General features: G+C 39.9%; 3 protein-coding genes across 9 annotated transcripts; 1 reads left to right on the plus strand and 2 right to left on the minus strand.

Moving 5' to 3' along the window:
- Positions 1-56,076: 56,076 nt before the first annotated feature.
- Positions 56,077-65,563, minus strand: prdm1b (PR domain containing 1b, with ZNF domain). The gene is made up of 6 exons (XM_053333917.1): positions 65,326-65,563; positions 61,701-61,820; positions 60,043-60,283; positions 57,700-58,631; positions 57,413-57,541; positions 56,077-56,889 (listed from the first exon to the last, which is right to left on the minus strand). Exons 1-6 carry the CDS (start codon positions 65,494-65,496, stop codon positions 56,320-56,322), a joined length of 2,163 nt encoding a protein of 720 aa, XP_053189892.1. The 5' UTR covers positions 65,497-65,563; the 3' UTR covers positions 56,077-56,319.
- Positions 65,564-80,066: 14,503 nt separating this feature from the next.
- LOC128373727 (prolyl endopeptidase-like) lies at positions 80,067-93,420 on the plus strand. The gene is made up of 15 exons (XM_053333895.1): positions 80,067-80,278; positions 85,220-85,294; positions 85,403-85,536; positions 85,664-85,794; positions 85,929-86,138; positions 86,249-86,370; positions 86,716-86,821; positions 87,391-87,582; positions 89,306-89,503; positions 89,794-89,897; positions 90,191-90,327; positions 91,035-91,129; positions 91,266-91,397; positions 92,086-92,242; positions 93,044-93,420. The coding sequence occupies exons 1-15, from the start codon at positions 80,237-80,239 to the stop codon at positions 93,336-93,338; spliced, it is 2,130 nt and encodes a 709-aa protein (XP_053189870.1). The 5' UTR covers positions 80,067-80,236; the 3' UTR covers positions 93,339-93,420.
- A 7,897-nt stretch (positions 93,421-101,317) lies between these two features.
- On the minus strand, positions 101,318-210,258 carry LOC128373726 (ephrin type-A receptor 7-like). 7 transcript variants are annotated; one of them, XM_053333889.1, is made up of 18 exons: positions 209,637-210,258; positions 154,491-154,646; positions 147,064-147,393; positions 131,194-131,318; positions 127,808-127,938; positions 127,644-127,726; positions 126,225-126,333; positions 119,433-119,561; positions 116,877-116,932; positions 112,880-113,005; positions 111,985-112,170; positions 108,086-108,147; positions 107,389-107,505; positions 106,903-106,989; positions 106,355-106,507; positions 103,075-103,265; positions 102,796-102,960; positions 101,318-101,448 (listed from the first exon to the last, which is right to left on the minus strand). In XM_053333889.1, exons 1-18 carry the CDS (start codon positions 210,241-210,243, stop codon positions 101,334-101,336), a joined length of 2,928 nt encoding a protein of 975 aa, XP_053189864.1. In that variant the 5' UTR covers positions 210,244-210,258; the 3' UTR covers positions 101,318-101,333. The 7 variants fall into 7 exon arrangements, with proteins under 7 accessions (XP_053189864.1, XP_053189868.1, XP_053189869.1 ...); XM_053333893.1 differs by lacking the exon at positions 119,433-119,561 and having other exon boundaries at positions 102,796-102,951; positions 127,644-127,690; positions 127,823-127,938; XM_053333894.1 differs by lacking the exon at positions 119,433-119,561 and having other exon boundaries at positions 102,796-102,951; positions 112,880-112,986; positions 116,873-116,932; positions 127,644-127,690; positions 127,823-127,938.
- Positions 210,259-288,358: the final 78,100 nt, after the last annotated feature.

The raw sequence follows: 288,358 nt of genomic DNA on the forward strand, positions 1-288,358 counted from the left end.
GATACCTTGTTCTTGATCAATCCGTCGTGGTAAAACCAGAAATCACTGTTGGGCTCCACCTCTGGTGCCACCACCACTCGTCCTGATTTCATCTCCTCCACACCACCCTGGACAGACATATAGTGGCCGCTCTCTTTGTTCTTGATGCGGAAAAGGTGGCGCTTCTGCAGGACAAATATACCAAAATATATTGTGGTCACAGATGAAACCTTCCACAGAAAAAAATTATTCATATGTGTGCTTTATGATGACTGTAAAAATGACTCATTAACAGACCTGTCTGATTGGATAAATGGAGCCAATAGTGTCCAGCAAGCTAAACTTCGGCCAGTTGGTGATTTCAATTGGTTCCAGCAGGAATTGGCGCCCCCTGTAGTTGCTGTGTTCACACACAACCCAACTGCAAAAGAAGAGACACAATTAGAGTTTGTTACTTTGCCATAATAAACATTGTGGTATCACAGGCTTTGAACAGAGTATCAGCTGCCTTAAACCTTTCACTTAGTATTTTCAGTTCATTATTAATATTCAAGCTGCAGTATACAACCTTTTTTAAGTATCTGTTTGTTCACTCTCATAACAAGCTGAGAGGCTTGTCGCTCATGAGCAAAACAGGTACAATCACATCACCTGTGTCAATGCAAATACAGACTGACAGAAACACTCACCAGCCAGTGTTGACTCTGACAGAAAGGATGTGGTTGTTGAAGCCTTCTTCCACCATGCTGTAGATCTCTGTGTCTGTAGTGATCTCCTTGCCTTCCAGACCCTCCAAACCAAACAGGGAGATGGAGGGAACTGACAACATCTGCAAAGGGAGAGATGGAGGTTGAGAGCCAGACAAAGGAGAGAATCAAGAGCTTTTTTTTCCTGTATGAGCATTTCCTCACCAGTGGCACGGCCTTGACAGATCGGATGGTGCAGCCAGGGGGGCATCCCATGCTGTTTAAGTTGGGGTAGTCTCCTTCTGATAAGACATACATGTTCCCAGCGTGCTGTTTGGACTCGTACAGCACCCAGCTGAAACACAGAGAAATGAATTAATACTTTTTTAAAATTTAGTATTAATCACAGATTGTATTTTTAATCACTTCTGATCTCCTAGCCCCTCATAACGCATCTCCATCATGGATATTTTATTCCTTCTTTCATAAGCTCTTTTTCTTTCTATTACACACAATTTATTATTATTATTGTTCCCCTCTCGCTTCTGCTCCTTTTAATACTTTGTTAAAGGTTCCTCACCTTCCTTCCACCACTCGGCAGGACTTTGCCAGAAGTTTATCTGACACTGAATCCTGGTTGGAGTCAAAGATGCAACACTCGCCCTGGAAGTCTGGCTCAGAGTACAATATTATCTGGCAAACAGAGATGAAGGACACAACACATTACATTAACACATTTATAGCATTTAATTCTTTTTTTTTCTCTTTATATTCTTATTTTGGCCTTTAAGCACTACTATTGCGGCAGACATACTACTACCGCAATGTTTCTCCATCCCTGAAAGACTAGTCTTTTGATATACATGCAGAATACTGTACTTCTTATATTTAACTAAGTATTTAGCTGATTTGCAACATTTATATAAAGTTGCAAGTTGCAGTCAACATAAGGGAAGACCTAGGAGGAAGACAAATGACAGAATAGATGTTGAACTAAGGGACCTTTAACATGATAACTGTGAATAACTGTGTGCTCTCATATCTATCAGTGTCATGCATAAATAGGGGTTTTCCCTGCATGGAGCAAAGTACACCTACAGTACAGCACTAACCAGCTTGTGTCAACAAGTTCGAGTTAAAATTCACCCTCTCATGCTTTGATTAACATGAGGAGGAAAATATATTTATTTTTACATTATAAAACTACGTCCTCAGCGCTGTAGGCATTAGAGAAGTGTCTGCACCTGTTTAAAGCACACTATCTCTAAACTGAGTAGCAAGACAAGCACACTACACATCATCTCTCTACTATTACATATCACTATTACATGACTAGGACAACAGATAATGTGACTTTAGTGTTTAAGAGAGCAAAATACCTCATTCCTGCTCTTTGAACTTGGAGCACCAGGAGCCTAAAAAGCAACATAATAAAAAAATTAGCATCAAAACATCAATAAACTGATAAATAAGAGTTTTTTAAGTGGTGCTCAGTGGTGCTCACCAGAAGAATTGGCTGCACTGAGCAGATGCGAGTATCCTGAGAGCCCCAGTCAGCACAATTATTATAGAAACCTTTCTCTAAGATATACTGGTTACCAGAGAAGTCCACATGGGAGTAGGCAATCCATCTGGGAAGAAATGGAACAATCATCTTGTTATTGTTTTACATTTCCACTTTGCTTAATCATGTAACAACAGAGGTAAATTTAATATTTATCAACTTACGCCCCACTGAGTACGTGGATGGAGCGAGTGGAGGTTTTGTACCCAAAGACCTCCACATCAGCTATGGCCTCTGTCACCTCGAAGGTGCTTTCCTCCTGTGCGCCCTCGTCCTCTTCCTCCAGCTGCTCAAACATCACCATCAAGGGTTCTGTCAGGTCCTACAGAGAAGCAAGAACGTGAGCCAGAGATCAGAAGTAAGTATTCGATCTGGGGAAATTCTACAGGTTTTTGTAGTTAAAATGTTAAAGTTTTGTTTGTTTTGTCTATTTATACAGTATTTCTGATTTTCTGGGGTGATCTCAATCCAGTCCAGAATGATGTCATTGTGTAATGCAGTTAAACTTCTTTTATCAGGGTAGTGTGCAATGTGGACTTTTAGATTAGATAAAACATTTATGATGCGGGATGTACAGTAGTGTCATTGAGGCAACAAAGGAAGAAAAGCACACATAAAATTACCAAAAGGTTAAGTAAAAGGCAGCGATAAGCACGCTTTGTTTCCAAAGTAAAACAATTAGTCATTACATTAATATCATTGTTGCTTTAGTTAAAGTTGTGCCATTCACTCAATAAAAAAAAAACGTCAAAAGGTATGAAAGCCACAACTTTGCATTTGAAAGGATGATTTAAAAACATTCATTACTTAATTATTCCTTCTAACTTACTGCTCGTATCAGCCGTATAGAACGTAGCTCAGCATCACAGCCTCCCCACACCCTCCAGTCATGGTACTCCCCCTCCTCCAGCAGGTACTGGTGGCCTCTGAAGCCCTCCTTCTCGTAGCCCACCCAGCTACAGCAACAGAGAGAGACAGGGTTTAAAAATCATGCATATCTAATTCTACTGTGAATTGTTTGTTTTTGACTCTCTGCTTCATGTATGAACTCCCACCTGAATTAAAATAGGCTGAATTGTGCAGAAAAATTAAGATGATTGAGTTCATTAATTATCATTAAGATTTCTTTTCAAGGATCAATGAATACAATCATTGGAAAGCAGCACTCACATTCCTCCAAGTACTTTAAGGGAGCCGACATTGTACATAAAAGCAGTCTGGTGCCTGTCTGTACGTGTCATGAAGTCCTTCATGTTAGTGGTGATGGTCCTTGATTTCCCAGTGAAGTATGGCTTGTCGTAGATCACAAGCTAGAGACACAGAATGTAATTTTACAGTTGGTCAGTTTCAGTAGGTGTCATAGATGTCATTCAAATCACTGCTGACAGATACAGAAATCCACAGTCTCAATAAAATTGAAAGCATTGCTTTTATTATTTATTTTATCAGTAGTAAATGTGCATTCTTACCTTTGGTTCATTTATATTTTCCACTCTTGGTTCAGCCTATGATAACAAAAAGTATAAACACCTTACTGCAAACAATCAATTTATATACAGTATTTTGATATAGAATTAGTCAAGAACATAAGTGGAGGGGCTTCTTTTAAAACAAACAACGTAACATGCTACTTACTATTTTTAGGGGATGCAATGATCCCACATAGGGCTGTTCCACTCCCCAGGCTGCAGGGTTGGTGTACCCACCCACCTCAAGGACACGTGGCACACCCTGGAAGAAGGGCTGTGCGAATACCAGCCACCTGTGTTGTAGGGTAGATAATTACAATGAACAGAGTGGAAGCATTTAGATTCTGATTTGATTGTTTTAAATTAAATAAATAAAGCATTTAGAGAAATTGTGTGGGTTTTTTGTTTGTTTTTTACAATGTTGAGTCCATTCTAGTACACATTGTCTTCATCACTCACAGTCCGGCATTGATGATGATGGAGTTAGCCTTGATGGGGAAGCCAAAAATCCTGGCATCTTCGGAAGTATCTCTGAAGATGACCTTCTTGCCCTCTGCATTCTCCTCTGGGAAAAGACTGATATCTGGAACGCTGTAGTCCTGAGGACGGAGGGCAGAGAGAGCGAAAGCATCCATTAATGTCAAGCCATGGGGAAAATAACAGGTTGATGTCCTGAGTGGACTGACAGAGCAAATGAAGTTGTAGCCTCACTGGGACCTCGACTGATTGCAGTAAAACCCTCTTTAAGTGCTCCATATGTGAACAAGAAGATCACCTTTACCATAAACATGTGAAAGGCACATTCTGTCAAATTCTGTATTGACTGTATATCTTTGTTATATGTTAGATATTAATGCTTGATGATGCAGTTTTAATGTTTCTTTATGTCAGTAAAATGATTTTATAGAAACACAAAAATGCTTGTTTGTCATTTTTCATTTCAACCTCAGTAAACTTGTCAGTTGAATGTAAAATGCTTTTTGTGATTTTCTGTCATTGGTATACTGTTATAATGTTGTATATTAAAACATGGTCAGAGTGGAAGGGTTGCATAAGGGAATAGTACAAGTATAAGGAAGCTGAAGACAAATTTCCACCAAGGTGGACAATGAAGTCAATTCAATTTAATTCAATTTCAGTTGAGCCCAGAATAAAAATATAGACCTACATCGAAACATAAATACATTTTGTCATGCTTTTTGATTTTACTGCAAAGTTGGAAAGTTTTGGGGTGATAAAAAGAAGCAGCGCTGGACAAATACAGCTTGAAACTTCCCTGTCACTCCCCTAAAGGTTTTGGTATTATTGCAGGAATAAGAGCAACAGGTGCTCTCTCATATTTGACACTAGATGGCACTACTGAGTTACAAAGCAGTTAGCCACTGGAAAACTACAGTACAAGATATCTGTGAGAAATGTAACCTTAAGGCATCAGACAACAATGTTAAGGAGATAATAACTAACCTACATACACATCTGGTTCCACTGTATCTCATTATGTGTGACATAAATTAACTGAGTGTATGTAAGGACATACTATGTAACTTGATCCTAGCCTTCTATCTGCCGCCAGCTACTATCATCACATTTTAATTTTTAAATGTCAACATAAAACAAAAATGTTTTTCTTACCCTGACAGCTCTTCGAAGAGATCCAATGATGAACTTCCTGGATGGCTTGGTCTGCTCATCACCTGTTTGTCCATTTTGCTCACTCTTCTGTCCGTTCTGTTGCTGCTCCTCCGGTAAGTGGAAGGGACAGGTGAGCTCTATGTCTCCCTCGTCTAGGGCGACCTTTTCCCCTTTAAAGTTGGGCTTCTCATACAGCACCCATCTAGAGAGGAGAAGACAGTCGTGAGAGGATGAAAGCTTGTTTGTATAAATCTGTCTATTAGCTTTTTGGGCATGTGTTTGAGAAGAGAGGAGAGGAGAGGATATTGATGAGCATATGATGCACATTACAATGGATTTATTCATTGAAAAGGAGAAAGTTAATCTCTTAATAAAATAAACTTGAGTATAGTGATCTTGGTTTAAGTTAGGGTTAATGGAGTATAAATGTTATGTACATAAAACGCTTTGATTACAGCATTATTTGAGGTTTGGGCAGCGCTGCAGAGTGTGTGATGTGTGGGCTGCCAGTGTAATTATCTCACTGGAAAAAACCAAGGGAGTGTTCCTCTAGTGATAGTAGAGCAGGCCAGAACAATAACCATCAGGGTTATTCAGGTTCATGTTGTTGGCTATATCTAAAAAAACATTCCACATCTGAGGTAAGTGTATGTTTAAGCTTGCGTATGGGTGTGTTTGCTATTAAAGGCATTTGCTTGGCTGAAATGTATCAATAGTAGCTTGTTTTAACACAACTTGAGCCCATCCAGAGACAGATGGGTCGATTTTGAAAAAGAGAGAGAGTTTAAATACATGCCTTGAATTTCAAGAAAAGCAAGGTGTCATTCTATCTGCCTGTGGAGTTCGCAGGAATCCCCTGGTTTTAATGTAGTAGCCAAATACTCTACTGCATGTGGTGATGACATGAGGAACAAACACAGGGTTATGGTGTTTGTTTTCTGCTATAATTCATGAGAGTTGCACTGTAGCAAGACCAGATACACAAAACTATTTTCTTTAAGTGACAAAAAAGGAAATATTTTCAAATGTGATCCTAGTAGCACATATACAGTATCAAAGCTACCGTAGCTCTTCACTGAGTGAGCATATGTGTAATTCCTGTACCACTTTCACATATATGGACATTTTGGTCTCAGTTTTGGTTGATGCATGCTTCTTTAGAGCTATTGCTAATCTAAAATTCATAATAGACATTATCTGCATAGGTTTTAAGTAGGTTTTAATTTGTTGTGTGTCAATATCAGAAAATAAAAAAGAAAGACTACTCGAAACACTCAGTATGTACTAAGAAACAATTGATTTTCGAGTGTGCTGTACACTATTGTCCTACAATTCAATGCAAGATAATGGAGATAAAACATAGTATTATACGTTGTTAGACTGCAGTATGGAATTGGGAAACAGCTAGAGACTCCATGCCAGGTTGTTTTAAAAAAGTGAAAGTGTGGGGAGTTTGTGTGCAGTTCGAACACTCACCCTCCTCTGATCACCCTGATGGAGATGGTGTCCTGCAGCTCCCAGGATGTGGCATCAACAACATCACTGCGCACCTCAGTCCTCTTGCCGCACATTCCTGGCCGGTCAAAAATATATATCTACACAAAAGGTGAACAGAAGAAAGAACAGATAATTAAGATTTTACAATGCTGCTCATGCCAGCAAGCTTTATACTTGCCAACACACGGGTGTGAAGTCTAGCTGTCTTGCCAAAGGGCATTTTCCTGCTCACTGTGCAGCTTTCAGCATCAGTATGGAATAAATCTTCAAAAGCAGAAACATGTTTTAACTTTTTTAAGTAGAGAGTAAAACAGATCTAATGCTCTCCATATGTAGACATTCATCAACTATAATATGGTTATTAGAAAGCCAGTTTTAATAGAGAGTGAGAATGATAGAATGGCAGATCAGATAAAATGACATTAATGACAAAGTTACTGCAGGCAAGAGCTCAACCTTGCTGCTGAAGAATCATTTATACTATGGGAAATTGAAGAACAGAGACATTATTATCCAGTGTCATTATCTCCAGCTTCATATCCAAGCATTACTCTTGAATTTTATGCTAATCCCCTTTAGACATCAGATGCAAGAATTTTATAAGGTATAAAGGGACAAAATGGCAGCAGGGGTGCCTTATTCTCTGAAAATCATTAGAATTTGCAACATGGCAAAGCTGACTGTAAATCATTTAAAGAGGACTTCACTTAGAGCTGAATTTGAGTACAGTAACATCTTATCTGTCTATGGTACAGACATGTTCTATCAATTCTTGCCTGAAGCCCTGCACCCAGAAACTGAACCTAAATGTCAGCTCCACCTCTTCTTTTCAAGATCCTTCATGAATAACCACAGTAAGAAAATGCACACACCTCCGCTGCATGCAGGAGCAGGCTTGACATTTAAAGGTCATTAAAGTAGCCACCCTGAACTAAGCAAAACCTGGCAGGTATGCAGTTTAACTACTGGCTTTTGGTTATTTGGTGAATAACATATTGTTTCACCAGCCACTTCTAATGAAACAAAAAAAAGAAGAAAAGATTACGAAAGAGCTGTTATGTAAGGACACGTGTAAAAACGCATTTAATTCCCTTGCATAACATCACAAGATTAACCAGTTATGTTTCCTGTGAAGAGAAGAGTCTAAGAAAGTTACCCAAAGCAAAAGATCAGACAAATTAATGTGTTCTGTCTGAGCCAATTGTCATAGCATGAGGAAAAAGAGCCGATTGTTTATTTTGGCTAGTGTCACAGCCAATTCACTGGTCAATGTCTGTTCCCTGGTTCAAGCTCTACTTATCGGTAAAAACGGCCGTCAGCTTTGAATGTGATCTTGGAAATGTATTTCAGTAGCAAGTGTTTAATTAATAACTAATTGTCGTGTTTTGCATGCAGACTCACCTTTCCAGGACGAGGATTAAGCTTCCCATGTTCCTTTTCTTTGGTGAGCTGTAAACAAAGAAAAACGGATAATTTTACCATCCAGTGTTTATCAGTGCATTTTATCTGACAGGAGGCAATTCATTAATATGAACAATGGTCACAATAAAGATAACATAAAGCACAAGATTGGACAATAAAAAAGGTAATTGTAGGAAGAATAGTTAGGGAGGAAGTTAGTTAGTATTATCGATATGTCCTGATATACAAGTACTGATTTTAATGTTCATATCACTTACTAAAGTACTAGTGTAGATATGAAATGTAATTGTGCAGCAACCTCAGCAATCATGTATATTACAATGGTCTTCCACCTGGTTTCCATTTGGTGAACTTAGACATGCCAGACAATCCAAACATTGTTTATGTTCATGTCACCCTGTCTAACTGGTCCTAGGGGCTTCAGGAGGGAGAAGTGAGGAAAGAGGACTTCCTGTCTAGCAAAACAAAAGCACCTTGTTGTAATGTTAATTCCACTCCTGTGCCCGTTTAACCTTTTGCTGCTTAGCACTATGCCCACTGATAATACTGCAGCAGCATGAGTTCACCTGTGATCTGTACTGAAATTGCACTGGAAAACTCTCCACCGCCATGAATGAACTCATTGTTTCACATGCGTGCATGTTTGGTGTAGAGTTACCAGTCTACAAATCTTGGCCTTTATGTTGGTGGAATTTTTGGATGTTTACTTGTGTGACTTGTAATGTGGTAGCAGGTTGGCACTGTGCGATTTTTATTCACATAAGAGATTGTGTATTTGTGTGGCTTTTTGGTATCAGGTATCACTTAGCCTCTGCTCTCTGAGAGCTCTGTAGGAAACAGGTTATCATCCTGATCATGTTACCAACCACAGAGGTCCTTCTACTGAAGCTATTATTTCAACTGCCCTCATTAGCATCCTTATCTGCCCTCATTTAATTTGGAAAAAGCATTTATAATTAGATATATATTTTGAGAAAGAACAAAACCATTTTCAGCCAAACTTATCTCAGAGCACATAACTACATTTTCACCATTAGCCATTGCAACAGGTAACCCATTTAGTGAAAAGGAGTTGAGGGCCCTATGGTGCCTTTCAGCATTGACCTAAATAAAAGAGAGTGACTTACAGACATACCTTATACAACATTAACTGTCTCCCACCACAGAGCCACTTTCAAATAGTTTGACCTTCCTTGTTCCCAATATAGTGCAAATGTGCTTTAACATCTATTTGATATTAAGCTCTTATTTCATATATAAAATACTGACTCCAATTGAACGGGTGTTAACCATGACAGAAAACATAACTGTCCTACAAAAGGGAAATAGATAAAGGTTACTTTGGTCAAACTAATTAATGCAGTCAATGCCATGAATATTAATAGAAGGCATTACTGGATGCATTTAGCAACAAACAATATATGCTGTGTAAGAAGTTATTTATCCTGCATTGTTTTCTTAAAGACCCTGTCCAAACATGTTTGAAGACAATGAGTATGGAAATATTTTTCATTTAAAAAGTTTAACTGCTGGGCACATGATGCATCCTTTTTCATTATAAAGACCATGCTCAGTGAGCATGCACATGAAGCTTCTAGTAACCACATCACACCTGTGCACTAACAGGCTCATGATTGACTCTTAAGTTCTTGTGATGTCACAAATCACACTCGTAAGTACATGCCTTGATCTAAGATTCTCAGATGAATGTAAAAACATGTTTTTGACTGAAGAGGGACTTAACATTTTATGTGTTAAGTTTTTGTGTATTGAGCAGCTGTGGCTCAGGATACAGAGCATGTCATCCTGGTTCCTCCCATTTCCATGTTGAAGTGTCCTTGAGCAAAATACTGAATGCCAAATTGCTCTTAATGACTGTGTCAGCAGTTTGTGAGTGTGCGTGTGAATGTTTATTACCTTAGATCCTGATGGGCAGGTTGGCACCTTGCATGGCAGCCTCTGCCATCAGCATGTGATTGTTTGTGTGAATGAGTGGATGTTGACATGTATTGTTAAATGCTTTACGTGGTCGGAAGACTAGAAAGGCTTTATATAAATGCAGTGAATTTACCATTTTATTTTACTATTACATTGAGTACTCGTACTGTAAGTGTTGTGTTATGTGGTGTGCACATTCAGTCCCAGTCCATCAGAAATTTGGACACACTTTCTCATTCAAAGGGAATTTACTGCTAAATGGGTCAAATACTTTCACCTTGATTGACAATAAATTTGCATTCTATTCTGTTATAATGTGTTTTTTGTGTTGGTAATTCAGCTTTCACTGTCATATTATCGTAAACCAGACATATGTAACATGCATGTCTGAAACACTAAAGCCTGCAACAATTACAAATCATCTCGTTCTGCCACAATTGTCTTTACTTCATAACGCAACAATGGGTGGTACTGTTCTTTACAGAAAAAATATTATTATAGTGCATGCTGCCATATTGCATAATCAACAAGGACTATAAGTACACACCTTTCAACTCCTTTAATGAGAAACTGTGTTGTGAGCGACAAATACTGAGACAATAGAACAGTTTGATAAGGTATCACAACTTGTTTGTTTTCAATACCTGAGTCAGGCTCACAAGTGATCTACAGCCCAGCGCTGGATCAGAGGGAGTAAAAACAATAGCAACGTATCACCCTGAGATCATTGTTGCAGTCACAGAGGACTTATTATGAAATATTAAATGCAAAGAACTAAAACTAAAAGCACAAAATAATCTATCATGAGTACATTAATGATGTAGCTCTCACATTATATGTTGTGCACCAAGGCCAACCTGACTAAAAGCAGATAGGACTGAATGATTTGAGGAAAACCTCATACTCATATTTTAAATTATAATTACTGAATTCAGCTCCAGGCTTCTATATATATATTCTTGTATATAATACCCTCTTGACGTCACTCCTTGCCCTCTCTACACAGAACAGCAAGATACTGCATCATTCATGGTGTGTGACACGTTCACCACTGCTCTGATGCCCGACTGAAACATAAACTCCCACAGACACTTTTCACCTTCTGTTCCCTTCCCTCCGAGCAGCTGCAGTCACACAAGATCTGCTTTCCCATAAAATTAGTATAAACCGCAGATGGGGTGTGCAGTTTCAGCCAATCCCATATTCAGACTATGCACAATGCATATAACTGATGAGCAGAGTTAATGAAAACTCCCAAAAAGGGAACAGGAAATCACCTTGTCATCTTCTCTCACCCTTCTACCTGCACACTCCCCCCTGTCAACTCAATTTCGTCAAATGTTAAGCAAACAACGGAAGAAATATGAGGATGAATGCAGAAGGCAAGGTGTGGCCATGTCTCTGCAGGAGCAAATAGCTGGAATGGGTGGGGAGCCTTGTGGAGACATACAGTGAAGCAGAAAATGTTCTGCCAGGATTAATAGATAGAGACACCTCCTGCCTACAATCTAATAAAGTGTCACTAATGGTTTAATTGCAGGAAGGAGTTTGCAGCATGTAATCGCCTTAATATATTGACTAACACAGATATGCATCAGTCCTGCAGCATGTTTAAAATTCTCACAATGTGTACATTTGTGTCTTACTGTTTTCCGGTGTCTCTCTCCCTGGAGTGTTTTTCTTTTTTACAGACCTTGTCTAAACCATTTATTCCACTCCCTCTTTCTCTCCCCTGACAGAAGGAAAACAGGATAAAGCTGTAAAGTACATCCCTATGTCACGATAAGTCATTCTCCAATACTTTCACTGATAAGACTGCACAAGACTGCAGTTTGTGCAGAGACGTATTTAATACTATATAAAGTTAGATTGCCTAGTTAACTGCATCTTCTCCTAAACTGTTTTAGTCTTTAATATTTTATTATTGGTATACATTGTTCATTGACATCCAGTGTGTTATTTGTACATTTCTTCAGAATGTATAAATCATCAAACTAATAAATGTGCTGTCAACTACACAGTAATCAGCTGTCTCTGTAGAAGTAATCATAGGCAGGAAAGGAACTTCACTTATTTGCAACACAAGTGTAATGACATTCCTTTGCAGCCTTCTTTCCATACCTTCTTCAGTAGCCCTGCTGTAGATTACTGAAAGGGCAGGTCAATTTAAAGCCATACCTTTCTGCAATAACTCTCAAAAGTTTGTTCTTTCAATACTAATTCTTTTGCAGATCTCTAGGGGGCCAGTCAAGTATCAATGGGCCCAGACAGTAATATAAGCTGTGGTCATGCTTTGTGCTTTGGCCTGACAAAAGGAGCCACTGATGCCACTGGATAGCCAACAGATTGTGATACTGCTTACTGTTTCAGAAGCAAACTAGGCATTGTTTGAACATGGGCAAACATCCTGTGCAAACATTTGTATTGAAATTACACATGGCAGCTGTGGACTAATGACTAGCTATGTCAGTGGAATCCATTTGACAGCCCTTCTGAATTTGCATGAACTGACATAACACATAACACTATCATGAGCTATGCAAGAAAAAAATAATTAACAATATTACAAAGAACAGCGTCATCAAAACCAGAAGGCATCTAATTACTGCTTGTTGCATCTTCCCTATCATCCCTCTGGGTTTTATTTTGTGGCTATATTATCTAATTGTTGACATAACTGCACTCATATATATAATGGTTAAAAGTAATGTTTGTGGTTAGGGGCAAAATCGCTTAAAAGCATTTGATGGTTTCTTAGTTGAAGGTGTGACACAGGAAGAACAACTGTGCGAGCTGGTTTGATCCAAACTTATTTACCACAGAGAGACAGCCAGACAGAAGAGTGAGAGGGAAAGGGTGTTCTAATGTTTGAAGTGACGCTACCTGTCTTGCCAACAAAAATCATTTCAAGACATGTCCTAATCAGTTTATATACAAACTTGAACGCTTGCATGAAAGAGCCTGTGCATACATGTCTAATTCATACCCCTTTCTGTGTAATTTTGTAATGCTCAATGGGAAGAGCTTATCCTCAGGCAGGTGAGAGGGATTTGGACCCTTCTCACTACAAAGACCTTGTTGTCATTGCATGTTGGACACTACTGACTACTTTTAAAGACTAATTTGTGGAATTTAATGGCTTATGGTGCTCAACAAATATCCTAATTATGAAGCCATTATAAATGGTACATGTTATACTGCAGTTTATGCAAGTATATGCACACCAACAAAAGCCACACAGAGAGGGACTTTCTCTTGTGTGGCCAACAAACCACACATGAAGTCATTGTACTCATTCATTGTAAACTGATCTGTTGTTTGTCTTTTTCACAACAGTGAGGAGAATAGATCTGAGAATGAGGCTATATGAAAAGAAAACATGGACACTGTACAAAGTGATATGTGTGCAGAGGAATCCATTTCAAACCGTTAACATAGACGTGGCAACCATTTCAAGCCTCAAACTGAAAACTATGCATACTGTGCACAACTAAATGTGGACAAAAACCCAAATAAAACGTTCATGCTTTCTCATAATGGGCCTATCTTTTGTTAAGCAAAATGTGAAGTGATAGAAAACTGCTTTTTTTTTACTATTCATTCACAGTTTTTCATCTTGTCACTCCCCTTTCCCTTGGGGTGCAGGAAAATACATTATTCATACACTGTGTGTCTCTCCTGAACTGCAGCCTACTCCTTCATGAATTAGTTCTGCACTGAAAAGATGGAAAAACATGAATCCTTGTGAATCAGTAATCTCCATTTCACATTAGGCCCTGCTGCTCATATAACCCTACTATAATAAGGTAACTGCATTAACTAATTTTTTGGCCACTTGGGGGCAGCATTTATTTGGGGTCATGTTTCTGGATAGCAGATGACTGTAAGTCCAATATTCACTCCCTTTTTTATCTCTACCAACTCTTGAGGGAAATATCTGGCTCCTTAGCTGCTAAATGCTCCAATATGTTCATCAGCTAGTTACTAACTCTGTCTATTTGCCATGCAGTGCTGAGAAGATGTGTGCTGAGTCTCTAGAAGCTCCATAAAGGCAAGAGGAGCTGCAGAGTCACTGATATCTCACTATTCTTATAAAAATATTGATTACAGCCACTTTAAATGGCAATCGTATAATACCCAGTAAGATTAAATACACAATAATAGTCATACTCACATAAGCATCAGGGAAGGCTCTATATTTAGATAATAAATTCTTGTCAGGCTCAGGTTCTTTGCTCTGGTGCTGAGACCCTCCTTGCATGCTGTTGAACAGTGATGTCTGCTGGATGCCCATAGTGCCCTCATTACTGAAGCTCCTCTGCAGAATGGGACTCGTCAGTGAACTTGTACCTACACTCATCCCCATCCCCATCCCCATCCCCTGTGTCTGGCCAAACTTGGACAAAGGGGAGTCTGGAGTGGTGGTGAACGGTCTATGGTAGTCCATGGGGCTGTTGATAATGCTGTTGGAGGGTGGTGAGCTGATGCCCAGTGATGGAGGCCGACTCATACGAGCATTGGGATCTTCAACCCCGTTCATGGAGCCTGATGAGGAGGATGAGGAGTTCAAAAGGAAGGAGAAGCGTTCAAAGCGGGACCCTGCAGAGTCTGTTACATTGCCATGTTCACCAAACTCCTTCCATCCAATACTCATACGATTGTTGTTTGTAACTGTTTCTGGTAGTGAGTTGGTGCCGAAGATTGAGCGATGCATCATTCCATTATCCAGCGTCTGTTCTTTGGTTGGTGACCTGTAGTTTGCAAAGATGGAACTGTTGTCCAGACGGGAACCTGAGTTAGGTGACAGAAGTACTCCGTTTCCATTAAGCAATGGGGATTTTGGATCCTCAGGGGAAGAGTCTGAGAATTTTCTCATCATAATATTGTTGGTAGCAGGTGTTCTAAGGGGCAAATTCAGGTTTCTTGTTCCAGGCTGTTGCTGATCCTGCAGGTGATCAAGCAGAGTAGAGCAATAAGTTAAAATAATTTGAAAAAAACAAAACAGCAGAACACCAAACAATAAAAAAAACCTTTACACCTAGAGGCATGCAGATGATTTTATTTGCCTAGTTTTTTTCAGATATCTGTCTCTGAGATTTCTGCCTCCAGCCCAATACAATGGAGGTGAATTTTGTTTGCATTTTTGACAGCAGTGAAAAATTGTATTTAAAGAACTAAGCATCTCTTTATAGACACATGTTGGCATTATCATGCACAGAGAAAAACGTGTATTGAATGTATAAATGTGTCTCATGTATGTTCTATTTTAAAACCATAGACAGTTTAAATGATGGAAAAATAAAGTTTTTACCAAGCAAATACCCTGTACTGCAATTGGCTATGAATGTACATTACCTGCTGACTCTGCTTCATCAGTTCCAGAGGTGACCGTGTGTCTCTGGTAGTACTCCTCTTCAGCCCCAGGTCGACAGGCAGAGTGTAAAGTCCGTTGAGGGACTTGTTATGGGTGCCTATTGCTGCCATCTCATTTTTGAGACTGGTGGGGGAGGTATGGATGTTAGTGTTGGTAGGAATGGGAACATCCTCAACAATAGGTGGCAGGGCGGATTGGAGGCCCTGGGGAGGCCCACGCAGACCAATACTTCTTGGCCTCTGGGAGGGTCCCATGCTCTTCAGGGTATCTACCAGGCTGTCCATTTCACACTGACGAGGGGAGTCCATGTCCGGGGAGGCAGGGGGAAGAGCTACTTGGTCAGGGACCAGCTCCACACGCATGGCCTTGAACACTCCAGTAAAATGGGATGAGCTGCCGTCCTCTTCCCTGGCAGTGTCAGTGGTGTCACGGCTGGTTTGATGCACCGAGGAGAAACTAGACACAGGGAGCTGCTGTGACTCCCAACGTGACTTTATCCTTTCTGACTCTGCCTCTCCCTCTCTCTGTCCCTCTCTTTCACCTGCAGGTGCAGCAGACTCCTCCTGCTCCACAAAACTCCTCCCACACTCATCTTTTGGTTCTCCTGCTGGCTCGCTCTCACGGCTCAGATAAACAGTCACGTCACTCAGCCTGTTGTCAAGGGTAATAGGTTCCTCGGGTGAGTGAGAAGAGGAGGAGGAAAACACATTACTGTGGTATTTGTATGCTATAGCCACGGGAACTGGAACGGAGGAGGAGGAAAAGGAGGAGGTGGAGGTGTCATACAGTTGGTAACTCCGATGAGAAAAAGAGGAGTTGTCTGATTTGTATGGTTTATACTGAGAAACCCTGCCAAAGTTATTTCTAAATTTATACTCTGAGCCAAGATCTGGTTCAGTCGACTCTGTCAGAGTGGTGCTTGTTCTGCTAAAGTCCACAACATCCTGGTTGACCTCAGTGTTATCGGCATCAGTGACCAGAGATAGCTTACGGAAACGAGTTGTGGAATCATCCTCTTTAGTGGGAGATGAGTTCTTTATGAAGAGGGAGGTGCTCAGTCTGCTGAAGCCTGAATTCATTTTGTCAACTGTTTCCTGGTCAACTTCTGTCTGTTGACTTTCTGAAGCAAAGACTTCTGAGGCTGCTATCAGGGACCTGAGCAAATACAGAGAAGGAGAGAAACAGGCAAAGATGACAAAAACAGAAATGACAAAAACAGATAGTAATGGTTACTGGCCCACAGTGTATAGGGTGCTGCACTGGTTCTAAGGTGTGGCGGCCATGAAATTCCAACAATGCAACTTTAAGTGTCATTACTTACATACAATGTCAACTAAAGCTTACAAAGGACTTGTGGATAAAACAAGTTGTTTCACTAACTGCTAACTAAATTTTTAACATGCAATAGTTCACTCTTTGGAGTCACTCTGGCATAAAACCAACAATAGGTTTGCGCTGGGAGGATCATGTGGACATAAGCAAAACACTGTCAGCTGATAATTCAAGGTTACATTAAGTAAACACCTACTACAAAGCAAACTCTTTAGAAGACACCGGTATGTTTTCTTTTCCTCTGCAAAGTATACTTTTGCAGCGAAGACACCCATGCTTTGAAACGTGGCACTCTAAACAGATAAGAACATCCACAACAGAAGCTACTGCATAAAAGCAGACTCAGGTGTGCATGTGTGTTTAAAGTGGCTGAATCTTACACGCACAATTTAGGGTGTAAGGATAACAACAATATGATCATCATATTAAGGACAAAGAAACTTTGATTAATTCAAGTTTGAAGGAATATGATTTAAAATTTGAAATAATCTTGTCACAATACAAATGTAAGACATGCAGAAGATGCATAAACCCCTTAAATATTCTGTGTTCAGTTGAAGTACTTTTTAAAAAATGCATGTAATTTCATTCAGGAACACTCTTGCCATAGACACAGTTACAGTTACAGATACAATTTTGCTTTGCACTCGTGGCCCCATCCATCTCTTATAATACATCCATGAGCTCAATGCAGAAACCCTAACCCTAACCCCCTATACAGGAGTGGGCCCAAGGCAAGACACTTAATTCCAGTTTGACCGTTGAGCAATGTTGGGACTGTGAACCAGAGGCAAATCTTTGCTTTGTCATATTAAAATTGAACGCCTTATTGTGAGAATGGCTTTCACTGGTGCTTGACTGATAAAGAATACTGATTCAATCAGCAGTTGATTATAGCTGGGGCGTATGACTTTGGCGTCTAGTATGAATTAACAGGGTGCTTCAAGTATGTAATATCAAAATCCTCACATTTTCAAATTTCAACCACAACCGTCCAACTCAGAGAACTCACTTTTTTCTGTCTATTCTGTTGAGAAATGTGTTGAAAAAAGTACACAGATTAGACTGTGTTAGACTTTGTTTTAAGACACAAAATCAATTTAGATTAACATTATTTATGTAAAAAAACCTCAACCAGCTAATTAGCTTTTAAGAGCAGGCCTACATAAAATCTAAAAAAAGCTAAGTAAGCCCTAGTTTGCTTAGAAGCTACTGTAAGAAAGCTTACACAACAATTGTATGTAAAAGAGTATTATGTTTAGGAACAGCAGTCCAACAGTAAACTTGTGTTAGGATAACAAAGTGTGCTCATCAGTTTATCTAAGAGATAATTAATTGGCAATGTTTGAAAAACCCAGAAGATCTAATGCTGCTCGAAGTGTATTTCCATAATCCCTAGACTCTTCTAACAATATGAATGAAAGAATATTGGGAATGATTTTTAACCTGTCTCCCAAGTTGCCCCTATCTATTGTAGCAAAACAAAGATGGTCCAGATGGTTAGAGCAGTCAGAACAGCTCTAAGTGTTGTTAAACTATCTTCTGGATTTGTCATTTCAACACTGTTGGTTAATTATTCGATGTCCACCTCTATGATCTGAATATATGCTAATACATGTGAGACACAAACTGGGGATAATTTGAATCTAATAACTGATAACGATCAACATTAGACACTGCCAGCATACACATTCATTTATGAATCTGCTGTCATTAAGCCATTTGCCTTAGAGAGCACTGCTGTTATTTCATTGCTAAGATGATCTATGGTAGGCAGGGCTACGCATCTAGCTCCACCTCAACTTTGAGGGTGACAGTTAAGAATCAGAAACCTGATTGGTCCTCCTGTCTATATTCCAAACTCTGGTTGGTGTTTTGCAGTTTGAACCTTACAGCACCAAGTTAGAGATTGATGTTTGAGATAGAACTTTTTGTTGTTGTTTCTCAGATTTGAGGGCCAATAATGCAGAAAACTAAAAAGAAACCTACACAAAATGTGAATAACTTGTCAAAGATTAGTTTAATGTGAACATCTAAGCAAGTGCTTGCTCGTAAATGGACTGTACTTATAAATGGTGTGAAAAGTGGCCTTGATATAAGCTCTGTACTTGATGATTTGGCACTACATAAATAAAACTGAATTACATTTTATTGAATAAGTTGTTTTTTGACAAAGATTTCAGATAGAATCTTGTATTTCTCTGGTGAGTTGGTGTGCTAGTATTTCTGAAATTTAGTTTTTGGCATTATTTGAAAAGAGGGCATTGAATTCTGGATTTGGTTTGCACTGCTTTGTCACATCTTGTATGCTCTTGTAAGCTGAGCATATGTGCAGAAAAAATTATGGAACATTGTCAATATTGTGTGAAGAACCAAAAGCATTGCATTCAGTATCATGAAAGCTTTTGTGACTCAAGCAGTAGTCCACAGTTCATCCTCCATCAGTGAATCATTTGACATTTAATACTAATGTTATACTAACATGGAATGTAGAAATCTTCACCACATAGCAGGTAAGTCAAGTAGCCATTTAATTACAACCCATGCATCTTGTGTGTAATGTACTTTGTTGGCAACTTCCAGTAAAAGATGAAATGGGTGTGAAAATACATTGAATATCCATCGTGACTTAACAGTCATCATATTTGACATTAGACCTCAAAACTATTTGGCACATGTAGTATCACTCCTTACAGTTTCATTCAAGTGACAAATAAGCACAATGCCTGGGGTGGATTATTTAAAGGTCATGGGATTATAATTGCCTCAGTAAATTACGCAACAAAAAAACCTGCTGAAACCTTAAAGGTCACAGTCTGCTGTTGGTGAAAGTCGGTATAACACAAATTAAAGTATAATTAGACATACTTGGCTATGTTCATGATATTTCTGTTTGTTCTTGCAAGAATTTCATTTACACATAGTGATACAATGAAGTAACCAGTGCTGAATATTTGACCTAAATCGAAAAATAAGTAATTACTTCATTTAAAAATGTGAGGAGTTGTTATAATTGACTGCGTCATTAATTGCGTGGTGCAAACAGACTTGTCTCCACACATTAACCTCAGAATGAGTCACTGTCACACTATTTGTTGTGTATAAAAAGCTAAAAGGGAATAATGAACAGGTGTTGATCATCTGTTGCATTTTAAGGTCAGTCACAGATGGAAACTAAAGAGTATAGTTACACTTGCTGAACTCTCATTTAACCCTTACCTACTGTTCAGGATCTAATTTGAGAGCTGTAAAAACATCATAAAACATTTCTTTTAGCTGGACTTTCCCTAATGTGAATCATACTGTAGTATACAAAAATGGAAAAAAAATGCATAATAAATTGTGCAGCTGATACACATTTTTTATATATGAAAATATACGAGTTTGGAATGTGTTTATTAAAAAAAAAAAAATCAAACATCAGCATTTAAACAAGTTGTTGTATTCATCATATTCTGTAAGAAATATTCTCCTGGACCATAAAATAGTGATTGTGAATGTCTTTTTCCATTAGATGAATCAAACAGAAGGATTAATCAAACATTATATTAATGACTGATGGGAATGTATGAATGTGAGTAAGTGTAGAAACTAATTAAGTCAGAATATTAACAGTATGTAAAAGTTAATATAAATGTAAAAACATCTTCTTTTTAAACTTTTTTCCCCATCACCCATGAGGTTGTAAAAAAAAAAAAAACTCTGGGAAATCCCTATCCATCCTGGCAGCAATCCTAAACCTCCTCTTCACTGTTATATGCAAATGATGTTACGTTCGTCATGACTAGAGGGAACAGGCAGGCAGAAAGTAACACAGTGGACACCCACTCGGTGAGGTGAGCAACAGGTACGATCCCTCTACAGGCACACCTGTAAATGAAGGTCAATGTACAGTCATGCTTAGAATATGTATCAACAAGGACCCTAAATCCATATGTGCAAGACAACTGAATGACACACAGTTTAGGGAATGTGTGAATTGAACATAAAAAGAAAACACTCCATGCTATTAACTATGAGCATGGTTTAATGTGTAGCTTCCTGACTTGCCTGGTCATGTAGCTCTGCAGGATCAAAGAATAGCATCTGCTTGATGAAGTTTCTGTTATGTTTTAAGTAAATGTTTAACTCCTCTTAACAGCAAACACTCTTCATTCTTTACTCATTGACACCCTAAAAAATACCTCCTACAGTTTCAGTTAAATGGCCTACAGTGTCTGAAACATGTTGGAATGAAGCCACCACAAGCCGAGACAGTCTAACTTATAATTCAATAGTGAAAAACCTTCATTTTTAGTCAAACTCCTGTCAAGGCATCCAAATCTGGTCCACATAAGGAAGGAACAGATGGATAATTTGGCTGATATGAAGCTATTAGCACAAGTTCAGGCAGGAAAAAACGTGTCAGCCTATCTCATCACTGAGCTCTGCCTCTCAAGTATCATCCAATTATTTCATTGGGCCCTGTCCTGTCTATGGCTCCCCTGTGGTAGGATCTTTGATTGGATGCTATTTATAAGGCTCCATTCCTGTATATTAATTGACGTCAACACCAAAGACTATCAAATAAAACTTTTTAATTCATGTGAACTTGTGCCTTACCTGATTGAATTCCTCTTACATACAAGCATTACTGCAAATTCAAAACACAGCACTGTCAACATCAGAGAATTTAGAAAAAAAATCTATTTCAAACAATTGCCAATTAGTGTTTGTGCAAATACATGAACCTAAGAAAGCAGCACACATGTGCAAACTCACAAGAGAAGCCACCAGGCAAAAGATGATTCCTTCCCTAATTACAGAATGAAGCTAGCTTTTCAGATCTGGATGACTGTCTAAAAATACATGATTTATATGGAAATATATAAGTGGGAAGAAAGTGCATGTGTCTCCCTTCTCTATCTCATACAGTATTTTGATTTCTGCAAAAGCCACCATCTGTCTGTCTGTCAAACACCAGCAAGCCCTGAAGCTTTACTAAGCTCAAGACAGAGGGTACAAGTGTAGTTTATACATTATTGATCACTGTGTTAAGGTTACTGCATCCAAGAAAACACCATTCTCTTTTATAGACTGGCCAACACATAAAGAACAATGCAGTACAAATATGTATTGCTTCACTTATGCATTTACATAGTCAAAATCCAGTTTACTAGAATGCTGTTGGTGAAAGGTAGATATTTAGTGAATTCACATGACATTCCTATGCAGTTAGGAACATGCCTGAGATGTCTCTCTGTCTGGGGATTTCTAAATGCACGATAGTTGCTAGAACAACGGCGAGAATGACCACTAACAAATATACGGCCCTTATATTTTGGCAAGGACACACCTTACCAAAAATGATGCTCTACCCTCATTCTCCTCCCTAATGAACTGCATGTCACTGTCCCAATATGAAGGGGTTATTTTAAACTTTAGAATTGTTTCCATCCAGTTTTAATCTGGGAGGTCAGCATCAGTCTATATGAGCAAAGTGTTCTTTTTAGTTTAGAGACTTTTTTTCAGTTGGTCTGAAAAGTGTGTGATTAGAGTGTTGTAAGTGTTATAAGAATATATATAAAAAAATAAAATAAATAAAATATATGGTCTGTGAAAGCATGTAAAGAAATTGGATTTTGTGGAGATCAAGTCAAGGTGTGGTTTAAACTCCTTCCACATGTTTTACTGAAACAATGATTTACAACAAAGGGAATTCTCCACACGTTTGTCATTCCATTTGTGTCTCAAGTAAGCTGTCAGGCATCAGTCTGTCAGGCACACTTCAAAAAGAAAACAAAGGACAAAGCTCTGTGACAGTGTTTGGACAGGAAACCTACAAGTGGCTCGACTGGCTTCTGATCAAATCCCTCCATAAACATCTCCACAACCCTACTGTACATGTACTGAATTGAAAAACTCAGTTTCTTTACGAATAAGGCTTGAAAGGTTGGTGGTGAGTCACAAAATGCATCTAATAATTAGTCAGTCTTAATGGGAGTTTTTATCCTTACAGAGAACATTGTGAGACAGGTGTGGCTAGGTAAATGCTTGTTCATCTCTCAATGAGCATTAGCATACCTGTTCACCAGAAACTGAGTTGCTTTAAGCGAAGAATGTCACAACTTGTTTGTTTTGGGCTGAACAAAAAAACTATGAAATCTATGGAAAGGATGTTGAGCATTACAGAAGCTCATACAATGCTGGAAAACAGTAGCCAACAAAAACCTTCTTTGTTGATATTAATTCTTAGATTATTTGTCACAATTTGCCAAATTTCTCTCAACCTGTATATAGCTAGAAATCTTTGTCTGAATTTCTGACACAATTTTTAATCCATGCAATGTTCAACATCAACAGCATAAAGCAGTGGCTTGGAAAACTTGGAAAGCTCATTATTGTTATAGCATTTACACAGTAGCTGAACTCTACTACTCTGTCCACTGGACCTGCTCCACCTCTCTTTTCTACATGTCAGTAATATGGTAAGCCAATGTTGTGAGTATTTGCTGCCATCTTGTGGCTTAAAACATTAACATATAGTCCAGCACATTCCCCTGACTTCCTGGAATACTTTGAATGAATGAGAAGCCATACTGTTACCAGCCAGATGATGAAATTCAGTTCATACACAACAGAAAGTATACATTTTGGCACAAAGAGAGCAGAGAAGGTGGACCCACTGAAGGCAGACAGGAACTATTTATTGAAAATCAAAAGAATGTGCGACAAAGGAACAGACAAACAGCATAAAACTTCAAACACACCTCAACTCACTTCATTGCCAGCCTTAGGGTCTTAAAAGAACACAAACATACAATGCTGTTGACATAAACATGAAGTCATACACCTGTCAAGTGGAGTGACATGCATTTACAGGTTGCATGTAACAAGACAACTTGTCATAATGCCATCCCAGTGTTCTCGGTTTCTACCAAGGTCAACGTGCAGCAAAACAATATTTCAAGTAAACCCTTAACACTATCAGAAACCTCTCTCATCCATCCCATTAAAAAAAGTCTGCATGTACCTGATGAACTGGTGGATAATGGCAACGAAGGAACACAGAGACAAATTTATACATGGATTATTTTGACGCAGAACCAGCAGATCCCCTCTATACTGGGTGTTAGTTCCGACTGTGTTTACATAAGCTGCAATTATAATTTCTACGCCTACCACACCACAAACTGCAAATTCCCAGGATAATTGTCTTCCTAAGAAATCTGTCTCTTTCATCATGTCATGGCAACAGAAAGAAAGCCATCCTCTTTGCTCATTTTGTTGTGCAAAAGACGGAAATTTTCCCTTATAACGTATATGATACAGGTGTGTTGGTTTAGCATCACCTTAAGCAGCGTTTGTTCTGATGAATTGAAATTCTTGATCACAGGCCAGGATCAAACAGAACCAGAAAAGCTGCAATGTCAAAGCACCATTGGGTTATGTAAATGTGTTCATAAGCAAATGAGCAATCTGGCTTACACCCAAAGCTACAGGTGTCCGGACATATTATAAAGCCAAATTTAAAGTTTTAATAATTAACAATAAAAAAATACAATAAAAATAACTAAGGTATGTGAGATGTGCCTTTTTCCTGTTCTAACTATTAGCTTAGTACTATAATTGGAACTAGAGCTTGTGGAAAGCAAATGTCACTGCCTTCAATGTTGTCACTTGCTGTACTGTTGTGCATGTAACAATACAAAGTCTTAAATCTTGGGATACCAAACATTTAAATGTCATGAGCACATATTGAGGGAACAAATATCTGAATTCATAATCCATAATAATAATCTAGTCTGAGGAGATGGAAGCTATAAAAAAATGTGCTGAACAAGTGAATGCAGTACATATACATTGTATATGGAAGTTATTTTGTTAGGTCAAAGTTATATCTGTTTAGAAGGTGTATGGGAAATAAATCTCTTAAATATTAAACCATGGCCCTGTTTCAGCCTGAAAGGTGGCCATATAACCATAAAAAAACTTGTAGTTAGCTCATTCTTGAAGTACAGACACTGTTTTTACCTTAAGTTCACCTCAGTTAAAATAGATGACAATGGCATTCAGTTTTGACAACAGAGAGAAAATGCTAAAACAAACAAAGAGATGCACGGAGCCAGTGGATCATATCACTCCGGTTCTTAGATCCCTACACTGGCTTCTGCTGCAGTTCTCAGTTATTTTAAATCATGACTGAAGACTTTTTTTGTTTGCAACTACTTTTTATTAAACTAAATTTCAGGGGTTGATTCAATTCAATCTTTATTTCAGATCAGATCGGTCCATAAAAACACACATAATATCTTACACTGCACTGTTATTTTTTATTCTCCTGTTCTATCTGTCTTACTTCTAAGTTTATTTCCAATTTAACACTTCTATTTAAATATATTGTCTTGTGATGATTTTATCTCCTGTCCTGATGCCTTTTTGTATTTTATGTAAATGCACGCTAGATTGAAATGTGCTAAATTGTAAACAGGCGCTATATAAATCACACCTATTATTATTATTATTAAACAAATAAACTTGCCTTGCCTTACTGTTCAGATGTATGCTCAGTATGTTGCAAACACAGCTTCACCAAAAAATGGCTAAGTAAATCAATCATTGTTCAGAGTTTAAAACTGTAGAGCTGAACACAATCAGCCTATTTACTGTCAGTGTTTGTCATGCAACACTAAACAGTATAAATGGATTATGAGGTGTGACCTGTGAACTGCACATGCTCCAGGCATTGTTGGGTAGCCACGCTGAAGTTATCTGATAATGACAGCTCAAAACATCCAGTGATACTGGATTATATCGCCAGACATATGGTGCATCAACACAGGTGTGTTCAAAACTTCACAGGTTTTTAGTCAGCTCTATTTGTAAAACAAGACAGCTCATCCAGTGCTGACCTTTTTATCAGAGGAGATGTTTAGGCCTCATATTTCACAGCCTTATCAGATGACCACACAGTAAGGTGAGAAAGTTAAGTTTATCCATATACAGGCTGTTGTCTGTACCTGTACACCACTTATATTAACAGTTCATAGTGTATTAGTCTTAACTTAACCCTTAGGCTACATGTATCTGTCAGCTAAGCAGCAGTGATGACAGAGGTAGCAATTTCCTAAATTAAAGCACTCTATGTTTGTAAAAATAGCACACCTGTTGCACTTTCCCCTGATGCTACAGAGGGTTGTAGTTGAATGGCAGAAAACTGACAATTACACACAGACTTGAGGAATATTAAATGTGTCCTGAGACCACACACTTCATTCATTTTTGCTCAGACAGCTAGTGCAGCTGGACTCTTACGATTAAACCTGAAAACCAAACTATTAAACTTACTAACTTACTAATTAACTTACTTACTTACTTAAAATAAAACTTACCCCTGATTCAGGTCAGCTTGAACTTCTGGTGGAAGCTCTTTCCCCCGTGAGAATGCCTCTGCAGATTTGGTACCAGGATGGTGTGTGTCTGTGTTCAGGACTGACATCTGGTCTAGCACCGTCCCATTTCTGTTTGTGCCCTGTGTAATTGGATCCACCCACTCACTACTGTGTACAGCCCTATTGTGTTCAATCTCTGTGGCATCTGATTTTGGCACGATGCAGTGAGCCAAAGTGCCTGTGACAACCTCTGCTACAACAGAAGCATCTATAATTGCAATTGTTGTGGTGTCAGTTCCTTCTTTACTCCCCTCTTCTTTCTTGCCTGCTTCTCCAGTCAGTGAAGCTTGCTCTTCAGCATCTCTACATTTAGGTGTGAACATGCTTTCCTCTCTGTAACCAGACGCAGCATGCACTTGTACATTTGGGAGTTGCTTCTCTTCATTAGAGTGGTCTTGTGTTTCCAAGTCCACAGTCCAGTTTCCCTCTGACCCCTCCCCCTGTCCATCCAGCTTACTGGAGGGTGGAGCAAACTTGCATACCATCAGTGTGTTCACCTGCTGAACCGGTGTAGCCAGTAACTCTTCCTTTCTCTCCTCCTCCCCCATTCTTTTTATTAGTGGGAATAATCTGTCTGCTATTTCAGTCTCTTGAGTTCTTTCATCACTGCCTTCAAGAAACTCAGTTTCCTGCAGTTGATCTTTTCTTAGTAGTTGCTGCGTTTCACTTAGGCTGTCACGGTGCTCTTGCTTTGCTTCACTGCCAATTTTGTTTCCCTCTTCCTGCTGTTGAAGCTCCTCCACTTCTTTGAGCCCATCAACCACACAGGTTTCTTCTATTTCGTCCATTGTATACATCTCTCCATCCCCACTCTCCTCTGTATTATCCTCTTCAGCGCTGTAATAGACTTCAATGGTACTGCCATCATCTGATCCTACACTCAGATATGCAGGGTTATGGGCCACTTCATAGTCCTCCAACAGTTCAGAAGGAGCAGAAACATTCTCCTTTTCTGTTTTTTCGATTTTCATGTCAAGACCCTTCACAGCAGTCATTTTGTCAGGTACAGGAGACGGACTGCCAGAATCAGCGCTTGTCCCGTCGGTGACTAACTCTTTATCTAGAATTGCGCTCTGTTTGGAGTCAGTAACCTGAGTATCTGTCCCCTGGGATGTTGCACAGTGAGAAATGGGAGGGGCAAAGTTTTCAGACAGAGATCCGACAGTATCTTCAACAAGGCTAGAGTTGTCTGATTTCACCCCTGCGTGGAACTGGGTCAGCTCTGAAAAAGGAATCTTTTCAGTGTCTTGACCATTAAGGTCAGAATGTGAATTGACTTGAATTGTATTCCACTCATTAAGGGTTTTAATCATGACATGTTCGACATGACCATGTCTTGTTACTTCAGTATTGATTTGAGAGGAAGGGATTGAGAGGGAAGATAGTGTCTCAGAGGCAAAAGTCTCGGGGAATAGGGAGTCATACAAAGCTCCATAAATGGCATCTTGATTGACAGGAGAAGCATGCTTTTCACTACTAAAAGCCGAGGTTGTGGTGATGGTCCTGGTAGGTTCAGAGATAGATCTCTCACTTTGAGAAACTGACACTTCATGATTATGGATACTAGCACAGTCTCCAATGAGGGCAGAGTTATCTGTGTGAAAAGCAGGAGCTGACTCTGTAATAGTGGAGTCAACATATGCCAGAGAAGCTTCACCACTTGGAGTTGGACTGTCAGCTATGTCGAATGCTTCAGGCTGATGGTTAACACAGGTGGATTCAGTAAGAGTGATCTCTGTTATTGTGTTGGACTGCTGGGGAACATCACTATCAGGCAGGTTTTCGTTAGTGCAAACTGGGATAGAAATCTCATTCTGAGAAACTGAGACTTCATGATGGATAGTAGCATAGTCTCCAATGAGGACAGAGTTATCTGTGTGAAAAGCAGTAGCTGAGTCTGTAATAGTGGAGTCAACATATGCCAGAGAGACATCACTGCTTGGAGTTGGACTGTCATCTGTGTCATATGCTTCAGGCTGATGGTGTGATAATCTAACACTGGTGGATTCAGTAAGAGTGATCTCTGTTATTGTGTTGGACTGCTGGGGGACCTCGTTATCAGGCACATTTTCGTTAGAGCAAACAGGAATAGAAATCTCATTCTGAGAAAGTGACTCTTCATGGTTATGGGTACTAGCACAGTCTCCAATGAGGGCAGAGTTATCTGTTTGAAAAGCAGGAGCTGACTCTGTAATGGTGGAGTCAACATATGCCAGAGAGGCTTCACCACTTGGAGTTGGACTGTCATCTGTGTCAGATGCTACAGGCTGATGGTGTGATAATGTAACACAGGTGGACTCAGTAAGAGTGATCTCTGTTTTTGTGTTGGACTGCTGGGGAACATCACTATCAGGCAGGTTTTCGTTAGCGCAAACAGGAATAGAAATCTCATTCTGAGAAACTGAGACTTCATGATGGATACTAGCACAGTCTCCAATGAGGGCAGAGTTATCTGTGTGAAAAGCAGGAGCTGACTCTGTAATAGTGGAGTCAACATATGCCAGGGAGGCTTCACTGCTTGGAGTTGGACTGTCAGCTATGTCAGATGCTTCAGGCTGATGGTTAACACAGGTGGATTCAGTAAGAGTGATCTCTGTTTTTGTGTTGGACTGCTGGGGAACATCAGTATCAGGCAGGTTTTCGTTAGTGCAAACAGGAATAGAAATCTCATTCTGAGAAACTGAGACTTCATGATGGATAGTAGCACAGCCTCCAATGAGGGCAGAGTTATCTGTGTGAAAAGCAGGAGCTGACTCTGTAATAGTGGAGTCAACATTTGCCAGGGAGACTTCACCACTTGGAGTTGGAGTGTCAGTTGTGTCAGATGCTTCAGGTTGATGGTGTGATAATCTAACACTGGTGGATTCAGTAAGAGACATCTCTGTTATTGTGTTAGACCTCTGGGGAGCATCACTATCATGCAGGCTTTCGTTCACACAGACAGAGTCAACAACTGCTGTTTTGTGATCTGAGGTGTCGAGCATCGCAGCATGCTGGTTTGCTGGAATGCTAGGTGCAGTCTGAGCATCAACAGCAGAAATTGTCTTTGTATGAGTCATGGGTGGAGATGAATTAGAATTGCTTTTGGTTGAGATATGAATAGGAATGTCCTCTTCCTCCTCAGATGAATCTGGATCATCTAGCTGCAGCTCAGGGATAGTAGCAATAGGTGCTTTTTTGATTTCCTGATCAAGAAGTTCAAAGCTGTTTGTCAGAGGTTCCTGGGATTCTGGCTCTGTATCTATGGTGCCAGATGACTGCGACTGATTGGGCAGAGGGAAATTGGACCCTAACTGGTTTGTTGCCACAGGGGGAGGAGAGGGGATGTCAAATGTATTGCTGGTGTCAAGCTCTGGTTGAGACATGCTGAACATTGTCTTTGTGTTGGCCTGGTTCAACTGCACCTGACTGAGATCCATAGGATTCTATAAAAGAATAATTTAAAGTTTCAATCATGAAATAATAATTAATCATTTACAGATATTGATATAGACCCAGTTTGTGCAATCTCATTAGACAAGACATAATTACAGTGAGTCACAGAGCTAATCATCTGTATGTGTAAGAAACACCAAACATCCCTGTAACACTTGATTTGAAAGTATTCCAGAAATCTTTAGACTTTTTCAATAATCTGAAAAACGAGTTCTAAGCTAGTTTAAAAAAAAGATAGTTACTGGAAGTTACATATCTTTCTCAGTTTGCATGGAAACTGAATCAGCAGTAGGTAAAACCACACAGCCCAAAACAAAAGAGACATTCTGCAGTGGAAAGTAAATTTGAATATTTGAATTTGAATATACTTGCTGTAGTGTTATAGTTGCAAAAGTCAGTATTCAAACTTACCATGTTGACCTTAATCTCTGATAACATATGATGATCATTTTAGGAGTTAGTACAGTAAATATATTACATGTAGCTCATTTAAGTATAAGAAAATATAAAATCATGGAGAAAAAGATTTATATAGTGAAATACACCTGATGAAAACGCTTGTCATAAGTTGGGTTCACATTCTACACATCAAGCAGGGCAATATGTCTGGCTACCATACTTTTTGGTAAGGAACTAAAGACTGAAATAAAAAATCTGCTTTCTAATCTTGCAGCAGACAAAATAAGACAGACACAAAAGAGTCTTTGAGGTTTCTGGAAATACCTTTAGAAACTGTCACTTAACTACTGTTGTAGTTAAGTGACCTCCTCAGAGAAACAGATGCTCAGCTTTGTGAGTGTAATGATAATACATGAGAAGACACAACCTTAGGGCAAAAATACTAAGACCATGTAGTTAAATAGTCATTTCTTGAATCTGACCAAACAACATTTTGGGATGGCGTTACCTCCTCTTGCTCGTCCATGCCCGAGCTATGAAGGCCAAAAGTGCTTTTAGATGTTTTCTCATCATCCCTCCTCTTTTTCTTTTTAAACCCAAGGGAAAAGGTAGCAAACCTTTTAGGCTTACGGAGATCCAACTCTGAGTAGCTGAAGTCTTTGCCCTGAGAGGAAGAAAGAGAGAGAGATAAAGGGATGCAGAGTTAGGGATAGAAAGAATGTAAATACTCATTAACACTGACAAATATAATATAATGTGTTACTAAAAGCATCAATATGTAGCCTTAACTTATACTGTATGTATTAACTAATAATTAGAAGTGAATTTCATGGATTGGTTTATATAAGATGGAAACATTAAAACATCAGATAGTCACAAATCTTACTGCCTTAAATACATGCAAGATAACTCACATACCAAACATTCACCACCACTCTTTTAGGTCCATACAAATGGCTAATTGGAAACTCTCAACACTACTTTCAGTGGTGTGAATGAGGCTATTGCACAATGAAAACATATTCTACAATCTTATGCTTGTAAAGAAGAAAAAATGTCGACACCCTGTCTTCATTCCAAGCAGTAAAAACTACTCCACCCTAAAAAAAAAGACAGACCAGTAGAACACAATCTGGTGAACATACTACAATAGCTGGGAGTGTTGGTCAATTGTAAAACTTAATGAGCAACTTCCAATTAAAGAATCTTAGTTGAGCTTACTGCAGTTCTGCATGCAGCCAGAAGAGTGAAAAAAATGAGAATCAGTTTTTCCAAATCCTCTTAAATGTGACTGCTTGGGTATGTAGGCTTTGACGTACCATTTTATCCTAAATCAGGTAGGATAAAATGACACAGGTGTTCCTCTCCAGATTTTTAAAAAAAGATACTAAAGGGTTCTCTTGTTTGCAAACACTGATTAAAGAGATATGGGTGGGGCTATTCAGTTGACTGCATGTGTATGTTTTGTTGAGCCTTGATGACAAATGAGACAGGAACAAGAAGCTGTCTGTCACTGTCATCTGACAGATTTCTAACTGGGTGTGCCTGCCAGAATTCTTCCTTCTGTAATGGATAGTTTGTCAAGTATGAGGACAATCAAAGTGTTAAGGTAGACAGAGTTACACTGCTGGGTTAGACACAACTATCTGTATATGCACAAAACTGAAACAGAGATTTAAAACAATACTTAAAAAACACTGATATAAGGACACAAAGTCACACACAACTTTTACCCTTTTACAGTACTAAGAAAAGATCCAATAGAAGTATCTTGATCTGTTTAGGTTGTCTAAAGCTGATATGTTGATTTGGAGATTTACAGAAAATGCAGACTAGAAACACTATCTATTATCACAGGACATTTACGTAATCTAAACTGAATATTTAGAAATATATCCCACTTAAATATGTGGAACTGTACATTATGATTTGGCATGGCATGTGGCCATGCTGGTTATTGTCTAGTGTTTCATAAGAACATATGGGTTGGGCTTCAGAAAAAAGTGCATACACTCAAATAAAGTCTACGGGTCCATTAAAAGCATAATGTTTTTATCTGTATTCAACATAAAATTGCAGATATTTACAAATCTTTCTCAAATGAAAAAGCTGAACTACTAAACAACAAACACATCATTGCTTAATTCAATAGTCTACAGGGTTTTTGCAACTATAGCCTCATTTATGATCAGTAGCCTGTGTGAGCTAATCTAAGCAAACTATAAATATGTATTGCTTTGTAACTGAACGACTCCGGTAATTAACTTTTTTTTTTTTTTTACTTGTGTTTCTGTTACATTTCATTTTACCACTCATCATTATCTTATAACTGTCACTTGTAACCACAGTGGTTGCAGTTCAGCAAAAGTAACATAGCTTGCTTTGATATTGGACAAAGGTTTGTCCTTGACATTCAATATGAATGCTCATGCTCTGGCAAAGCCTCAGTCTCAAAAGCCTTTCACAAACAATCTCTTAATTATAACATGATTTAAATTTAATAAGGCTACACAAACATTTGCATTGACTATACATAAATAATAAACTACTTCTCATGCAGCTTCCTTAGGGCAATGATTCAATTAAAACTACTGCATGTGTCACTAACCGAGACTGATTGATTGATACGCACTATTGCATTTAAATTAATTTAAACTAATCCCAAATGTTGTTATTATCATTTAAATAGATTTTTATAGATCATTAAAGTAATTTCACCTCAAAGTTTTGTAAAGTTAACTTGTGTTCTGGTCCACTGTTGGTGACAAAACCTGAACTGCTGCCACAATATATTGTACATAGAGCACAGTAACTGTCCATTACATTAATACTGTATGTTCATTCACTTGTTTCAGCCTTATATGCTGTCCTGTATATAGCACCTGCCAGATCAATTCATGACAATTAGTAGAATTAACATAGTTTTCCTTGTCACTTGTTTTCAGGCCACAGAAACAAGCAGTCAAATGATACTTGAGCTCACCAGAACGTTGCTTCTTAGTAGAGCACTTGCGCCCTCTTCTGGAGGGAATAAAGGAGTCTCTAGTGTGTTTCACCTGCCTTCCTGTCTAACTCTATCTACCCTTGAATCAATGCCAGAAATTCATTCGAACTATTTAAAAGGTTTTACTTAGTGTGGGCAATCATGCTTGCACATGTTTCTCTTAATGTGTAAAGTATGTCTGAATTATTTATTGTCTGTTTATCTTTCTACGTGTTAACTTTTTGTACTCAGGTCTCTCTTGGAAAAGGGATTCATTTCTCAAATAAAGGATTAAATAAAAATGTTAAAAAAGCATTGAGAGAGCAATGAAATTAAAGCACAGCAGCCCAGACGTTAAGTATGAAGCAATCAGTAGGAACTTTGACTGTACTGTGGCTTTCTTTTTAATGGTGCCCCCTAGAGAGGATAGGTGCTGCACATGTATATCATTTCTTCTTTTGAATGTTACTTAACAGACTGGTTAGTTGATTGTGTGATTAAAATATAATGACAATAAACATTTAAAAATTAAAATGCACATTATAGTTACTTGTGAATGTGTGCTTATGTGTGTGTGAAGGGGAATGTACTTGTGCTAATAGGACCCTGAGGGAGTACGCGGACCTACAGGTGGAATGCAGATACCGTTGCAGAGGGGGTGATGAAGTAATATAAGACATGGCTCTTCTTTCACAAACAAAATTTAGCCCCCAAGAAAAGTCTTGTTTGGGCAAGCCTCTAAAATATTAAGAGTGTTGGGAAAATACCTACAGGCCTGTCCTGCGGTCTGAGAGAAAAACACAGATATGAAAACACTCATAAAATGACACAGCATTGCCACAAGTGTGTGTATGTATATCAATGCTGGGATATTTAAATTCAACTGAGGGGCAACACAGAAAAAAATCAGAGTGAGCCTCGTTGCCCTTTTTAAAAAGGTGCTTTTAATGCATGCATATGTAAATCCTTTCATAAAAACATTTACAATACTATCATTGTCACTGACTAAATGATACACGTGTGCCTAGAAGTTTCCTCCAGTGTGGTTTCTGTTATTTACTGTATATTATAATATTGGGTGATAAGAGGATAAGAGCAGATTTAAGTTCAAACATTATAAATCATGTGCTTGACATTTGTTGCCATGGGGAATATATCAAGTTTCAACTGAACACCATCCTGTTAGACTCCCACGCTTCAGAATTAGAAGAGAAAAAGTTTTAAGGTTGGTTAAGCTGTTACTGCTTTGTCTTCATTCAGATTAAAAACTTTATGTTTAGTAAGGATATGAAATTTAAAACACATGCATTAAATATGGTTGACTCAAAAGCCTATTTGAATCAGATTACCACTTTTTACTTGCATGGATGTTGACGCAAAATAGATTTTTAGTTCTTTTTTTAGTAGGAACCTAAACTGGCAACGAAACTGGTCGGGTGATCATTTAAGGGCAACACCAGGAACTGGTGCCAAATGGCCAACTGGGTTGCTAAGCTTGACAGAACAGTTTCAATACTACACTGATTATAATTGTGGTGATAATGATGATGTGCAATTAAAATAGCAGAGTGTAAGATGAAGTAGCACCTAGTGGCGAGTCTTCCACTAGACTGCAACCAATTGAATACCCCTCCCTTTCTAAGCATGTAGGAGAACCTATGTGGCCATGAAACTCATGAAAATGTGAATCTACAGAGCCAGTGTCTGATTTGTCTGTTCTGGGATACCGTAGAAACATGGCGGTGCAACACAGCAGGCTCTGTGGAAGAGGACCTGCTCCCTGTATAGATATAAAGGGCTCATTCTAAGATAATAAATTCTTGGCTTCATTGGATTATACACTACTAATTAAAAATATACTTGTAAATATTAAATTCCATTTCTGCCAGGTCTGTTTCACTAGATACCACTAAAGTCTAAACTCTGTACCTTTAAAATGCAAATCGTATTAATGAATAATGATTCATTGGCAATGACTAAACCTATTTTGCATAATACATACACAGAAGAGATCTCATTTCATCAAGTAGCTCAGCTTCCACAACACATCATTTAGATAAACTGCATTTGCAAGATTGTTCAGTAGGTAAATTACAATATGCTTTAAGCCAGATCAGTTTGTCAGTCCTCTTCAAATAAGATTAAGTTGCAATATTGAGAAATAGTAAAGAAAAAAAAGTATTTCACCAGAGGCTTTTCCAGCTGATTTGCTGAGTCCATAGAAGCACTCTCTGCCCTCTACCTTTAACTTTCTTATTTATTTATTATTTAATCCATTCAGGTTCAGCTGTCTAAGTATTGGTATTGCAGTCTCGTAGAGCCTTTGCAAAGAACGTTTCATGTTAGGCAAGGACAACAGCTGGTACAGAATGAGCAAACCAGTAGTTGCTTTATGTCCATACAGTTGGACCAGTTTATTAGGGAAGCAAAGCTAAATCTAACCCAGCCTAACACAGCAGACCTACTATAGATCCTACCTTAATGGCAGTTATAATGCTCATGTTTTGCAGGGGAGGAGTCGACTTTATGGCTATGTTGGAGATTGTTTGTGGCGATGAACTGTAAGTCTACTCAGACGTTATACTGCAAGTGATATGATCTATATTATTTCTTTCCTGTCAACTTTAAATATACTTAATCCAACTGCTTATTCTGAGTTACCTTGTGATTGAAAATAAGACATGTTACTGAAGTAGATTCCATACTTTCACTTTATTTCACTCAGAATAATAAGGCAGAATAAGTGGGTGTCACACAGTGATGAATGTATTTATGTCTGATGCACATTTTCACACTCAAAATCAAACCTACTTGCAAAGTCAGAATAATGGTTGATTTTTTGTTTTTTTGTTTTTAGAATTGAATGGTTTAATAAGAATTTAATTTTGTCTTTTGCATTGATTGGCATACAATTGCTTCAGGAAACTGTATCTGATTATTTTTGCCAGTAGGGAAAACAGAAACCTGACTTTTTACACTGGTTAATCAAGAGGTTCACAGGACTCTGTGAAATGCTGCGAGTATGTGTGAATGGAAAAAACAATTTCACTCTTTTTCAGTTTGACTTTTTTTTTTCATTGTAAAAACTGAAACAATCATTCAAATGAAAAATAAGACTATTCATAACAGGTTCCTTGTAAAGTGGATGATACTACTGCTATTTTAATGTGCAAGCAGCCATGTGGTCATATAGCTTGATGAAACCCTTATTTATGCACACACACACACTCACCTTTTGACATGATCCAGTCAAAAATCTTTCCAGCATAACTGCACAGTTTGAAAGAAGGCGGACTGATGATCATTTTTAATAACCACCCGTGAAAAAAGGTTAGCAATAAAAATGGCTTAACTGACCTTTGACCTGGGGGCGGTTGCATAGAGAGAAGATCTCTTCTTGTCCGAGACAATGTTTTCAGCCGAGGCATTGCCATCTTCTGAAGTTTTATAAAGCTCAGGAGAACTGAAGGGCAGAGAGTGAAACATGTTAAATTGGTAGTAAATTCTACAATCTGAATTCACTTGAATGAACTCTAATGTTTCTCAACTGAATAAAATGTAACAGATCTGAGCTTTAAGGACCTGTTTGATGGTACAGCTGATGTTATTTTCGAGTATGTGAACAGAGATAACCTCTGATGATCAACTTAATATAAAGTACAATAAAAGTGATGTCAGTGGGGGGCAATAGCAGTGCTGGCTAGTGAAACTATTGATAGTGTCTGAAAAACAGACACAATGGGAGACAAATGCTTAGAAACAATAATCTTTAGGATTTTTTGTCAATGGAGTGGACAAAATATTTGCCAACATTTTCAACCTCAATAATAAACCTAAAGTAGGATTGTCACCTTTCTGTCAATGTCAACAAAAACTGAAACTGTATAAGCTTCATAAAAGCTTCATTTTACTGGATTGCATTTGATTGCACTGGTGTTTCTAAGTGGCTGATGAGTGTATGGATATCCTGTTTGTGCAGCGTAATCAGTATAATATGCTGCTTAGCAAAATAAAGCAGTGAATCACTCTTGATGGAATGCTAAATAAAACCAGTGAAACAATGAGTGACTGTGTTTCTTACAACAGCTCTCCATGCTAAGTGTGACTTACGTCTAGAACAAACAGTAATTATGCCATCAGGAGTTAATGAACATGAAAATTATTTATTTAGCTACCACAATTAAGATAACTGCAGCTTCAAACCAAAATAAAAGTTATTATTGTAATTTGATTATCATTCACTTTGAATAACCCATTTTGAAGCGTTCTGCTTCATAACATTTTGTGATGTTTGTTTGGCTGCCAGAATTGTTTCCGGCTCATTTCCTAGGAAAGCCAACAGACAGGCTCCATCAGTAATTATGAGCTGTCATCACATCAAGAAAATGGTACAAAGGTCTCTTTATACACAGGGTCAGGTTTTATTTGAACAACTGGATGAAACAGGAAGCCAAACAACAAGCAAACATTAGTAGCGATGGCACAATTTACAGACCACAGTGATTTTTTTGTACTTACAGTATGTGGGTGACAACTGTTCAGGCGATGATCTTTGTTAAAAAGCTACTGTTATATAATTTATGGGCTTATTTAGACATACATATACACACACCTGCAAGAACACAAACAGGAATACATGCACTCACATGCACACAATGCAATAAAATAGCTTCCATTTTTATGCATTTGTCAAAGCCTCAACTTGTATCCTTTTTTTATAGCTTGCCAATCAGTGAAGTACATGCATGAGACAAATAAGTTGTTTTTCTGGTATAGGAAATTATGCTCAGGGTTAAGCGCATGAGTAATTTCTCTCTGCCTAGGTGAAATGTGTTTACATGTCACACAGGATATCCAGAAACAGGAAAGACCTTTCACTGTGTGAACTTAAAGGCTTCAGCAATGGCAAAGCATCTTATGAATGTCTTGATTTGGATGAAATTTAACAGGATGTAACTAAGAGATGAAAGTACCTTCTGTACTTTCTCTGGCTGTGCAGGAAAATTTGAGAATGCATGTTTGCTTGTATTGGAACAAGGCTGTTAGAAAAGTGAGGCCTTTTCCAGAGAAGCTTGCAAATTTACATCTGTATCTACAAACCGACAGCCAAACCACACGTTTACTGTATGTAAATGGGCTAAACTTGGCACCATCTCTGGCACCTTTAAAAAGAATTGGTTGCCATAAAGTAAAATGCATGTATTTCTTTTTTGGTTGAGGGTCAGAGGAGACGATTATACCCTCTCCTGTGTGTACAGTAAATATGGGTAATAAAGCAGCAAAAATCCTGCCTGGCTTTGTCCACAGGTAACAAAATTTTCCTGTAGTTGTTTGGCTCATAAAATGTCAGAAAATTGGTCAGTGTTTCCCAAAGTCTTGTTTTGTCAGACCACAACCGAAAAGTATTCAGTTTACTGCGGCAACAGTTTCCACCTAATCAATTAATTGAGTAATCACTGCAGCTCTAGTTAAAAGGACATGATGCTGTTTAACAAGTTCTTAAACAAGAGATATAAAGTGTTTATTAGAGACCTATCTTTATTCCAGCTTTGTTTTTTTATAGTGAACCACATAAAAGCTGGCATAATGCTGTCCCAGTACGTGATTTCAAATAGCATGATGGAGCTCCACAATCAGAGGTGTGATGTCTAACACAACAGCGTCTGCGTCTAGTGTTGACTGTCGAGTGTTGACTGTCTAGCATGACAGGTCTTTCTTTTATACGGATGTCAAAACGTCAATCTCCACTGACAGTTAATTGGCGGAACAACAATAGCCCCCACCCCCCATTCACACATCTTTTCTAGAAGGGCGAGGCAGGGTAACGGTGCAACATTCCCGCCTTGATCAGGCTGTGTAAAAGGGTCAACTGTTACCTCAGGACAGGGCCACACTAATTTTTTACCCCTGTTTCCAGGTTTTACGCTAAGTTAACCAGGTGCTGGCTTCAGCAACTGTACAGACATGATAGTGGTATCAATCAAACACATAAATGTGACTCTTGCCTCATAAAGATACTTAACATTCAGCAACATTTTCTGAAGTGCAACTACGAAGAATGAATAAGCACATTTGAGTGAGAGTGTGCTGCTTAACATGCCAAAAGGTGATCTCCTCAGCTGAGTAAAAAATCAAGCTTGTCTGCTAGCTCCTCTGTCTCCTCAAGCTCAAACTGTCTGTGTTAACTTTGCGTGCATGGCTATGGGTGTTAGCTTGTGTGCAACATTTTCATAATGAAGACTAAAGGCAGATAACAGACTACTATGCAGGTCATTGTGTTTTATAGTTTCAGCCTGTGACTAGGAAAAGTATGTCTACTTAGTCAAGCAATGACATTTTAATTGTTTTTTAAATGCAATTTAATTGAAAGTTTTTAGTATCACTCTGACATCTGTATCTGAAAGGAGCCTTAGTACTGAATTTCAACAGGCACTATTTAATCCCACCATTGTAGGGATATATTAAAGTTAGCATTTAACCATCTTCATTCTTCAGAGCATAAAATCAACCTAACCGACCGATGTTGGGATTCATCATCACAATAATTTGCTACACATGGCTAAAAATAACAACAACAAAAGGCAGACTGGTGCAGCTTTAACCTTCATTCTTTGTTAGAAATCATGCTGAAGAAGACTGAGTGCTTCTGAACTCTGAACTCACAGAGGACTGAAGGCATGTCAGATCTCAAAAATGTTAATCCAAGACTGCTTTCAGTCAAACAATGAAATGCACAGAATGTCCAATCCAATGTCATGTCAATAAATGACTAAACACTGTTGCAGAGACAGAGGTGACCCCTCCTTTAGACAAGGGATCATCTATATCTTTTGTCTCACTGAGACATTACATTGTTTGCTAGTAATTCTTTATCATCTGGAATCAATACAGCTATTTAACCAAGAAGAATACATTGAATAGAACCGATATAAAATAACTCAACAGCAGTATCAGCAGTACATTATACTTTAAACCCACCATAGATTTTTACTGACAATGTAATCACAAGAATGGATCCCGCTTTTGAGTTCCTCTGCTGCTATCTAACTTGGTCTGTCAATAATAATTGGACAATACTGAGGAAAAGCAAAATGCCACCAGAGGATGAAATTCAAGACAAATGTTTCACCTAATACAGAGCTTGTACTTCTGAAGACAAATGTGAAAGGTCCAAGAATATAAAGATGAGCTATTAGACAAATGACATGAGTTCCCGTAATACTGAAGTATTGCAACACATGGGTCATGAATGGTCTAATACCTAATGTAAGGTTGCTTAGACCACAGTTTATGCATCATTTTAAGGCAGCAACATTTTGATTACCGAATGATGTCTTGATTATTTTTTGATGAACTTATCATTTAGTCTATAAAATAACGCTGGACCAGAAATTTGTCTAGGCCAATACACCATTAGCTAACCACCTAAAAGTAACATCTTGTGACAGTAAGGTTGTTCCACAGGCTGTTTGCTTTATCCATTCTCATATTTCCTGGTGGATTTGGGCTCAAACATGTATGGATGTTTTTGAGGAGTTTATATTTAAGTTAAATCTTATTACTACTGACTTGACTATTGATTCAAGGTTGGAAATGAGAAGCGAACGGTGGTCTCCTGCAGACATCCACATAACTTCCCTCCTCCTAATAATGCAATCATCTTATTAAGTCATCTTTTAGTGACGTCATCTGAACTGCATCACTATACTGTCGTTAGCTGAACCGAACATAACAAACAACCATGCTGTATTCTGCTTCAATAAAAATAGCATTTTCTGTGAGAGTAATCAAGTATTCAGGGGTATCAAGGGTGCAGCAAGCTCAGTTTATGTAACCTTAACTTATTTACACTTCATAAACAAAGATAACAGGTTCCACAATACAGTGACTCACTTTGACCTTGATTACTCTGAATAATGCAATGTATTAAAACACAGTTGAGACACCTGTGCTGGAACCGTGACTAAAATATTGCCAACCTGTATGGCTGGCCACAGTAATGCTCTGTGTGTGCATATGTGTCAATGATTAACGACTTCATGGTAAAGTAATAGGCATGTGGAGTGGCAGGTTTCTCTACAGTACTTCAATGAATCCACAGCTGCACGCAAGAGACCAACAAACCTTACCACATACTGCGGTTCTGGGTGTGTTTGACGTACATGAAACTTGCTACATGTCAGTCCAATATGTCTTCCACATCACCTTGAACTGTATGAAAGGTTAGAAAGCCAAAACAAACAAAATAGCTTGCTTAGACTCTAAGATCTGCAAGTCTTTGACAGATAAAATCCTGGACAGGGATTAAAACTAAATCCTCAACTAACAACAAAAACAGATTTAGGCTACGCCTGGATTTAACTCCAATCTAGGACAAAAGACATCCATACACTTTAAATTACTTCAATATAAAGCTATATAATACATTCCATAATTGCTTTCAAGAAGTAATTAAGATAAACAATCAGTGGATAAGAGCCTATTAAGAGGAAAGGCATGTTTTCCTTTTCATTATATCTAATTTATTGTATTGTTGTCCTGAAAATGAATATTAATGTAGAACTGGAAGCTTCTTGTAGGGCACTGTTTATTATTTTGTACTCTGTCATGCCCTGTTACCCCTTTTTAACTGCTGTGTGCAACTCTTGTTTGCAAAGGTGGTTCTTGCAGTGTCAGCCTATCATTATTTTCCCACTGTGTAAACACAAGGTGTCACTCAGTCTGGTCTACGAAAACATGAACAACATGATGACATTATGTTGGCATGTGACTTGTGGCTGAACCACCACCTCTACTGTGCATATATACATACGCCATTGCTAATTTACCATAGTGGACAGAGTGTTAAATTGTAAATATTGCAGAACAGTAAAGTAAAGTCTACATTGTTAAATACTTCCAACTGAACTTTACAAGTGTTCTAGGTGTATTTCTTGCATGTATGACACTCAGAGTCACCCTCAAACTCTACTGTATAACACTCACTTGGTGCCGTAATTAATGATTACTTTCGGTTAATCTGATGATTGCCTTAATTGTTCAATTAAAAGTTTTGTCTCTAAAATGTGAGTACATGTTGAAAAACGGTTGTTCTAATTCCCCATAGTCCAACCTGACAACATCAAATGTTGGATTTTGTACGACCAACAGTCCAAAACCCAAAGATGCTCTATCTATACTATAATCTATGACAAAGAAAAGCCTAAGATTCTCACATTTGAAATATTGGATAATTTGAACATTACTGAAATGAGGGTGAAAAATCACAATTTGGTGACATAGACCCCTGAAATGTGACCCCAACTACACAATGCTTTTCCTAAGAAGTCAGAAGCCAAAAAGGTGTTAACTTAAATCTTCATCTGAAAAGTAACTAAAACTGTCAAATATATACAGTGGAGAAATATTTTCCCCATGAGATGTAGTAGAGGGAAAGTACAAAGTAGCATAAAATGGAAATACTCAAATACCTCAAAATGAGTACAGTACTTGAGTGAATGCATAGTAACTTTCCATCCTTGAGTATGGCTTCATTGATAAATCCACTGATAGAAGCGTAGATCAACTAAAACAATGACAACAGCATGAACACCAATACACTGGATTATTGAGTAACTGTGTACAGGTGCTGATCTGCTATTACATCGGTAGCAATTAAAAGACAGATATTTGTTTAAGGTGTGTAAAGCAGACTTTGCTGTTTACAGATGACCATAGAGTATCACAGTTTAGCAGATGGTGGTTCAACCTCTGTTTACAATAATAGGTTTATTGCTTAGCTGTAAAACATCATCCCTGCAGCACATGACAGAGTATTGCAACAGCATTCTTACTCCTTATTTATATCTTGCGTCTTCTTTATCTTGCTTACATTGTTGTTTTTTCCTATTATCAGATACCTGCATCAATCTAGTATCTGACAGGAATTCTTACTCAGCACAGATAAGTCCTACTATTTTGTTTACAAATACATTTACATAATGTATATAGTTTTATGTTAATGAATGCTAACACTCAATCATGTATTTTGTCTTTTTGACTAAAAACATGACATGCTAAAATATGCTAAGCAAAAGAATGTATTGGATTTCATGGATTTCACATCTCCCCCCCTTTCAACAATCTTTACTAGACAGGTTATCTACAGTAAGTGATTATCAACTGAATCATCATCATCATTGTCATGGTAAATTAAGGTAATTTAATTTAGCAGGCTGCTAGAAATAACACTTTCCAGTTTATATACCCCAACATCTACAAAATTGTGATAAATGTTCTGCTTGACATACTCAGTAGTTTGTCTTAAAGCTACAACCCTAAACAAAGATCAGTGTTTCTTAATTACTGCCAACATATTTGTGAAATTTGTTAATTAAATCTTCTTCATATTACCAGTGCATTGAAAGCATCAATCCAAAACACCACACAGCATGCTATGTATTATAGTGTGAGGTATTTTACATTACTAAATGGTGTGTGTAGTAAAATATGAGGTGCAAAGTAAAGGCAGCAATAAATTAGAGGCAGCTGTAGTCCATCTGCACTTTTATAGCTCTTTAAAACACTATAAGCTGCTTCACGTTGCTGCTACTCATGATAAGCCATATGACACATGCATGGGCATGAAAACCGGCAAATGATTTTACATCAACACATTCTTCAGTCTCCTACCTTGACACCTGCTGCCTCTCATTTGTTGACTTCTCGGAGGCAGAGCCCCCCTTCGACTTAATCTTAAACTTTAAGAACTTGAACCTCTTCTTCTCTCCCCCATTTTTGTCTGCATCCTTCTCCACCGATTCGTCCAGTTTGGCTTCACTCCTGGAGAACAAACTTTTCAGGGACTTTCTGGATGAACTCTTCTTCGCCATCTCCACGGTGCGATGTGTCACCGGTAGCAAAAGATCTGGCTGGTCTGGTAAAGCCTGACGATAACAACCGTGGAGCGGAAATAAAAAATATTGCACGGATGGCACTTGTTGACATATGACAACTGCTCCTGGCGCTTTATTTTTGTGCAGCAGGTAGAGCTCAAGTGTGGAGACACGCCCAATAGACGCCCAACACCCAACCCTTACAAGGCAGCCTCTCAGTGCGCGCAGACAGCAGTGACATCCACTATCAAATATGCAATCATAATCTTACTGTATAGAGAAATAATTCAAAATTAAATTGTTTATTATTTTTAATGCTTGTTCAGTGCTTGCGATGGATAAAGGACCTCTGATGATGCACACTTACTCACCTCTCCGGTCTAAAACATCCTGTGTAGGTTTTGCGTATCTTTTATTTGCATTCATTGTAAGTTTGGTGATTAACTTTTACTGTGGTTGTAGTTTCATATTTCCAATACTTCTGTTGGGTTAGACTTGCCACTGAATCTCCATCTTGAAATTAGTGGAGTAAAATGTGAAATCATCATGGACATTGACGCAAACGGGCCATTATTATATCACAGACAAGTAATCTGAAGTCTGGTGATATAGGCCTATCAATGTTGTCAATAAAGCAAAGTACATCTTGCAAGTCTGATGATGATGATGATGATGATGACTCAAAACACAAAAATCCTTACATGGCCTCATTCATTTGCCAGTGAGGGTGATTAAAGTGAACTCAAAGCATTCCTCATATTGATGGAAATCTATTGGTATCAAACATCCAAAATGGTTTCACTCCAATAATGAATAAGGTGTATGTTTTAACTGAAAGAAGCATTTGCACGGAGCAATTTAGAGATAAGGTGGCTCCATCATAATAATCTACTTGAACAGAGTACAATGTCAGTGAATCAACAGCGATATCTTGTGGTTTCTCCTCAGTCTGGAGCCTTATCATGCATGCATATGGCCTATTCTGCCACACGATGGCGCTACCAGCTCGGTCAATCCATTCAAAGCAGCTACTGAATAATACATGTAAAGCCATGCAGTTTGCCACCTGTTTGATAAGGAAGTGAACATAAAACAATAATGACGCAAACCAAACATATCTCCCAATTGCACTATAAAAAAATACTGTTAACAAATTAATGTTTTAATTTTCAGATAATTATATTTACAACCATTCTTGAAAAAAACATCAAATCAACAATGAACTTAAAATATAGCATGTGATACTGTCATTAATATGTCGTCATTCTGCTAATATTCAAATGAATGGTATAACAGTAGCCACCCACAATTTATTGGCAGTGTGGTTTATGGTAGGGAGATAACAAGAGATAAGAGACTGAAAAAATGTTTATAGGGAGAGTGAAAGTCCCCTGAAGAAGAAGAGTGAATAAAGTCCGCTAAAAAATCCCCTAAGTCTCTCACTCTCCTCTCATAGTGTGAGAACTTCTACAATCCCTCATGGAAATGATCATGAACTGTTGTAATAAACAGTCATCAAAATTACATTAATTAAAATAAAAATGAAATAAAAATGAAATAATGCAAATTAAAATCTAAATTGTTTATCTTGTCTTTCAGGGAACTATTTATTACTCTCAACCTTCAACTTTATGGCCTTATTTTGGGCAAGGGTGAAAATGAGCTGCTGTCTCTTTCTGCTGTGTACAGCATTTTGTTGAATGTCCCCAGGGTTGTTACGCAGCTATTTTGGTTGAACATAATTTTGTGCCAAATAAGCACAATATCAGTTGAAATAACAAACGTTTAATCAGGTTATTCAAGAACCAACCTTAATACACCTTTAATGCCTGCTGCTGATATTGTGTTTTACTAGTGTTTGGAAAAAAAACAAAAACAGAATTACAATAATTCAAATTACCATTGCACGTCACATAAGAGTGTTTGTTTTCAGGGAGGGATATAATTCTTTGAAATACATTTATGCAACTAAATACTTTCTATTGAATTAGCACTGTGGTTACAGTACACTCCTAAAACACTCAAAACATTCAGAGTATTGTTTTACTGTTACTAAAATGAACTCACTTTATATACTCTATTACTATTATCATTATTATTATCATTATTATTATTTTTGTTGTTAAGCTTTACATATTCAGGAAATCTCTTTTGCAAGTAAGTCTTGAAAACAGATTACATATACACAAGATCATATTAAGATGGTTTAATAATATCACAACTACAAAACTATCATCATATACACTCAGATAGTGTGTTTACACAACTTAAAACACAACCATTATGAAGAAGATTAGCTAATAAATTCCCTCAAAGGAACACATATCTCAAACTTCAAGCTATTTTGCAGTTCATTGCAGTAGAGAGGTGTATATGACCCGAAACTAGTTTTCCCCAGTTCAGAGTTTGTAGGAGCCCTGCCCTAACTTTTAAAGTCAACCTGCTTGCGATCTTATGCCATGGTTATTGACTCAATTTAAAGCAACTTAGATAGCAAGGCTTTAAAAAAGGAAGACACGGGTATGCTGGTAACTTCTACATATCAGTAATGACTATCTGGCCTTTTCACATAGGTCACAGTGGTGAGTGCAATACTTGTGTTGTGTAATGAACTGAATTGCACTGTGGTAGATTGCGTCCAGAAGTTTAAGGGTGGTGGCAGAAGCGCATGCATGCAGAATATACATCCATAATCCAATGTGGGCAGTATGTTTTCTGTTTTGGAAATAGAAACTAATTTTTAAAAATCTTTATATGTTAAACCTTTAGACTCATTAAGCTGATGGTTACAGCATCACAATCCTGTCTTATTACTCAGTTCCCCACACCCATGTATATGGCCTTTAATGCTGAGTAAAAGGATAACTACAACCGAAAGTTAAACACTGAAGTCAAACTGTGACTAATGATGTTGGATGAACAAAATCAATGGACCCCTTTTAATATATAATAAAAGGCATGCACCTCCGGAAGTAAAGCTTGTAATCTGTGTTTGGAAGGAAAAAAAATGTGATAGATTATTAACATCAATCACTGGCTATCAGTAACTTAAAACTGAAAGTGAACATTGGCATCAGAGCAAAGTTTGTTTCTCTCAACCACATAAAAACACAAACTCATCAGCCTTGGTATTCCGCAGTTGCATAAAAACAGAAAGTCACATAGTGCCTGAGGTTATGGCAGTTGTTTGTATGATACATTATGAAGATATTTGCTGATTACCTTCCAAGGAAGGGCCTTGTGTTAATAATAGTGCAAAGGAGCTTGGCCATGCACCTGTTTCTGTGTCAGCAGGTATTTTATTATATCAATATTAAATGGACAATTCATTATTTGACAAAAAATGAACTTTTTCATTCAAGTTTAAGAAGAATCACTCTGCTACTTACTTTAGTATTTATTGGGACCATGTACAGTGTTAAAATGTTACCATTTGATGTACTGTACCAGAGTTAGCTTATAGCTCATTTCCTTCTGTGGCCCCTCAGTAGGTAAATATTAAAACACTATAACAGCACAACAATAAACAGTACAAAGCAAAAAAACACTAAATTTAAAAACAATATATTAAAGAGCAGATTCACACTTTTTCAAGTCTGGTGCCCAAATGAACACTGACATATTTTCCTTACTGCAATCATTCCTCGTGTTCACACTGGCCATCGAGAAATCCATTCAAAGGGAACTTTCAGTGTAATTACAAGTTTCTTTGAGGATAATACGGAGCTTCATCTGACTATATTAGTCAATTCCATATCTTTTAAAATTACTGTAATTTTAGTGCCAAATTCCATTTTTTTTTTGTTACAACCCTTCCACTGCTGCTGAACAGGAAGCATTGGGATATAAACAGGAAATAGTTTTACTAGAAAGGCTGTAACTATGGCAGATGTACTCTATTTGACTAACTCAGACAACTCTATCTTCAGATAAACTTTAAATATATTATTGCACAAAACAAGCACTGTTGATTTTGTTCCTCATCACTACATTGTATGTTCACCTGAAGGTTTTTTTTTAATAGTATGAACAGGAACAATTGTTAAAGTAGACAAAACACTTTTTAAATATTCATTTGGGCACTTGACTAAACCTATTCTTTCACACAATCAATCAGTGAATTCCATATACCCTCCTGTGGCCTCTGCAGTTACCATCAACAATCCCTCCCCTACCCAAAGCACAGACAGACACACATTGTATATTTCTATATTTGTATATTTGAATAACATAAAATTCATTGTTTATGTGTATTGCTGCTGTAACAAAGACATTTCCATCTGGGGATTAACAAAGTACCAACCTACCTATCTACCTGCCTTATTTGTGTCATTCCTGATTAGCTCAATCTTTTCAACCAGGGTCAGGATAGGGGGTCATTAAAAAGGACTGGCAGGCGTAGCCACTGTCGCCCAATAATTCTCCACTGCAGAGCCCTAAAGATAAAAAGGAATGGCCTTGATAAGTACCACAAATTATGAACATGATTAAAATATTAAATGTACAGTTGTCATACCCTGCTCAAGTTTATGGGATAGTGCAGACTCCCTGAAGATCCGGGAGTCATGTACAGACCATACAGTCTATGGTACAGACCCCGGCCACTTCGCCATGAGGCTGGTGACCATCATCTGATGGTCACATGTCATCTGCAGAAGCATTTGGGGTTAACATTAGTCAATGTGGAAAATGATAATGAACTAACTGAATACTTAGTGTACGCAGTCGGAGCCAGAAACGTCTGGTACATAGTGGAGAGACGGAAAGGTGACCAAGAAACATCCAGAGAGGACAAAATTAGAAGAACATTTAATATAAAAGTAGGTCTTTGACCAGACAAGGACTCGCGGACACATCGGTGTGGTTTTATAACGGCGGAGGGACCAATGGATACCCGGCGGAGGGACTGACGAAGACCCGACGGAGAACCGGCGGAGGAGCGGAGGGTGGAGAATGGAGAATGAAGGCGGACGCTGATCTGCTGGACAGGTGAGTAACATCAGCGCTACTTCACATAAACTGTTACGTTACCTGCTGACATTCAGCTCACTGTCTAGTCAGTCAGGATGTTGTTGTTGTTGTGATATTATCTGTAAAGTAGCAGAGTTGTTACTACAGCTGTTTGACGCTCTGCACGTTAGCTTCGCAGCTAACGTTAGCAGCGTGCTAACGTAACCTACAACGTAGCTGGCGTGTAGTTGCTCGCTGATAGCCACCTGTACAATCAGAGAAATAAATGCTGCTATCAAACTAAAGCTAACTTACCGTCCCGCAGCAGACGCTCCGCCATGTTGTTGCTTGCGCAGTGGTTACATCCGTTACCGACAATGCGTGTCCATGAACTTCGGGGGTGGAGCCCAGGAAGGGAGGGTTGTTTTGGTTTTCACTCAAATATCAACAACTTGTCTCCTCGTTTTCCCCCACATCCCTTACTATACCTTTTTAACTAAAAGGATATCAATGGCCTGAGTAGGACTGAGGGGATTGTATGACCACAGGGCATTGTGATGCTGTACTTACTGATAGATCTCACAATTATAATATATAATACATATAAATGATGAGCAAGTGTTGTTGATTCCACTTGCCTCCAATCACATGTTAGTTTGTACCTGTATTATGAAATCTCATTGGTTTGTGGGCCTCTCCTCAGTCCATAAATTCTGGCTATGACGTTGGCACAGTGCCAGTATGAGAGGATTGAGCCCACCATGGTAGGTTATATGAAGCACAGCGTTACATTAAATCTGTCAAAATAACGTAATTCAGTGACACAGCTATCATGATATTATGTCCGACTATATTACAGAAAGTGGGGACTGCATTGTACTCACTTTAATGTGTCAAATTGTTTATATTTGTGTTTACATTGTAGTTAGCTTCCTTGGCTCCTAAGCTAAGCTAACATTTGCTAACTTTTCTATAGAGCTGTGCCTTAACATTGCTATGCCTACATGACTGACCAGTGGATTATCATGCTGTATTCGGGTACATATTTTTATTGTGTATTATTTATTATAATTTATTAATGAATAGTGTCAGTATGAGAGGATTGAGCCCATGAGCTGTGCCTTAACATAGCTGTGCCTACATGACTGACCAGTGGATTTTCATGCTGTATTCAGGCAATAAATGGTCAAGAGTGTCGGTTCATACTTCACACAACACAACGCAGACTGAAGGAGACTGAACAACAGTTACACAAGCAAGAATAAGTTACCTGTCACCAAGGTCTCACTTGGCACTGAAAAGTGATTCAAATGAATTTCTGAGCATTGAGCGTGTGAATGACTCCCAAACTAAACTCACCCTTCTTTGTTCTCCCTTTCCCGTCTTTCTCTCCTCCCCTCTGTGGCAGGGTACTAATTATGTCCTGCCAACGCTTGTAAGTTTCCTGTAAGTGTAATGGTCATGACACACTGCATTGTCCGGAATTACTGAATTGCACTTTGCTTGAAAATGTAATCAATCTGATGCAACCGAAAACGTTACTGGTGGAATGACTTAAGCAAATTGGTGATCAGTCCACATCAAAATTACATCACTGTAGCATCCATATGTCAGTGGCAAAATACAGGAGTTAGGTTTTAGTCATGGTTTTAGTATGGATGGTTCAGAATGTGCTCTGTGGGGCTGTGATGGCTTTTTGAATGCAAAGTGAAAGCACAATAGATTAGGTTGTGGCCAGTGTTCTCATGAATAAAGGAAACTAGACCAATATAATGTGTCATGATTCCTATAAGAGCTCTTCTCATGACCCCAAAGAAGGCTACTTTGAATAAATTTCCCCCTGGAACTCATATCTTTCTGGTTTCAGGAGAGGAGGCCTCTCTTGAAAATGATATGTTGCTTTTCAATAGATTTATTCTCTAATTAAATGTCAAAGTAAATAAAAGGAGAAACTAGAGAACAAGCTTTGTGCACGTAAGATAGATGCATGATACAATTTGAAACGAGATAACGACTTCCCTGGAAATGTTCTTTTGTACCCTGAAGAACGCTTCCTTGTGTAAAAAAACACTTGAGAGATAACTATACTAATGTTCCCGTCACTTTCTCAGTGCTCTGAAGATAGTTTATCTTTAGAGCACTGACGTGATTAGCTGGAACAGGTTTATTGATTCACTTGAGTGACTGTAACAACAATAACAGCAGAGTGTTTGCCTTCTCCTTTTTTTGGTGTATGTGTGTTTCTTTTAGATGTGCCTTTTAGCCACCCTTTTGTGGCGTGTTAAAGGATTTCCTGTTGTGATTCTTATGCACTTACTGCACTGAATTGAGTCCGCTGAAAGGCCGGCCAGCAGCAGAGGAGACCTATATAGTATATGGCTTATGAAGAAGTCAAGTTTCAAGAGATATTGAGGGGAAAGAACATAAACAGGATGTCTGAGTCATGTAAGTCTCATCCTCTCAACCAGCCAGCTGACAGTTCTGCCAAAGACAAGACTGTTAAATATATGTTCTTCTGCTGTTCTTTTCATATTGATTAACTTCCTTTGTGTCAAAATCACGTTCTTTTTTCTTTTTCTTGACATCATCATCTCCTGTCTTGTCTGCTCTGCTAGATTTGAATGCAGGGAAGGGCTGTGTATTTTGTAACACACCTGAATATGTGCATTAACTGCCTTTGATTGTGTAACATCTCTACTGTTTTACTATTTGCTATCTGCACCCTGTATAAAAAAGATTAAAAATGTGTTGTTGTTTTTTGTTGTTGTTTTGTTAGGTCGGGCTTCATTGGTGAGACGCATAACAGTGGAGGAATGGAGGGCTGGTGGACAGCATTTAAAGGGTAAGCGTCAGTTCTGTCTCTCCGTCACTTCTGCTTTCCCACGCTCTAACTTCTGCTTTCCCATACTTTCAAAATCCCATCATTCACAATTCTGACATCACCATATCTGATCTAATCTCTCCCCAGATGACATTCTTCCAATATCCCTTTGATTCTGTGATTTTTACTTTCAGACCATACTTTTGTTCAGCCCACCTATACTCCCTATCACAACAATGACCTACACAATATCCAGGGAGATTCATCTAAAGGTTTCCATCAACCACCACATATTCATAAATGAAATGTATAATCACCAAAAATCTTTCTGTCACTAACATCTGTAAATATTGTCAGACATTTCCTATTAATCTCTTCTTATTGAACTACCTGCCTGTGATGTGGCTAACTGAACATGAAAGCTACGGTTGACTTATTTAGAGTCATGAGTAGAATACAGTGTAGACATCTGACCTGTGATTAAATGTTGTTTTAGTCACAGTATGTTAGTTAAACTATGTAAACGATGCTACTAGTATTATAATAGACAAATAATAATAGCATAATCAGATATTTTTCCACTTACTCGACCACAACTGTATGATTTCTACTGGCTATGAAATACACGTATGCATATAAGATGCTTCCTAGCAACCAATTTCCACATGATAAAAGTCTTTACTAGAACATTTGTAAAGTTTTAATGATGTGTCCCGTATTAGTAAATCACTAGTTTGAAACTAAAGTTAGTAGTTACTAAGGATTTAGAAAGGTCTTCACACAAAAACTTAACAATAGATGTATATTTACGTCTAAAACATATATATGAATAGCTGTTGCAACCCAATCCTGGTGTCTTTGCACTTTATGGTTAAGTATGAGTATTATGTCCATGTTATTGGATACAGATGTCTCGGAGAATGTGGTGTGTAAATGGGCTGTCTGAAGTTTGAGGGGGACTCAGCTGGTTGTCTGTCGGTGAAAAGGGCATTCATTATTGGATGTTATCATGGTTTTTTTTTAAATTCTATTCTCACGTGTCTTTATCAAAACAGCATGCACTTAACTTTCACATGTCCTATCTCTAACTATGGGTTCTTCCTTTATTTCTTAATTGCACAAGAAGATAAAGTAGCTAGTAGTTGGCATTTTAGTTGTCAGTGTGCCAGAACAAAAGGATTTCCTGTCACCACTGCAGTTTGACTGAGCACAGAGAACATTTTTTTTTTATTCTGGTCAGTGGTGTGTAGGTTTCTACTGTGGGGGTTCTCCCCCACAGTAGAAATCATAAGAGGAAATACTATGCGGAGTCATTGCACAGAAGAAAGAAAAAGAAAGTGGTTGAGAGAGAAAGAGAGGTTGAGAAACACATAGAGTGAGGGAGAGTGACTGAGAGAGAATTACTGTAAAAGAGCAAACCTTGCTTACAGTAACTTTGCTATAGATTCTGTTGATTGAAAGCATTTGTAACTGTCATGGGATGACAGTTAGTATCATATATTGGGGTTTCATGTCTGTTCCAGTTTGTCTGCTATGCTTGTAAATCTGCCATTGTCTTGAGATAAGCAGAGGTGCTTTTTTAAAAAAAAAGCTTCTCTTGAGGCAATAATGCAGAGTTTATTTTAGTGAGTTCAACCACAGCCTCAGTTCAACCTCTGTCCCCAGAGCATCTCTATTTCCAATTAATAATCAGACTGACAGAACTTATATGTGATAGAACTAAACCCCCACAATGTTCCACAGTTACTGTCACGATTGGTTATTCATAGTTTTGCACCTGCCTTTAAAAATCTGCTAAGTTACTTCACAGTAACAATGACAGACAGAAAAAAAATAGTTTCTGTTTTCACACTCAGTGATTTTGTTATATAAAAATTGTGGCGCAAGTGGTGCTTTTTCATAGTATCATTTGCGACAGACTAGTTTCATTTCCTGTATTTTCTAGGAAAAGCAGTCTGAAAATTGACCCAATAAGGGGGGGCAGGGGGTGTAGCATGGGACTTCCTAGAGTTTTATTACCAGCAAGAGAAGGTGAGTAAGCAGGATGTGTCAAGGCGTATGCACTCTGTTCATGTATGCAACACGCCCAGTTACTACATCATCCTGATTTTTAAATACTGTGTTCATAGAAAGAGAATTTTGTTAAAATGCCCACTTGGGCATTTCTTCCTTCTGTGATATAAGATGGTTGCATATCAAATAATTAGATGATAAGAAGACGAGAAAGAAGAAGAATAAGAAGAGAGCTTGTAAGACATCTGACATAAAATGTGTTCTAAAATCACAGAGCATATCAAAAAAAAATTGGCCGCACATATTTTCCTATGGAAAAAAGGATACAAGTCAATCAATTTCCAATAACAACACTTCATTTTGGTCAACCACATAACAACCTTGTTTTATGCTGGTGAAAAACAAGCTATAACCCACTGAAATACAACATACTTACTGGGGGAAAAACTGAGCATCTGACTCCTTAGAGGGTCTTTTAGTACAACCAATCACTGAGCAAGAGGTTTTTAAGATGCCCAAAATGTTGTTATTAAGTTCATGGACGCAAAACACACTGAAATAGAGACAGCTATGTTCTGTGAATCTGGGGACATGGTTACGTTAACTAATCAACATTGGCGCTCTGGTAGCAACTTCTGTCACTAAAACAGTAATGCCTTTAATTATGCAAATTATTAAAGGCACCCCCCCCCCCCCTCACCCCACCCCATACAGTTGTCATGAAGGGGGAAATTAGCTATAGAGCCCAAATCTGTTTTTTTTGTATCAGGCTTTAAATGTGTTTATTTCTGCTGGAAGGTTGGGTGTGTGTGTGTGTGTGTGTGTGTAAGGCCTGTATGATTAAACTGTGGTGCATTCAGGGAAGTATAGTTGGCCTATTTAAGTTAACATAGTATTTCAGAACAGGACTAGGCCCACCTAATTTTCTCTGTGCCCACCCACACTGTGATTTATGCCTATGCTACTGAACTGATTTTCTAAAAAAAAACAGACACAAAACACAAGGCATATAGAAACAATATCTTTAATATGCTACATCATGTAAATATAAAAGTATGATCAAAATATTCTCTCACATATAAATTCTCAACATTTCATAACCTGTTTCCAAAAATAAACTACATAGACAAACATATTGTACAAAAATAACTAAGAAATGGAAAAAAAAGACGTATATTACTGACTCAGTAGTAAAATTTTCAAGAATGTTTCCCACCTTCTGGTTTTTCATGACACCAAAAGCAAATCTAGTTGCATTTTTATTCCCAGTGCTAAGTGACAAAAATATTAACAATATTAAAAACTTCTGCTCTTGTGTCGCTCTTATTTATTGTCCAATGCTGAATATGAGGTACCGATGTGCCCACTGTTAGAATCAGTTAAAGCTAGTCACCTGAGTTTGCAATATACACCTCGACTAAAAGCAGTATATTGACCCTATGACAGATTGAATTACAGTAAGATTTGGATTAAGCTTGTGTTAAAAAAATATTTACAGTAAAGCTTTGTATGGAAGAAATATCTGGAACATTTGAATCCAGTAAAAAAAAGCTACATAGATGCATCTTACTGTAGTGACTCAGCATTAAGTTTGGACTAAAAACAATGCAGTGAGAGAGAATAATTTGGATTTGTTCTGCACAGTACAGTATGTCTGTATATTTTGATGTGTAAAGTTGATGGATTCTGAAGAAAAAATGCTAATGCTTTGACTGAATATGTTTCCTCCCTTCTAATGTTTAAATTAGTTGAAATTAACTAATCAAAAAAAAAAAAAACGGTTCTACATGTTCATGTTCTTTCATTGTAATTTTGGCAAATGCTTATTAACACACAATTTAACGATACTTGATTTTCCCTTTTTTTAAATTATAAATAAATAAAACAATAGCAAACAGTTGGGGAGTAGGAAGGTATTTTTTTGCTACCATTGTGCCCTGACTTTTCATATATACTTCCACTCATCTCACACACACACACACACCCAGAAGGTCAAACACACCGCCACACAAAGTTAAACAATGCACAATGAACTTTGACAAGTCACTGTTGAGACCATTCATGGTTTTCCTCAGAAATCATATCTCCTTGGAAATGTCAACAAACAGGAAGAGAAAAAAAACACTAACAGGAAAAATAAACAATCATACAACTAAATAAATATGACAACTAGGATTTTTTCAAAAAGTAATAAGTTAACGCACAAAAAAGCAAATACTTGTCTACCTGAGTGAAAAGAGTTTTAAATACTTCACAGCTTAACAACATCTGCCCACTTTTCATTTTTTTTACACTGAGTTTTGGGAGGAAGTACAATCACTGAATACCCTAGCCCAGTCTTTGGAATGCTCTTCTTTTGGTGCTGCGCTCATTGGATTGGGAATGTTCATATTCCCTGTTGTGTCCTTGGACAAAATAGAGAGTTTTATTTGGCGATATCTGTTTGTCTTGATTGATGGTATGCTGTATGTCCATCTTTGTATTTCTTCCTATCCCTACAAGTGTTCTTTCAACCCCCTCTCACTGTCCTTCTGTCTTCACTGTTGGCCGTTTGTGGAGATGGACAACGCTGGCCCTCTCCTGATAGGCTAGCGGGGGGCTGTGGTGTGAAGCAGGTACAGCTGATTGGGCCAGAGGCAGTGCTGGTGCGTTAATAGCCAGCGTCAGAGCTTTCAGCAGTAGGGTGGCCTCCCTCTGGTCCTCCTTCCCTTCGCCTTCCAATGTACGTGCCAGCCATCTCTCAACAGCCTCCTCCACCTGTGGTGCTGATGCTGTCTCTGTGAGTGTGTCGGCCTCTTGGCTGGCATCAAACCGCTCCACCATTTCTTTTATGTGTACGTTGACTGGAGCGTTAGCCAGGCAACAGCTGCGTTGGTGGATACGAAGGGAAAAGCGGTGGAAGAAGGCCTGGGCGCAGAGCTGGCAGCGGTATGGGCGGTCGCGGCTGCTGTGGAGGCGGCGGTGCAGTTTGAGGTGGATGTACTGGGTGAACTTTGTGCTGCACAGCTTGCACTGGTAAGGTTTTTCCCCAGAGTGTAGTCGCAGGTGTGTTTTTAAGTTGCTGGTGCTGCTGAAGCGTTTGTGACACACCTGGAAAGTAAGAAATGAAAGGTCAATGCTTTTGTGAGCAACATTCACATGACTGATCATTACGTAAAACGACTTAAGAGAAGTGGCAGTATTTCTCTCGGCATTATCAGGAAAATCTTAGCAACACAATATGATGTCATATAATTGTTATTATTAACATGGTATCAGGGTTGTTATTCCTTTTCTTTGATGTACTCCTCATTAAACCAGAAAGACAATGTTTCACTCTTTGTAAAACCAGTTCTATCCAATAACACTCTCAATGCACACACCCAAATTGTCACACTAGTAAACAAAAGCGTGAAGATGCTATTACATGACACAGTGGGTGGTGGCTCATTGAAAATCCAACAGACATTGAAAGGTATTTAACTCAGAGAACATTTACGTTTATTGTGAATACAGTCTGTGTTTCTCTTTCATTCTTGACTTTCCATCAACGTCAGTGCGAGGGCAGTTAAGAAACTGTAAGTGGCTTGCAACGAGAGAAGAAAAAACACATAAGCTATCATTTACAACATACCTGACATTCATGTGGTTTCTCCCCGGTGTGGACCAGGTGATGCTTCTGGAGGTGAGCCAACTGAGTGAAACTCTTCTTACATAAGTTACACTGGAACGGTCTCTCACCACTGTGCACTCGGAGATGGACCTATAATTAAACAGATGATACAAAGAACAGTAATGAGCACCAGTATCAAATGGGAAATGATGAGTAGGATTTTTGGTTGTTTACTGGAATGCATCAAGATGAATTTCATATGCGGGGGTATGGTTTAACAAAAAAGAAACACAGAGGAACTGAATTACCTTGAGGTTTGACAGCTGTCCGAAAGTCTTTGAACAGATGTTACATTCATATTTGATCTTTCCATTCTGCTTCTTCAGTGGGTAAGGCAGGGATTTGTGGCCAGGGCCGTTTCGTGGCGCTGGGTTGCTTTTGGTTGTAGCCAGGGTTAGGTTCATGGCCTCCTCGCAGCCAGAGGGAGACTGCTCAGGGGACTGGTGTTGGCTGCTTGGCTTGGGGAGAGGGGAAAGCTCTGGGGTGGCTGGGGCGCCTCGTGGTGGTGACACATTCGGTGTTAGTTCTTTCAGACCTCCTTGTGGCGATGGAGGGTAAGGGAGTGACACTGGAAGTAGATTGGGTGGGCCGATTGGGGGGTATGGGAGTCCGTCTGTGCCAAGGTAGTTGCTGTACCTGAGGGATCCTCTTGAAGGCAGCATCCCAGGAAAAGGAGGGGAGTAGGAGGGGAGGAGGAGGCGAGAATAGTGTGGGCCGTATGGAGGAATGAGTGGGTATGTGGGCTGGAGGGGTCTGGACTGAGGGTATAGGGGATAAGATGACACCAGCCCCTCTCTGTGACCATAGAGGCCGTGGAGGTGAAGGGGGACATTTCGGTGGCCAGATTGGAGTGCAGGGTGGTGCTCTGGTAAGAACGGGTGATTCAATCCTAGACTTGGTTCTCTGTGCTCAAACTGAGGAGAGGGAATGACCCCCCGATCCTCTGGATCCCTGTCACTCTTCTCCTCCTTTTCAACTTTTTTGCTGAAGTCCATGATTTGATCGTCAGGTGTGTCAGGAGGAGTGTCTCTCTCCAACATCTCCACATCGATCTTCTCATCTCCTTCATCATCTCTCTCTTCTTTCACTTCTTCCTTTGTTCTTTCCTTGAACCAGGTCTGCTGAGGTAGGTGTTGTTTGGTGTACTCTGGCTCATGGTCTTCATCAGCACTCATGTATTCTGTCAGAAAGAAAAGTAATTATCATTAGATCACTGCTGTTTTTCATTTCTTTAAAGTCACTGAGACACGTGAATACACATCCACCCACATAAGGCTCACTCCCTCTTATGGTAAATGATAGTAGTTTCAGTTTTGACTCGACACTGTAGGTTTCTGTTTGTCATTCACAGTAGTGACTTTGGTGTGGGAGAGGGTTGACGGCGAAGTGTGTGGGAGTCCATGTGTCATGTCATATATGTGCAGTCGTACAACAAGATTCTGAGTTTTGTTTGTGAAACCTTTTCTGAGTAGCTGTCTTACCGTACACTGGCCACAAGAAAATGTGAAACATCTCTTCCTTTTTTCCCTTCTATTTCTCTTTTTGAGAAAATGTTCAGCTGGTTGGTTTTGACACCATTACTGCGCGTCACCTATTGCAAATGTTCATTACACGAATTACGCTGTTGGTAGAGATGGTGTTTCAATTGTTGCTGCTTTTACAACCAATACCTGGGAACTAGTTGCTGATCTGCATCACAAAATATTAGAAAATAAATCCCAGAAGATGAACGATGAGAAAACGTGGACTTTCTCCAAAAGGAAGTTGAACACTTTTAACATCCTTAACAGTAAATTGATAAAACCATGTAATGATACTACCTAAGCATTAGTCATCAAATTGAATGGCAATGCATCTGGTGTATCCAGTTGTATGAATCATCGGACTTTGTGGCAACAGAGAATCATACAGGATCATGAGGATATGACTTGCTGTTCCACTAATAGCTGAAAACAAATGACTCACAAAGGTACTTTGACCAGTTTTTACTCCCCTTTGATTTCGCTATCCTCTGAGATTTGTTTCCTCTATGTATGAGCTAGTAGTTTGGTATCTTGCATAAATATTGCAAAATTTGGTTCTCAGTAAGAAGACAGACAGGATGGACTAAGATCAAACCATCTATGTTGTGTCTGGTAAAAGATAATAGGTGGTATTCACTTGAATGGAATAATGTGTCTTTATCAACTTTGAAGCAAAAGAATTTAGCTGATAATCACTATCATCGCCTGACATAGACTTTGAGCTATGTGTTTAGTCACTGCCACAGGTCTAAATCTGTCATTTTATCAGATCTTGTAAAACAAAATAACATCATCACATTTCCCCTACGTGAAAGCAGGTGACAGTCAGCTGTCTTTCATTTCTTCTCACTATACTCATTTCTTAACCATACGGGGTCACAGTGCAATCAAGTTCAGAACAGAGTCAACATCTTTCATCACCTTATAAACAATCTTTAGAGTCTAACATATAAGCTCTGTTCTTTCCTGCTCAGTACATTTACTTATTATATTTATTTATTTCTCTGCTGTGAGGACTGTCGCATTTTAATAGAAAAAGTAGAAAAATCTGCTTGGAAATGTACTTACTTTGTTTGATGTGATCCTCCTGACTGCAGAGTCTCTGTGCAAACTCCTGGCTGTACCACACCAGCAGCTCCTGTTTGGGCTCCACTGGTCGGACGGTGTAAAAGTAGATGTCCCGGCCGTTTTGGCATGCCACCAGGTTCTGTTCGGCCATAGAGCGTGCTGGGTTGACATATCGCATCCAGTTGCTCCTGTTGACATCATAGCCATCAATGAAGTTTTGAAGCTGCCCGCCGCTGTAAATCTGCACCAGAAAGAGAGAGAAGATGGGATGAAGACACTTTTACAGTAACTCAACCTGAAGACACACATTGACTTGTAAAGGCACTATATATATTTGAATGATTTATTATTTTACATAGTAAATGATTAATATACTTTAACCCTTACATTATTTGACCACCTGTTGCCACGACCACATCTGTATTTATTGTTATAAAATCTTCAAACTAATATTTTTATAAAGTTTTAAATGAATCAAGATTATAGAGAAAAAAAGTCTGAATAATCACCTCTGCCATGTACAGTTAAATATCCTGTATCCTCTTCAGTTAAAAGCTACCGTATGTTTTGCTCCTTTGGTCTGCTCACTGCAACTCTATGCTATGTGTGTCCTGAGTGTGACGCTCTTCTGTGTGTTTGTGTCTGAGTACACTGTATTTGAAGCATGGAGGCATGGAGGCGTGGAGAAGTGGAGGCGTGGTCCAGCCACTCACTGCATTTGCTGTCTCTCTTTCACTCTCCTTTCTCTGTCTCTCTTTCTCACCTCTGTGTTTTATTATTGTTTCTGCTTTATTATATAATTCATGAAATACATGTCAGTGGTATACTTTATACTTTTTCAGGAAGAATTAATGCTTCAGCTTAGGAAAAAAACAGATATGAGAAAAATGCTTCTGGTGGTAGCTGCTTGACAGACAGGTGTTGGCAGGCAGCCAAATGCGCACACACGCAAGCATGCTTTTAGCAGCACGTCCACCCTCATCCTGCACCTGTCATAAAGTTGATAACATAATAGCTCCCGGGGAAACACTTTCACTATTGCAGGTTTACAGGAAATAAAGCCGGAAGGAAAATACGTGGGATGGCAGCAAAAAAAAAGTCCTTATGGGAATTGACTAACTAGAAAAGAAAAATCCCTGAGTGACACAAGCTACGTCTGGATATGAGAAATCAAACATGGGAATGACGACTAAAAGGGGGACGATGTGGGTGTCTGAGTGTGTGACTGTGTATGTATATATTAAACAATGGCCTCTTCCTTTGTGTTTGTGACACACGTTGCATTTGTCCTGAGTGCCGGTAAAGCTCTGATGACTGTGTGAGAGTGAATCCTGTTACGTGCACTCAGCATTCACAACTTCCTCTAAAAATTTTTGCAAAAGCCCTTAACAGAGCCTTCAACAGTGTTTTATCTGTGTGAAAGTATTTTTGTTTCCTTATTTATTGTCATGCGAACATGTGAAACTTCTGTATCTAAGCAATGTCGTCTTTTTTTTATAAACAACAGAGGCATATTAATATATGTCCTCAATCACTCCAAATCCAAATGATTTTCTTTCATCTAGATTTGAGACTTTCCCCAGCATAGAACACACTGCATAGATTATGTCTATATACATTTGTTGAGATACATGCACATGTAGGTGGGCCATCCTTACCCTCCAAAAGTATTTTCTGTTGGCCTGCTTAGGAACGTTGTCTTTGGTGTAGATGTCTCCCTGCAGGGGGCCAAAGCGTGTCCCCTGGGGAATGTATTCTTTGCTGAACACACCTGTCACCTGAAAAACAGATAAAATACATCATTAGTAAATAGTATACAAATGGCTAATTTCACGCAGGATATTAAAAGTAGTGACAATCAGATCCATCATATAAAAGATAAAAAGTAAACTTCCAGTCACAAGAGTGATATGTATTTATCTATACATAGCACATGGTGTAACACTGCGTTTTGCTTTGTCCAACAGGATATTGGCCTGTGTTGCAGTTGTGGTGGTTTCGTCGTGTTGACCCAGACAGATCTAGAGCCACGTTAAAACCCACAAGGTGACCCACTTTCTACACTAATGAGTTAAACCAATGAGGAGAATTACACTTTCTCTGACCTACTCCACTGATCTCTGACCTACTATCCTCATAAACACCTGAGAGCAAGAGAGGACACAGTGTCACCTGTTGTTTGCCCTGTGAACTTCATGAGTGTTGCTAAGGCGTACCTGTATTATCTCTCACTTATTCATTGGAGATCAAAACTTTTGTTTCTAAAACCACAAAGACAAAAGCACATGCAGCTAGTTATGTGATGACACAGATTGTGCTCACTGGTAAGACACGTATCAAAGCCTAAAATCCCTAAGTACAAAATTTTCCACCAGTACATGTGGATGTGAGTCAATGTCTGTCTATAATGTTTTTTTCCCATTATAGAAATTTCAAAACTTGCACAAATGTATCTGCGTAGGGTTTTTGACCAAGAGCGAGTACTTTGTTGCCTAGGGATGTGTGTTAAAAACAAAATGTATCCTGTTTTGCAGGTTATTGAGTCATTTTTGACCTTCTGAGGTATCTTCTTTTAGTGAGTTGAATAAGAACATGGTAAAAATAATACATATTTAGGAATGACGTGTACAATATATCAGGTTCCTTATTGTACAAAACGGCTTTAATGATTCATACTTTGTGGACAGGCTTGGGGTCAATCCTCCTCAAAACACACCCAAACACACGCACACGCCATCAGGCAGCAGCATCTGCGGCACATACAGCCTCAATGTCTTGAGAAGCTTTGTGTATAATTCTTAATACCCCACACGCCCCCATTCCCCACCCCCCATACATAAACACACACTCTCTCTTCCTGCTATTGAGGAATTATCATTCAAAAAATGACCCTCAAAAGGATTATCACGGCCTCCTGTAAAAAAAGGTCAACTTTTAAAAAACAAAAACATGATGATAAACCTGAACTCTGTGTTCATTTAGCACACTATGAGGAGTGGCACTGGCTTTTGTAAATGATGCATAAGTAGTTAATTAGAAGAACAACAGGTCACTGAGGGCAGCAGGAGTGTCTGTGCATGTGTGTTGAGCGGCCGTCAAGGCGAGTGAGGTGATTCCTGGATGCAATGAACCAGTGTGACAGGGACATTGTGCTTCGTTGGCGTTGCGTGACTAACGAAACGCTGCAGCGCTGGGCCGCCGCTGCTTAACCGCTCAGTTCAGCCAGGTTGGGAGGAAGGGGGGAGGAGGGAGGGAGGGAGGGAGTGAAGGGTGTTGAGGAACGGAAGAAAAGGAGGATGGGCGTTCTTAAGTTGACCCACGCTATGACACTCCTGAACGGCCTCCTTCCCTCCCTCCCCCAATCCTTCGGAGGAGTTTTTTTTTCCTGAACTCGAAATAGCTTGTACGCCTGCCAGGTTGAAGCCTGATGCCTGGCCGGTTGCCTGGCTGGCTGCCTGTCCTCAACGAAAGTTAATCATCTGGTTTTAACCTAAATCCCCCCCCCCCCCTCACCCCACCACACCACACCACACATCCTCCCCTCACCAGCTTCTCCCTCTCCCCAAACCCACTGCCTCATTCCCCCCCCCCACTGGCACCCGTTGCTAACGCCCCATCTGCCACGTGCCCCCTCCACCCTTCTTTTGCCTTTTGTGGCACACTTCGGAATAAAAATGAGAAGAACTAGAGGTTTAAGAAAGGTGTGAACTTTCCTCTTAACCAAGCACGTGCTGTATTGACGTATTGTATTGTCTCTTGACTTATCTATCAGACTGAAACAAGCACTCACCTGCTCAAGAGCCTTCCTAATAACTATGAGTTACTTTGTCCAACAAATTCACACAAAGGAGCGGTTGTTATATAACCATCACTGATCTCCCATATAGCAACATCATTTAGGAAGGGAAACTACTTTGGACAGGAGCCAGTTGCAATAAAGCAGATTCCCTGGAGGCATGTGAGTGTGTGCTATTGCTCTCATTTAATATCAGATTGATATCATAGTTGATAATTAAGCAGGGTTGCCTGGGAGCAAAGGCAAACTGTAAAATCAAGTTTGGCTGCAGCATGTGTGAATGTGTGAAGTATTTGTAAGATGTGTTAGAGGTGGGGAATTGAAATTAGCCCCTAATGTGATTTTATCACCTTACTTTGCATGCTTTTCTTATCCTGCAGCAGTGAAGGCGTCAGTATGAGCAGGAAGAGATGAGAGTACGCGAGTTAGCGAAGAGGAACAACAGCAGAAAGTGTTGCTTGGGTCAGGAAAGAAAGAGGAAGGAGAGATAGCGAAGGCAACCGCAAGCATCTAAGTGTTGAGAGCAAGTACAAAAGTTGTGAGTGTGACATCGTTTTCTCTTCCTCTTAAGATGATGATTCTCTTTTTAGTTAATTTAAAACCATGCCCTGAGACACGATTGCAGCGCTTTATTGTATAGGTGATGTGTCGAAACAGATTCCTGATTTTACTGCACTCGGAGCCAAGCAGTCAGCTGACTCACTGTGACAATGCATGGAGAATGGCATATGCTCCTCCTGACTCACCTGAGTGGGACAGGGTGTGGAAGATAAAGAGGACAGATACGGTGGAAGAAAAACAAGAGGGAAGGAACATCTTGACGCAATCAGATCACCTGGTGGGAGCCAAGCCAATCCCTGACATTGTACTGTGTGTGTGTGTGTCTGCCTGTGAGTGTATCATGTGTTATTGTTTGAGTAAAATGAGTAAAACAGAAACTCAAACAAGCTATAAATGGCTGAAATGACATAATGGAATTTAAGGTGGATAGACAATACAAAAAGGACCCTGACCTCAAGCTGCCAGTGGCCCTGTGTTCACTGTCCCACATTATCTCTCTCGCTCGCTCTCTCTCTCTCTCTCTCTCTCTCTCTCTCTCTCTCTCTCTCTCACACACACACACACAGCGAGTGCACTCTACTATATGCATGAAATACTCATTAGTTAGCAGATCTTTTGTTCCAAGTAACCCAATGCAGATGGCCCAACAGAATGTTATGTAACACAGTATTAATATTTTGAAGTGTAAACACTAAAGCTTCAATCTGACATAACTGACTGGTCTAAAACAACATTAGAAATAGAAACTACTGTATTAAAGTTATGGTAGTGAGTTGGATTATAATATGTTGTATTATGTTCTGTAGCAAAAGTGGCTTATTTGGTTGCCTCTACATTGTTTTGATTTGCATTTTTAAGAAGGCGTTTCAAGGTTGAAGCACTACATTCCTCGATGGGTAAACAATCCGAGGGAAAACTGCTCTTACCTCATTGTCTGTGCCGTATTCGAAAGTGAGGTTGCGTGGGATGGAGGTCATAGCTTTTGGCAGGCTGAAGCTGGGGTCTGACACCTGGTCTGGCACAATGTAGGTGCAGTTGAGAGCGAAGTCCATTTCTCTCCACCCGCTCATGTCTCCTGGTGTGCTATCCAGCTTCATTTTTTTTTTACAATATAGAATATACTGTAGGTGATGAACTCAGGCTTTTAGTGTCTTAGTTTGGTTTGCTTCCGTTTGGTTTAGGTTGCTTTGGTATAGATGTACTTTGGTTTGATTGGGCAGGTCCCTTGTCTTAGGTACGGTGGTTAAAGCTCAAGATCTAAAAAAAAAAAAAAGTAGGAAAGTAGGAAGATTTTAGTGCCACATCAATCAGTTTCTATAATAAAAACACAGTAAAACAAGAAAGCATCCTCTAAAGTGGCAATAGTCTGACAGCATCGCAAACAACTTTAAGTAAAACATCCCAACAGTAAGTTAAGTTAATGCTAAGTACAAGTAATCTCAGTATCTAAAGACAACTCATTCTATAACTGTGTGCCCTAAAAATACATTATGACTATTCTTATGCTCATTATTTGTTATTATTTTTAAACACTTCCTGGCAGTCATTCATCATTCAGTCAGCTGGTTCCATTCATCAAGAACCAAAGTTCATTGACACTGTTCTTGGCCAACATCCCAGCCCTCGCCATTCAGTTTAACCATCAGTTTCCAAGAGGTCAGTAGGTCAGCATGTCCTTGTCCATTCTTTCTGTGTCATGTATCCATCTTTCAAATCCATCCAATGTTTTATGCTCTTATAAACAGAAAAGAAACAAGATTGTACTTACTTTTACACATTCATTCAGCTGTAGGATCCTCATTTCTTTGGCTATGTCATCCCTTGATGGCCTTTTTCTTTTCTTTTTTTAAATCAGCCTTCTCCGTTTTAAGTTTCCCTTTTTCTCAGTGTTTCTTTAGGGATTCCTCTTGGTTAGATCCTTTGGGTATCCGCTCTTGCTGTGGCCGCTCTGTCGCTGTCACCAGAACTCATGAGCCAGGATTGTGCGCCAAGCTTTTTTAGCTAACCGGCCTGGCCAATCACAAGCCGCCATGGTCATGTGACTGAGCCATCTGACACACAACTGTTGGCTTTGGACAACAACATCGGTGACGTTGTACACTTGGCCAGCAATTGGCTGTTGTTATGAATGCTTACACATATACACACACACACACATCCACGCGCACACAAAGAAGACATGTTAATGAATGAATAAAGGAAGAGCAGATGGCTGGCCTGTTGCCACTGGAAAACACACTCATAGACTTTTGCTTGGTTTGGCACTTAATGAGCAATCTGCTGCCACTGTATCTCCTTGACCTACATCTCCCTGCAGAACATCTTTAACTAAGACCCCTAAGACCCCTGCTACACACACACACACACACACACACACACACACACATACACACATACACATACAAAATGCAACATCTCAGAAGAAACATTTTGATTTCAATTAATTTTGTAGATTATTTTTTGGTTGTAAAAAACTCTCACACAACACATGATGCAGTGCACTGATTGGTGCTCCTCACCTATTACAAGGTGCAGATGTAGGGCAGGTCAACCCAGCGCACAGGAAAGAGACTTAGACACCTGTCTGCTGAATGTCCCGTTTACTTTCAGACACACACGCGCGCACACACATGAACAGTCTAGTTTCTCTAACAGGGAGCACTGGATCACCTCACCTGGTGATTTGCTTAAAAATAGCCCGGACAGGAGAGAGGAGTTCACACAACATATGGAGGGTAAAAAAGAGAATGTGGCTGTTCTATAAATTGAATAGACGGACTGTGCAAAATAAGCACATGTATAATGCCTGAAATCCTTATTTTAGATGTGAATTTACTATATGCAAAATGTGTTTTGAATGGATTTTTTCTTGCCAAAAAAAAAAAAAAAAAGTGATATGGAGGTTTTGACTTACTGGAAGATGTATTGCATTTCAAGCATGATATCTTTCTTTGGTGTCACGCATAACTATTCAGGAATTACTAGTTTCTCCTTTTTATTTTATTACTGTAACTGACAGCCTTCATCTTCACCCACATTTACCAAATGTTGCGTAATATGCAGACTAAATGTTGCAAATGTCAAAATCACAGGGACAGTGGTGGATATTCCTTGTTCCCAGAAAGTTTACTTGGTTTCCTCTTTGAGATGCACTCCTGTTTTGTTATTGATTTTTAAAATTAAATTATGTAATGTACCTATAATATCATTTCAAATATACTTACATATACTATACATTTGGGAGTTTAAACAGTGTGGGGAAAACATTGTGTCCAGAGTAAACAGATGAAAAATAATTTCACAACTTGCAAATAATAAAATATATATTTTCACATTCTGGAAAAAAAGTACTTCTTCCATTTCAAAAAATCAATATATTTATCTTAAACATCATATTAATATTATTTTTGTCTGTCATTCACCCCTCCTCCTCATCCCCTCTCTTTCTTAACTTGGCTGCTGAAATAGTAAATTGGCTGCCATATGGCAAGACTGCTATTCCAAGAGTGGAGCTTTAGTGCCCAGTGTGGCGTGGGGGTTAAGGGTGGTGGTAGAAGGAGTGTGTGTGTGTGTGTGTGTGTGTGTGTGTGTGTGTGTGTGTGTGTGTGTGTGTGTGTTTGTGTGTTTGCGGTAGAGGGGAGAGGGAGGGTAGGTCGGGATTTAGGCTCTTTCACTGCCCCGCGCCTGGCTGGGCTAATTTCTCTAATTTGCAGACAGTCTGGGCTCAGGCTCAAGGCTCAGAGGCTAAAGTCCCAGCACTCCAGGATGACAGGCTAACCAACTCATCTCACTCCTGCACACACATCACATCAGGGATATCAGATGGTCTAGACACACTTTTCCAGGGAGGGAAACCTCACTCACGGGGGTTACTGGGCCTTAGCACGAAGAGGGAGGGAGATAACGGCACCAGACGAGACAAAAAGGATAAGTGGAGGAACGACCTGAGGTCAGCTATATTGAAGCTGTCTGAGATGGAGAAAATCAGACAAAGTGACATAACCTGAGACACGGATACCAAACTGGTTGTATCAGTGTACTATGTAAGAGTCTGTTCTTCATGAGCACCTGTTGCCATGCAAAACAAGGGCTTGAATCCACACTGCTGTAGTAACAGTACAGAGAAAGCAAACACCTGCTCTACACAATTCTACAAGTGAGTTTAATTGACTGCAGGTTAAAAATAAATTAAATTAAACAAAAAAAATATATATATAGTGAATACAGTTTGAATGCATTTATGGTTAAACAAGTCAGTTACAGGTTAATTGGGCCATCTAACAAGAGCAAATGATGAAAGATCTAACTGAAGCAAATCAAACTTTGTGTGACTATGAATACACTTACATGCATTTACATTCTATAAAAATAACCTTGCATTTCATTTATCATGTTTTGTTTCAATGCTGACGGCCAACCAACATACTGCTAATTAAAGTACAGTGAACTTATACAAACCAACATAACCAATATGATATCATGTCATTAACAGGGAAGTAATAGTCATTTTGAGATGTACCGTAGATGTACATCTGTTCCCCATGCAACAAGAAAACAAACAGGGCAATTAAGAGCATAAAGTAAATAATCCTATTCTTTACCCATCAATAACCACTGATCCCACCAAGTTGCACCACCCCAAGCACCAGTACACATGAACCCCAACTCATTAAAAGTTGGTGCTCAACTCTACCTTTTCCTAATTGTGTCCAAGATTGATTCTGAAGTTTTAAAACACTGTACAAGATCAATATCAACCAAATTTAAAGGCCTTTTTTTTTTTTTTTTTTTTTTTAGCAATAATAGGATTTGGATTACAAATGGCTTTCCCCCCTATTACATACACACACAATTCATATACCGAAACACATCAATGTTCTCAATTCCTTTTTTAATTACATTTCTTTTTTTCACATAGGTCTCTAAGCACCTTGTTGTCTTGAGTAAAAAAATAAAAAGTTTGACATAAAAAGAAGAGGTCCACTTTTTCTGAAGCTTATCTGATGATCATTATTTGGGAATGAAAGCAATGAGGTTGACCTTCGGTTAAGATTTTTTGACAAAATACTATTTCCAAGGTAAACGTTAATGCTCAAACACAATAATGAGTTAGGGGAATCTCTATTTCTGCTTTTGTTTGATCAGATTAATACAACTGTGTGAGGTTCAACAGCTAATGGAAACGGTGTTATTCTGTCAACTGAACTTTAAGAAGATGGTATACTTTTTAAAGCTGGTTGTACATCCATTCTGATTTACATTATAGCTACAGTTTGAATTTATAGTGGTACACAAGTCATATGAAAAAAAAGGTTGTTTTGCTTTGTTGTTTGTGTGAATGTAAGTTCCCACAGAGCAGCCACAAATAGAAATAGCCACAAAAAATGACTTACATCGAGCTTTAAGGGTGCTTATGTCCACAATAGTCCTGTTGAGTTGAAAATGAACAGCTCACCAATAAATATAACAAGAGCTGAAGAAATATTCCCAATAAACTTTAGTTGATATGTTCAACATTACCTTTGAACATATTTATTATATGAAATGTAAATGAAACAAGCCCACAGTTACATCAGCACCTAATTTAAGAAACAGCACCAGACTTGAGAGTTAGGTGCTGATGAAGTAATGAGGGTGTGAAAAGGTGTGGCGGATGTGAAAGATGCATGTGTAATATAACCAGATGCTTCAGTAATGAAAGAAATGACCCAGGGCTTAATGTTTAACTGGGAAGTTTGTGCAATGTAGGAATGTTACACTGACTGTTAGTACTGGAGTTGTCTATAAATTTGATATATGGCTAGAAGAGAACAAGATAGTAAAATTATGAATGACCAGAGGGGCAATACCGGTAACTGTAACCGTACACAACATTGCCATCAAAAGTTCAATATTTTAACTTTTTGCCATACTCTACGATGCAATTGACAACCGGATGTTATGTAGCTCCCTCACATACGGAGAAAACGGGCGATCTGGGCACCTGGAATATTTCAATCAGAGGTTGAAATCCTACTGAGGCTTATGGGAAAGTTTTGGATGGAATTTAACTTTAATTTTAAGTTTGCAATAAAATATTTTTAAAAAGCTGCATCTGATAACTACATGCATTACTAGAAAAAATACATAGAAATAATAAACATGAAATCATTTTATGTCATATATTTTACTTCATCCAGTTGTTTTTATATATGTCTGTACAGAGAAATATACCCATAGTCATACTGTTGATTATGAGTCATCATGTTTGCTTATTGTAATTACTGGTTATTCATTAACCACAGGGTCACTTCTCATTACACATATGAAAAAAAAACTAAGCCGTGACTTATAACCAATATCAGTAGAGATCTCAAGAGATGATATCCATCATAATAAAACATTATCATGGAGTTCCTAGTGGGTGAGATCTTCAATGTGTGTTTTATGTTGTATAATAATAATAATATATATATAAAAAAAAATGCTGATATGCCAGAGCCAAAGTCAATGTTTTACTTTCAGCGAGAATGAAAGTGGGAACAATCTAGTCATGGAAGAAATGGAACAGCTCAGGTTGTTTATTTACTGCTGCTCGGTGACAAGTCAGAGTCTCAGAGTACACTGTCCCTTTGTAGTGGGTAAAATCCCCCCACCTGACCCACATGGGCGGGAGATACTGTATGTGATGGTAATCTTTACATTTCTTGTGTTTCATGTAGTTTCTGAGTGCCCCAATTCTTTCTCGTTCTATTGACGTTCCCCTGTTGTTTTTCCAGTTGCACGGTTTTCCATAGTAAACAGTAAACAGCTGAGTGGCAGAAGAGGATTATTTGTCTTTTAATGCATTGTTACTGTGCTACTGTAGTTGTTGTCCCCGGCAACAACTGCACCCACTATTCCAGGAAGTAGATAACCTATGGGAAGTAGCCAGAGTCACTTTTAGGGGGGGTTTGTTGTTTACTGAGCCTAGCCAGCTTAGTTTTCCATCATATCCCTTTAACCACAGGGATTATCCCCACTGGCTGAACCTTAAATATGTAAGATTACATTATTACATTTTATCAACGATGTGAAGGGGCAGTTGTTTTCCTAGAAGAATCCCTGTTTTCAAAGGTTTTTTTCTCTCTCAATGGGTCACTTTATGGGCGGTGGGAAATCCTGAAGTCACAGCTTGTCCCCGTGATGACTTGTTTTCGTAAATCATTTGACAGAGGAGGGGTTTTTTTTTAAATCTATTGTTTGCATGCCAGCAGATAGATGATATGCACCTCCTTGTACTGTAAGTTTTTTCTCTCTTTTTTTTCCACATCTTACAGTTTCACTCTGCAAACATCTATCTTTGTCCAAATAATTCTGAACTTGTCTAACACCACAGATTCACTGGTAGAGGTCTAGGTTTGTGCGGTGGAAACAATTAAATAACAGATAAGCACCACTTCAGAGCTTATGGTAGCAAACACGTTTACATACAAGGGGGGGAAAAAATCATATATAGTATCTATAGGTCAGAAGGGTCAACATATACATAATCCAGGTATGATTTGAAACACAAAGGCATCATTTAATCTTAATCTTTGTCAAGCCATGAAAGGACAATTCAAGTGTCCTAAGATGCACTATTTTTTTACCATGGGGGGGGGGGGGGGGAGTTAAAAAAACAACAGACTTAAATCCTCCTTTTCTCCATCTGTCTGAAGATTGGTATAATGTGCTGGAAATTGTTTTGGCAATTCGCCCACCACCGCCCACCTCAGTCTTTTCCTGTCTTTGGTTATTGTTTAGGGGGAAAAAAAGAAGGATGAGGATTAATCTTCATCTCAATAATAGTTGTATATATTAACACCACCTGGATAGACTAATATAAACAATGTATAATATAACCTGCATAAAGTTTCTTTGTGAAACCCAGACAAATCAAACAAGAACATTAGTGTATATATCACAACTCAAAATGCTTTTAGGCCTTGACATGAGTTAGATGTTATCTTATTTCAACTCTCTTAAACTGATTCCCTCACTATTGACACTAGAGTATAGCAATAAAACAGATATGATGTTTACTTTCAGCCTTCTTGAAACCATTGCATCATTCTTTTGCAGAGTCATTTTGCCTTTGCATCATGAAAAACAGAATGAAGTCTGAGCATGCACAGGTTATGATTGATGTCTGGTATGATTTCCACCCTCTTGAAAATAAATGAATCAGTGACTCAAAGTTCCAATGAAAATTACTTCGTTGGAACTGTCTGCGTCGAACAAGATGAGCCGCAGGGTAGTTGTACAGTATTTAATTTTGTACATGTGGTGCAATTATTGACTGCAGGGGAAATTATTAGAGCACAGCATGGACCTTAAATGGTCTTTTGTAAAATACCACATTTTTGCAGCCTTTTTCATCTCTGGTTATGCTTATGGTTAACACAAAGTGAGAGCTCACACTTTCTCACCAGAATTGATAGCATAAGCCAGCCATTCAGAGGCTGAATGTGACAGACCAAAATAACCATTCTCATTTTCACACCTCCACTATGTTGCATGCTATCAGAGAAGAGGAAGGAAGGAGACGCGTAGGCGGCATCATCTTAGACCTGTTCATAGTACAGTGACTTTGAACCAAAGCAGGTATATGGGACTTTTCAACAGCACTGCTAATATAATCAGAGAAAAGAGAATGTCTAGTATATGAAGAGGTGTTATGTATATATTTTATACATATTTAGACACCCACATTTCAGATATAACCTTAAACTTCGACTATATTCTGTCTCCCAACTCAGTGTTGTTGGCTATGTACAGCCCACATTGCCCTGTGCACTCAACCGTAAGTGTTGTATGTTTTCATGAAGCGATGAGGTAAAACACATTGCTCATTCCAAAGTTAATAAAAGAATCATCATCATGCTTTTGAAAACTTGGTGTCAAGTCAGTGTCACTACCGCAACACACATTTTTCTTAGTATTGATGTTCATCTTGCTGTTACCGGCAACTCATGTCCCCAGCTTCTTCTTTTCAGCACACATGATGACACTTTGTCAGTGCTTGTCTTTTACACATCTGAGAAGAGATATTTGAGATGAAAAATGGCTTAATCAGGATGTATGAGAGATATGTCTGTCACTTAATGCTGTGATTCTCTAGACATCCAAAGGTTTGAGTATATCACCTAGTAGTACATAGCGGAAGGGGATCATAGGATGTTGCAGCAAAGCACCAGTTGATCATATTTGCATGCTATTTGCAACAGCTCCATTATCTTTGCAGACAAATGTATTCACTTAATTTCATTGTGCTTTAAGTGACAGAGATGTAATGGTCCACTTGATCCAGACTGAAATATCTTAACAACTATTTGATGCATTGAATCCCCTGAAGATGAATCTTAAAAACTCTGGTGATCTTACTTTTAATTTAACATGGGTCAAAATTGAATCACTAAGTTCCTGCAAGTGTTGCCATAGCCTCAGCTGTACTTTGCGTCCAGTGCTAATTAGCAGTTGTTAGCATACATTATACCTTTATACCATAACATCAACTGTTGGCTTTCATCTCAAAGCATTGCTGTACATAAAGTCTCACACTGTGAGTCTGAAGTGGCTTTAGACTTCTTGTAAGAGTTTGACACTGCATTCAAATGATCTTCCTGTTATTAGAAGTGACGAGACTAAAGTGCCATCTATTCTCATATACCTAAAAATGTGTCTTCAGTCATACGTGAACCCTGCTTCACATCCAAAAACACAAAACAAATGACACACTGTGTTACATTTTATGGCCTTACATTCATTGTCTGACATGCAGGTACATGCTGCCTATCATAAAATACACGTGTATCAACCCTAGATGTACTGTCTTGGAAGACAATTATCCCACATGACAGATTGGGAAACTAATGAGTTCCACAACTGTTTACCCTGCAGGGACTTATAACCTTTTGTTGAACGGCAATCCCGAAATTATGTAATCGGATGTGTAAGCGAGCGACAACATTTAGTATACAGTCTAAAAGGTTGAACAAAAGCTTGTTCCATGCAGCAGTGCTGAAAAAAGATATGTTACTTGATATGTTACATTACAGTTTCCCACCACTGCCATGTGGTGATATTAAAGCCTGTTTGCTCTCAGCAAAAAAAACATAAGGAAATAAATACGCTGTTAACTTCTGCAGAATGTAATCTACATTATATGTCTTGTAAAGTACAACTACAGCAAGTGTCAACAGATGTTGCTTTATTAGCTGGTACAGGTTGGCTAATTTGTGATTTATAATGCTCTCCTAATCTTTCCATGTCGTTCAATTATGAGGGGGTGTTTACCTCAATCTGCTACAGTGAACTAATGAGACTGTACTAGCCTTAAACCCTAATTATTACTAAAACTCTAACCATCCCCTACAGCAAATGCAATTAATATCTAGCATAGAAACTCGAGTAGGGGGATATTGTAGGGCTACAGAGGGTTAGGAGAGTGGGAGATGATCTTATGGGGAGGGGTGGGGATAGAGGGGGACAAGGGGTAGGAAAAGGGGTGTTGTAAGGGTGCAGCAAAGTCTCCACGCTTTTGGCTTGTGGTCAACAGGTGGACCTGTGCTACCGCCCCCCTCCCCAATCCCCACAGACCACCAGATAGAGAAAGACTTTAGCCAAGATCTGTCTGGCAGACAGAGAAGGGGATTTCAGCACCAAATCCATGGGATCAATAAAAATGTCTGCTAATTAGGCTGTCCAGAAAAAGATGGGGGCAGGATGAGAGTGAGACACATAGAGGGCAGAGGAGGAAAGAAAAGAAAAACACCAAGAGCAGTCAGTGCTGATTCAGAGGTCTGGACTGATAAGGAAAATCCCCAGACAGGCGTGTCTGGCTGGGAACAGATGAAACCTTAGGTGACACTCCACCTTGCTCTTCAGATCAATCCTATGTAGTCATGCCATGGATCAGGCTGGCCCTCCCTACATCACTCTCTTCACCACTCAGAGGGAGTGTCCCATGCTACAGCGATCAGTTTCTCTGACCTCAATCCTTCCTCTTCCTCCATCCACCCTTTCTTTGCCCTCCTCCTTTTCCCTGCCCCTCCTCCTTCCTTCCTCTGGACATCACCACTTTGACCTAAATCTCCTCATTTAATCTTCTTCTTCTTCTCGTCTTTTGGATAACCACCAACCCCCTAATTGTCTTAATCTCACTGGTCTTTTATTGTCCCTGGGGCTTCATGCGTACCGCAGAACAAAAACATTAACCACAGATCAATACTTGGCATCAGGCCACAACTACCAGGACGGTCTTTATCGATTATCACTAATTTAAGGTTGAGTTGCGCTGCTTATGGATTTAATTAGAGTAAAACCAGGATAGGACATGTCTGTTATAAAATAATTAAAATCTTTGTTGTTTGTTATTTCAGTGAAAGAAGCTGAGAAATATAGACTGGAAAAATATGGAAAAATGTAATTGTAAAATTCATAACCCAAATTACAGTGTTATCATTCAGTATTTTTTTGTATAGTGGCAGTACCACTTGAGGTGATGCATAATGTATTTCACAATTTCGTATTATGAAAAAAAAATCTACATTTTTGGTGTCAATGGATTAAATCCAACATGAAAACAGCTGCGCAAGCTAGCAGCGGTAAACACTGTTTTCAAATCTCCCCCAAGCCTACTCTCTAAATAAAACAAATCTGTACATTGTCAATTTCTCAAATGAGAAGCTTATGGAATAGCACTCTCAGTTATATTACAATACGGCTTTGGGCCTTTAGCCAAAGATATTAGCTTCAGAGCAGTAGTAAGCCCAGGATCAAGCTAAGGTTAGGGTTTGATTTATGTATGATTTTGAAATGACAACCCAGGACGATAATCAAAATATCCAGAACAATAACGGATTATCTGTTTCAGTGGCTGCACTCTGCACCATCTGTTGAGGAGCGTGGCATAGAGTAAATAATGTTGTTCACTTGTGTGTGCATGTGTTTACGCACAGGCATATTTCCATTTGGAATATGCAGATTTTTTCATTTGCAGCACTGCGATTCCAAGATGTTGTAATGACAGAATATGAGATACATCCTCTTATCTTCATCCCTCATACATTTTATTCTCACACAGGCAAATCTTTTTTCTTTCAGCTTGGCATTATAATTAGTTGTCTTCTTTTTGTCTTTAGTTCCCTTTTCAGTCACACATCTTTATTTACACACTGTTGTCATCATCTGCTCTTTTCCCCCCTCCTCTCACATGACCAATCAGCCCCTCCCTCCTCCTCTCCTCTCCCCTGTCCCTCTCTCTCAGTGGGTGAGTCTGGAACTGCATGGCTGTCAGATGACACTGTCTGACTCTGCTCTGCTGTAATCTGACATGGCTAATCTAATCTATCTGTCTCCACAGATTGGCAAACTACCTGGGTCTCTCCAGCCAATTAGGGCCCATCTGCACAGCACGCCATGCAGGCCAGGCCAAAGCCAGCCGCCGTAGGGGCCCAGCCAACCAGTCGGGCCGCTGCAAAGCTCAGCGATGGCTCAGGCTGTCTGAGGCCTCATATCTGCTTCCATAACAACCCATCTGCCTGTGGCTTGGCCTGGTCCACTTTCATCCCCAACTGCCCCATAGATTAGGGATCCTCCTTTAACTGTGTTGCCAATTAAAGCACTTGTTGCCATACAGTTGTTAAGTAATAGCCAAAGGCATTATTCATCATGGGGCTAAGTGGGCTAGTTTAGCAATTCAGAGATGTTTGCAATTCCACAAATTAAGAAACATTAAATTTGATAACATGATCAATTTATTTTAGCAATTGCAAAATAATTACATTTAGCACAAAAACAGGGTTATACTCTGAAGGTCATAAAGGAAGAAAGTTTAATCTCAGAGCAGCAATGTGGCTGCAACTCATATATCACATACATTTGTGTTATAAATGAATAATAATTAGATTTTTTCTACTCTCAGCATTTTAAACAGAACTATCAGATAATAATCTGTACATCATGTTCCATGCAACATAATGTTTTCCATGACAAAGACCGAAACTGTGGTTTTGTTAATTAAATAGTCTTGTGCTCTAACCATTTTTTAATATTTTTCTTTCTTACTTGTAATAGAATGCAAGTTATGTAGTAGATGCACATATAATTATAAAAAATAGTAGAAAGCTGAATAAAAAAACAGTAGCTGGACCGAATAACGAAATCTGTAATGGCAGAAATGCAATTATCAATGCATAAACTACAGACTTAACTAATTCTATCTGGGGGCTGCCATGTTATTGTACATATATAACCATTAAGACATAGAGGTAAATACTCTGAGGGTCATGGCCTTTTAACAACCTATTTTCTCATCAAGTCTCACTTAATCACCTTAGCTAAATTAGTTTGAAATTAGCTCTCTTTTTAACTCCATGCCCTCCGTCTTTCCCCTCCTTTCCACCCCCTTTTCTCCCCAGTCGTTTTCACAGATTTGTGGATTAGACAGATTACACGTCTGGAACTCTGTTTTTGTTCTTTCTCTCTCTGTCTCAGTCCTTCCATCGTGAGTGGCGTTAATCCAGGATACACACTGCTTCAACATGTTGAAACAGTTCCGACCGGTTCCGGAAAATTTCATAACACAACAGATCTAAATGAGGTGAATGACATCGGTCTATGCATCATGCACCATTTAATACATCACATGACTTTCTGGAAAAGCGCCTTGTGAAGAGAAGGACAGCTGTGTAAATACTGACTGTTGCAAACTCATAGTTTTAGTAGTTGTTTCAATTAAATAAGATCTATTTACTTTCAAATGTAGTCTTGCTTCTTTGGTTTGGCCATGACAACTGCGTATGTTTCTGGTCTTTCATCACCAAAACCATATGCATATGTTGTCACTGACATTCTGTGGGCATCTATTTTTGTTATTTGGTGACTGCACCATTTTGTGGTGATACTTCCTAAACTCGCTCACAACAAATGTCTGCGTATTAATTGACCAACTGAAAATAATCTCTAACAATTTTGATGATACACTTACACTAGCAATTACATAAATAGCCACAAAGAAATGCTAAATGTTTACAGCTCTCAGCTTCTCAAACGTAAGTATTATCATCTTTTTAGCTGTGTGACACCTGTACAGTAAACACCTTTGGATTTTGTATTTCTGTTTGTATTATTTTTTTCCTAACAAGATGAACCTACTAATTATCTACTAATGACAATAACAGGCTGCCCTAGAAAGGATTTAAGTGGCCTATTCCAAGCAGCTGTTTTCTGATGAGTGGGGTCCACAATAACTCAATTGCACACTTCCTCTTGCTTATTGCTCTGTCAGGTGTGGATGCCTCCCTGTGTCAGCAAATACACCCTTCCTTTCCTTTCTTTGTTAGCTTCTTTTTGATGTCAAGTTCAGTACTAAGTAAATGATTATATTTAGACTACATTGGCTACCATGCCAATAAAAGGGCTCAAGAGGTGTTCTGCTGTGTGACTCAACATCCCATGGTAGGCAAATAGTGGTCCGTGGACCAAATCCAGCCCTCCTGCCAAATATATTTGGCCCCAGAAGACAACTGAAGTTTTGACTTTCATAGCTTACACCACAAATCAACTGCAGACAACAAAATAAACAAATGTCTCATGTAAATCCCAGTGAACATAACCATGCTGTTTAAACAATGCATGTTGCTAAAATGTAATTTAATTAATACAGAAATAAAATGTATTGACTGTATTCTAATGCTGTTTTAATTCCAATACTTTAGCACTATTGGACCAGAACATATTTGTTTTTCACAAATACAAATTGGAGGCAGTCAAACTGAATTTGTGTGTTGATGCCATTTTTTCCCCCAAAACAGCAACAACAGAGCATTCAATCAACCATAAATTAAGCAGCCTGCTGTTTATTGTCTGGGAATAACCAATAAAATACGTCTCTCTCCAAGTGCAACACAGAACATATCAACTTTTGGGCCATATGTGGTATTTCATCGGCACTCAGCGGCTGAGATATGGTATGGTAAAATGCATGTGGGCCAAATCATAACCACATATATTTTGCCATGCCTTCAAATTTGGAGAATTTGGCCCAAATAATAGCACTGACTTTTGGGCCACATGTCGTATGTAATTGGCACATATGACAAAGTGTGGTAAAACGAATTTGGGGCATCATCATGGCTCATAACCATATACATTTTGCTATATCTTCACAATTGGGGGAAATATATGTTTATATATGAGTTATTTTTAGATGAATAAGCTGTTTATTAAAGTTGTAAGTTGCTTATGTGAAAACAACAGACAACAGATACAATCCAAAAACTGTATATTTTACTCTTAAATTCATTAAAATAAATCAATTAATAAACATAACTTGGCCTATAGGTCAGCGTTTCTTCTGCATTTGCCCTGGAAAACCCTGAAGAACACTATGTTTTTCTTTCAGATAACTAATATTTCACAACTTCTTGTGGAAAAGACAATGTGCGGATTTTGCGTCATGAAACTTAATTTCTCAGATCAGATGCCATGTATTGTATGGCTTTTTTTTTTTTTCAATTTAACGTGAAATGCGTGCGCACACAAACTCACGTGTGCTATGCCTCTGTCAGGCATGACACATCATTTCCTGTTCAAAGGCAACTGAAGGCGGTTTATACGGTTGCGCGCGCGCGCGCGTGTGTGTGTGTGTGTGTGTGTGTGTGTGTATACGTACTTGTGAGGTAAAATGCTTTCACTTTCATTTCAAGGCTCCATTAATTCGGTCGAGACGCTACGTTAAGAACAACAAAAACCATAAAAAAACAAAGAAACAAACTCAGTAGCGACAGTAAGACGACTCAGTGACACAGAGGAACACATTTAAGAAACTTCACCATGGCGTTTAAGTACCCGGCTGCACGAAGAGATGAGAGTAAGGTCAGTGTCAAAAGTCCAGCTGTCCCTTTTGTCTGTTCACTGTGCAGCAAACACATCGCAAGCAGGGAAAGCGAGACCAGGAAGAGAAAGACAAATCATGTGGTTGCACGGTTAGAAAGACAAATGGCGAATGACTGCAGATTCAAAAACAAAACTTTTAACAACTTTAACGAGTGCCCGTAAAAGTGACGCAGCAGTTTTATACGTGGAGAAAGCAGGGGAAACTTTGTCCTTCAGTTCAGTTAAAGTAATACAGACATCCTACAAAATATAATAACCCCATAATGGCCACTGATTTCTGCTGAGGCTGTCAGAGCTCCATTGAGGTGTGTCGTTCATTTAGACGCTGTCAACGCCTTTCCCCCTCTGTTTAGGCCGTGCAGTCATACGGAGGAACATCATTTAGCCAGATTTAATTACATTTTACATACCAGTGCACTTGGATGCTTTGCAGACTGAATGTCAAACAGATAAAATGTTTTAAACATATAAAGCAGTCAGGATAATTGCACCTCCATATAACTTATGTAATATCAAAATGATGGAAAGCATTATTGCATCAATCAATCTCACATTATTCCCCCAGCAATAAAGTGATCAGTTTTCTGTTAATTTGATCTTGTAGTGTGATGGATGCTTTATAGGGTGTTTCAAAGCCCTCATCATAAAAAGTAATTGTTTATTTGGTAAAAAGTCAGAAAACAGAGGAGTAATTACCATCACAGTTTCCTAAGGCACAAGCTCACTTATTTAAATAGCTTGTTTCATCTCATTAACAGTCCTCATATAAGATTAATAAAACCTCATAGAAGAATGAGAAAACTATACATTATAGAATTTGGAACAGGTAAATGATTTTAATTTTTGCTCAAATTAAACAAATTGAATGTATTACTTTTCCGTCCACTGACTGACTAATTATCTAATAATTTCAGGTCTAATTTCATGAAGTGATTAATTGTAGTGTTTCCATAAAAACTGTAAAAGGTGAATATGAATTGTATTAGTCAGCCATCCCAACCCTGCCATGTCATGGTTTTGTATTATTGTAGAGAGTCACACGAAATGTCACCTTCCCAGAAAAAATAGCAAGGGCATGACTTTCGTTTCCTCAGTGGTAGCTATAGCTCTAGGTAAGTGTCTTTATTTTATCTGAAACTTGCTCCCTTTTACGGTACAAAAGTTTGCAGTGTTTCCAATTCACCAGCAATGACATTTAATGACTAAGCATTCCAGGCAACATAAGGAAACATTAATAGGACAAGGACAGATAGGGATCACCTGATTTCCTGGTGCATCATTTCCAGAAAATGCATTAGGGCTTAAAAAATGAGGGGGCAGTATCAGTACTCTCAAAGCGATACTGATATCAGTGGAGTACTTTTTTCCCGTCTACTCCATCATGTAAATAAAATAATTCAGTTGCGTAAAATGCCACCTCTCCTCCCCATCCAAATGATTTTACACAATAAAGTAGTATCACCACAGACTAGATATTAGCTGTTTGGTTAGTTGGCCAATTACTCGTTGCACACTTGCAGTGATGTTGCAGTGACTGTGAGCAAAACCATACAAATATTTATTTTTTTCTGAATCTGGGTACAAAAACGTTTGAGATCAGGTATAACTTGACTTAAGAAATGTCCATATCATTTAGTACTGGGTTATTTGGACTGATACCATAAATGTATCAAGCACCGACACCTAGCCTTACACCGCATAACGTAACCTGACAAAGGGAAATGACGACATGTCACACATCGATGTGAAACAAACATACTTTAGATGTAGCAGTGCATGTACATACCACATCTTAACAAGGCAAGGCAAGGCAAGGCAAGGCAAGGCAGTTTTATTTATATAGCGCATTTCATACACAATGGCAACTCAATGTGCTTTACATGAAACAGAAACAGTAAAACATACAATTAACCCCCCATAATAAAAACAAAGTACAGAAAAATAGAAAGACATACATAAAATGCTAGAATTGAGCATTAAATATAAGATTGCAGCATAAAATGATAAATTAGCTTTAAAATCATTAAAAGGACATAGAGTGCAAATGAAAGATTAAAATGTACAGTAAAGTGCTTTAAAAGAGCTCAATCATAAGCACAGGAGAAGAGAAGTGTTTTTAACCTGGATTTAAAAATGTTCACTGTTGGGGCTGATTTCAGTTCTGCTGGTAGTTTGTTCCAGTTGCAGCATAACAGCTAAAAGCTGCTTCACTATGTTTAGTTTGAACTCTGGGCTCAACTATCTGACCTGAGTCAGTAGATCTCAGAGCTCTACTGGGTTTATATTCTACTAACATGTCATTCATGTGGTCTGGACCTAAACCATTCAGTGATTTGTTGACCAGTAGCAGAACTTTAAAATCTATTCTATAGCTGACTGGGAGCCAGTGTAAAGACTTTAGAACTGGAGTAATGTGCTCTGATCTCTTTGTTCTGGTTCAAACTTGAGCTGCAGCGTTCTGAATGAGCTGCAGCTGTTTAATGTTTTTTTGTGGGAGTCCAGTCAGAAGACCGTTACAGTCGTCGAGTCTACTTGAGATGAAAGCATGAATCAACTTCTCCTGGTCTGTTTGAGACATAAAACCCTTCACTCTGGATATGTTCTTAAGCTGATAGAAGGCTGTTTTGGTGATTGATTTGATATGACTGCTGTTACAAGTTAACTTTATCATGAGAAAGTTTTAAGACCAACCACATTTTGCTTGCTTGTTCACATGCATGCTATATAAACTGAATTACATAGTCAGATAAAATGTTACAAACACATAAAACACTCTATAATTTCAACTAACATCACTTACCTTAACTTCAAAATTAGGTAAAACATCTTACATTATTAACTCTTGAGTCTTGCTAATACACATTCATTAAACAAAATGATGTTATCCACTCTATTTATCAGTGTCAGAGGTGTAGCATAATTGTAGTTGTTCTGTGAAACGTGGCTTTTTGTCCAAGGCAAAAAAACATGTAGGTGAATTTATAAACCTATTTAACATAATATTCCAACATTGATAGACATTCCCAAATTGTATGTAAGAATGGGCCTTTTTCAGGAACTTTTCAAATGAGTTGTTATTAGCCAAATATGACTGCAGTTTATGCAGTGATCTTAGAAAATTAAAATGATACTGTTTTTATTCTTTTATCTTATGACGTGCAGCTAAAATGTTTGACAGTTTGATTCACCACATAAACCACAATTATATGATGTAAGATGTCTTTGTTTTCCACTCCTATGTTTGTGCAGACATCAATGCAATGTGAAACTTGTCCCAGACACACTTCATGGTTACACATTGGTCATATTTCACACCCTGCCATCTTATCTGCGGTTGGCATGCTTGGAAGACGTGATTCTTATTTTCAACGCCTAACATGCTTGAGCAATTGCAGCAAAAGGGCTTGTGCAGCGGATGCACAAACATGGCATTCAAGGTTGAACCCAAACTCATCTGTACTGTGTCTGTGAGGCCCAGATTTGCAACTGTTGCTAGGGATGCATGGGCTTCCGCTCACCACTGTGATGTGCTGAGAATCAACCAGGTTTTCCATGTGTTTCCATTCTCATACCCATTTCTTTAAACACCATACCCAGACTAGTGCAGAATGTGAATGGCACCAGACAGCTGCAACGGAAAACATGACTGGCTAACCCTGTAAAGCATTCTATACATTGTACATGCCTACGTGGTACTGGGCTATATAAATGAAATTGACATGACTTGTGAAACTGAAACACAAATGCCTGTAGGAGTCATGCCTTATGAAATAGGGCTACTAGCATGTCCACTGACTTCTTGAGAATTGTAGAGATAGGGGATTTTAGTCATCAGTGTTATCATCTTTGTGGAGGTTGAGACAGAAATGTGTAAAATACACCAGAAGAAAGGTGCTTAATAGATTGAATTGAGGTACGTATCTTTGTCCTTCCTGGCATTGCAACCAGGAGTTTCAGGCCTTTTATGATAATTGTTTAAGTGATGAATTCTTTATTAAGCTCAAGATGTTAAAATCTAAATATATCTGGTGAAATCAATGTACAAGTGTATACAGCAAAAATTAAAATATGTCCCTCAATATTCATCCTTTTGCAGTCTTAAAAATGACTGAAAATGTTGAATGAACACATAAGACATTCCAAACAAACACTGACCGGTTTTATCTTGTGTAACAAACTTCTCTAAAGCCACTTTCACTTAAATGGCTGTATTGTCAATGGCAAGTTCCGGTGAGATTCTCAGGAAAAGTGATGCAGTGTCTATGAGGAAACTGTGTAGAATATTTTTTTATAACCACACACATATACCAGCCAAAACTAACAAAGTAAGCAATAAGTAAGTAGACACACTTTCTCACTCAAGAATGGGAAGTTGTGTACTGTTTAGTCATCAGTACAAAACTGCTAATATAAAATGCTATATATATATAAAAAGACTACTAATGATGTTAATATCTTAACATCATGATAAACATCTAAGCCTCAGAAGATATTAAGATAACTTTTAAGGTTAATTGAAAACTAAAGAAAAATGATCTCTTGTTTAGATTACAGGAAGCATGAATATTGACCAGGTGCCACAGTAGACACAGTAGATACAGTGTGTATGGTTGGAGACCAGGCAACAAATCCAGTCTGCCCACTGGTGCATCAGGGACTTTCAAAGGCATCTTATCTTGTACCAAACATTAAAACTGACAAGCAACATGCCTACAAGCCAAATTGAAATACGACAGTTGGCAAGTACACAGACAGTTAGTCAGTTCTACTGAAATTTGTCTTTGAGAGGAGGTTAAACATTGCAAAAGAGAATCCTTTCTATCAAGAAAATCAAGTTTGATTGCCAAAGATGTAACACAGTTCTTTTCACGTGTATTTTTGTGTGTTTGTTCCTGTTTAACTTGAATATCCTTTGAACAGGTGGATGACTACCATGGAACTAAGATCTGCAATCCCTATGCATGGCTGGAAGACCCCGACAGTGAAGAAACAATGGTATGTGAAGATAAAGAATGTGTGGGGAATTGCACAGGAAGCGGAAGGAGTGCTTTCTCCTGAAAAAATCTACAAATGTTATCTCTCTTGCCCCTGTTTCTTTCTCAGGCTTTTGTTGAGGAGCAGAATAAACTGACCATGCCATACCTGGAGCAGTGTGCTGTCCGGGCTCAATTCCAGCAGCGTCTCACTGAGCTCTATGATTATCCCAAATACAGCTGCCCTTACAAAAGAGGGAAGAGGTACTAAACCAAGTGAAAGAGATAACTGAAACAGAAAAACAACTACATTATGGAGAAATACTTGAATTGTGTGTCTGGGGTCACATAAAATGCTTGCTGCAACTTTATTTCCTGTTTTTCTTTTTAGGTATTTCTACTCTCACAACAAAGGTCTCCAGAACCAGGATGCGCTGTATGTGCAGGACTCTCTTGATGCACCTGCCACTGTATTCTTTGACCCCAACAAGCTGTCCGAAGATGGCACTGTGGCACTGAAGAGTGAGCTAAACTGCAGGGCACATATACTGCATATATTAGTGTTCACAAACACACCTATACTCACAGACAAGCAGAGGAATGAAAAAAGAAAATTGTGCTCATTCCTCCTTTTCTTTGTCCTTTTTGCTATCCAGTGGGCCGTCTGTCAGAGGAGTGTGAATATTTTGCATATGGTTTGAGTAGCAGTGGCTCAGACTGGGTAACAATTCGTTTCATGAAGGCAGATGACCTCACCCCTCTGGATGATGTATTGGAGAGGGTCAAGTTCAGCTGCCTGGCCTGGACTCATGATGCGAAAGGCATCTTTTACAACTGCTACCCTCGCCAGGAGGGCAAAACTGATGGTGAGCACGAGAAACTGTGCACATAAGCACATGATGCATCAGAGAAACAACACCTTTAACCTGACCATAACATAAAATGACTTGTGTAATCTTTCTGTATTTTGCTAAAGGCACAGAGACCACTTGTAACATCAATCAGAAGCTCTACTTCCACGTCATCGGCACCAAGCAATCTGAAGACATTCTGGTTGCAGAGTTCCCCGATCATCCAAAGTGGCACAGTGCCGTTATAGTAAGTGAATACTAAACTTGAGTTAATTATTTATCAAAAGACACTCATCTAAATAATTGTAGTTTCACTTAAATACACCTTTGTACCTACTGTAGGTCAAAGTGTTTAAGTTGTGAAATGCATACTCACTAAACTTTCTCACATGTTCTAATAAAAAGTGTCAAGTAAGCCACCTTCCAGAAAAGGCTGGGCTCTTAAATATTAGATTTTTGTGTCTCTCATCTGTTTGGTGTTTTTAACGGATTGTTGACCTGGCTGCTTGGTTATTTATGGTGGTTGGAGCCATGAGAGAAAGTTGACATTCACAAAATCATGTTCTCTCTCCTGTCTTCCTTCCTTTTCCAGATATCGGATGATGGCAGATATGCTGTTCTGTCCATCACTGAAGGCTGTGAGCCTGTCAACCAGCTGTGGTACTGTGACCTGCAGCAGCTCCCCAATGGCATCACAGGTCTGTACCCTTGTGACAAGCTCACAACTCAGATCTCATATTTTCTTGAGAAGTAGGATCACAGGTATTAAATGAAACTGTAGGTCTGCTGTGATGTAACAGTAAAAAGTGAATCCATTAAAGTCAATAAATATTGAAGAATCATTGTATCCACAAGCAATGTTGCAATGGATGTGTGTCCTTTCATATCAAACACTGATTCATTGGAAAACACACCTGGTTGCAGAATGTAAAGTAGCGTATTACAAAATAACTGCTCTAACTGCTGCATCAGCAGAGGTTCGACACAGTGGTTGATGACTGTGACTCAGTGGTTACTTCACCAGATGGTAAGATTTCAAAACTCACATTGCGGTCAGTTTTGTAGTCAAAAGTGTTCCCACGCAGTAGAATTTTGAAGAAAATGGGTTACTGGCTTATACATGCAACCATATTTTATGGGGAAAGGATGGTTAGGGTGTTTGGGCTAGTTGCTATGGGTTACTGATAAAAACCACTATGATGCATCTCTTAAAATTGAGTTGTATTTGTTGAATTTATCTTGTAATTTAATGAATCTCCTCCACCAGGCCTGCTGCCATGGGTCAAACTTGTGGACAACTTTGACGCCCAGTACTCCTATATCACCAATGAGGGAACTGTGTTCACTTTCCGCTCCAACTTGGATGCTCCTAGGTATTGTCTAATCAACATAGACATCCAGAGACCAGAGAGGCAGCACTGGACAACACTCATACCGGAGCACAACAAGGATGTCCTTGGTGAGACTAAATGGAAATTAAATTGAGTGTAGAAGCAAAAGTCAGCTAGTATAGTCCAACTACAGTATCAGTTCTCTACAGGTGAACTTTATTCAGTCTGAGATTTCAGTATGATGGGACTGAATAACAGACCTTTGTTGGCATGACAGCTGCTGCTTTGTGTCAGTGTGAATAAAATCCACCAAGATTTGGTCATACGTAAATGGCTTGTACAAGGAATCGCAGTTCCACAATTCAGACACTGAAATCTTGCAAAACTCTTTTCACTGAATTTCTGACCTAATGTTTCGTTGACAGTCTGACCACAACAAGTGGGAAGTTCTATATCTGTGGTTGAGGACCTTCGTCAGAGGGAACTCTGCTCAAAAAGTGAAACCTGACCCATAAGCACTTTATCTGCTGTTTTTTTTTTTTATCAGTCAGTCGAATGATGGTAATTGTACTTCATCATACAGTCAGCCACACAGCTGTGAATGTGGGAGTTTCCTCTGAGAAACATGTAAACACACACGCACGCACACACACCAGTACACATTTAGAGGTGAATAATGAATATTTGAATGGAAATTATATTTAGGATGTAATTTGAATGATTATTTTATTAATGATAAAGCTGTATTTGAGAAAGATAGTGCTCTTTTGCTTTCTCCATTATTATATTGGAGAAATGGATACATAGTATTTTGTGTGAGCTTTTAAATTACTATGGTCATTCATATATATATTTGAACTATGTTTTTCTGCCTACTGTTGTGTTTATATACTGTTATGTTTATGTATGTCTTATGTCAGTGTATGAATATATACACTGGTTGCCATGGTTTCAAACACTTCTGATGTGTATGCACTTCACAGAAGGAAGTTGAAAGTTACATCAGGTAATGTAGGCTGCTTGCTTGCTTTTTAAGTTTTAACAACTTGTGAAATAATAGAATACTCATGCAGCTGTTTTATTGACTGGCAACTCCAACTTAGCCCTTTCATTCTGTTTAATGATGCTATCTTGTGTCAGGCTCTTAAAGCCTGGTCATAGGTATGATATCAGTTCAGTAATATGTCCAATATATTTTTTGTGCCATATTAATATTTACATATTAACTATATTAACTATGAGTGGCTACATAAATGCATAAAATGGTACATATATGGTAAAGTGACTGATTTATTAGTCTGGTTTCTATTGTCCTTGTCTGGAAACCGATGACTCAAAAGCAAATTCCATATATTGAATTTTCGTTACTGTGTGTGTGTGTGTGTGTGTGTGTGTGTGTGTGTGTGTGTGTGTGCGCGTGTGTGTGTGTGTGTGTGTGTGTGTGTGTGTGTGTGTGTAATAAAAAGAGAGATAGCAGTCTCTGTAGCACCACTGCCATCTACTGAGCGATAAGGCTGCCCTTACAATGCATCACACACATTTAGCACATTAGACTGTCCTCTGCTGGCAGTTGATGAGACTTAGTAAGATTTCAGTAAATGGATCAATACGGTCATAATCCATAGCCATAGCCATAGCCATTACCTATGTATTTACCCCATTACCTGCCTTTATGAAAGGATTAGGAAATGACTCTTTAATGTCAAGTTAAAGAGGTAATTTGACAGTTAAGGAATTAATACTGGTAGTAACAGACAGACTAAGGATACGGTTTCCTTTTTCCCCCCAATGAAAGCAGCTTCTTGCTATCATGTTCACTTTTTACTGCTTCCCCTTTGGATCCTTCTGCAGGTTTTGTGTCCTGTGTAAACCACCACCACCTGCTGGTCAACTACCTCCATGACGTGAAAGATATTCTGCAGCTGTATGAACTGTCTACAGGCGAGCTGGTCAAGGATCTGCCACTGGATGTTGGCACAGTGGCCGGAGTGAGCTGCAAGAAGAAACACTCTGACTTCTTCTACAAATTTACCTCCTTCACTACGCCAGGTAAATCTATTATTTGATTTATTATTTTTAGGTTGTTTGCTATTTAAATGCCAAGAAACATAACGTCATTGTTGAGACATTTCAGTGAAACCATAAGGGTGAAATTTATGGTAGTGCTAGAGGAAAAGTCAGGGGATTACCAAAGGTAGTAGTGGGTGAACCCAATCTGCTGACTTGTATATTAATATCTCATATCTGTTATGAACAATGAGTAATTCAAATATCCTTGTGTTATAGCAGAAACGTACAGTAACCTCTAACCAGCGTGGCATTTCTTCTCTGGTACACAGGTATCATTTACTACTGCGACCTGAGCGTACCAAACCCAGAACCCAAAGTGTTCAGGGAGGTGGAGGTAAAAGGCGTCAACCAAGAAGACTATCAGACCACCCAGGTAATGTACTGTTTTTTATGTTCTTATCTGTTTGATTAGACCACAAGTCTTCTCCATTATTCTTTCTTTGTATATTGTTTCTCTCACTTACACTTCATTTCATGTTCCTGTTATTTTATCACATTTACTGGTTACATGTACGTAGCATGATTTAAATTTCCCAGAAATGGATGCATTATGACAAGAGGATAGGAAGTGGTAATGGGTAGGTGTGAACAGTTTCTTTTTGACTTGTAGAAAAAACATTCATGTGCAAGCCATGCCATACAGTAGAGCTCTCATATGTGTTTAAGGTATTTTACCCCAGTAAAGATGGAACCAAGATCCCCATGTTCTTAGTCCATGCCAAGGGCCTGAAGAAAGATGGGACTCATCCCGTCTTTCTTTATGGATACGGAGGATTTGAGGCTTCCATACAACCGTACTACAAGTAAGCTCTGGTCCAACTCTCTTAACAATTATTAAAGACTTTCTTCTCGGATGTCAGCTGACAATGACAATCAGATACAATCAATTAATCAAGTACAAACCGGTAGAGGTGTAATGGAACTATTAATATCACATCACCATCAATACTTCAGGATAGAGTGAGATATACAGGCACCTGTTAAAGTCATTTAAATGGCAGTTTCCTGCAAAACATAACAAAGATGTCATGTTTGTTCTGTTTACCATTTGGCCCTAACCTGATTACCTCTAATTTGACTGGTATATTTTGTCTTTTATGTTGACAATGGAACAGTGGTGCTTGAAAAGGATGTATCCTCAGTGCCCACTGAAATTAGCTGATGATACTGTTTACTTTCACATGAAGGTAGAAAGTTCATCTAAATAGGAATATAATGAGTGAGTGTAACATGAGTGAAATCATAGTGAGATTTTCAAATAATTTGACAAAAAAGCATTTAATTGTATTCTAAATTAGTATTAAACTAAAGTACTAAAGTGTTACTACTACTATCACCGCTTCTGCTAAATCTACCACTTTAGATTATTTATGTTTAGATTTTGTGAACAAAAAATGTGCCTCAGGCAGATTTCTGTTCTGCTAATGAGTTTTGCCCGTGTATGTCCATAACCTTTGTGTGCACTTACAGTACATGCTTTTATTTCTTGCCTCTGTCTTTGTGTGTTCAGTGTTGCTTACCTGCTGTATGTGAGACACCTGGGAGGGATCCTGGCAGTGGCCAACATCAGAGGTGGTGGAGAGTACGGTCTCACCTGGCACAAAGGTACAGACTTAAGACAAGAGACAGACAGGAGATACTGAGGAGTGACTCAGAGACAGACAGACAGTGTTAGTTAGAACATTTTAAACATGATGTCCCTTGGTCTGATTCTGACTTTTACTGTATCATGTGCTTGTAGCTGGTACATTAGGGAACAAGCAGACATGCTTTGATGACTTCCAGTGTGCAGCAGAGTATCTCGTCCAGGAGAAGTACACCACAGCCAGCCGCATTGCTATCAATGGTGCCTCTAATGGAGGGCTGCTCGTGGGTAAGTACAGGATCAACTGTGTGAGCATCATTACATTATGTGATTATGTATTTACTGAGAAATCTAGTGATAAAGCCAGAGGGAGAGGGAAAGATGAAATTAAAGGATTTTAAAAGTATATCTTATGGACGATTATTCACAGTCCATTACATGTTACACACAGGAGTTGAAGTTGTGTAGGTGGGGGAGCCATGCTCTTCATTTATATAGCTGAAATCTGTTACTGAGGCTTTACCTCCTCTTTCTTCCCAATTTAACAGCCCAGCTCCCAATTTTTTTGCAGTTTCACCCATAAGACCACTAAAATTACACATATTCATAGCTGCTTGAATTTAATTCACTGCAACTTCAAAGCTAAGATGCTGAAAGCTCTGTGTTATTTATATTACGGCTTTGTCATAATTGCTAATGTCAAATTCATCTAACAGTAGTTAGCTGCTTAGCTTCAATTAATTTAGTCATTAAACAGCACATTAAACAGTGCTTAGTCACATTATTTACCAAAGGCTGGCTGCCATATGGCATCGCACAAACCCAACTCATGCCTTCTTTCTTGCTGTGTAAGTGGCCATTTAGGAGCGATTGTGTCCTACGGTGTGAGGTAAAGGGGATGTAATGTATGTGTGTTTGAGTGTGTGTATTTGTAAGTAAATTCAATCTATGACGCAAATTTGAAATACACACACAGCGGCGTGCGTGAACCAGCGTCCAGACCTGTATGGCTGTGCTGTGGCAGAGGTGGGGGTGATGGATATGCTGAAGTTCCACAAATTCACCATCGGTCACGCATGGACTACTGACTACGGCTGCTCAGATGATAAGGATCAGTTTAAGTGGCTCATCAAGTATGGAACACACACACACACACACAAACACACACACACACACGCACACAGACGCAACAAGTCACTAAAATATAACCATGTACAAAAATATGTCATAGTTATGCTCAAATCCTGACTGCTAAACTGGTAGAAACATTGCTATTATTGTCCAATAAATGTTTGGTTTTAGCCAGTTGAAGTTTACATTTTACTACTGGAATACATACAAGGGAGCATGAGTAATGTGTTGTGCAGCAAATGAGATTTATTTTATAATCTAGTCAATCAGGTTTTAGAGAAAAGCCACAACCCAACTTCAGCTCTGTCTTCATCAGAGTTTACTGACATTATTGCCCACATCTCTTCATCTACCTTTCCATCCAAGTTTATACATTTTTTTTCTTGCATGTATTTGCCTTTTCTGCTCTGATTGCTGCATAAATCTGCAAGGCAAATGGGTTCTGATGGATGTCGATTTCTAATTTTATTCAGTCACACATGAGAATTTGTCTTCCTGCTGGATTTTCAGGATTTTTGCTAGCGGCACATCTCTAATAATAGTCAAGCTGTCATTCAATATGTGCTGCAGTGTTGTATCTATGAAACAATATGTGTTGTTGGACACAGTTATGTGTGGGATGTAAAGTATTTGTTGGTTTCAGTAGTATCAAAGTCTGTTCTCAGCTTGACACTCACTCACATATGCAAAGGAACTGAATCACACATTAAAGTACATGAATCACTCCTATATCCCCTCATCTCCCTGATAAGAGATTCTTCACACTTTTCCTTCCAACCAGTCTTTCTCACCTTGTCTCCCAGGTATTCTCCTCTTCATAATCTGCCTGAGCCACCTTACTCTGGCACTCCTTACCCTGCCGTCCTGCTCCTGACAGCAGATCACGATGATCGTGTGGTTCCCCTCCACACCCTGAAGTACTGTGCTACCTTGCAGCACGGGGTGGGCAGCAGCTCTGTCCAGCGTCAGCCCCTGATGGTCAGGGTGGACACCCGTAGCGGGCACGGTGCAGGGAAACCCACTGCAAAGGCCATTTTGGAAGACACGCACATCTTTTCCTTCATTGCTGAGACTCTTGGGCTCAGCTGGAAAAATTGAGGAGATGTGACAGGGAGAGTGAGGTAATAAGGGGGGATTTTAAGGGATGATTTTTTGCATCATTTTTTATATAAATTGTTTTTTTAGATTTTTTTTAAGAAAGCATACTTGTAGAACGAGGAGGAAATTGGGGGAGGGGGCTATGGTGTTAGAATTTAGAAAAGGGAAGAATAGAATTAGGGAAACGAGTGAAAAAGAGACAAATGCAGAAGTTAGAGTTAACGGTTATAGAAACATGCAGCAAACTGAAGGCCTTATAAAAAGTACAGTGCAACGAAAATCAAAAATACTTATAATTCTTCTGTATCTTATAAAACATAACCAAATACACAGAAAGCTTTTTAGACATTTATGTTAGAACATTTACTGTAAATTTGTATTTGAATATGAATGGTGGAATAATAAATTTTCAATGAAATGTCTATTGGGATCATTATTTCCAGCAATACCACAATGTAAAATAATATATAATGATATGAGTCTTACATTATTATATGCTGTATACTAAATAGTTGGAATATTGTTCCTGATGAACCTTACATTTTAAAGATTTTATATAGAAAAATCTAAAAAAATAATTTGATAAGAAGTGGAGTATGTACTAATGTAGCGGAATAGATTGACATTTTACATTTTGTCATTTGGCTGACATGATTATTCAAAGTGACTTACAATCAAGACAATAGAATCAGAAACAGCCATGGTACAAAAAGCGCAATAACAGAGAGGTGCTACACAGAAGATTTGTTTTATGGATTATTATTCAAATAAGAAATGACAGTAGACAGTTGCAAAAGAAATGTCATAAACAACAAGAAAGTAGTGCAACAATGAACCAAGTGCTAAAACGTTATGGGTTGCTTAAGTATTGAGGTGTTGAGCTGAGTTTTCAGACATTTCTTGACTGCACCGAGAGAGTCAGTAGACTATGGAGCTTAGTAGCTTGATAAGAGTAAAAATACACAGCAGCATGAAAATGAAAGTAATTACTGTGTGATGCAGTTATCATGTACTCCACCAGGTGGCAGTATGACACTATAGAAACTCTTCTCCAAGCATCTGACAACACCTAGAGGTCAAAGGCTAGGTGTCAATTTAGTGTCATTCTGCTCGACTGCTTCGTTGAGCTGGATTATGGACTAAAAAAAACAAACAGCAGGATGCCAATCTGCTTAATACTGTATATTGTCTCTCTGCCGGTTTCTCTGCCTGGCAGGGGGGGAATGAAATCACTGGCGGGTAAGAGAAAAAGGAGATACATCTATGTAACAGAAATAGTAGCAAGCAAGTAAAGGGAGACAGAGGGAGTGGTAAAGATTTGTGGAAAGATGTTTAGCACTGAAAAGTTGAGAGATTGAGGGCGATAATAGACAGCAGATATATGGTGAGACAGTGAGAGGCAACAAGAAGACAAGCAGCAAGAGACTGAAAGTGCACTTATGAGGAGTCTCCGGAGGCAGCTAGACAGATGGGTGTTTAAACTGTCAAAAAGAGAGATGGAAACTCTCCGCCATCCTCGAGTGTGTCAGCCAACCACAGAGAGTGAGAGAAGTTCGGTACGGTCACTCAGAGTTTAATCTCAGCTCAGTGGGAAGTACTGATTTCGTCAGACTGAACCCCTGTGCCTTATCTAAGTACCTCTCAGTGGTAGACAGCATGGGAAAAGAAGAGGGGAAAGTAGAGAAGGCTGCAGGAGTAGGATTTGCAGACAATGACTCTACCACTGGGGCAAAGTGGTTGAATGAAGCCGGGAAAGACAAAGCCAGTAATAAGCTGGACATATGAGAAAAAGAGTGAGGGGTTTAAGATCACGCAGCAAAAAGGCTGTGATGGTCTACTCCAGGAGTGTCCCAGAGGATTGGTTAGGCTTTTGCTGCTTCGTTTCCTTCAATAACCCCCCCGTCACCTCTCGATATCCTTCTTTCCTCTGTTCTCACTGTGTATACACACACATTCACCCATGTACCAGCAAGCACAAGCCTTCGCATCTCTTTTTTTGTTTCCTCTGGAGAAACAAGCTTTTACCTACGAAAGCTTCAACATCTTACAGCTCCTTCCCTCCACCACCCCCTCCCCCCACCTCACCCTCATAGGTCCCCATCCTGTCCTCCGTTTGTTTACTTACTCCCTCCATAATGCAGGGATTAATTTCTCAAAGCCGATTTGAGCTGCGGCACGCTTCGGCAAAGAGCGGAGTGCAGAACTTTTGTGCTGGGGGAAGTTTCCCCTTCACACTAGCTTAGAGGTGGACTGCTCTCCCCTTTATGCCGCTCGCTTTAATCTTCACACAGAGCAGAGGGAGCGAGGGATAGAGGGAGGACAAGAAGGGGAGAGGGCTCTCAACACATAGCTGGGAATCGCTAATGTCTTTACAGAGGTGTCGTCTGCTTTCCCATGTGCCTCTTTGAAACCTTGTGCTCCTTCCTTTACCTCTGTGGCATTTCCTGTTCTTTCATTTCTAGACTCCATTTTTTTAAAAAGAAGTTTTTGTTCTTTTTTTCCAGCTGCCAAAGTTTCTTTTATTATAAGGTTGTACCTCATAAGGTTCAGTAAATGCTGCATGATGCCAAGTGCAGAGTGGATATGAGGTTAAGGCTGCAATTGAGGATTATTTTTCATCACTGATTAATCTCCAAATTATTTTTACAATGCTTTAGTTTACAACATTTTTGGAAATGGTTATCACAAAGTTGTAGAGTCTAAGATGACATCTTCATATGGCTTGATTTGTCTGAACCAACAGTCCAAAACCCAAATCTATTTAAATTTTCTGACAATACAAAACAGAGAACAACAGCTAATCATCAGATTTATAAAGCTGGAATCTGCAAATTAGGAATGCAACTAATGAGTACTTTCATTTTCAATTAATCTATCAATTAGGTTTTGATTCATTTTAACAATCATTTAGTCTATAAAACGTCTGCTATAATTTCCAAGAGAGCAATTTGATTTTAGATGATATAAAAACAGAAAAGCACCAATGTTTTTTCTTGATAATTGAACAGTTGCCGATTCATTTTCTTTCCAACTACTTATTGATTAATCAACTAATTGTTTCAGCCCTGCTTCAAATGGTTGACATTTTTCCTTGATGAATGACTTAAATTATTGATTTGCTCTCAAACTTGTTGTCAACAATGTAATTGATTAATCAACTGAGCAGGTCTTCAGCACTTGAGTCTTGGGCTTGAATTTTGGATTTTAGCTCATACAATCAATGCATTTAGAAACCCGATGTGCATCATGCTCTTGGAAGAATCCCTCCCTGTCTCTCTGTCCCAGTCTCATTTACAGTGAATAAACAGGCAAATCTGATTGAAGCTTTACGCTCGAACCGTGAGAAGCCTGATAATATACCAACTAACACAAAAAAGCCCTTGCCACTGAACAGAGTTACTGGGGGATATGTTGTTTGCATACTAAGACATCACACTCATACTAACAGCATTTATTATTTTGTACCACTAGGGAACAGGAGGCAGATAAAAGTTGATTAAGTCCTCTATTCGGTTCATTTAGCATGTGTGCAGCTGCTAAGATGGCTCATGACCCAGAGCAGGCAGGAGTCAAATGTCAAGTCTATTAGGATTTCATGATTCATATTATGTAGATTAGAGCCAGCCACATATTTATTTTTACAGCTATATTTTTTATTTCATTATTTATTTGATGTCCAATTTACAATAGTCTTACAGCATCGCATTCATGTTTATGGTTGTCCATACAAATAAAACATTTCTTTACAGCAACCAGTTCTGGGTGCTACAGTTTCTAACCCTGAATATTAATGAGCAGGACATGTAAATAAGATTTTTGTGCATTCTTCATCACATTATATCTCAAATGTGAGCTAGAAATCTATGATAAGCCTCCAATAATGAATTATCCAAATCCAGTGTGACTGCACAGGGAGTTCAACTGCTGCTTAGCCCGGGTCTACTAAGCAGCAACTGAAGGAGGTGATGTTTGATTGCGTGGGAGGTTTAGAAAGCTGCAGCTAGCGATGGCTCAGAGATGAAACTCATTAAGTCTCAAACTCCAATCCTCAACTCCAATAAGACAGTAATATAAAAAGTATGGATTGCTGCCTCAGTGGTGTATGAAATTAAAAAAAAATAAAAAAAATCTGAAATGCATGCCCATGGACTGTCAACACATAATATGCACACACTCTGACCCATGTGAGCAGGCATGGAAGCACACTCGCTTCTCCACACCCACACAACTGCCCGCAGCAATCCCAAAGAAAAGTCAATTTGCATTTACAATAATTTCCCATATGCTCAACGCTGGTCTAACGGTGGGCGTTGCGTAATAAAACAGTAAGTAATATAACCTCAGTCCCGGAGAGAGAGACTTAATAAGTTCAAATGATAGAGTTGAGAGAGAGAGAGAGGGAGAGAGAGAGAGAAAGCCATGAACTCCAGAAGCAGGCTTGGAGAGGTAACTGAAAGTTGAATTCAGTTGTAAGTGGATACCAGGCATTAAGTGTGCAACAGATAAGTACAAGAGGCCTACGTAGCCTTAAGATGAGTGAGATGAGTGAGTTCTAAAGGTCATTGGTTCATTTTTTTGTGGACCAGAAATAAAGTTAAAAGGTAAAGGGATAATTGAAAGTTTATCATATTGACTCCATCGAACTTTACTCACAGCATCGGCTGTTCAAAGCAAACTGCTGCTGGTTTAGAAAAAAGAAAAAAGAAAAACGCCACAGGATACCTTTGAACCAAAACTATCTTCATGCCAAGCAAGAGAGCTGTTTTTGTTGTTTTTGTGAACTGATCGTTTAAACAGCTATATAGCAGGATCTTTGGAGAGAAAGCAACATAATCAATCACAGTATCATTTTAAAATGTCTGATACCTGAAAAATAAACTTCAGTACTTCCTTGTGAGCAAACTAATAAACTAATATATTTTTCCATTTCTCTACTGACATTTCATCATTACTTATTGGCTAAAATATACACAGATAATAGATATGCAAGACGCTAACATCAACCAATATACTGGTAACATCACAGCTAATAGGTATTATAATATGAAATGCTACTTTTGAGATATTCTTAACAATTCAATTCAAAAATGATACCAGTTTACAAACATTTGAATTGAATTAATGATTTGACCAAACCCCAAAGCTCAAATATCAACCTTGTTGTTAATTATGCTTTGTTAATCTAAATCTAAATGGTTCTAAATCATTTTTTTGTATAGGAGTAAAAAGTCACACTTAGTGCATATCTCGATATTTGAAAAAATAAAAATAAAAATCAGGGATCTGGGAAAAGTATGCATTTATTTACTATTAACTTTTTAAACTATTGGATTTTTTAAAACTTCTAAGTTAATGAATATTGGCATGTCTGTCAAACTATACTGTAATATGTGGATTTTTGACTCCAAGTTTACATTAAATCCCAAAACAGACGACAAGGAGAAAAAGAACATTTGCTTATATTGGATTTTTTAATAACACATTTCAATATTGCAACAGCCATCAGAATTTCTTCTACCAGGTAAAAATCATCAAAAACTAACAAAAAAAGAAACTTTTTTTTTCCAGTTTAATATTCCAAACACCTTTTTCTTGGCTATGGCCCTAAATTCAAACAAATAAAACCCTTACACAGTGAGCAGATATTATATTTAACACATTGTTCTTCAAACAAATTATAAAAATAGATTTAGCATTTTCAAATACATATTTACAGTATTAAACATCTATCATAATGGTCACAGTAACAGAGAGGGGGGGGGGGACAGAGCAGGAAACAACTCAAGTTTCATTCATTGTGGTGACAAGGTCCAGTTTGTTGTGTGCTAGTGATTATGTGTGTCTTTGTTCGTGTGTTTGTGTCTATGTGTGTGTGTGTGTGTGTGTGTGTGTGTGTGTAAAAGGGACCATCCAAGTGTTTCTTCAGGATATGTTAACATGTGCGTGGTAACATCTATAAAGGACATATGAGTTTATTCATTTTGACAAAACGGTTACAGAGGAGAGTACAAGGAGAAATAACTAAAACTCATTTTGTACCAAATACAAACCAGTTAGAATATTCCAGTTAAAAATGTATGTACCTTTCATTGTGAAGCTGTATGATACTTAAATAATGCCCCGCTAAACTTCTTCTTTTATGTCTCCTGCATTGAAATAGGACAGAAAAGATCGAAGGACGGATCACTGTACAGAGAGAGTTCTGGGAGTTAACTGGGGGAAAAAAGTGCAACCACATACAGTAGTATGGCAGAGCATGATAGTAACAGTAACTTAAACATGATAATCCAACAGCAAAAAAAGAAAAAAAAAAGACATCTTTATGACATTCGGTAATACTGAATCCATACTGCAACACACACACACACACACACACACACACATACACACACACACACATTGTAATTATACAACAAATCCAATGATAATGGACCCTAAAATTAACTGTAGCAGATCCAGTGTTCAAGAATACACAGATACTGTGTGCTGACAGTAAAAATCCCCTAGTGTTCCTCTCACTTCCTGTGTACAAAAACAACAAAAATCTGTTTAGTATAAACTCACGGTCATATAATAAACTAACAAATACTTCATGATGTAAACCCAAAAACAAGACAACTGCTTCGCTTAATGTTATTTAAATATTATAAGTTAAATAAACCCTCCTAACCTCTTTTTTTTGTTTTTTTTAAAGAGGTTAAACATAAATAAATATGGATAAATATCTGACTCAGGCCATCTTCCAGAGTTGGCCTGAGCTCTATACAGAGTATTAAACGTGATAGTGAGAGAGGCTTTGGAGAGTAGGATTTTACCAAAATGACATCTGGGCTAAAAGGGGAAAATTTGATGTTTTCAATTCACATAGAAGACAATTGAAGAGCATGGAGGGAATAAAAGAAATATGCTTGGGGAGTAGTGAAACAGACAGCGACATACAACAAATTAATAAACAATCAAACATGTTTTCAACCCTTCGCTTTACAATTGTATATCCTGCAGCTTTTGTTTCACCGTCACTAGCTCCGAAAAGCAGGCTGATATTCCTTAAAGTACAATATATCATCACCCACAACTTCCTGTAGCTCAGTGAGCACACGTTATATACTTTATTTATGACTGTACTGTATGTCAGCCCTGTTCATTTAGCCATTTTGCGGCCTCATTCAACTCTGTCCCTTGACATGGGACAGCTCAGTCTTGTAACCGTTTACCGCTGTCAGCTCTGAAACTGTAGATTATCTTCCAGCCGTGTTTAATCTTCAGAAATGTTCCTTTTTACCATCTGATCAAAAATCGGCTCTGACATGTACAATGATATGATGCTGCATCCTCCATAATAACTCAGTTCTTGTTCAATGTGAAATCAGCTGGAGCAGAGAGTCACTTTTATCAGAAACCAAGTCAAATTGTTCCTGGCTTTGTCAGTATTGTTTCTGAAATGTGATAAAGGGAAATTCCACCCAAAAATGTAAATGTGTCATTGAGCACTTGTTCATAAGCGGTGTGTTTGCAGCGTAGTACATCTCTGCCTCCGCTGTACCTCAGCGGTCAGTATCACACTGAACTCGTCCTGGTAGAGACAGTATGTCATTTGTCTTGACGCACTGATGCTGACACGGCTAATGAAGGTCAAAGTGCAGATAGAGGTCATAAAAAGAAAAGTCACATGACATCACTCCTCTGCTACACCCCCCCCCCCCCCCACCCCAATTACGACAGGAACGCTGCTCGTCTCCATAAGGGATTCATAGGAAAAAAAAGGAAGGAAGGAATCAAGGAAGGCATGAGGAAGTGTGGGAAGGAGGAGTAAATAGAGGAGTGCAGTTAGCTGAAGGATCTGTTCATCTTCAGTCTGGAAGAGCTTTCTCCCTCTCCCTCTCTCTCTCTCTCTCCTCTTCTCCACCCCATCATCATCCATCTGCACATGTGTGTGAGTCCGCAGCAGTAGCAGTAGCGTAAGACTGGGTGTCGACTGGTTTTTTTTTGTTTTTTTTAGACCTGCACACCGCGGCCGTGCATTTGGATGACCTGGGCTCTGAGTGTCTGGATGGCAGCCAGTATCAGCTTCTGGTGCTCCAGGGAAGTGATGCCAAGGCTCAGTACATCTCTGTGAACAAGGAGATAGAGATTTAGCTAAATGAATTCAAAATATGTAACATTTATTTCACCCACAGTTTTAATCATTTCCTAATCATTTCACAGACCTGGACTCTATATTCCCATCTTTTTGTGTGAGTAAAGGGGACAACCATTTTTGAAATTTGTCTAGTATTGAGCGACAGTGCTTCAGCCTGCAGCCATGAAACAGACTACAATGTAACCCGAGATTACATTGAGCCCTGTCAATGTATGTCCATTAAAAGTGCTTGTTTTTTTGCCACAGACATACTCCAAATGTTATTGTGTCTGACAACATTACGGAAAGGATCACACAGAGAAATGAAATGTTTTTCTTAACCCTTAGCTTGATCCAGTCTGTTGTTGTTGTCATGTACAACCAAATCTCAGCTAAATATTCAGCCATGACTAAATCTAAGCTACTTCTCCTTGTGCAAAACTTAGTTAGACACAACAACAAAAAACCAGATCAAATGAAAAGAAAAACCTTTTATTTCTCTGTGTGGTCCTTTCTATTGTGTTGCCATAATAACAATCTGAGCCTGTCAATGGCAAAAACAAGCTCTTCTAGTTTTTGACAGGGCACTATCGCCCCAAAGATTACATTGCAGGCTGTTCTGTGGCTGTCAGCTGAAGTGCTCTCACTCAGTATTGGACTAGTTTCAAAAACTGTTGCTCCCATTAGTAACTTGGACAGAAAAAGGGTCCTTGTTGAAAAATACCAACGTTAACGTGATAAAAGTATATCAATCGAACACTGTCTGTATATCACATATAATTAGTGTCAATTTACATTGTTCTATTCAGAAAACCTTGTAGAAAATAATCAAGAATGTAAAGACCCATAAAATAGCACAGTATCAAGCTCTTCTTAATTTTAAATGTCAAATGAATTGGAAATATCCAGAAATTCAGAAACACAATAGGACAGATGAGATAGATTTTTTAAAATTATCTTTTTTTCTTTTTTCGTCTTTTTATTCAAAACAGTGAAGTTCAGCGATATGTACTGAATGCATGGCATGTTTGCATTTAAATAATTAATGGTAGCTGTCAGCTACAGTACAGTGATTCAAATATTTACAATAATTAGCATCACAAAGTGTCTAACTAATCACTGTGGAAGAGTTGGAGTGAAGTTAGATATATAGTTTTATATTCATATTTTTCCCCAATGTGCCTGTCACTCAAAGAGCCTTTTCAGATGTACAAATATTATCTTTTATTGTCAAGAATGAAGAACAAGAGCATTTAATTATTTATGCAGTTATCTCTTCAATTATTTGTTCTTATTCTTTGCCACCAAATGAAAGGTCACAGAGACGGTGCTACTCACTGTACAGTCATTCGTGCCACAGACTCCAAGTAGCAGTATCCTGCAGCAGTGAAGTTGTCCTTGTATCTGCCCATGTCCACCGCATCCAGCCACTCTCCTACCGAGTTAAATGATGGGAAGGAGGGTAGAGGCCTCTCTGCTAGCGTAATGGATGAACTTAGGGTCCTAAAATAGGGTTGAATGTCCAGAGATAGGAAATTTACTGAAATGCACACAGAGAGACTATACACAGAGAGACAGGGTGCCCATTTACTGAACCTATATATCACTTGAGCTTACCTGCGTGCCAGTGTGGAGGAACCAATGCCATCAGGCGAGCGAATGCTCTTGCTGAGGGCTGAGTGGATCTGACTGAAGCTGGGTCTCTCTGTCCTTTCCTTCTGCCAACAGTCCAACATCAATTGATGGAGATGTGGAGGGCAGTTAACTGGAGCTGGCAGCCTGAAACCATCCTCGATGGCTTTGATCACCTACAGCATTTACACAGAGAAACAGAAAATCAATAACATCAGGTTACAAAATGTGGAATTAGTGTTGTAATTTTCTATTCATCATATTTCAATTGGCTAAATTCCCAAGGATGACTCTGACTGGTAGGGCTGTTTGGGGGAAGTAAATGAGAATATAGAAATGTTCTGCCCGCCTAAAAAAAAAGTTGAGTAAGGTATTTTAAAACTTTCTTTTAACAGTGGTGTTGTTTAGTTGCCAAGAACAGCAGTCTGTAGACAGTACAGATCCTTAGCAACCTCTATGACGATACATAAAGGGTGGAAAAGTGCTGGTGCATCCAATTTCTCTTTTCACTAATTACACCTCCTACAATGGTTCTTCTTTTTGATAATTGTGCTTATTTTGATTCAGTGTCCCTTTAAGGTCACCTTACAAGCCAGCACTGACTGCATTGCAAACCAAGTTTTAATGAGAGCTTTTGCTTGCCTCAACAATATGAACTGAATACAAATCTGCAGTAAGATCATGACAAAAACTACTACAGCTATACATTACACAGCAAATACCCAAAATATTATCACAAAGAGAAGAAAGGTAACCTAAAAAAATAACTGAACAATAGGAAATCTTGCATGACTGACTGACTGACTTTGTGGCTTGAAAGGTCACTTAACAGGATATTCAATGTCACTTAGTATTACTTCACAGGATATTTGATGGAGTATCACATTAGCTGGGCTCATATCAGCAGAAATTTGTATTATAACATTTTAATTTCCTATGCTCCGTTGTAGGCTTGTGGATTTCAAAAACAATCCAGACAGGTTTGAAGTAGAAGAGGACTAACAGGTGAAACAGACTGTAAGAGTTCATATTTTCTTAAAGCTGACTTCCAGCTCTATATTTTAGGGCTCTAATGGAATATTTTTGCATGATTTACAGTTCAAAGAACTCCTTAATTATGGTATACCAGTTCTTTATGCAGGCCCTCACTTCAGACTGTCTGCTTTAGCTCCTGTCTCTTAAAGGCCCCCTCTCCATGAGCCCACTCTATTCTGATTGGTCAGCTTCAGGAAGCTTCCTTCCATTTCAGAGGCTACATAAACGAAGAGCAGTAGTAGGATTTCTATTATTTTTCTTGCTCTTTACTTGAAGTAGAAACTTTGTTACATTTGTACATGTTTATGACGCAATTCGATCCGAAATATGCTAGTGGACAATTCAAAAAAGACTTAAACAACAAAGACTATGAAATGGACGGCCATTTGTGTGCATGTACAAGCATCTGATGTTGTGACCAAGAGGAAGTAGAGGTAACATTGCAAATGAAGCGTTCACAGCAAGCTGAAGCCCTGGCTTTTGACTTTAAAGTTTTAGACCTTTGACCATGTTTAATATAGACATTTGACATCATAATAATATAAAAATAACAGAAAATCACAAAAAGCTTGATATGTCCCATTGAAATGCTCCTACGATACCCTATCCACGCTAAAATATAAGAAACTAAATACATGTGAAAATGTGAAAATTCATAGATAGATTCATCGTAGCTTAGCATTTTTCATCTACTACTGTGAAACCTCGCTGTCTTCAATAGCAGAGCATGAAAGCATCCCTCCAGACTTCCTCAACGTTCCTTGCTCCTCCATCAAACTAATGTTGTCCCCCATTCAAAAATCATTCACCGTAACACCTCAAGAGATTTCCTCTCAATATGTCTGGGGACATGCAATCCATCCTCCTCACGAATCACTCTAAGAATTACAATCTCCTGAAAGGAGGAAATAAAGTCAGAGCATAATCGCAAAAATGACATCCATCAGCAGCATTATTTCCTAAAATACTCTCTCTTATCTTTACCTAAACCCACCCAACGCCTCACTACGCCATCCTCCCAGCCCCTTAAGCTCCTATCTCACTAAAGAGCATTCATAAAATGCTTTTCAGCGTTTGACATTTTCCATTTAATCAAAGCTGGTAGGTAAAGGGCACGATGGATCACAGGTGGACAGGCCAACCAACAATTTCGTTATGATATAATGTATCAATTTAAAGTGGATTAATATACCCGGCGCTCTACAAGCTTGACCTTTGCCCTCGCAATTGGAAAGTTTGATAATATGAACTATGGTGAGAGGAAACTTTCTGCTGCTTTGTGAAAGGGCACTGGGGAGGGACAAAAAGACTGAAAAGCTTGCTATTCTTGTGCCTGCTGAATAACTCATGCATATTAATTTCGGACATTCAAAAATGGAAGATGCTAATCTCTCGCTTTTTAACCATGCACCTGCCTGCATAAAGTGTAGGCATTATTTTATGATGACAATAATTTAAGAGGGCATTAGCATGATGAAGCCTTTGGACTTGATGAACAATAATAACTCTTGAAATGATCACCATCTCCAATGATACTTTTCTATGCTCTGTGTGTGGTCGGCTTCAATGAAAAATAGTAACAAAAAGAATAAGCTGCTTGCTATTTCCTCTTCTGCAGACTTTAGATGCATGACTTCCTTCAAAAAATAGAATACAAACTTTTATTTTTTTAATTTTTGAAGGACAAAGAGGTAGGAGTGATGACAGCAGAATAGTGTACCCACCCACATTGACTTGTAAATAATAGGTTGCTTCTGAAAAGCGGCAGGGTCCTATCGACTGGACAATCTCTTCAACCCCCAAAATAGCAAATGCTTTACATTTCCCAAAAGAAGCTGATTTTTTTTTTTTTTATATAGAGGGATTTTCAACACTTTTAAGAGCAAGATGACATTCGGGGACAGGCGGAGGCCACTGGAAGGGGGTCAACGCATCCTTATGAGAAAACAGGATTGGTCATGGAGCTGATGCAGACTTAAAAAGGAGACTTAGGCCCTGCAAAAGCTTTCAGAGGTACTGTGGCTTCTTGGCTTTCTGTTAATAAGATCCATGCTGGCTATGGATACAGAGTTCACTGATAAAGAGAATCAGTAAAAGGTGAAAAAGAGAGGGAGACTGGTAAAGTACAGATATTAATGTGAAAAAAATGCAGGCAGGAATATAAAGGAAATAACTGGAGAGATTAATGCAAAGCACTGTCCCATCTATCTCCTTTTCTATATACACTTACATCCTGGTTGCCCATATCCCAGTAGGGTCTCTCTCCATAGGACATGACCTCCCACATGACAATTCCGAAGCTCCAGACATCTGAGGCTGAAGAGAAGCGATGGTACTGGATGGCCTCTGGAGCGGTCCACAGCACCACACTCTTCCCGCCATGCTGAATGTGAGAACAGGAGAGGGAAGACGTAAAATAAAAGGGTGCAGAGAGTTCACAAAAATAAAGCTTTAATATTCTCTTCGAAAAGCTTTGAACTTATTTTCAGTAGATCAAAAGAATCTTTAGAGGACTGGATTCACCTTGAGTGGAAATAAAAAATATCCAGGGAAATACAGCCTAGAAATTGGCTTTTTTTTCTTATTATTTTTACCCTGAACGCTTAATTGTATGACCTCAAGTGAACCTGACATCATTTGGTCAAATCTCATTAAAATATCACCCCTACATGTGTGGACTTCCTACTGACGGGAAGTTGAGGGTCACTAAGTAGAACATAAAAATACAGAATCTAGTATATCAAGAAAAAAATCAACATCTCACTGGTCATCTCTTACCAGTGTGGTGTAGATAGCCTCGATCTTGTCCTCCTGAAGAGGTCTGAATCCAGACACCTTGCAGCCCAAATTGGAGTTAACCAACACCTGAGAAAGGGAAAACAAAGTGATTAGCATTGGTTATATTCAGACAGGAAACAATCTCAGTACGAGAGCTTGCCATCCTGGTGGGCAAAGCTCTTATCTAGCAACAATTGATTATTTCTAAGAACAAGTCCTGTTCATTTTCTGCAATGTGACCACTGCATTTGCAATTTGACAGACAGGCTTTTTTTAGGGAAAAAAACCCCCAAAAAACAACCTAGACATGACAAAACAATTTTCTTGTTGTTTTCAGCTTCATGTATTCCTCTAATAAAAACGTCCAGGCAGGTAATTGTCAAAGAGGACAAATTGTATTCTATAACCCACCTGCAAAAACTTGCCCGAGACATACATCACCCTACACCGACTCTGCTATCATCTCCTCCCACCTGCTCCCTTTACCTTGTGTGCTGCCAGCCGTTTGTGGACGAAGCCCATTTCAGTGAGGTACTTCATTCCTGATGCCACACCGGTCAGCATATCCATCAGCTGCATTACACTCAACTGGCCTTCGTGTTTCTGAGGTTATGAGTGGTGAAAAGAAAGGCAGAGAAGATTTTCAAGAGGGAAATAAAGAAAAAGAAAAAAGATGAAGAGAAGAGAGGATAACAAAGAGGGGAAAGAGACAGAATATAGAAAAGGAGAGTAAGATGAGTGTAAAGTCTGTACTGATCCAAAAAAAGATGACGCATCTGTTACATCAGTACAATGTGGTGCCCACTGAGCTGAATCTCTTCATTTGGGGAATAAAAATAAACAGGACATTAATTCATATCATTATAAACCACGCCGCAGTGGTTCAGAGAGCAGAGGGGCACAATAACAGTTTACAGAAGCTTACAGCGTCTTTGAGCACAAACACTCAATTTGTGTGGTTAATTATGCCCCTTTTCCTTATTACTCTAATAAGCACAAGTACTTTCTGCCCTAGGATTGTCGTATAATAGTAGTGAATTTAGGATTATTATTATTACAGAGTGTCTTGTAATGTGCGCAAGAGCTCAAAAACAGAGGATAATGGCTTTATTTTGGTATTAGACAAGTGCAAATAAGCACATAAGCTATATGAATATGCAATACATATTGCACAGAAGCTTACCCTAAGGAATGAGTCTAAGGCTCCATTAGACATGCTCTCCACTATGATCATCATGGTGTTACCTGGACAAAGACAGACAGAAAGACAAGCAACATGAATTGAAGTTAAAACTGGGTTAAAATGCAGAGAATCGAGAGAAAAAGCAGAGCAAGTGAGAGCGGTAATAGAGACAGAGACACAGAGAGAGAGAGAGAGTCAGGGGAGATACAATAAAGTGAGTCTAGTCCACTTGGCAGCACGGCAGGCATTGTGCAAAGCCATTCTTCACCCAGTGAACTGTGGTGAAGCCGGGAGAACCTGTGTGCTGCCCTGGCTGTCTCAGCAAGTTTAACGACCCTCAAACACTCAGGCACACACTCACATGCACACACACACACACACACACAAAGCACAACACACAATCTGTGCACAACAATACACACAGAACAACAAAGTCCAGGTATGCATGTTCATATATACACATACACACGTGCACACACACACACACACACACACACACACACACACACACACACACACACACACACACACACTGTGTGCCCAGGCACAGATGGCAGGAATCCAGCAGTGCTATGAAGTGCACAGAGAAGGAAAATAAGACTGCAGCAGTTGGAGGAGAAAGGAAACATGGAGAAAGGAGGTGTGGATTATGGGAGGCAGCAAGATAGAAGCTTGATAGACATTGATATCTTATATAAATGTATATATCCTGAGAAATAATGATAGACTTTCAGTTTCTGCAGGCAAGGCACTATAAAAAATATAATTTGGCATTCTCATACAACTCATGGTTTGCCAGTATATCTGGGCTTTCAGAAACTATTTGGAAAGGTTACCAACAACAGTGGGGATCTGTGAGTCAGCACAGAGACACTGCCATCATTTAATTAATCCAAGTTGGAGAGGGGATCAGTGGTCTCACTATGTGTTGGTGGGTTGCACAGGGTTGGAATGACGGCCAAGGACCAACTTAAAGGAATTCTACCATTGTGTCATCTGCTGGTCTGTTGCAAACTGTGCTGTGGATTAAAGAATGTAAAAATGCAGAGAAGAGGGATGATAAACTGGGGTCTGAAAAGTGAACTGAATTGTACTGTACTCTCATGTTCTGTTTAACACGAACATACTCTTGTATGTCCCCCATCAGGTTGCCAAGAGTACTTCAATAATAATGCTTTTTCTTAACAATCATTCCTCCTGTTTATTGTCCAATAACATGTAAAATTCTTGTCTTTTGCAAAAAAAAGTTTATCTGAGGATAATATGAGGCTTCAGGAGTCGAAGTTAATTGAATGAAGTGAATATCTTCCAAAGTTAGTGTTCTAGTGACAAAAAAAATCTTTGTGTCTCAATGGACAGTGTGTTTTCTCTTCAGCTGCAGTAAAAGCATAGTAACAGAAAAACAATTTGGCACTAAAAAGACTGTAATTTTGAAAGATATCTAATTGCTTTGACTAATTTGGACAGCTGAAGCCTCATTTTGGCTTCAAATAATCTTTAAATACATTTTTTCACAGGAACGCTTGTGGATTTTGTCTCCCATCACTTACATTGAAAGATTATTATGAAGGGATCTTCTAATGGTCAGTATGAACAGGAGGAACGATTACAGCCAGCAAATCATGTTCCAGTGACAATGACATGTCAATAATAGTGCACAGGGGAGGGGTAGGGACTCGTAGTGGTGCGACCAGGTTACATCACTGTTTCACTCTCTCTCCTCAGCTCTGCTCTGCTCTGCTCTCTGTTTCTGTGTCATGGATACATAAAGAGCCGCAGGTCTGTGTGTCTGCTTGACAGAGGGTGGGGCTGATCTACACACACACACACACACACACACACACACACACACACACACACACACACAGAGCCAGAGAGGCACCATCCCGCAGGGTTTGTGTGGAGGCGTATGTGTGAGCGTGTTTATTGGTGCTTTAGAACGTATCTGCTGTAAAACAATCAGAAAATAACCTTTTTATTTATCTGAATTACAACTTAGTTCTTCTCTCTCTCCTCTCTCTCTCTCTCTCTCTCTCTCTCTCTCTCTCTCTCTCTCTCTCTCTCTCTCTCTCTCTCTCTCTCTCTCTCTCTCTCTCTCTCCTCTCTCTCTCTCTCTCTCTCTCTCCTCTCTCACTCTCTCTCTCTCTCTCTCTCTATCTCTCTCTCTTCTCTCTCTCTCTCTCTCCTCTCTCTCTCTCCTCTCTCCTCTCTCTCTCTCTCTCTCTCCTCTCTCTCTCTCCTCTCTCCTCTCACTCTCTCTCTCTCTCTCTCTCTCCTCTCTCTCTCTCTCACATTAACACAATACCATATATAAAAATCTTCTTCCTATTCCTCTTTGTATGTAGATTTAAAGGAATAGTTCTACATGAATGGAAATAGAGTCTTCTTCACTGTTTAGCTCGGAGGTTCTCGTCTCTCTCTCTCTCTCTCTCTCTCAAGCACCTCTGCGCTACGTTCCACATGTTTTTTTTCGAAAAGGTAACACAGAACATTATTGCATTTTCTATAATCCTATCACCTATAATGCTGGAACTGCCAGTAAGACGGAAGGAGCAAACGGTGGGTCACAAAAGAGGGAGCTTTTCTCGTTAATGACAACCCATGTTTTTATGTGGCCTTGATTATGGCAGGAAGGAGGGTGGGTGCTGTCTGCTAGGCATTGTGGAGGGAAAGAAGGGGGCTGAGTGGACCTGGTGGGGGGGGTAAGTGATGTAAAGCAGGTGATTTGTAGTCTAACAGTATGTGGGTGTGTGCATGTTTAGTGTTTGTGTGCATGGATGTGTGATTTCATGCCAAGTGAGGAGGCAAGCAAGCAGGTGTGTGTGTGTGTGTGTGTGTGTATGTGTATGTGTATGTGTGTGTGTGTGTGTGTGTGTGTTGTGTGTGTGTGTGTAAATGATAGTGAAAAGAAAAAGTGAACATATGGGACTGCCTTTATGTGTGTGTGTGTGTGCGTGCGTGTGTGCATGAAGAAGCATGCACCTGAGTTGTGTGTGTTTGTGTGTGTGTGTGTGCGTGATGGTGGGGGAGATTGGAGTGGATCTCGGGGGCCCCCGCTGGGTCTCTAGCACCAATTACTGTACCCTGCACATCTGCTGCCATCCTACTGAGCACAGAGTGTGTTTGGGCACTGCGCCCACACACACACACACTCTCACACACACTCTCACACACACCACACTGAGTATCACTGCAGCAGTAACAAAAACTTCACAAACTCTTTAAAGCTTCTCCCTTCACCTGCCATTCCCATTAACCTCTACCTCATCTTCTCTGTCTCTCGTGTCTCATTCCTCCGTCTCCACCCTTCAAGTTTATCTTTCTTCCCCTCCTTCCATCCTGTTTTCGCTCTAGGACCTCAATTGCTATCTGTCAGCGGAAAATGGGCCTTGATGTAGCTTGGCTGCTATCGTAAGGCATCCATCCCTCGACTCTTCAACCTTTTCTCCTCTCCCATCCTCCGGTGCCGCCCTTTTCGCTGTGAGCGTTGACCCCCTCCACGTGTGTGATATTGAAGTGGTCTGAGTGTCCCACTGCTCTTTCCTCTTCTCTTCTCCTATCCATCACCTTTGCTCCTCCTCCTGTTTGCCTCCCATCTATCTCCATACTCATCATAAGTGATGACTCCCCTCTTACATGTTATATTGAAATGGCCAAATTCCCAAAACCCTTTTTTTTAACCTATTCAGATTCCCTGCTTCTCCTACAGCCTCCCCAATCATGTGTCTTGACTCACTTCCTTTTTCCACATCCCTGTTTCTTTGGTAATGGAGGTGTCACATTCCTCCTTTGATCCTCTGACCCCCCCCCCCCCCCCGCCGCCCCCCTCCATGCTTCCTCCGAAACTGTCTTTCATCTCCTACTTCCTGCTTCATCTCTCTGCCTTCCTTCCTCCTTACCAGTAGTAATGACTCCCTCTAGTCGGATGATGTTGGAGTGGTCAAACTGCCCCAGGATACCGGCCTCACTGAGGAAGGAGCGGCGTTGTTTCTCAGAGCAGCCGGCCCTTAACGTCTTTATGGCCACCGGCAGCTCTCTCTTACTGGGCAGCTTCAGGCAGCCGCGACACACCTCCCCAAAGTCGCCTGTAGGGGGAGACAGACAAACAGAGGTCATGATCTCTTTTGGTATATGAACAGCCAGAGAGAGAGAGAGCAGAGAAAAATGTTGCAGGTCAGATTGGTGATATGGAGTGATATCTGCAGAAAGATCAAAACAAAGTCAGAAGGAATGGAAAGGTTGGAGCAGAATGAATCAATTGAAGAAACATAAACATATTGGGGAGGAAGAGAAATGATGCAAATGAACACTATTGAGTGGGAGCAAGAAATACAAATGGATCAAAGAAAGATCAAAGATGGGGCAGGGTGCGAGTCAAACAGTGGAGCATAAAGTAGAGACAAGGCAAATATAAATGATTGAACTGCTATGTCCAATATCTTTTGAAGGCAGGTAAGGGGATGGTGCAGGAGGTCCAACAATGCTTTGGGTTGCCTCAAGATTGCTCATGAGGTGGATGGTTGCAGCTCTGTTCTGCTACCTACGTTCATACTGTGATTGATCTTTTCATATTTGATAGTGGAAAAGGTTGCAATGTTAAGAGTTCTACCACCTCTAAGGAGTTTCAAAGACAAATGTAGGATTCAGGATTTTTCAAGCTAGATCTATACTAGAGCCTAAAAGTCAGGGTATCTTGACTTTTGCTGCTTTAGCTTTGAGTTGTTTTTTAACCTTTTTATTAAGTTATTACACTAAATCGCCAAAGTAACTCTATAAAACCTGCAACAAAGTTACCTGTGTGCACAATTCTCTCAATCTTGATGCTCGAGTTGTCCAGCTCCTTGGCAAAGGCATGAACGGCCTGCAGCAGATCCTCGCAGGTCTCTGGGTCAATGTAGGTCCTCCGTGTTGGGATCTTAACTGGATTGGTGCAAACACACACAAGCATACAATATAAGATTAAATGGGACATATCAGATACACATTCTAGGGCTCTACTGAGATATCTCTGTATGATTTACAGTTACAAATTTTACATTTATCCTACAGTATATATCCTGGCTGTTAATGCAGCATCTCAGTTCAACCTCTTTCTGAAACAGGCTGTTTTGGCTCATGTTTTAGTCCTCCTTTAGTTTAACCTCTCTCTCAACACAAAGGCAAAACATTTGTCATGTCTGCTTTGTGCTTTATTGAGGCCAATGTCAGTGGAGAAATTGGTGTCTCTGCTTATTCAACAAAACATCTCTGAATGATTGTTGAACATTAGATTAAAATGCTGCCCTTGCTTTTTGATCAAGGCAAGACTAAAATCAATACCTGTGTTTAACCACTGATGTTTGAGATAGATGAAACATTTTCTGCTGTTCAACTCCACAATAGCCATAGGCATAATTCTCAGTTTGACATGTTCACACAGTTATTTGTGGTTATAATAACCAAACATAACCCAGAATTCAAATAGATTCTTGTGAATTGTGTCAAATAATTTAAGGGTGTTTTTCCCTTCATTTAACAATATGAAATACGCTTCCATTCATGAGTATATAGTCTAATTCTCTCCTTTTGTTTGTTTTGACCTTATAAACTCCAGAGACAGAGAGAAAACCGGGATCAAAGGCTCAGAGTGCTCAAATCTGACTTTTGGTTTCTTTCAAAAGGCTTTAGTCAGATCACAGCACTCTTCCACCGGGCTTTTTGTCTTTTTGCTTGCTTCCAAATGTTATCTCACTAACACACACACACACGCACACACACACACACACGCACACACACACACACACAAAATAACAGACATACACAAACACACTATAATCTTCACTCAGAAACTGGGACAGGACATAATAGACAGTAAAATGCTGAGCCAGAGAAACCTTGAAGTGCCATGGTACTTGTAGTTGGCTTGCTGTTTTGTTGTTAGCTTTAGACTTTGGGCACTAACTCTGAGACTCCGCTACTTCAAAAAAAAAATGACAGCATAGAAACCTCAGCATAAAAAATATCCAAAAATAATATGGTTCTATGTCCTTGATCCCCCATTGTGACATTTGATAAATAGCCCAGGAAGTGTTAAAGTGATGCCTTTTCAGCTACACAATGTGTGAACATACAACAATAGGACTGGGGCCAAGGTTTAAACAAGTTCTAAATACCAACTTGGAGTCTAAAGTCAAAATAGATGAATCCTTTTATGTTGCTTTACAAATAATAAAAGGTTATTACTAATGATTATTGTGACTAATTTCTTTCAAGGACCACTACAAGATCACTACTCTGATACTAATTAGATGCAACAATTGGAAATTCCAGCTGACATTTAGAGCTGAAAGTGTTATTGACTTCAACTGTTTCACTGTACACAACGAAACAAAAACCCTACCTGCTTTCTCAATGAGCAGCTTGTTTTCTTTATTAACTGCCTATTGTATTTACCCAACACTAACAACTGGCAAATAAACTTGCCAGCAGATAGCCAATAACCATTAACCAATGTGGTATAGTTCTCAATTAGATGACCTTTGACCCTTGTTACTGCATGTTAAAGCTAATCTTCCTGGAAGAAGGCTTGTAGGTTTCCCAAAAGCCAGACCAAGGCCCTGAAATGTGATTACAGCTCTAGATCGACCTGAGGGATCCTATACTGGCTGCCTCATAACGGCTTATTGATCCAACACACACACACACACACACATAAACACACGTTTGCTTGTGTGTACAAATGCACACACCGATATGTTGTGCGGGCATGCACACACACACGCACACACACACACACACACACACACACACACACACACACAGACAAATAAAACAAAAAGTCCAATTATGGAGCAAATTAAACCTTTTCTATTCAAGGCCAGTGATGAGTGGACGATCGAAAACTCTTTTCTGTCATATCGGCTTTTCAGATACACCGCTGTCACTTAAAACCATCTATACAGTACACACATAACAGGGGATGCCCATGTGCCTCATAAAACGCACAGGCTGCAAATGACTGGAAACGTTGAGGCACTTAAATGCCACACACACACACACACACAGAGGCATGCACGCTTCATTTGCTCCGTGGCTGATTAGTTTCAGGGTTAACTGTGTCACTGCCATGAGCGATTGAGGGAAACTAAAGCATATCCACACTTGGATGGATGAGCGGCACATCTTCAGTGGACCACAGAGTGAACACATTCAGTGAAGTCACACATATTTTCACTGTAGACAAAGGCCAAAAACTCCAGCGCTTCATCACGCCTCACTATCAAACCCCTCTTTCCCTCTTCATTTCCCCAGATGCCTTCTTTTTCAGTTTCTCTCTTACATGCAATCAGACTATGGACGATATCTAAAACTGGTCCATTAATGGAGATTACAGATGAATCTTGATCCTTTCCTCCATTCCCCCCATTGCATGTTTCTAGGTCACATACTCTGACATAAAACTAATATTCTCAGCAAAGTCATCAATGATGGGTCTCTGTGTGTCTGCCAACTCATCTCTTCATATTCCATCCTTCTGACCACTTCCTTCACTCAATCATTTATCCTTCTTTCTCCCTCTCCTTTTTCCTCTGCTTTATTACTCGCACAGTCATTTATTCACTCATTCCCTGTCCTCATGCGTTAATATATGGCTATGGAATGTGTTTCAAGAGTCTGGCAGGCGAACAGATGGGAAGAAGGGGGTAAAAAAAATTAAATCTACCTCACAGAAATCATGTTCTTGCAAATGGACAATGCTGATCTGCAGCACCATGAGACCATGAGAGCACTGAGAGTCCACAGTCACAGAGCGGGATGCAGACTCAAGGGAGTGTGTGGTGGATGAAAAGAATAAAAATGTGTCTTTGTGCCCATTTGCGTGAGTGTCCATGCCTTACTAAAAAAAAAGGTGTGTTTGAAAAGCAGGCCAAAAAAATGTGTGTGTATGTGTGTGTGTGTGTTTCTATGTGTGTATTGCGTGCTTGTCAGCTGTTGGCATGTCTTTGTTTGGGCAGATTTAATTCCCAGCCGCATGGCTCCGGCTCATTATTCATCAGGCATAGTGCTCCAAAACTCTCCAGAGAGCTCAGCATGCTGGGAGATTAAACAACGCAAATGAGCATGCACACGCCCGCACACACACACACACACACACGCAACATTTACAAAACTGTGCACACATACACATACACACACACACACATACACACACACACACACACACACATACCAACCACATTAGTAAAGCATTAGCGCACACACACACACAAACAGGAAGAGATATGTAAAACTACTTCCATTCTGTCACTGTCAAACAAAAAGCCTATTGAGAGCTGAGTGAGCAGAGTTTAAAAAAAAGAAGCATTTACAAACTTGTACAACATCATATACAACAACAACATTTTAAAGTCCTGTTTTGTAGGTGCAATCTCTGTCGCTGCCTGCCTTGTTCAGTTCTGGAGCTTTTAGCCCTTTTCCCCCTTTCTCCCCTCCCCCTACCTCCGGCTCTTTATCTGTCCCCTCCTCCTGATTTCAATCTCTCCCCATCAAAATCACCCACACACACCACCTAATGGAGTGTGTCAGTGTGCTCAGAGTTGGCTCGGCATGCACTCAGAATTAAGAATTAATGCCGTGGCGCTAGTTAATGCCTCAAAAGTCATCTGCAATGCATATGTGTGTATTCACATGCATTCCAGCACATGGAACAGTCAAGACAAAGCATTTATTGACAGATTCCTCCTCTTATCCCCTGAGCTTGAGCATAAACACACAAAAACAATACGATGGAGTGATCACCACTGTCACTTACACTGGAAGTAAAGTTCCTCGTCTCCCTCCTGAGAAGCTTTGCTGTAGCCGCATTGTCTACAAAGGGAAACAAAGACAGGCATCAGGCATGTTTTATCCCGATAGGCAGACACAAACATCAGACGCTGTTTATCTTGCAATGTAATAGATTGTATGGAATGTGCAATAACTGTGGGATGAGAGAGAGTGAAGACATGAGTATTGATAGTAGCGATGGAGAGGATACGGAGAGGTATTCAGAAAGACCCCTGATGTGACGGCACTGATGAGCAACAGAAAGATCTGAGGCTGAGTAAGTGGAAATCCTGCCTGATTTGACTGAGCGAGTCACAGACGCACACCGATCAGCCCCGAAATGGATACGCTATTGTTGTTCCACGGCGATGGGAGTTTTTATGAAAGAAGGCGAACACACATACATCTACGGGCAACTGTACTTCATACGCCGATGTGCACACACTGTTATCTCTCATCCCTGGCCACCACAGGGGTTCTAAAGAGGAGAGAGCTCTTTATGATCTGACTGCTGATGGCTTTTCGGCTTAGAGAAAACTTGGCTCTTTACACTCGCTCGCTCGCTCACACATACACACAAACACTGTAAGTGACAGATTAACAAGTGATGAACAGGCATTCTGGCTGGCCGGCACCATGCTTACTTGGATTAAAGAGAGGGATGAAAAACAAGACAGAAGGATACAGCTAAGGCATTGGAGAAAGTTTTAATGGTAAAATTTACACTGCAGCCGAGTTTCTAATGACAAACAGGATGCTTATATTTTAAATACATTTCATATAATTGTATATGAAAATACAAGGTTGTGAGCACTTTGTGGTGTTTTCCTGGAGCTGCAATCTGAGGGAAGCTTTGCGGTCCTGAACTGCATTTTGGTTTATATATTGTGGGGTTTATGACAGACCAAACCTGTTTATGTGTGTTCTCATATCAGCTTCATATCAAGTGATTAAGAAACACAATAATAAGGACTGGTTACCGTGTTTTCAGGGATTAAGGATAAAAAGAGACAGGGACAATCTGGTGGAGGAGGATTGATCATAGCATGGAAAACTTTTATGTCAGAAAGAAAAAAAAAATTGAGGGCTAATGAGTGATGAAGTCTATGGAGGTGTCTATAGACCTGTGCGTGTGTGTGTGTGCATTTATGTGTTTGAGTGAAATATAATATCTGCTCAGGGAGCCGTGTGTTAATGGGAATGTCAGAACACATCAGCTCTTCACACAGAACCAGTCCAACTGAGAGGGAGTTCACAGAGAGCCTGGCAGACTCCCATTGTGTGATTTAATCATGAATGTGTGTGTGTGTGTGAATGTGCTCATGCTTGTGTCTTTACCTATATGCATATGTGAATATTTATGTGTAGGGTTATACGCAAGTGTGTATGCACGAACACTTGTGTGTGTGCATTTTTACAGGAATGTGTGTTTTTGTTTTTTTTTTTGCTTGTGCATGTCCCTGTGAGTGTTCGCACGGGGATACGAGGGTGAGGCTGACACATCCCTCAGCCTGTGTAGCAGCAGGGTCTGAGACAAGGTCAGGACCCTGTCTGTCAAAACACACCAGCAGACACATGCAGCACAGATCCTCAGGGCAGGAGATACCAGACAGGGGAGAAGAGACAAGAATTAATAGATAAGGGAGCACAGCAGAAAAGGGAGCGAAGGGGGAACAGGAGGGAGATGAGGACGGAGGGCATTGCGGTACCAAGAGAAACAAGATGCAAGCGACCTAAGGGGGAGTAGAGGTAAGGGAGCAAATGGGGAACATGGCAAGGGGATAAGGGGCAAAACAGGGGATTAATCACTGAGAAAAAAAATGTTGGGAAGCAGGGAGAGGCAGAGGAGTTGAAAATAAGAGGTTACAGGTAAGAGAATAATTGGGCAGAAGGGTATGCAAGGAAGGAGATTTAGTTGAAAAGGCACACAGCACGGCTCGTAAAGTACAGGGGTGAGAGTAGAGGTACTAGAGGAGCAAGGAGAATAGGAAGGAGAGGCAAAAAGGATGATAGTCTGGAGTGCAGGGCAAGAATGTCTAAAAAAAGATTCAAATTAGGGAGGCAAGGCAATGACGGAAAACTTCACATAAACCTGATGAGTTAGGGGAACGACAAGAGGCAAATGAGCAAAACACCAATTGAAAGCACATGAATATATGATTTAAGAGGAAAAGTAAAATGATTATGGAATATAGGAAGTGAGGGAGACAAGGGGGGCAACTAAGCCTCAGAGACAGGAAATACGAATAATTGGCGAGGCTGCATGGAGGCAAAGTTGCATGACTTGATTCCTTTTCCATTACTTTTGAAATGTCACAGATGTGACAAAAATGAAATAGCAGATGGAAAGTAGTTCTTTTTAGATGGTGGCTTCTTTTTGGGGCATGAATTCAACAGAGGAAAGCTAGAGGAAGAAGAAAAAAGAACCACAGAAGGATAGAAGCGATGGCAGGACAACAGGGAGGAAATGAGAGGAGCATAAAAAAGGATGGGAGAAAGAAAAGAGAAGGAGGGGGTGGGCGGTGCAGACATGCCAGTGTACCTGGGCATCAGCTGTGTGAAGGGAGGAAGAGGAGAGAGAAGAGGAGGAGGAGGAGGAAGAGTGGAGAAGGAGGTCGAGAGCAGCACCACGCTAGCAGGAGTAACATTGGAGGAGCTCGAGCAGACGCTGCTGGGAAGAAAAAAAAGGGGTGGGGGGTGGTGGGGGGGTGCCAATGTCAATCCTGGCTATGTTCATTACTTTAAAAGATGGTCAGTCAACACAATTTGATGGACTGATGGATTCCTCTTTTCTGATTTCTGAAATATGCTTGATGCTGCCATATCATTTTGCCAAACATACAAAATTGATAAAATAATCATGGATAACCATTCCTATGAAAATGTGATGAAATTTATCCAGCATTTTAATGTGTCCCAAAACCGTCCCAATTTTATACTAGAATTCTGTACCAATTTTTACATTTTCACACTTCAGAGGAACCAGATGGCTGTCACTAAACTAGAGGCAGAAATAAATATTTGGATGCCAAAACACTGAAACTTCTTGCCAAATTCTGTCACTTTCAGCTCAGCCTAATCAAATGGTAATTTTGGCAATGATTTACATCTTATTCTTAGTCACTTTGAATGACTTAATGCAATTAATGAGGACTAAACTGAAAGATTTTGTCATAAATGATGAATGTCTGTCTGTGGCTCTCAGCTCTAAGTAAATTCATTCCTTATTGAGATGTAAATCTTTAGAAATGGGTCAAAAATATGTAAATATGTAATTTTTAGCATTAAAATATGAATTAATAGCGCATTGATTGGGGACTTAATTTTGTTGCTATCTGCATGAACTGAGCCTTTAAACTTTGACAAGAATTCTGCTCATTATTGATTGATTGATTGATCTTTATTGTCTCTCAAGAGAAATTCTTCTTGGGCATACGAAAAGAAAGTATGAATTTCTCTTGAGAGACAATAAAGATTACTGCCATTTGTCATGAAATCCTTCTTGTGAAAGCATTCCAGAAAGTTTTTACTCACATTTGTTCATACTATCTGACTATGTTCCTAACTATGTAGGGGGAATGTGTTTCATTGGCATCAGGAAATAAATCCAGAATCTTCAAAAGAAAGAGGGTGTGGTGTATCTTTACCATGGGAATTATCTTTTAACCCTCCTGTTGTCCTGGAAGGAAGGAAGGAAGGAAGGATGGAGGAAAGAAGGAAGGAAGGTAGGAAGGTAGGAGGGAAGGAAGGAAGGAAGGAAGAAAGGAAGGAAGGAAGGCAGGATGGAGGAAAGAAGGAAGTAAGGTAGGAAGGTAGGAGGGAAGGAAGGAAGGAAGGAAGGAAGGAAGGAAGGAAGGAAGGAAGGAAGGAAGGAAGGAAGGAAGGAAGGAAGGAAGGAAGGACGGGGGAGGAAAGAAAGAAGGAAGGTAGGAAGGTAGGAAGGTAGGAGGGAGGGAGAAAGGAAAGGTGGGAGGAAGGAAGGAAGGAAGGTAGGAGGGAGGGAGGAAAGGAGGGAGGAAGAAGGAAGGAAAGAAGGAAGGGAGGGAGGAAGGATGGACAGAAGGAATGAAGGAAGGAAGGACAGAGGAAGGAAAGAAGGAACAGTCAAAACAGACGGGGTCAAACACGAGGGTTAAAAGAGAGCCATGTAAGTTGAAATCTCTGAATGTGTAAATATGACTAGCTTGAAGTGCTCTAATTGACTAGAGTATTGTTTTGGTATCATAATTCTTGTGAAATAATGCTGTACAGCAGGGCTTTTTTTGTATTCTCAAGAATCAGCATGTCATCCACACATGACATTATTATCATGATGGTAATGGCTGTAAACACAAAGGAATCATGATTTTGGTTGAGAAAATTATAATTGGTCTCACTGTATTTAAAAGCATCTCAATGGCAGTTTCAAGTGAATTATCATACAGCTCACTCACACTCATATTTTCAGGGGAGAGCTTTAAAAGCAGAAAAAGGGAACAGATGCCATGTAAATTTAGTCTGTTCACTGCCTGCTCTTTCCTCTCCGTACATGAATTCTCTTCTAAAATAAAGTGCAGTTATGGAAATAACATGAATAATGGCTGTTGGAGTAGAAATATAATCCTAGCTGACAGGTAAAGTGAAGCAGAGAGGAATTGGGCCAGCACAGACTTATGTGAAGCAAAATACACGGAAAATTAGGGAATTTCATGAAGCCACTTAAAATTTCATCCATTACAATTGTTTATAAGATTCAGAATACTGACACATTTATTTTCTTGTATTACTGAGAACTGTTCTTTATAAATCTACACTGGGGTGATCCCTGACAATGTGACTATTTTTTTTCCAAAACTGTGTCGTAAACAAACTTTACGAAATTATATTTTTAAGCTAAGGTTAAGAATAATTAACTATTCCAAACTTGCAATCAAGGTAATGCTGATATAAAATGAAATGGCAACAAGCTGCATTTCCAATACTGACAAAAAAACTTGAAAAACACTAGAATGACAAGTTTTACATTTTCAAAAGAAGACGTCTGTGTCTGATTTGAGTCATGAAAGCACTGATCTGTACAAGACACACAGCACACTACACTGCCGTGCTTAAGACCTTTTCTCTTGGCCTACTTGTCTCTTCCTTCTCTCATTCTTTCCCCTTCAAATCCCACTTTTTGTCACCAAGAGTCAATGGCCCCATGAAATGACCCTCTCTGCTTTAATTCTTGCTTTTTCCTTTCTTTTTGATCTCTTTTCCATCTCCTGTTCATGATACCTTGTTATTCACTCACCAGACATAGACATACTCACACACTCAGTGCCAAGACGCACACGCACACAAGCCGGTGTGGTCAGTGAAGGATAAACAATCTCTGCACTGACCAGTCAAGCCTGGACTTCCTGGAGAATGTTTGGGCAATGCCCTGGAACTGTGGTTCTATCAAACTCTGTCAGGCACCAATGTCTGTGTGAGTTTGTGTGTGTGTGTGACTGACAGGAAAGAGTTAGATGGGTGTGGAGGGCTCAAAGAGAGTAAAATACAATGTATTCAGTTCATTTCCCCACATAATTCTTATTGATTCATTTTCTACGTACGTCACAGCTCCAAATGACTATACTGACAGCGAGGGAGACTTTAAGTCCATAAAACACTGACCAGACAACAACAAGTCATATAAGGTGCCTTGGCGGTGTGTTTGGCGGCAATATAGCAGTGTGGCACGTTAACAGGATCACACAGTAGCATGAAACACAATACAACATAAAACATGAACATGGAATGCTACACTGAATGCATTGTGGGCTTTTTTATTTTCCACTTACAACTAACTCAAGGAGTCAATCTGTCAAGCTATTATTCACCTTCAACCTTGTAGTAATCTAGCTTTTGTTATACCTCAATCATTTTCACCTCATCCACTGTGACAGTTAAGATACGCGGGAAAAACATGTGCCATCACCGAATGAATCAAGAAGTCAGTACAGACGGGAGGAAATCGGAAAAAAAAATGTTGCCCCTACCTGTTTTGGATCATCTACCTGCAAAAATCCTAATAAGGAGGCTAATGAATTCTGTTGCAGTCAGTGTGGCAAATCCACCCATGCTACTGCCTGTCTTTACATTTAAACAACAGGAAAGTAATCTGCCTGTTTGTTTTGGACTTTACAGCTACAGGGACAGAATTAGTTAAGAAGAGGGACACCTAATCCATGCACACATTCTAGAGCTGCTGACACATACTTTACAATAATAGTGAGAAATTAAGCCAGATTTTCTGATTAAGTGGCTTTGAGGGGCGTGCAAAGTATCCCTGTGCATATCTATAAAAGTAATGCGTGCCTCCAATGCGTGCGAACGCCTGCGTCCGTGCCCTCGTGTGTGTGCAGTAGGACTCATTTGCATGTGTCTGTGTGAGCGGGCAGAGAGATGTAACTGAGACCCTCCAGCTATAGCCGGGAGCTGGCTGTCTTTTGCAAACAACGAGAGCATGGTAATTGAGGCATCAAGCCATTCCCCCTCTTTGTCTCTATGCAAAACATGAAGAGCAAGTTAATGGTCCAGCAGCGATGAACAATGGAGACCACTTTCAATGAATGCAGTGATGGAAATAAAAGAGAGAAAGATAAGCATTATTATTCAATCCTGGGCTGCACACAAGGGGATGATGATGCTTTTTCTCAAAGCAAGAATGTATATGAGTGCACTGAGAAGTACACACATATACTACAGTAGTACTTGTGCTTTAACATGAGACCAAGCCTGTGTGTGTGGGTGAGTTTGTGTGTATGTCTATATCCACGCCTCTCCCCATATCTTTCTTTATGGGTGTTTGACTGACAGCATCAGTTTGTATGCTGCTGTTGTGAGTGAATAGAGCCCATTTCTACACCTGGTTGACTCCATCATTCCACTTGTTTGTGTGTATATGAACTGGTCTGCTGGTTTCTCTATCACAATCCTTTCTGTATACAGGTAGCTGCAGCTGTGGAAAAGACCTGCTTTACTTTATCTGACTAACGGGCGACTCTGATGGAGATCTGTGTGTCTGTTTGTGTGCAGAGAGAAGACAAAGAGAATTCACACAAACTATGCAAATCAATGCTTCCACAATCTATTTGAAAATCTCCATGGGTGGATATCAGTTAAACGGCAGCCAAATGAAATGAAAACAAAAATGAAATGAAAACAAGACTAGGTCAAAACCTGGCATATTTTTTACAATGGATACAGGAAGTGGTGACACATGGTGGCACAACTGGCCAAGGTGAGAGATGAAGTTAAATCACCACTAAGTCAGTCAGTCACTCAGTCACAGACATTTGGGTTTACAGGGCTAACCCCGTTGTTGCAGTCCAACCAAAAGAAGTAGCACAAAAACAATTGCTTTTTGAGCCGTGTGTGCATGTGTGTGCATGTGTGTAACTGTGTGGGTGTAGATATGCTCCCAACTCATCTGCTTGCATGTGTGATGGAGTATACAGTAGCAACTGTGTCAGTGCGTGTTTTTCTGTGTGGGCGTGTGTGAGGCGAGCTGGCAGAATATAGAATTGGATAGGAGTCAAAGAGCAAAGTGGTTGGAACGGCAAGCAGAAAATGCACACCCCCACACCCACACACCCCCCTCCCCCACTTATCTGCTCGGCTGAATACAAAACGCTAGTATATGGCAAGATATACTCAGTGCAATAAATAAGTCAATGACACATGCGTTAACATGGCTGTAATGATACAGAATAGTGGTATTGTGTAGAATGAGTACTGTAGTTTGTTGATTCATTGTGTTTGAGTGCTACTTAAGCAGATGCTTGTCACAAGGTATGAAAATAAGTCACTTTAGTTAACTTTCAAGACTCTCACAGTGTAACCAAAGGAGTTAACAATGTTTGTTTAGGTATCAGTTTCACTTACCTCATATAAAACTTAAAGCTTTTATAGTTATTTAGCTTTTCTTCTAATAAAATACAAATTTGGTCTTGATAGAAGTACATAGTTCATTCAAAAGTTATTTTTTTAACAAGACTTAATAGCCAGTTGATACAGTACATAATGATATACAATAAAAGTTTTTACTATTAATTAGTAAAAGGGTTCACGTTGAGCAGTCTTGCAATTGTGTACTAGCTACTATTTGTATCTGTATTGTCTTTATTAGTACGTGGCAGTGCGTACACTGATTTGCTCATATATATTTATAAGCAGATTTTGTTGGCATAGACGCCTTTATTAAGCAGTAGACAGACAGGAAACATGGGAGAGAGAGGGGGGGTGACATGCAGCAAAGGACCTCAGATCGGGATTCGAACCGGGGTCAGCTGCGTATACGCCATGCGCTCTAACCACTCGACCACCAGATTTGCTCATATTTTTAAATAATAAAAAACTGAGTAAATGTTTGACTACTGACGTGACTGTTTTCACAGTCATAGTGCAACAGCAATTTAGTCATGTATGGTCACATGAACTTCACTTTTAAAATGTACCCATATTAACTCAGTATTTCATGTTCTAGGTTGCTACTTTAAACCTTATTATGAAAATAAAGAAATAAAGCTCATAGATTGCTGCAGTCTGAATGGTTTCTTCCTGCCACCACAAAACTCAGTTCAAAGGATTTTGATCTAATAAGATTGAGCAGGTATGCAGGAAAACTAGGTCACAGCAGTAGTGGCCACCTGAAAGTCCATCCAGTTGCTTTGAGTTAAACACCTGTAGTAGTCATCTTTAGATCTTTTTTTTAATTGGTGAAATTACAAATTGGAACTGTCCACTTTAATTATGAAAAGCACAAAATGGTGTTTGCCGAAGCGATTGGTCCGAGTTAACCGAGTTAACCGAGTCAGCTATTATGCAAGTGACACAGCTTTAACCTTTTTTTGATCTCTTTACTGTTTGCCACTTCTCAATGTGAAAACTAATTAGACAGCTAAGAAATGTGAACTCCACCCCACCCGAAAAAAAGATCAAACAAGGTTTCGACCCTGCCAACGTTTCCCCCTTGACGCAGACAGCCCCATTATCTAGCTGACTTCTTTATGTTGCATGTTAAAACGACACAGAGTGGAACTGGTGATCGTGTAATTTCCGACATTCTCTCAACATCATTGCTTCATTCCTTTCATAGAGGGACTCCTCTTATCATTGGATTACTGTAATCTGGATTAGAATGGTGGAGCGTGTGATAGTTGACTGAAATCTGCAATTGAGTCTTTGATTGAGTGTTTGTACACATGTGCATGTCAGTGTATGTTTGTGTAACATGCTCGGGGTATTAAAATCAGAGGATGACAGGATGTATAGTGGATAGTGAATTAATTATTTGTACACGTGTTTATGCCTGTGTACGCATATCTACCTCCTCCAGATGAGCAGTCCCACTCCCATGGAGAGCAGCATGATGAGGGCAGCCACAGACACGACGACAATGATCACCACTGGGCTCTGCTCACTGGACGCCAACGCCACTGGAAATGCAAATAAAGAAATTAACATGCTTCTGAACAAAAACACACCTTTACACACTCATTAATAGGCAGGCAAAGGACGTGCTCATCGTCACACTATAAATATATACGATTTAACACACTGCCATGCCAGGCTCATAAATTTAATTACAGTATATTACATGTAAACAAGAACAGGAGATGAGAGCAAATAGTCAGGTGATGAGGCCCGGATTCATTTTATCGACAGAGTGGAGGGTAACCTGACATTTTCTTATATTAAAAAGCCACAACCTCCCCAGCATTATTAATATAGCTGCTTCAGTGAACTAACTCAGAATACCAGAAACAATACGTCACTGTGTGTTTCAGTAAGGCAAAAATGTCTAATCTTTGCATCCATGTGATAGCTGTGAGCATTCCATCACCACACATGATCTTCTGTAGCAGCAGTGAAGAAAGAGACCTGCAACATGTCTGATTTAACATGATTTCTATTTACTTTAATAAAGGAGAACTTTCTCACTTGACATCATTTCTTTCACTGCTTGTAGGCTGCTAAGAAAATTTACTGTGTGTTAAACATTTTTCCCATAACAATGTGGATCTGTGAGTTCTGTGAGATATCCATATAGAAACTGTGTAGTACATTGTCCTGAGTCAGAACTAAGCATTCAATAGCCATTACTATTACATTATGTTCATATAAATGATCATTAATCTTCATTCATTAAAAAAGTGTTTTTTCCCCCATCTGTGTTATAATTGTCCACCTGCCAATTCTTTCAGTTTGTTTAAAATCCACCAACAAATAGTTCCATTTGTCTAACGCACAATTCTTCTGACAGATAAATACCATAATCATGTGATTAGGGTTAATGATAATTACTTATTATTTCAAAATCATTTTGCATGCCTGCAATACCTAATGATGTGAAGCAGCTCAGCACTATAAGACTATGAATGCTTATCAAATCCCTTTCCTGGGTCAAATTAAAGGTTCAAAAACAAATAATTCATGAGAACTACAAGGCATAAAACACATAGAATCCCAAATGAGGTGGAACAAGAGATGTGGTATCAACTTTCACAAAGAAGAACCATTTCACAGCTTACTGGTAAAATGTTGAATATTCACACATATCCCAGACACAGCCACATCTCCTCTCCCTCTCCTTCTCACTCTAGCAGCATGCCTCATTGTGTGGGCTGGCCAGGTGCCTACACATACCCCCTATCTCAATCTGCCTGGTGGTGCTGAGAGGAGCGAGTGAAGAGAAAGGAGAAAAAGTGAGGAGGAGAAGGGGGGGGGGCGTAAAACGGTTACTCACACTCGCCAAGTGTCTGCAGCTCCAGGGGGGCACTGTATGCTCCATAGTCGATGGGCGGCGGGGACGAGGAGGAGGACGAGGAAGATGATGATGATGATGATGATGAAGAAGACGAGGATGAGGAAGAAGATGAAGAAGACGAGGATGAGAGAGGCGAGGAGGACAGGGATGAGGAGGGAGCTGGCGTGGAGATCGGGCGGATGAGGAAGACATATGTGGTGCCAGGTTTGAGGTTGTTGACACTGATCCGTGTGGCGGCAGTCTTCACAGTAGAATAACTCTGATCCTTTTGTTCCTGTGGAGACAGGAAACGAAGTGAGAGACAGAGAAACAAAGACATAGAGAAGCAGGAGGAGGAGGAGTGAGACGAGTAGGAGGAATCCATTTGTGAGATGCCTTGTTCTTTCCAAGGCACAGTTTGTAATGCTTGAGACATGCGAGAAAATTTTGTAACCAAATCAAGAGCTTTGGTTACGTTTCAGCTATTGCAGAGTGTTCCAAAGAGTCAGACCAAGTCTTAAAGTGACACAGTTTGGAGGATTTGGACCTGCTCTCAATGGAGTAGTATCAAACTAACGAAAATAATCAAGTCTAGACAGCAATGACCGCATGAATCCAATCATTTGTGAGATCTTCAGAAATTAATAATCATAATATTTTCTATGGTGCTCATCTGTTTCCATCTGTGAGAATGAGTCACACTATGTACAAGTGTGCACATTGGGTGCAGTGAGTAGGTGACATACATTACCATAATTACTCCACTTGTTGTCTGATGTGTTTGTTTTTGCCTGTTTGATGCAATCTCTGCCTTGTTTCAACAAATAGTCCTCATTGTATCTATGCATGCCCTTCCTCTACATGTCAATAAGATCATTCAAATTGAGCATGTATAATAGCTGTGATCATAAAACCGATTTCCATACGAGGGTATAAAGAGGTAAGGCGAGTATAGCTTTTGAGTGTTGTCATGTGTGCACATCGCTACTTGCATGAGGTAATAGGGATATGGCTTTTTCATTACTGTAAGTCCAAGAATAGAATTGCGTGAAGAGGGAATGAGGATGGAAAAAGACAGAGAGAGGGATACAGGCAGAGCGAAAGAAAAAGAGATTAACTGAGAAAAAGAGTGGCAGCTACTGTATAATGACTGACTCCTGTGGAGTGAGCTAATATGTGACAGAGGAGAGATGAAGAGAAGGGCGAGGATAAGAAAGAAGCAAACATGGAGAGGACACTTTGTAATATTTGCAATAGCAAGTTATGAATAAACTCATTAAAGTCATTACTGCTCATAAGTAGTAACTATTAATAGTCAACAATGAATCAGTAAGAATTATGTGGACCCGCACTGTAAGGCTGTATATTGATAAAAAGGCAATACACTGACCAAGCAAAGCCATATTATCTACTTCAAATCATCTCTGTTTCAGTGTAGTTATATTGCCTTTTCATTTCATGGCCTTTAACAATTTTCCTGTCTCACCCTCAGTTACTCTATCTATCCCTTACACTCTCCCTCATGTGTTTCCTTCTTTTTGCTTCTAGCCCCTCGTTGCTTAAAGCATCTTCCATCATTTCTATCACAATTTCTCTCATCTTGTCTTTATCTGTCCCTAATACTCAACTCTCTAACCTTTTCTCTCTCCATCGGCCATCACAGAGGCATCTCATTCTTTCAAAATTCCCTGTTATCTCTTCTCATTTCTCATTTCTTTCCACTGAATCTTTTTTTTTTCTGAAGATGTGGGAGTAGAGCAGTAAGGAGCGGGGCTTTATTAAATATGGTGAAACATAGAGAAGAGAAGGAGGTGTGAAAATGGGTGAGAGTGTGACACAGCCAAATACAAAGACCTGGCAATGCTAGAAAACACAGCGTATGAAAATAGAGAAGCTAGAGCATGACAGCTGTGGTTTACGTGCATGACAGATTTACTGTGAAGACTGATGACGGTTTTCAGCGTAGCTACAATCTGACTAAGTGCTATGTTAAATGAGTGTGATAAGGTGGATGAAATTACAGTGGTTATCCATAAAAGCAAAAGAAAATGTGACAGCAATACAGACTCAAGTTTATGCATCATCTGCCCTTAAAAAGCACTATAAAATACATGATTCTTGAACAATATCTTCATGATTTATAGTTCAAGACAAGGATTTAATCAAGTGGAAAGGGATGTATAAACACCATCAACCATCAATATATTACTTTCCTCAGCTGACTTTGTGGTAAGTTTCTATTCTCACCACCAGTGTTGGTTTATGCTTAGAAACTAGCTTGGTACATTGATATGTTGGATCCGAAGGTGTTTACTACATTTTTGAGGCAGATGCTGATATCATTTTTTAAAGGCTATATTTACCTACTTTTATTATATACCTAACATGGAGCTTGACAAACAACAAATGAAAGGTTCCCTACAGCTTCCTAGTTGTGCTGAGCAGTAAAAGAAGCTGTTATGCCACAAAAGTGATATTTACATGACGATATGAAAAAGATAGGGCTGGAAGACCAGTTGTGAAGTGACTACACACAGGGCTAGCTTGTGAATTGCTGTAGCTGGTGAGCTAAAAGCTAATTGAGCGTTAACTGCTAGTCAACCACAATAGCTCCCGCAGGTTCTATTTTCTCTTTACTGTTCTGTTTACCTCCCCCTGGATTTTAATTCAGTTTCATTTTACTCAATAAAGTCACTGAAGAGGGAAAATACAGCTCTCTAAGCTAACACGATTGCTAATGGTCAGTTAGTTAGTTTGTTAGTTTAGTAAAGAAACAATAACTTCACAAAGGGTCAAGGTTTATTCATTTTGCACTCGTAAACCTCTTTTGTGGAACAGTGTCTCTGATTGAGGAGGTTTAATAAAAGTGAATGGTGCAGCACAACTAATAAACTACAATAGCTTGCTCCATTTTGTACTTCACTGGTCTCTGAACCATGGCTTTATTAAGAAGAACTGAATACAGGACTGAAAGATGGCACCCTGCTCATTCCAATGAAAGTTACTCAGTGGATCATGCAGTCAAACAAAAAATTGGCTTCCTGTGGTAAGGACATTACCCGGATGTTTCTGGTGCTTCTTGATTGTTGAGTTCATACAGCATGTTCACTAGAGACTTCCACTGGCTAACTTCCGGTTGGCACTTGAATGGGGATAAAATAATTTAATTGTGCGGCTCTTCTAGACTTTCTAAATGTTTTTGGACTAAATGAGTCAAATTCTGAAAATAAAACGCATCATTTCACAGGGGAGTGATGTCATTTACATATTTTCCAATGCTTGTGTGCGAGAAAAAAACACTTTTTGGGCCAGTGTGCATTATGAGGTGAATGTTTAGCCACTATGTCAAATTGGCTTCACCACGTGGCACTTCTCCTGGGGTCTTGCTATGCTCCATCCACTAAAAGGTTGGCACTTGATGACAAGGCCTTAAGTGGAGAAAAAAAATATCTACAGTATTTAAATAAGTAAGTATGTATACTGTATATGTAAGTTTGATGAGTGATGTAGATAACAGAAAATAATGATGATGATATAACAGTGTATTTACCTTCTCATAGTATTTGACCTCATATTCAGTCCTGCTGCTGTTCGGGTAGGAAGGCTCCCTCCACACCAATGTTATGCTCTTCTGCTCGATCTTCTCTGCTCGCAGCTCACTGATTAGAGACGGTGCTACAGAGAGAGAAAGAGGAGAAGACAGAGAGGAACAGAGAGGTAAGTTTGGGAATTCCAGTCTCATTCAATATACACATAATAGTTTCAGGACTTTTCTCAAAGACATCAGAAACAGTATTTACAGTGATATTTCCAGTTTTCACAGAGCTTGACTGCAGGCAAAGGTCAACAGAGGAATACTGTGTAGTGAATTCTCTTACTGGGTGGATTTTTACCAGAAACCAGGCACTGATATATTCAGTATACCCTAAAGTGTTTTCAGATATGAAGCGAGAAAGCGATAGAAGTGCGGGCCTTAAAGAACAGATGGAAAAGTCCAACAATGATCTCCTATAAGGAAAGGAACAAAGAGTAAGAAAGAAACAGCACAGCACAGAAGTGGGTAGGAGTGGTAATGGATTAATTATTCAAGTGCAGAGACCTGAGACGTGTCAGAGACGACAATTTCATCGGACTCAAAGTCCCATGAATGGAAAAACACTGCATATGTAACTTTGTCTGTGTGTGGTATTGAGCAGAGCCTGGGTCGGTAGATTGAGACTGAAAACAGATCACTACAGGAGCGGATTGACTGGCAGGTCTGTATCGACACAAGACTAATGACTGGAGACGCTCCATATCTGAACTCCTCGTTTCCTCTCAGAGTCTTTCAACTAAAGTGACCTCAGAACTTTTTCTGACTCAATCTAAGAGGGTGGCAGTGAAATTTATCCTGACAGATATTTCTTCTCTTCTTGATTATGAAAGGGAACAAAAAGGAAGACAAAACGGTGCTTTCCAAATTTAGAGGCAGTATGTAATGACAGTGAATCACACAGCAAACAATATCATTACTCCGTAAGACCAGTTCTTTGTTTCTCTGTCAACAAATGACAGACAGCACATAGTATGATAATCAGTAAGCACCACCCACTCTTGCTTAAGTGCTAATTATGCCACGTTTAATGAAGTAGCAAAATGGGTTGTCACTCAAAAAGACTAAGAAAAATGTAAGGGGTGCAGTTAGCTAAGTCAAATGGCCTTTATGTGTGGGAGGAGCAGTGCCATTAAGGCCATTAGGGTTAGCTTTAGTGGCAGACGACTGTAAGAGGTCTTTTCTGTCATCTTTTTTGTACTGAGTAATAATTAGTGCTGTTTTTCATTAACTTAAATGCCTTTCAGCACCATCTTTTCACAGACACATGATGATTCCTTATTTCCTTCTCTTTCTTTCTGTCCATGATTCTATTCCTGTTTATCATCTGTTTTTCTCTCTTTCTCATTCTCTCCCCGTCAGTTAACTTGTCCCTCTTTTGTGCTCTCCTCACTTCCTGCCCATCTCTTTTTTGACCATTCACCAACAATTCATCTGTTTTCCTCAATGAAAAACGGCCATACTAATGAATATGTTCTGCCTGTCACTTACACATGGGCAAAGCTGTGTAAATATACAACATACTACACACACGCACACGCACACGCACACACACACACACACACACACACACACACACACACACACACACACACACACACACACACACACACACACACACACACACACAAGGCATCTGTGCAGTTCCTTCTTCTCTTTCTGTCCTCCTCTCAAACAGGAAGATAATAGTCATTTTAGACAGTGGATCAAAGACACTCTCAATCTGTCTGTATTTCTCACTCTCTCTGTCACTGTCCATCTCCATCTGTCTGTTTTTTGATGTCTCTGAAAACACAGGTATTATCCATTATTCATGGTGACTTCTGTGACTTTTCGTATCATAGAGGAAAGATGGGTGTGTAGCCGTATGCGTGTGTTTGTGCATATCAGTTGGCCAGTGAGCGCAGAAACTATTCTTGCATTTTATGTCTGCCCAATCAGGCAGACAGGAGGAGGAAGGAAATTCAAACTGTATGATTTTCATGCGTGTGTATATGTGTGTGTGCGTGTATGTGTGCGTGTGTGTGTGTGATTTTCTCAAGAATAACGCACAATACGAAAGCAGCCCTGTCATTATGCCGGCTTGTTAAAAATCAGAACAGATTAATGATTCAACATAACCTTTGTTCATTTAAAAAAATAATAATTCAAGTTGATTCAGTGCCATTAGGCCACTGAAGTTGTAATTAGCAATCCACAGCATGATGTCATTAACACCTTACCTCTTTTTACTGTGCTTGTTTGTGCATTTCCTAACTTTTAAGCTTTTCCTTTTTTGGAAACCTCAAACTTTTAGAGCACACACTAAGGATGGACTTTTCAGTGAAGTTTTTGAAAAGAACAATGTTTGCATATATGTAGATTAGGATTTTTCGTTGAGGGAGAAGGAGTAAATATTATTTAAATAATCTTTTAAAAGTAATTTAACTTTTTTAAACACCCTATTAAGCACAAATTATAATGCAAAGTATTTCTATATGGTATAAACATGTCTGGAAGCAATATTTAATCACATAAATTAAGCTCTTAATGTACGCATCAGTGGAAACACTGCCTTGCAGAAATAGTACAAATATTAAAGTAAATCACTCCACCTCATTAGTTCAGCTTTATAACATGAGGTGTTCAAATAGCACTACAGTGACACTAAAATGAGCCTGACATATTGCAATGATGGATGAAATGCAATCTCAGGAGATAATAGTTTAATTTGAGATGGCACTATTATGTTTTATTTGCTCTGAACATACTGAAGTTTATCTTTCAGGTTCATAATAGTTGAAAAAATGTTTAAATAATTACGATATCATGGACATTGAAAATCCAAAAATCAACTTAGACACTTCACGTCATCATGTAAACATAATTATGCCAATTAGTGGCATTTTGAAAGTATGAACACATTGGTTAGATGTACAGTAAAGACAAAATGTTTAATTGGGGAAAGAGAAATGTTCATGTGAGATGTTAAGGTAGACAAAGACAAACTGATGAGAAAAGATACAGCGAAAGAAAAGAGAAACAAAACACAAAAGAGAAAGCAAACCAAACCAAACCAACACAGTGTCAACCTGCTCTCCCTGTCTACAACTGCAGGCTTTTGTTTGCTATTCTTTCCTTCCTAGCATGCTGAATTATGCATAGAATTGGTGCTTGCCTCCAAACCCCAGATCACATCACAGCTCAATCAGACACGCAAAAAACAAGCATGGACAATTTTTCTATAGGTGCACATGCACGGATAACAAAGTAATACACTGCGTAAAGGTGTTTCCACCTCTGCAGCAGGGAAGAAGTGGTCTCTAATCCCTGACATCTACACCCTTGAGGAATTCACCACAAACTATGCTATTAATGTATACCATGCAACGTGCAGTACTCCATATGCACCATATACACTAGTTCATACAATGATGCTCTCATATCCACATCAAAGTGACCTTTCCTGACACCAGAAGAAGTTTTAGCTCTTAAAACATACATTTCATGAAATTATTGAAAACATACATCAGAGTTTGAAATTGCTGGTGCACGCTTCTGCTATTTCCACTTTATTGCCTGTCAGACTGTCTAGAAAATGTCCTCTGGGAACAACTAATCACAAAGAATGAGATGAGATTTTTGATCTACTTTTCATCAGCTTCACGCTTGTCCGTTTTGCACACCTCTCACCTACAAATTGTGCCTACTAACATTGCAAATTTTGATCTTGTGTAGCTGTGGAGAATTTGCATACAGCTATTGAGTTACTATGTGGATGTAATAGCTTCCAAGACATGCAAACAGGCATGAGTGCTGCTACGCCCACCTCTCCAATACACACTACACACACAAGAGTGTCTGGCAGCAAATGGTGGGTGTAGTGTTGGGTTTGGCGCTGTATTTGAGAGGAAGAAATCGATGCCGACTGCCATCTGAAATGGCTTTTGCACTCACATGTATACACAAAGACACACACACACACACACACACAATTGCACAGTGATTTTCACAAGTAATATAGAAGAGGTGATGGCCCTGTGGACAATAAGCCTCTTCAGCTTTGCTGTGGAAGTACACAGCAGACGTTTTCAAAGCCTCATCATACAGCCGAAATCACATGGCAGAGGCGCTTGTCACAAAGTCATATACAGTTGCTTCTGATAAGACCCACTATGAAAGCTTTGCAGTACACATACAAATCACTGATATAGATACTCGTCTATAGACTTCAAAGGGACATTATGATGAGAATGAAAAGTGAAGCATGAGGAAGTATAATAGATGGGATTTGGCACAAAATGGCAACCAGGCAGCACACAGCTGCACCTCTCAGTGATTAAACTTGTGTAGTACAAATAGAGTACAAGCTAAAGTTGGCTATCATTTAGGGTATATACATTTGGATTCTGTTTCTTCTTCTTGATTCAGATGTTGTTGCATTTTGGTTTTGATTATTGTCATATTATAAAAAGATAAGATATGTTTTAATATGTGAAAAGCAAAAAGTGTCTTATGTTTAAAAGATTTGACCTGTCATAAACAGCAACCCTTCATAAATGACAATGCATTAAAGGTTATTTTTGGAGATTTAAAAAATATATACAGTATGAATATTTGCTATATATAACTATGCCCACAAGTATTTTCTGCTTTTACATGAAATGTATACATGAACAGTGCATTCAGAAACATTATGACAACTGAGGACATGAAAAACATTGCATTCTTACATGACAGCGCAGTGTTATTTCAGTATCTAGACAAATATTGGTACTTACATGTTATTTTCTCTATCTTTACTGAATTTTGTGAAACAAGTTTTCTGCTGGCCCCAACTTTTCTTTCAGTAACTGAAAAGTCGACTTCAAAACTAGTTTGTTAAGAATCCAAAGGCTCTTATAGATTCTAGTTCCAGTTCCCTTTACCTAACCCCACTACAGGCCTGTCATTATGCAGACACTGGGGGTTAGGTGGCAGCTCTAGCACAGGTCTCTATGGCAGGTAGATCTATGAATAGACTTTGGCAAAAACTGGCATCTGCTGCTGTAGGCTTTTGCATCCATGTGTACAGAGGCAGCTGAGGTGCAACTGGCATCTCTGTTTCGTTATCAAAGGAGACAGGCAGAGGAGCCGCTCTCCCCAGGGGCAACGGCACAGCCAGGGCTGAACATCTCACAGTCATTCTGACTTTTTTCCCTCTTCTTCCTCACTTCCACGGGCCCTCTCGCTGGAAATTCTCTTTCACCGTCTCTCTGTCTCCTTATCACTCCATTTCCCCGACTCCTTCTCCAGCTCAGTTCTCAGGGGAATCTGCTATTTCCCTACAGGCCTGTTTGTGCCTCTGCCTAGATGACATCCATCTTGTCAGGAGGGAGTTTCATTGTTCTGATTCTCACCATCTCCGCTGCATACTTTACACGCTTCTGTGTGCATATGCATATTAACGACAGTGAGTGACTGCATGTGCGTTCAGGAATGAACAGACAAAATGGTAAAGAGTGCGTAGCTATGAAGTTGAAAGTTGGAGTGATTAAGAGAGCTGTATCTGTCAGGCCTGTTCCCGTTCAAAGGGTTAACAGAGAAGCAAGAGAGCCATTCCCTCTGGGTACAGCACCACTGGCTTCCACCTGGGGTTAAATGGATGTTGCGACGATTTTCATGACTGACAGCGGAGGAGCGGGAACATTTAGTTTCTTTTAGTTCAGCTGTCCCAGAGGCTTTTTATACACCTGCTGCTGCAAGCATTTCTGTCAATGGATCCAAACTCCCAGCGGAGTGTACATTTGCCTGTGCATTTCTTTAATAAAGTCATTAAAGTTTCAAATGGCCTGGGAGTTGCGTGGATGACTTTTACTTTTTTCACTTTTTCTTGAACTTATGACAAGTTAATGCAAAATCAAAGCCACTGAACCCTTCATCTATCACCACTTTGCAGGGCTCTGATATTGAGTCTGTATCTCAATACAAAAATCTATGAATTGCAATAGATTATTCTGGTGAAAAGTGGTGAAAAAACTGAAGATGAATTTAAGTTTTTATTTTAGAAACAAGTCTTGCTTCTCCTTTGAGGCCATGAGACTTGTTATGCCACCTTTATGTCTGGCAATGAACGTGCTGGATACCGTCTACCATGGAGCATTGAAGTGTATAATTAACCCTAAAGCTCTTTCTCACCACAGTTGCTCTGCCTTGTTCACCCGGAGAACACTGGCATATTCTTACTTATCTACAGATCTACATCCTTCAGAAAACTATGGGAAATTATTGTCTTTGCTCCCAGGACTTACTCCCTCTGCTTGAAATCAGTTTAGCAAAATCACCCCGAATCTTCAGGAGCTGGTCTCACTGGATGCATTTAAAGTAATACTAAATGACTTGAAGGCAGGAACATCCAGCTGTAGATATTTTGACTGACTCATATTGCCCCCGTTTGATCCCTGATGATGATGATTTGCAACGAATACTGATGAATATATGAATTTTAATCTTTCTCATTTTAAATGCCACATCATATTTTAATGTTTTTTTTTTTTTAGAAAATTAATAATTTACTTTTAAAGTTACAGTAGTTACAACATCATATATAATATGCTGAAATACTAAAGCAAGAACCCACCTCACACTTTCAAGCATCACTGATGTGGAGAAATAATCTAGTATCCTTGTTCCACTCAGACGGTAACCTTGCATTGCACTTCATGCCTTGTATTGGCTAAATTAAAAGCAGGTTTTCAGCAGCTCTTTGATGCAAGGAAAAAGGTGTGACATTGTAGGATTGCATCTAGCTGTTGCGATGAAACCACTGACAATTAAAAGCAGCCTTGGTTCAGACTTGAACGACAAATCTGTTAACATTTTTACCAGCATCATATAACATAATTGTGCAATTAATACGCGCAAATATATAGTAGTAAAGCGTCATATTAGGGAAGTCAAGTCTTTTAGAACATGTTACATACAAAAATACATAGATAACTATAAGATGTGAAAAAAAAATCTAAGGTGGCTGTTAATGTAAACTGGCATGTAAAATTTCCAACTATTCCTATCACAGTCACAGCATGGCCATGAATGGCACCCTACCAGTACCTTTTTGAGGTACACTAGGTACTAGGTAGCTATATGAGCATGCACGTGATTGTGTCCCAATCTGATGATGCTGTATATGAGAGCAGCTACCACACCCAGGTCTCACTATCTTGCAAGCAGGCCTTGCTGTTTTAATCGGTGACTATCAGCCTCTGCCAGCAGTGGTGCGCTATCTGTCAACCTCTTCCTCGCTCACCACACACTGTCTAATCTAGCCTATCAGCATTCAACCACCCGGACGCCTCATTCTTAACACATATAGACTAAATTATTCTGCTCTGCTCAAAATAATCAAAGTCGGTGCATAAGACAGTGAAACAGTAGGGAAGGAACGATGGAGGCAAGAGGGAGGCTGAGAAAAAAAATGAAATTATGCAGAATCCTACTTCACAGGCAAGGTGAGCAGATGCAGTCAGCGTCAGGTATTATCTGTGGTTATTATCTTGCATATATCAGTGTATAGAAGAGACGTGAAACACACATACACACACATTTGGATATTTTTGTCTGTGAGGGGGAACACACCTGGGTAGGACACATTTCATGCCAAACACATACAAACACACACATTTAGATATTTTTGTCTGTGTGGGGGAACATATCTGGATAGGACACATTTCCATCTAAACTACAAGATTATATGTTGCAGGGACATGATCCACCAATGTGTTTTCACAGTGTGTGTGTGAAAGTGTGTTTGTGTGAGAGAAAAGGGTTTCTGTGTGTGTATCAAAGAAAAGAGTCTCAGTGATGGCCTGATTAAATGTGTCAGTCAGTAGGTGGGTGGGCGAGAGAAAGACAAAGCAAGCAGGACAGAGAGTCTCCCCTGCCATATGATACATTCAAAAGGGACTGATCAACATAATTCAACTGTGCAGAAACGCCAGTTCCTAAATATAAGCTCACAATGAAAAGATGAATCATGTCTGCACCCTGGCAATGTTGAAATACATCCAATTAACGACATGAGTGATCTTTGTTGGATCAGATTACAAAATTATTTCAAGGAAAATAAAAACAGCTGCTGCTAGTCAAAAAAGCACAGATAACCTGTTGGCTCTGCTTTTACTGAAAGTTGGCATCTCACACAGGGGAGAGCGAGTGGGGCCGACTTGCTTAAACTGCTCTTGACAGCTGCACACACTGACTGATTCTGAACACTCTTCTGGCCCAGTGTGCTTTAGCCTAAAGGCAGAGGCAAGGTCTGATCACGACATGTCCATTAAGCCAGACAGCTTCAGCCCAGAGCCTCTGACAAATAAAAAGCCAGGCCACAGTCACACACACACACACACACACACACACACACAGAGTAGCTAACCTAAGCCTGCTCCAGGAGGCTGGCTGAGAAGACAAAAAAAGGTCTATTTGCCCTGACAGACTTGCAAGGAGAGCAAATGCATGCACACTCATGCAAACTCATGCACACTCATGCACACATCGCAACATCAACTTTCTGAAACATAGTTCAAGTGCAGTCAAACATGTTGACATTGGATGTGATTGCATTGAGTGTAAACTTGATTTTGGAGAATGTGAGTGGGACTGCAGCAATAAAGTAAAGAAAAAAATAACCTATGTGTATTGTGAGACAAAAACACACACAAGCACTCAAAGTCTAGGATTTAATAATGTATAATGCATATATTGTTTGAAAGTGAGGCAAGCAAGGCCACAATGAGTAAGAATTAGGTAAAGTGCTTGCGTTTGTATTTGTGTGTGTTTGCAGTATCGGTGATAATGATGAGATGAACTGTCTGTCAACCTCCTACAGTTGTATCAAACAGGAGTATGCTGTCATTCAGAAAGACAGCTGCTTCCCTACATAGCCTTCTCCCTCTCTTTCGCACAGCAGGACGCCGCCAACTTCACCTCCCCTCCAGCAACAAAACCTGCACAAAACAAAGATGGCATGCGCAAACACACCTAAGCTCTCTCAACGGAGGCACGATAAAGACCTTACAAGGTATTCGACAGAGGAAAATGAAAGATGATTTTGAAGTTCGAAACTCTCTTTTTAGTCTCTCCACGATGATAAGAGTGTGCGTTCTCACCTGTTTCTCTCCCTTCCTGAGAGGGGTTTGGCAAAAGATGTGCATCAAACACAGCCCTCAAGCCCTGTATTATATACTCTGATTATGAGGATAACAGTGTGTGTGTTTCATCATCTACCTGTAAGATTTATTTTTTTTAACTCTTATGTTAACACCACAATTCCCCAAAAACAACAAGAAACAGCCTGTAAATCCACATACAAAGCACACGTACTAAGGACCCTGAGAGTGCTTCTTCATAGACTCCAATTATAAGCCAAGAGGTAGGCAATTAAAATTCCCATCACAGGGTGACAAAGCGTCTTAAGTGGCTGGGCTATAGTCCTGAAAAGTAGCTTGATGACTCTATTCATTTGGTGCCTGCTGAAGCCTCACCTTCCCATCACTTCTAATTAAGGAGGCAAAAAGGATCCAAATGCCTCCATGCAGAGGGCTGGAGGCGGGGATGAGGGGAGAGAAGGTAGAGAGGTGTGAAAGTGAAAAAAAATAGGCTATTGGAAACTCAATGACAAAGAAGTGGAGTTTTGCACTTTGACAGTTGAGGAGAACTCATTCAGGGAAGGAAATAATACAAAATAATAAAAATAAAAAAAGCCATTGTCTCTGTGGCTAGGAGGTATGATCCCAATCAGAGTTCTTAGACAAATCCATCTTTCTGTTTGGCATCTCTTCTCATCTTTCTTTCATCATTCAAACATACAGTTTTTATATTTCTTACCAGGATTCTACATTTTCTCCCATTTCCTTCAACTTCATAGCTTTATTCTACTGTATTCTTACATTATATCCTGTGCAGCTTGTTTTGCCTTTCCTCGCTTACTTCTAGGCTTCTTTGACTTTTTATGTTCCCCTTCTGCCTCTCTACTTGCTGTACTCCTGTCTTCTCCTGGCAACTATCCACACACAACAACTCTATTTGTTTAAAGCACCTCGATGTCAGATAGTTCAGATAAAAGTTTCTACATTTACGCTTTTGCTCTTCACCCGAGCTTCTTTTTCCTCTGCACCCACAAGGCATTCTGCTCACAATGCTACACCTCTCACCTCTCCCCATCCTTCCACTTCTATATTCATCCCTTTCTCCTCTCCTCTCTTTATGCGTCCATCTCTCAGGCCCGTGTAACTCCGCGGGGACCAGCCATCTAAAGCCCGGCCAGTAATCCTCTCAGGATATTGAAATGCCAATCCTTCCTCCTCCCTGACCCGCACCTCCACCCCATCTCTACAGCATTCCTGCATCCCTCTCTTCTTTCCCTGCCTCAGCTAAAGGGCTTTGGATGTACCACTGGGGTCCAAGACATTCAACCAAGTGTCTTTCCATCACACACACACACACACACACATACACACATACACACACACACACACACACACACACTGAATAGCGCTGAGGCATGATGTCATTATTGCATTCATTCTTGCACATACACAAACCACGCATGAACTAATACACAGAGCTTATAGCATGCTAGCATTGTAGAGCACACACATGAAAATGTTGCTGTCATACACACATTGTCTGATGCATGCACAGCAGACACGCACGCACACACACATACACACACATACACACACAGAAATAGATATAGGCATCGCTAATCCACAGCTGGATAAGGGGCCCCATGAGCCCTGGGCAAAACTGATCCCCCATTTACCCAGCCCATGCCCCATCTCCTCACGCAACTCCAGCCACGTTCTATCCCCCTCTCTCACTCTTCCCCTTTTATCCATCCATCCATCCTTGACACACCATGCAAAACTTCCCCCTACCCCTTACTGGCCTGGAGAGTCCTGATAAAACCCCATCTGTCTAGGAGAAATCCACTTCGGCACTGTGAATGTGCAAGCATCCCATTTGAGGAGATGCTTTTAAAGAATTCAATTTGTATTTAGTTTTAATGTCACAAGGTTTAACATGCTGTTTCACATGCTTTTTGTCCACCAAGAGAATAATCTTAGTATCTGCAAACAGTAGATGTAAATTAACCCCCCCCCTCCAGCGTGTGTCTATGTGTGTCGTCTGGTTATTTGGCTATAATATAGCACCCCTTAGCACTTTCACCCCCCAGCTCAGACTGTGCCCTTAAATCCTCAGGCTTTCTTGGCCCTCAGCTGCCAGCTAAACCATACCACCCACTGCTAACAAGCTTACCATGCCCAGAAAAACAAATATGGTACAGTAGAAAAGATGTGGAAAAGAGAAGCGGATAGATGAAGAGGAAGGGGGCAGTGGTGATCATGTCAAGAGCAGTCGCGGATGAAGAGGTGGGAGGAGGGAGAGAAATTACTGTCTAAGAATAGTGAGTTTATGGGAAGAGCAGGAAAGGATAAGGTGGGGGAAATTAGGAAGGAAATAGAGGGTAAAAAAAGAAGAGATCGGGACACAGAGATAAAAAAAGTAGAAAGTAATAAAGAGATGATGAGGTGGGATGAGAGACAGAGTGTAGGTGTGTGCTGGTGCGTGTTAGCTTTGTTCAAAATCCCTGCTGCAGTATTTATAAAGGTCAGTGAGTTTTGATGATGTAAAGTCTTGCTGCGAAGGCGCACACACACATGTACAGACACGAGGTTGAAGTCCGTGGAAGGACTGCTTTTTCCAATTCTGTGCCTGACCAAGCTACACAGGATTTCCAACCATTACTGCTTGCTCTTACAGATGAGCTCCCTCACTTTACAATGCATAAAGACTCTGATCACTCCCACCAACAACAACATTTTCTATTGAAAATCTGTCGGCCATATCCTCCCACAAAAAATGAGACACATGGATTTAGTTTAAGGCGGTGGGCACTGGACAGAAATTGTGTGGATTGTGTCCCTGTTTTTCAGATAGTTTTGTTTGGTTTCCTTGGCAACAGATACAAACTGGATGCTGGAACATCATACTTCAGAGCAGCAGTGACAGTGGTATTGTTTACAGATCAGATGTGGATTAGATATGCCATTTTGCGTATGTCTACTGATGTTAAAACAACATTCATATCACCTACTACAAGACTTGTCCAAATTCACACAGCAATGACTATAAAGTGAAAAAGAGAGAAGCTGAATAACAAATAAAATGTCAGTTATTACCCTGTTTTGAGTATACTAAACATGTACGTGCTTTGTTAAATATAATAGTCATAATAATAATTGTTTCTCATGTTTTCATATATGAAAGATTTCTTTCCAGCCTTTTCAGCCTTTTCCTTTTATTTATAGTATGCCTCATAATATATCAGCATTACAGTGAATATATCCCATGCCTGACATTGATGAGCAGAATCCAAACCCCACTGCAGGCCTCTAACACAAATACACACATCCACACACATCACTAGCTCACCAGACCCTATGGAAAGAAAAAACCGTCCACTGTGGAGAAAACACAAGAGGGTTAAGGTCATGTTTAGTTGGTTAGCTTTTGATCTAAACCATGCTCTGATGGCCATGTGTGGAAAGCCACAGGTCCAATGTGTGACTAGCAAAGGTAGCAGAGGTGAGACAAGAAACACCAAAAGTAACTCTAAAGCACATTTCAAAATCAAATACCATCTTTTAGTTAAAAGCTCTCTCTCTGACACACACACACACACACACACACACACACACACACACACACAGACATACGCACAAGGCATTAAGCACTCCATACCAAATCCTCCCTGACACAAAGTCTTCTGAAACCCCTGCAAAGACACTCTCCTAACCCCTTGTCCAATCCCTCTGGATGACACGGTTAGCGGGACAACTCACACCCTAATACCCCATAATAACCACAAATCAACGTCACGGCAAGTGCTGACAAGACAGACAGACTGGGGAAGGAGAAAAAAAGAGAGAGAAAGGTTGAAAGAACCATGGTGACAGGAAAAATAATCACCACAGGTTTGTCCTTTTCTGATGTAGTGTTGTTGCTAACCTTGGAACTTGGGGTTTTGGCTGAATAAATCCCTTTGGGAAGCTGAGAGCAGCTATGATGAAGCCATGTAGGTGCCAGCCATTCTATCCTAGATTTCAACTTATGTCAGATAAGGGGATTTAGTACGAGGTACCACAACATATATTCTTGTAATATCATAAGGGTCTGTTTTAATCCAAAAAAGTGTCAGTTTGGACAATAGTTTAAGGAAACTGCAAAAAGAAAGTGGTTAACTATAAAACTGCATTTAGGGTTATGTTTCCAAATAATATTTAATTAATCAATTCATAATGCAGTTTATTTTGTCTTTTACCTTTGTTCAGTTATTCTTTTTTGTTTTTTGGCCTATATGCATAGAATATATGGTTGACAACTAAAACGAGATGCCTGTGATTCTCTGGGTTCAGAGTGGTCAAATAATGCAGCTTTAAATTAAAAAAGCTAGTGAAGAAATATAAGAGAACTGAGAAGAATTAATGAAGAAGAAAAATAAATAAATATACATTGTCTTTGCAAATTTAACAGCATCAGTATTAACTTTCAACCACATCACTGGTGTTATACAGAGATCCTGCACATATACACACTCACATAAACACACATAAAGCTGTCCTTTAGCCTCTAACTCACCCCATGTGGTCCAGATGTCCAGATGTTACACTTACATAACATTTACAGTTGGTCAGCAACAGAATCTGGATCACTGAGAAACATGCATTCATTATAAATACTCAACATTAATCTACTTAAATCCATCCTCTTCGTATACACAGATGCAACACACCAGCTAAAAGATCCCATGTTTTAATTCACATACAAACCTCTTACTTCCTCCATCAAGCCTTTAGAAATGAACTGTTATATCTGTCTTTATCTCACTTGAAACTAACCAGCGAACTATACTGACTGCTGCCATCTCAGCACTCTCATTCTGCTGAATTCTCCATTCATTATGTAGCACATTTTTCTAAGCTAATTTCCAATTAGTGAGAAAAACACACTTTCCTTTCTCATTGTTTCTCCATCAGCTGCCTCCTTGTGCAGCACCTCCCAAGCTCTCTGTCTTCATACTTCATTTGCCTCATTATGCCTTCACTCTCACAGTCATATTTCTTTCAGCTTTTTCAAATGAAAGCTTCACAAACAAACAGAGAAATTAAGTTTAAAAAAAAATATGCACAGCAGGTCTGGCAGGTGTATACGGATGTCGGCATTCAAGCTGGATGTATGCTTGCACATTTCTCTGCGTGTGTTTGGTATTTTCACACTTGAACTCCCTCAAATAGTGCTGTTGCATAGATGGTTGACAAGGCTACTTGGCAAAGTGCTTTTTCAAACCCCTGGCTAATGGTCTGTTGAAGACTTCTGCTGATGAAAATGAGATCACTTCCAACAGGCAATACTTTTTACTCTGTCTGCAGTAACGGGCACACTGTTAGTAAAGGGAGTAAGTGCGTATGATGAGAGTTTGGGCTACTATAAATACACACGCAAATGAGAATCACTCAATCTGGATGCACATGGCTTCCAGTGTGTGTATGTTGCTATAGATATGTTAGGAATCTACATAAATTACAAGATTATTAACCATGTGTGTCTGTGGGTATACTAACATCTATTTATGTACAAGGGGATACTCAGCACCCATGTGCACATGCATCTATGTTGTATGAATATACTTTGTGCGCAGGTGTGTGTAGACAGGGGCAATTCAATAAGGCTGAATTTACAACTGTGCCTTTATGAAACAACGCATAAAGTGTTCTTTGGGAAAAATAAGCCAGTGGTGTTATTTCAGACAGAAAAGGCCATACAAGGCTATATTTTTACCCTGCCACCTAGTAAAATGATCGCAAAAGATAGCACAATACAAAACTGCAAATTCCATTTCATATTTTTAGACAAGCCACAACAAATTCAGTCCACTGTGTTAAATCTAGTGGACTTCCAGGACAGTGTAGCCTACTGTGAGATATTCAAAAGAAATGCACCCAGCGCAAGGCTCAACATTTAAAATTCATATTAGCTGACACATAATGTAGTCTACATGCATAAAGAATTTTGGTGAAGCCTAAGCGTGCTGGTTTGTCCCATTTGAGTACATTTGCTACAAATGCAGTGCGACCTCATTCTCGCTCAGCTGTCCTGTGTTTCCTGACTGTGCAGACTATAAGAGAATTTTCATATGACACAGTATTTCACAGTGGGTCAGTTTAGGTTCATCTATAAACCTTGGAGCAGTAGGTCATGGCTTGTCTCTTTCAGAGCGGTTCATCTCTCTGTGTGCTAAGGATGACCAGGCAAGGCAGCTGTCCTGATAAGGCTGACTGCCTATGAAAACCAAGGTCGTTGAAGATATCCTTTGCTCTGTTACACATAGTCAGACTGTCTCCTCTTAGAATGTATTGCATGTAACCTGAATGTAGGCAACATGAATTTGTTTAGCATTGTTTCTTGTTTAGGATTCAATGCCTGATAAAATCCTCACACATGTGTAAATGAGTAAAGAATATATTTATTTGGACACGTAATAAATATTGTGAGGCTAGTGAAGGGTTAAATACTCCCTGCCAGGATATACCCTTCAGAATTGAATGGATTTACACAGTGTCTTCACCTGTACTGCTTTCATCTATTCTCCTCCATTGAGCTTCAATAAATGCTTTTGCACAAGATATCCAGGTGTCCTGAACCTCCTTCAGTTACGTGTTAACCAGTGCTCAACAGTTTCATTCACACAGACTTGGTGCTCTTATTTCATATCTAAAATACTCTTTCTTTATGCAAACCGGGACTCACCGGGCAGACTTGTTGACACATTGACCTGGGTGTAGAACCTCTTGTTAGGCAGCAGCTCTGACACTCCGTTCAAAGCTTCGACGGTGAAAGTGTAGTTGGTGTTGGGAAGAAGGTTGACCACTGTCACAGTCCTCTCTGTCAGGCCGACCTGCTGAGGCACAAAGCCAACGCTTGCCCCGCACGGCTCACACTGCCTCCCAACACACCGCCGGCATCCAACGCTGTAGGTCAGATCCACTCTGCCTCCTGTGTCGGATGGTGCAGCCCACTCCAAGATCAGCGTGGACTGCTTCAGGGTGTAGACCAAGTCTCTAGGTGGGGAGGGGGGACCTAGAAGAGATAAGATAGTGTTTTTGTTTATTGCTATAAACCTAAATAATTTATTAGTCTCTTTTTGAAAAGAAAAGAAAAGACAAGACAAAGAGAAAGTGCGAGAGGGGCCTAGACAATCACATATTCAGCAGTTGTTATGCAGCAATTTAAATTAACAAAGGAGCTTGTGTCACTGTAAGAAACGCAGCAAAATACAGCATGACCACGATTCAATTTAATCAGACTGTGCTTCTGGATATAGAAAGCCATATGTGTTACACAAATTGAAAAGGATTATAGTTTTAAGGTTGAAGATTCAGGCCTGTTAGAGGATTCTACTGATTGTATTAGTGGAAAGTACAGCTAATCAAAAAAAAAAGAAAAAAAGAAAAACTCTGAAGTTTAGCAAAACATTTTTAACTCTCAAATGTCTACTGAAAAACTACTTCCTCTTGTAAACTTATACAAAGGTGGACATTGATAGAATAAGCAACATGTTTGACTGCATCATTTAGTAGTTATCTGTGTGGCTTTAAGAGACTGCAATCATACAGGGTGTCCACAAAGTCTCTTTACAATTTAAAACATTCATTACAAAAGCAATTGATGAGATATGTTAATCAGATTTGTTCTATGTACTCAGTGGTTATCAAAGTTTTTAATCACATTGCATTTGTGTATCATGTATTGAACAAAGATACAGGACATCGACGACCTGAAGCAAAAGATCATTGATGCTATAGCCACCATTGATGAGGCTCTGCTACATGAACATGGCAAGAAATCAAGTACTGTCTTGATGTGCTTCATGCAAGTAATGGTGCCCACATAGAGGTGTATTAAATTATTAAATTTCTACAGATTTGTCTATTAATTTGCTTTTGTAATAAATGTGTTAAATTGTAAAAATACTTTATGGACACCCTGTATATCAAACTGCTGATGCTTGATATTTGTTATGTCACTAATGGACTACGTGCACTGGGTACTATGGTATGATTGCATAGACTCAGTTTGCACATCATGCTATAATAATACTGTTTTATCCAGGATTTGGTGTTAAGAAGCAATTGTGTTGACGGAATCCATTTGACCCTAATGGCAATATGCAACTCAAAATGTGGAGTTGTTCTCTATGATATATTAGTATAAGTTGCATTAGTGATGTGTACATTTGGAAGTGGGAATATAAAAAAACATTTTCTGGTTTGAGACACAGAGGATTACAGAGAGAGCATTAAAACACTTAGGAGTAAGAGTAGGGCTAAAAGAAAGGGCTGGTGGGCGGGGGGAGACTCTTACCAGCTTGTGAATTTGTTTTACTTACAATGTTGACTGAAAAAGTATTTTGCCTGTTGTTTGAACATATGTGTACAAGGATTACAAGTTTATCAATTGTACACTCCTAACCACCACTAACCATCAGCATATAAAGGTATGTCACCATGGAGGAAGGCAATGAATTGGGCAGAGGCATTGCAGGAGTCTGAGTTGCTTACTGTTAGGCTGTTTTCAAAATTTGGGTTAAACCACTCGATAATTATGATATGCCTCTGGATTATTTTTGAGCAATTTACTGTGATTAGTGTCAAAACAAATAGAGGAAAACTACATCATCAGTCTTCAAATCACAATCTGACGCACAGTTCTTTGAATGTAAAAAAAAACAAGCTGAAATAAAACATGTAGTCCAGGGCTGTTTAAAATATCAGGCCAGAGGAGGTTATCTCATCACTAAGTCAGTGTCCTGGCTGACCCCTGCCTTTTCCTGCAGGTCCTTGCACACAGAAGCTGAATAGAGCTGAGGTCCATTAAAGGTCATGAATTTTATATGTGTCCTGTATGTGTGTGTATGTGCTGTGTAATGAATAAGTGAAGGTGTGCTGCCCTGTGCGTGCTGTCAAACACGTCACACACCACAGCTGTGTCCTGCTCCCAGACACACGTGGTGAACAGAATTACATAAGCCAACAGAGCATTCAGAGTGTGAACACACAAGCACAGCACACACACACACACAATTCATGTAGACACAGCTGGGCCTTTAGTCATCTTGTCTTTTGTGCTTTATTGGCATGTTCTCCCTCCTTTTCTTCAAGTTTCCTTTTTCTCTCTTCAAATCTGAGTGCCTCATCATCAAAACTTCAGCCTCTTCCCCATCGTCTGCCCTCTTTTTCATTCTCCTACCCCCATCTACTTTTCCCCTCCATCCATCCAAATTACTCTTTGACTAAATCTCAATTGCTGCTTCAACAACTCTAACTGAATTATAACTAAACCAAATGTGCTTTTGATGTTGTTTTTAAACAAACATTTGGAGTCTGCATTTATGTAACATTGAATTCCATGACTCCAAATATGAATGAGTTGCTATTAACATGCACATTTTTTGTCTCAGAAAAAAAGAAGCAGGGGTAATCAAATAATAATGTGTAATGTCAGAGGCATCGCACGTAGTGATGACCCTACAGTACAGAGAATTACCAGCAATCTGCAGCTTCGCTTTGGTTTACAGAGCTTTATGCTGAGTTTCAGCTCATTATTTATCTTTCTGGCTACAACTTTGCTGTTTTGGTTCACTCTCATAGTGTTGTTTTAAGCCACAGCAGGCAGCTGTTTTCACAGAGAAACCTCTAAAAACCCACTGACACAACCTGCTCAGCACCAAACAGCAAACAGACATAGTTAGCAACTAATTGGTGAACATAGTAGAGTATTTAGTTATTTCCCTCTGGAGCCAAAAACAGAGCTAAAGTTGAATATTGGACTTAACTTTATCAGGCAGCAGTTTTCTAACAAGTTTGCCACATCAACTAGACATAAAGACTATGACATGTCAGTGTTGTGTTAACAACAAGTGCACCCAAGTGGCCACAAGAAAAAAACAAACAGTTAATGCAGGTTTAATGATGTTTCAGGAGGGTTTTTTAAACAGTGAAGATACATTTAATGAATTGTTCATCAAGATAACATGAGGATAGATATGTTGGTTGGGACAAGATAAGGAATTTAGCTAATATACTAATACTAATGGCATGGTAACCTCCCTACAGCCCCTGCTCTCTCCTATGATAATACATGGCTTAATTTAGTTTTAATCCAAAACATACTCTTGATGTTGTTTTTACACTTTTGCATTTAAAACCTATGAAGAGTAAATGCATTCCCCTGAGCCAGAAGCTAAAGCTGTTTTACTGCAATTTTATCCTTCCTCCTGGAAGTCATGGGCCCCCGCTGTTTTCAAAAATCCATTTGTAGGGACATACAGTATACTGGCAAACATTATGCATCAGTTTAAAGACATTTTTTTCCTAACAATTATTATGCTACAATCATTGCCATTGCAGTCCTGTCAGCAGTAGTTCCACTCAATATTCCACAGAGACATCTCCTTTCACTCAAGGTTTACTGTGCCTCCTCACAGTCCCCAGGAAATATGCAACTGCGCTGTGGTGGAAAATGTGTAAATAGTTGCCATTCTTCTTCTTCTTTTGGTTGTTCCCATTAGGGGTCACCAAAGTGGATCATCTGTTTCCATTTCCTGTCCTCTGCATCTTCCTCTATTGTACCAACCACCTGCATGTCTTCCCTCCTATCCATAAACCTACTCTTTGGCATTCCTCTTTTTCTCTTGCCTGATAGCTCCATCTTAAGCATCCTTCTCCCAATATAACCAGCATCTCTCCTTCACACACACATCTAAACCATCTCAATTTTGGTTCTCTTGCTTTGTCTGCAAACTGTCAAACCTGAGCTGTCCCTTTAATAATTCATTCCCAATCCTGTCCAACCTCGTCCCTCCCAACAAATATCTTAGCGTCTTCAACTCTGCCACCTCCAGCTCTGCCTTCTGTCTTTCCATCAGTGCCACCGCCTCCAAACCATGCAAAATGGCTGGTTTTACTACTCTCTTTTAAACCTTCCCTTTCACTATTGCTGGTACACCCTTCTGTCACAGATCACCCCTGACACTCTTCTCCACCCACTCCACTCTGCCTGCACTCTCTACTTCACCTCTCTTCCGTAGTCTCCATTACATGAACAGTTGTAATCAAATTCATCCACCTCTACTTTACATCCTCACCATCCTGTTGTCCTTCCTCCCATTCATGCACAGGTATTCCATCTTGTTTCTACTGACCTTTATTCCTCTTCTCTACAGTGCATACCTCCACCTCGCTAGGCTCTCCTGAACCTGCTCCCTACACTCACTACAGATCACAATGTTAATCAGAGCCATTTCCATCCTTTTCACAAAATCCACCATCACCTGTCCTTTCACCTTCCTCTCCTGCCCATCAACTACTCATCACCTCTGTTCTAATTTCCACTATCTGTTCCATCTCACACTCAACTTGTGGGGCACATGTGGTGGCATTCATCAACAGCTTTCCAGCTTCCTTCTCATCACTCTGTCCGACACTCTCTTCATCTTGTAACACACTTTACCCTTTTGTCAGGATTATCCCTACCCAATTTCACCTCCCATCTACACCATGGTAGAACAGTTTGAACCCATCTCCAATGCTCCTATAGCCTTACTCCTCTTCCACTTGGTCCCTTGCACGCACATTATATCTACCATATGTCTATTCATCATAACAGCCAGCTCTCTCCCTTCACCATCTATAGTGCTGACATTCAAAGTTCTAACTCTCACCTCCTCACTCCTACATTTCCTCCTCTCCCACTGCCTCCTGACATGCCTTTCACCTCTCTTTTCCTTCTTTGCCACACAGTAGCGTAGTTGACACTGGCCCCCTGCTGGTCAACAGTACTGGTGGGCGGCCATTGGTAACCCAGGCCTCGACCGATCCAGTATGCAAATCTGATTTATGATCTGCATATACTGTAGTTGCCATTTACAGTTTTAATTAGTCATGTCTGGAAGTATTGCCAGATAACTCAAAAAATATAGCAGTGTGCTCTTTCACCCGCTTCAAAAGGATTCTTAAAAACAATTAAGAGTCTATTATTTCAAAGAGACAGTAATAGCTTCTGACTCTAGTAAACACATTGAAGTTTAGACGCTTCACAGGCATTAATGAAAGGTAAAAGAATACAATTACACTGCTAATATATAATTTAATTGCTCAGATAGTAAGGTATTCACATAGCACCTCGTTCATCTTGCTAAATCTCCCTTTTTCTTTTTTACTCAAAATTCTAGATTCATCAACCTCCTCAGATGTTCCTCGTATGGTGGATTACCCAAGTCTGGGGATGATCATAATTACGGAATCAATAGTATAATTAATGTGGTCATTAGGCTGCTATAAATGTTATCACACAGGGATCACAGAGCTCAGCGATCAATATTGTAATTAAACCCCTCCATAGTAGTTACCATAAAAGCTAGTATGACCACACACTTACACATATGTGCACACAAGTGGATGTGGATATATACAAACACACACACCCAGACCTAGTGACCCTATAGTTTTACTATGCTGAGTACTACAGGATATAGAGCCCATTATTCCTCCATCTAATTACTAAGCTATATCAATAGGCTGTTCTCGATGCAGAAATCAATAGGGCTACGCTGTATGGTCTTTGTCTTATTGGCTTTGTACTGCATCTCTATTGGAGAGGAATGGTATTCGGTATGGGTGAACGGGTGAGTAAGGGTGAAAAAAGGCAAGAGGTGAGGGATGAAAGGATAATGCGTGGACAGTGGGGATGAGATTATAGAGTGGTATGTGTGCTTGTCGCTTTAGGACAGAGGGATGAGATTTCAGTTGGACGGAAGGATGACGGATGGGGTGATAACATGCCTGGATGAAATGGATGAAAGGACAGAGAGGAGGGAAAATGTGAAGAGGCACTGGGTAGAAAGAAGAGCGATGAGTGTCCGAGTTAAGAGGACAGACAGATAGAAAGGAGGGAAGTGTGTGTCCAGGGGTCAAAAAAGGAGGAATGTAGGGGGGGGCTGGAAAAAGATGGGGTGGTCCGTTGAAGAGGGTTGATAATGGATGTATGGCAGAAAATGGACACATAATGTAGTATGGAGAGAATTTACAAGATGGAGAAAATGGGGTGATGGGCTTTTTGGACGAATAATGTGGACCTAATGTTAGAGGAGATGGAGGGAGGGATGAAGGACAGATGGGTGATAAAAGGATAAAGGTTAAGAGGCAGAGAAAATGGCTTTGGTGGATGGGTACATAATGTGTGTATACTATTAGGCGAAATAGAGGGGGGTGTAAGCACAGGTTGCGAGGGGTTACAGTTATTGGATAGTCCACCCAAAAACATAAAATAATGCGGACTATACTGAAGATATTTCATTCATGTCGAGTGTCAAATGTATGACTGGAGTTCATCTGATATCCTTATCACAAATCATAATGCACTTGAAACAGATGTATGCTCTGTGTTTACTGATGTTATCAAAGGGAAATATTGTAAGAAAAAATGTGTGTCCTTTGACTTTTGTGTCAAGCTGTAAAAAAAAAAAAAAAAAAAAAAAAAAAGAGTAATATTGCATCATAAGAAACATCTCCTGTCTTTATTTGTGGGTCACATTAATGGTCAGCAATTTACCAAACCATCTAGGATGATTCAAATAAACCCCTTCTATGTATTTTGGATGGTTTATTTTCTTGTTAAACTTGATAAGAATTCAATACCAAAAGAGGTAGGGAAGGTGAAGGAGGGTTGAAGGTTGGGTTAGCTAGATGAGACATGGAAATGAATGATGAGGAGAAGCTGGAGATGGGAGAATGAGGATAGATGAAGTGACAGAAGCTGGAGAGGAGGGTGCAGGTCAGACCGAAGGGGTGATGTGATGAGAAAAGGGAGGTGAACAAAAGGATACAGAGTGAAGGACAGGTAAACCACAGGGGCAAAATGATCCCTGAGGATAAAGAGGCACAGCGGATATTCTGTATAATAGGCTGAATGAGATGGGTAAGATAATGATTGGCTTGCAAACATGAAATTGCTCGCTTAATGCAAAAATGTCTAGATGAAAACAATACACATTGCATGAATGATACCCTGTGATATGAGAAAGAGAAAATGCCAAAACGTAAATGGAAAAGGGAGGTGAAGGGTGTAATTTGAGAGGACAGACAAACACAAAATGTAGAAATATATCATCTTCTTACGTGTGCATGGAGCTGAGGGTGTGTCCAGGGGGGTTCTGAAGTGATCTTCTTCACACAAACACACCACAGATCCTTCCTCCTCTGCGACACTGTTGGCTGGGCAGGGAAAACACTCCTGCTGCCTGGAGGACATCTTGTATGATCCAGGGGGACATGCTGGAAAAGTGCACACACACACACATACACATCAGATATGTCCAAGAAATGTGATTTAACAGTTCTTGCTTGATTTATCTTGACAGGTGAAGACCTATATTTTTATTTATTTATTTATTTTTTTTCACCACTGGTACATGAGGGTAATTTAATACCATGGTATATCCCTACAGACTAATAAAACATCTTAAACATCTTCAAAATAAATAATTTAAAGCCATTTTATATCACTTAAACATTTCCACATCTTTGCACAGAAACTCCACTCGTCCACTAAGCACAGCAGTATTTTAAGCCTTGGGAAAAAAGCTTTAATCTCCATTTCACTTCATGAGAGAGAAAATTAAGAATGAATGGAGAAAAAAAAATAGAAAGCAAGTGAATCCACAGGGAAGTACAGACAAGATAAAAGATAGGATTAGGGGAAAAATGTAGAGGAGACTTTGGCTAAATCCATCTAACAAACACAATTCTCACATTACGTGTGATCAGTGGCCTTGGCAAATGGCATCAAAGGCTGATACTGGATTGAACCAGCTAGGCAAATGAAAAAACACGCCAAGGAAATGTGTAGACACGTAACTGCAAAACCCAAAACTTAATTATGCAGTTGTTCCCCTCCCTCCCTATTTCCCCCATCACATTTCATGTATCTCCCCCTATAGTTAAAAGTGATACCCAACTTACTGCACATGAGAGAGCGACTACAAAAAGGTGAGAATGTGGGCGAAGGTGATAAGCACTCATGACCTTACAAGCGCAGCATACAAGAATACACACACCATGTAACAGAAGCTTATCAATACACGCGTGACAAGACGCCGTGCATAAACACACTCAGAAACACACACAGAATAAAAAGGGTTATTTTACACTCTCCCACTATGCAGTTTCATTTTCCACTTGCCGTGCCTTTGTAGCAGGTGATAATGGGTGTGAAATCAGCCAGCCAGCTACTGCTCGATACTCTGATCTCCTCTCTTCTGAGACTATATTCTAAACAGTGAGTCTACATTAGCAGCTCTCTTCCTGCGTGTTCTCTCTCTCTCTTCTCTCATTACATTTGTCTTTCTTATCCTTTTGCTACTCTTCATTAGTTTCTCTCTCTCTTTACATTCTACAGTACCTCTATCCCCTTTCTCCCTTCTCCCATAAAAACATATAACCTCCTACAGGCCTTCTTCTCCAGGTCAGAGTGGCTTTGTGGGGTAGCCTGATATTCAAACTACCTTCCTTATTCAGTGATGTCTTCTTATTAGGAGATTTATACAGGAGGACATGTCCTTTAATTGATTATCTGGGGTAATTGACATTTCCAGTCAACAATGAGGTTTAATTAACCCAAGTACAGCAAGCACAACTTAAGCACATTTACTAATGAAATAAGAAATCCAGATTATATTGCCTGACACACTGCCACAGGCTAAATTCTGTATAGCCTACTGGGGAACATCATGTTACTTAAATTATTAGCTGCTGTTAGTTGTGCTAACATGCCTCCATTTGGGTCATCTTTTCAACTATGTTTCTAGTGTTTTTGAGCAAGGAACAAGCATTTAATGAAAGGTTTGAAAACATGAGTAAAAATGGGTTAGTGGGTAGGGATTGTTGACTATATTGTTAGCCATCCTGCATAGCCATGATTGTTTCAGTAGCCTGAATCTGTTAGCTTAATAGATCAAGAGGTTGTTAAATAACCTAACCCTAACCCATTCTATTGATAGGGGCGGTTTAATGTATCCCCACATAAGCACAATAGATGAAGGGGCCTCTTTTACTTGTCCACTCTTACAAAACACACATGCGCACAAAAAGCGATCGATTAGCGGGTCCCATCAGCCTCTCCTGGTTCAGACCAGAGTCTGTGTGCAAGCGTGTTTTGTGCCTGTGTACATGTGTGTACGCCTGTGAATTGCGTATCTGAGGCTGTAAGAACCTTGTAATCGACTTTTTAATGTCTGTCATTAGACAGAGACAAGCCTCTTGCTTTCAGCTCACAGCACAGCCAAGCATAGGGACAGAACAGACACGTGTGCACACAGACTCGCGCACAGCCGCATGCACATGCACACGCACACACACACACACCCTGTCAAGCAGCACTGGAGTAGACTCCCTTTGTTCCTGACTGTGCTGCCACTATCCTTCCCTCAACACGCCAAGAACATCAAGCGTGAATAGCACCCGAATCAAGGCAAAATTATGCATAGATCTATGAGAATAGAAATAGGTTTTGCACATAGGCGGTGCTAATAAGAGGCTAGGGGAGGCTAAGCCTCCCTAAAATGATCATGGATATATTATGCTGAAGCTTTTGGTGAATTACTTGGCTTGCTGATTGTTATTTGGATGCAGTAGCTAACAGGATATTTTGGTGAGAAGGAGCAAGCAAGCGAGAGAGTCAGCTGAGACAAGAAGTGGGAAAGACAGAAGTTTCTAGTTACTGATTATAATGACCAATGCAAGCACCACTCTGACCGTTCCCTGAGTTTGTTTTGCATGTCTGTGTATTTTGGTTCCAAGTGCACAGGTGGGAGGAGAGGAACAAACAGGTATGGGGGTGTTGGGTTTGGCGTTTTATTCAGATGAGGCAGTGCAAAGCGAGTTGTTGTAGTTGCTGTACTGAGAATAGATGTCTCACAACTAAGTCTGTTTCTGAAGCAACGTCACTCTACTGGCACTTCAGTGATTTTACTCACTTCCTTCAGCAATGAATCTGCAACCTCTATACACTTCTGATTGGTTAGAACTCAGTATTCTGCCTGTAATGCAGGAGACATCGGATTACCTGAGCTCTTTATTCCTGTGGGTCAAGAAACTCCTTTCCTCCTTGACTTTTTTCAGCAGTTTACATTTTATTGTTGAAATATATACTGCAGTATCACATTGTGTAATATGATGGGACAACATGAAATAAGGTAGAATTAAGACTGAAAAAGCTGAAAAAGCTGAGATCAATGGGACTATATAAACAACATTTTTTTTTCTTTCTTTAATTAATTGTTAAACAATAATTGTTGCATGTTGACATGGTTGGTGCCCCACCCCCACCCTTTTTAGCCTTTCCAAGCATCATAGTCTGGTGATGGCTATGGTTTTGCATTTTCTATCTATCATGCTTAAAAGCTGGCTAGCCATAGTCCAGGCTGGCAGCAATTCTGACTTATCTTTTTAATTCAGCATGGATACACATTTTGCCAGCCCACCTTGGAAATGTGTGTCAAATGATAGGGGTGTATCAAGACAATATGTGCAGCTCAGATAACAAAAGGAGCTGGCTTTGCACGTTGCCCATCATTCTCCACAGCAAGAGATCATTCGAAGGGCCGCCAGCAGCCAATGCCATGCAAGGTCACGTCAGTCAAAATAGGCCAGTAGCCATCTGCCAATGGGAGAATGTTGAATCTCTAAATATCATCCAACAGTGGGGGAAAAAAAAGATGCCGCTCATGAAGAAGACCACTCCATCATTAAAAGGCATGTTTTTTTCATCTCATATTTGTCTTTTCACTGCCAAGGTATACGAGTTAAACTGGGAACGAGAGCTTCAGGGAGAGAAAGGGAGAGGGGGTGGTTAGAGAAATAGAGAGACAGAAGGAGAGATCTGCCAGGACAGCTGGCAAACCAACTGATCAATTTGTCCTATGTGTCGACTGGGAGCCTCGATTAAATGGAACATTGCAGCACATGTACGCACACACACACACACGCGCACACACACATGCACACACGCGCACACACAAACATACATAGAGATATTTCTTCAAGGTGTAAAAATATAGATATGCAGCAACATGCCAAGTCATATAGGGATGAAGATCGGGGGGAATGAGGCAGGAGACCAACTGCTGTGAGAGATAGTTAAGAGAAACAGAGACACCAACAGACAGACAGATGGTGTGTGAGACAGAGAACGACGGTGGGCTACGTACTGTACAAAAGAAAAGACAATAAACTGGGAGGGAGAATGGACTCTTTCAGCTTGACAGATAGACAGAGTCAGAAAACAGATAAGCATAGACGGGCAATGCATACAGATGAGAGACAGTGAAAGAAACAGCAGTAGGAGAGGCTAAGGTCATCTATAGAGGGAATTTATGCAACAGTGGCATTGCCCAACATGTATACATGCCAAAAGCTTGAGGGGACATATACTACAATGAGTAACACAATAGGTTTAAATCCACCCTATAATACTCAGATAAATGAAAACAAACAACAACAAAAAATAAGTTTGACCATTTAATGAATAAAACATTTAAAAGGGCCAAAAAATCCACATTTGAATGAGCTCACAAATGACTTTAATAGACTTTTGTCTTTGAAGGATGATTCAATTTACAGTTTGCCCTTCTCTCTCTGATTTCCCCTTCCTTTCTCTTCTCTAACCTTAGAAACATGCACATTAATAAATCATGAAGCACTTAATACAATAAATGTGAGCAATGAATTGTTTCTATGCCTCCCTGACAGCACACATCAATTAATATTAATAGCACTAAAAGAGGTTTGCTTTAGACACTTGCACACAGACAAACATCTTAACCTCCCACTGATATGCACACACTTGAGAATAAACATAAACACACACACACACACACACACACACACACAAAATGACAGTCATTGTTTTAGTCAGCAATGATTTTTCAGGGGATTTTTTTTTCTTTTTTTTTTTTAAAGGTGTGGAACAAAAAAGCAAAGGGAAATTAAGTGATGGGATGAAGGAGAGATACAAGATAGACAGGATGTGATTCCAGCAGGTGGAAATCAATAATTCAGGGAGCTTTAATTCAGATCAGTGCCCTCTGTGTGGCTGTTGCTGATGCTAATTCTTTCAGCTCGTGGGTTGCTTTAATATCCACAAAATCTCTCATTACCATCAAACACTTTTGAAGGACTCTCTCTCTCTCTCACACTCACACACACACACACACACACACAAATTATGTCCCCCCTGGCTAGAAAGGTAGGCAATTTGGAGCAAGATGACTGATTGATATATACAAGTATTTCAAGTTGGGTCAGGTTATAAAATTGTGAAATATTGAGGAGGTTATGGTGCCTACTAGGTGAGTCTAAATATGATCAGTTGAAATCAGATCTAAGTGGATGCATCAGTCCCCAAACATGTATTACTAATTAGTGGCAATTTAGTTGGAGTGAATTGGTTATGGATCAAACTGGGCAAAAACAAAAAGACATTTGAAGACAAGAACCTCAGAGTACTTTAGACTAGCCTGGAGCTTAGGGAAATGTGCATGGAGGATTGCCAAGGTGAAGCAAAAAAAAAAGCGAGGACAGTGGATGGAGAATGCTTCCCCTCCCACACAAACTGCTAACAGCACATACTGTATACCATCGCCTCCTGTACTCAAGCATACGTCAGAGGTAAGTAATGAAAGAATGTGTGCTGAATATTTCGGATCTGATATAAAAGCTCAAAGCTAAAATGTTCTTATGTTCAGAAACACAGTTCACAGTTTGTTATCTTGAAACTTTTGTTGGTCAAAATGCTGCATCTCCAATCAATGGTCTTATAGGTAAACATATTCCTTTCACTCCAAACAGATGACGATTTTTCATTCAAGTTCAAGCTCAAGTACATTCAAGTTCAAGTTCTCTCAATAGGACGGATTCAAGTTCTCAATGCTAGTAAAAGGGGGTGTTTCTTTTGTACGAAAAGGTGCATTCTTCAATGAAAAATAAAAAAATAAAACTTAGTGCAGAGGCCTAGAGAGTAGAGATGAGTAACCCTTTACAGAGATGTGTGCCTCTCTAATGACTTAAGTAGTGCATTATAAAACCTGTTGTAACCATTCCATTTTCTTGAGAGAAACCAAGCTGTATATTAGTGATATTTTTTTTTTATGAATAAGGTGACCAAACATAAAATAATGCTGTCACAGGCTGTTTCACAGGGTGTTAAGTATCATATCTTTAATAATGAGGCTTTTGGTTTTCTAGTGCAACAGGCTGCCATTAAGTAAATGATGATAAAAGCAATTCTGTGACAATTTCCATGGTCTGCTTTTTTGGAGACAACAATTTTCTCTTGTGCTACATGTAGAGTCATAACCTGTCTGCACGTCTAGCTGCTTTGAAGATATGACCAAGCCCTGAATTACAGCATAAATCCCTGTTATTAGCTCAAAGTAAAGGCCTCATTCAAGTCCACCCACTGACTAGCTGCTGCCTCACAGCGTAATCGGGGAGAAAGCTCTGAGCTGTGCCATTCAGGTCAGCGCTTTTGCTTTATCATTTTATTCTGTGTTCTGCCCTGGTTACCACAGACTGACATCACACAGAGAACACAGGAGGATAACTAGCGAACAATACTGCCAGGGGTATTAATGTCAGCTGTGCTGTGTACAAGCTTAACGCTGGAGACATGTCTAATTCTGCCAACAAAGACACACCGAATGTAGAACATAGAAACACATAGAAACGGAAGCACAACACAAGCACACATACTCACAATTGCACACACATGCCCAAATGTAAACACCCACGTATTCGTTCAGTGGCTTTCTCGCACAGTCATACACTTAGACACAGAACATTTAACATTAACAGAGCGGTTACATCACAAAACGGACAGAACAAAGAGCTGTCGTGTTACATCACAGCGTCGAGGAGCCCAGGCCAGTACTGTTTGTATCATGTAGACAGTGCAGAAAGGAACAGACAGGCAACCGCTGACAAAATACCAACAACAAAATACACCTGAACCAGGAGAGGATCAAAAAACAAAATGCACTCACACTCGACCAGATACAAAGACTTACATCAAACACAGCCAGATACACAAAAGCAGACAGAGGGCTGAAAACAAAACTAACGCCTTGTATTTTCCCATTACTAAAGGATACACATGTCTGATATCTACAGGTAAACCAACACGCATAAAGCCACTGCATATCCTTCACTACTCCCTTTATTTCTTTACAATCAATACATTTTCATGTGAAAGTAGCCTTGGACTTTTAACTGTAAAACCAGATTTGACAATGACATTTGCTGTTCATGCATTTCTATGGAGTTTCTCTAAAACTACAGTCATTTTGAAAACATTGAATGGTGAAATATGAGCTTAAGCTTATGATTTTGTTTATTTTTGCTTATTGTCAACAAATATGTGCAATGATAAGGCAAACGGTAGGTCTGGAGTTCCATTTAAAGTGCTTTACTAGCTTGTTGCGCTACATATCATAACACTTTCTATCACTTTGTACTGACGTTTACAGTGTAATACAGTGATATGTAGCAAAACAAGCTCAGCAAAGCTCTGTAAAAAGAACCGCATTCCAGTGCATGTGCAGTAGTATCTGCCTTACACAGAAAAAAATCTCAGGAGACTGAAAACATAGATTTTGGAGCTGTTTTAAACAAACTCTTTGTGGCAAAGGAACATCCGGTGTGACATACTGACATGTTTTTAATCGTTTTTGGACAACAATGCAGGTCTGCAGCACGAGACATATGATATATTAAACCCTGGGCACACACACACACACACACACACACACACACACACACACACACACACACACACACACACACACACACACACACACACACACACACACACACACACACACACACACACACACACACACACACACACACACACACACACACACACACACACACACACACACAGTACTTGCAAGTAGGATTAAGGTAATTCATTACTGGTTTGGCTGCACATTTGTTGACTATAAGTAAATACAGTGGTGTGCACAGACTTTTTGCAGGGGCGAAGAGAAAAAAAAGGGCACATACAGCATGTTTTTGCCACCCAAGAGGACAGTATAGCTTGTTTTGCCAACCAGGAGGGCACCGTAGCACATATTTTGGCTCCCAAGAGGGCACCTTAGCACGCGTTTTGGCTCCCAAGAGGGCAACCACCCTCCCTACCCCCCCCTTGTGCACACCACTGAGTAAATATAGAAATATAGAAAATCGCCTGCAATATCCTTAAATAAAGCTTGACAAAGGAGAAAAACTCAGAGAATGATGACTGACATTGGAATTTGCAACCAAAGTTTAGTGACTAGACTAATGAAAAAAAAAACTCTGTTGGTTGAGTTGGTTGGTTTTTTTCCCTCACATATAAAGTTCCATAATATAACATGTTGCATGATCTCATTTGAAATAGGATATGAAAATGGTATGATACAACATATCACTCATGACTGATGCAAATATGAATATGGAAAGATGCATTATTTGTAAATATGTACAACAGACAGATGGACAGGCTATGCATATCTGTATTTTATGAACACTCACTGACTCACTTGGCACAGGCGTTGACATTACACAAAGAGTGCCATACATAAGCACATGCTCACACAAGTCAATCAGGGACTGCTGACAGAGCCTCTTCTTCTTCTTCTTTTCACATGTTTTCACTGTCACCTCCATTACCCATGTCACACTTACGTTTACCTTTCTCCCATCTCATCTTCTCAAATAGCTCTTGACTGCTATCAGCTCTGCTCCCTATACCAAACGTTGCCCACCCGTCCCCCTGCCCCCCTGCCCCCCTGCCCGCACTCTATCATGTTTGCTCTCCGCCACCCTCCCTCCTCTTTTTTGTCCATTATTCGCTGTCCCTACTTTTTTTTTCCAGCTATGATTTTCTAAGGATTTATCAGAGGCTGTGTAACAAAAGAGTGAGAGGGAACAATTTCAGGATATTGTCGCCTTCTCCTCTCCCCTACTCATCTCACAGACACTCATATGCTCTCTAACATTTCAGGTATTTGGCTGTTGTTCTTATCCACAGAGAGATGTAATAAGTGCACGTATTGTTTGGGAGATTGAAACTGTGACTGAGCTGAAGTGTATTTTTTCATTGTATGCCTCCACCTGTTTTCTGTTGTCATTAAACATATGGATTTCACAGACAATCACATACATATGTCTCTCTGAACATCCTCCGCATTGAGATAATCCACAAGAAATGCTCAATGCTTTGATCATGACAAATGAGATTCCATTAACTCACACTGTATTGCATTCAAAGCAGAAATCTGGAGGAAGGTATGTGCATATACAGTATACTATGGATAAGTGGAAAAACATGTTTTGTGATTTGAGTAACCTGATATCACAGCATCATCAACTAATCATCATCACCAGGTTAGACCTCAAGTTTTACACTGTGATTGGTTGAAATGTACAACTCAAGCCTTAAATGATGACTGTTACTTCATTGTGACTCTGGCTAGGACCGGTCACTGTTTTACTATGATATAATCACTTCTGATTTTGTGGGGAATCCCTGTGGGACTCGTGGTTGCTCACCACAGGATCACTGCATGCCTGGTTCATTTCTGGCTCAGCTTAATTAGTTTACAAATGACAAACCGTATCTATTTTCCTTGTCCTTATTTTCAGTTGTACATTGGCCAAAAATATTTTTTTTATCTGCTGCACGCACAGTGGAATCAAAATCACTGCTCTGCTTTGCTAACATTATGGCATTTTTCCATTGTTTTTGGAGCAGTCACACTGTGCCATGACTTGAGAAGGGCTGGCACGCTGTGAGTGTTTTTCCATTACACAGTGCTGCAAAGTAAAATAAGTTGTTTACCTGTTGGAGGTGTGCTGGTTATCTGCAACTCTTAATCAAACATCTCATCTTTCTGCTTGTGCCATTCCTTCCTGCAGCCCCTGCATACATATTTGGGGCTCTTTGATCAGCTGAATGAAGAGCTCCAAATATGTCCATATGTTGTTGTTTTGACTGTTTTTTTTAGCAATTCTAATAAAGCTAGTTTGGTGAGGAACAGGTTTAGTTTCCTGTTAATTCTTAACAATAAATGTCCCTGTTATTTATTCATTTAAAAAAACTTATCATTTAAAGCAGGAAAGCAGGAAATGTTAAATTTGCATCGGTGGTAACTTAACCCTGGCCCATGGCAGACTTCCTGAAAATTGGCCAATCAGAATAGAGGAGGCTTAATGGGAGGATGGCCTTAAAGAGACAGGAGCTAAGACTGCTTTTTAAGAGACCAAACTGAGGGCTGCATAAACCGCCAGTAAAGTATATAAGGAGGTTTATTTAACTGTGCCAAGCTAATCTGAGCATAATAGGTTGCATTTCATATTCAAAGGTTTTGTTTTCACATGCTGTTACAATATATGCAGTGAATTTGTATACTCTTCAGGCTGCACTTCAAAGGCTAATTTGCATTAAAAAATAATAATTGGAATATGAACAAAGGTTGATAATTTGGGGTATGTTGAGTATTAAAACAAGTTTGTATGTCATCCCTTTATTCTCTCTTCCCACGTTTGTTTTGTCTGTCTCCACTGTCAACTATTTAACATTTGTGAGAGTTTAAAATGTTTCTTGTGTGAAAACCTTGAGTTTATCCCAGGGCTTTATGAACCTGCTTCATAAAAGTACAGAGATTGGAGGAGAAAGTAGAGAGAAAATTACAAAGAGCTAGACTTCCTGGTGAGTTTTGAGAGAGGCTGAGCTGCCATACAAACATACAGGCACCCTTCCATACACATAATCACCAGTTTACAATTTACTTACTGTGTGTTCTCTTAATGTCTGAACACACCTTAAGAGTCTCACTGTGGCATCATCAAATTCTGGCCTCATGCTTCACAGCCTTATTTCAACATCATCCAGTCTCACCGCTGTGAATGTGAGATCACTGACATTGTCCAGTGGTCACTGTGCATTTGTGTGTGTGTGTGTGTGTGTGTGCGTGCGTGTGCGTGTGTGTGTGACTGATGTTTGTTTCACCATATATGTGATTGATGGCTTCCATTTAGTCCAACCACACAGCCATTTATTTATGTCCGTGCCTGTCCTAATAAAATGGCGAGCATGAAAGCACACCCCATGTGGACATGTGTGTGCAAAAATCAAACACGCTCAAAGGTTTTAGATAGCCTGTAGCACACACACACACACACACACACACACACACACACACACAGTAACAAACAAACACACCTCTCAAAATACTCATGTAGGGTTTGCAGACACAAACTCACAGAACCTCCCGACTCCAGTACAAAGCAGCAGCAGTGTCTAACAACCCATAAACACACTTGGAATGACTGACAAAAAATGACTCCTCTGGCTGACTAAAAGAACACAGAAAAAGAACAAAAGAAAAGAGGTTTTTGAGAAAGATGGGGAGTAAAAACACTGTTTTCAACAAAAGTGGCACCAATCGGTCAAGCCTTGAAAGATGGTTTGCGGCTCTGAACCTTCACATCCCACTGATACCCATTATCATCATCACTACCATCACATCCAGATGGACATTCCCACACATGCAGTCATACTCCATACTGCACTTACACACAGTGCATGCAAACAGCTCGCAGCAGAGGACAGGTTCAAATAAGTTAATGTCAATGTCAGGGAAATATATTGTGATATATTGCGTGTGTGTGTCTGTGTGTGTATGTGTGTGTGTAATTGAGGGGTGCGTCCCTGTCATTTACATTATAACCATATCAGCTGCAAGTCAGCAAAACATGTTTGCATGTGAATGTCAGGCAATTTCAGGTTGAGTGCTTGTGAAATGAGATTCAATGTTCAGCTCTTTTTCAACAGTCATACTGCTGTGTGTGTGTGTGCGTGTGTGCTTTGGGGTGTACGTGCATGAATGTGCACACCATCTCTCCAGCCTGTCAGACTTCACTAAAATACAATTCCTCCTTCAAACTGAGAGCGAAGATAGCTTAGCTAAGAGAAGTAATATTGATTTGTGAAGCTGTTGAAGGTTATACACACACCAGGCTTTTAGACACTTACATCTCTCCCCATTTGCAACGGCAATATGTAATGTCATTCTTCACTACTTCCAATTTTTCATGTGTAAAAATGTATCAAGCACATGTCTACAGTATGTCTGTGAGGCGAGTCTGTTGTATATAACAACCACAATGTCATGAATAAAGGGAGCATCATTGCCAGTATTTGTGTGTTTTTGCACAGCACTGAAATAAAAAAAAGAAAAGAAACCCGTATTCTAAGACAAAGAAAATAAAAGTTTGTTGCAGTTGATTTGGATCATAATTCATAGTGACACATACACTTAGATCTTACATTTCCTAAACACTCAGTAATATATGCAATGAAGCTAATCAAATTCACTGGTTGAAGCATTAGGATGAATAGGGAGAGAAAGAAGAGTTTTGTTTCCTTGCAGATCCCTCATTTGTACGTGTATGTGGGTCTGTGTTGAATATGGCCTGGTTATGGAAATTAACAAGCATAATCTTCACCCTGCAGTCTGTTGTGACATGCCGATTTCATTTGATTCCTTTGAATCAGCTATTCAAATCTGGGATGTGAACTTGAATGAGTCTCGCCTACTAATGACATTCCATTTTCATTTGCTTCATCCGAATCAGCCATTTCCATTAAGACTGTGACCCAGATATAGACAAATCACTCTGATAAATATGATTCCCAAGAGTGTAGACAAGATGAGCGCTGCTGCATATCCTTAAATATAGCGGATGAGAGGAGAACGGGGGGAAAAAAACTGTACAGCTGTTCATTCAATCTAGTATCTTGTCGAATTGTTAAACGAGGGGAGGTCAAGGGCAATCAGATAGCCCCTCAACCCTGGAAGACAAACCTATTAGAGTCACTTAGAACAGACCAGAGTAGAAAAAGGTGCATTACTCTGTGTGCTTATGCAGTGTAATTATGTATGAGTGCCTATATGAGGTCTGTGTGCATCTTTTACGGCATATTAGAGAATAATTTGTGTCAATGAAAAAATAGTATGCTTGCACATGCCTGCTTGCTCTCACAGTAGAAAGAGGAATCAAGGTTTCAGAGTCCAGCCAGCATTATACTCCTGACTCCTACTACTGTGTGGATACTCGGCCTTTGCATACAGAGTACACTGACCAAAAGGAAAAAAAATGATGTACACTGGATTCCAATTCACCTAAGTTTGTGAGAATTATACATTTCAATTTTTGTTGACACAGTCCAAGAGGAATGTTGAGGCACCTGTGATGTGTATTTTTTGTACTGTGGGTTATTCTACTGGTGAGATTATGCCTTCTTTTTCTCTATAGATGTAAATGAAGCTAACAAACTATAAGACACGCCTTTCAATAAAATGCAGACTACGAAGAATAGCTTTACACACAGAAATAACTAGTGTCAACATTTTAAGTAAGGCAGTATTTAACACACAGATCTTTTCTATTGCAATAAATTACATCATACAAGTGTTTATTCTTCTCTGACTCTGGTCTGTTATTCCCACTCTACTCTGTTGATTTATCTTTCTGTAGATTTTGCTCTCACATATATAATGTAAGCCTCACTGATTCACCTGCCTGACCCTTATTTGACCCCTGACCTGTATGCACAAGCCAGGGCTACAGGCTAAACCTTTGTGGCCTCAAGGGAGAAAATCAAATACATTATTTTCCCTTTTCATGCATGAGCATGTTTTGTTTGAATAGTATAAACATCCATATACTAAAGTGCTTTACAAGAAATGCATTGATAGTTAAAAAGAATGTAAGGGATAAGATGGTTGTAAGTAGGAATTTCCAATCTTGATTATGTGTGTTGATGTTAGATGTTAGGCTTGTCCCAAATGGTTCATTCTTTCTAACTCTAAATGCCTGATGAGCACTCTAAATGCATGATATTATTCATTTGAGGTGTTCAAAGCACACTCAATTGTTCCACTGAAAAGAATTACTGTCAGACACAGGTTGGTATGATTTCTACAATCCTACGCTCAACTGACCATCAAAAGCAAACCTAATCTCCTCTCATCACTCATTCTCCAGAACATTTCATATCCAGCATCCCTGATTCAAAGTCATTAAAAAGCAGGACGGATGAAGAGATGGATGGAGATAGTGGTAGGGGGTCACTTGGATCATAAAGAGTTTTTACTAACAGGGATGAGGATGGTGGGTGTGGGTCATGGTCAGAGCATTTGACAGTTAAAATGTTTTAAGAGGGTGGGTACAACTGTGTGTATATATGCATGTTTGTGAGCATTGAGCACAAGACCCCATGTGATGAGGAACAGTTGGTCTATCAAGAAGATGGACGAAGTGGGCTGATCCCCGCTACCCAGACCCAACAACCCCCTACTGGGTTTAATGGCTGAGCCCATGTCAGAGATCGAAACACACATACAAAAACATAAGCTTATCCTTTTCAGTTCTTATAGACTTTTAGAGACATCCAAGAAAAAGCTTCTTTTTTTTTAAAGCATCAGTTTAAACCGATTTTCACAAGGATTTTATGTCCCAGAGCATCCAGAAATGTTTCTTGCTGCAAAAATACAGTAATCACTGCAGTTTACAGTCAATGAGGTCTTCTTGCAACAATCACGGCTGGGAAAACGCTTTCCATAATAAAAAGAGTGAGGAAAGAAATGGGGAGTGAGGGAATGCAAATGAGTGGCTGATTATGCACTAAATTCCCTCTAGAAAAGTCAAGAAAGAAAGAAAACATTTAAATTGCACAGTATGTGTAGTACAAATGGCCTGTCTAAGAAAATCTGAAAAATCTGATCTGATAAACACTTTTAAAGTTCCTAAAATTCCCCAAAGGACACACAAATATTTGTAAAAATATGTATTTAAAGCTTATCAACATGTGTGAGAGATACTAAGGCACACCTACAAAGTCATTTAAATAATGCCCTGAAAACACTGTCACGGGTGAGTTGAAGCATTGCCTAATAAAATGCGCACTTGCTATCCAAACATGACACGAATGCACATACATACACACACACACACACACACACACACACACACACACACACACACACGACAATTAACGCAGTTTAGTCTGCCTGCTGTTTGAATTAAAAATGAGGCCTTGCAATACAATCAGGGGCCGCAATTAAGCTGTGAAGGTAAAGCAGCCTTGACCTTGTTGTGTAATTAACGGACTCTTCTTTCATTAATCCTGCCCCCCACCTACCCATCTATCCCCCCCTCCTGAACCCCCCTGCAGTATGTCCCCTTCGTTCACTCACTCAATGCCTTCCTCCTTCTAAGTAGCCGTTTAATTAAGACATGCAGAATGGTGTCTTGAGTAGTCAGGGGGATAGAAGTCAAGCAATTAAGGGACAGAGAAAAGCAGGGATGAAGGGAGTGGCTCAAGTAGAAGAAAGAGGGGATTTAGAAGAGAAAACAAGAGATGCAAATGGTTAAATCTGTGTTTGCTCTGTTTCACTATATCAGTTTCAGTCTATACATCAAGAATACCCATTGCATTTTGTCCATTTCCTGCGACTGCTTATGACTGAATCTATCATAGCATTCTCTATTCTGGTCCCTTCAACAGAACAGCCATCTAAAAATATGAGTTCTTGAATGACTGTTTGTTTGTTGCAGCTTCGAAAGGTTTTAACTATGGCGCAATCTTCCCCCTGGCATGATCAAACACATGAGCACACATACAAACAAACTCCCAGAATACTCAACCAAGGCCTTAGCAAGGAATTATGGCCCAGACGCTGTAGCATGTGGAGACAGACTGAACCAGACAGTGAGTCATCGAGTAAAATGACTCAAGAAGCATTACATCGCATGTGTGTATTTCTGTGCCAGTGCCGTTCTGCGGGCATGTGTGTGTTCACTGCCTTCTTCATGTGCAAGTGTGTGCGCGTGTCTGTTTACATGTTTGTATCCTAGTCCATGTGGGTCTCAGGCAGGCAGAGTGCACCCGACGCAGCAAGCTATATTCACAGAGCAGAGTGATGCTAACAATCTGTGCTTAAAAGAGGCCTTTTTTTTTTACTGTCTAAAGCCAACTGTTCAAACTGAGCAGAGAGCAACAAAAAAGAATCATGCTGCACAAGCAGATGCGACAGTCGTTCTGAGACCCACTTTACTTAGCTATTTACTGCCTCACTTAGTGCTGTCAACAACTATTGCCTAATACAGGCAGAGAGCCATGGTGAGTCTCAGCTTGAGACAGGTAGGAGAAGTAGATAAACAGGTGGCTGGAGACTAGCTGCACAGTCTGTTAAAATGGTTAGTAAAAACTCCAAAAAAAAAAAAAAAAAAAAAGAACAGAAAAGTGTACAGACAGGAAAAATATAGTTGCCATCTGTGGAGTGAGAACACACTGTATATCAAGGCTTTTTGTAATCTATGGGGCTGCTGTTTCATCTTTTGCAGTCGCTCAAACATATTATGCATTAAAGGATAAGTAAGCAGTTTTTCAAATCTGTCTTAAAACAATAGTCAGGTGCCTATATGAACATTGAAACAGGTTTTACCCTCTAAAATAATTTCTCCATTTACTGACCATTAGAAGATCAGCTCAAAATAAGTTTACAAGATAAGGGTTGAGGGACAATATCCACAGCCCTTGTTTTGACTAAAATGCATTTGAAAGTGTTTCTAAGGAGAATATGAGGTTTCAGACATGTGAATTAGTCAAATAACGTGGGTATCTAACACAGTTACACTGTAAAAAAAAATAAATAATAATAATTCCTTTTTAGTGTCTTGAGAGACGGGAAGGCTGTTGTTTTAGGATAGAAAAACTGTAAGCCTAAACTCAAATTCAGTTTTTATGTGCAGCATTTGTCATTATGGCAGTTAAGGTCATTTATAGTAAATCCAGACAAACACAATCCAGCTCATTAGCAATTAAAAAAGAGCCACAAATCATAAAACAGCTCCCCAGGCATTTAAGAAACTACAGAATGTTTTATTTATACTGTACACACACATTAGCAAATTATTTTTGTATTATGTCACCAGGTTAAACCAGGGTTGTACACAAACTGCTGTTAAATTCAAATTTTCATACTGATGACGTGGCAAACCCATCAGTTTGAGACGCAAGTAAAATCCACTGACCAGACAACCACAGTGTTTGACATAATTTGAGTAAGGCAGGCAGACATTCGCGCCACAGTGGCTATCGGCGCCAGTTACAATCAAACAGTGACCCTAGGTGGTCCATTTAAACTGGCCTGTTTCACACTCCAAATCCACACTGCTGCTGTTACTGCTTTGCTGCACTATATTAAGAAGAAAGGCTGTCTGGGTTATGTTGACTGTCATGGCTACTACCATTCAATGAATGCATCTTTACAAGGAAGCTAAAGTCCCCCACATTTTTTCCACTGTTGTGATTAAGGGAAAAGCTTGCAATGGCATGAAGTAAGCCTTAAAATCTGAGTAAATATTACATGCTGTAGCAGTATCAAGAGCAATTAAGAGATATAACTGGCAATTAACAAGTAATATGTCAGATTTACAGTAAATTTTTCCATTTAACTTCCATCACTCTGTATGATTACAATGTCGAGACTGCTAAAAAGAGTAAGCAGCAAAAGTGTATCCCTGGCTTGTATTGTTAACAGCCTGCAGTGAGGTAAATCATCATTGACTCATGTGGGGAGTTAACGAGTAAATGACTGAAGGCAAATAACTGGAAAACAACACATACTGTATCTCTGTAGAATTTTTAAAGGCTTACACATATATGATGATCTCTGGAGGGAATCATAGCTTATATAAAATGCCCCAGTGTCCCTGTGCCACACTTTGGTTTTATATAATCTTCTCTTTATAGACTAGACCAAGTAGAGTTCAATGAGGAGCAGACTGGCTGTTCACACCCTTAATCTTGACATACTGCAGTGTTAATGACCAATAATGTTCAGTCATATTGTGACCACACAGCCATCTCTCTGAGCAAACCATGTGCATGCCGAACAGATTGAAAGTGTCAGTTTGGGACAACAGTGGCTTTTGAGCCAAAGGAAATAGAAAATGAGTTATTCAAAAGACTTGTGCAAGCAAATGGAAAAAAATAATAATAATATAGCTGAGAGAAGCTGACTGAAACAGTTATGGAAGTAAATAAATTCACATCCAACTATTTTTTTTTAAACTGTAATTTTGCAAAACAAGAATAAACTCTTCCACAGAGGGTGTAAAGATGATGGGAGGTCAACGGAGAGAGAAGGCAAGACAAACCAGCAGCATTATTTAGTTGTTGCGTGGGAGTGTTATGTGCGAGTGTATTGATTTATCCTTCCCCTGAAGTACTGTAGCACCATCCCTTCCTTTACATTTGTTTTGCTTTCTTTTCACTCCCTTAATCCCTACTTTTCCTGTTGGCTGACACTTTCGTCACTCGGAGCACTTGATTGCTTGGAGGCAATCCGAAGTGGACTGTGATCGTGGGTGTGTCTGTGTGGAAGCACAGAGGTTCAATAAAACCCTCTCTTTCTGTATTTTTAACTATGTCTTGCTGTAAGAACACTGCTGTTAAGAAAAAGGATACAGGAATTACAATACACTTCCAGTCATTGTTCTCCATACAAGTCAAAACTGTGCGCAGTATTGATTGAACACCATGCTTCACAATGATGTTTGTGATCTTAACACACAAGAGTCATAAATTCCTTACACATACTAATGATTGAGTTTTTTTTTTTCTATTTTGTGGCAAGAAAGATGCAACTAAATGACAAGGCTCAGCTATTCAAGAATTCAGGGAAGGAAAATAAATCTTTTGAGAGTTCTTCAAATTGTACAACAATTCTGATGTTCATCCAGTTGTGTTAAATTGTATTTTATGGAAGCACTAACCCAACAGGAGAGTGCTGTTCATTTTCTGTTTCCAACTGCAAAAAAACAAAACAACAACTACAAACATCCCTGAACTGTAACCCTGTGGTTATTAATGCATGACAAAGAAGATCACCTAACTTTAAGGAAGTAGTAACTTTAAGCCACAGCACGTTTCTTTAACCTTAACAAAAACATTTTAACCCAAAGACTGATATTTTGTTAAACCTTACTAAGTAGATTTTATGCCTAAACCAACCAGACCTTGCAATGTCACATCATAAAACAGTGATTTGTGATGGATTTGGAAAGCACAATAATGTTGTCTTTAGGATTACTGTCGACAACAGCACCAGATTAGAAAATGCTCTTAAGTGATGTTTAGAGTGCATGGTCAAATGACTTACTTGGTTGTTTAATTTGGAGGACTTATACTTTGGTCATAGAAGCTGATCTGGAAAAGTCTGTCCTTGTTAAATCCAGTTGGTGTTGAGAGTCAATTTTGTTATTGCAAATCCAGATCTTTTAAGGTTATTTTAAACATAGTCCATCTTTATGACTTAAGACCATTAACATCCTGGATTCTTTTATATACGAAAAAAAGCAATCAAACAAAATAGTGCAGTGTGCCTTGAATGAAAATCATTTTAGAACGTAGCTGATCAGATCTCAGATGCTCAGATGAGGCTCTTTCCTGCACAAACTGCAGAATAAATTAACAAGACAAACTGTTTTTGATAGATACCCCTTTCTGTTTTAGCTCTTGTGGGATTTTAGGGGTTGATTGGGCAAATAGGGCTGCAGATAATGATTACTGTCCATTATTGATTAATCTGCCTGATGTAATTAGCAAAATAATTAATAAGATTGATCCAATTATTTCCTCCTGTGAGTGATTTATCATTTTGTTTCTACAATGTCAGAAAAAAGTGAAAAATACCCACTACAATTTCCCAAGACCCATGATGATATCTTCTTGTTTTTTCTATTAAACAGTCCAAAATCCAAATATATTCAGTTCACTTTCCCATATGACAAAGAAAAGTAACATATGGCCATATTTGAGAAGCTGGAGCCAACAACTGTCAATTGATTTATTGTTTCAGCTGTACTAGCAACATTACTTTAGTCTACCTGTTGTTGTTCAATGTGTCATCCACTGTGTTTGCCCAATCTGCTCACATGCATTGTCTATGTTGGTGGAAATGTTATCATATGGAGTGTTTAACCTTTGTAGCTTGAGGTTCCAATAGTCTCACTCCAAGCTTCAATGGACAAGCACATACATTCCTGAGCCTCTACTTATATTGTCTGGCCTTTCTTGGAACAAATGTCAGGGGAGAAAAAAGGTCTTGAGGTCCTAGTTCAGCATAGCACAGGCCTCTGTATGGTTGACTGAACTTATGTACAAGCCCATCTGCAAACACACAAACACAATATCTCAATCCCTTTCTCCTGTTGCTAACACACACTTACACTGTATCACTTTTTTCTCTTTCCGTCCTCCCCACACTTTACTTTAGTCTCACTCCCTCCCCTGCACTGTGCTGTTATGTCCTTGTTACAATCCCGCCTTTGGCACATCAGCCAGTTGTCCTAACACACGGGGTCGACACGAGTACACAATAATGCTAGCTTATGTAGAAGGAAAAAACACTCCAAGCAGAATGGGAAAGTAGAGAGTATCATTTTTCAGGATGTCTTGCTTTAAGCAGTTTCTTCTCTTTTTAAATTGTAAGTTACTTCTTTTGTTTTTTGCTTTTACTTCTCAGAGTGAATTATGGCCTAAACAGTTGTTCAGATGGAACTGATTAAAAAGGAACAAGAATAAAGAGCGAGAGAAAGAGAACTATTTGAAACTACTTGAGAAAGGTCGGAGAGGAGGAAGGAAACAAATACGCTGGAGAGACATGAGTGAGAGCGATTTTATTAGAGGAGATGAAACTATGATTGCTTTCTGGCGGGGCCGGATGGGTCATCGTTGGCAGTTTCAGTAGCGGGCCAGTTGGTGGTTGCTTGCCAAAATACCGTCCCATCTGGATCCCAGACTCTCCTCCCCTCCACCCTTCTCTGCTCATCCTCTTGCCCACTGTTGATCTGCATCGCTCTCTTCACTGACCTCCGCCCACTCTCCACCATCCATCCATCTCCTCTTTCATCCCCCCCATCACCTCTGTCCATCCATCTATGCTCTCATTCTAACATTCTAACAGTTTTCTCCCGCTTGCTCACTCTCTCTTTCCTCCCACCACTCTCTCCATTAATACCTCCTCACTATCTCCATGCCCTGAGGAAAGAGCAGGGAGTGAGTGGGATCACTCCGACTCTGTGAGGAACGGCTACGATCCAAGTCGATAATGAAAACATCCGAATGCGCACACACAAACACACACACACACACACACACACACACACACACACACACACACACACACACACACACACACACACACACACACACACACACACACACACACACACACACACACACACACACACACACACACACATAAACACACACAGACACTCATCCAGAAACCTAAAAGCTGAAACACCCACAACATTCTCATCTACTAGTTAATAATCTACTTCCTTTCTCCAAGTATGCTTCCAGATTTCTTGTTGGCAACTCCGAGAATTCAAACAGTTAGCAGTTTGCTTAATGTAATTTGTCAGTAGCTTGCAGCAAGTCTGTTTCTGTAGTTTCCATTAAATGGGTACGCATGACATGACTTGGTATCATAGAAATATATACTTTGATGAAATTCCTAGCAAAGCTGTTAGTTTTACACATGTTGCCAAATGATAATGGTGCATGTAAAACCTTTGGTGAATTTATACAGAGTGCAGTGAGCAGTTGCCATAGTGATGAGGGAATCAGGTGCAGTGTTACGGCTGAAACTACGAAATATGGATGATAAGTCCAAAGATTAGATCATTTTAATGGCTTAGAAGCATCCCTGAGGGCAAAGCATTATTTTCCTTAAGCATCAGTGATCAACGATTAACATAACTTGACCTTTAACCATGAGTTGTTTTTCTTTTGTTTTCATTCCATTCATTTACAGGGTTTATGGCATAACCTTATTTACCTGATAAAGGAGGGAATGATTCAATACACCTGAGGCTAGAGTGCAGGAACTTTTCAGTGCGGCTTTACAAGCAAAAACAAACACATGCTTAACTTCTGATACTAAAATTTTCACATATCATTGGAATCACAGGAAAAAGTCAGTTCTACTAATTCGAGTACATTGTGTATGACAGCTGTATTTTCCAGTCAGGACTGTCAGAAAAAGGACTGCAATTGCATCAGTGCTAAGGGGCAAGCATCAATGATAACAGTCCTTTATATGATAGTTCCATATTGAGCTGAAAACCATTGGACATACACTCAAATATATTATTTGGCACCATTAAACTGCTGTAGATGTAAGAATGAACCAAGTTGCCACTCTTGATATAAATCTCAATTGTACAGTGTGCAGCAAGAGCTAAACTTTGTGTGCAAGAACAAGCAAGTTTTTAGACACTTTTCCAAGCGAGTGACTGCATTGGAACAAAGTGTACCAAGACCATTTAGGGACACACTGTCTGGAGCCTCAATGGCATGCTGTTGTATAGACATATAATATCCAGCACAGCAGCAGCTCGTACATATAGCCACAGCAAGTGAAGAAACAGTTGCATTAGTTGCATCAGTTGTGTGTGAAGTGAAGGTTGCGTGTTGTAAACAACTCAAAGGGGGATGCTGGGGGAGACAGATGCACAAATTGTTGGAGCTTGATGCAGTATGACCACAACATGACTAAAGGGAATCAAGCCTGTCTGGACAAGAACCCTGCTAAGTTTAGCTGCTTTAAAAGATGAGGTGGTGGGGAACAGGAGGGACACAGGGATGGAGGTTTGGAGTGGGTGGCTGGAGAGGAAAATGTTACAGAAAACTAGAGGGGGGTAAGAGGTGTACAGAGATGAAGCGATACAGAAAACAAGTCCCCACTGGACAGTTTTATTGTTTAGCTTGCAGGATGGTATTTAATGTTCTCTCTCTCCCTCTGCCAGTCTCTTCCTTTTGAAATTTTTCTCTCAGTCACGCAGAGCAGCGAAAGCAGAGACAGAGAGACAAGTATACCTCCTGCAAGGACAACGCCAACTTTCATATGAAGGTCTAGTTTCTTCCCTGCCAAGTGTAAGATGGCAGTTTTGTCACCAAGTGTTGTTCTGTGGATTTCTGGGTACATGACGGGCACACACATACACACACATACCAAAAAAAGCAACAAAAAAAAGGCATCCAAAAAGCACAGTGCTTGTTACAGTATTCAGGTGGGTTGTAGGCACACACAGACATCCTGCTGTGTGTCAGAGGACAAAGGGAAACCTACAACAGTGATGTGAGAGTAGAGGAAAATAAACGTGTTGTTGCCTGCAGGAAAGTTGAGGAAACACTCAAAACTGACATTTACATACTCAGTGTGTCTCCCTTGTCTTTCTGTGTTTTCCTCTCCTCCCTCTGTCTTCCCATGTGCCTATCTATGAGTGCATTTTTAGTATCAGTGGCCTACAAAAACATCTAAAATAGCAGTAAAATATTAAGATTATGGAAGATGCTGTCACACACAATTATCAATCTCTGCAAGATGCAAGTGCAGATAAACAGTAAACTATTTTAACCATACAAGAAAAATCTATTTGAATTACTCCTGCAAAAAAATGGTAACTAAAGGAGAGAGTTAAAATAACATCACATTTAAAAATACATCATCATTTTAGGCATTTGGATGAAGAAAATCTGACTTTTTATGACCTGAGCTGCTGTCAGTTTACATAACATGCAGCCACCCACACACCCACACATACATCCGTCAACTTGCTATTTCAGGTTATCTGCTGTTTACACCAATTAATGCTTTGAACTGTAATCTGAGACAATTACTTCAGTGGCCAAGTCACATACAAAATAAAAAGGTTGACTAAATACAGTTTTTTAAACCATTGTCATTTACTAATACACTGTAATGGGCACGCAGAGTCAAATAAAGGACAGATAACAAATAAAGCGTACAAAACCAGTGTGGTATAATTGGTCACCGTCGGTTACCGGTTGCTAAATGGGATTTAAAAGTGCTGCACCTGTACTCAGGGTATGTGCATAGAAAGACCTCTAAGGGGGCTTGAGCACCTGCCGTTTGGCCTCCTAGAGAGAAAGTGCCCTTTTCTGGGGTGTTTGTGCACAGCCTGCCCTGCCGAACAGACATATTGATGGAGTCAAAACATCAAGTCACAGGATTGGTGCTCTTGCGTTATGCCCTGTACACTCCATCTTGGTGTCCTAACACAATGGTGAGCACTGTGTGGGCACCGAACATTTCTATGGTGAGAGAACTCACACATGTCTAATTGCACCAATACACATGTACAGGTACTCAACAGTCAGTCAGTGTAATGAGTTACTTTTAGGCAGATCATCAGGTATATGGCCAAAAGAGTAAATATACTGCTCATATGTATTTTATATCAATATTGATGTGCTCTAGAAACTGCTTGACAAAAGTGCTCTCTAACATTATAAGTGATCATTAAGATCACACATGTTGACTGGGGTCTTCTGGTTGACATACAGGCTAATGGACTTTAACAGTAACTGCATCATTTTGATTGTAGGCTTCTAACTTAATAACCATTCATTCTACTGGATTGTTGTAGGGTTTGCTCATAGATCTTCATCAATGACAGCCAACAGAGAGGCCCTCCTCCCTCTGCTGTGACAGGAAGGCATAGCAGGTACATAGTTATGAAAAATGAACAGCGTATCTAAGTCCTTGTCACCATTAGTTAATTTTTTATTGCGTGTCTGTGTAACGGAAAGGAGTGATTTTGGAGGGAAATTGGGTTTTAATCACAGACCAACCTCATTTCAGTGTCAAGTACTTAATACTTACTGTAATGTCTAACGAGAACAAGGGCCTTACTAGCATTTGGTATTTCTATCAGGATTCTAATGCAGAGTTGCATTCACTGCTGAGCTGATGCCTCCACTGTATGCCTCCACATGCCTCATTTGCCTGTTGTAAATGAATGCCTAACATTCACTATGAATCACTCACTTATCTGGCCTTAAGTTTAACATTTAAGAGTAACTAAAACCCTAAATTCTATTCAAAATTCAGGATTGTGAGGATCCTCCCTCTTATCCCTCTTCATCCTCAGACAAACAGAAGAATATAAACTCAATATACCATGCAAACACACACATAGACACATATATACACACACACACACACACACACACACACACACACACACACACACACACACTGTCTCTATCCTCCTCATCCAGACACATGTTCTGACAGTGCCAGCTGGGCAGATTAGACGGCATGACAGTTTATTAGAAAGGAATTGACACGAGCAAGACAGGAAACAGCACTGACATCACATACACACAGCCAGGTCCACTTCTGCTTCTCCGCAAGCACGCACACATGCTTACACACACGCTCACACACGCACACACACACACACGCACACAGACACACACACACACACACACACACACACACACACACACACACACACACACACACACACACACAGAACCCTTCAGAAGATGCAGATGTCAGCTCTGACACACCACAGCTAACACATAAACAGATACAGAGATCCGTCCAATACTGGATGAGTGCATCCTCACATGTGACACATTCTGAATCACATTCTGCACATTCATTTCTTTGGATCATTTAATTTTGGGTACATTCTTCGACTGCTATGCACCTGAGGCAAATTCCCTGTATGTGCAAACCCGCTTGACATAAAATCTGGTTCTGATTATGATTGTGCTATCCCCAAGTAGTCAATAAAAAAAGAGCGAAAAGAGAGTCACTTAAGAGCAGTGCAGAAAAATTACAACACAAAAGCACAGAGCACCAAACGTATTATGGCAAAGAAGGAGGTCACTTTCTGAGAGATGAGTTTTCAAAGCATGATGGGAAATGGAGGTGACTCTGCAGTTCTCAGAGAGGGAAGGAGGGTCATTCTATTACTGGGAAGGCATGACGAGCAGAGCTGGGAGTAGAAGGGAAGGAGTTGGGGGCAGCCGAGCAGCTGGTAAGGCCAGAACAGAGATCAAAGGCTGGTTTTCAGGTCTGGACCACAGGCCTAGAACCACTGAGCTGCCTTGTACACCACCAGCGGGGTTTTGAATTTGCTCCAAGCAGTTCCAAGCAGCCAGCAGAGGGACTGAAGAAAGTGACACAAGAAAAATGTTTTCCTCCAGCTTCAGGATATTATATCACAGTTGTGGCTGTAAATGGAACTGGCAACAAACACAAACAATTAGCATGAGCAGTGTTGCTAGCAGAACATGTTACGGCAAATTACTTTAGACAACGCAACTGATGTGGGCTGATTAGAGGCGGCACATTCTGATTATGGTCCAACTCTTCAGAAACAGCCACAGAGGGGACTGCAAACCATAAATATGTACATAATCATCCCTTATACATGATTAAATAGCTTTTAACAGTTAATATTGTTTGTTGAGGTCCCATTGTTCTTTTATTGGATGAATAAATTCCATAACTGCTGCTGCTATGTAATGACTTGTTAACTGGAGTTGCTAATTTAATTTAATGCATTAGCTTTGCCATGCCTGTACTCCGTCTACCAAAATATTTCTTCCTGCTTGGTTGGTTTGCATTTAGGCATGTGTTTGAGTGTGTGCGTGTCCCTGTATGGAGATTCCTCATTAGTATTTCCTCAAGATACTTGTTGTGTTTCAATGATATCTACCACTGAGAACTGGTATAATTGGACTAGAATAGGTTCTGATGACACTAAATGGGCCCCGCACTCATAGTTCCAGAGCTAAATGGCCATAAAGCCTGCTGGGTAGTATTCAAACAAAGAGAAGGCATGCCTCCCTGTGATTCAAAAACCTTTATCTAAATTACGCTTGTTTTTCAGCTGACACAAAGCCAAGCCCTTATTATTGCTCCTTTGCTCACACACATAGCTTATACAAGCACAGTGCCAAATAACCCCCCCAAAAAACACATACACACACAATTGGAAAAATGGAAATATTTCATATTGTATTCACTTGCTGGCACAGCCAAATATTACATGACCTTTGCCTGTGCTGTAAAACCACATTTCAATCACACACAGATACACACTGAGACAAAAGACCAAAAACATGCTGAGAGATAACACACAGTGGTCAATAAATGACAAAAGCCATTCATGCCTCCATCCATCCATCCTTTTATTTATACCTGTCTCTCATTGAGAGAATGTGATTGGCTGCTATTGGTGGGAGAGAGGATATTGGGGGGAGTTAGGGACTCTGGACCAGACAGAGCCTGCCAATTAGATTGATCTTGGAATGACGGGATAAACAAAGGTTGCCAAGACAACAGTTGTCAGGGGATCTGACAAAAAAGCTGGAAAAAGAAGAGGGGCGGCAGCTAATCTACCCTGTCTTTTTGACTATGGATAAAGGTACATGGCCAGTGTGTGGCGGAGTGGGCATAGGTATGCACTACACACATACACACGCACATGCACACGCACACACACACACACACACACACACACACACACACACACACACACACAAACACACAGTGACTTGTAGATCAATAACAGATTGAGATGCAGACTATCCTGATCAATGCAGAGACAAGTGCAACCCCAAAGCACAAACAAAGAGAAGAGCACAGAGATACAAATTGGTGCAAGGAGACACTTGTTTGCATTTCTGTCTGCCTGACATGAACTCCTTGCTCCTTTTTTATGTTGCCAAAATACAAACCACCTCATTCCATTACCAAGCATCTGCATTTAATTTAGCAGCTCTAGCTACTGTATAGAGTTTTGGCTTTGTGTGATAACACCTCTAAAGTGTGTGTGAAGTGTCGGTGAACCTATTGATTCAAGATGCACACACAAACACACAGCAGCAGCAGCAGCAGCAGATGGAGACATGTCGATATACAATCAGGAGAATTTACACCTAATTGTGTTTGATCGCAGGTCGCTGCAGATCTATATCGGCAGACACCAACCACACATGTTTATACATACATACAAGTAGAGGGGCATACAGACACATACAAACACATACACACATTTCTTTAACTCAGGTGACATTTATTGATGACATATGTACTGCAACAAATTATTATTCACTTTTTAATGAATTGGTTAATATTTATTCTTAACTATATTATGTCAAACAGTGAAGAAAAATGCCCATCACAATTGCTCAGAGTCTAAGCTGACTTCTTAAAATTGCTTTTATGTCCCACTAGCAGCCATTTAGAATGATATAAAACAGAAAACTCACAAATCCTCACATGTAAGAAGATGAAATCAGCAAATGTTTGGCATTTTGGCATGAAAAATGACATGAAAGAATTATTGATTACTTAAGTCAATCAACAGATCATTTTAGCACTAGCTGAGATGAGATGAGGCTTTAGTATAACGCCAATAGCCTTAAGACTCAAACATACAATGAGCATTAATACATTTTTTTTTACAAAGATTAAAACGGGATATGAAAGAGAAACCACATGTAACTTGAGTGAACTCTTAGGTCAATTAAGTACAACCCAGACTTTGTGTGTGTATGTGTGTGCTCGGTATGTCTGTATGACATTCATGTCATTCTGTGAGTGTAGGCAGAGTTGTAGTTAGCGAGCCACCCCACTGACATTACTGTCTGCTAGCCTTACTCACACACTGAGAGATAAAGATTAAGATTTCTGTCCTCAACCTTCCCCAGCACACATGTCCAACAAGCACACGCACCAAATCTGTACTGCACTGCACAGATGCTTTGTGTGGTATATAATATGTGCATGAAACAAGCAATCATGTTTAAGTGTGTCAAAGCATGCTGACATAGCGTGAGACCGGTTGTCAGTTAGAACCCAGCAGCAGGGTCAGATAGGGTTGTGGTGGTGTTAGTGGGGGGGTGGAGGCATTGGATGGGAAGAGTCAAATGAGAGAGAGCGGGAGTAAAGGAGAAGGAATAAACATGCTTCATGAATAATTCAATCTAGGCCATAGCCCTAGAGACATTGACTTGAACACACACACATGCACGCACGCACACACTCCAGGCAGGTCACTTGTAATGGAGGGATTACTGTGCTCTCGTGACAAGTTAGATCTGATCCAGAGGAGGCGCCTCAAGCAGAGCAGAAGAGGCAGAATGGAGGGGGAAGAGGAGGTGGAAGAGAGGAGGGAAGGAAAGGAGGAAAAACCCTGTTAGGAGGGCAAGTGCTTTGGCAGCTGTGGGCGTTGCATCTCCAGTTTCATTGTCATCTTCATCCATCGTTAACTCCGCCCTCCCTCCTCCTGTTGCCTCTTTTCTCAGTCTGAGAGTGTTGATTCACAGCTTTCTTGCACTCTAAATTGCTCTCTGATGTCATGTGGGTTTTATTTTTAACATAAGAGAGAGATGAGGAAGAGGAAAGAGTGTGTGATTGTTTTGATGGCGTGCAACAGGCTTTTGTCTGAACTTGAGGGTCCTACTTGTAAGGCACATGTAAGGAGCTGAACATCAGTAGCTGAGGATGTGAGTGTTTCACTGAAGTTGTGTTGTCCATTGCGAAGTGCCAGTAAATTTGGTATTATGGTAATATGGAGGGGCTGAAATGCAAAAAGCATCTTTCATCTTCTTTTGGTCAACATGACAGGAGGCGACCCTGCCTTGGTCAGACGCTCTCAGATCTGCTTGGACTGATATTTCATAGTCTGACAGCTACTTAAAAGTCAGATGAGACTTCCAAAGCATTACTCCTCCCTTTGTGCCCTTAATCTCAGTGTGTTACATGGACACTCATGTTCCTCTCTTTCATCTGTTCACCCCAGTTTCCTAATAACAAACAAATAATAAAGGGTTCATTTCAAGTGGAGCTTAAGCACAAACAGGTGAAATGAAAGAGAGCACAATTAAAGAGGGTTTAGACAGAAGCAGCAGGGAGCACACCTCTCTGTAGGAGAAACTACACTTTATACAACCAACCAACAGCACAGGAAGGGAAACAACTGCACAACAACACAGACATGCACAAATTAAATCAATCGTGCTGTCAATATTTTCCCAAAACTCAAATTAAGAGGAAGCGGATTTCACCTCACTGACAAAATGCCCTTCTGGTGGCAGACCCTGACCTCTGTACAGGCGCAGACGGAAATGGAAATTCTCTTTACGGATCGATAATGTATCACATTATAGTTATTATTGACGGTTCATGTTAAACTTCCACCTACCAAATAATCCATACCTGCTTAGGTGGTGTCCTAAAACACAGCTACTGAAACCTCCACTCAAACATGTGTTTTTCTTCTTCTGCAATGTTTGAGATGCAATTTTTTTAAATGAACTTTTTTCATGGACAAAACATAAGTAAAAAAGTATTAATCAAAGTGATGTTTTTTTTTTAAATATTTGTTTGAACATGTCTGGAGGGGATATATTTATGAATATATACACTATATGGCCAGAAGTATGTTGACATCCAAAAAAAGAAGGAAAGAAAACTGCAGGCATTTTCAATTCCAAGACAAGGTGCTGCAATTTTTTCACTAATCTACCAAATCAGAGTGGTGACAGAAAGTAGGGAGCGTAAAGAAGGATGAAGTAAAAAAAAAGAAAAGTGAATGACCTAAGAAAAATAGCAAGAGCATTGTGAAAACAGAGGAAAGATCAGGGTGACAGAGACAGGGACATGCCACTAAAAAAGATGACAATGTGAGCACAGGAAGAGACAGATGGGTGTGAAGAGACGAGACATAAGTCAAGAGCAAGAGAGGAAGACAGAAATCCATACAGAAGCAGGAAGACCAGCAGAGAGATGAGTGTGTCCTTGACTAGTGCAACTGTTATCTTCACGCTTTATCAGTGCTGTTCTGATCTGTGCTGCAGACAGACAGCAGCCATACGACATGGCTCACATCCCAGGGACATTAAGGATGGTCTATAAACCCTGTGCTCACACTCACACATACACACAGCCAAGCTCATTCATGTACGGAGCCAGTGCTAATGGCGCCGCTGTCATTATGAAAGCTAGATGCAATCGCTTTGCAGTTTCTTGGTTACTGATAAAATGCACGGTCAGTCACGGGTGCAGAATATATCACAAAGAAGATGGCATTTCTTTTGTTGTCTCACAGTTTGAGAATAGAAGCTAAGTGGAAAAATGACGATAATGCAGCTTCTTTAATCAATTGAGAGAAGATCAGTGAGAGTTACAAGCGTAGAAAAGAGCCCTCCAGCCATCAGCCGAGCCCAGTGATAAGCTTTGATGGTCGTTTCATTCCTCAAATTGAGTGGAATAGGAATTCCAGCTTGTCCACTGTCTAACAAATGTTAAGACCCGCTTATTTTCCCCTGCAGATAGCTCCCTTGCGGAGGAGCTAATGATGGTGTTTTTCCTGGGAAGATTTCACTGACGCCGAGGTGAAGGGATTGTGACAGGCACCACGCATGGCTCTGAGGAGGCTTCAGCTGAGATAAAGACAGTATGACAATGCTGTGAATACACAATGAGTGGCATTTGACAACATACATAAACTGAGATGTATGTGTTTTTTGAAGCATGAATAAGAGTTTGTGTACAGCTGGGTAATTGGAATATCCATGCTCTAGTATGTGGAGGAGGTGGGGGGCATCCCCAGTGCATGCACATATGCTAATCTGTAGCGTGTGGAGCATATACACCACATGCCAGTTTTGTGTGTCTGTATGTGCTTGTGTTAAGTCCAGCTTTTACATAGCGTGTGGAACATGTCTGTTGTGTGTATGTGCAGTTTTGCCTTTTCTCTGCGCCTCAGGGTAGTTTTGTGCTATAGGAGGAGATCTAGGAAGACGTTAGATGTTTGCATGTCCACTGGGAACGCTCTTTTTTAGGGGTTGCCAGGGCCTCTTTCTTTCTTCTTCTTCTATCACAATTTCCTGATTCCCTCTTCCATTCATGGTAGCCTACAGCAGCACACAGATACACACACACACACACACACACACACACACACACAAACAAACACACACACACACACACACACACACACACACATACAAACAGACATACACACACCCCTACCTCATCATAATGCTAATGGAGTAAATGCTACATAAGCTCACACACAAAAACACAATGATGAATTAAATATGGCATCAACTCTGGTGGGGATGAAATGGTTAACGGGTGGAATGAATTAGTGATGGTCCTGAGAGACAAAGTGAGACAAGGAAATGCAAAACGAGAAAAAAAGGTGAATGAGTGAAGAATTAAAGGGCCATTTCTCCCAGATGACAATAAAAGCTTATTCTCTCCTCAGTTACATCTAGCGACATTTAGTAATTTTGACATTAGCAGTTGGTTTCTGTTGCTAATAGCAACCCCTAACGGTATTGTTCTACTAACTGACACTGTTACAAACCGCCTTTTGTTAGATCTGTGGACAAGCACATATTGTCAGGCATTTTTTATCCACTATCCAAATCTGCTTGCTGGAGCATTACTCTTTCATTGGAGGTACTCTTTTATTACAGTCGTTTTGTGGTTGTTAATTTACATTATAATAGCTGTCTTGGTCTTATGTCTAACATCTTGGTAATGTGGTGGGTTATGTATGTTTACTAGATTATGAGCAAGTTGTATCTTTACTGGTGATGCTTTATTTCTTCCTGGGGGAATACTAATTTGCCAGCTAGTCTATACTGTTTAGACATCTTTGACCAATTAGTTTGGTTGGTTTGTTCATGGTTTCTCATATTTCTTTTAAATTTGTAATTTCTACCATTGAATGTGCTGTTTCACAGTTGCTTCCAGTAAAAACGTCAAAGACAATATCTAGACTTCAACGTTTATTAGAAGTGTGTTAACTGCTACTACATGAAGACAGCCATGCAGATAACTTTGGTTTTATTGGCACAGTTTTTGAGATGTAATGCTACTTCTGTAGGATTTCTGCTGCCATGCCAAATACAAAGGAGGTAAATACACTTTCATGGGGATATTTATTGAGTAGAAAGTAGTCTGAAGGAAAAAAGCAAAGTCTGTGGATAATTCAGAGATAAAAAGCGATGTTCCCAGCAAGAGACACTGCTGTTGAATTTTCAAGACAAACATATATTTACATACTGTCAGCAACACAAATGATTTCCCATTGATCTCCATTCTAATGGCTTGGATGCAAAATCTTTCCACGCTAACTGTTTGTTGCAAAATACAACAAAAACTAAAACTACATGGTCAGATACCAGACTGCATACATTAGAATATATGTTAGCTTTTTGTAGTTGTGGTAAGTTGACACACTAAGCAGAACTGATGGTGCAAATTTGCAGGCCTGTCTTTGTATTTCACTCCATGCTGAAAACCCATGGGGGTTCAGGCGACTGCAAACGGGCCAGTTATGGCTAGAATCGAAGAAAGACTATTATGCATGATTATGACCATGAAAGGGACTTCAAAATAAAACTATACAGTCCTGCAGTGTAGGAGACATCTAGAGAGTGAGATAGATGGTGGAGAGGACAGCAAGCATGAGAGCCAGAGAAGAGCGTACCTATATTTTTACTCATGATGAAATACTATATTGAACTACCTGCTCAATAAGCATAAACATTTAGAAAAGTGATATTTTCATCTGTGTAGCCTACAGTGTCCTATCCGATGGCAGTATATCTTACACAACCACAGTGCATTGGTTAAGCTAATAAACAGAAAACTGTCTCTATGTAGCCAAACTGTTCTTTTGAGTTTGCCATGTCTCCTAAAATTTGACAAATTCTTGTTAACTTTTTGTCTCAGCTGCTGTCTGAGACAAACCAGTGGTACCTGCAGCAGTGAATAACATCAGCAGCAGAGGGAGGAAGACAGAGGACAGGAAGAGAGACTGCCTGTGCAGAGAGCAGCTGTGCCGCTTGAGGTGGATTGTGGTGACAGATAGGTTGAAATTGTATTGACTGTTTGTGTAAATTGTGTTTTATACATCTGGCAACTTGGTAACATAAAATAAATGTAGAAAACTTATGGATACATGTTTATGACAATTATTAATGTAGGTGGAGGGCCATGTAAATTAAAGGGGGTTTCCTGGGTGGAATAACAAAACGGGAGCACATTGGGTGAGGGGGTGAATATATGGGAAAAAAGCTGAGAAAAACAGGATTGTTGGCAGGCCGAGAGAAGAGTGAAGAGGGGGAACTGTGGAGAGGGCGATTATGTGAGTAGAAGAGAGGGGCGAGGTGTGAAGTTATGAGGGCTGCAGCTGTGGCGTGTCCAGCAGAACACACAAGCCTACACACACACACACACACACACACACACACACACACACACACACACTAACACACTCACACACTCACACGTACACTGGAGCTAGCCAGCCGTGGGGACTCTAGAATGACAAATGACAAAGTGACAAATGTGTCTCAGGGGAACAGGGCAGCAGGAATTGAGAGTTCTACAGGGTTAGAGGAAAACACAAATCCTACGCCACCATACACACAGACACACACACACACAAAGTCCCACACATGCACACAAATAGACAAGGGGAGTCAACAGTGTGTAAAGACAGAGAGAATGATGCAAGGGCTTATGGACTGGTCAAAGAAAATCCCTTTATCTGTATGTATATATGTGTGTGTTTGCATTTGTGCATGATCTGTGATGTCATTTGTCAGACCCGTCAATGCCTGTGATCGAGAGGTAACAGCACGTGTCACTGTGGGCTCAAACAGCATTTGACAAGATGCTCTCATTCAGGCTCTCTTTCTTACTCACACACACAAACTCTCCCGACAGCTCGGCCATGTCAACCTATTGTGTTCTCTTCTTTATTGATTTGTTCTTTTTCTTTTTTTTTTCTTTCTCTCACTTTGTTTGTTTTGTTTGGTTCCTCTTACCAGGGGTGTTTATGAGGCATCCTCTGGGTCAAAGACACACACGAGTGGAAGTGCAGAGAGAGTAGAGAGAGAGAGAGAGAGAGACAGTGAGACGGAGAGAGACAGAAGGATAAAGAGACAGAAAGAGAGAGATAAAGAGGGAAAAAGAGATGAGAGATAAGAGGTTTGCCACCAGGGGTTATTGCCTTTCTCACACTGTGTATTGACTCACCCTATCGGGAGGTGGGCTTTTCTGGGCTGTGGTGTCAAATTTACACACTGACACACACACACACTGACACACACACACACACACACACACACACACACACACATTTCTGCAAAGTTTTTTGTTGTGTTGTGTATGTTTGTTGCTGTTTACTGTACAATGAGTTGTCATATGGAGCAGACAGGCACAGCAGCTTGCAGCCAAACTATCCTGTGCCCGTGCACTAATTGGCATCTTCCTCCTGTGAGTAGCAGGGAGGGCATCGGACAAACAAATACACATATATGAACACACACCACAGCTGAAGGACAAGGGGGTCTGGGAGATGCCCAGACAAGCGGGGAGAAAAGTGGAGAGGAAGCAAAGGTATCGATCAAAGAGAAGGAGCAAGTGCAAACGAAGGAGAGCAAGGCAAAGAGATTCAAAAGGTATCAGAGTGTCAGTTAGAGGGATGGGGGAGCAATAGCCAAGCAGGAGAAGACAAGTCAAGGGGAATACAGAGAGGAACAAGGCGTAATCCCCCCATGCAGAGTTTAATGGTTCGGCCCAGCGGTCGGGGACACTGGCAGGAGGTCTGAGGATGGATCGATCCAATCCCTCTGACAGGGGTGGAAAACTTTTTGCCTTTGAGAAAGAACGGCTGAAGGGTGAAGAAGATTGGGCGAAGACAGAGACAAAGTTGGCAAAGGGGCGAGTGAGCAAGCAAGCGAGTGAAAGAGAGAGAGAAAAATGAATTGAAAGGACTCTCAAGGGGGCGAACAGTTAGGGTGGTAGGAGTAATAGGAATTATCTCTATAATGCTGTTTGACCATGCAGAATGCTTGGGCAATGCAGAGCGGAGAACACGCTGCGTGTCACCTAGAGTGCCAGTCAAATTTTAATTAGAGCTGCAGATTACATGCATGCAGGAATATCCTCTAGGTGGGCATAACTGTCAGATCCTATCCATACAACGGTGCACAAACACACAAACAAAGTAAACGGTGAGATAAAAGTACAAGATTTTGTAGATATGGATGACATGTCTTATAAATTAACTTTGGTTTCATGCTCTAACTAGCACATTTCAAATAGCTCTTCATATCCTTTGAAGCAGGTTTTTGGCAAAGTCACTGAATATTTTACCTTGGCATGTCATATACACATTTTCAGGCTTTTCAAAATATCATTATTTGGCATGTGAGCAATGTCATACATGTTCTAACACTGTTTAGAAAGATTTGAAGTCTTTTTACGTGATATTGCAACAGATCTGTTTTTTTCCTGAATCAACATCTGCTATCACTAGAAATGGTTAACTGTTCTGATTCAAATAATATGTGTATGATGTCTGCATATTCCATTTTGATTGACTCTGAGAAGAAAACATGTGGTTTTTAATTCACAAAGTATTAATGCGGTGATGGAAGTTCACAATGTCATATACACTCACCATATACACCTAAGGTTAGACAGCACCAGGCACAACAATGTAGTATTCTCTCCCAGTGTATATTTTAAATCCTGTGATCTTTCATTTGCAGTCCTTTCCCTTTATGTTCACAGCCTTTTTCAAAGACGGATAACATTTTCTGACATCCTATCCATCTCCCATCACTCACTTTTACCACCATCCCTTCATCCCGCCATCCGTTCCCTCCCCCTCCTGGTGTAAATCACATCAGTGAGCAGAGCAGAGCAGAGCAGAGAAATCCCTTCTTTCTGAGGGAGGAGATTAGGAGTGAGCACAGACAACTGGATTTAAATAAAGATCACCTTCCCTACGGGGCTCATCCCTAAACTGGGGGCGGGGACAAACTCACTGTGGACATTTAGTGTGAGTGTGTGTGCATGTGTGTGTGTGCATGTGTGTGTGTCTGTGTGTGTGAGGGAGAAACAGAGATAGAAGTGAAGAGAGAATAATCTAGAGTGCAAAATTGCCTGCATGTGTACACGTGTGTGTTTCTGTGTATGAATGTGTATGTGTCATGATGATAACTGCATTATAAAAGCAATCTGCATGGAGCATCTCAAACAGAATATAAAATGAGATTTTTTTTTTAAGCTGGCAGAGTTCAGAGAACAATCATACATGCGCAAACACAAGTACACACACACGCACACCTTGCCTGATAACATGCAAATACTGACACCTGAAGGTCAGCAGAAACTCTCTCCCGCTGAACTGTAATGCATTGTGGGAGAAGGCGAAGAATTTACTGTTTGTTCCCTGAGCTGGCCTTATCGGAAGTGTCACATGGAGTAATGCCCCCCCCCCCTCCCCCCTCCCCCTCCTCCGACTACACTGCCTCACTGCTGCAAATTTACCGCCTCCATCTGACTCCCCCAGCAACCTGAACTCTCAGCCATTCCTGTGCCACATGACTGGCACATGGCTGGTAAACAGGATAATGGACAGTTTTATAGGAGCATAAAGTGTTCAGGACAGAGCTTAGCATCTTATAAGAACTGATAATCATAGTATCGAGACAAGACATGGGAACATTGTTTTTTCCACACACACACCAGTGGAACCGCTAGGATTGCAAACACACAAAGACTCAAATATCAGTGATCATATTGTTTGGTAGGACTGGAGTGACAGGTTATCTGAGTACGCTGTTACTCACTATTAGCGACACAGTTGATTAGTCAGAAAATGAATGAATAATAATTTGAATAGCTGGTTAATTCAGAGAGGAAATTTCCAGCAGTTTTGCCAGGTGATCTAAACTATTAAAGCTGGAGGTAAAACAGAAAGTGAGTACAACCAAGGTGTTTGTTATAACTGCTAACTATTGCAGATGTAAGAGGTCAAAGGTGAGCCAGAAAGTCAATCTGTAAACTGTGATGGATATTAAGAAGGACGGTTAACAAGGATTGATTTGTTACATTAGTGTGAGTGTCCCATATAACTTTATTTAGGCAGTGTTGCTACACTCATAAATGAATTTACAATATTATTATTAATAACAATGATGGCCAAACATTCACCAGTTCAAGCTTCTCAAATATGAAGATTTGCTGCCTTTCTCTGCTTTATATTTTGGTAATTTGATTCTATTTGAGTGTTGGTAAAGGTCAGACAAAAACAAACCATCACTTTAAGATCTAGGAAATTCTGATGGACATTTTCTTTCACTGTTTTCTGGCACCTGTCTGACTCAACCAACTGATTGCAAAATTGACTGTAGCAGACTGCTGATTTTTGCAGCCCCTTCGAAACACAAACTCTGCTACAGAATGGCAATATGTATGCAGATGCACAAAGGCTCACAAATACAAACATGCAAAGGAAATACTATCCTCACTCACACAAACAAACTAAAACACCCATACTTTGTACACAAGGAAAGAACAAAAGAACACACCAGAGCTAAATTCAAAGCACTTATCATGCATTATTAATAGTATACACTGGGTTTCCCTGAATTACAGGCAAGAACCAAAAATGAGTGGCAGATTAAATTCAAAAATACAAGGCCACTGGTATGTTTTCAAAAGCAGGCTTCCAAGGGCGAGACTAATACCTCCTCAGTGTGGATGTCGTTGCATTCGATTATTCACAGTTTATCCTTAATTTCTGTAGAATCCCCTTCGCTGTGTAATCAGAGAGGCAGTTAATGCATTCATTTAAAGCTTTACGGCGTACTTTTCTCAATGCCACCCCATTCATTCTACTCTGTTTACATCGCCTTAATGAGCACTAGAAGGCAATTTCTCATCTCACAGTTCTCTCTGTGGTCTTAAACTGAATTTCTTTAAATAGTAATGCAGTCAGCAGACTCACATGGCACGGGCGTAAAACTCCCTAAATCCGTCACTCTCATGGGCTCTTAAAGAATCTTACATCTAATTCTTTTTTATGTCCCAAAGCTAAACAGTCTTCACTTGAACCTTTTCTGCAGTGGTAGGAGCCTGACAGTTTGAGTCAGGCAAAGAAATGCATGTTAAGATTTGATGAGACATTTTCGTTTGTTTAAGGGATTTTGGATGGAGCTGAGTTGGACTCGAAATGTTGAGGTCCTGGGGAGAAACCCAAAACAGCTATAGTCCTAGAGTGTTTGAGAGAAGCAGGAGAAGCAAGAAAAACAAGATCATGAAATGTAAAAACTGTGGTTCTTTTTAACTGGAAGGTAGAGACGGAGGGGAAGAATCACAGAAAAAAAAGAAGGTGACAGTCTTGATAAAAGATTGATGGGAGCTGCAAGTAACAAAAAGAAGAGGCAAACACACAGAGACTGAGACGAACTAAGTAAGAGAATGGCAAGAAATGAGAATATAAAAGATTGTGGTGAATACACAACCACATTCACATGGACAGCAGACAGTAAACATGAGTTAGTACTGGAGGCTTTCTCAGCAACACAACTCATGGGGAGAAATAGAAGCGGAGGGGTTTATACACCGGAGGAATAGGGCGAGGGTATAAAGTAAGTGAAGAAGTACAGAGAGAGATGGGGGGAAAAAGGAGAAGAGAAAGAAGGGGACAGACAGGAGGAGAAGTGTTGTTTTGCTCGCCGGCCCAGTCCTCCTCTGGCCCATGATTCATTGCAAATGAAATGTCACCCTGGCAGGCAGTAATGCAGGCCGGCCCGCTCCCCTGCAGCCTAATTGAATTTTACAGCCATATAAACAACAGTCAGCCAGCGGAGAGAGAGAGAGAGAGAGAGAGAGAGAGAGAGAGTTAGCAGTTATTGATGCTAGTGTTTATAGGTGGAGGCTTCTGATGCGCCATCAGAGAGTGTGTAAGGGTCTCTGGGGAACCATCGCACAAAGCACACAGATGGAGGGGACGCCAAAGCAGGCTTGCCACTAACACGACTCCCTCAAGACACACACACACACACACACACAAATACCGGTACACGTATAACGAATGACACTAAAACTGTTTGTGCTTTGAGACACATATTTGCTAAAATGTTACAGTACAGCATGCTATTACCAGAAGTACCAGAGTGACTAGACAAAGTTCAGCAAGGACCAGTGACTCAATCTGGCTGTGAGCATATTTCCTGCACATGTTGGTACGCTTTATTGCACATGCTCCCATCATTTCCCAAGGTTCCTGGAAAGGGCTATGTCATTTAGTACTAATTGTGCCCAGAGAGTATTTTAGTCAGTACACAGCAGGTCAGATAAACATGTAAACACTTCTGTATGTATTTTAGTTGGAAATGACAGCAATCAGCTACATTAAGAATACAAGCATAAACTTTTCCAATTCTCTACCTTCCCTGTAATCAGGATAATTATTTAGAAATGACTGCCCCTTTAAAAATAAATTAATTACTCTTTATTTGTATAGCAATAAAACATGTACTCAATTCTCTTCACTGACATTTAGTGTAAACTATCCTTGAGTGTAATCTCCCCTGTTGGTTAAATAAGATGTGCTGGCAGAGCTGATTCTGCGGATGACAGCGACTGAAGACGGTATAGGAATAGTCAGCAGTGTCCCCTCAGGCAACCCCGGGGGGCAGCTCAATTTGTCCTATCCTGATAGAGGACATCACCTCCATGACAGCCGGGCAGGTTGGCAGACAGACAGAAAGGCATCAAGAGTATCAGTGCAGACCGATTCCTGAAGGAGGGGTCGATTTCTTTAAAAATTAACTAAGCGGACTGAAGGAATAGAGAGCACCATCAATTATTGACTAAACACTAGGTGTGCTTAAATCATTTTTATTATCAAGGGCTATAACTTGCTTTCTGTCATTCGGAAAATTCCCTAAGGATATATCACTAATTAAACATATTTAAAGGTAACTGTTATAAAAGGTATAATTAGTACAGCAAGCTCAGCAAAAGTAGATTTTATTGTGCATGACTGATAACAGGACACTTATCTTAAAGAATGTGCTTTATCTTAAGAAACGACTTCTGCCACTCCCCTCATTTATGGTAGTGGTGCTTTCGATCCCATTGGGATATCTACTGTAGGGTCAATTCCATCACCATGAATAATTGATAATAGTAGTTATGTTAGAAAGTAAAAAACATTAAACATTCAAATGTATTTACCACTTTCATATCTCAGCCTTCTCATGGGCCATGGATCTTGGCGCCACAGTGGTTTAAGACACTTACCATGTAGTCCAATTTAGCTAGAGTCCTTTGTTGCATTTCATACTTCCTCTCTTCCCTTTTGTCATCTCCCTACTATATACTGCCTAATAAACACAATAAATATTTAACAAACTGATTTTGGGGTCTACCAATGGAGGTTCAACTCAACCAATTTCAATTATTTCAGCTTCCAGAGCAAATCTACTTTGAGATAAAGTTGTGCAACTAAAACTTCAATCTGCTTCCATTCAGTGTCCAACCGGCCAACCTGTCATTCCAAATGTTTGTCTTACTATCTAACAGCTAGTAAATGTGTCTGCCTTGCATTCTCCCTGCCTGCTTATTCATCTTTCTATTTAGCAGCTAGTCTGCTTGTTTATACTGTCTGTCCCTCCTCTGCTCTATCTGTCTTTCCATCTAATAGTTCACTGCTGGTCTATCTACTTCTATCTGGCTTACAATTGCTGCCTCATAAATCGGGACGAGATTTATCCTTGTGCCAAATGAGAATAACGACACGGGATGGATGAGGCTGGCTAGATGAGACAACACGGGGGAAGGACAAATAAAAACAGCGAGTGGCAAGGCTGCTTGCATGTGTGCGGATGTGTGCGCAAGCATGTGCATGCATTAGGACAGTAAACGCTGAAGGTATGAGCTGTCAAGTTCATCGGTGCGCAAGAGAGACAATAAATATCTATCACAAACCCTTACAAGAAGCTGACCCCTCATGTCTTCCTCCTTTTATTTAAGACGTGTTAAAGAAAGATGTTGTAAAGGTAACTAATGCTTATCAGTAACCAACAGAGAACATGAGACTATTTTCAGTTTAAAAAATGACCCAACTGTGTGTGTATGTGTGTGTGTGTTTATGTGACGTGTCCCCTACTCAGCAGGACTCCAACCCACCCTGCTGACTATGACCTTCCCTCCAAGCAGGCGGCCCTGTTTCTCTCATTCCACACCCCCAGACTCTCTCTTTCCATCCTTAAATCCCTCCATTCTGCTGTCTCCACCTTCCCCCCAGCCATCCATCCTTCCTCCTTCCCTCCATCCTTGCCTCTGTCATCCCCTTGATCCACCTGTCCTACTCTCTGTCGGACTGGATGATGCTTGCAGTCCTTGATCCAGAGCACGGAAAGAGGCTTCATAAATACACCATCCATCACTGCTAGCAGGGCCAGTTAAAACTACATGACATGCACACAATTGATTTGGTGTGTGTGGCTTCTCAGTGCCAAAAACAACATAGTCACAAAAGTATATACAACAGTAAACTACAAACCAGGAGCCAAGCAAAATGTACAACTTAAGCATTCAAATGTGCTTACACGAACACACATCACACATCATGTGAATGAAAATGTGTAATGAGAAGAAACGTTGACGTCTATGTGAACAAACATGTATGTGTGTTTGTTTCCATCCAGGTATTATATATGCATTATGGACACAAATAATCAGTTCACTGCACGAAACACATTCACAGATCCAGGCAAACTTACATTTGGCATAAACACTGTAATGTACAGCCTGTGTCTACACATGTATGCTGTGCTTGAGCTGGTCAACCGATAAATTCTCATGCTTTGTGTGTGTGTGTGTGTTTGTGTGTGTGTGTGTGTGTTGCCTTGTAAACATGTACATGAGCAGGCCTGTGTGAACATGTGAGTTTTCCTGTGTCTGATTTTTCAATCTGTGCACACACAGCAATGGTTCATTGCACCACACAGGCTCTCACTGTTCCGCCCTCCACCCTCTCAGTGTGTCCTGTGTGATGGATGATAGGGAGGGAAAATAACTAATTCAACAGTAGATTTACATTGTTCTGGATGGCAAATAACACAACACAAAGAGAGAGAGAGAGTGAGAGAGAGAGTGAGAGTGAGAGTGAGAGTGAGAGTGAGAGAGAGAGAGAGAGAGAGAGAGAAGGGAAAGTCTAGTGCTTGTTACCTACAAGAGTTAAATCTAGCAGGTTTATATGTTGAAATATTAAAAAGATTACAAAAGGACTTATAATAATGCATGGATATGGTAGAGTTTGGAAGTTTAGAAGCGGAGGAAGTCCTGACATCTTGTGGAGAAAGATCTATTAACAGTTTCCTGCTGATAGAAATATATCAAAAGAAATATCAACATAGTTTTGACCCGATTTCACTACCTTTAGACTTGTTTCTCCATTTAGAAACCATTATAGGAATGGCAGTTACAGACACTTCCCGCAGTAGCTTCACCACTCTGCTGTGATAGCTGCCGCTTGGGAGAAGGAAAAAAAAGCCTAAAAGTACACAAAATCAGAACACAAGAGATGGACACAGAGAAACATGAGAGATAAAGCAGTGTTTTTTAAAATGTTTTTATAACCTTTAGAGACATTTCAATAAAAGATCTTATCTTCTATTCAGATCACGTGACCAGTTTTCCTCTTTGTTGCTCAGTGGTGTGAAGACATCACAAGAAATTAAACCTCATCAAGCCAGGAGGGAAAAGAGTCCTTTAAACTGTCATTTCTTAATTTCTGTGATTGTGTGTGAGCATTCCTGGTTTGCTGTTTTTGAGAGATCCAGTTTGAGTTTCAAGACATTTGTACAAAGCAATTATTTAAGTTTTTACCCCTTATATGATCTAGTCATGTGTTTGCTAAGGTCAAACGTGTTTAAGGCTGGGACTCCAAGTAGATAACTGGGTAAAGGGTTACATTAAGAAATTATGGCTAGGGTTAGTTAGTAGTTTTAAGGGTTAAAAGATGTCTGATTTCAGATGTGACTCCATCCACATGCATGCAAATGTGTTTATTCTCTCTCTCCCTCTCTACCCCACCCCCCCTCCCCAAATCTCTCAGTGTGCCAGTGGACCAGAAGCTCTGCAGGAGACCTCTATACCACAGCACAGTGGAAATGTCACCCATAACACTCGCCTCAGGATGCCAATCACTTCACACTGCCACATACACTCCCAACCGTGAGTGTATGTGTGTGTGTGTGTGTGTGTGTGTGTGTGTGTGTGTGTGTGTGTGTGTGTGTGTGTGTGTGTGTGTGTGTGTGTGTGTGTGTGTGTGTGTGTGTGTGTGTGTGTGTGTGTGTGAGAGAGAGAGAGAGAGAGAGAGAGAGAGAGAGAGAGAGAGAGAGAGAGAGAGAGAGAGAGAGAGAGAGAGAGAGAGAGAGAGAGAAAGAGAGAGAACAAGAGAGGGAGAGAGGGAGAGAAAGACCAAGAGATGCACCGAGTGTGTAAAGAGAGCATGAGACAATTATTTCTAGAATGTGTACACAAAATTCCTGTCATCTCAAACAGAATATAAAATAAGATCCATCCTAAGTGTATGTCTAGATTTATGTTTTAATGTTTTTTGCTCAGTGATGGAGCCTGTCCAAGGGGATTATGGGTTGTCTAGTCAGTCTGCGGACTACAGGTGTTCATGGAACTAGGCGTGATTATACAACAAAACAATGTTGTGTATGTGTGTGTGTGTGTGTGTGTGTGTGTGTGTGTGTGTGTGTGTGTGTGTGTTGAGTGGTAAGGGTAAAGACAGAAACAGATGGAGTGGGTTATGGACAAATAACGCACATGAGCCTGTGAGGGAGAGGGAGTAAGCCCAAGTTTGAGCACGCGTATGTGATGTTGTTTGTATCCTTACACGTAAGTACACGTGACCTGCATAGAGTGTGTGGATACGCAAATGCACGTGTCCAAGAATATCTGGTGTACATTTACATGCATATGTGTGGGCGTGTGCATTTGTGTGCATACATGTAAAGGGGAGGGGATATGGAGCACAAAAGCATAGGCGTCCCTCTAAAATACCATCCATTTTCATTGGGATGTGGGGTGTGTGTGTGTGGGTGTGTGTGTGTGTGTGTGTGTGTGAGGGAGGGGGGGAGGGTGATGACAAATGATAACAAAATGAGGAAGGCAGGGGGATGGAAAGCCAAGCTGGCACAAGCTGGCATGCCAGGCTCACTGTGCAGCCAGGGGCACAAGCACTCTGTCCTCACGGCAGGCCCCTCAGCCGAGCTGTGAATACAGAGACAACAGCCGGCACACACAAACACACACACAAACACACACACAGACAGTCACAGAGCCACATACACAAAGCAGCATCAAACAGGGAAGGCATCATAACCAATCACATGTGAATACACACGTATTCACCTTTACACGAATGCACAATAATGTGGTAAAACCATGTGATATGTTATATATGTTATATATGTGATTAAAATAAATGACAACTGCAAAGACTTACTCTCAAGCTCATGTGCTTGGAAAGATGAGAAAAAAGAAAACAGAGCTTCAGCCATTTTAGGATATTTGTTAATTAATCATCACCATTGATATTACACCTGTCTATATTTAAAGTGTCTCAGCTGTGTTTTTCAGTCATCCATGTCATGCATGTGTCACAGAAAAGATTTGCTCCTATTTTAATTCATACAGCTACACACACATCATGTAGTAGTTTGCACATGACCGCAAATCGGAGCACATTTTTGTTATCTATCAATTTTCCTCTGTTTTACGCACGTAACTGAAGTGACTTTGTATTGGCCTCTTTTGCGCTTCTGATCTGCTGCTACTGTCCCAGTAAACATGCTGCTCACGCTGCACTTTCTAAGTAGACATGGTGTTGCAGTTGCCAGGCTGGGTGCCGAAAATTGACTTTTTTGATATCAGATAGCAGGTGTAAATGGAGTGTAACAAACAAGCTCTATTGACTAAAAAACATGGAGGCCTGAGAACATTTTTAGTGCATAATATGTACCTGGGGAGCCAATTTCATTGGATTGAACAGGGCCACAACTTGCAATACGATATCCAGATCGGTTCATACATTGACGACTGTGAATATTTGCAATGCCATTTTGATATTCATGTGACATCATCATCATTTGAGCAATCCAAAAAGGAGAAATAAATGATCACCATCACTAATGGAGCTGGTAAAGCTGCTTCAATGAGGAACAAAATTACTAAAATGACTAATTCTGTAATTCTCACCTTTGACTTTGCACATCTAGATACATTTAAGATATTTTAGATTTATTTCACTGCACTTAGACCAGTATGTTAAAAAAATATCACTTTAATGCCATTCCTGTCAATACTTACTTTCTAAGTAGCATGCATGGCTGTGCTTACCGTCTTCTGGCCATTTTGACAGAAAAAGTATGTTTCACTGAGGTTAAGTGGGGGCAGACAGATCTATACACTGATCCCACATCAATTTTGAACAGATGGAAAGTTATTAGTGGAGGTTGAATGGGGATGAAAAGAGGTGATTGTGGGACAGCAGGGCAATTGCTATACACTGCCTTCTCACCTACGATGTATCATTTTCAACAGAGGAGGAGGGAAGTGCAAGAACAGCAGCCAGGTACCAGCACCTTGTGCTTGTCTGCACATATTTTTATGTCTGTAATCCCAAACCTTCCTGTTTTGTTCCTTGGAACCAAAGAAAAACAAACCTTTTGGATATTTCTGTCCTTACACAATACACAGGAACACAGGCGAGCTGAGTACCAGCATCCCTCCGCTATGTCACTTCAGGACACAGAGAATTACAGTCTGACATAATCAAGACTTCATAATTTATCTTCAGACTGAGAAGCAGCTTGTCCCCACCTAACCTTTGTGTGTCCGAGCGGGAATCACAATCTGCACCTTCTTTGCAACTGTGGCCCAAAATAACCCTTTTTGTATTTTTCAATTCAGTGTCTATCTTGATATATTATTAATAGTTCCAGTAATTTCCAAAGTAGTGTTTCCTGTTTGTTGCAGTATCTACAGAGCTCTACTGCTGTTACAACTGACTTGCATGTCAGATCATACTGTATGTTTCATATTTCTATTTTTCAAATCCGTCTCTTTTTCGGTGAGGCCTGAAGTTGCTCTCTTTAGATTTTTTGCTGCTGTGCTGGGAAAACCACGAATCTGCTAAACCTTTCATGAGCTTAGAAAAACAGCCTTGGTTTCCGCTTTGTGGGAATTCATTATTCAGATAACCCAACAGATTTTATTTACAGTAGCTTGGGAAGTAAACTGCAGAAAATTAAGAGCTGCAATGATTAGTTGAATAACAGAACATGAATCATCACCTATTACGATCATCGATTAATCATTTTGAGACATTCCAGCTTCTTCAATGTGTTATTTTTCTGGTTCCTTTATTCTTATTTTATAGCTGAATATTTAAAATAATCAAGATTATTCAATAATAACAGCAATCATTAGTTACAGCCAAAAACAAAACTTGAATAATCCCATTATGTGTAAATAACATGCTCCTCAGACAGTCAAGTAAATATGCTCCCTGGGAGCAGAGAGAATAGTGCTGCACTTAATAGCTGTGCTGTTAATCTCTACTCATTGAAACAGAGTTTCCCCACAGGGAGATATTTTCCATTTCTTACAACAGATTTGAGGTGTTTACCTGATAATTTAATCATGAGCTCTTTAACTTCTACAGTAAGTAACATCCACAGCTGAAGCCAAGAGTATTGTATAGTCCTTTGGCAATACTGCCATGGTCCTAGAGTGATTATGTAGTAAAGAAATGCTTGAAAAAAGAAAAAAAGAAAGGGTAACACAACATGAAAGCTTATTTGTCTTAATAATTGTATTTTTATGCCTTACTAAAATCATACCTGACACTTACTTACAAATCCAAAGGTCTTTATTCAAGGATATTTTCCTCCTTACTTGAATGTTTGATTCACTTCGGTGGTCATGAGCGAGGCAGAGAGAAATGAGGCTGTCATGTTGTGTGTTAGCAACATGATTAAGTTGGATGCCAACCTTTTCTAACTTTGATGCATTCATGTCGGCCGTATTTAATTCATGAGTCTGGTGTGGAAGATTGAAAGTGGTAAGACAAGGCAGAAAGGAAGGATGGCAGTAACATGTTGTAATATTCTCACTGACTCTGCCTGTTAGCAAAGTTCTTGTCTTTTTCTCTCTGCCATAGCATCTTATACTACCCTTCCCACTTTTCCTTCTCCCTTCAATGTCCACTTTTTCTCTTAACTTTCACTGTTTTAAGCTTTTCACCGCCTCATCTTTACTCTCATCCATCATTCTTTTCTTCCTGATTTTCCTCCACATGCATTGTCCTCCCCTCTTTCCACTTTTACATTATCCATCCTCGTCCTCTTTTTTTTCTCATTTCACTCTGTCATCTCTCCACACTGCCACTGTGTGTGTGTATGTGTCCTCAGCTTTTACAACTCATATTTTATGCATTCAGCTGCAGAGCAACTAACAGAGCAACCACGAGAAGTCTGTAGCTCATTTCTGCAATGCAGTGTATTCCTCTTCCTGTCTCCTGCCCACCCCCCTACCTCCAAACATTTTCATCTCTTTCCATACTCATAATGCCCTGTTTTTTTTCTCCTTCCTTTATTTCCATTGCATCAGTCTCCCTATAGGTAAAGGAAGGCAGGGGGGGTTAATGGTGAATACTTGGACTTCTGCCAGCACATATACTTTATAATCAAGGGACATTCTAATGGTCCTGTTTTCTTTTAGCACACGTATGTGCATGTATGTTTCATGGCAATGTTAGTTCATTTATATTAGTGCAAAGGAATGTTTGTTGGTAGTCTGTATTTGTGCGCCTGCTGTTTGCCCACTTGTTGTATGGCTGGCTAAATAAATACATCAGATCCTGAGCTGAAAAGAACACATTTGTCTTTCTCCCTGGAGAATGTGAATTATTTAAAATGAAAAGCTGGAGAGAGAGATGACTAACATTAGCGGATGACGTGCCTGGAGAAAAGAGAGATGGAGACGGATGGGAGGAGGGAGAAGGACCAGATGGGCTGGGGTGACACAGAGCCAAGGAGGGCTGGTATAAAGAAATGGGGTAAAAAAGTGTGATAAAAGAGAGAAGTGGAATGAAAGAAGAGTCAAACGCTGCAGAGGGAGAGTGGGATGGTAAGTGATAATGGTTTTGAGAGGGGGATTTTGTATAAAAGGCACAAATCAGTTGGAGGAAAGCAGGGAAAGAAAACCTCAAAAAAATAAAAATGAAAGCAAAAATATAAAGAGGCTTCTGTCTAAGACAAAAAGAGTTAGAGGGTTGATGAGGACATGACAAGAAGTGACAACAGACAGAGGGGAAGATGAGTGCAACAGAGGGAGTGACTTCAGAAACATATGATTGGGCACTGGTGCCAACTCTTGAGCCCACACGAATGCACACACGCACACATCAGATAAATCCCCAAGCTTCTCCAGCAGATTTCAGCCTGTTAACCTGAGTCACCCTGCCTCACCCCATCTCACCCTGCCACATGGTCCCAACAGGGGCCAGCGAGAGACTGGTAGAAAGACAGAAACCTCATGTTACAGAGGAATATTGAAAAACAGAGGGAATTAAGGACAAAGGAGAAAAATGGAGAGAAGAACGGTGGGGGGAAAAAAAGAGGAGGAAAGAGGGGGTAGAGGAGGTGAGAAAGAAAGCAAACTAACAGACGTGTGAGAGGAAGTCGTGAAGCACCACTGAGATCAGTGGGAAAGAAATTAAGTGCGTACTTCTTTGGCAACATTGGAAGTGCATGGGGGGTAAACGGGTGAGGGAAATAAAAAAGTGAGAGGGGGAAAGGGGAGGAGAAGGAAGGCGTGTAGTAAATTACAGAGGGAAGGAGAGCAATAGGAAGGAATAGCAGGGTGGTGAATGCGCCTGGAGCCGGATTGTGGAGCAGCAAACAACAGAGATAATAAGAGAATCTGCTGAAGGCATGCGGCACACTCAGTAATTATATAGAAAGAGCAGCCTGCTTTAATTAGAACAGGATGGAGCTCATGAGTGTGACAGAAACACACACAAAAACACACAAATACACATGCACATGAAGCGCAGCATTTGCAAGGTGAATTATTACATAATTTATTTTCCCTTGGTTTATTCGTGCTGGTGGCATTTCATAATGAGATTGGAGAACATGTGTGCACTCATCACTGCAAGTACAAGTAGTGCAAATTTGTAAATGCATGCAGGGTCACGACAAATAGTAACAATGCTGTGTGTGCACATGTGGGTCTTGATGACAGCAGGATGGTTCAACACTACAGTACACCTCCTCTAACTGGTCTGTGGGTTTTTTTGTAATCCTGTTTTTTTTTTGCTTATACACCTTTAAGAGAAAGCTGACTGAGCAAATATGCTAATTTTCAATAATGTCTCCTCCACATTTTACACTCGCAGTGCACATTCATATCTAGAAGCTGGTCAAGTGCCACCACAGTCTTCCAGTCTTCTGAGCAATTATTGGATTAAGTGTTTCTCATCCGTTTATGGCACCAGGATTTGCTCTATTCATTCCACTCAAGTATAGTTTTGTGTTTTTTATTAATCCAAAGTGGATTTACATTTGTGCTTGTGTCTTCATACATGTTTTTACGAAAATAACATGTATTGAAATATACATTACCTAAGCAATGAATAACTTTGACAATAACTTACATATTATAACATCCCATGGGAAACGGAAATGGGAAAGCCTCCCATCTTGCAACCGAGCAATGGATTTACTGTAGGGGCATCAGTCTAACTTTATGTATGTTTCTGTCCTACAAACTTCACACTCTTTCACATTTCAACAAATTGTACTGACTTGATTGTCTATATACTGTAAGTGTCAGTGCTTTGCTACTAAAGAAGTATGCAAAAAGTTGAAATATTTGCTTTGATTGCTGAATTCTTCCGCTGAACCATAGCTCAGAATGCTTAATAGATGCAGTGTAAAAATAATATATATACAGTATATGGATGAGTAGCTTTTCCAGACACCATAGCACATAAATATGCACAACAACATTAGTCTGCCTCATTTGTACATCCTGGAAATATGCATTGTTTGGACAGGTTCCATATTTGCATCTTATCAGTCTGCAATTTACTAATTATTTATATCAGCATTAAAATAACAGAAGGTTAAGAGTACCTTATAACAACTACAGATATTATAATATGAAGTAATCCAGTGTTGCCTGTGACAGACGTGACTGGTACATTGCGTGTGGTAATAATCCTCTTCTCTCCTGCACAACACTATCTGCTTACACCATTATCAGTAGCTGCTCACTGGCTACTCAATATTATTGACCTGCACTGAGACACTTAGTGCATTTGCACTCGCTCAGTTACACAATTAGACCCAGGAGTAAATAAGACATATTTACAGAACCTGCACTAATGTACACAAACACACACACACACACACACACACACACACACACACACACACATTTGTTTAACATTATGGTTGTGCACTGCCATGATTGCCTGCTTTGCATTTATCATATTAGGTTTCATAGCAGTCAGTCATGCATGTCCTCCATGCACACATACACAGGCATGATGGTGAAGAATACATTTCTTTATTCTCACAGTTATCACACTATCTATGTCTCTCAGGCATACAGCGACCCACACATACACAAATACACTCACGCACACACACTAAATGAAATAAACCTAACTATGTGTGTCCACTGAATAAGTGTGTCCATTCTTTATGTGTGTATGAGCAGTCCCAGAGCAATTCCTCAGTTTAGTGGAGCATTATGGCTGATCAATAGCTCTGGTGCAGTGGGAGATGTCGGGGTTGTTGCTGCATATTCATACCATTACAGCTGAACTGAGAAATTAGGTACTACAGGGGATGTGTGTATATGTGTGTGTGTGTGTGTGTGTGTGTGTGTGTGTGTGTGTGTGTGTGTGTGTGTGTGTGTGTGTGTGTGTGTGTGTGTGTGTATATATACATATAAGATCTTGTTCTTCATTAGTGCAGTCACTGTACTTTGCCATCTTTGTCTGCCTGTTTCTTTGGCAATATGCCTGACCTGTCATATCCCTTTACTCCTTTTCCTTCAATACTTTTTAATTCTTTAGTCATTGTTAGAAAATGCCTAATTTCTCTGTGCTCATCTTTGCCTTTCCCATGTTTCCTGACAACGCTCATAGCTCATAATTACTCTGTTCTCAGTGTCACAGTGTCCGTCAGATTTTATTGTCCTCAGACCAGCTTTTATTGAAGACAAGGCATTGCTGGTAATTACAAAAAGCAGGTCAAGCAACACATACTTTATTTGCACACAGACAAATTGCCAATATCAATGAGCTGTACTTATCTCCAACTGTCAAACAGTTACAGTACCGAAGAACCAGAAATTCTGCAACAGAGCAAATGTTCTGCATGACTTCAACGTAGTCGCTTCTACCAACTTTTACCAACACTTTTTCCATTTTCACCCCAATTGTACTGTATGTTCATCTAAAAATCTGAAGTGTTTTCTTCAGAAAACAAGCAGATTTAAATAACCAGAGCTGTAGCACCGTTGCAGTTCCTCTTAGCTTCTCTATGCAAATTGAGAATAGGTAGAGCTTTATCCTTTTTTTCCTCTGCCATATTCACTTTTCCAGCCTTCTCAATTGTTTGCCTCCCAACCCTTTACCCACTTGTTTTCCACCTCTGTCCTACTTCTGAAAATACCATATTCATGCAATCCAACAGTTTTTATCCAAACCTCTATTGTTCTACATCTGCCATCAGCCCTCTCTTCCACCCCACTTCATTCCCATTACCACCTCCTCTTTCCTCCTCTTACTCCAAGGGCACTTAATATATTTCTCTCTAAGTTCATATTCACAGATCTCATTCTTGCCTCTTTATTGTCTTTAATTCTTGCACTTCCTGATCCTCAATTTCTCAATTAAATTAAATGAATTACTGTATCAGCAGGAGAGTGGTCTGCCATTTCCTTGCCTATGTTTGTTTTAATTATTACTCATTGTCGCTGATGGTCACTCGAAGTAAGTATGACTGTCCTCTCTGTTGGATATGGGTACTCATGGGTCTTCAGATGGCTGTAGAGGCCGATCCGTGATCACATACTTTGGTGCAGTGTGGGCAGGGAAGAGTGATGGTGGTTGGTGATGGTGGAGACTTTTTCTCTTTCTCCTTGCGGTGCTGTCATCTTCTCTCTGCAACACAGCAGAGTTCCATTTCATGACGTCCAGTTCCTCTCTGCACAGATTTCTTCTAGGAGCGCCTGTCCAGTGCAATCTGCTCCCAGTTGCTCTGTGTGATATGGAATTTCTTCAGACTGGTCTTGATATTGTCTTTAAAATGTTTGTTTTTTTCAGAGTTGGTGGTGATGCTGATCATGCTGGCTTTCTCCAGAATGCTTAAGTTGGTGCATCTGTTTGTCCGTTTGTAAGGACCTTTGGTGCCGTGTCAGCGCTCTCAGGTGCCTGCTGTCAGTTGTCCAAGACTATGCTCCATACAGCAGGGTGAGAAGTAGCAGCTCTGGAGACCAAAAGTTTTTTGGGCCTTGGTCTTTAAAGGCTTTTACTGAAATTGGCATGGTCTCCACTGGCAGAGCTCAGGTGATGGTTGACTTCAGAGTGGATGTCACCTTTTAAGGTAATTTATGTGTTTCTGACAGCGTGCGTCAATCCCTCTGGACATGGTATTCCAGTCAGGAGTTTAGAGGCAGTATATTTTCAGGGCACTTTTTATAGCTTGTTCCCCATGTAGGGTGAGCAGAATGGATCCTAAATAGAGCTGCTTAGTCGTGCAGCTACCACAGAGCTCTTTCTGCCTTGTTCCAAAAAAGCAGTGACTGAATCTAGCATGTGCTGCATATGCTGGCTCATAACTACACGATTCCAAATCTCACAATCCTGCCTGGGTCATCACCTGCTGGCCACCATAGGACTTAATCGAGGATGTGTGGGTTATGGAGGACACCTCATGTGACTCCATCACGACTAGATGACAATCCACAGAGATTATAAATATACATTACAAATCACATTCACAAGAACACACCATTGCATAAAAAAGAACTTCCAATAACAAAATTCTATGGCAACAATAAAGCAGAACGGCATCAACACCCTACAAGGATTTTAGCACTCCTACAAAATCACCCTTCCATTATAATGAACACAGTCTGCTGTCAACTGAGTACAACACCCACATGGTATTGCACAACAATGCAAGATGGGGTGTGAAAGCTAACAGTAACAGTCAGGCGATCAAACTGCTGCTGTCGTATGAGCAATAGATTGTGACAAAAGATTCGAATACTGTCCGTCTCTGTTTACGTCAGAATGCATCACCCTATGCCACCCGCTGGTTTTACACTGACAATGCTTCATGTGAGTAGGTGTGTGTGTCTGTGTGTGTGTGTGTGTGTGTGTGTGTGTGTGTGTGTGTGTGTGTGTGTGTGTGTGTGTGTCTGTGTGTGTGAGTGGGTGTGTGTGTACACGGAAGAAAGAGTACATGAATCATTGATTTCACACTCACACACACCAGGCCGCTCAGACTGTTCAGCCTTACGGTTCACACATCATGCTTCACATGTAAATATGTGTGACTTTTTGGATGTACACATGAATCAAGGTAACGTGACCAAAAAATTGAAGCCATCACCATTGATGTCATTATCAACAGGTGTGGATTGAAATTGAATGAGAAAGGCTTTTGTGCAATTCTATTGTCTGACTATAAAAAAGCAAACCTTCACTTTCTCTCAACACGTGATGAGTGCTTCCTTTTTGATTACTCTCTTTATTCTGTGCTCCAACACAGTTATTCTCACTGTCCTCCACTGTTAACAGTATCTCTATCACATCTTCACATCTCCTGTGTCTCTTCTCGTATGGATCATCATTTCATTCCTGCCATCTCCTTCCTTCTTTTCTATTCACCTGTCCTCTCATCGTCCCTCATCATAAACATTATTTCTTATTTACACTTTCCCTCCATGTCCTTCTTGTACACCTTTCAACACCATTTACATTTCTTCTGTTTCATAACCAAAAATTGATAAATCCAAAACAATCTTAAAAGAAATGGAAAAAAACAGACAACTATTAGGTCAGATGGAAAAAATGGAGATTGGTTTCAATGGTTCTATATTTACTGAAGCAAACATCACAGATTCACATTGTTCTCATAAAAATGTGAAAGGCTTTAAATAGTTAGACATCAATAGTTCCTGATGTAGTCACATCAATCCCCTCCCTCTAATTTCACATCTGCTTTACAAACATTTCTGCTTTGTTCTTTCATCGTTTTGTTTCCCTCCTTTCGTTACACAGTCCCCTCCCTTGTTCTTTTTGTTCTCTCTTTGCTTTCTGTCTGCTTTCATCTATCCATGCATCCCCACTGTCTATTTATCCATTCCCTACCTTCACAGCTGCTGTGTCCCTCCTCGTAGCCGGCGCTGCAGCTGCACTTCCCAATGGGCACCAGCCATTCCCCCTCGGCACTGCAATGCATCCTGGGAGGGCTATCTGTGTCAACCTCAGAGTTGTTGACGCAGGTGCCGCGCACCTCTACCAACGTGGCGAAGGCTGCCTCAGCCACTGTGTCGGGGAAGACTGCCAGGTTCTGGACGGTTGCGAGGCACCGTTTGTAGTACACCCGCACGGCCACAAGCGCCACGCAGGCGCCGACGTCCTGGAAGGCCAGATGGAAGCCCTTACGGTTGAGGTGGCCGATCTCGCGCACCTCCGTGTTCAGCTTCATCTTCCTCTCACCCAGGTCGCCCTGTGTGAAGCTCTCATCAGCAGCGATGGTGTCAATCTTGATGTAGCGGTCCTCTCGAGTGATACCACCAAGGTCCCTGTCTGACTCAACGTAGAGGAGGTTGAAGGTCTCCTTACAGGTACCTGCTACACCAGGGATGCTGTTGCAGTCCCGAAGAGTGAACTGGAGCTCCACAAAGATGCGTTGACCGCCTCGGCGCGCCACCCAGCCAGTCTGTAGCCAATTGTTCTGCTGCGTGGGCTCCATCACGTTGCACACCTGGTACGTCCGGATAGGCTTGTACTTCTCATCTACACCACTTATCTCCTCCCACTGGAAAGAGAGGGGTAAGGTGGGGAGAGACAAAAAGGAGGGGAGAGGAACAACAAATATAAGTAAATGTAGAGGTCCAGTGAAGAGGATAAGAGGAGAGAGGAGGATAACAGGGAGAGTGTGATGGTGGTGGTGGTGGTAAAAAAAACAAAGAGAAGGAAGATGATTGTATAGTTGAAAAGATGTAGGATGAGACAGCAGGGAGTAAAGTGATAATATGAGGCAGTGAAGAAGAAAGTGATGTGATAATGACAAAGAAAAGAAAGAAAGAAAACAGTCAGTTCAGGTTCACAGCCTAATGACATAATCTGATGTGTGGGTGTCTGGAAAAATAAAAAACAACCTTGGCTCTCAGTTTCTCTGATAGCGTCACAGAAAAAATGACAAACTGTATATCCTCAGCGTTTGCAACTATGGGTCAGACTTTAATTTAATTTCTGGCCAGTTTCTTTTCATCTCAGCCGTCTTTGACACTAACAGTAATGGCATTTGAGTGTAATGTTGGTTAAATATCATCGCCTACACCCTGCTTTCCTGCTGGGCCTTTAGCACAGGAATCATCCTTACAACATCAAAGTGGTCAAGTGATGGTCATGTATGCTGTATGTTGGCCTTGATTGAGCTTCTCTGGAAATACAGGGGTTTTCTCTAAATCATTGATATGAATAATTGATCATTATTGGTACATCCGCTGACAAAAGTTGTTTTATGTGAATTGACGGCACAAAAAGAAATTAGGGTAGAATTCAAAGTAACTGCTGCCTTTCTAGCAGTACTTTCAGGGAGCAAGTATGAAGAAAAACTGTGAAAAACTTTATTTGTCCAAGAGATGAATGATCACAACTGAGACACTGAGTGGACACAGAATTGAAAGTGAACTGAGCACCAACTGTGAATTTCTCTGTCTCTGTCTCTCTCTCTCTCTCTCTCTCTCTCTCACACACACACACACACACATACACACAGACAACCAGACAGTGAAAATGGATTATCTGCGATGGTAATGTGATAAACTGCTCTACTGCCATAGTGACTAAACCAAAGAGGATGGAGTGTGTTGTCTCCTAGTTCTATTGAGGCTAAGGTGAATCTTGCAACTCCATGAATCTTAGATATAGCTTTGCATGTGGCCAATTCAAGCTGACAATAATTCACCACACTCCACACTAAACAATACATATGTGTACTCAGCGCTGTATGTCAACACACACACACATACACACAATTCCCAACTACTGCTATTTATTTAACAGACATCTTGGGTATGTGTGCATGGAAAGGCCAAGCTCCAGGAAGGAAAGTGGGTGACAAACTGCTTCAGCATGGGTATATTCTTTAAAAACTGGCTTCTGCATTCATCTTGCAGTCATAACTTAGGTTTTTAGAAAGCAAATCGATCAATGTGTAAGGCGACCATTAATCTATGCAGCATATCTGCAGTATGTGGCTGGTTTGGATGCTGCAGTATCTTAGCTTGGTTTAGCACCATCAATTAATGATAATGACGGGATGGGAGAGATGGAAGGAAGGTGTGAGTGAAGAAAAGAAAAGCAGAAACATCATGTGGAGAAAGAACGTGAGGGATGGAAATCAGGGGGCCGAGCCAGCTGTTAAGCAGGCAGCTGTGTTGTGAAACATGGCAAGGGACTGAGAATGTACATAAATAAATAAACATACAGACAAAAAAATGCTAGTAAGAAAACTTACTCCATTGGGGGGATATGACGTCCAGCCCAGCTCTGCCTGAGTCTCTTTTGAATTCAGCAGCCCAACTTCAGGAAACATAAGAGAGGGGAAAAACAGACAGACAAGCATACGGTTAGAGGTCAGTAGTGGTGGCATGATAGAGGCAGTTTGCTTTTATTTAATCTTGTCAAGATAAATACTGTAAATTTGTCAACAAGCTGCAGCGGGACAACAAAACAAGGTAAAGACTAACTCAAAGACAGAGTGGTTTTAAGTCTAACAGTTTAAGTGCAACATGACATGTTACATTTGTGATAATGAAAGAAAGCCATTAACATTGAGGCAGGCTTGTCAAAATCTGGTGAGGGTGAACGTATCCTTTGATAAGTGCATTAATATCCATCTGTTGAGGACTTAAGCTGGACAAAGAGCTTTCCATCATCCACAGGCTTCTTCGGTAAAAACACACAAGAGACCGCAAACCAAACACGACCACAAAGCTTTCAAAACAAGCCGAGAGACAAAGAGGAACCTCAGTTAGCTTTTATTGGCCCAGAAGAAAACACGCAATACCTAAGAGGCAAAAGAAAAAAAAAGTCTATGTTCTATGAGTTTTCTTTTCAGCACCACAGACAGCAAGAGAGCGTGAGCTTTGAGTCTGCTTTCAGGACCATGGACAGCTACAAAAGAACTAAAGATCAAGTGATGTGCAGTAAGAGAGAGCTCAGTGCTTCAAATGCATAAAGAAAAACAAAACATGTGAAGTTTCCAAAAAGGAACATATTTTCCAAAAAGGAACATATAGGTGAAAAGTTGATACTTTTATATGTTGTTACTTGTTAATTTTAAAAGTGGCTTTACCAGAACACCAGTGCTGAAAATTAAATGAGTGCCATGAATCACCTCAATTTTCTTCCTCTTAATAAGAACTGGGATATTGTACTTTAAAATCCACTACATTTATGTGCAGCCATAGTTACCAGTAAGATTTTCTACATGTCTGTTGATAAAACTTCATTACTTTTACTTATAGTATACATCACCAACTAGAGCTGCAAATTGTTATTTTCATTATTGATTCATCTTTCAGTTGTTTTTCTGACTAATCGTTTAGTCTCTCCATACAAGAGGCCCAAAGCCAGACCCAACGTGTAGACGGACACACATACAAAACAGTAGAGACAGTGATAACAAAATAAATTTTAAAAACCCAAAACATTTGGCATAAAAGCACATAGCTCTGTGGGAACAGACAGTGGCAGATGACAGGATTTCTGCAAGGTGTTGTTATAAGCATGTTAGAAAAGTATATGATATAAATACAGAGGAAAGCAGCACATCCACACAAGAGAAGCTGGACACTTATCACTAAGTTTTATTACTAAAACAACTATATGCAAGACTGCTTCTTACACCAAAGTATTTTTATGTACTTATTATTTAAAATACCTGAATACTTTATGATTACAGTAATATTGTAGGTAGTGCTTGACAGAAAACCAAAGTAACTGAATACTTTCACTCCCTGTTCAAACCAAAGCAGTGAGAATGGCCGCTGTTTCAGAGTCAGCAGTATGCAGCAGGTATACACGAAAGTTATCATCAGCACATTTATCTTAATCTATCATGTTATATCAACATATGTAGTGACATATGGTGAGCTGCATTATCGCCTCTTCTTTTAAAGGATTTTGCTGATATTAGAGTTACTCATGCTTTAAGCTTGTGTGCCTAAAAAGACCCCCTCCCCACTGAGCTCCCCACTGAGTTTCAGGCTCTCGTGCAGCGTTGCCATCACCTGCAGCCTTGAGGCTATATGAGATCTGACAACTAGACAAAGACATTTTTGAGCACTCTGAAGAGCATCTTGTGCAAAGATGGGTTTTTTCCTTCATTCTTAAAAAAAGTGCTACTTTCAGTCTTGTACATGTACTTTGCTTTAACATTTGTGTTCTGGGTCTATTTTCATCAACTTCAGGGCTATCGGAAATAACTAGCGTGACACAGTTGAGAGGAAGCAACAGAGTCCTTGATAAGTAACTGCTTTCTTTCATCCTAGGCAATGCTCACATTTTTGAAAAGTATGACTTTGATCGGATACCCGCTTCTAAGTGACTAATAATTTGCCTTATTGACATTAAGAACTGCAAGAAGTAGAAACTGACACACTCTGACTCATGCTGTAGGCTTTGTATGACGTGACGACTCCAGACCTGTAATCTTACTGACTCATGCTCTGACAAGGAGGCTGTGGACTCTGACACAACCATATTCTCATGTACTGAAAGGGAAGGCTGATTTTAGCAATAAAATTGGCTGTAGAAAGAAAACTTAAGCATAAAACAACTCTTTAAGGGGCATTCTTTCACTAATGTTCATGACAACGCATGTTTTAATTGTCTTGCTTGAATCAAAGGCCCTGATTCAATCAACTCAGGGGAATGAATATTAATGTTAGGTTACATAAATGCTTTAAGATTGAACAAAAAGACCAGCTCTGTATCTGCACTACAGTTTTTGTATAGATATTGAAAAGTCAAAACCCTTAGACAGCGAATGGATTTTTCCTCTTTTTTTGAGTTAGCTTGAAAAGAAGACATTGGCACCTTGGCTAGAGTGCAGAGAAGCCTTGCCTTGGACCATGTGAGATCCTTTACTAAACACTTAACTTCATTGTTTTTGGGTTAACACCGCTGGGTGCCCAAAGCATGGTTCTGTGGTTAGCTGATAACATAGAGGCATTTGGAGAAGATTAGAGGGGGAGAGGGCAAGGGTGGTGGAGAGACACAGAGGAGGGCTGAGGCGGGAGGCGAAGAGAGACGATTAAAGAAAATAATCAGCAGAGGAGGGTGATGGGAATAAAGAAAGAGAACCAACATGAAAGAGAGGAGAGAAAAAAAGTTGAGCTCGCAAGAAAGACAGAAAAAAAAGGAAAAGAGAAAGGGAGCACATGAAGTGCAAATAAATGAATACACCGGCTAATACACAGAGGGATCAGTGTGCCTTAGAGAGCAGTCAGTCAGTCAGAAAGAGACTCAGAGGATGGAGTTGGCACTATGATCATACATTGAATATAAGTCATGTAATAAGAGTCTAGTTAGACAGACTAATGGGTCTTTAGGGGCAGGGGGAGAGAAAAATACACAGACAGCTATGAATAAGAGAGATAGAAGCAAAGTAAAGCAAAGAAGGCAGGGGAAAGAAGGGTCACTGAAAGAAGGGGAGAGGGAAAAGTTAGAGACAGAGCACGAGACAAAGAAACAAAAGCTCTCCCTGTTACCCATGGCTCTGACTAATAGCCGTGACACGTTAGCTGCTAAATACTCATTTCAAAGGTTGTTTCATAAATAATTGCCTGTCATTACGGGGACAATGTGGATCTGTGAGATAGTTTTGGCTTTTCATGTCCTATTTAGGACACATAAGGAGGCTGACTTTAATCACTAATACAAAAAACACAACATGATCACAACTAGATGATGTATAAAGAGTAGCAGAGTCGGCTTTGGCCACATTATCTGGAGTGCTGGATTAGAAAGAGTTGCTAGATCTCTATGGGGCTCAATGCAGATCAGATGAAGTTTGATTGTTTTGATGCAAAGGAATAAAAAATCACAGGACATAAGAGAAAAAGGAGTGTGAAAGAGGGTTACCAGAGATTTAGGCAGCACTACTGGCTTAAAAATGCAGACTATGTTGATTAATTACCACACCATAGCTCAGAAATTGTCCCAGTAATGGACCAAAGCCGACGGCACTACCTGTCTTGACTTTCAAAGATTTTAACTTGAACAAAATCTCCAGTTCCAAAAACTACTTAGTTGAATGAAAGGAATGCAAAAGCAGGCACACAACACCTCTGCTGAAAATAATTCCTTTAATGAACTTTGGAGTGATGTGTTTTTTACCTCAGATATGAGAACTTTATGAATGTTTTTGGGCTGCAGAATGTTTTATGGGAGGAGGAGAGTCTTCAATTTTCATACAATCATGTGTGTTGTTATTCCTGCTGTGTGTCTGAATATATCTGTGTGTGTGAAGGTGTAAGATGTGGTGGTTTTAAGGGATTTCGAGTTGCTTTCCTTGTTTTGATTTGCTGTCAGAGCTTTCATAAAAAGCGTATTTAGAGTCTAAGCATCCCTTTCTACCTCCCTCTGCCGCCTCACTCACTCTTTCATCTTTTGACTCGTTTGTGGGATGTATTAATTGAGTTTTTGAGCCTTGCTGGTACACATGGAAAAGACATAGTGACAGATACAAGGCAAGCACTGAGGGAAGAGTCCGCTGTAGGAGAGATATATACTCTACACTACAGCACTCAGGTCAAGTATTCAAAAGAAAAGTGTGGGGGTGTTGGTGCACCAGAAGCACTCAGGAAGAGGCAAATACTAAAAGCTGGCCTTTGTCAAATGTGTAGCAAGGTCTAACACAGCTTTCTTTATTGTAGCACGCAACATGAAACCAATTTCAAGGGCTTCCAAGGTTAAAGAGTCTCATTCTTTCAGCTTGAACTAAGTCTAAGTGCAACTTTTGAACTGAGAGTAAAGGCAGAGAATTTGATCTGACAGGAGAGAAACGAGCAGAAATAACAAAATAGAAACAGTGTGATGCTCTTTTCACCTAAGAAACAAAAGGTATGCATAAATATTGCAGGTTCTACCAAAGACATGCTGTCATAGACAAAGAAATCTATAGCTTTCACACACACAATCTTGCACACAACTACACACTCTAACAAACAGACAATTTAAATCCCTCCCAGTGAATGGGGCTCATTATATAATTCGCCACGGTGATGTTCTATAGTTTCATGTCAGGATTAACTCTGGCATTGGCTGTCCTCCCTGCAACCCGCAGGCTACTTATCAGTCAGCGGACACCCAAGGAGACCACGGAGCTCAGGAAGTTCAACCTGCCTGAAGACAGAGCACAGAGACAGGGATAAGCACCGTCCACTGACACTCCTTCTGGGACAACTATTGTCCATGTATTATCCTTCTCATACTGTAAGAACAGAAGAGAGGAAGAGGATACTGTACTGTACTGTAATTATGACGGGGTTGCAAAAAAAAAAAATGGAGAGAGTCCAGGGGGAAAATCTAAGATATAAGTGCTGTAACCTTTAGGCTCGGACTAAAATGGAAGTCTGAGCAGATTTGGACTCCCTAAGGACTTGACTTCAAAGCAAACATTTTAAAGTCTTAGGTTAGGTAAAATCCTAAAGGAAAATAATAATAACAATAATAATAATTGAGACAGCAACGGACAGCCTTGCATAGCCTGTAGAATATTAAATGATTAGACCTTTGTAATAAGGAGACATGATCTCACTTGAAGGAAAAACACTATTATCATAGTTTTGATAAGAAAATGTTAATCATCAGCTTTCAAAGACCAGAGTGAATTGTATCTTGACTTACAGTTTGCTCTGTGATGCTTGACTTTGAACTGTCTCAAAAACTTAAGACTTGACTAGAAACTTGACTTGGACTTGTGTCAGTGACTTCAAACCTGTCTCAATTGAGTCTTGACCTAGACTTGAAAGTTGACTTGGACGTCTGTGGCTTGAGACTTGATGTGGGCTTGCCTCAAACACATAAACACACTTGTGATATATTGCTGGATGAAAAGAAGCTATAAAACAAGTCAATCATTTGAATGAAAAAATATGCTGTGCATATTTGTACTATAGGGGTTATCAGTAGGACACTCTGTTGATCCATGGTTATTCACTTGCCCCCCAAACAGAAATATTGAAGGAAGAAGCACCCTTGAGGCTGGTTGGAATTTACAGTCTTGCTCAAGGACAATAGAGCAGGGTGGGGGACATGGGACTTGGAGGGCCTGAATCTCAGCACTTCACATGAAAAATGATCTTCCTGTTTGCTACCAAACACTCTACTGCTCAAAGATGTGGGAGGGGAGATAATATATAGTTCAACAGAAGCAATACAGTAATACTGCTGCAGGAGAGATAAAAAAAAGAATAAATGGATGGGGATATGAAGTGTCACATAAAAACACAAACAGGCACATAAAAGATAAATGCTGTGTATAAACGGACACACACGCACACACAAATCGGGAACACACTCACACACAGACCACCTTCTTAGACAAATGGAGTCTGGGAACTCTGCAACAGACACACACACACACACACACACACACACACACACACACACACGTGCAGCCAGTGGGGCCATAATAGCCATTCTAACAGCAGAGCACATTAACTTCAAACAGGGCTCTCCTTTTAACAGAGTCATTAAACTTTCAACTTCAGTAATGTGACATACTGTAAAGAGACTGGGCTGTCTGCTCTCTGAAGCCCACCAAGTAATTACCTACATGATGCATGACAATGGGGTGAACAGTTAAATGTCTCTTATCTAGACAATGTGCTAAAATAAGCTGTCTAGCTAGAGTATCAACTATAATACAGTATGGACACTCAGTACAATCTATGACTGCAACTGATAATAATTTGCATTATGCATTAATCTGTTGGTGGATTTTTCTATTTATTTGATTTAAAATGTGGAGAATTAAAAATCTTTTTTTTCTTACCAACAGTCGAAAACATAAAGATATTCAATTTATTGTGACATAAACACAGACAGAAGCAGGAAATAATTATATTTGAGTGTATAAACACTGCTAAACACCACCAATTTCATAAAAGGCATTTTTTGGCAATCAATGAACTACATATGTACCTTGAAAGATTACTTTTGCAACACTGTTAAAGGAATATTAAAATGTATGACTGAGGTTGGTTCAAAAGCTGCTACATGACAGTTTATTAATGATACATGCAAAGAAATGAAGTGTAGTAAATTCTTCTCAAATGTTAACCAGCCAAAATCTTACATACTTTAGTCCTATGACTGACATCCTCACTTGGAGAAGCTCAGCCTGATACTGCTCAGAAAGATGCAATTCCTCTGCTGCATGACTGCCTCTCTCGCCTCTATATTTGTCTCTTAGCACCAAGGCATGCTTGCTTCAGTAATAACGGGCAATAAAAAGATGCTAATATTGTATGACTAAGATACTATTCCTATGTGCCAACAAATTGGTTTAATATAATTCCCATAATACGGAGGCTTAGAAGACGTCATGTATTTAAGTTGGAATTTTAAAAAGCAACACATAAATATTTCATAGACTAAAAATTAATCAGAAAAAATTAAATTATAAAATAATGAATACAATGAAAATGATTATTATTACTACAATTATTACACCCCATCTCATAATAAATGCATTGAAAAAAATGTGCTTGTTAGCTTGTTGAGCCAGCCATTGATGTGGTCTGTAACAAAGAGTGTAGAGAGAAGTTCAGTTTTGTCTGTGAAAAAGTATATTCTTCCTGATAATAGCTATGAAGGTGTGAATCTGCTCACAGCTTTATTTGGTACACAAAAAAATAAAAATAAACCTCTTCTATCTTGCACTAGTAGCCAGTGCAGTATGTGAGAACAGACAGGTGTTGCATGGTTAGAATTCCTCACTTTTATGTTACCTTTTTTCTACGGCTGTCTTGGGCTGACCAGAAAGAAGAAAGGCTTCAATAGCAAGTTGTGCAGAGAAGCCAGCACCAGACAATGAGTGTAAAGAATACATTTCACAAGAGAAAAACATGAAAGACAGAACTTGAAAAACCAAGGCTAAACTGCAACAAGACAACAAGTGCTGCACTGAAATTACTATTACTGTTATAGCTGTGTAATACCTTTATGAAATTATCACTACACACAAGGTACATCACCTAGTACGTAATGTCCATGTACACAGCACATCACCTCTCTTCCTAATCACTTTTCACCTCATCTTTATCATCTTCTCCCCCAATAATTCTTACTTTTTCCTCCCCATTACTCCTTCTCTCTCCCTCTCTTGCAGTGCCAGTCTTGAATCTGAATGACCACCTGTTACGACAGATCGCTTCCAGGGGGGAATAAAGCGAGTGTGTGTATGCATGTTTGTGTGTGCTTGAGGCAGGGAGACAGAAAGAAAAGAGTCATTGAGTGAGTCAGAGAAACAGTTACAGCACAGAGTGTGTGTTTTTTGGTGGGGTAGAGGGGTTGGAGAGGAAGAAAAAAAAGCAAATGCAAGGCAAAGAGTGAGGACTGTAAAAAGAAAAAAAATATAGAATGACAGGTTGAGTCAGGCATGTAAGGAAGAAAAAGAGACACTATCAAAGTTATACCTGCTGCTACTGAATAAATACACAACTGCAAGGCTTTTTTTTATGACAATATGCTCCCAAGCTCCAAGATGCATAAATAATCCCTCCGTTTTCTTTCCCAGACAGACACCTGGTAAAAGGAATGAGAATGATAAAAGAATCAGGAACCGAACGAAGAAACATGCTGACAGATGGAAAGCGAAAGATGGAGCAAAGACAGAAGTGGAGAGAGAAATAGAGAGACAGCGGGCCAAAAGGAACTTATTTTCATTTGTAGGTTCTTGTAAAAGGTTGTAATTGGCTGTCTGGATTGATATAGTGAGGGTGGTGAGAGTGCTGTCAGGTCTTATTGTTACGACAGACTGGCTCCCAGGCACAGGCTTGAGAACAGTGCTTTAGTGGCAACTGTGCTGAAAGTGAAACTTTTGCAAAGCAGACCAAAGTGACATGCACAGCAAAGATCTGACAAATACATTTAAAACAGTATAATCAGTATTTATCAGATTTCATTTAGGACATAGAAATTCAAAGCAGCTTCTCCTCTTTGGTGACTGCTGGCTGCAGGTTCAGACATGCTACGTTAACCCTGCTTTTTAGCAAGTGTACGAGCCATTTAAAGGAATAAGTGGACCATACCAAAAGAACTACTTAAAGGATGGACAGAGTGGTAGGCGCTAGGACAAATGTAGAAACCACTTCAGGAACAGTCACAGCACTAAAAGCAAACTGCTGGAAATAAAGCACTGAAATATTCCATGGTAGGCAAACATGTTGGTGAAAGAGACTCTCATTGATATTGACAAAAAACAGGAGATAGAAAAGAGCAAGAGGATGAAAAATGACCAAAGATTCAAATATAGATAAAGAGAGAGATGTTTCCCCCCATGCTATAATTACTCAACTCTCCATTTTTGGGTTCATGAACTAGCTACCGATACTGTCATACACTGTGTATAAAGATTTCCCCTTCCCACATTTATAGTGCCTCATGAGTCAGAAGGGTTGAGTGACACAGATCACACATCCCCCACAAAAACAGGTCAAATCTATGCCCAGCAAAAAATTCTGGTCAATTCAAAAGATATAGGCTTAGATGGTGATTTTCTGTGCATTGTGAGTAAAGGATAATTCAAGGATAATGATGTACTTAACTTCTTCGAGAAATGTGTAATGTAGCCCAACACAATCTAGGACAATAAGCTAGCAAAGCTCTGTACACAGACCCACGTTCCTGTGCATGCATAGTGGTATCTGCCTTACACACAACTACTCTCCAGGGAATGAAAATCTAATCGCCGTTATTAGTCTTTGGAGTCGTATCTGAACAAATGACCAGAACAGCTCACCCAGTGTGATGACATGTTTTCTCATCGTTTTTGGATGAGAATGAAGGTCTACAGCACGAAATAATTAAATATATCAGCCTTTGGATACATATGCAATACTTGTAAATATAGAACAAGTTGGTTTGACTCTGCACATGAGATTTGTTGACAGTATGAAAAATACAGACTTATCCTTTAATTAACCAAGAAGAGAAGCCTGCTTCATATTTCTTCAACAATTGCAGCATTAAACGTGACACAAATAACTTCTAAAATAATCAATTGCACAGCATCAGTTGTAATAGAGCCACAATATGGAGCTCTAATGGAGCTTAATTTGCTAATAGCTCACCCAGGAGCACATCATTTATATGTTCAGTTTAAAGGGTTTGTAAGCCATTTGTACTACTGTCGAAGACACATTGATAGCCAAGGGGAAATTTGAACCTTCTCTCTCATCTCTGTGAGCCAGAATTTATATGTTAATGGTTTGTTAAAAAGTACAACCTTGCTACATTAAAGTAAACAAACCTATTTCAATTCAACATTGATGTAGTAAATATTTCTATTCGACTATAAACCAGGATTAATGAAAAGAGGTTTTTTGGAAACCATAGGCCTTGAATTGAACTTTGAAAACAAAAGGATGCATCTGTTTTGTTCCTTTTTGCATCTGTTTTGTTCCAACCACATTGAACTTTTAAAACTAGTAACCATTTCCACTATATAACAACTAAGCAGCTGACTCTTATGTAATATCACATCCATATGTCACGATATACATCTCCCTAAATAAATAAGCATAGCGTACTGTAATTCTGTAATGGTTAAAGTCATAAGTGCTAAGTGCACATATGTGTGATGCTCGGTGAGGCAGTTTCAAATAGGCTTGCATAACATAAGAGCAATGGCTACACATGGCAGTGGGAGAAAGCATAGCAACTCTATCTTACAGACATGCTTGAAGATTGAAACAAGTTGAACTACGGATTATTCTCATAGAAGTAACAGAGGTCAACTACTCAAGTGGGCTTTGTATATATAGACATGTGTAGTTAGAACAGTGTGGATGTAAAGGTGTTAGATAATTCATCATGTCTTTACACAACACAGAAGAGGACATGCTTCATTAAAGGCTGATATTCAGCACCGAATAAAATATCATGTGCATTTGCCTGTGCAAAGTCTCTGTATCTCAAAGGGTTCTAAGAAAACTAGACTGAAAATGTCACTGAAGGCAGATTAAGCAGAGAGAAGCAAACTTTCCCTCGCCATTTTCACATCCAATGACACTCACAAACACGTAATTATATTCCCTTGTTGCAGACCCGAGCTAGAGCGTTAACCTTTTTTGAGTGCTGAAGACTGTTTCAAATGTCATGCAAACACAGAGCACAAAGCAAAAGTGGCAGGAGTGGAATACATTTCTGCACGCACACGGACACTACGTATGTTTTTACATACACTTCTGCAGGTCAATATAACTTGAATTTGTGCGTGCATAATACAAGTGCACCTGCATCAGCATATGTCATGCATGATTGGCCTCAAAAAATGTTGAACACCAGCATTTATTGAATATATGTACCAGTGTGTGTGTTTGTGTGTGTGTGTGTGTGTTTGTGTATATGAGCTACCATTCCCTCTCTGCCTGTACTTGTGTGTTTAAATTCCCACATACACACCGAGCCCTGGTTTTAATTCTGGGAACGCCTTGCTTGCAGCCTTTCAGAGGACTGCTAAATAATAGAAGTCTGTATCTTTGCACTGTGCCACTACTTCCTCCATCTTCTCCCTTAGCCTCTCCTCAGTCCAGCGGACCCAACAGCCAGCAGACTGCATTATTTAACTAGACACTCATTCAGGCCACAATCTTGAATACAGCCTGCCGGGGCCTCATAGTTGGATGGCAGCGCTACAAAAGGGCAAAAGTAAACAGGGTGAGAGAGGGATGGTGAAGTAAAGTGATAGTACGTGACAAAGAGAAGTAAAAGTTTTTGTTTTTTTATGTTAATTTACAACACCTTCCCCCTCTTTGTCTTTTATTCCTCCAGCACTCACCCCACACTTGTTTACCTACTTTCTCCTCCTTCTGGTTCACCAGTTCCTGTCATTGTTCCACTCACCTGCTTTTTGCCTGTTGCTATATTCTTTCTCTTCTGTTTCCATTGACCCTTCCTTTGCTCCCTTCATTTCTTCCTCTCTCTTATTCATACATGAGGGAGGATAGAACAGTTACATAAGTGCAGAGGAGCTCCAAGGTTTTGTGCTGACTTTGTTTTCCCTCCTCTGGTTCAATTTGAGAACCACTTTAGATTAAATTAGGTCATCTTCTTCTACATTCACCTCTCCTCGTCTCTTTCATTCTTCCCCCCTCTCTGCTTTGCTCTATTCCGCCCTCTCTTTCTTTTATTCACCGACAGCTGAAAGAATGAGAAGTACCTGCAGCAGTGCTGATGTGCACAGGGCTGATGGAGGGTCAAACATGCAGATGCAATCATAAATCACACAGGAGAACAATCTGTGCGTCCTAAATCATGTGATGTGTACAGTACGATTTATATCTTATCTCAAACATATCTTGTATTTTTATTGTTTTCCTTCCAGGTCATCTTTCATATACACACAACATGCTAAACTCATCCTGGGATTCCAAGGGTCCACAGACATACACACACTTACAAAGCAGACATAGCAGTATTCATTTTATAACTCATCTTTCTATAGTGCAGTGCAAAGCAAACACCCTGCTGTGCAGAGGTAAACAAAACACACCATCCAGCCACCGAGAAGCAGGCGCACCAACTACATTGTTTTACAGAAAATTAGGCCTCGAAAAACATCCATACAGAAAGATGACTGCCTCAAAAACATATATTGTATAAAGACCTCTGTATGAAACCGTGGGTAAACAAGCCATTCACACAAACAATTTCAGTAGCGGTGAAGCACCCTTGCTTTGAAAGCACTTCCAGCAGTCAGAACATTTGATTCTTGTCCCTCATAAAAATACAAAAAAACTGTGTTGTTCAGGACTTGACTAATAAAACTGTTACTCCAACAATGCAACTGGTGTGTCAGGTCCATCAAAATTAGGAAATTGTATATCAAACCAATGCAGCTATAGTATAATGTCATTAGAGGGAATAAGTCATAAATAAGTCATTGACTCAAAAATTACTTAACCCATGTGTCGTCCTCCCGGGTCAAATTGACCCTGTCTGTTCCTTCCTTCCTTCCTTCCTTCCTTCTTTCCTTTCTCCCTTCCTTCTTTACTCTGTCCTTCTTTCCTTCATTCCTCCCTCCTACCTTCCTCTCTGCCTTCTTTTCTTTCCTCCCTCCCTCCCTTCCTTCCTTCCTTTCCTTCCTCCCTAATTTCCTCTGTCCTTCTTTCCTTCCTTCCTCCCTCCTACCTTCCTTCATTTAAACACTGCAGGAAACCCTGAAAGTACAGAGTCTGAAAGTATGTTTTTTATTCCACTCAAGTATTCAGTAATAATTGATAATTGCACCTGTAGATTTCTTATTGCTTTCATTCTTGTTACATTTCTGCCACTCCAGCGAACCCCCATCTGTCCATCCCCACTGACCAGCAGCACTGCTGCCTTGTTAATGTTACTAGGTGAAAAAATATGAAATTATGGCAATCCTCCAGTTTTACATGATTCAGAAACCCCCCCCTTGGGTGTTATTACTATTTATATCAGTAGTCACCTCCTTCAATCGGAGGCAGATACACACCATGATTGACAGTTTTCCTAGGGAAGAAAAACATAGGTACATATTTGCATGCATATACAGCCCACGCATACACACACGCCCACACACACACTCTCCTAATCATTACTTGCTTTGAAACATTCCTCTCGCCATGGGCAGTAATGTAAAAGACATTTGAGCGAGCTGCCGGGCTGCCTTCCATCTGCTAATAGGCTAATAGTCTCACATCAACTCATTTCAAATAACCTCTATCTTACAGCCATGACAGTAGTATAATGATTTGAAAAAGTGGCAGTTAAACTAGGTTAATACATCCTGTATGCATTAGCCATCTGGTGAGTATGTCAGTAAGAGTGGATTATTGCACATTTAAAAAACAAAATAAAGTCATCTTTGAGCCCACGTATGTTTATGTTTAAGCCTACTTTTAGCATGCGTGCTCCACTGATGCTGATGTTTTCTGAGTGCATCAAAACATCCAGATGCAAACAAGAATTTCTGACAAAATCCTTTGATAGGGTGACAATGAATGAGATGATCGCTAATGAAGTGCCTCAATTTAATGCGGTCTGTATTGACAGCAGGAACCATTTAAAAATGATCAATTTACTAAAATCATTAAATTACTGCAAATGTTCTTTGTAGTTTTAATGAAAATTGTTCACAGTGTGGTCTATAGCTAATCCTGTTCCTTTTGACTTTTTCCAGATGTGATGATCCAATAAACACAAATAAATTCCCATTCACCTCCATTGAATTGGGACGGCAGCAAAAATCTCAAGGGATGAACACATTGGAGTCTCAGCACACACAATCAACAAAACAACAGTGTGGCTAAAGGAGAATAATAGCTTTTTTGTGGTGTGGGTGAGCTAATCCTTTAAGCTTTATTACAACGTTAGATGATCTTTCATCAGTGATATAATGATATATAACCTATGTCTACTGTTCATGCACGTCACCACACATCTGCCTCAGCCTGATGGGGATCATAGCTTGTTTTTGACTGAAAGCTGTGGACAGAGCCCTGTAGTTATGGAGACACAGTATATTAACCACTAATGTGTAAGTCACTGACAATCCACAAAATGAAAGTCAGCACTCTGCCAGCTTCAGGGATCTTTCCACTCACTCTTTTTTCACCATCGTCTGTCTTGTCGTTGAACCAAAAGCTGTCCCGTGTGTCTCGTAGCTGCCCTCAGGCATACACTCCTCAGTCTACATCTCTTCTTTGATTCCCTCTCTCTCCGTCTCAGCTTGTCCTGTTGCCCTCTTTTGCTCTTCTTCACCTTGAGCGACACCACTACCACACTTCATCTGCCTTCAATTTGTCTTTTCTTTCTCTTCCTATCATCAGATTCATGTCAGCACCACTACTGTGGACCCGCACAACCTTCGCCGACTCCCTGCGGGCCCAGCACCCATTATCCTCAGCATCGATCTCTGCTGCATCAATGAATGATGGCGGCAACGGATGCAGAGGAAAAGATGGAGGGAAAAGAAGGATACATACATGGATGGGCGAATGAATGGGGGAGTGGAGCGATAAGATGAAGCAAGGTGGATATAGAAAAGAGAGAAGTAAGGAAATACAAGAGAGGTAAAAAGAGTGGAGGGAGAACATGACGCAAGGTGGGAAGGCATTGAGGGACCATTTGTCAATAGCCAGCAGTGCGACCTTGGGGATCGATGGGGCCGACAGCCAATCAGTCAATAGGCTCCATAACTAGCTCTGCTAGGCAGGGACAGAGAAACGAGAGAGGGAGAATAAAGGATGACTTGGTCATAGCAGTCAATAGGCCAGAAAAACAGACCACCTGTCTGCTCTGACACATGACCATGTATAAATGGCACAAAACAATGGTAGAATTATTAAAGGTAAAGGGGCAGGAGGGAGGACATGGATCGGATCAGTATGTTTTTTGGCATTCATTTGAAGAATGCCCTTACAAAATAAAAAGAGAAGACAGCATCAATCGTTTCAGAATCAAAAAATGTGATACAAAGTCTCAAAGTAGGAAAATAGTGTGATATTGACTACATGCACAAAATATTCTGTTTTTTTTTTCATTATTCCGAAAAAGACAATATTCCTACTAAGCTGTTTACATAGCTAATTAAAATGAATATTCCACTAATATTCCAGTTTACATGCAGAGGATTTTCAGGGTTTTCCTCTGCTCCAATGGGAACGGGAATCACAAGATCTCCGCAGGCAGTGAAGCAAACCAGTGATGAGATAAACATTAGTGAGCTTCCGCCTGATGTTTATAAGTGATATTGATATGACTGATATTATAAATCTATACTTACAGGCACATCCAGTCCCATGGTGCTTACTACACTATTGGGTGTTTTTGGTGCATCACACAGTTGTCAACTATTAATCACCAACTATTTCGATAATCAGAGTCAAACGGTGCCAATTCCTACATCAGATCAGAAAACATTTTTGTGTCTTATTCTCGAGGACAATTACAATTTTTATTTATTTTACTTCTTATTTCATTTACAGGGTACTGTGGTAACAAAAAAATGTTGCTATACAGATGTTAGTCTTCATGCCTGTATGTGCCAAGAGAAGAAACATGAGGACTGTGGGGGGGGGGGGGTTGAGTCATAAGTAGACTTCAAGCTGTCAAAAAGGTATAAATGAAAGGAGTTATCTGAGTGCACTGTGCCACTACAGTCAGTTTTCCCTTTTTAAGAGGCTGCTAAGTTCCTATAGTAGAATAGTATCATAAAGCTTATTCCAGACACCACTATAATGATTTGGTTGTGCAGCTGGTGATATTAGATTCACATCAGATAGGAGCTCATCAGCAGAAATGAGCAGGCTGCTCAACGAGAGACCTGCTGCAATCACTCTGATATACAAAGACACAAAAAGAAGAAGAAAAAAAATATTGGGACCTACAGTACACAGAGCTGAAAAGGAAGTGCCAGAATCTATAGAAATAGTAAAGTTCCTCAGCCCAGCAAGTGATCCATTCTTTATAAGCACACAAATGTGAACACACACACACAAATACACACACGGAGGACTCCTTGGGAAATCATGGTTATTAATTATCAAGCCAAGGCGATAAATAAATAATGTGGAGTGGAGGAGCGGCAGTAAGCTGTGAGTGGTTAGAATGCCAGATTGTGCCAAACCACAGCAGCAGCAGCAGCAGCAGCAGCAGTAGGTCAGTAATTAATGAAATCAAAGAGCTGCTCTAACGAGAGACAAAGAGCACTTCCCTCACTGATGACTACCCCCTCGGGTAAACAAGAACCCAATAGGACAGAATCCAAAAACAGGCAAGTACATATTGATAGTTTTTTTTTGTTTGTTAAAGGTGCAGTGTGTAGAATTTACTGGCATCTAGCAGAATGGACTTGGCAAAAATGGAACATTATATTCACAAGTATGTTTTAATTAGTGTATAATCCCATGAAAATAAGAACTGTTGTGTTTTCGTTACCATAGATACAACCCTTTATATCTACACACGGAGCAGATCCTCTTCCATGGAGACCACCACGTTGCTCCGTCATGTTTCCATACTAAGCCAGAATGGACAAACCAAACACTTACTCTAGAGAGGGCCTTGCATGTTTTTTGCAAGTTTAGCAGCCTCCGTGGGTTCTCCTACATGTTTGGAGAGGTAAGTATCGAAATGTGCGAACACATCTTGAAACATTGCAAACACACAACTGTAGAGACAAACACAATTTAGTCACAAATTAACAAAATCTTTCCAGTCCTGTGAGAGGCCACAGCCAGCTTATGCTCCTCATTTGTACCACTGGCTGTTAGGTGCCACAACCCCTGTCTCCCTCGCTCTCCTTCTCCTCATCCTCCCACCATTATCCACATTTCATTTCTCCACTGCCAATTGTTTTTTTTCTTTTTCTTTTTTTTTTTGCTTATCGCCGAGCAGATAATAGAACAGAATTAATCAGCTAATTCCTCATTTTTAGAGCAGACCAATTCTACTGTTTATGTAAATGGACAGAAAAGCAAGAGCAGTTCAACAGTGCGGGCTGGCTGACTGAAGGATTTAATTATCAGGGCTAATTACTTGTTTTCCTCTAACTGTTAACCATGGGGCCGCCGCTGCTGCTGGTACTACACTTCCCTGGGTGCTAATGCCTGAGGCAGCTGTTGGTTACCATGGAAGGATGGGGTGGTGAGACAACACCACAGGAAACAAGAATGTCTTTTCTCTGCTTGCCATTTTAAATTATCAGTTTGGTATCTGTCAGAGTAGGGGTTTGCGACTCTGCTGTGAGAGCAGGTATTCATTTGTGTGCGGCTATAAAACTGTTTTGTTGCACTGCTGTTGAAAATATGTATGAGAGAAACTGTTATACGTGTGTGTGCAGTGAGCTACTTCTTCTGTTGAGTATTGAATTTAAAATTAGATGAGATCATTCAGTGTTGCCAGTACAGACTGTAACTGCAAAACTGTAACCATCTAGTCACACAACTCAAAGTGCTGTTAAAAGTAAAAACTGAAGTGAAGACAATTACAATGAGTTGTTTAGGTTGTGCAGCTTTTTTGCAAATGTACAATTTTTTACTCTCTAAAATGATCTATAAATAAAAATAGATTTTTCTGACACCATTATTGAAATGTCCTAGTCCATTATGTCATTCAAGAAATCCACCATCACTATACACACTATTTACTCTCATTCACAAACACGGACCCATATTCTCTGACATCATTGCTGCAGTTACACATACACACATAGTCACCAAGAACCTGTGACACACACACACACACACGTGCTCATGTAATTAAGATGACAGCTGTGTGTCTTTTTAAGTGTGTGTCAGTTCGCATGTGCTCATTTACACATATGTGGGTGTGTGTGATGATTCAGCCAGTAACGTATCCTCAGGACAGACGTGTAGTGAGCAAGAGAAGCAGCAACATGTTGAGTGATAAAACCCGTAGATTGGATTTTGGTAATTATAGTCCATCAACATGACAACTCAGCTCTAACTAATCATGCCATTAATACACACACATTTACAATATAAGCTTAAAAAAACATTGCCTAATTAACTTTGTGAAATGGGGGAAGAGGTTGTACCTGTGAAAATACAACCGATAGCTCTTAGTTAAAACATAGCAAGGTTGGGTTTTTAAGAGCATAATTTACAGTATGATAAAATGGGATAGCTTTAGAGAAATGTATCAGTGTTGTGTTTACACAGAGTGCATTTTCACAAATTAGGTTTTTGTTATGTTACTTGAACAAAATTGTATCAATTATTTTCATTCCCTTTCCACCCCTGAATTTTACGAGCTCATTAATCTGTAAATTAATCTTCTAGTTCAGATGGTATTGTATATTTTCTCGCTTGAAAAAGAATGAAAAATAAGTTCTTATAATTCAAAAACACCTCTTAAACTGTCAATCTATAGATATATGATAACATTAGTTGATTAAATGGTCAAAGAACCGTTAGAAACACAGCAACAGTCAACAGCTTTTTAAAATCAACACACACACACAGCCAGTGCACTCAGTCCTTTCTGCACCACTACATTTTAATCATATACACACACACACACACACACACATAGACTTCTTCACCATAAATTACCCTACACAGGCATTTATGCTGCACTGCCATACTAATGCCCTGCAGTTGACTTTCTGATCCCCAAGGGTTAAAGGTGAAAGGTCAGCTGTCTTGACCTCTAAAGACCTCCCTCACACCTTGTATCGAACAATCACAACGCCCAGCACACGGCTCAAAAGGTCATGTCCCCGGGGTGCCCGGCCTATCGAGTGAGGCGTTGTATCGACATGGCTGACCAGCGCAGGAACCAGCTGGAGCTGCATGTAGGTGGATTTGATCAAATGTATGTACACCTCATTTTACAACCAGAAAGCCTCCAGGCGTTTTGTGCAAATTACGAATGATGGATTGACTGAGGCACTTTACACAGAAAGCTTAAAGCATTTCATATCAGATGTTTTTGTATGGTATATTTAAGAAAAACAGACCAAGGCATTGTATACTGTTAAGATTGTTTCCTATGAGCATTTCTACAAATGCTCTCAAATTTCTGTAGTACTTGAGAACACATGCACACGTCATTAAGAGCTTCTTAAGCAAAAATAAAACTAAAAATATGTCACCGGGTAAGTGGCATTTTAGCCAGAAGAGATTAATATATTATGCAAGAAGATGGAGAAGAGGATGACGAAGGCACAATGCTGATGAATTCAGTCATGTGTATGCCAGTTTACTTTGATTTTTTAAATTTAAAACATCAACATCACTCATTTTACATCATTTAACAAACAACATCAATTTTAATGGAAAAAGTAGTAGAAGTTGCAGAGCTTCTTAAAATGTGCTTAGCCTCGTACAAGCTGATAGGAGACACTCAGTATTCTACAATCATTTCTAAGAGCATCTTTACTTACACTTTACTATATGATAATAGCCTCATGATGTTTCTTGATAGACCTAAAATTAGTCAGAGCAATGAAAACAACTTGAGCGCTGAATGACACAAAGTTGGGCAGTGCTTGGTTTGGGTTTTCAAATAGGGGGGAATGGTGGCCTAGCCACACAGCATAACAGCACAATAAAATATGTTTATGAAAAGATTTGAGGTGGAAAATAGGCCATGCAGTAACAGAACTTAACAGGCAAACTTAAGTCAGACAACCCCCAGACATGCACACTGTCAGTCATTGTATCAAATCCGCCCCATCTTAGATAAATGGTTGTGATTAGCCCGACTTGGGCAAGGCCAGATGGAAACCTGTCTGAGCAGGAAGGGCGGGGGAGGGGTGGGGGGGGGCATCTGCAAGAAGAAATAAAAAATGAGCTTGGCAGATTGGTCTGGTCTGGTCTGCAATCTTACAAAAAGATGTTGTACTAGGTGTCTAATTTATTATTCCAAGTGTGATGTGCATTTGGTGATACAGTATACAAATCATATTACTTGAGTGTTATTTTTTTTATCAACTTACTGTACAATAACCTGCAGGAAATACAGTTACACACCATTTGCTGCACACTCCTGCACACACCATTTACTGCACACCCATTCCACAGTATCTTACAGTCACTATTGGGTTAAACCTCCACTGCTCTGGACTCCAGGGAGCAGTTGGTTGTATGAAGGAGGTCCTTCATCTGCCACGGACAGCTTATGGCCATGTTATAGATGGCTAGAGCGGAAAGAACGGATGGAGGGAGGGCGGAATATTGAGAGGGGGGGGGCAGAGGGGTGGGCTTTGAGAAAGAGGGATGGGGATGACAGAGGGTTGAGATGATGAGGGCAGAGCGAGGTCATGATTCCACGACTGCTGGAGCCCTTCAGAGCAGAGTAGCATGGCACATGGCATCGCTAATGAAATCTGTGCATTCACTCTCCTGGCAATGAGAAATGGGAGGGGCAGGATGGGGAGGGAGGTGGAGAGAGTGATGAAAGTAGAAAAAATAAAACAAGAATAAAAAGTTCATGGGGGGGGGGGGGGGGGGGGGGAGGAGAAATAATAAAGGACGGATGTAGAATGAAGAAAAAATTGAGGAAAGATAGAGAAAGACAGATATGCAGAGAATGAATGACAGGGAAAGAGAACAAAAGACAAATAGGGGAAAAAAAGAGAGGAAGCCATCTCCATACACAGTGATAGCAGGCAGATTTGAATTTAGGACCCGTCTCTCATGGAGCACCTATAAATAGGGACGAGGAGCAAACACCAGGCAATTTCACTGCAACACCAAACATTGTGCCTGATTGAGGGCAAATTAAAATGCAAATGCAACACTTCCATTTTTCCAGATTTCACCTACGAGATAAGCAAAGGACCTCTGTTTCTTTCATAAAGTGTAGGGAGTGTGTGTGTGTGTGCATGGGCGTGTGTGTGTGTGTGTGTGTGTGTGTGTGTGTGTGAGAGTGTGTGCTTTAGTGTGTGTGTTTATGCACAAATGTGTATATTTGTTTGTCAAGTTTGAAATGAGAGGAGACAGGAGGGACACTGGAGGTGAGGTTGTATAAACAGATTAGATTCAGTATTGTCCTCTCCGAGCTGCATTTCAATCGTCATCCTCGCTGCCTTTCCTACTGCCCTCATCTGCCAGCAATTTCAACAGGCTTTTGACAGCCTTCAACCTAATAAAAGTCACAAAAGAACACAGTGACATTTTTAAATTGGATATTACAAAACAATTTAAACATAAAATGGATTAGAGCAGTTTATTTGAGAGGTGTCAAAAGAATTAACTTAATTTCTACATCTTACGTCAAAAAAAGTTTGGATTAGTTAAGAACTTCAGAAGCATTATGAAGCATTTCACAACTCCACAAGCTAATAAACCAGCTTTGATGAGATGAGCCTGGTTCAGCCTGTTAATTGTTACAAAGCTGTCACCTCACCATGTGAGTTAAAACCTTTCCAAGTCACGGGTCAGAATCATTCAACTGCTAAGGTCACATGGCCTCACCGAGCAGAAGGTTTGTAGTTCAAGCCAAGTGGAGGGCAAATGCTGACCACAAAGCGTTGCCCAGTGACCAACAGTTACACTGTTTGAGTCGTGGCACAATCGCAAGCCTTCTTCCATTTATCAGACAGATACGATGAGGTGTTTTACAAGTGCTAGAACAGGAATAAGCAGAAGGGACAGAAGTGGGCTGACACACAGAAAGAGAGAAGACAAATGGATCAAGAAAATAAGAGTGGAAATGCAAAACCAAAAGAAAACGAGAGCAGAGAGAATGACAATCAGAAACACAAAATGACAGATAGGCAGAGAGAGAAGCCGAGTAACAACATGCTCCTTTCCTTTAAGCCACTCTTTGACTAACTGAGCTGAATTTTTCATCAGCTTCCATTCTCAGGGGGTGGTTGGCTAAAAGCAAGCCTTTCCTGTGCCCTCATACTGCGTGTGCACGTCTGTATGTGTATGTAGAAAGAATGGGGGGAAAAAGCAACAAGAATGACTGTTGAGGCGGCACGTGCGCTACTTATGCATGTCAAAAGTGTACTGTAAATATGGATATGTGACTTTTTCGGCCAACATATACATGTGTCTTCACAGACTCTTTAAGATTCTTGGAAAAGGACATGCTAATATATTCACTATCTGCTTTGACTCTCTGCATTTTATGAGATGTTGGCTACTTCTCAGTCCCACTGCAGGCTTGGTGAGAAACTAGGGGAAAGATTTTTTTTTATTAGAAGGAGAACATGCCACAAAAAAGCTGGAAGTTGAAACATGAACTAAAATATATGGGGAGGTTGTTTTGAGGCAAGTTATTAAAAGTCCTTAGTTTATTATAACATATAAAAAACAAATATTAATGACACCATTTATACCAAACCCTATTATATCAAGACCTTGGTTAATTAGTATTTTAAAAATCATTTTAAAAGTGTAATGAGTTTGGTAAACTCTAAACCACACCAAAATGAGTGAGGCCCGAAACAGAGCACTTCCTTGTTTAAACAGATGGAGGTCAGTGAAGCTGTGACCAGACTAAGTGATTCCTAAGGCTTGAGTATAGAAATGATTCTTCAGATTGAACGATTGAACTTCGACAAGATCACAAGTTGGAGACCTGAGGCAACCTGGACAAATAAGGGTGAGTGACTAAACGACTCTCTTGAAGGTGAAAATACTCAGCACATTGCCAACTACTATCTTTTCTTCTTTCTATCTTTTTCTCTCTGGAAGTGCTCTCAAGGCTGGAAAAAAGTTAGTCATCTTGGCCTCTTAAATGGTGGTTCGTTTGCTAATTAATCCATGTCTTGTGTGGCAAAGTCTGACTCAGACATCTGAGTGATGCTGCCACTGTGCGTCATTAACAAAATCCCACAAAGTCCTAAGAAGACACACATAAATACAGGCACACACACCTCAACAGCAATGTACAAACAATCAAAAACTCATATGCGGGGGTTGAAGGTTGCTGGAAAGCCCAAAGTCACTCTTGGCTTCAGTATTAAAAAAGCAGAGCGCCAGTATTACAGTCTGTGTGCTGAAGACAAATTCTCCAGCAAGGAAAACAATTACATTCCACAAACCGGTGACCAATTTGCATTCATATGTAAATCCACAACAATCCTAGCCAATGAATGGGCTTTATTGAGTGCTTTAGTGGCATTTAGTGATTTAGTGGCAGGCTCCTTCAAATGACCTTCTAGCAAAGTCCATTACTTTACCCCCACCCCACCCCACCCTTCCAAACACACACACACACACACACACACACACACACACACACTCAAGACTTCGGAGATGCAGGTAATTCACCATTAACTCAAGCCACTCAATTCCTGAAACACTGCCAAGTTCAATTGTGTGAGTGAGTTAGATGGAGAAAGAGAATGTGAAAGAGAATGAGAGAGAGGGGGAAGGACAGACAGATGGAAAGAGCAATTTAGAGAGAGTGTCTGAGAGTGAGTGAGAAAAAGGAAGAAAGGGATGAAGGCACTTTATTTTACCACTTCCTGCGCAAGAGCATCACTTCCCATCTGCGAGAGGGAGAGGGAGAGAGAGAGAGAGAGAGAGAGAGAGAGAGAGAGAGAGAGAGAGAGAGAGAGAGAGAGAGAGAGAGAGAATGAATCCTGGTCAACTTCAGCTCCATACCAGTCGGACCATCTGACCAGTCCAGCATTACGTCATCCATTCACCGCAGAGCTTTATACACGTAGAGAGGTCTCGCTTGAAGACATTAATTTATCAAGAAATAATTCTGTCCCAAAAGCATAAAAAACATGCACAAAAGGTACAATAAACAACTTGACAGAACAAACAGCACAAAATGGCTTCTTGTGATGTTTTGAAATGCAAATTCAAAGTTAAAAAAATGTCCATTTAAGGCTAAACAGCAAGCAACACTACACTACAAAAAATGGGGAAAATTGCCTACATCACTATCAACCTCATAATAACCCTTAGTAACCCCATTAAAATCAATTCATCCGTGGAAGGGGTACCTAACACACACCAATACACACACACACACACACACACACACACACACACACACACACAGCCTACACACAGAAACAGAGCTGAGACACACTAACTACACACAGCAAATGTATTAAATGTGAGGGCAAACCAATTACAGCACATAAACCAATTCTTACTAAAACGAACACCACACACAGGCGGTACCGTACACTCAATCCTTCTCAAAGCGCTGTAATAACCATCGCTGGTGTTTAGCTGCAGGCTGGACCAAGGGGGGGGATAGTGAAAAACCATGTAATAATTTCCTGAGCTTAAGCTGCAGCGGAAAAGAAAAGTTTTTCAATATTTGATATTAAACATTATTTTTCTACTTTTTCTATTGTCATATTTACACTACATGCCTGAAATGAAATACGTACTTATGATGTTCATGCATGTGTGCACCATAAACTGTTACATCACAATATGTCATAGTAATTCATCTGCAAGTGAACACGCATGAATTACAGGTGAGGTGGGATGCAAGAAAGGTGATTATGTTAAATGTTATCGTCACTTAAATGAAATGAATGTGCTGTAACTGCTCACTATTTAGTCAAAAAAGCCAGAAACAGAATATAAGAAGAAATGATATAAAGATAGGAAGGAAGTGAGATAAATTAGTGTCAAATCTGCTGAGAATTAACACCCAAGCAGCTTTAACCTCTTTAAGCTGATCGTTTTATGCACATTCACTGTATAGTTGAACCTTATGGCATTAATCAACCACTGCATATAAAATTGTAAGCAGTATTTGCCAGTAAATATGCTCAGACAAGCCAACACTACCAGCCAAGCAAAAGGGCAGAAGGCCAAAATAAACAAATGGGAAAGAAAGTGAAAAATTGTATGTATGTAGCTACCTTAAGAGGAAGACATTTTTTTAGTAGATCTTAGATACAAATGACCATGAGACTTTTTTCCCAAATTTGTTTCCCCATCCCCTTCAAATCAGATGTGAGAATGTTCCAGTTAGAGAGGGTGCTTTAGGGTGATGGGTGCCAGATTGTGGAGTAGTCTTCCAGATGAGGCTATTTTTTTTCCTTTTTGTTTTTGCTATTGTGCAGTGCTCTTTTGATAGCTGTTAGGTACTAATACTTGACTTGCATATTTTCTTAGCAAATAAAACCTCGGACTCACTCTAGATCACATTTTGTCGCCTGCGGTGCAGAACAAGCAGGATTCACTTGCTTTAGTGAATCTGAATATTGCCCGGAGAAAATTATTTTCCACCTCTGATACACCAGTGAGAATGATGATGAATAGATATTAACAGAGTTCAATGAAATCTCACTGCATTAACCAATTGTAAACACAGTAGGCTATAGGAAGGAATGTCTCACACTGTTTTGTGTGAAATGACTGAGTAATCAAATGCCATGCTGTCTGATTGTTGGCTGTCTGACAAATCAAAAATAAAATAGCAATGGGCATCTTGATAACTTGATTATTAGCTTAACTGTTTTTTGATTGACTTCTGACTGCCTGACTAAATGGCTTCTAAGCTAGCTGTCACAGTGGTTGCCTGATTGCCAGATCACCTGACTAAATGGCCAGTTGTCCAGCCAGCTGGTTAACGGACTAACTGATTGGTTGGCGGGCTGGCTGGCTGGCTGGCTGGCTGATTTGCTGGTAGACTAATTGACTTGCAAACAGGAAGGTAACATTTATAGCTGAGAGGAAGCTGAGAAAACAACAGGAGTACACTCCATTCAACCATCCTGCACTGATGACACTCTGATTGCAATCACAACCAGGCACACAAAGAAAGGCATATAAATTCACACACACACACACACACACACACACACACACACACACACACACACACATGTTCAGAATGCACTTAGTCTGTACAGTAACATGTGTGTCAAGTAGCCACAAGCACAAAAACACAAAGGTAACAGGAACAGAATGCAAATACAGAACACTAACGAGTAGCGCACATTGCCTGTTCGTGGGTAAAAAAACTGAATTATACATATGTTTGGTTTCCATTAAGCACACTGTGATCATTCAGGTTGTCGCTAAAGAGAATAACAAGTCAAACAGGATATTTTACTTGGTCTTACTGCTTTGGAACTGTTTTACAGACCACTTTATGCCTTCCGATAGTGTAAAATGCACTTAATGCAACTTTAATGCAACAGGGAGATGAATGATGGTTAAAATGGGGTCATGCTTATCGTTTTACTACGGAGATACCAAATGTCAGCAAATTAAAAAGGTAGTATTTGACCGCTGGTGGTGCTATAAAACTTTTTATGGGTGGGTTACGGTTTTGTTTGTATCTGGTGTTCAAACTTGCAAATGTTTCATGAGGAAGGGGGCAAACACATTTTATTAGCATTTTGAATGGAAACCTAACTTTGTTTTTGTTTACAAGAAAACTCCACAGTGCTCCTTTAATGTTTCTGTACATTATATGGATACTCTGTCTGCTTTTCAGTTCCTTGAAATATTCTCTGCCTCTGTTTCTCATCCTATCCCACACAGCACTTCGGGCTAGGTGTGAAGGGATTTTGAAAAATTTTGTTAGCTGAATCGAATCAGCCTAAATCAGGTTTGGGTTAGTTCAATGTTCTGGCACCTTCTTCAACAACTCTTCACACACTCTTTCGATTTCCATAACTTGACTTTTTCACTCTCACTGTCTTTCTTTTCTTCTAAATTTCACCCCTCGCCTAATAATCTCTGTATGTTTCATTTCCTCCATCTCTCCCTCATTCATACCTACAGTAAAAAGGTATAAATCCATTCCCGCCCCACCACTTAGCCTCTTACAGCGTCAGTCACCTACATTTTCTGTTCTCTCTTGTACTTTTGATAAACTGAGCAGATCAGGTCCCATGCTGCTATGTTAACCTTCCTCGCCACTCGCCACATTACATCCTCGGCCACCTACAAAGCTCTCTCCCTCCCACCCTCGCCTTCTGATAAACTGAGAAGAGCAGGTCCCATGCTGGCATGTTAACCTGCCTCGCCCACTCACCCCATTAAATCCTTTGACATCTACGCTGCTCACACTCACACTCTCTCACCCTCAGCCCAGTCACTAACACCCGTTCATTATGGATAGTCTTCTCTGCGGGGGGCTATCACTTCAAAGACACCCTGCTTTCCTCTTCCGTGTCTGTGTGGAGAGGGTGCAGATGACAGGGTGCGATGAGGTGTACGGGAGGGAGAACTGGGGGGTTGGGAGGGGTATCATAAAACTGACTGAGCCGGAGCCATGCGATTTATGTATTTATTCATCACCGAGGAAGATGCGTATTAAAAGGTCGGGCAATTTTCCAGGTCACTGACCAAACCCACATGGCGAGGAGGCGAGGGGATGAAGAGGACATGGGAGAAGAGACAACAGAGAGAAAGAGAGAGACTGTGGCTAAGATGGCAAGCTGGTAAAGACGATATTGGCAGTTGGATACACATCGGTGAATCCACACTTCACCTGTTTGTGTGTGTGTGTGTGTGTGTGTGTGTGTATAGAGCCAGGTTTGCCCAAGCACCGCTGTTTGTTTGTGCACGGAGAGAGAGAGAGAGAGAGAGAGAGAGAGAGAGAGAGAGAGAGAGAGAGAGAGAGAGAGAGTGCATCTGTGGTTTGTGTGTGTGTGTTCATGTCTGTCTGCACACCGGCTGTGGTTAATGAGTTTGAAAGGTCAAACGCCTCTCCGAAAGATTAATGGGGTTTCCTAGGCACGGGGGTAATGGTTTACGAGGCCCAGCCGGACACATTTCCAACATGATGGTCATTACCACCACTGAGTGGAGACGGAAGGAAGGATCACAAGCAAAGACAAGGACGACACGAAACTGCTGAGCAGAAAACAGTGTGTGTCTATCCATCTGATTTACATGTGTGAATCATTATGTTGCATATGTGATTATTTCTACATCTCATTTAAGCAGTCTGAGTTTAGGATAATGTATCCCCCACTGACTGTTATATATCTCATTTAAGCTAAAGTAGGCACATAATGGTTCAAAATAGATTTTCACTATATAATCTTTTGCTACTATGACTACTGAACTAACAACAGACAAAAGAGACAAGGAAGTCACCTCAATTAATAGAGCAGTAGGTTAAGGCATCCTAGACTAGCTTTATATCATTTGATTTGAAAAGTCTGCTGCAGGCTGCTTTCTGTGTATGGCTTGACACTTGTTGTGTTGCGCTACATTAATGCACGGGTGGAGTCTCCAGATAACAATTCTTGATGGTCAATACTGACAGCTTTTTTGTTCTTGTTTTGAAGCTACCAATTCACAGTTTCCTATAGACAACATCCAAGTTTAGTTGAATCATTTACCCAGCTGGGTTTTTCGGACAATATTGCTTGTTGATATAATACAGTTTGACAGCCAAAACTTGACATGCAGATGCCCAGAGATTCACGTGTACAAGAATCCTCCACAGGGATGGAGAGCTGCCTGTGTTGAAGTGTCTGACTATGTGAACAAGTGCTGCAGCTTGAGTCAGCTTGTGGGCCTGATTGCCATGGATATCATATGGCTGCCTTTGGAGGAAAAAAATGTATGATGAGTGTGTTTCTGAAGGGTAGCAGGTGCATAGAAATGTATAGAAGTATGTATAGAATCTTTTGCAATCTAAATGCATATCTAAACATTACGTAACACTACTTTGGAAAATGTTTTAGTAGAATGTATGGTTTAAATTTAATTTTAATGAAAGGTTTCTATAATCCAGTTCCAGAAGAGGTTGGAGATGGCAGATGCAAAATGCAAGTGTGATTGGACAAGCATGATGTAGCATTTAAAAAAAAATAAAGTGCAGGCAGATGTACATACATGAGCATGTTTGATGCGAGGTGAAGTATTTTTCTCCATCTCTAGCTTACACACATACACACACAATGAGATAGAGGGAGAGAAAGCAAGTTCTCCTTACATGTGTCATCAGTTCAGATATGGGAGAGGAGGACCAGCGGACATGAAAAGTGCATTAAGAGTCTGCCTTCACACGCTGGCCAGCCTCAGCCCGAGCCAGCGAGGCAGACACTGACACAGCAGAACAAAGATGAAGAGGGGATGCTCATAGGAGAGTGAAGATTGGAGTATAGCTTGTAGAGGTGTATGGTGTCTCCAAGTATGCCACGTGTGTTTGTATGTGTTAGAAACTAAGAGAGCGAGACTTTTGGGAGCATGTGCGTGGCTCCGCGGCTACAAGCACGAGTGGATTTCTTGTCTTCAAAAACATGCACAGTGTATTGCCACAATATGAGAGCCTACTCTTGTCAGCTCACATAACTGTTACATAACTGAATCTGGGCCACTGGACAACATTGCCTCAGCTGCAGCCAATCCAAAAGCTCAAAGCATGTTGGATGACCTTGTGCACGACACAGCATTTCTCTAGTACTGATGTAAACACACTGAAATGAGTGAAAATGCTGCAATAGTTTTTTAGGGGGGGGGGGGATTTTATGCAGTGATCTCAGAAATCATCTATAATTTTGTTACATCATTTTGCACAAACTCCAAATTCAACATATTATCTAAATAAAGACACAGTCTATACAGTCTCTTATTCTTTACAGGAGAATGTGTGTGTAGAAACACTGCGTCTGTGTGTTTGTGTGGATCTTTGTGTACGTTCCAGGACCTCTGTCACCCTCCATGCTGCCTAAACCAGGCTCAATTGAGGCAGATGGTCTCTAAACCAACATCTGAAAGGAAGGGCAACACATTTAACCTCTGCTAGAACACTGCCTCTACACACACACAAACACACACACACCTTTCCAAACATTTTCTTCACAAAAACCTGTAGGTTATCCCTGATTCAAGAGAAACTGAAGTGGTAGAGCGTGCTTGGTCAAAATGGCATAACTGCAAGCAAATTTCAGTTCACTTCACAGACACATAAAAGGTCATTCAGCACCTCACATTTGCAGTAACATATTCAGGATATGTCAAACAAAGAAATTATGAAAACTGGCCACGTCAAGTGGGATCTGAATAGCCAAATTTACCTACAGTGCCATAAAGGTACATCTCCTTTAAGTCTAACTACAGATGGCATAAGCAAGCATGTCTTTTAAGCTTTAAGTCCCGTGTGACTGGATAAATCTGTTTTTCATGCTAAAGCATAACGAGTGGGTGATTTTGTTTTCACCATTGAAAAACAAGAAAATGAAATGAAATGCTAGTAGTGTGAGGGTGTCAGACTGACTGAGCTACACAGAGTTGTCAGTACAATTCCCAAAATGCCCACCCACATCAAGCCTCGCATTAATGCAGTTAGTGTTTACTCTCAATGCAAAACACCCAAAGTGGAAATTTCTGCCAAGAGCAGAGCTACAGCCCAGCACAAACACACACCAGTGACATTTATCAACTTTAAACACCTCAGGACTGAAAAGCCTGCCAACAAAAACTCCTCTAATCCATTAGTATCACAACAAAAGCAGCAAAAGATGAATAATGTGTTTGATGCATCCGCATAAAATTCAAGCAGAAATATGTCTTAACTGTCACATGCTGGCGGTGTGGGTGTTTAGAGACATTTTTAATTTTTTTCCAGTTATATTTACTACTACTTTGCATATGACCTTTGAAGAACCTTTGAGAACAGGCTGTTGAGCCGTTTATATAAGACTCCAGCAAAAAAGAACACATGCATTTGCAAATCAGCTCTAGTTGATGTTTCATAGTGGGTTTTAAGACTTCTTCCCCCTACTCTTCTTCACAATGTGAGACATGTAACTCATGAGTAAACATACTTAAGTGTTTCACCTTCACAACCTGTTCCTCACTATGATACTATAGACCAGACTTGTTTCTAATAGATATTGTCTCTTCTTTAGTCCAGGTCTAGCCTTAATCTTAATTCCTTAATAAACAGGAACAGAGCAAGGCTAAAAGTTATTAAGGTATGTATGAGCGTGTGTGTTTTGTGTGTTGCAGAGACAAAAAGCAGATGATGTAACAAGGAGGACAAGGACAAGACATGTTTTTTTCTACTCATACATTGAGTTAATCAGTCAAAGGCCCAGTATGTTTATTTCTTTTAAATGATTTTAATTAAAAAAGTATAGAAAAAGTAAAACCTTCACTTCATTATATGTGATTTCTTAACTTTCATTTTCTTCATTTATTTCTTCATTTCTTATGTTTTGTTGTGCTAGTACAGTATTTGAGTATGGTTGTATTGATATGGTGGCTTATGAATTGCAAAATGACAACATTGTTTGTCCTGATTAGCCAACTACCAGAAGCAACAAAACAACAAATAATGGGAGGGTTTCTTCTTTTTGTCGTTCTTCACTCAAAATGGGAACTTCTCAAATACATTGTTAGTTGTTTGAACCAAAATCCAATCCAAAATATGTAGATACAATAAGTGGACCACAACAACTTTAGCAACAAGGGCTAGGCAAAAGAGGGTCTTTTTTGGGCATGTGCCAACATGCTGAGGAGTAAGAAGAGAAAACTTTGCAAACAAAGTGTTCACAGTATAGGATGAACTGACTTTTGACCTGTACTGATTTTAACATATGTTCACTAGGTTATGGCAATATGAAATCTTTATGTCTGCGTGAATGTTTGAATTTTCCTTTAAGTCTTTTTCAGGATGCGTCTCAGAAGGCTTGAATAATACATAAACACAGCAGTCTAAAAATGAAAAGCCAATGAATAAAAACTGTAGACACATTTCTTCCATAGTCTGAGATAGAAACATACTGTAAATGCAAGCGAAAACAAGTCTCTGCTGTCCATATTGCTCTCACATACACACGGGAAGTAACTGAAGTAGATGTTTCAGCATACATTCATCAATGAAATAAGACTTCAAATGCGCAGTCCATCCGCAGTTCCTTCATCTATCACAGGCAGCTGCACAGAGCCCCTTCCTCACTGTCCAATATGGATGAAACACCTGCAAAACCCCCCCCCCCCTGCTTTCTTCCCACATGTGCACAAACAAACACACACGCACACACATACACAGACTACTCTTTCTCCCTCTACCCTCCATCCCTCCTATACACGCACACACTCTCCTCTCTTATCCGATGGCTCACTCTTGCCGATCCAAGCAGAATAGCCCTGATGCTGTAGTATATTCTTACCCTGAACAAAGAAAATCAGGTGACCCTATTGGGATCCAATAGACACGCATACTCTCTCTAAGACACACAATTCATCAGTCTATCAGTCTCAGTCAATGTGTTCCAGTGAGTGGGAGGTAAATAAGGATCTGGCTGAGCTGCTGCATTGACTTGTTATAGGAACTCTTGGTCTGTTTGATTACACATAACATACAAAAGCCGTGAAACAAAGCAGTGGTGGCAGCTTACAATTCCCTCATCACTTGCCCCCCCCCCCCCCCCCCCTCACTCTACCTTTATTCCCCTCCAATTTTCTTTCTGTCACTCCCTCATCCACTGTACCTCGCTTTCGCTCCGACTCAGAGTCCCTCTTTCCTCACCCCCTCGACCTGACACACCTCTTCTTCCATTTCTTTCTGTTTGTAATGCATCATTTTTTGGATGAGTCTCCTCTTTCTCCCCCTCCTTCCATCCACACCTGTGCCTGTAACCCTTCCTTCCTCCTGTCCCTGAGGCATCAACAAGAGAATGTCGCAGCACTACGCCTGTCATCTTCACAAATCGCTCTGACCTTTCCTACTCACAGAGGTCAGAGTCATCTGATCCAACACACACACACACACACACTTACACACACACACACACACACACAGGTTCAAGGCTGTCCTTACCAGCCAAAGACGGACCAGTGCAGTGGCAGCAGAGCCGAAATAACCATACATCCATCACCGACAATTAGTCCCAATTGATAGCTGGGAGGGTGGAGCGCTATACTCCTCTTCCGGTATGGGAATTACTGGTAAAGCTAATATTAATCAATCTCATTTATACTGTAAGTACTAATTATAAGATTCACTAATAGCATAATGTATGAATAGAGTGAATAATAACGGTCACTTTATTTAAATTCAAGTCAACACCAAACACAAAACAAATCTAAATAAATGGTACATCACTGGAGTTATAGTAATAATAAGGAAGGTTGAGTAGACAGTGGCCCTGCTGTGTTGAACCTTTAATTCAAAGTCTAAAGGTGCATTCCAGCAATTTAGTACTACGCTTCCACAAAGTTGGATGAACTATACTGAGATTGGACCTCATAAGGTGTATTCACATCACACACTAAATGAAATTTAAGCAAATAAAAGACGCACATGAAAACAAATTATTATAAGAAGTGCAAAGTTGGGCAAAGATGCAACTGCACAAATGTTTCAGCTTTCATTTGTGATATGTTTCCATCCTAGTATGTATACCTAATGTGAATTATTCCCAAACTATCAAATTAAACCCTGTTGCAGCATTTCCAGAGCATCATGTTGGGATATATCACGTGAATTTGAAATTACATATGACATGAGAGGCTTTGGCAGCTCACTTGCAGAATAAAGCAGCAGGTAAACAATAGACTTCATGCCTGCCAGGAACATAGTGCAGTCAAGTCACCCGGGTCATACTGACACGGCAAGGCGTCGAACAAAAGTACGGCTTCACAAACAGGATGAACCCACAGGTTACGGTGCAGTTTCTGAGACTCTTTCCCTCACGCTCTCAATCACTCCGATCCTCTCGCTCACTCTGCTTCTATTGTTCTGTACCTTGCTTGTGCCCGCTCTCTCTGCTTGTTGCAGAACGGATGGATGCAGAGGGAGGGTAGGAGGGAGAGCGAGAGGGAGAAGAGGGGAAGTAAATGAGATCCCGATGAGATGCCAAGGTGTGTTAGCGGTGAGGAGTGGGGGATGAGAAAAGCGGCCTGAAGGGAGGGGAGTGGCTGGATTGACTGTGTGGAAGCCGCTGGTGTGGGATGGTGGACACCCGTCTCTGCCTGCACGGAGCCCCCCCCCAGTCGTATTACCGTTTGCAAAGATAGTTCAAGATATGAGAGGCATATGAAAGGACAGAGGGAAGAAAAAAGGAGAACAGGATAAAGGCAGAATAGATGAGCCCAAAAGTAAGGAAGAACTAGCAACATGGAGCCTCACATACAGTATAAGCAACGCAGGAAAATGCTGTTGGCACATGAGAAGAAATTAAATAAGCACTTAAAAGTATGAATAAGAGGTTCTAAAATAATTTAAATATGCTCAAGGGCGGACTAGAAAAGACAAAAATCATGAATGATGATGAAAGAGCCACACAAATACTGTAATATAATAAAAGGCTTTAACAAAATCGGAATACAGGTAAAACTTCTACGTTATTTACACACATTTCGTCTGTTGAAATACAGCAACACTGGTAGACAGATAGGCAAATTATTTCATTTAATATGGATATATGGCAATTATAAGAAAAAAAAGGGGGGGGGGTTATTCAGTGTTTTTCTTTGTCTCCCAAATCCTTATGAACGGCAAGAACAATTGCTGCCAATACCAGCCTTCAGGAGCACATTGCTTTCACAGCAATTAATCGCTGTCACAACATCAATTAAACAAAAGCTAGCATCCAAATCCGGCTATCCAGCATTCCAGGGAATCAAATCAATCTGGCAATGAGTCTGCGAGTGTGGCTTCCAATGCTGGAGAGGAAGTGTGTGCTTGTGTGTGAATGCAAGACAGTCTTAACATGTGTGTCTAAGTGTTCGTGTGAGCCTGTGGGTATCCGCATGTCCGTGCACAAAAAGGCCCTTCAGCACCAGAAATTGACACACCATGCATGTGTGCGTATGTTTCATGAGAAAGCTCGCATGCAAGTGCAACATGTACGTGTCAAGCGAATATGTGCATTTGACCCTGAGTTGCGTGTGTGCCACTTGTGCATTAATGTGTGTCAATGATGTATGGCTGTGATGTGTGTAAGTGTGTCAAGTGTACTTTTCTGGAGCATATATAGGTTACTGTATACGTGTGTAGAAGTGATGCTAAGACTGACAAGGAGTGTGTTTGTATTCACATGCTTGTGTGTATATCCAAAATCCACTCAGCTATGCTTTGCCACTAAAGCCCCTCTTTAGAGAGAGCCTGGGGGTCTGAAGCCATTATGTTCTTTTCTACTTCAGAAATCTCGGAACTGATTAGGGTCACTTTCCCGGCTGCACCTGAGCCAGCCTTCCGTAAAACACACACATTCAATCAGCATCCTGTTGAATTGATACAAGTTACAGAAAACTATAGGTTTACAATATCTTGGCTTAGGTGTGAGTGAAGAAAGTGTTTATCTGTCACAATCAGCCAGGCTGCCTGTGAATCGTTGAAGCACAGCAGAACCTACCCAGCTCCCTCACTCTCTCGCACACTTCAGTGCAGATGCAAAGGGGCAATTAACCGAGCCAGCTATCCAAATCCCCAATCCCACATCACCATTAAATCTTGATAAAAGACTCAGTGAATTGTACATTGTTCCCCTGTATTCCAGTTTTATGCTGATGGAAAGACAAAGAGAGGAACTGACACTATTGCTGCTCCACTGTTAAAAAAGTATTTTAGAAACTGATCCTGATTCGAGAATAACTGAGGCTAAAAACGGAGGAGAGCTGCATGCAGTGGGATAAGCAGTAAGGCATCAGCTTATAATGAGTCCTGTCGTCCGTGCCACAGCATCCCTGACTGTTAGAGTATGAAAAGACAAAGAAACCAGTTGCACCAAGATGCCGTGACAAAAGCTCACAGCACAATTCTGATCATTGTGACAATAGACGGGGATTTTCTTTTCCCTTGACAAAACTGACTTTTCCCCTCTGAATAAATCAGAAAGTGGATGCTGAAACAGACAGTGTCTCTTCCTGTATGCTATTAGAAATGTTAGAAACAGCTCAGTTAATGTCTTTGGGACAAAATCATTTATTTAGTTCACAATCTGCAAGGCTGCTAATGTTTTTGTTTTTTTGTTGTTGTTTCTGTCCATCTATTTTTTTAAATTACTAATCAACTGAGTGACTAAACACGTTACAAACTAATTTGTTCGCATTTTGTTCGTATTCAGGGAAAAACGCTTCGACTTCACAGAGCACATATGCGTAAATCTGTCACAGTACATCTTCTTGAAGAGAGTCTCCTCGTTAAGAGACACACAAAAATCTTCTTTTTACATGTGCACTTTTTGTCTTTTTGTATATAAATATTAAAGGTCCGTTTTAACTCCGCTAAGATTAATACACCGCAGTTGTGTGATGCACCTGCTTCCCATCACAGGACTGTGACTGTATCAGCACTGTCTGTCTGGCTGCTGCAACTGCCGACCAGTTTGGAAACAAGGGAGCCAACACAAACAGTTTCACATACCTTCTTCACCGTGACAATCTTCCACAAGGTTCAGCAATAATATCCAAAGCACCGAAACCAGCGTTTTACGGAGATCCATGTTTGTCTGCCCTGTTCTGCGGGGCTCTTGTCATCTCTCTCCAGCCTGCGCGCAACGCACCACAGCCGAGACGCACTCAGTGTTTGAATGGAGCAGATGCCGTCTGGGCAAGTAGTGCAGTATTCAGAGAGCCACACGGCCTATTTGATATCTCGGGGGAGGGTTTTGTCGAGGAGATTGACAACGAGCGGGCGCAATGAAGTGGGATATAGAGTCGAGGGTACAGGAAGGTCGACCTATCGAGGAGCTGCAACCTGAAATCCAGGTGTTTCCACTACAGTTGAGTCAACCCCGCAGTACTGCTTCTTTACAGACGTTGAGATGTCCTTTTATAGAAAGCTAGAAAGCACATGGATTTGGATTTGGTGAGAGTGATGTGTTAAATGATCACATACAGGTTTTTGGTTCTAAATTAGGACCCAGAAGGGATCCAAAGGGGGGTTGGGGGTGCAGATGGTCCCCAATTTGGTGTTATCATTTTAATTAGGGTGGTAATTTGTGATTCAAATGTTACAAAAGAGTCGATCTACCAGCCAATTTAAACACGTATTGAAACCTGCTATCTCTCATGTTAGCTGACAGGTCTTTAAACACAACAAGCAACTCTGGACAAACACAGTCAACGTTTATTTTCCATTATTAAGACAAACTCTTCAAATAATGTATGTGAGTTTAATTGAAAGTATATAGGCTAAAATGTAAAAAAAAATGTGACTTTACAATCACTGAATTACAAAATGTTCAACTTTTGCACGCCTGAGTGATAATATGGGAAAATATGACACAGTGATCGATCACTACCCCACATGGATCCAACCCAGGGACATTGAGATAAATGGGCTAAAAGCAGGACATAGACTGCACCAAATTCTTTCAGCAAACAGAATCATGGCTATCACAATAATCTGAGAAGATGTTCAAACCTTACACAGAGTGGTTGTATTAAACAGATCCTCAAAATTTATTTCTCCTTGTCATCAGAAGTACAGTACTATATTAAATACTATGCCATGACTCAAATGAAAATCTCAAATGTTAGTTGCCCCAGATCCCTTCCCATCATAACACAGAAGCCCTGAAAGAGCCTGCATAGGCTAAAAATGCCACCTAACATCTAATCAGCATCACACATTCTTTTCTTTCTACACATAGTTTGCAAATTCACTTGAGATAATTTATATAATGGAGTATTGATTTGATGCCACTTAAAGCAAGGAGACATGTCCATATTATTCTCAGCCAAGCAAATATTGTGGTTATCCTCTGAGTTTGTTTTCACCTCCAGAGAGTCAGGAGAGCACGATGATTTGAGACACGGAAAATGCTGTTTCAAGGGTTTGCATCATTGTAACACACAGGCTACACTTAAAAGTCCCTCTCTCCATCTCTCCCCAACGTATAGCTGCACACTCACAGAAAGTGCACACACACACACACACACACACACACACACACGCACACACACGCTTTTCCCTGAATTGATCATTCTCACAGTTTAGCTTGGAAAGCAATACAGTTCATTGCTGATTGACAAGTAAGATTCGTTTTTTGCAAAGAGAAAACTAGTGATGTAAACACAGGTTGAATCTCTAATCAATAGTCTTTTCTAGGTGCTGAAAGGAGATGAGTGCAAGAGATTTAAAGAGCTTGCTTGGCTACATATCCATCTTTTTTAACAAATCATCATCACATGGGTCACTCAAAAGCTCAGATTGTCAATAATGCATAAATATATGTAAGAGCAATCCAAGTGGCTCTGCAAATTACAATGACCTAGTGATGTTGAATTCTATCCTCAAAAGATATCAAGAGATTCGTCTGTCTGCTTATTGTGTGAAATTACCCTCCTACCCTCCTTTTTTAAGCTACATTTAGTTACTTTTCAAACTTTAATGACGTGCTAATGAAAAGGCTAGCCAGCATACCTAATTTTCCCTTTAAGCAAGCCCCTTCAACTGCCACACATAAAACAGCTCTGTAATAAATGTAATGAGTACTTTTAATACCGTACGCTCAAACTCAAACCTCCACCCTCCCACCAATGGTTCCATAATCAACGGTAAGACTCATTACAGAGGTTGTTACCCATCCCCCCTGCATCCCTGAACTCTCTGCTCAACCACACACACATAAACACACAGTAGCACACACATTATGGGCCATCAGCCTGACTGATCCTCCCCAGCAGGGGGGCTGGTAGCCTTAGTTCTGGGAGCTGATGAACATGATCATCTGTCCTCCTCGGTGGTCATTACTCACCAAGGACAGAGGCCAACAGCTCCACTCTGTCGCTTCCCTCACAGTCCAGCACACAACAGTCTCTTTTATGCTCTCACTCTCACATTATATATCTGCTGCTTCCACATCTGCCAAATTTCAAAGCCTAATTTTATAATGTGGTGTGACTTTCTCACAGTTCATTCTTACAGTTACAAGAAAAGGAAGGTGTGTTTCTGTATATTATGACAGATCCCAGGGAAAGACTAAAACCAACAATGTGTAAGTAGCCTTACTGTGTGCTGGTTGGTGGGTGTGTTATCTCACAGTGAGACAATGAGATATCATCCGGGAAGTCCAGTTTGAGATTAATGCATTTAAAGATTTTATCTTTTAAAAAGCGTCCATAATTTTCTAAAACAGCTGGGCACTGTAGTTTCTAACAAACATAACTCAATCAGGGGTAAAAAAAAAAAAAAAAAAAGTGCATGAGCCAAGGACTATTTTCAACGGCGGATTAAAATCCAAAAGGCAGCAGTTTTGGCAGCAGTACAGTGTTTGTGGGATTGACTCAATGCTCGCATCCATTGTAACGATGCAACATGTTATGCAACATTGTTGGTTAATGACGCTGTTATTGTAAAACAATGGAGGTCTATGGCACAGAGGAATAAGCTATCAGAATTCGGCTAAACAGAAAATACTTCTAAGCTCAGTTCATTGTTGGTTTTGGTATTCTCATAAGATTTATTACTAATAAGAATAAAATTTACGGCTCTAAATCTTTAAGAAAAGGTCATGCTTCATTTCATTTGATTGGTTTCTCACGTCACTCATACAGTAATTTTTCCTTTTCCCCCTCTGTCAACACATGCCCACACACCACGACTCAATCTGCTGCAAAACTCCCCCCACCCCCTGCCCCTGGCCAGTTCGCTTACATTATTGATCACAAACACAATGACCAAGGAAAATAAAACTAAATGTAAATCACAACCTGTTAGCGGGTGTGGTGGGGGAAAGCATTGAAGCAGTAAATAGATGTCAATCCCAGCACACGCTTCTCACACACACACACACACACGCACACATGTACATGCTGCTCAGTTCTGCAGGTTCATTATCATGCGACAATTTCTTGCTGATACGCTCTACCGGCCCCTCCCTCACTGGTCCTTCTGTCTCATACACACACACGCGCACACACACACGCACACACACATCAGAGAAAAGAGGTGAGGAGGAGGAGGAGGAGGAGGAGAAGAGGAGGAGAGGCAGTGGAGTCACTTGACCTTTTCCGTTCTCTGGCCATTTCCCTAGTCATGCACGCACAACAAAGGGGGGAACAAAGAGATAATGGGAGAAGAGGTACATGAGCACATGCTTGTATGTTTGAATACAGGTGTGTAATTGTGCTCTCAATCCCTCAAGTGTGAATGTTAAAGGTTATGTTAAAGACTACATCAACACTAAACCAGCTGAATCTGATGCTGGCTGCAAGATAAACACTGTTTACTTTTGAAAATGATGTTCATCCACACCAGCATTTAAGTTTGTTTTAATAATGATAGATGGGTCACCACCTGCAGTCATGGTCACCTGTGCAGTTTTTCAATATAGTTTAACTCACAATTTAGTGTCTCTAATTTACCTATTGTTTTCTTGTCAAACAAATAAATAAGCATGAAGTATTAATGGCAGCTCCTACAGTAGATGCTTATAAATCCTGCAGCGCTGCACTCTGATTAAATCAATATGTTATGATTGATTCTGACAAAATAAACATGCATACAGCTTAGTGATAATACCTGTAATGATTGCTTATGTTGACATAAACTGGTGGACCATGAACTGGTTAAAAGGCGACAGGAAATTCACTTTACTGCTGCACAGCCAAGATTGCGTTTGATCCGGCTTACGTCATTGTTTTCCAAGACTTGCACTAACATATTAGGTCACTGTTGTCATACTGATTTAATGTGGAGAGGATTTTTCAAAAAAAGCTCTATTTTCCTGTGTGGAAAATGTCTTTTTCGGTTTGGATGGAAGGACAAAATAGTGAGAAAAAGATGTATTTCCAGATTTTGCCAGATTAGTGTCGACACAGTGTAAGTCTCAATTAGGGTGGGCAGTTTCAGCTTTGACATCCCCTCTGCCCCCCTTTCTCCTCCTCCTCCTGCATAATGTCGCAGTAATCTTTTGACGCCCTTTGGGATTTAAGAGAAGCGTGGGAGGAGTGAAAGGGGCTCTGAGGACAGGAGAGTAGAGGAGAGGAGAGGAAAGGAGAGGAGAGTAGAGGGAAGGAGAGGAGAGTAGACGAGAGGAAAGGAAAGGAAAGGAAAGGAAAGGAAAGGGAAGGAAAGGAAAGGAAAGGAAAGGAAATGGGTTAATAGAAGGAGATGATGGAGTGAGCGGGTGTTTGATAACACAAGGCTACAAGTCCCAGATGTATTGTACCATAGCTGTGTTATTCCCAAGACGGGACCCTGTAAACGCTGCCAAGTGAAAAGGTGTTAATGTGTCTTTGAAAGAGATATACGCCTACACACATATACAGTACACTTACACACACAGACACACACACACACACAAAGATGTGTCATGTTAACACACACACACACACACACATCCCCACACCCACACGCACAGCAGTGGTGACAATAATAGATACAGAGTGTTTTAAATGGGCACAGGGGAGCGGGCGTCATTCTTTACTTTATTCAGATGGGTGTGCAGAGAATCTTCACTCCCTTTATGAGATGATTAGCTGCTAGGCGATAATCACACCAACATTTCATAATGAAATTAGATTACAGATACGCTCTAACAATATCACTGGACGGATTGTTTTTATTGCCTTCATTAGTATTTCTATAATAGCCTGTGGTTTGTTGTTGGATTTATTACAATCTTACTTTTCTTTTATTAATGCAAATGAGATAATAACCTTTACGTGTGGTTTGACTGTAAATCAGATTTTAAATAATCGTTAGGGGCATCACATGTGGTGTGAAAGTGACAATGGGGGAAGTTTTAGAGTTGGCCATGAAGCTATAGAGTGACTTTTAATCTTTATTTTTGTCTAATTTGAAAAGCGGGTCACACTGGTGTCCGGGCAACGCGTCCTGGGAAAAATAGGTAAAACAGCCCATGGGAGGGTGACTGTCATTGGCTAATGAGTCCTTGTGTTGCAATTAGTTCCAGGTACGAGAGTCTGTGGTGTCATCAAGGTCATTTGAAAGGGCTGTATTCTGGATCAGGATAGGACGTGGTCTGAATATCAGCCAAAAACTTTGAGTTAAAACAAGCATCTAATCTATTGTTCATTTCAAAATCTGATTGATGATTTCACGGCTTAATTTACCCACAAATCCTTTTCTTGGGATTTGGTTTTGGTTTGATGAAATTAATTCACTAAGAGTAGACACTTTGTTCGAATGGAGCGTATCTCACTTTGGAATTAAACTCTTCAATTAGCAGATAACACTACTCCCGGACACCGCAGCCAAAAATAAAGAATCTTGTGTAATTGAGGTGATGTTGCTTCTGACGTGGACTGTTTCCAGATGAGTTTTTGTGTTGTTGCCTCTGACCTGACATTTTTGGCAAGAGCACTTAAGCAATTGGAATTACAAGGAAACACAGCGGGGTTCAATTTTTAATGCTAGTCACAAACAACATCTCACTTACACCATTCTTGCTTCCAATTTTCTGAAATTATGGGGGCAAGAAATCTGAAAAGTCCAAGTAATAGTTTGTATGAAGTGACACTACAAAGTATTGGATAGCTTTTGGCAAAAGAGATTAACATACTCTGTACTTAATAACAAACTTTGATATCTTTTCCTCTGTGAAATGCATCTTTTATTTAGTTACCAGAGGGTGACAAGACAGATAGAAGAAAAAGAGAAAAGAGTGGCAGATGGACACTATAAAAGAGATGGTGCAGGGAAAAAAAGTCAATATACGCAGGACTTAAAGAGAGAAAGAAAAAGAGAGATGTTGAGGTAGAAAGGAGGACACAGTAAATGCAGGGCCAAGCCAACTGTCAAGTAGACATGTGGCAGTTTGCAGATAAGACCCATGACTAAGTAATCAGGAATATACAGTGTGATCTACTGCTCACCGACACATTCCCGGATATGACATCTGCCCGGCAGCCTCATTTTCTCAACCACAGCATGCCGGTTCTGAGGCAACTCACTCGGCAGGAACTGAATCCGATATCGCTTTTCCAAAGGATTGTTATTCCAGCCACCACTGCTACTGCGCCAGTATTTTTAAATATCAACACAGATAGTACGAACCTATCGTGACTTCAGATAAAGTTCAATTATACAGTTTACACAAACGGCCTTAGTTCGTACGGAGCCGTGTGTGTGTCTGTTCCTGTTTAGCAGGATGATCCTTTTATATTTAAATCTGTATGTGTGTGTGTGTATAGGTGTGTAGGTGTGTGTGTGTGTGTGGTAGTTCAGGGTTGCAGGGTGGTTTATCAGACCACGAATACACTCTGTGCAGGTGATGGGAGATTAGGGAACGCCACTGTTTCCAATTTTTAGAGCCGACTTCAGACAGCCCGGAAAATGGAACAACTGTGACTACTTTTGCTTTTTCTTCACCTCTATTTTGTTTCATTTACCCATCTTTTTTTCTCCTCCGGTCCTCTTCTTTCTCACCCCACATTACCCTTTCTCCTCTCCCTCCTATCTTTCCTCTTTCTACATGCACTCCTTTAATTTCCTTTCTTAATTTTCTTTTTTCGTTTCGTTTTTCCGACTCCTTGTTCCCTTATTTCATTTCTCTCTCTCATTCTGTAGCATGACACTGAGCACAAAATGATGACTCACTTTCAACGTTAATGAAGCCACACTAATGTTTTTGTTTATTTGTGTTTCATATGTTCAGACTTCTGGATGGTTGAAAACTTTAACGTATTTTTAATAGGTCAAAGCTGAAACATTTTCTAGGATAACATCCAGAGAGGGAAAACTACAACACGTTTCATCTTTACTCAAAAAGCAGGGGTGGGCAATGTTATAAAATGTGCCAACAGTGTCAACTATTACACTGACATAAAGCGGAACGCAGTGTGTGCTACAACAGTCAGGTAAAAGGCATCAAATTTTGTTCTCAATAAACAGACTGATCCCAGCAGTTGTTAGGGCTATGCTCTGTACTTTTCTTTTCTTTTCATGAAGAAAAAGGTGAGAGAGAGAAAAAGGGGGTGTGAAAAATCAATTGAGTCAAGTATGAGGGAAATGGAGAGAAGAAAGAGAGAGAGAAGGAGTGGCAGACTTAGAGTGAAAAATGTTTTGGTTTGTCAGCATGGGCTGGACATCTCCGGAGACAGCGATGGGAATTCATCACGAAAGACAAATTATATTGCAGCGGTATTCCTCTTTCCTTTATGTGTGAGTGTGCATCTACATTTTCTGGCAGCAAAGACGTATGCATATGAAGTGTGCATGTATGTACACCATATTTTCTTCGCCAGTGGTCCAGGTCATACATGGTTACCTTTGAGACTGTACTGCACAATCGACTGTTTAACCTATATGTTTTATACTGCACAATGAAATGTAGCATTGATAGATGTGTAAAGTGTGTATAGATAAATGGTTTTGCATATATCAGGGTTTAAATTTCATAACAAGCAGTTGTGATGAACTAAATTCAATCTAATGTGTCCCATATAAAACCCAAACAACTATTATTGGAGATCTCTTAACCCTCTTGTTGTCCTCAGGTCAAGGAAGGAAGCGAGGAAGGATAGGAGGAAGGAAGGAAAGGAGGAAGGAGGAAAAGAGGAAGGAAGTAAGGAGAGAAGGAAGGAAAGAAGGAAAGGAGTAAGGACGAAAAGAGCAAGGAAGTAAGGAGAGAAGGAAGGGAGGAAGGAAAGAAGGAAGGAAGGAAAGGAGGAAGGAAGGAAGGAAGGAAGGAAGGAAGAAAGGAAGGAAGGAAGGAAGGACGAAAAGAGGAAGGAATTTAGGAGAGAAGAAAGGGAGGAAGGAAAGGAGAAAAGAAGGAAGGAAGGAAGGAAGGAAGGAAGGAAGGAAGGAAGGAAGGAAGGAGAAGGGAGCAAAGAAAGAGGGGAGGAGGGGAAGAAGGAAGGAAAAATTAATATTTCACACACGATTCAAAGAGAAATAACCTGAATCTGAATGGAGCGCTGCTTTTATGAGATTGATATAGTCTACTGAAGTATATTTAGAGATCTACATTATGTCCCCCTGAAGTGGCAGCCGCAATTGTTTTGCAAGTGACACCTCAGCATAGTTGGGAGTTGCAGGGTTCAGCCTCACTACACAAGTACAAAATGTGCAGCGACATGTGTGGCACACTGAGTAATTAAGCAGCTACCTAATACAGAGCACATGGTGGATAAATTAGATTACGGCTACCCAAATCAAAAGGTAGTTTAATAATATCTCCTTTGCTATAATTACGACATACAACTTTCTGCTAGCTGTAGTCATAGAGACATGAGCAAGAAGTCTGCTCCCACTGCTGCACATAATGAGCATTAGTAAATGAACGAATGCACACACACACACACACACACACACACACACACACACACACACACACACACACACACACACACACACACACAGAGAGAGAGAGAGCTGCTTGCTGTCAGAGGAAAGGATGAAATGGCTAATTTTAGGGTGCACAATTATACAAACCTCATATTTGTGATCAATGGTGAACCAAATAAAAGACATATTTAGTATTTTTCTAGCTGCCTTAATGTCTGCTACATTATATTTACACAATGTAATGTATATATGTGACACTGTATTGCTTACCTTTTTTAAGTAGCTGGGTTATCCAAGTTTATTAACAATGGGTAACATAGTTATGTGTAAGTACTTACACAAAAGTAAGTATTGACAAGTTTGCATAGAAAAATGCACAGATGGTGAAAGAACCATCATTTTACAAACAACACAGAAGAAATATTTGTGTGGAAATATTTTAGAATCACATATTGGTGCTTGGTTCATTTCAGAACAAAGAAAGAAAGAAAAAAGAAAAAAAGAAAGAAAGGCCTCCTCAGGGATCCAGCTGTGGCTTAAGAGTTGGCAGATATTAGGTTACTGTGGGGCCAACTGATGGAACAATAAAGAGAGAGAAATATGCATGGACAGGAGAAGAGAAAGCGACAGCCACACAGTTATATTCCTGCATAGATGTGAGGCATTACAGAGGTCTATGACCAGGGTCAAACTGTTTTCATCACCCCTGTTTACTCCTTGGTGCTGGATGATGAAGACTTCAAATTGCACTAAGATTGCATCTTACAAAAAAATGAATATGAATGTAATGGTTGGAGGCTGGCAATAACACCAGTTGAAGAGGTCCACTTACAGTACAAACCAATCTCATATCAATACACTGCAGGAAGATTGGGTTGCAGCAAGAACTGAGGCATTCATTGCAGTTATGTTGAAGCTTAACAGATGGCTCATCCTTCTTCTTTCTCTATTTCTGGCCACTTTCAGAAAAAAGAATCAGCAGAGGTAGATTACACTTGATAGCTTAGTGCAGGGGAAAAAACTGAGCGTAGGCTGTATATGATTACAACAGGAAGTGTCTGGATAGGCATCTTCTCACTGTTTCTGAAAAATGATGTTTCAGTATATTATGTGGACAAAGGTGACACAGAAGCACTATTTTTAACAAGTTGTCGGGCACAGAGAGTACAGAACACTACGACTGTGTGTTGTGACAAAATGCAAGAACTAAAATACTAAACAATCCACCAATTTGAACTAGAACAGGAGGGTAACCAGCCTAATGCTGTCTGTTATTTGTTATGACCCTATGAAACTTTGCCAGTGTAGCTGGCCATATCCATTGTACTTTGCCAAATACACAAAAACGTAGCCATTGTTCTGTTGTTGTTGTTCTGCATAATAACCTCAGTTGACACAAGGTGACGTTCTTGCCTACCACCACAGAGTGTATGGGTATGATTCCCAAGAGATGAGTTGGAGTTTAGACTACCACTAGACACATTTGGCAGTATTTTTGGAACCAAAACCAAAAAAGTAGGAAGCCAGTGAGGGATCATGTGTTGTTGTTGTTTTTGCTTCTTTACACTGGTTACTCCTGCTGGTCGGTCAGGATACCTGCAAGGTGAGAGTTGGATACAAGGTTAGTATGAAAACTTCCATCCATTATGCTTTTCTGTTAAAACTTGTTGAACCCGGATGAAAAGTAAAGTCTTGTGACATTTTGTAGCACATAGCTGCGGTGGTAGCAGTGACACTGGAGACTGAACATTTCTTACTGGGAGAAAATGGGCAAAAATCCTCATGCTCTCTGGCCAGGGGTTCATTGATAACTCAATTTATGGTTCAAATGAAGTACATAGACCATCAGATCAGCATGGATACCATGTTAATCAGCAGAAAAATGTCCTTCATTTCCCATCAGAGAAATTGCTGCCAGAGCAAGATGTTCAGCCTATGTTTTGCATCTCTGTGATTAAATGATTGGTTCACAATATTTCAAGTCTGTCTTGAAATAACGTTGAAGTCCTATTCATTCATAACAGCGAATAAAATATTTCTTCCGAATGTGCTTATAATGTAAGTGATAGGGGAGAAAATCCACATAAATGTTATCTGAAGCTAATATGAGGCTTCAGCCATCTGAATCAGTCAAATCAAGTAGATATCTTTCAGTGTTAGTCTTTTAACACCAAATTCCCTGTTTTTGTTACTATCCTTCCAATAAGGTTCAACAGAGAAACACTTGCTGAGTAAACACACAGAGGGAGTTCATATTAAAAAAAACTAGCTCTGGCAAATATCCACTTTTAACATTTTTTTGGGCACTTTAATATTCTTTTGAGACATACTTGAACAACTGTGAAAATGACAATTTGGGGACTCCGAAAAGTAATAGAACATATCAACAGACCATTGTGACTTTTCAAACTGCTGTACTTTCTTTAGTAGACAGTTAAAACTGCTTGTCAGCCTATAAGACAACTGACAAAGAACTTCATGTCTGTCTCTTCGGCAAATTGCCATTTGTACATCATGTTTTGCACAGCCTGTCAGTCCTTAAAAGGCAGTTGTTGAGTCATAATGCATTACTGTGTTGATATTACCCAACAACTTCCAAACATGAATGGCTACTTGAGTGCAAGATAAAAAGGTGTGTCAACATCCTTCATCTCCACTCACCGACGTCTAGAATGCAAGCTGACGGTGCTCAATTTTGCTGGGACAACAGCGCTATTTGCATAATAGATTACACCTGCAGCCTACGGCGCAGGGTACAAACAGAAGAGAAGAGCAAACAGCCTGATGATGACATTTGTTCTAGTGAGAGGAGAGCGAGCTGTCTGAGAGATTAGTACGCTGTGATGTAAGGTGAGCAGGCCAAAGGATGAAGAGCTAAGCATATGCAAATTCAAAGCAGAATATTCATGCATTCCGATTGGGGTTCCTCTCTCCGGGATTTCGCAAGGCATGCAAATGAAAAATTGTTCCTCAAACTTTGGCTGAACTTTCTCTACCCTCTGTTGGTATTAAATATGTAATAAGGTGTTGCATGAAGACAAATGTGTGTGTGTGTGTGTGTGTTGGCACGGATAAATGAGCATTTTCTCTTTTTCAGATGTTGTTATGAGCTGAAACATTTTGGCACATTGTTTTTTGTTTACATTTGCGTCTGAAAGTTATCCGGCACGTGCTTGTACTGACCAATGTTTTCTTTTTATGTGGCTCCAGGATCCTATTTGCGTGTTAGGTTTGTGCATAATTGTGTGTACATATGCATTTCAGTGTGTGCATATCCTTTGAGATTACATCTGGTTTTTTAAATTGCTTTTGCGTATATATGTGTTAGTTACTTTCACCGGAAATGCAATGACAATTTCTAACAGTGTCTTGACAAGCTGTGTAAAAGTCACCTCTAAAAACATAATTTGGGAAATGCTGTTAGTATGCAGATCAGGTAAACCATTCCCTCCTTCTCAGCCCCAAATGACGAGATGAAAGGCCAAATACGGGCACCTGAGGCCTTGGGGAATTATACCGTAGTATGGTGATGATGGCAAATTAGTAAGACCCAGAAAAAGAATGCCCTTATTGCTTTGACCAAAAAATACTTTCTCAGTTTGTAACTTCATCAAATTGTCGACTGAAACTGATCTGTATGAAAATAGCATCTCTGAGTTAAATAGCTACACATTCAACCATTTTCAGCCTTCTTAAATCTGTGATATGAATTCATTGCTGCTGTTTAATATGTTTAATACATCACACACAGATTGCAAGGCTACAGTATTGAGGCATTTTTTGTTTTCATACTTTACCCCGATAGTGCTGACATGACACAACTCAAAGAGCACCAAGTGAAGAGTCCCATTTACACAACGTGATCACACAGCAGACGCTTATGGAAACATCGTCTGACACACTGTTGACACTTTATTTACATCAGTCTCTCTAATTATGCCCCCAAGTACATACTGTAGACATACTCTGTATTATTCACGCATACACACAGAGAAAGAAATATACACACACACAATTCATTCAGAAACATGTATAGTTTGTGGACATGCACACGCATACATAGACACACCTTCCTACAATCACACATGTAAATGAAGACAACTTGAATACTTACATAATATCTAGCAAAAGCACATCATTTGCACTCAGTAAACACACAATTTTACATGCACACATATTTCTGTTTCAATTGGAATGAAAACCACCTATACCAGGTTTTACAATGAGAATAGCATATTTATGTGAGATTTCAGCAGATAGATGTTTGTTTTGTGTGTGTTTTTTTTCAGTGCAATAGCTATAACTATATGGATATAGAGGGTGGATGTGGCTCTGGAGGGAGAGCGGGACGTCCACTAATCAGAGGGTCAATGGTTTGATCTCCAGCTCCTCCAATCCGCATGTTGAGGTATCCTTGGGTAATATCCACCAACCCATCGGTGTGTGAGTGTGTGTTTGAACGGGTGAACATAGAAACCTTGTGGGGTGCTTTGGATAGGAAGCACTGTATTGCTCCTGATGAGCAGGTTGGCATCTTACATGGTAGCCCCTGCCATCAGTGTATGAATGTGTGTGTGAATAGGTGAATATTGGCATGTATTGTAAAGCCCTTTGAGTGGTTGATAAGGCAAGAAAGGTGCTTTGTGAATGCAGTCCATTTACCATGTGTTTACCTGCAGACACAGATTAGAGCGTTGCAAGTACTTTAGTCTTTCTCATTGGCATCCGTACCTCAGCAAACCAAGAATACACACACACACACACACACACACACACACACACACACACACACACACACACACACACACACAAACATGTTAATCTTTATCCTCCTGGCTCACCGATGTAAAAACATCAGAGGAAATTATACCTCATTAAGCATTGAATTATTTTAACTATCTTGCTCTCAACTTCCCTCATCTCTCTTATCATTCAGTTTTCATTCCGTTTCAATGTCTCAAACAAATGGGAGAAATTCCAATCAAATATGATCTGTGTTTATCAAGCTTAAAAACAAACACTAGGCAAGCTGTATAAAAAATGACATCATCAAGGCATGTAGATTCATAATATGTTGATTAAAAAAGTAGGCTAATTGTGCTTATACATTAAATTCCAAATGAAATAGGTGTTGTCAATGAACATTATTGTCTACCGTCATTTGGGCAACACAAATAATTTCTTTCAGCTTTAGGCCTGTACATTCTCATATAAAATAAAACAGAACAGTGTCTCTCAACAACTTGCAATGTGCATAAGGCTTATGACCTTGTCCTAAGGTCATAATCCTGCACATTCAATTAAAAAACAAAATAAGATTCATTTTTTGGTAAAAAGAAAAAAAAAGAAGGATGTGTAGAAATGTAATTTTAATACAATTCAAACCTTGCTTAAAGGGAAGAGAGATTTAAATATGTTAGACTTCAACAGATTTTCCCAGTAATAAAAAAAAACAGTAAACACAAAACCAGCTGCAGTGAGTGTTCTGGTATTGGATTCCCAGGCAGGAGGGTGGTAAGAATGCATGCCTGTCCCAGAGCTCTACTGGTAACAGATCAATATGCTGAGAAGAGAGGAGGGGGAGAGGAGAGGAGAGGAGAGGAGAGGATAGGAGAGGAGAGGAGAGGAGAGGAGAGGAGAGGAGATGAGGGGAGAGGAGAGGAGAGGAGAGGAGAGGAGAGGAGAGGAGAGGAGACAAAGTTCCTGGGGTAAAACCATCACATTTTAGACCCAGAATAAAATCCCCTGCAGCCTGCAATTTAGACCCTCTTCAGGATGGGCCAAGATACATTACACCAGCAGTGTGTCTGATCAAACTTAAGCACTACCGACTACCTTGCCTGGTGGAGCATGAATACAGGCTTAATGCGGCACAGAGAAATAGTTGTCTCATTTTCTAAATGTCAGTCTCATGTGGTCTAACCAACCTTTCTTACCTTGCTATCTACTGCTGGTCTACATCATAATTATGTAAATTACACAGAAAGCTCTTTTTCAAAGCTGCCTGATTGTTCCACAAAAGGTGCTATCCCTCACTTTGGGGCCTCATAAGCATTACAATTTCAGTAATTATGTTCCAAAGGCACAGCACTAATAGGGTTATATATAAACAGAGCGATTTGTAGCTACTTGATTGGCTTCATTCATGATGATGCATTGCCAGTGCCACTCAAATTATCGCTGCATTGGATTTCTCTAAAGAATGTCCTTCAGTTTTTGAGGGGCCAGGATGTGAAACACAAAAGGTGAAACAGGAAGCATCCTCTCAATCAATGCCCAGTAATAAAGTATAATCAAATTCTATAGCCACAATTACAATGAATTCATAGAAATGTGCATTTGTGATAATTGGCTATATAAAAAAAATTATGATATACCTGACTTTAATTTAAGGAACTGTTAGTGATTCAGTAAATATGATTAAATATTTCTTTCTCATAATATGTAGTTCAAGCTCTCTGAAAACACAAATTGTGGTTATCACATTTATTCAAATCTATTATTATTATTATTATTATGATTTTTTTTTTCTTGTATGTTCTTTTGGGGAACTGTGGTAATGTGGAATATCTCTCTGTAGATTTGTCACTACGAGCAACTCATTTCACAGTACACGCATTTGATCCATTAATATAAAATTTGGATTTTAGCAGCTTTCAAGGAAGGGAAGAGCTTCTGTTCTTTGAAAAGTGCTCTGTTGATAAAGATCGCCTGCTTGCTAAATGCTTAGAGATGAGACTGATATCAATCTTTTCATATCACTCTCAGAAAAACGGAACAAAAACATAATCCCCAAAATGATGAACTACATCTTTATGCATATTTGGTAATCTAAATATTTCCCCACACATTAAAAATGCTGCTGTTTTTTTGATATCACCTAGCATATGTCATGTTGTCCCATACATCACATGGAAATATAGGTGCAAAGTTGAATATCTGCATTTGAATACACTTCTATAAATATAACTTCAAACTCTTTCTCTACTACCCCCCGCCGCCTGCTGTCATATAGGCACATATTAAAACAATACGACTTAATCCTTTGATCAGATGTCCACCCTCCTTCATCACCCATCAACATGCATGCAAACACACACAGTAGCACATACTTTGCCTCTAAAGAATTGATAGGAAGTTAAGTTAGTATATGGAGAAAGAAATGACGTCACCTTAGCACAGTTACGTGAACAAAAAAGAGACCAGCTGAACTACAGCCCACCAAGCATCCCAACAGCCTGTGGCCTGGTGAGTGTCAGCTTTATAAACAGTATACACCTACAAACACACTCATTCTGTCTCACTCACAGCCTGCCTCTCTATCACATTACTCTTCCTCCCACAGGCCAAAGCATGAATCTTTATTCAGAGAGATACGGACAGAAACGGAGAATGAGATCGAGGCTACACAGACTGCAGTGAGTCAATGCTTGTAATGTGATTTGTCACTCCCTCTGCTCTCTCTCTGATGTGATTACGGGACGGGCTTCGGCCGGCCGTGTCAGATGAGATGGTGGCCTCTGATAGGAGAAGCAGAGCAGAAACCAGGAAGTGCTTGGCCCGTCTGCAATCTGTCACACTGGACCCGGGAATACCGGCTTTGAGAAGATGACGACTGCAGCAGGGATGTCAGGGGACTGCGGTGGTGTGTGTACCCCTGTGTGTGTGTGTGTGTCTGAATGAGTTAAATGGCGTTGACAGCATTTGTTGTAGACACTCTCATACACACAATCACATACACTCTCATAAATCTGTCTGCATCAGATACCCTTTGTATTATCTTAGTCACACAAAACATCTTTCACTTTGTGTGAGTTCATGTTGTGTGTTTTTCCTGTGAGGAATGGGGGATTTGTTGTACAGTATACTCTCACTAAGCCTTTTAGAGTAAATGCCAACTTTTATATCACCATCATCACATGCTTGAACTTAAAGTTTGAGGTTTGAAGGGAAGTTTTGGTCCAGTTTCATGTGTTAGTTATAGAAAGTGTGCCAAAATGTTCCCTCATGGTTTGGTTGTGGAGCTTGATGATTGCTAAAAACAAAAGCTTTGAGAACAGTTAAGACTGGGTTAAAATTAACATCAAATTAACTGCCACTTCGTGCCACCTCTCTCTTCAATTTTTAAGGATTGGCTTTACCAAAATGCTCCGAACACCATTAGAGATGATTCTAACCCAGCAGCTCCCCTCTCTGGGTGAAGATATAGACAACTGAGCAGTTCAAAAGAAGAATAAGAACAGGCTATTTGACTCTTGAATGGTAAACTCTTTTCACTTTAAGTTGCTTTTTGTGTTTAGCTTATCATGATATTTTGTATATTTTGATATGTTTTAACTATATAATGACTTTAACTTTACTCAACTCAATACTGTGACCAGAAATATGAGCAAATCACTTTAAATGATTTAGGCCCTTCAGTATGAACGGCTACCCCTGACATTTCACATGTAATCCACGGACAGAGCTGACCAGTACAGGTGAAAGACATTTTTCTTCTCTTCATTCATTCTTCTTATTAATATTGTTGTGTACATTATAGTGTATACTATTTTCAGAGGAATACAAACCTGTAATTGTCAGACTTGTCTTGGGAGTTACAATCATCGAATTACAGTTGATGTAATAGCGACTTTGAAGGCTGAACTGCATTTGTCAAAAGTCCATTTTCTGTTTTCTCTGTAAAATGGGATCAATTTTGCAAACAAAATATATTCCCTTAATGTTTTCCATGCAGAAAACTATTATTTTATAGCCACATTTTCAACAAAAAGAAAAAAAGTACCCATCAGAAGTAATTTCTGTTTCCACCACTATACAATGTCCTCTCCGTTATTGTAATTGGCCTAGGGGACACTTGGCATTTGGCTTCTTTGTCTTTTTCTAGTGTTTTCTGCCTGCGGCAGTTCGTGACCAGTGTAATGTTTGAGACAATCCATTGTCTGCATGTTTTCAGTTGACAATTACCACACATGGAGGAGCGCTGCAATGGTTGCCAATGAGATACAATAATCGCGAGGCCTTGCATGCACGCTTACTAGAAAGCCACTGGGGCTGAAAGCTCTCTCTCTCCCTCCCCTTTGGCCCCTCTCACTAAAACACATCCTCCCTGATTTATCCTATTTTCTCTCTCAATCCTCTCTTTTTGTCTCAATCGCCCCTCTCCCATTTCCACCCCTGCCATCTCTCCATCTCTCTTTTCTCCTTCCATTTCGTCTGTAAATCCTCATTATTGCCAATCCGGTTTTTTGTTATATTCTCTCTCACATGCTCAACGCTCCCTCCCCCACTTCATCCCCCTCTCCGACTGGTGGCTTACGGGGTAGTTGGCAGCTGCAAGCACGGTAGATTGGATGAGAGGAGGAGGGGGCTGGTTATGGCTGGCACGGCTCTTCCACTTGGCAGGGGGAGCAATGGGTAAATTGGAAAGGTAACCTGCACCCAGTGCCAGTGTTCAAGGTTAGGCTGGCTCTGCATGGGTGCATCCAATTGACCCCCATCTGTTCAGCAGGGGTAAGTTGAACCAATCTGAAGTGCTAGTACCTGACCAGAGGATATGGAGACAGTCACATGCATGCATATACGCACACACACACACACACACACACACACACACACATGCCACCACTGCATGCAATAATGCACATGTGCCCTCATTTTCACCCACACAGAACCATCATTACATGCTTACAGTCCACTCGCACATGAAATCACCCACTGACACAAATCCACACATATGCATGCCACCCCCTACCCCCCCACCCTCATATTCATTGCATCACGCACATAATGCTTAACTTCCTCAGCTTCACTGTGCTTCATCACCACTTAATCCTCCACCACTTGATTCATTTTCACTTGGCATATCATCACGCTACAACTTGTAAAACATTATTGATGACTGTCAAGCACTCATACAATAACACTTCCAAACTGCAGATTTCATCTTAAAATGCACCATGGCCACAAATAGATAAGGTGTGTCTTCATTTGCAGTGATCTAATTGCATTGCACTCACCCACAGGGAAGTAAGTGGTGTGGTGGAGGTGGGTGGAAGTGGATGAATAAATAATGAATCTACTTCAACACTATCTTTAATCCTTGCAACCCCCCTGTGAGCTGACCTCACAGGAGGTAAAGGCACGCATAGCGGTCCAAGCTAAATATATACTTTATATCTTCCTCTCACTCATTCATGCTGAGGCACTGATGCTTTCTGTCCTCTCGAACAAATAAAGCAAAATGAGCTGCTAAACATGCGGAGCCATACCTACAACCATGGGAGAGTTTGCTCACCTACATGGTCACAAATACACATATGTGCAGACACTCCTATGGAGAACAAAGCTAGAGCATCATAGTGTCTTTGTCCAGCTAACATGAGGCTAATATTCCAGACAGTATCTGCTGCTCTCTGCGGTAGAGAGATAACGCCTTGGCCAAACATTACAATCAACAAGCCAGAGAGGTCATAGCCTTACCTAGGATAACAACTGCAGAAAAATGTTTATCTCAGCACGTCAGCCACCTCACCTCCACCTCCCCCGCCTCTCCCACCTTGCCTTTAGCCACCTTCCTCCCAGTTTTCTGCCCTCGCCTCCATCACCTCCATAAATGCACACAGGAAAATGATTCCCAACCCGTCAGAAAACGCAGGAGAAAGAATAAGGGGAAAAAAATCCAATGAAATAACAGAGCAGAGGGAGGAATCCCATTTTCCACCTGCCATTCCCAGTGTTGGCAGGATAATAGCAGGCATCCCAGTGTTGGGATAAGCTGTGATAACAAATAGCTCAATCTGCTCTGTGTCTTCATCTGCTGTTCTATCTCTCACACACACAAAGCCACCGAATTATGATTAATGGTCGGGACAGAGGCCTGTATCTTCTCAGGTATATGAAAGATGCACCAGTTTCAATACTTACACAAAACACCACAGTGAGGTCATGTGCTGTTTGGTGTCTAAAAAAAGAAAAGGAATAGAAGTGGTGTTTTCACTCATAGACCAACTCCATTGTGACTTCACATATATTCATGGATATTATTTAGATGTCAGCAGGGGGGGAAATTCACTCTAGTTGGTTTTTAGAATAAGTGAAAATGACCCAGAATGTCTCCCTAATTTGTCTGCATTAAACATGAGAAACATTTAAAAAGGAAAGGTCTTTTTTTTCAGCCCCATTATGATGGATATAGATTCGGTTCCTGGTGTGACACAGGCTGTTCTCCAGACTATGAGGGGAGTAAACGGTAATAAAATTCTTCTAACAAGGCTCTTTTATTGCCTTCCTACTGTTTTCATCTCATTTCAGACTCTTGCCTCACACTCCTTAATGGCCTCAGATTCAAATTCACCCTGATGAGGAGAGGAGCAGAGGGAGAGGAGGAGAAAAGAGAGAGGGAGAGAGAGAGATAGAGAGAGAGAGAGAGAGACGCTGGGAGGAGGAGCAAGTCCATTTGGCACTTGGAGAAAAGGTCAAGGCTTTCCAGATGTGTCCACTCACAGAAGACACATTGTGTGGCACATAAAGACTCATCATAAAGAAAACAGCATGTTTGGGAGTTTGGGTTTAGTCAGTAAACATGATAAGTCTGTAAAAAAAAAGAGTCAGTCAAGGAGTGATAATTTCAGTCTCTCCTCTTTGTTGTCCAGGTTTGGAGGGATTTGGATGAAATTGTGAATATCAACTTATAATTTTGCCAGGGCATTGCAGAAATACCTGTCCGAAACCTGTTTTTTGCACTGACAACGCTGAATATGACATTTAACAACGTATCATCATTGATCCACGTCACAAAAACAACATTTATGGGAGAAAATGTCAGCGACAATGTTAATTAAAGCCAAAAGGCCAGACTTTCTGTTTAGCTTGTGCTGTATTAACTGAGATTTGCAGCAGGGACACTGATAGACACGGACATTGACCATTTGTCATCCATCAACTAGTGAGGACAGCCTGCTGTCATCACCTCATGGGGTCCGTCAATTTCATTATTTCTCTCTCGGTCTGTCTCTCACTCTCTCGTTGTCATCTCATCTTGTGTGGTGTCTCACACTGACCTAAATATCTTCTGCAGCGTGTTGATGCATGACTTTACATTATGGGAGAGAGAGAAAGGTCACAGAGGAGTGTAAACAAGCAGAAAAACTCTCTCTGTCTCTCTCTCTCTCTCTCTTACACACACACACACACACACACACACACACACACACAGAATCACATTGACTCATAAAAAATACAGACACACACACACACAAAACCCAAATGTCTAGGACGACATTCACACTCACACAGTTCACATCCTCTCTTATCACACGTACATGCAAGCACACAAGCCAACACACACAAGTATGTTTGAGCACAAAAACACACACACAAACACAATGAAGTGCAGGGGTGTTTGAGGGTAGAAGTAATCTCCCATGAATATTCCATCCCAGCAGCAGCAAGCCATTTTAATTATCAGCCCCTCCCAGGCCCTCTGTGAGGTCTAGCCCAGGTAAATTAGGCTCAGCAAACACCCTGTCTTCAACCCTACCAAATTCAATATGATGTCAAATAGAGCACAGCGGTCTCCGAGCACACACAAAGCATGCACTCTTTTGTTCGTGCACAGCACTGGCGGTCGGTCTAGAAGTTGGACGCGAACATATTTGTGTGTAAGTGTGTGTGACAGTAAGAGAAAGACAGAAACCAGACCGGTACCAAACTGTTGTGTACTGTCAATATGATATACAAAGACATGCACCAACAAGCATGAATATGTCAGCATGCCATGTATTATGGTTATCGACATATATATTACATACATATTAAGGTCAGATACTGGTGCCACGGCAGCATATCTATCATCACATATCCTGTAGCTCAGACCTAATCAGTGCTTAAATAGTTTTCACATCACAGTCACATAATCTTCAATTACATTCCTGTATATTCTACCACTTGTCAGATGACAAATAATGAAGTAAATATATACAAAAACTCCATTATCACAATAAGGAATATAGTTTTCTGCATTATCCAACATGTATGACTGTACTGAATATATATTCAAGAACTACAATGTCTTCTTTTCACACAATGTGTTATGGCATCTACCTGTTACACCATCATATTTCTGTCTGTCTTGTTATTTTTATTCTATTCAGCTAGATAAAGTCTCACTGATACCTCTCTTTTTATAAGGACTTGGCTAAGAACTAAGCATAAAAGCAGTGTTGCAATGACAACATAAGCAGAGACAATATCCAGGTAAGGCGTGTGTACAGGTGTATCTCAATTATCAATTCATTCTCAAAAACCTTTCAAATAAATCAGAAAAGAACATTGACCGAGGGTGCTATTTTCCAACTCTTTTAAAAATTAAATTCACCAAAGTAATAACCAAGGCTTGGATAACCAAATGTGCAAAATGGGCAGATGCCTGAGATAACTGAGACCTTAATTGAAAATGTTTGCTCTTAAAAGGTTATCTTGCCTTGGTAATAACTGCTGACACCTGTGAGACAAATAAATAAATAAATTCTACATGTTTAGCATTGTTATTCTCAAATTAAAAGGTTGAAATTTAAAAATCGGGATGGACAAAACTCAGTTGAAAACCAACCTATTCATACTTTACTCTGAGCTCTCAGCTACATCAAAAGAACTCTGTTTGGAGTCAGATCAGGTAAGACTCAGGTGCTCTAGTAAAGATATCTATCATCCCTTATCTTCTTGATGTGTAATCTACCCCAACCCCTTTTCTTCATTCTCTGCCTTGGCCCATGGAACAAAATTGAGCACAAACAGGCTTTCGCACAAACACAATCTTCAATCTTCAATCTTTCTCATCCCTCTGTGGCTACCACTCTCTCAGGAGTGATCATAGGACCCTCTGAGTGGTACTACTACATTTAGACCTATTAATGATCTGCTGCCTGGTTCTCTCCAACTCTGCTACACTTCTAATCACAAGGACATCCACAGTCTGATCTGCAGAGACCTGCCTGCCAGGCAGTCGATTACCATAATCAGGATTCATAAGACAGGTATTTAATTAGCCACCCTGAAAACACATCAGTACACACAGGGGTCTGGCATATGTCTACAGTATGCTTGGTGAAAGATTTACTACTGCATTTAATCTACCTGTTTTTAAAAGTGGGAAGACAGTTTTTCATCTGACATGGAGCGATGCTGAATAACATAATTCTGGGAAGCATAACTTTGACAAGCTTTAAAGCATTAAGTGTCTACTGAATTCAAAAGTTGTCCAATAAGAGAGACTGACAATCCAGATGTCCTTTAGCTATAAACTTTGGTGTTATTCGTTATGGCTTTAGTAGGAGAGTGATAAAGTCTTGAGCAGAGAAAATCAGCTTTTAAAGAATCATTACTGTGCAGTCATTTTTACAGCGATGTATCACTACTATCGATTTATCACTACTGTACATGAATCTCTTGAAGATTATGGTAAGAATTCCTTTCCTACCTGACCACAGGTCACATAGTAAGGTGTCCCTCAAATACACAAATTGACCCATTCAACCTCTCTCTGGCCTTATGATTTGTGTTTATTAGGTAGCATTTTTAATACTACACATATTTTACCTCATAACGTAGGATAAGAAACAGCTATGCTCATTGCCATGGGTGCCTGGCTATGTTTTGAAATGGAGGAGCAAACTTAGAAAGATACATAATTGGTAGGAATGCATCAAGACCAGTGTAATAACATTATATCTCAAGAAGGTTTCAGAGCGATAGAAACACAGAGCATCCCTGCCACAACCACAGTAATTCACTCTCACTCCTGTGTGCGCATGGCGTGAGAGTAGATGCTGTGCTGCTGCCAGAAGAGCCTCTGACTGAGATTACTCTGAGCAGCATGCATGGCAATACATTATAATATAATAAATCTGTGTATAATTTTCACTTTTTCCCTGATGGTCTGAATAACTCACTGCTGCATGATGCTACTGTTATACTTTTCTGCTCTGTCTTGTTTGTCTGTGCGCTATCAGTGTCTTCTCTTTGCACTGCAAGGTTTTCAGATATGAATTTGTTTTTCACTGCCTGAGAAAATGGAAATGTGGCATGAGCATGTTATAAAGTGTCAATTGCAATGGGTCTAACAGTCAATGTACAACCTGTTTTAATTTAGCGATGCAGAAATCTCCAGTTAATAAACACTAACCTTATTACTGGGCTACTTTGAACTTCGAACTACTTCAAAGTGGTTCATACGTTTAGACCCTTCTGTATATATCCAGTGCAGTATCTGGCATATGTGTCGATTGAAAAGATGAAAAAAGAAAGTTTTACATTACAACTCTGAAAACTTTTAAATGCAAAGAATATCTTCTTTCACTGTCCAGATGTGTCCTTGGCCCATGTAGGCCTACTCCATAAAATAATGTACATTATGCATGATAGTATGTGTATATATGTGTAAAATATGTGCGTGTTTGCCATTTGTCATAACATTCCTACGTATATTTTTCTTTGCATGCGTGTAACATCTGTGTGCCAATTCTCGTTATACACATTTTAATCAGCATATCAAATCATATAATACATTCCACATGAGGTGTAATGAGACCTTTAGCTTCAACCGTCATAAACAATAAAAATGCTTTAGATGCAGATGGTGATCGGCATACCTTAATCTGCATGTGGGAGAGCAAACTGTGTAATGAGTGTAGGGTGTTGTTGAATGTGATTAGTTCTGCTGGATTTACATTTTGTATATGAGCCATGTTGGCCAGTTTTCTAGTTTTCTGGTTTTCCTGTTTTAACTGTGGTTAAAAAGGCAATGATTCAACAAGCTGGTACATGAATTTGAGCAATGAACCGCAGTTTTCAACAGATTTCACACCTCTTCTGTCAGATTCAGTGCATTGTCTGTTTTTTATTTACGTGAGAAAGATTGATGGAGGACACCTTGTCTTTATCTTTAATTCTGGAAATCCTGTCAAGTCTTAAATGTGATCTTTAGTGAGAAAATTGCTCTGTAATTCAGAGTCAGTCAGAACAAAAAACAACTCGTCTTACCACTTATTCCCAGCGTTAGGTGAAAATGGACGTGAGTTTCCATGCTTAAATCTGGTCCTAAACTTTGATCCTAAATTATGAAGAAATGTATAAAGGTTAAATTATATTATTTTACATTATATTGTAATATTTGGAGGATGGCAGTAGGAAAGATGTGTACGACTTGACTCTGAGCTTGGTTTAAGTGTCATATTAACACATAAATATCAATTTATACAGTTTGGCACACATCCTAACTACATTGCGTGTGCTGGTTAGCTACTATGAATGAGAATGTGTGGTGTTATATGTGTGCATGCATATGTATGTGTAAGAACACATTACCATGTGTATCCGAGCATAACCAATCTTCTTATAGTCCCACATATTATTATGCATTAGTGTATTAGGTTACCGTATCTGCTCCTCTAGCTGACATATTCATAAATTGCGTAAAGTCTGAATACCTCATTCCTATATATGGGAAGGGAATGATGGAATGGCCATAAACTTATGGTGCACACATGTCTTAGTTAGCTCAGAGGTAGAAACCCTGACAGCCTGTAATGTTTGTTGGTTGACAACAGTGAGGGTTAAAAAAAAGAAGAAAAAAGAAAAAAAAAGGGAAACAGAAGAGATATTAGTTCAGTTTATATAAATTGTAGCTGACTGTGGTTCAGTTCATTTAAATTCAGTTGAGTTTTTGCTTAGTTCAGGTTCTTTGCACAGGGATACACAGAGGTGAGAGATGAAACAATGGTAAGTAATAACAACTCTGGAAAATAGATTTATCACCTTAAAATGTGAAAGAGAAACAGTGAGAGAAGAGGCCTAAGTGGAAATGCATTGTGTCATAGCGTCATAAATATTCAGTTTTCAAGTGAGGCAGCATCCCTCATACTCTCTCTCTCTCTCTCTCTCTCTCTCTCTCTCTCTCTCTCTCTCTCTCTCTCGCTCTCGCTCTCTCTCAGGTCACTGTTTTATACATTTCCTGCACAAGTCACTTGAGTGTATTCGAGTTCACACAGTTCAGCTACGTTACAGTTGGCATGCAAGCAAGAGGCTGCCTCTGGTTGCCTGTGAGTGCAAAGGTTGCCTGTTTGTTTGTGTGTGTGTGTGTGTGTACCTAAAGCATCTGTGCATCATGTGCATAAACCCATTCACACACAGTGCATGTGAGTGCATCTCACTGATCGCATGCATACATGAACCTTATAGCCCATGTGTGGCTTGTGTGTGTCCTAAATATTACAGCAGCAAATTCTTAAACAGAGATCACTTCTCTGACACCTCCCCCATGAGGCATGCTGTATCGTGAGACCCAGTTCTGTTAGTGAGGAGACAAATTGCTGCAGCTCCACTTTCCATAATCTCACTGTCACTTACACCATACAAGACAAGTCCAGTGTTTTATAAGTAGTCTCACATTCTTCTGCACTTTTCCTTATGAATCTGTTAAGATAAATATAGCAAATGAATAAATGTTAACATGTCTCCATATTTCCCTACAGGGTTAGAAAACTTAATTTTTTAAAGGTGAATGGTGGAAAGCAGTCACAGCACTGCATAAATCTCTCACTTATTTGTTGCCTTGCGTAAGCATATTCGTAGCAGTAAAGCCTCAAAGTAATAACAGTTAATGCTCTCATTAGGTTATGACATGTGGTAATCTATGCATAAATGAAAAGCATCTACATCTTTTAAATGGATCATTAAGGCCAGTTAATCCATTTTAGACTATAATTTACTGTAACATAGCTTATAGGTGTCAGGCTTTTGACCAAACTGTGTTCACACTGAATATATTAAGTATCAAGTATTGATCTGCACACAAAAATAAAGAGGCATCAGATTTGAGCAAAAAAACACCAGATTTGAGAAGCCTCAGCTGTGCAACATCTTCACATCACTTAAACTTATGAAATTCATATTCCTTGTCTTTTGATTTTATATTGTCGCCCTACCCCGTAACCCTCCATCCTACAGATCTCAATATAGCAAGTAAATACACCATTTAAAAATCCAATGTATTATCCAAAAATGGATTGTCATGAATGAAAACATCTGGGTTGTTTTAGCTTATGAAAAGTTGACATTTTAGAGATACAGTGGTGGGAGGAGTTGAACAATTTCTCATGTGGCATCTAGAAGAAAGTGTCTGGTTGCAGAGGGGAATCAGAAGTCAGAGGACAGAGCCAGAAGTGGGATTGGAGCTTGAAGATGAGACTTTTGGATAATCCGAGATAATCCTTCCAACAGAATCTCGGTCAAAAAAGCAACATATGGCGTCAGACAAAAAGAGTGAAGGAAAGTAGGAGGGCAACTTCACAGCCGCAGTTCAGACCGGGACAGCTGAAATCAGCTGTCAGCTTTACAAGTCTACCACAAGTTAAATGTTTTCAAACCCTCTGACTCATAACAATGACAATTTAAAGAAAAGAATTCACTGCTTCAGGGCTAATTTATGCTTCAAAGTTTGGTCAAAAGAAAAATGAAAAAAACTTTTACTCCCCATAAGTTCCGAGTCAGGGTAAAGTCACTCTGACAAACTTTAAAGTAAATCAAAGACAGATCAATCTGTGACGAGGGGAAGTGATGAAACTTCAGTGGTAATTGACATGATTGATTGGAGGGCTCCCAGTGGTGAACGAGGAGGAAGTGACACAACTTCTACAGTGAAGCTCGCTGGTTTTTCATGAAGAGAAAAAAAGGACGTCCCTTCATCTTTCAGAGAAAGGAACATGGACAAAGGCAAAGGAAGGGCCACTGGATAGGTGGACTGAGAGACAAAAAAAGAGAGGCTGAAAGAAGATGAGAGTTTAATAAAAGGACAGACCCTTCACAAGGGATGAAGATTGCACTTCATGTGTGTTTTCTTTTTAAAACGAGTGTGTCAGTGTTAAGTGTGCACACAGTAACACAGTCTCATTATTTGCTTCCCATCAGGGTCACAGCTCTCTTCTTCAGTTTCTGAGTCCTTCCACCCACTCATGTTCTATAGTTATTAGCACAGAACATTACACCAGGTCTACGACTAATTTACACCACACACGCATACATACAACTCTCTGTTTTCACCTTTGTCTTCCTCGCTTTCTCCTTCCATCTCTTTCTCTCACGCCCTGCCTCATAGAGTGCCCTTTCCTCAGCTAATCCCACAGACTGTTTAAAATCAGCCGGCGCTCCGATTCTCTGCCTAAGATTAAGAAGGACCTTGTCTCATTAGTGCCTCATTAACACATCAGATAGCAGGCTTAACGGAGCGCCAGAGAGGACAGAGAGAAGGAGAGTTGTGTCAAAAAAGAGGAAATGAAAAAGAGCCTATAAAGAGACAGATGTGAATGCATCTGTTGCCAAATAAGAATATGCTTGAAGAGCCTTGTTATCCTCAGCTGAATCTTTTATAGGAAGTTTGTAGCTGCGGAGAGTGGAAGTCTAGCTTCAAACAGCATCTTGGAGAGTGCCTCTGGGAGGAACATGTACACATTTAGAAACTGTTAGCCAGGAGGGAGGGATACAGAGATTGGGGATAACATGCAATATTTATTGTTGGTACTATTCTCGGGATGGTCAAATACTTTAAAGGTCATTGGGTCAAGCAGGAAAACAAAGTGACAGTAGAAAAGATAAGGAAGAGCTTACAGACATGCAGTACACACTAGCTAAACCTATTCCCTAAACCACACAACTGTCATTATACTTCATCCTCCCTCAGCCAATCACTAAGATCTGAGTGTAACATCATTCCTAATCATGTGCGCTTCTCCGTCCCACAGCAATCAGAAATTGCAGTAAAACAAGCCACAACTGGATCAGCTATTATTATCGTTGACCAGTGATCACACTTGCATGCATTGTCGTGCATTGGATCAGCTGCATGTGAATCATGATGAGTTTTACAAATCACATATTTGACTCAGACAGGGGAGGAAGGATTACACAGTTATGCACTCGCTATAACTGAAAGAAGTTAAAGTGCACATCAGAGAGTATAAAATGTCCCCATCAACCAACTTCAAATTTTCAGGACAGTGCGTTGGACAGTGTTTGGTTGAGTATTGCTGTGTTGCTGGACTGAACATGATCTAACTTTTTTTTTACATTTTGAAAGTGAAGGTTTTGTGAACATTGTGATATACAAAAAGTAACATTTGTGAAGAACAAACCCCAGCTCCTCACTGTGATGATGATTACATCATCTACTAAAACAGATCAGAATCACAATCATTCTAAAACATCTGGAAAGTTTGAAAGTTAAAAATATAGTGCTGTAAAATAAACCATATAATGTATTTAATGTATTACCATTGCATATACACATTTACTAAATCTGCTGTAACCAGACTGATCTCAAGGAAAAGAAAATATGTGCGCTACCACAGTGCTCAACAGAGCGTTCCTCGGACCGCTCAGTTTTTGACCACAAAGTCAGGACTGAGTAATTTTCGCCAGATCCATGAAATGAGCAAATCCTTGTGCCTGATTTACTCAATGAAACGCCAAAGCAGTTCCACTTCTCTACTGCCTCGACATATTCAGCTGAGTACCCCCCACCGTACCCCCGCAGGCTTACTCCCTCCTAATTTAAACAAATCTTTCCCTTGTGCAATTAGTAGCAAAGGCCTAATTCCTGTGTCCTCAGCTCCCACTGCCAACCCATTAACCCCTGTAGGCCATCGCTGTGGCTGGCTCCAATATAAGTCAGCAGGCTGCAGCTCGCGGGCTTAATATAGAATAAATCCTGCACATATCAATGCGGTTTAAGCTGAGCAGGCTGATATATCTGCCACCACTGTAGGGGGTCAGGCTGGGATGGCAGGACGCCAGCTGGGACAGTCAAAACTATTAATGTGGAAGATACACACGATACATTCTGAGGCAATGCCAGTGTTTCATAACCAACAGTAGTTTATATACAGTAGTATAGTATATTAACTTGCAACAATTTTGATTAATGATCAATAAATGGTTTCAGTTATTTATCAATAACACGCCAAATTAATTGCTTTTAGCTTCTCAAACATTAAGTTTTGCTATGAAATTGTGGACATTTTGTCTTTTTTGACATCTTATAAACTAAACGATTAATCTATTACTCAAATATTAACTATAATATAATGTTGATAAAAAAATGTTTTGCATATGTCTCTTCTACACTATGTACTGCTGTATAGCTCAAGTACTGTTTTTGTCTTAAAGATCATTTTTCAAAAAGAAGATATGACAATAAATTCAGATTAAGAAAAAAATTTAAAAGATCAATTTACAGGCTATACTTAAATATATATCTTATAAATACGGCAAATGTTAATTCAAATAATTCCATTCTTCAATTCATGCCTTGAATACAGACATTCTGCAGCTGCTAAAGATAAATACCACCATGCACCACTTCCCTGATAAAGCACTGCCAACTTTGTCATTATCAACAACCGTGCACACTACACTTTGTTTCTTATTAAGATGAAGTAGTTAGTCAAGTTGGTGGACCCCCATAGTTCTCTCCTCTCCCCCCGTTAGACAAACAACTCAGGTTAACGTGGCTTCTATAGGGCAGAGAAGTAAAGTAAATTATGGCGAATAATCACATGGCGCCAGCAGTAGTACAATAACTGCCAGGCTGCCTTGATTTCTGCTGCACCTGTTATTGAATAATGACAGAACTAAACGCAGGTTCCACACCGGCCACAATTTATCATCACTCATCGACAGCCAGCTCGCACATGAGAGAGGGAGAGTGCGGAAAGAGAGGAAGAATGAAAGCTGGAGAAAGTGGAGAGAGAAATGCAGAGGCATGAATAATGTGTGCGGTGTGGCATGTGTATTCCCAGCGCTCACTGAATTACTCTCACTTTGCAGCATTTAATCAATGGCTCTCCCTCCATATTTTAAATCCCCCCCCCTCTCCTTTCCTCCCTCTCTTACTCCCTCTATGGCAGTTTTCATTTCACAGAGGGATCATTTGGGTAGCAATACGCTGTAATATGACTGACCTACACACATAGACGGAAGTACACAGTCTCACTCTGGTTTTACTGAAGGGAAAAAGAGGTCTCAACTTTTAACTGCAAGATGGGTTTCAGCTCCTATAACATCTTGAAAATCTATTTTCCCTTGTAAATGAAAATGAAAAAATCTTAATCAAATCCATCAAAAAAGGAGGATGGAAGATGTTTACCAGTTTTTTTCATATTTAGCTTAAATTTTACAAAAAAGCTGTAATGCTGTTTTTTGATTTCAAGCATAAGTTGCAAGCCTCCACTTCTCTGACTCTAGTACCATTAAAGATGTATTTAGTGCTAACAAGTCAACAAATTGAAAAGTAATAGGTGCCATAGGTGTATCGTCACGGAAACACAGTGGGGGAAAAAAGCTACCTCCCACTGCTCTAACACTGCATGTTACATTTATAATTGGAGGAGAACATTTCTTATTCTGTTTTGCGGTCAAATGTACCATTATGACAAACATGCTATAGCATCCATGAACATAACATAACAGCCACAGCTAATGAAAGCTAATATAAACAGTTTACATACTTGGCTGAGGGGAGGAAGATGATGTATCAAAAGAAAAGCGTATTATATATTATAATCCGTCATACTGCAACTCACTTTTAAATGCCTTCACTCCAAAAAGCTTAACAATAAGGAGTAAAAGAATGACAAAATCACAATATATCCAGTTAAAGCCCAAACAGGGGCTCTCCCTGCATGTCACCCCCCTTTCTCCCAGTTGATTAAAAACACCACAGGATACATACAGTATAATCAAAAGACAAAAAATCATTACATTTGCATTAAATAACCATGTCAATCCTCTTGAAAAGCAGTTGATGGAGATCCTCATGTATTAACATTTTATCTCACAGATAATTAAGACATTTGAAAAGATGTACAACATGTTAATGAAAACATAACTAATACAACCTGCTCTACAGTGTATTTGTATGAAGCATAACTCATTATGTACTGTTGTTTGTGCAGCAGTGAATACTCAGTTAAAACAGTAAACATCCCAACAATAGCTCTGCTAACTATCCCCTGTATTTACTATTATGACGTTCTGGAAACAGTAGCTAACTTCTCTCTTTTCATGCAGACATTACTGAATCAAAAAGTATTTTAGCATTCAACAATATCACTTAAAGGATGATAAGTACTTTAGACATCCCCTTCTCTCCTGCTTTGACCTTTCAAGCAGGCTACCAACAGAATAATAACTGCAAAATTCCCATATATATTACAACAAATATTACAACAAAAAAAGCACAATTCATGCATACATCTCTCCCTGTTTCACTTTGATGATTGGGATGAGGCCATATAGAGTTCAGGGAAAGTCAGCTGCTGCAGCTGCTGTTGTTTCCTTGGCAAGACAGAGATGCTACGCATTGCCAGAGACTAAATTAACAAGGCCTCCCATAATTAAGGAAGTTTATTGGCCTCTAGGGAGTCTTTTCCCCTCATACAATTCCCATCTATCCTTGTTTATATCGCTCTCTTCTTTCACTATTTCCTTCAAACAGGGAGAGTGCAATCTCTATCATGGTTACACATAAAAAAAGCTGTTTTGTGCACACAGATATAGCCGAAGTATCTCTCAAGCCAATGCATGCTTAAATACAAAGACACACACACACACACACACACACACATACACAGACGCTGCCGGGTGCAACCTAATTGTCCAAGACACGTGCAATCATATATCAGTACAAATGTACACAAATTTGTTTCTGAGACAAACATGCATAGATGATGAAAAACACACTCACAAGGCAGTCATCCAATACTTTTTCCACACAGTCCTTTTTCCACACACACACACACACACAAACACTCATACAATAATTAAACATTACACACATACATGCAGGTAAGCATGGGCAAGAAGAAAACATCGACTAATGATGTGCATCAGATCGCCTCAAAGGTTTGGACGCGAGTCTGTATCACACACCTGTCATCCACCACGTCTCTGTTGCTCTTTCTCTTTCAATTATATATTTATCTTTGTAGTGGCTGAGTGATGTGTTGAGCCCCGATCTGCCACTGATCCCAGCCCAGATCGGACAGAAATAGAACATCCTCCTTATCCCACTATCAACCCCCCCCCCCGCCCCCCTTCTTTCCTCACCCCTCCATCCTCCCCTGAGGCTTATGCAAATAGTTTTACTGTGATTCACTTCCCTTTCTTGGTCAGGTGTTGTGCTTTTCTCACTCAATTCTGTTGAAAAGAAGGTGACAGGCCGAAAACAGGTAAACATCATCAAAAAAAAAAAAGTGTATTTGAGCGAGAAGAAGATAGAAAGGAGGTGTGAGTGTTGAAGATGAAAGTGGAGCTCACAGAGGAGGAAACACATCCACAGAGATGTCGCTCTTTAATCAAATCTTAGCTGGAGGTTGATTTGATGTTTGCGATTACTTTTACTGATTTTTTTTTTTTTTTTATGTGAGTGGATCCTCTTGGGGGCAGGGAGGGTCTTTGCATGGATAAAAAAAAACAAAAAACTAATGAAAATCAAAATGAAAACATATTGGTTTTTGGTCCTTACAGAATAAATAAACAGTATCATTAAATTTCAAAATGTGGCTTATTTATCTCAACTCCAGAGACAACCACACCCTTAAAAAGGGCTTACTGTATATTTTGTTATAGAGATGATGTTATGCAGATGGGGTTAATGCTATGGAAATGTAATGTATACCCAGTAATGCTGAGGAGCTTCTACTATAATTTGGATATAAGCTTTAATTTGAAAATGCATTGTGTTTTGATTAGTAGCATCATTTTTGTTTCATGTTTCATAATGTAATTTATTCTGCCCTCTGTTTGAGTGCAAGTAATTATTTGTGTTCTACAGTGCCCCCTTTTGGTTATTCAATAGAAGCAGTTGCTAAAACAGGGAATTTCCTTAGAGTTAACCAGGCTGAGTAGAGAGCACATGTGCTGGTAGCTGCTGCATCTATTTACCTCAACATTGTTGCCTTGGACACTATTTGTCCGTAAGTATTATGTTTTATTGTTTTCTTTGCATTATTTGCACTATATGCATCACACATTTGCTGTGTATTTGTTTTTCAAGTGATTTAATTGATGACTGGTTTAGCTATCTGCTAGCTTGGTAATCTGTTAGCCTGTTTAGCTGGGTGATGTAATATTTTTATTTCTTACATATTTATATTAATGTAAATAATATTGTTCAGAATTTGATTTGTATTTTTGTGCTTTATCACAGTTTTACAGTACATGTGGATCTTCATTAAACATGCAAGAGAAGTTACGCCTTGTGTTTATTGGAAGACTGCAGACTGTTGGCTAACTGTCTTTCTTTTGATAGAGACGACTCATAGCGAGGACAGTATATAATTCATAATCATCATTTTAGGCTTAGATACTGTGTAAAATATGCAGATATTTTGAAAGTCTGCATGTTATCTTTAAAGTGTTTCTTGAGCCAGTGCACCACTAACACTAACTCTCTGAAGATGCCAGTAATCTCACTCTAACTCCATGTTAGTGTTGATCTTTGTGGATTGGACTTTTTTTGAAATGAGGCCGACTTACAGTACATGGAAAGAGGACAGTTTTTCATCAAATGTATGGATGTTACCTATTTACTGTACATATGTGTTCTAATAGAAAAGGAGCATCAAGACACTATTCACTTGGTAGCGCATTTTGTAACACGCATCACTTTGCTCCCACTTGCATAAAGGTTTGTTTAATTTTAGCACAAATTACTCAGCCAAATGTGATGTAACTGCACAGAGAGCGAATTTGTTTGGATTCAACTTTTTTGGGGGAAAAAAAAGACTATACAGGGGAGGTGTTAATTGGCTCTGAAAGCAGAACTAATCAGGTGTCAGGTTTCACAAGCACAAACATTCACATATACGTATACTTTAACAATTTTAGTAATTGTCAAACTCATTTTGATGTAATCACATTTAAAGTTGTTTTGTTTTAACCACCAACGCACATACACACACACACACACGCAACAATGATCTACATAAAGATGCACAAACAATGTATACACACACACAGGCTTACTCATTCCGAGCCAACACACCTCACAACATGATCCCACACAGCCCCGATTTGTCAGGAAAACACGATTACAGGGATAGAGAGCAAGAAAGAGACAGAGAATGGAATAACAGAGACATACAGACAAGGTAAAGGAGAAAGAGGGGGAAGACCAAGAGGAGAGAAAACAGAGAGAAGGGGAGCGCCACAAGCTACATGGTATTCTCATCCTGAGGATTACTACAAATCTGACAGGTCGCCATGAAAACAGATCCGTGTCTGCAGCAGGCGACGAAATGAGACAACAAAATGAGTGAAAAGGCCCTGTGAAAGGTACGCTGCTGGGCAAACGAAAAACACACACACACACACACACACACACACACACACACAAAGACATGTCTGTTAAGGATATGTCAGCTGAGTCATGCCATAACTGTAGTACAGTCTAAAACCCCAGCAGACACAATTACATTTTAAGTTAACCTTCGTGTCGTCCTCCCAAGTCAAATGGACCCCGTCTGTTTTGACTTCTTTCCTTTCCTCCTTTCCTTCTTTCCTTTCCTCCCTCCTTTCTTTCCTTCTTCCTTCCTCCCTCCTCATTTCCTTCCTTCCCTCCTTCCTTCCTTCCTCCCTCCTTCCTCCCTTCCTCCCTCCTTTCCTCCCCCCTCCGTTCCTTCCTCCTCCTTCCTCCCTCCTCATTTCCTTCCTTCCCTCCTTTCCTTCCTTCCTCCCTCCTTCCTTCTTTCCTTTCCTCCCATCCTTCCTCCCTCCTTCCCTTCCTTCCTTCCTCCTTTCCTTCCTTCCTTCCTCCCTTCCTTCTTCCCTCCATTCCTTCCTCCCTGTTTCCTTCCTCTCTTCCTTCCTTGACTTGAGGACAACAGGAAGGTTAAAGAGCAGGAGTGTGTGTTATTTCGTCTGTATGTGATTAGATGTTTTAGGTTGAGGGTTGTGATGTGGCACCAGGTGCAGGCTCTAAAGGGGACAGCATAAGGACAAGACATAAGCAATACATGTGATCTTATTGCTTTGTGTTTGCATCATGTTGGTATGATGCCTGAACATCTCTGACTCAACAGATGTGCTTCACTAAGATGAACTCTCCCACTTGCTGACTACATATAGAGATATCAAAATAGATGATATATCACTCCAAAACTTCAGGGAAATAAAAAAGGAATCAAAATAACTTTCTGAGCAGCAATGTTAAACAGCTGCACTAAAATAAAGTCATCCATCCTTTTATAGACCATGTTGCTCCCACTGCTTTAACTGCCTTATCCTCCTTCACATACACGTCTTTCTGCTGCCTCTGCAGTCTATTTCTACAAAACCCACCTCACTAGCTTGTAATCTGTACTCCGTGTCAGTTACCTCATCATTTCCTGAAAGGATTTTCCAGGTCTAAGTCACCTAAGTCCAGTGTCTGTGTGACAATGATATCAAGTGTAAAGCACAAACACTTGCCGCACAGCTGTTTCTATGCATTCAGTACAAGATGAGTTGAGTGAACTGAATCATCAGTAATGTCGACCGAATTTGAAGCTTTTTGTAAAAGAGCTTTTCTCATTTGTGATACAATACATTACTTCCTGGTTAAAAGCTCACTAAAAGACAGCAGAAGCTTTTATAAGATCCTCTGCTTCTGAAATGCTTCCAGTTGTCATTTGAAACACCATAGAGAAATGAAAGGACAGTTGTGGAAGTGTAATGTAATACAGACAGTTACTATCAGCTAGTCTAAGAATGAATCAAGATCCAACCTGGACTAGTAAAATAAAATGCATTTAACTGGATGGCCTTCATCAGGACATTCTTCTTCCTGTGTTTGAATATTTGCTCCTGCTAATCAATAATCACAGCAAACATCCTCATATCCTCACCGCCTTGTAATGATGGATTTTGGTTCGCTTTAATTTCTTTATGTGTGAAAAGAAACCAAACCAACAGGAGTAACGCAAAAGGCTTGAAAGGTTTGAAAACACTCTCAAAATAAGAAAATGAATTGAGGATAGTCAGAAGTCCTGTCATGTTCATACGTGCATTTGAAATATGACATGAACACTTTGCATTAAATAAACAACGTAGTCAGTGATTATGAATCTTGAAACTGAACTGACCTAAAAGATTTGAATCAGAAAAGTGACTCTAACCACCCATATCTGTCTGTACTTACCTATACCCCCATCTTGCAGGACCCTGCCTAGACCTGTACTTGTAACCACTTCTTACTAAACTGATCTTAGACACTATTTAAAGTTTAAACTAGATCCAAATGAATTATGTCCGTACAACTCTTCAAAAAGGTGAAGGAACAGTCAAGCACCAAGTACAACTATGCCAGGGACCAAACAAATACACATTACTGAAAAACAGATTGCATGGTATTAGTTCAAACTAATTAGAAAAGACAACTAAATCATAGGTGGAGTTGGTGCAAGTCCAAAACAAACCCATAAAAATATGCTTGTGTATTTTGAGTCTATCAATCTATCGTGCCTCCTTTGTAAACAGCGTTTTGTTTAAATCATCTTGTTTGGCATAATCCTCACTGTGTCGCTCGGGGCTGAATGAGAGGTACAAGGTAAAGATGAGGTTACTTTCATGAATCAAACAGAAAATAAAAAACGAGATAACTTTTTGCTAAGCGAGGGAGGGATGAGTTTAGAGCGTGTACGAGTAGATTAAGGTTCCCTCTCATCTGCTTTGGCAGTTTCTCCTACTACTTTTTTCTTGTCTCCTCCTGTGACTTTTTGGTGAACTCTCTCTGTTGCCTCCTCTCTTGTGAAGAAGGACTCCGTATTTCCGGGGAAAGAGAAGAAGGTAAGGCTTATGTATTTATTTCTCATCCTCTGACTCAGGCAAAGCTCCCTTTACTTCCCTTGCTGGATGGGGTCTCGTATCCTCACTACTTCTAATCTATGATCCTTTTTTCCTGTCCTCCCCTCTACTCATTTTACCACTTTTCCTAGTGTCTTTTCTCTCCACCTACTCATATCTTCTCATTTTGCTTCTCCTCCTCCTCCTGTTGCTTACCTTTTCACTCAGAAAATATACCTAAAAGTTAGATGATGTAAGAAAACTCTGCTTTTGCAAGAGCAGACTTAAGCAGTGATTCCTATATTTTATGAAGTCTAGACATCCTTGGCTCAGAGATCTGGGATTGGGAAAATTCAAAGCACAAAAAAAAAGATGGCTGTCTCTTAACATCTTCAGATATACATCTAATACCTCTGAGTAAAAGATGCAATGTATTCTGAGATCAGTTGCAGGTTCTTTGTAATAAACGTGATATCTGAGAAAAGAAGGGTTCATCACCCGTGAGATCTCTCTCCAGGTGAATGTTTCTGTTGCTGTGTCTTCCAGCTTCACTGGCAGAAGAGACAACGTGTGGGAAAAAGGAATTCTTTATATTCACCTCATCGTCAAGATTTTCTTTGACGTGTTCAGGCAGATCGGCTCCCTTGATGCTGAAAAGTTATTCCTCTGATGCTTTCATGTTTTGAAGTCTTGACAGAATTGCTGCTGATTAGCGGCACCTCGATATCAGTTTGTCGCTGTTGTTGTTAGAAAATTTGAACATTTTTATTGTTTATCTCTCAGTTCCTCTGAGACTGTAGTAATGCCAGAGTGGCTGAGCTTAATAAATAAATAAGTATGACTGGAGTGAGAAAGGAATGATGAAATAGTGTTGTATTGTTCTCTGGGCATAAGGCTCCCGCCTCCTGTTGCTGTACAGCCAAGGCTGAGATGGTTTCACTGGAAAATTAGGCGTCTCTAATGCCAGCTAAGCTCTTAAGCTGCTCATTTCTGTCGCTTTTGTTACCTTGGTTTTCTTGCTCTCTTTTTCTTTCGCTTTGTGTGTCTGTCTTGTACAATTTCTAACATCTGCTATTTCTCTTCCTCTGTATCTTTTTACTCTGTCTCTCCTTCCCTCTCCAATTGTCTTTCTTTCTACCCTGTCCTCCCTTTCGCCTTCTCTCTGTTTAATATCTCTATCCTCACAGAGATGTCTGGTTGTGGTTGGTGGCTATGAGAGGAGCACTTTACGCTGAGGCATCCATCCAAATACCAATACCAAATAAAACTGCTTTTACAGAAGCCCAAATATCTCTGCATCTTCGTGAGGATGTTCATCAATTGCTTTTATGCCCAACCAGCCCAACTTGCATGATTTGACTTGCCTTAACTATCTTATGGGGTTTAGCTTACATTACCATTCATAGCCTAACTGTCAGAAAAACTATTCAGACACAATGTGTGCTACTTCAAACTCCACAATTGAAACTATGGTGGCTTACTGCCAAACAACAGGATAAGGTGATAAGGATGATGGTCCATTATGTTCATTACAGCCATTATGTTCTTGCTTTCAGTTGTAGCACATCTGCACTAAATGCACTTGAGTGCTAAACACATTTAGACTGTCTGTAGTCATGAAGCTCACAGCTTATGAACTTCACTGCAGCTATACTGATCACTGCTCTGATTTTACACCTTACCGCTGTGCTCAATATTCAGAGTATTTGACCTTTCATACTGTTTGCTTCTAAGCTTTAAAAGCTCATCATGCTAATCAAACATGAGTCAGGCTGCATCTCTAAATTTCCAGATATTAGTCATGAAGGTAAATGTAGCCGTTCCTGTTTGCAAATGCAAATGATGTGATGACGTATCAGCGTTGACTTAAGCTCTCAGATTTGACTTAATTATAATATTTGTTTAAGCACTCCATTCCTCCAAGTTTACAAAAACAAAGACTTATAAAAGCAACAAAGCAAACTGATGAAATATGTTGAAGCTTACTCTGAGGCATGTATTAATTAATCTGTGGCTCTATCCTATATATGGGACTGTCTCAAAACTATCAGGGTGGGAAGAGGTTTTGAAACATGTTTTATTTTCAAAAGCAGCTTAGTCAATATTAGCCAATATGTTTCTACCCTTGAGAA

Source organism: Scomber japonicus, chromosome 15 (assembly GCF_027409825.1).
Source record: "Scomber japonicus isolate fScoJap1 chromosome 15, fScoJap1.pri, whole genome shotgun sequence".
Taxonomy (NCBI): Eukaryota; Metazoa; Chordata; class Actinopteri; order Scombriformes; family Scombridae; genus Scomber; species Scomber japonicus.

What these genes read in the sequence shown, in the direction of transcription:
- prdm1b (XM_053333917.1), bottom strand. Translation starts at nt 65,496, where the DNA reads ATGAAGCTGGATAGCACACCAGGAGACATGAGCGGGTGGAGAGAAATG. An exon ending in AATACGGCACAGACAATGAG is followed by an intron (nt 61,821 to 65,325) that starts GTAAGAGCAGTT and finishes TCTGTTTTTCAG; the next exon opens with GTGACAGGTGTGTTCAGCAA. An exon ending in ACAGAAAATACTTTTGGAGG is followed by an intron (nt 60,284 to 61,700) that starts GTAAGGATGGCC and finishes TTTCTGGTGCAG; the next exon opens with ATTTACAGCGGCGGGCAGCT.
- LOC128373727 (XM_053333895.1), top strand. Translation starts at nt 80,237, where the DNA reads ATGGCGTTTAAGTACCCGGCTGCACGAAGAGATGAGAGTAAG. An exon ending in AAGACTATCAGACCACCCAG is followed by an intron (nt 89,898 to 90,190) that starts GTAATGTACTGT and finishes TATGTGTTTAAG; the next exon opens with GTATTTTACCCCAGTAAAGA. An exon ending in CGGTCTCACCTGGCACAAAG is followed by an intron (nt 91,130 to 91,265) that starts GTACAGACTTAA and finishes ATGTGCTTGTAG; the next exon opens with CTGGTACATTAGGGAACAAG.
- LOC128373726 (XM_053333888.1), bottom strand. Translation starts at nt 210,243, where the DNA reads ATGGAGCCCACGCAGCAGAACAATTGGCTACAGACTGGCTGGGTGGCG. An exon ending in AGAGGGAGTCATTACTACTG is followed by an intron (nt 108,148 to 111,984) that starts GTAAGGAGGAAG and finishes GTCTTTGTCCAG; the next exon opens with GTAACACCATGATGATCATA. An exon ending in GTGGCACGAATGACTGTACA is followed by an intron (nt 101,449 to 102,795) that starts GTGAGTAGCACC and finishes CCTTGTTCACAG; the next exon opens with AGATGTACTGAGCCTTGGCA.